Source organism: Lingula anatina, chromosome 7 (genome assembly GCF_051362555.1).
Source record: "Lingula anatina isolate TDL-2025a chromosome 7, LinAna3.0, whole genome shotgun sequence".
Classification (NCBI taxonomy): Eukaryota; Metazoa; Brachiopoda; class Lingulata; order Lingulida; family Lingulidae; genus Lingula; species Lingula anatina.
In genome coordinates, this window is record NC_141773.1 from 22,262,437 (window position 1) to 22,480,102 (window position 217,666).

At 38.1% G+C, this 217,666-nt stretch overlaps 6 protein-coding genes and 3 long non-coding RNA genes across 24 annotated transcripts; 5 read left to right on the top strand and 4 right to left on the bottom strand.

The window, feature by feature from the left end:
• The first annotated feature begins 1,964 nt into the window (after positions 1–1,964).
• LOC147760905 (uncharacterized) lies at positions 1,965–3,984 on the top strand. Its single transcript, XR_015335442.1, has 3 exons — positions 1,965–2,381; positions 3,268–3,382; positions 3,742–3,984. It is a non-coding gene; the product is annotated as an uncharacterized LOC147760905 (long non-coding RNA).
• Positions 3,985–6,746: 2,762 nt separating this feature from the next.
• Positions 6,747–34,862, top strand: LOC106156963 (growth hormone secretagogue receptor type 1-like). Of its 2 annotated transcripts, none has more exons than XM_087017451.1 (3): positions 6,747–7,140; positions 28,015–28,091; positions 32,232–34,862. In XM_087017451.1, the coding sequence occupies exon 3, from the start codon at positions 32,732–32,734 to the stop codon at positions 34,049–34,051; it is 1,320 nt and encodes a 439-aa protein (XP_086873577.1). In that variant the 5' UTR covers positions 6,747–7,140; positions 28,015–28,091; positions 32,232–32,731; the 3' UTR covers positions 34,052–34,862. The 2 variants fall into 2 exon arrangements, with proteins under 2 accessions (XP_086873577.1, XP_086873578.1); XM_087017452.1 differs by lacking the exon at positions 6,747–7,140 and adding an exon at positions 19,979–20,337.
• Positions 34,863–35,500: 638 nt separating this feature from the next.
• Positions 35,501–39,230, top strand: LOC106156579 (calmodulin, striated muscle). 4 transcript variants are annotated; one of them, XM_013531895.2, is made up of 7 exons: positions 35,501–35,602; positions 36,804–37,009; positions 37,269–37,375; positions 37,740–37,807; positions 38,194–38,332; positions 38,573–38,651; positions 38,923–39,230. In XM_013531895.2, exons 2-7 carry the CDS (start codon positions 36,830–36,832, stop codon positions 39,040–39,042), a joined length of 693 nt encoding a protein of 230 aa, XP_013387349.1. In that variant the 5' UTR covers positions 35,501–35,602; positions 36,804–36,829; the 3' UTR covers positions 39,043–39,230. The 4 variants fall into 4 exon arrangements, with proteins under 4 accessions (XP_013387349.1, XP_013387348.1, XP_013387347.1 ...); XM_013531894.2 differs by having other exon boundaries at positions 35,598–35,709; XM_013531893.3 differs by lacking the exon at positions 35,501–35,602 and adding an exon at positions 36,492–36,625.
• A 472-nt stretch (positions 39,231–39,702) lies between these two features.
• LOC147760906 (uncharacterized) lies at positions 39,703–42,019 on the bottom strand. The gene is made up of 2 exons (XR_015335443.1): positions 41,685–42,019; positions 39,703–40,828 (listed from the first exon to the last, which is right to left on the bottom strand). It is a non-coding gene; the product is annotated as an uncharacterized LOC147760906 (long non-coding RNA).
• Positions 42,020–48,338: 6,319 nt separating this feature from the next.
• On the top strand, positions 48,339–57,568 carry LOC106156574 (uncharacterized). 6 transcript variants are annotated; one of them, XR_015335522.1, is made up of 6 exons: positions 48,339–48,893; positions 49,854–49,981; positions 50,245–51,206; positions 52,625–53,657; positions 53,807–56,540; positions 56,816–57,568. It is a non-coding gene; the product is annotated as an uncharacterized LOC106156574 (long non-coding RNA). The 6 variants fall into 6 exon arrangements; XR_015335523.1 differs by lacking the exons at positions 53,807–56,540; positions 56,816–57,568 and having other exon boundaries at positions 48,350–48,893; positions 49,854–49,962; positions 52,625–53,768; XR_015335524.1 differs by lacking the exons at positions 53,807–56,540; positions 56,816–57,568 and having other exon boundaries at positions 48,351–48,893; positions 50,300–51,206; positions 52,625–53,768.
• Positions 57,569–64,114: 6,546 nt separating this feature from the next.
• Positions 64,115–117,535, bottom strand: LOC106156575 (uncharacterized). Of its 2 annotated transcripts, XM_087017061.1 has the most exons (66): positions 117,014–117,535; positions 110,346–110,441; positions 104,485–110,037; positions 104,013–104,141; positions 103,498–103,617; positions 102,916–103,029; positions 102,577–102,717; positions 100,654–100,796; positions 100,044–100,214; positions 99,552–99,722; positions 97,185–97,389; positions 96,451–96,704; positions 95,929–96,178; positions 95,303–95,554; positions 94,928–95,083; positions 94,417–94,617; positions 93,942–94,199; positions 93,469–93,685; positions 92,979–93,142; positions 92,543–92,710; positions 92,108–92,230; positions 91,411–91,536; positions 90,906–91,037; positions 90,564–90,689; positions 90,074–90,349; positions 89,558–89,745; positions 89,167–89,296; positions 88,031–88,939; positions 87,053–87,997; positions 86,661–86,819; positions 86,248–86,384; positions 85,488–85,811; positions 84,879–85,086; positions 84,292–84,501; positions 83,750–83,817; positions 83,230–83,449; positions 82,864–82,976; positions 79,614–79,734; positions 79,268–79,396; positions 78,851–79,048; positions 78,179–78,433; positions 77,530–77,749; positions 77,155–77,324; positions 76,809–76,967; positions 76,305–76,436; positions 75,955–76,077; positions 75,294–75,416; positions 74,583–74,708; positions 74,161–74,418; positions 73,702–73,821; positions 73,104–73,232; positions 72,808–72,942; positions 71,941–72,075; positions 71,308–71,691; positions 70,876–70,955; positions 70,570–70,628; positions 69,658–69,848; positions 69,002–69,142; positions 68,589–68,668; positions 68,230–68,288; positions 67,765–67,940; positions 67,437–67,521; positions 66,845–67,039; positions 66,373–66,587; positions 65,740–65,861; positions 64,115–65,389 (listed from the first exon to the last, which is right to left on the bottom strand). In XM_087017061.1, exons 2-66 carry the CDS (start codon positions 110,401–110,403, stop codon positions 65,354–65,356), a joined length of 17,475 nt encoding a protein of 5,824 aa, XP_086873187.1. In that variant the 5' UTR covers positions 110,404–110,441; positions 117,014–117,535; the 3' UTR covers positions 64,115–65,353. The 2 variants fall into 2 exon arrangements, with proteins under 2 accessions (XP_086873187.1, XP_086873186.1); XM_087017060.1 differs by having other exon boundaries at positions 87,053–88,939.
• A 4,862-nt stretch (positions 117,536–122,397) lies between these two features.
• Positions 122,398–129,255, bottom strand: LOC106156580 (uncharacterized). 2 transcript variants are annotated; one of them, XM_013531901.2, is made up of 7 exons: positions 128,439–129,255; positions 127,606–128,117; positions 126,991–127,296; positions 126,627–126,728; positions 126,130–126,299; positions 125,847–125,935; positions 122,398–123,835 (listed from the first exon to the last, which is right to left on the bottom strand). In XM_013531901.2, exons 2-7 carry the CDS (start codon positions 128,076–128,078, stop codon positions 122,786–122,788), a joined length of 2,190 nt encoding a protein of 729 aa, XP_013387355.2. In that variant the 5' UTR covers positions 128,079–128,117; positions 128,439–129,255; the 3' UTR covers positions 122,398–122,785. The 2 variants fall into 2 exon arrangements, with proteins under 2 accessions (XP_013387355.2, XP_013387353.2); XM_013531899.2 differs by having other exon boundaries at positions 125,847–125,938.
• A 1,188-nt stretch (positions 129,256–130,443) lies between these two features.
• On the top strand, positions 130,444–135,198 carry LOC106156581 (trypsin). Its single transcript, XM_013531902.2, has 6 exons — positions 130,444–130,680; positions 132,294–132,489; positions 132,783–133,090; positions 133,247–133,392; positions 133,929–134,091; positions 134,611–135,198. The coding sequence occupies exons 1-6, from the start codon at positions 130,605–130,607 to the stop codon at positions 134,622–134,624; spliced, it is 903 nt and encodes a 300-aa protein (XP_013387356.2). The 5' UTR covers positions 130,444–130,604; the 3' UTR covers positions 134,625–135,198.
• A 1,015-nt stretch (positions 135,199–136,213) lies between these two features.
• LOC106156573 (uncharacterized) lies at positions 136,214–216,636 on the bottom strand. 5 transcript variants are annotated; one of them, XM_087017674.1, is made up of 6 exons: positions 216,619–216,636; positions 186,669–186,715; positions 163,839–166,103; positions 139,791–139,900; positions 138,559–139,424; positions 136,214–138,157 (listed from the first exon to the last, which is right to left on the bottom strand). In XM_087017674.1, the coding sequence occupies exons 3-6, from the start codon at positions 165,648–165,650 to the stop codon at positions 137,916–137,918; spliced, it is 3,030 nt and encodes a 1,009-aa protein (XP_086873800.1). In that variant the 5' UTR covers positions 165,651–166,103; positions 186,669–186,715; positions 216,619–216,636; the 3' UTR covers positions 136,214–137,915. The 5 variants fall into 5 exon arrangements, with proteins under 5 accessions (XP_086873800.1, XP_086873797.1, XP_086873798.1 ...); XM_087017671.1 differs by lacking the exon at positions 216,619–216,636 and adding an exon at positions 208,533–208,752; XM_087017672.1 differs by lacking the exon at positions 216,619–216,636 and adding an exon at positions 199,420–199,875.
• Between the last annotated feature and the right edge of the window lie 1,030 nt (positions 216,637–217,666).

Sequence of the window (217,666 nt, forward strand, 5' to 3'; positions counted from 1 at the left end):
TCTTTGCAAGTACTGACATGGCAATGAATGAATAAAAAGATGAAATAGCATGTCAATAGAAAGATAGGTAGTGTAAATTCCAAGGTGTTAAATAATATGTTGAAGTATTGGAATTTATAAATTGTAATAAATATGTTTAAATTATGTGGCATTATGCTATTAGAAATTGGAAATGTTTACAAATTATTACGTCACTAGTGATTTTAAAAAGCTAAAAACGACGCATTAAAGAGTGAACCTGAGGGTGTTACGTATAGAAATTAGCATTTCTTTACATATTCATTTTCTATGAAGAATTATAGAGGGCTTATTTTGGGGGGGGGGGGGGGATTACATTGCTTTCAATACAATGATTTGGTCTCGTGCAAATTTGTATGTTTCAGTTGTTAATATATATATATATGTATTTGTTTTAGCAACTCCAACACCCAAGCCCTGAGAACTACAGGAAAGGACAAGTTTTGTATCAATGGGCTAGACCTGGAGTGTCTGGGCGGTTCAGGGGTAAAAGATCGGGGGGGGGGGGAATTCATGAGTGCATTTAATGCCCTTTGTGTGCGAATCCTCACGTTCTCCATGCAGTTACTGGAGGTCATTGCGAATTGCGTTAGATGTGATCACGGCGCATTTTGTTCAGGTTGAGAACAAGATTATAGTTGAAGCTTCTACGGCACGATAGTAATGGTCAGCTAGTAATCTTCGTAATGTGGGTTTGATATAGAAAGTGATCTTGGTAGTTCTTGTTATGGAATATCATAAACTAAATGATCGACATCAAACGCAACGTAGTCATAAATTCTCATCTTTCTCTCGCAATTCAGGACATACTGTATCATAAAATGATTGAGATTTTATCGCTGTGCGTTTTCTGTGCTCTTTTATCACCTTACCTGCATACATATGTAGCACTGTAAGTGTTGTGAAATGCAAGATACCTATCGCCCCCCTCCCCAATTTTTCCCTTAAACTCCCTTTCTTCCTAGGTCACGCCTTTGCCGGGGGCGCCATGCTTGCCCTGTGCCACGACTGCCGTGTGATGAGGACGGGGAGAGGCTGGATTTGTCTTCATGAAATAGACCTCAAAATGAGATTCACAAGATTCACGTTGAACCTAATACAGTGAGGCAGTGTTATTCGTATGTTTCATATATATTAAAATAAGACCCAGAAGACGTCCTAAATCAGCCCCTGATATTAATGTTAAATTGGCATTAAAGCGCTTTTATTTTGCCAAGACCTGTCATAAAAAAAGTTGTTTTTTTTTTTTTTTTTTGCTTCTCAATTTTTTTCTCTTTATTCTTCTTATTCCCCTTTGTCTATTTTCATATCTTATTTGTTGGACATCGAATCTTCTTTTCTTGTTATTTTCTTACATTCCTCCGCTCTCTCTCTCTGTCTCTCTTTTTTCCCAATCTAGCACTCTGATTGACATAAATAAGAGCAGACATGCATAAACGCTTCGTTTAAATATTTTATTATTTCATCTATAATTTATTCTGCATACAGAAAGATAGATAGATTGATACATGTACGGTACACCAGTTCCATTTCCCATATCGTCTTCTATTACAGTTTGATTTCATGTTAACTTGAATGTCACCTTTTTATTTACTTCATTTCTTGTATTTTATTTTATTTTTGACGGTCGATGATCTTGTTTTTCTATGAGGTATGTTTACAGTTGTTTTGTGCAGTCTCTAGTGTACCTGTAAAATATCAGTTTTAGTTTTAAAGTAAACACTCAAAATTCCTTATCTGCGCTCAGATTGTATCTTTTTATGGGTCCCTACCTGTATCTGTAGAAAGCTACCCATATCTTGTGTTGCAGTTATTAGACCGTTAAGGCAGAACAATCACAGGGCATTTTGGAAGTGGAAAAGTTGCATAATTCGGCGCCCCTATTTATTGTTACGCCTCTGCATGCTAGAATACTTTCCTTAGGTCCATATTGTCCTACAAGCTCTATCGTATACGTGTATACATACACAGTTACCAATAATATTTAGGCGTGTTCTGCACTATTTGCGGTACTTCTTTTGCGTGCTGCTCGACATTAAGGCCCTAGTCAGCCACAGGTACATGTAGGTTGTTGGTCCACAGTGAGGCGTCGTTCGGTGTCACCACACGTAGTGCATTTATATACATGTACTTTTAACGCTCTTATACAGGTATTGTTCTACTTAAATAGGGCAAAGGAGGATACGTCAACGTTTTTTTTCTCTTTTTGTCCTGTGAGTCAACGTAACCGGATTTTAATTCAGCAGGGATTTTCATAAAGTTACACCGGGATTGAAGGACTCTCACTGTTGTTTGTTGACGTCGTTCAGAAGTTTCAAGTACTGTATAATATGGCAGAAGCTGGAAAGATGGATATGGTTGAGGTAGGTGGGGAATATGGTTACACCGCATTGGCAGGCTAGGGTTACGAATTTTATTGTATATTAAAACTGAGGAAACTTAGCCATGGTGATATTTCTGACTGTGGGGCTACATTTCGAAATAAGAAAAACAAAACGAAATAAAGTCAGATTAAACATGTTACACTGTACAGCACGGATATTAAAAAGACAGAAAAGACCTTGACGATTCAAACCCAATAAGTTCAGTAAAATCGCAAATATTCCTCCAGTTCCAATGGAAACCTTTTAGGTATGCAGAACTAGAGTGACCTATACATGTATGTCGTTAAATCGTCAATGAAATTGGTGTTATCACGCAGCTGAAATTAAATTTACGTTATGTGTTCTGTTCAGCATATTTCAAGCTCGTCCCAGTTAAAGTCTGTTTCATTTCTGTTAAAACCAAGTAAAATGGATGTGACTTAATCATTTGTTAAGCTGGATGTAAAAAGTAATAGCGGCTAGAAGATGTGTGCCCGCTTATAATACCGATATGTACCTCTATGGGCGTAACCGTCTCATGGGTCAAATTAAAGGTGTAGCCCTACATATTAACAGGGGTATAATTAATACCAGAAATAAACAGTACATTTGCAAAAGGTGAGTATTTGCCCATCAAGAAGTTGGGGGTGGGGTGGGGAAGTATAGACAATTTAATACTTGTTTTTTTGGTCTCATGAAATATTCATACATTTAGTTATGCGTTCAAGGTGTGACGATGGTTTGGTTGACACGTTTGTGTTCATGAATATGTTTAACACGGTTATTCCGTTTCTATTCTAGATCATACTTTTAGCAATCAAATATTATGAAATGAATTTCTCTTTATATGTGTACAGAGCAAATCAACACTTGAACTATTTTCCAGAATGGCGGCGCTCCAGAAAAGCAACGCTTCCATCAAACCAAGCTCTTCACCATCATCGTTGGTCTGTGTGTGGGTGTCGTGGCCATTGTACTGATCGCGCTCTCACTGGTCGGAAGTAGGTGGAAGTGTGGAGGAGTCGACCACACTTTAGTTCTTTTTATTACTATTTAATTGTCTGCTTTAACTATCTCGATAGAAAATGTTTCTGAAATAATAATGCCCCAACTTTTTAATCTTTCTAAGCTTATGTTTTTATCACACCCGGCCATCATTTACACAGACACACGCACATGCACACACACACACACACACACACACACACACACACTGTTCGTGTGTATAGGGTTAAACTGAAAGTCTTTTTTCATTTATTTTATTTATTTATTATCATTTCTTCTTCTTCTTTTTCTTCTAATTATTATTATTATTGTTGTTGTTATTTGTAAAAATGCACCTTCACTCCCTCTATTTCAGTCCAGAGACTTGGCATGTTTGCTGACGAGCCGATAGCGTACATGGAGGCAAAGCGAGGCTTTTATAAAGTGGACACCAACTAGCCATAATACATGCATATAACAATGTAGACTTCTGTACTGTATTAGAACCCAGAGACTAAATGAGTAGAATGTGGATATTGGAACAAAGAGAAAGATCTAGAGAAGGATGTACGTGTACAATATTCAAGTTATGAGAGATCTATTGAGAACATTTACATTCCACGCAGTGGCCATAAGGTTTACTGCACGCAGTCATTAGTATATATAGCACGCCGATTATTTACAGTATGCACCGGAGAAAGAAAGATCCCAAAAACTCGCGGCACGGGGTGGAAAGGGGGGAAGTGGTTGTGTTGGGGTGGGGCTTATATCATTTTCACAGCGTTTAATTCGTCTTAAAGTTAATTAGCTGATGGGTTTGACTGGTGGGGGGGAGGGGGGGGGGGGGAGGGGAGTTGCTTCATTGGTTCATTCGTTGGTCAAAACCCGTTCCTATTGATGTATATTTTATTATGGGATGTCTTCTTTGTTTGGGGCCACGACCTTACCAAGCTGCAGTAGGGCAGTGGGTTGATGGGATCGTATTACATTAACGAGGGACAACAACCCTCTGTCATGGTCACAGAGAAGGGTTTTTTCTATTTATCATGTGCACACACACAAAAAATAAGAAGAAGAAACAGAAAAAAAAGCATCATTACCCGGCTAAGCTGTCCTCTGGTGAAGTGAACGGTACTAAGGCTTGTTTCAGTTGACATATGATGTGCTATGTCACTGTGGCAATAAACATATCTTCATCTATATATAAGTGGACATATCTATGTGGTATAACTGAGGACACCTTTTTACCTACTGTATAACGCATGGCTTTCAAGTTCAAAGGTCAGTCTATGGAACAGCGTGCTGTGTAAAATATTACATTAAATATATTCATGTTCTTGGATTTTATTAGCGTAACTTTTATATATAAAAATTGTTAATGTGATCCATTGTAAACAAACTTAAATATATTCATTCTTTGAATAATCGCAGATGGATATTTTTAATCGACAACTTACCTTTGGAGAGAACAAAACTTAGATTAACATATGCATACTGGTATATGAAATTTTCAAGAAACCATTCTGTTTACCTTCTCTCTGATTATTCTGTCATTAGGATGCATCCAAATTCTACAGAAAGCAAGGACAGCCATATAACAAATGAGAATTTGAGAGGCGTTATTGAGAAGATTTTTTCTACATATTCATCCTGAAAAAGAACAATATTTGCCTTATGAAGAGCTACATTAAATAAAAGTTCCATTATTATTTCGAAAACAAGCATCTCCGGATAGATTGCGATAGAGAAGATGCGCATTCGCCACATTTGGAACACCTCGGGCGAAGCACTAATAGTTCGCTTAACACCCGAGATTGATTTCGCTCTCTCTCTCTCTCTCTGGTTTCCTGTTCAATTGCCCTTCCTTCACATTAGCACCCAGAGAGATTTGTTGTTGATTTTTTTAAAGTTGTTATTTGATTTGCATTTGAATAGACACCGCTTTGTCTTTCAAATTTAATTTTAAACCTGTAGATTTTTTCTTTTTTTTTCAAATTATCAAATGAACCATTTGTCTTTTATTTAAGCCAACACGAGAAAAGAAAAAAATACTTGATCAGATTTTGATACAGAGTGGACATTTTCAACTGCACAGGCTTCGTTGGCTAATATATTATGGAATTTAGCAGAAACCGCCCCCGTTCTCTTTATACATGAATATACGGCATGAAAGGTGATATTTTCTGTCGATGGCTTTTATTCCCCAACCCCCGAACGCTTCCCTGCTTACAGACATATTTAATCTCAAGAGCAAAGTCAATGAAAGCGGAGTAAAACCACTACTTATCACGCGGCGTCATGGCTTCCACGGATATCCGTCCTCTTATCTCCCCCCTCCAGTCTGCTGACTACTACTACTGGTACATACATGTATTTATCCACTGAGTCTCACGGTGAATTATCTGACACACATTAACCTCGCTTTATATGTGTAGGGACACATTTAATTGATTTTATATTAAAGCAAAGTTAATTTAATTATGCATTATTTGGCTTATTTTATTTATTTTTTGTTATTTTGTATTTATATATTTCTTCCGAAATATGTTCACAAAAAGTCGTGCGGCTGTTCATTATTATTTTATTTATTTATTTATATTTTTTATTTAATTTTTTTTCATTGGGGAAGCATACAAGGCAATGGTTTGTAGCAAATGATATAGCTAGCACACTGTTTTGGGACTCAAGAGAGGTTACATACTGTGTTTTTTATCAGAAAAATATAAACATGCGTTTCATATCTGTTTGCTTTTAATTCAGATTTGTTGTGTTCGTGAGTCAGATGATATTTTATCCTCTCTGCACCATTCGTAACTTTTCACCCCTCACTTGTCATTGTAGGCCTACAAGTTAAAAGCGTGAAGCTTTTACCGTAATAAGACCAAAACGCTACACATTGAAGTGCAGATTCCTTTATCACGCTATTAAATACCCATGAGATTTCTCTGATTAATTGTTTACAAAAAAGTCGCTTTACAGTAAAACACAATCATTTAGCAAGTTCAAAATTATTCTGATGGAGTACACTTGCAACTTATGAAGGCCTTACGCTTTCCATATCTGGTAAAACCACCTGTGCTAGCCTATAAGGTGGCCTCGGAAGAATATATTTGTGTTAAAACAGTTCAGAATGCGCAATAATGGATTTACCAAATGACGGCCGAGAATCAAGAACGTTTAATCACAGAAAAAAATGTTTTCATTCTCCGCCTCTAGCTTCTCTCTTTCTTACAGGTACACAGGAATCCCTCCTCACTAACATTTCGTCTTTTACACTTGAAGAGCGTTGTTTTGTACAGTTTGTTCACGATCACTGGATATGGCAAGGTAAATAGATTACCATAAAAATGTTGGCGAAGGAAAGTGTTCTGAGTAGTAGTACGGCAGTGAAATTACGTGAACTAGCTTAATCTGGGGAAATTAAGCAACTGGCGTTTTTATTTCTATTTTATTGTACGTGTATAATAATCCTTATTGATTCACAGTTCGAATTTTCATCCCAAGGGCGATTGGCAGTTATTAAGGCTCACAGAAAAATCTGGAAGACGCTGCAGTACTAGAGCTAGTCTAAGCGTGTCTGCTGTAACTGTATCGGTATCAACAGTGTAGATTGGCGACGTAGATGTCACACTTGATCCAGCGCTGACATGGACTAACCTTTAGCAGGATAAGCTAGGATACACACAGTTCAGGTGACTGGAGTGTGTAGAGGCAGGGCCGTGTCCTTTGTGTTGTGTCTTGAGTACAGAGAGCAGTGGCACAGGATCATTGACAGGTGAGGTTCAACGGGTTGCACTGATAGACGTGTGTATGTGTGTGTGCTCTTGTGAACGCATTCTAACCGAGGACACACACCCGCCCGAAACCCACTAACCGAGGACACACCTCCAACCGAGGACGTCCTCGGTTGACATAAGCAGTGGAATGCATAAAGGGGCCCATTTCAAGTTAGGTGGTGAAATTTGACGCTATTCTGAGCCAGTCCTCGGTTATGCTGTATAGCACGGGCCAAATTCCCGCCACGAGTGTATCAGAAATACTGTCCAACTTTTTGTCTGAAATCGGGCTATACACACGCGTCCTCGGTTGTGCTGTAAAGGGCGGACCAAATTCCGCGTCCTCGGTTGTGCTGTAAAGGGCAGACTAAACTGAAACTAATGTTATATCTCAGATGTCTATATATTCAGTAAGTTCATATTTTTAAACTAAAGGTCTTTTTTATCAAATTAAGCTCTCCTAGGCCGTTACGTAACTACATAACTATCATCGCACTGTACATATTACGGCACGCTTCTTTATTAGTACAACTGACTTGGAGTGGTTTAAATAAAGAAGAACTGTCTGAATTTGTGGCTCACTCGGTAGATCTTAGGACCGACAATCTTTTGAGGGTGCAAGAATTACTCTGAAGTATCAAATAAACGTACCGGTACGTTAATTAATTTTCCAAATTTCTTCCCGCCGGTACGCTCCATTTTCACCCAGTACGCTTATTAATTTTTCAAAAATCTTCCACCCGGTATGTTTATTAAATACATATTGTACCGGTGGGAAATTACACAAGTACAAGTCACGCTTATTTTCTTAAATTGAAGTATAATGAGAAGAAAATTGAGATCTCAACTCATTACCGACTGTTCTACCAACAGCACTGGAAAGTAGGTCAAGCGGAAGTCGCTCTCTGAACACAACAGTACATGCGTCACCTGATTTCAGTTCCTATAAATAGACGTGCTTTCCCTTCAACAGTGACAACTACTCATGTACATCGATCGAATGATGCAATGTCGCAAGGTGATAGGATCATATTTATAGCTAAGGAGGTCATTTCAAGTGCAGCAAAGAAGTTGTGCCTGTTTTCAAACGTCAATTATTTCATGCCGATTTATGATTTAAACGATGTTAAATCACATTTCTATGTAAGATAAACCCTTAGGAGTTTACAGGTATGCAAAACGAACCTTATATCTGAGAATAAATTTACTATGAATAACGTCTCCGTATGGCTCTCGGAGGCGGCTTAGGTGCGACATATCTGGGTCTTCGGCCCCTGACGATTATGAAATTTAACTCATGGCAAATATATATATATATTTTTTTTTTAATAAATTAGATATCCCGTTTTTAAGATAAATTATAATACTGAGTGAATTTTACCTGGTGAATTTTTTTTTTTTTTACAATGATCAATAGCTAGCTTTTTTCTTTCTCTTCTTCTTCTTTACTTTTATTTATTTCATTTTTTTTTGGGGGGGGGGGGGGGAGTGGTGCAAAGGTTTTTTCCACCCAGTACTTTTATTCCATCCAGTACTTTTATTAAATTTCGAGATTTTTTACACCCAGTACTTTTATTCCATCAGTACTTTTATTAAATTTTGAGATTTTTTCCACCCAGTACTTTTATTCCATCAGTTCTTTTATTCGATACTTCAGAGTAAATGAAAAGGGTAAATGGATCGTCCGTAAACCCCCTTTACACTGGGGCGGCGTCCTTTGTGCGACCAAGAAACTGGCATCACTGTGGTCGTAGAAAGGAGGTACAAGCATTGCTTTGGTTGAAAAAAAATGAATATTTGGTGATTGGCCAGTTGTCAGAAAGTTAAGTATTATAATTTTGTACTCTCAAATGGATCCGTACTACAGGACGCAGAAAGGACGCCGTCCAGTGTAAAGGGCCCCTTAGCTAACTATGAATTAATCTACCCCTGACAGTTTGAAGAAGGCTATGACATTATGAAACATTTATTATTACATAATGGCTCTGCGAACTACAGTCACTTCTTTTCACCTGTAGATCTGACCTGTTTGTTATACACCTGGCTGCTAGAATAAATACTAAATCTAACAACTGAAGTGAAATTATATTTTGAATGGGCCCCTGTCGGTCCATGTCGCTAACACAGAGCACACATATTCATAAACACTGCATTTGCAAGAACCGCTTTGTGAAATGAAAAAAGAAAAAAAAAAGACGCCCCGACAATTACGCGTCCTGATATATAGGCCTACAGTTCGGATATGCACACGGCAAAAACGATTAAGGGACCGTTCCCAGATCCTATCGTACTAACTATGGATCGATCTCTCCCAGAAGGAATGCTATATAAATTGCAATCAACGTAATCAGTGTGATCTGGCCAATTTTACAAAGTTGCTGTTTTTCCCTTTTCTCAGCATAATATTATATGCGATGCAACATTTTAAAGAGAACCGATAGGTCTATTTTCATGAAACTCACAGAACTGATGAATATTAGTTAAACGCAGGTCAAGTTTGAAAATCTTCATAATGGGCTGCTTTTTTTTTCAGAAAATTTGCTGTTGTTTTTGCTTTTTTCAGCATACATGCAACACTGTAAACACAGTTCAAGGAGAAGCAATAGGTCTATTGTCATGAAACTCACAGAACTGATGATTATTAGTAAAAGGGTTGTCAAGATCAAAAATCGGCATATCCGGGCCATTTTTTGTCAAAAGTTATGCTGTTTTTTTCTGCCATTTTCAGCATATAAGTAACGCTGTAAGCACATTTCAGGGAGAACCGATAGGCCTGTTGTCATTAAACTCACAGGAGTGATCAATGTTACCAATATAGGCCTACAAATCAAGTTTGAAAATAGGATTGATTGGTTGAGTTTTGAGGGACTTCAGCTTTTATTTGTATATAAGTGGTTTTCCTCAGATTTGATTGTCAGGCATGTTGACAGTTTCGTTATTGAACTAACTAGATATGTAAATATGTTAGTGTTTGTCTGAAATTTTCTGCATCTTTACAACATTGCTAGTTGATTATATAAATATGACGGTAAACATGTTATCATGTACTGTGTAATACAGTGTCTCAAAATGGAGGAAATGGGGTGATTATTTTCAAAAGTTTTGCATTTTTTTCTCCTTTTTTCAGTGTACATGCAACACTGTAAACACACTTCAAGGAGAACCAATAGGCCTGTTTTCATGAAACTCACAGAACTGATGATTATAAGTAAAAGAATGGTCAAGATTGAAAATCAGCATGACCAGGCCCTTTTCTTTCAAATGTTATGCTGTTTTTTTTTTCAGCATATAAGTAACACTGTAAGTACATTTCAGGGAGAACCAATAAGCCTGTTTTCATGAAACTCACAGGAGTAATCAATGTTATCTATATACAAATCAAATTTAAAAATAAGATTGATTGGTTGAGTTTTGAGGGACTTCAGCTTTTATTTGTATATAAGTGGTTTTCCTCTGAGTTACAGTGTACATGCAACACTGTAAACACACTTCAAGGAGAACCAATAGGCCTGTTTTCATGAAACTCAGCATATAAGTAACACTGTAAACACATTTCAAGGAGAACCAATAGGCCTCTTTTCATAAAACTCACAGAACTGTTTTCATGAAACTCACAGAACTGATGATTATTAGGAAAAGAATGGTCAAGATTGAAAATCAGCAAGACCAGGCCCTTTTCTTTCAAATGTTATGCTGTTTTTTTTTTTTTTTTTTTTTTTTTTTTTCAGCATATATGTAACACTGTTAGCACATTTCAGGGAGAACCAATAACTTAAAGCCTGTTTTCATGAAACTCACAGAACTGATGATTATTAGTAAAAGCATATTAGTAACACTGTAAGCACATTTCAGGGAGAACCGATAGGCCTGTTGTCATTAAACTCACAAGAGTGATCAATGTTATCTATATACAAATCAAATTTAAAAATAAGATTGATTGGTTGAGTTTTGAGGGACTTCAGCTTTTATTTGTATATAAGTGGTTTTCCTCATATTTGATTGTCAGGCATGTAAACAGTCTCATTATTGAATTTACTAGATATGTAAAATGGGTTGTTTGACAATTTCTGCGTCTTAACAATATTGCTAGTTGATTATATAAAAATGGTGGTAAACCTGTTATCTTGTATTGTGTAAAAAAAGTGCCAAAATGGAAATGAACTCGTATCATTGTAGTTTGTCAGATTCAATCATTCACAATGTTTGGAATGGAGGAAATTGGACATTTAAACTTGTTATATTGATATTTTTGCCATCTCAACAATTTTCTTAGTTGATCATGTGAAATGGCAGTAAACTGTATTATTTTATGTAAAAAAAGTTAAAAATGGAAAGAAACCCATTTCAGTACAGTGCTCTCTTGTATACATTTAGCATTTTCAAAGTATGACTTTGGAGTTCCATGAACCTGAAAACCTTTGCTAGTCACATTTTCTGAATATTCATGATACTAATATTTTATTATAAAAAATTGATGATCATTATGCTGTTAAGCATTATATAATATTGCATCAAATTGGAAGAAAGCACAATTTTGGGTGCTGCTGGCATGATGTCCTCAATTGTAAAATTGTGTACTGTGCAAGTCTGTATCCAATGGACGACACTTTGTGTTATCAAAATATAAAATTCATGATAATAAAAGAGTGCTAAATAGAAAATAAGCATTATGAAAATAAAATGTTTGAAAACGAATTTCTTTGGTCTTTTATTTTATTTCATCAGTATCCTTTCTTTTCCTAAATTAATTGATGTTTTATCTCATAATCTTCAATTCTAAAAAAGTGGCAAAGCCCAGCATTAAATATTGTATAACTGTTCATTTAATCATCACCTCTGGTGTTATTTTGGAATTTACCTTAAATATGAAAGAATTTCATAAAAATGTGAATTGCTGCAAAGTAACGCTATATAAAATTTGCTTTGCATTAAAAGTACAATCATTATTACATGTAGATGCATGCATGTCCTCGGTTGTAATGTGTAGTGTCTGTCCGTGTGTGTGTCCGTGTGTGTCCTCGGTTAGAATGTAAAATTCTTGTCAGCAAAAAATTAGTTTTTATAAAAAATTAATTTATAACATTCATACTCGAATAGATTTTACCCTAAATTGAATGTTTTTATTTTGATTTAACCAAAGAATAAGATGTCCTCGGTTGTATGGTGTTGTGCTGATGTCCTCGGTTGGTACACATAGACAAGTATGTGTGTGTGCGTGTGCGTGTGCGTGTGCGTGAGATAGAGAGAGAATAAGAGGCAGAGAGAGAGAGAGCGTGTGTGTGTGTGTGTGTGTGTGTGTGTGAGAGAGAGAGAGAAAGAGAGAGAGGGAGCGTGTGTGTGTGTGTGTGTGTGTGTGTGAGAGAGAGAGAGAGAGAGAGAGAGGGAGCGTGAGTGTGTGTGTGTGTGTGTGTGTGTGTGTGTGTGAGAGAGAGAGAGAGAGAGAGAGAGGGAGCGTGTGTGTGTGTGTGTGTGTGTGTGAGTGTGTGTGTGTGTGTGAGAGAGAGAGAGAGAGAGAGAGAGGGAGCGTGTGTGTGTGTGTGTGTGTGTGTGTGTGTGTGTGTGTGTGAGAGAGAGAGAGATAGAGAGAGAGAGAGAAGTGAGAAGAGTATGCAGTGATGGATGCTGGGAAGCATACACATTAACGTCCTTTACCCAGTCATCTGTCTTTTCTCCCAATTTTCTGTATAGGTCTAATACAAGATAACCATGACCTCAACGTACTCTACCAGTACTCGTGTGAAATCCTACTAGATATAACAACAATATAAATTACGAAGTCCCCCCATCTACCTGTAATCCAGTTAAAAAACACTTATCCAGTTACCGAACAAGGTTTAATTGATTTTGTAAGTTACAGTAACAATTGCTAGTATTAATCACGAGGGAAAGGCAAGTTATGCGCGTCTCAACTGCATGTTACAGATGCGTGGGATGGCTACAGAAATGAGGTGCTGACTTAAAATATTGGGGTCACTGCCCTCGGCTCTGCCCAGCCATGTACATGTATGTCCATACGTCCAGAGAACAGATGCATGTGCTGTTTATGATGTACTTTGTATCAGCTAGATTACCTATTTTCACCTGAGTAATGAACGCTACTGATTAATGAATGCACCGGTCATATATTGCGCTGAGCTAGAGATTTTCTCCTATTCTTTATTTTTGTTACCTTAGATATTTATTGTATGTGTGCTCAGACTAGGTCAAACCGGGATTGTATATAAAGGTCCAACTGACTTTGTTGGAATAATTGGGAAACATGAAGGTGCATTTTGCTAGGTACTGCTGTACTCTACAGAATATATATGAGCTATCAACATGAGGTAGGCCTACATTTTTAAATTCTATAGTTGCGTTCTTTCACATCTAGACGGCTGACCTTGTTTGAACCGACGTCAGTTCAGGTTTATAACGGTGTGTGAATGTTCAATAACAGTCTCTTAAATTAAACCATAACTTCTGATCGAGAGCAAGGTTAACAGTGATCCCAGCCATTGTGATTGGGAGTAATTGTCGCAGTAAAGATAATGGTAATATTATAGGTAGGGCTATGCATTTGACGTCGTTTGGCATGCTTGACATATTTACATGAACTCACGTCTTGCTGAAATCCCGGACCTGACACGTGAGATATGTTTTCACCATTGTTTAAAAAAGAAAAGAAAAACGAAAAAACATGTTGTTTGACACATGGCAAGCAATAATGAAGCCTTGCCCGCGAGCGTTGATGTTTAAATAAATCCAAGTGTCCCGTGTCGCGAGACAGTATAGGTTGTTCTTCAAAATAAGGAAGTTGCACTCGACCAAGAGCGATGAATGGGCCATCATGTTCGTTATACTCTAATGCACGAAGAATCTAGGGATATCAGACTAATTTTTACATTCTCGTCAAGTAATAATATTTGCTCGATTTTGTAAGGCAGATTTAAAAACTACTAATACAAGCCGTGATAGTGAGCTACAATGTGATAAAATGGGACAAGCGATTATAACAGAGCGATCAAATTAAACGTGAGTGGATAATCTGCCTACTGCTAATCTATTTTATTACTTCCGAAAGAAATCATAATGAGTTAGTATTTGAAAGTTTTTTCGTGGAATAGTTTGCAAGTCTTTGTTTTATTTATTTATTTATTCATTTATTTATTTATTTATTTATTTATTTATTTATTTATTTATTTTGCTAGTTCAATTAGCTATTTTTTTTTCTGCATTAAGACTCAGTATACCATTCATTTAAAATATTAACTCGGGCACATACAGATTTCATCTTATTCTGCTATGCGCGCGCTGCAACGTATGCACATTCACTGCATGTTTCCCCAAACAAAAAAATCCAGGAATATAATTTCATTAAGCTTCACCCCTTCACAACCACAGGTTCGTGTACATGATCCAAAAGCATATCCATCTCTGCAAAGACTTTATAATACTAATAAGACTCGGCGGTGTACCGTAGAGTAATTGCGCTACAATCGGAACGCTGTACGAGTACATCAAATTGTCACGAAAACCAAGGCAAGTAATAGACTATAGCCAGTTATGAGTTTTTATTTTTTTTTATTTTTTTTTTTTTGGGGGGGGGTTATTTGTAATACATTGTGGCAGTAATATTGTACTTATTCATGTATTGCAAACAGAAGAGATTGACATCCTGATAGATATACCGAGGCAGATAGAACTCTGCAAACAGTCTCAGGGCTACAGCCGGAAAGATTTTCGCCGTCAGAAATCAATATCCGCCACTAGCGAGTAATGTTCCAAATCGCGTATTGAAGGTTATATTTTAGCTGGTTAATGCACAGACTTTGTAATTTATTCATGGACGTGTCTAATTTGATAAATCACCACTCAAATGTTACGTTGATTCCTTAAAAAGTCCCATTTCTCATTAAGATAAATGATAAGGTGTAGACAATACTTAAGCATCAAACAGTATTTTAAAATAAGCAGTATGTAAAATGGATAATCCTTTATTATATTTCGTTTGTCTCTGTTCAATTTGTCCGTTTTACACAGCCAACCAATGTCAGAATATTTACTGAAAATTGTAACGTGTGGTACATGAATAGGGATCGGGTATAAATCTATTTAAGAGGGAAAGAGAGAGACGTTGTTGTGTAGAAAACATTGCATGATTGTAATCAAACTAAACTATCTGCATGTCTAATAACTTTGTCTAATAGCTTTGGGATTTTTTTAATAGTCCTTAGAAGGAAATGATGATTAAGGCAAGCAGCATGACGTGTAAATATTAATTGTGCAGTTAAACTTATCGATTTTGTTATACTATTTATTTATTCATAGGGGGAAACAGGTCGTTTGCATTGGAAACTTTAATTATATGTCCACCATGTGTTGCTTACGCTTTGTGTTCATCCGCTATTTTCATTAGCATAAATGAGTAGGGGTCCTGCCAGTTCTGCCTTTATGCAAACATCTTCCACTTTTTTATTTCTAATAATTTATCAACCGTGAGATTTTCCAATATTATCCAGATGTTTTTCATACTGGCTAGTTTATCTAATGTGTGTTCCTGTTCACCTTGAGTTGTAGGACGTTTGTTGTGAGCCCTTTTTGTCCAGCATTTTAGTTTCCTCCAGTACTCGTGGTGATAGTACATGTATATTGCTCCTTCTGATAATTGATGCTCTACACATTATTTTTCTGCGTTGAAATACACACTGAATCATACCCACCATTAGGTAATGCATTTTTTATGAAAGCAGTGACACTAAAAATAATTACCCCTTCCTGTAAAACACAATCAGTAGCAATAGCAATGCTCTTATAACTATCCACACCCACTCCAGACACGAATTGTGATTCACAATAACCAGAAGGAAGCGTTTTATTCACAAAGTTGTCTCCAAACAACACGCAATGTTTCAGCGACACATGCTCACGAGTACGGTTGTATTTAGAATTCGGATCGCTGTGCGCGGCCTGTTGTTCCTGTAGATGTTTTAGAAAGGTTTCCATCGGTGTGGTTAACTGCTGTTTCTTATATTCTCAAAACAGCTGCCTGTGTTCGTGAATTTCTCTACAGCTGCACAAACATGGTCATCAGTTGAAGAAAATGCAGTTAACCGATATTTTCTACAGAGCAGAATAACATTCAGGTAAGACAGAAGCAATCATTTACAGTTCTTATAAGTTAGTCGCCGACACATTTTACAACCTGGTTTTTGTGATGTTTTTAGTAAGCATGTTTGGTTCAATGGCACGTTCGGTGCAGGCGTCAGAGACAAAAAAATAGTTTCATTTGAACCGGCTGACGGTTTGACGGCGTAGTAGAACATCAGGCGTACGTAACATCAAAAATGGCAACAATCAAAGCAAAAAAGGGCTATAGGTCAACCAAAGGGTTAATAATCAAGTAGCAGCACTCCATCCCGCGACAACGGTTCTTTTGAAGTTTTCCCACGGGCATTATCTGACGTCGATCAATTAACATTTAGTTCGTGTCTAGTTTCTATATTTTGCTTACTCCCAAAGCGATTAGGCTAGGTTTTGACGACTGAAAAGCTCGTGCATTATTTCTTGTTGAATTTTCTATCAAAACCACAACCAAAGGGGAACAGGACCCTCTCTTGGGGCGGGATGATGCAGTAAAATAACATTACTTAGGAACGAATGCCTTTGGCTTTCCCTCGGGTTTGAGACCAAGATTTACTGGAGGTGAGAAATAACTGTTAAACTCTAATGGAACTGCCTTGCAGAAAACGACGCAGTGCTCCCCTTATAGCACATTTACCAGCACTTATTTTAAATGAAGGCTCATTTGATAAATCTCTTCCATTGCCCTTTGCGTTATTTTTTGTTGAATGCTTCAGAGAATTCCGCTAAACCTTTTGCTTGGTTGCTTCAGTGGTCGTTGGCATACTCGCCATGGGATTAGAAGTTACAGCGTTAATTCAATTGGCTTGGCTTGTGTATACCCCATAAAGATTGCTTTTATTCTACAGAGGATTCCCGATGTGTAATCTATTATGAAAAGATAAGTGGTGGTGTAAATTGCTTGCGAATTATCGAGAGATGTACGTAATCAATATCGAAGAAAAGACGATCAATGTTATATCATGGAATCAGGTCCAGAAACCGGATGGGAAATGAGTTATTGCTTTTTGTAACTAAAATCACATTCTGTTGACTCTAAAATTAAATAAAGGAAAACAGCTGTTTAAAAGCAAATATTCAAAATAAAACTATTGACTTAAACTTAATAATATCGGTCACGTTAGAAATGCAGTGTCTTCGCAATATAATTTACAAAATAACTATTTAAAAAAAACTGCAGGGATTTAAAACGCCTACTTAAATTTTGTTTTAAATCCCAGGGGGCTTCCATATAATACTACGCTTTTATTACATACCCCTTAATCTTGAGAGTTGCATTAGTCACCGAAAAAAATCAAACCATCCACACAGGCCATGCTGGTAGAAGAAATGTGTGGAAATACGCAATCAGATGATTACAACCACGACTAATTGATTCCCGGGTCCCAGTAGACGCCATAAAAGTTCAATCAAAAGTCTATATGGGATGATATCATGGCGAATATGGCACTCATCGCGTTATTTACAGAGGCGTCCTGGTCCCCTCTCAGTCGGGTTGGCTGTAGACTGCCCGTGAATGATGTTATTATTGGTGTCCAGTGTGTGGGGTTACTGTATGGTAGGCAAAGACCATATGCCTCCGCTATACTCCTACTACTGTGTGAGATCACAATACTAAAACAAGTACAGATGGCAGTTATTCAAATACGCTGACCCATCGGAGAGTTAACTGCACTAAATCGTGTGGTAGTTGACCATGCAATCAGTGTTAACAAGATGGGTTCATTTTCAGTTCAATTGAACCCTTGATGGTCGATATTTGATAGTTATTTTTTTCCGAGATGAAATAACTTAATTGGAAATTACTTAACACACATCGGATGACTATGAATTAGCTGTAATTTTTGTTTCGCTATTAACCGCGTCCTTCTAGTTTTAATTTGAAGCAATTTGGGCGTTCAGTTTTATGATTTGAACTTTTGATGACCTCTGATTGTTAGACAATCAATATCGTCCCTTTTAACCATAAACGTAGAAATGGTGTAACGTTTATTAATTTCATTATTAAGTGCAATGAATTAGAAACTCTCATGTGTCAATATGCATATCGTTATGGGCGAAATAAAATTTATAAACGTTAAGAGCACATGTCACTTGGAATACCCTTAGCTAATAAAGTATTTAAATTGAAAGCATGTTTTACGCTAATTGTCCCGAGACTATTTGCTTTCCCTAGCCGACGATTGTTTATTATTCATTTCTGAACTGTACATACGGTAACACGTTTCTTAAACCAAATAAAGGTCCAAGGCGCGTTAACTTCAGATCTTATTTAAAGCGGGAATAAGCTAAATGACGTCGCTGGTCTACCTGATTGTTTTAAGTAAGGTGTCTTTATAAGATGTTAGTCTGCACACAACAATTTAAACATTTCGAACCTTTCCACATTATTATTTTAATTGTTGTCACATGCACCTGGTTATGAGCTTTAAACAGAGTCAATTATCCACTGCAAGCACTTAGACTGCATAGGCGCTTTAAATGCTATTAATTCAACATGTACATGTAAGTCACAGAGGAGTCTAATCCATCTCGGATCTCATTAGAGCCGTCCATCCTCTCATTAAGGCGACCGTTTAACCGATAATCGTTACATAGCTTTGACCCTCTAGGGAATTGCATTCTGATGACTTCTGATGGAAGCTGCCAGCCTACGTTGAAACGTTTGCGAATAAACGGTGTTGCTACTTTCCACGCTCGTTAACACAAACAAGTTGATAGACCGTTGGTCTTCCCCAATAAATTCGCACAATCAACACGGAGTTTGCAATATGTTCACGTCACTGTCCCATGGAGCCAAACCATCACAAAAACTTTTCATGAAATCTATTGGTATCCTATAGAACTTTATAGGAAACCTACAGGACTCCAGGGGACATCTACATGTATAAAAATATTACCAGACACACGCCCTATAGCATTCCTATCCAGGACATATGTCCTATACGACCATACAGGATTTGGGGCGATTTCCTGTAGGGAGTCCTTTAGTACCATAAGAGAAGTTTCCGTAAGGACAGTCGTATGCTGAGTGTGCGTACAAAAACAACTGTGTTGAAACACATTACATCTGCAGGTAATCTGGGAAGGGTGTGTTCCAGTTGCATACAATCGATAACAGACTGCTGCTGTTTCGTCATATTGGTCTTGAAAGGGATTTTTCAGGAATCATTAAAAAAAACTGAGGATACAGGAGCGCGTTACTATTGCACCTCAATACTGAGTGGAGCCGTCGTAGCAGACTTATTTGGTCCATGTTTTTTTTTTTTTTTTTTTTTTTGCTTATGTTATGTGAGGTATTTTGCACCAAATTTGCAATTGCTCAGAGTATTTCAACACAACGTGCATGCTTCTCATTTCGAGTGCACTTGTCCTTAAGCATTATAATTTTAGCCTATTACCGGATCAAATAACAATTTATGAAGAAGTAAGTCTATTAAAATAACTGACTTAATATGTTAACAAATTTAGCAAAATAGTTTTCATTTCTCAATAATTGCCTGCCCCCCCCCCCCCCCCCCAACAATCATATAATATACACACATACAACTCCCTTCTTCCAACGGCATCGTTTAACAGGTTCCAGTGCTATTAATTGCATAATTGATATACGATGTGCACCAGCATAGCGGTCCTGTCTGGTTTATCATAATTAATGCCATTAAAAACACAGCCTCCGGTGGGCCAGAGGTCACTCATTTGGCAAAGACTTAATTAACCATGGCTATGTGACCTTTAGTTTGTCACAGCTAATATCGCTATAACATAAGTGGGCCACTTGACTGCGTTAACTGCCGTGCCTGAATGAAGTGGGTAGATATATGCGTCAATTGATGAAATCGTTCCAGGCAGCAAGCAGTGTGTATATATGTGAGGCATGCTAGCAACAGCTCTGGTTTTATACTGGGGAACCAACGGCATTCAGTCAGTCTTTTCAGCATCTGGAATACATAATACATCTAACTAGTTTTTATAGACCGAATATTGATGATCATTAATGACAGCACACAATTAATGGGTCGTGGATTCTGTATCAAAATCACAAGGAAACACCAGAGGACATCTCCAGCTTGGAGGTAAAGTTTTCTGCTACTGTAGCATATAGAAACAGCGAAACGGTTCCCAGCAAGGGGACCAAATGTGTTTTTAAAAGGATTTAACATAAACTAGAACTCCCTGCGTCTAATGCTGAGAACAGTAACGTTTGGGCATTTTATATACATTGTGTAAGTTATTTTATATCTTGAAAGTAAATGCTTTGATTCTAAATTCTGCTTTTGATAAGTTTAGTTTGCTCCTAGGGTGGAACCGTCGTATATGTATCTGTATTTACATGATGGGAATGAAGAAATAATTACAATTGCACAAAATAGCAAATTAACGGCAGGGTGAAAAATTCGAGTAATTGAGTTAACTTTAAATAGATGACAATCTGATAAGCAGATGGTTGAGTGCGTAACGTTTTTGATGACTTTGGTCTTAATTGGTCAATATGTCGACAGAGACATGCATGTTTACATTTTAATGTCAGAGCTATCGTAGGTTAATTAAAACACGATGTCCAAGTGTCCAAGGGAGACGACAAATAGCAGGCGTATTCGCTGTACTAACTGATAAATGTTTAACTTTCCACACATGGAAAGAGTACGTATGTTATGCTATCCGTCATGCCGTAGCAGCAGTGTTTACGCGGTTTAGTCAGCTTTAAATTCAGCTAAGCTTTATAGTCAGCTAAGCCTTGTAGCTTTTGGTGTTTAGGGACAGAACAAGCGCTAATAATTGGAAACATTTGGCTACATGCACGCCTTGGTTGATTTTGAGCAGAATTTTGTTTGGTTCCAATTAAGATAATGCTTATTTTATTACTTATTCATTTTTTCATTTATTTCTATGCAGACGCCAACGATCTCAAGAAAATTATTTGTTATCATATCATCCATTAATTAAGCTTGTCCTTAGGCATGCTGCTGCTTAAAAACACCGTTACTTACGACACTAGAATGTAAAAGTTTCACAATACATGTTAGTAGAGATTAGACATCATTTACCATAATCCGATTTCGACATATTGGACTACATGTATAGGTAATAATATGATGATAGCGTGACGAATATAAACACGACGGTATATTATTCACATAATACACTAAAAGCCAGTAAATCAAACATTTACTGTACGAAATCGATTGAGCAAATTATAGAATGTCATACCCCAGTGCAAATGTTCTGTGTTATTTATACGTGTATGGTAGGTCCGTAATGCGTTTTCTCTGTATTCATGACACTCCCGATGTATTGCAGGTACGCGTTATATCGAGGTTGACCAGCTAATTAGGGTTTAAAAAAACATAATCAAAAACCTATTTCCTACCCAATGCAATATATCATAACAACTTTCTATCTGAACTGGAATCCGAGAGTGATTCAAAATTTTAGAAGTTGATCTTTTACAAATTCATTGCATTGAGTTCGCAACACTCTCTATCCTGTCAAGTGTTGTTTGATGTTTTAATTTCCCCATGAAAACCTGTGATGTTAATTTCCTAGGGCCCTGATTGCCGTGGCCAACGAAAACACTTAATTGGCGGAAATTATGTAAGTTAGCTATTCATTAAGTATTGATACTATAAAATGAATGATCGAAAGAAAAAACAAACCGACCAAATGTAATGAAATGTAATTTCTCGGTTAATATAGATACGTATTTTGATTAATATTGTAATAAAAAAGGTTAGTATTCTTACAATGCAATTTTTGATTTTGGTTTATTTATCGTCTGATATACAGTGTGATATACAGTGACATAAAACATGGAACGCCTTTTAACAGATTAAATAATGCTTTTAATTTTCTATTATGGAAAAAAGGGGTTAACTTGCCTTCGCACTATAGTTCTTTTTACCTTTACGATTCTAAAGTGCATTTCCACTTTAAATAAGGTTTAATTAAATTTAGAACTTTCAGAAAAGGTAGAAAGTAACCACATCTAGAAATAATTACAGTCACTAATGGGCCTGTCATTTTGAAGAGTAAGAGTGACAGAGCGGCGTTTTACATTGGTCGGTTTGAAAATTGCCAGGCAGTTCCAATTGCCCTTAATGCACCAAAGCATTATGGATAAAGCTATTTTCTCTGTCCTTCTGAAGTAAAGGCAATTTCCTCATTTGCACCTCGAGAGGTTATACAGGCCTTCCTCCCGAGGACATCTCATCAGTTTCTAATGATAAAGAATATGCTGTTGTTTCCCGCCACCAGTAACTTAATGTTTCCAGGCAAACAAAATATAATAACCATAATCATAGAACCATTACAAACATACCGCTGAAGATAATGTAGGTTTACCTTCTGAGAGTAATGAGGGCATACTGCAGATTTCTTAGTACTTCTAGGTACAATGGGGGTAAGGAAAGCAAGGGTGAATCATCGATATATTAGAGGTGTAGTATCTGAGGAAGGCCATTCAATAAATTCTGTACTTTTTGCATGTTGCCAAATTTGAGTCTTGCCTTGTCGACAACCGCTGCGTTGATTTCAGTATGGGATTTGCTACTCAAATCTGGTCTTAAATATCAGTTCTTTTTCTACATCGACAAAATATTGTCTTTTATGTCTAATAATACGCATGGCGCTCTCTACCCGGGAAATCTCTTTGGAACAGATGCATATCAGGCAAATGCAAACTCGGTAGCAATGAAGTAATTTGACATCAAAAACAATAAAACTGCCTAACACTGGAGTTAAAATCGATTCCGTCATCTAGATAGTGGTGTTTTGCAATCATAGGACCGCCCTTGCAAACACGGCGTCACATCGCGTTAGCTTAATTTTCCTCTGAATTTGAAACGGAGATTTATGGAAAGAGCTGACTCTCTAATTATTAAGAAAACACAGATCGCTAATATTTGATGTGTGGGCCAATATTATCCGTATGATAAATGTGAAGTAGTTGTGTGGGCTTTGAACAGAACGGAAAGAATATCGTTCAACGTCTCACGGAACTCGTGTAGCGAGAAGTTGAACATAACGCGGCCTGATGGAAAAGTCTAGTAGGAAGTAACACCTGTCTTGTAGCGCCTCCTTAGACAGCCAGGTGTCATGTACGCGATAGTCCTCTGTTAACTACAGGACTCGTCCCCCCCCCCTCTTTCATCTGTACAGCCACGCTCCGTCCCAGATTTCAACCTACTTGCGTCACGCTATCCCCAACCTGTATGTATCTAATGGTGGGCGTGGTCTCTGTAAGCTTTCAGTTTCTTTACATATCTTTGCATTTGGCAGCCACCATTTTATAATACGATTTCTGTATAAAGTACCCACTTCAATTCTCTTCATGCAGAACCACTTAATACCACGATGTTGTAGTAGTGCTGTTGAATATTTAAAGACACATAATAGGATAGCTGTGTAGGAGGGTACTTAGCGTTTCATTTACTCACTGGAGTAAGCAACATGGCTTCAGTGGTGTAAACATTCATCTCCACACCTCAACAAATCAGAACTGTATATTACACGGGGAACCCGCTTATCTCCATTTGAATGAGGCTTCCCCCTTACAGCAAACACTGAAAGTGATACAGGTCTCTGTACGTATACATCTCTGCTGGATACTTGGAAGTAATATTGATTTGGTTTTGCACATGTGTGCTTTGAAGTTAAATGACAAAGTATGATTGATAGATTATAATTACCTACATGTATATGGCAACTCTGGGCGTGAGGCCCATATCGGGTGGTTTGGGGTATTGTGGGTGGTGGCGACTGATTTATAAAAATGATGTTAAAATAAGAACGTTTCATATTCTTATTTTTAAACAAAACATCAATCTAGCATAATTCAAAGTGATTGATTGTTGTATTGACACACCTTTTTGCATCTGGTCATTATAAAAGCGCTGGTTCTATTTTCTTTAAAACACCCACGCGATGTACAATGTGATAGATAGGTAATCGAAGCCGGTGTGCCAGGGATGGTGGTCCGAGATCCAATGGAGCTAATTGTGTGATCAGCTTTTAATTTTGCAGTGTGTTTACAAGTGAAACTACGAAATGTCCCATTCCGTTGTAAAGAAACAGAGGTTCCACGTAACAAAAAAAACCGCCCTTCAATACCAATAGAATTGTATTGTTTAGCGTTAACATGACGTTAGCGGTCAGAATCTAAGAAGGGGATTTCCTGCACAAATCACTGGGAACTAGACCCTGTATCACGGGGGACTCTCTCGTACACGATATGCAGTGTGACAGGAATGGTAGTCCGCTAGGAACCGTAGTCCGTTCCCCATTACTGTGTACAGGGAAAATTTGTTCCACAACTGGCAATAATACTCCGACTAACCCTAACCTGTACCTATTATATGGGGGAATGGACTTCCATTCCTAGGATTACCATTCCTGTCAGGTGGCCATATTTTTTGAGATACACATCACATCGAAGTAACGCTCGAGTCAGAACTTTTCCTTGCTTTCGTTCTTTCTTTGGATGATTACTGATTTATGGAAATCGTTCGTCTGATGTCTTCTTTTTTATCTTAACGATTCAGGTGACTATTCTTGTATGTTTTGGACAGTCTATGTAGGCACTTCTAAGTTATTTATTAAAATATTAAGATATAAACTATTTAAAAATAATTTACTGCGTAAAGTATGGTTTAAAAAATCTTGTCCACAATTTTAAAATATTAAGTTGCCATCATTTAAGGGTTGGTTTTATCTGCTTACTGTTATGTCTCAATCATACATTTCTTATTTCAAATCGATTTTTCACCTCAAGCACAGGGAAAAAAGTTGCACGACACAATATCCACACGCAATGTGATTATGATGCTTTACATTTACATTGTAATTTGCCAAGTTTAGATCGTTTTCTTTTTCTCGATGGCATACGTAGACAATAGCGGTGAACATTGTGTGGGAACCCAGTGACTGATTCTCTTTTGTTGCTTGTCGTAACTTTATGAACCAGGGAACAAAACATCATCAAAATGAAGATATTGTTACAACCATTGGTTTTGTCAGCTTCAAGGTTTTCTTTTTTACGTTAACAATACATTTACATCCAAACAGTTAACATTAGTTCTTTGAAGCTTATAAACCGCAGCTAATATACCGCTCTTTATCGCAAGTTACAGGAAATAAGGCATTCAATTTGTAACCCCACTCTTCCTGTTAAGAACAATGTTTATTTATATGAAGAGGACTACATTACTTTCACATTGGTGATAATTTACATTCAATTGTCGGGTAAAGTCCCTGCATTAGAAATACTTGTCATGGGGGCTACGTTCTTTGTTTGGCTTGTGTTATACAAGCAACGCTGATAGTTTTGATTTGAAAACAAGAGAGTCCCATAGATTATTTGGGTGTTTTTTCCTGTGTGTCCCTTTATACGTTGCTATTGTCAGTTATGTATAAACAAGCTGTGCTCATATATCTTTCAAAAGTTTAAAGTCATGAATTTGCGTGTTAGAGAAGCAGAGCCGAGGTGACAAGGCAGTAATTTATCCGTTACATTAGTTGATTGGAAAACGACTTCAGAGATTACCTATAAGTTTTCTGTTGAAGTTGAAGTTGACAGGAGGGTCTGTGTCATGTGACAACCGCGGCGATATGTCCTTGTGGAATGTGGGCCAAGTAGAAAAACTTCCAACCACTGGTGCTGACTTGAATATATTGGTTGATATGCCTGGAAGAGGGTAAAGGCATTTTTCTGTTCCAGGAAACTGGCTGTCTTATAACTTTCATCTTATTTGGGCGTTTCTGGGGTTAGCCTTGGGTGAATTTGAGCATGTTGCTTTATTCCTTGAAATTAATAACATAAAGCACTTGTTCAAGGTGCGCTGCATGCCTTTGGGTAATTATTTAATGTTTCTAACCTTTATTCTGTTCACATCGTTCCTATATTTGCATTTTACATTTATCTGTTAAGGCTGATGTTGAATTTTTCAACACCCGTATTGAGAGAGATAATTGAAAATACTGATATTTACATCATGTCATGTTTTTATAAGGCAAGAATAGCACTGATGTATAAATGAAAGGTAATGTACATCAAGGTAGCATTTTCGGAGTGAAGGTAAGATGAGGAAAATACGTCAAATTTTATCTGGTTTTGCTAGCAATATATCAACTGTTTTTCTCAAAACATTGCCTCTGCTTTAAACTGTAGGGCGTTACGTAAATAAAAACATTTTCTTTAGCAATATATTATGCTGCCATGATTTTATTTCCAGCAGACCTCTTTTAACAATTGGAGAAATGTAATAACGTTCATCGTTGGTGGCTCGAGTCTGTTGGAAGTTTAGATCTGTAAATGCCTCAAACAGATACTCAGTCATTTTTTGTGATGTATGACACCAGTTTTGTAACAAAAAGGAATCCTTTACAGCCAGTGGTGCATTACTTTGATTCATCGTATCCTTTAAAGTGCACAACATCGGTTTAAATGGATTGCTTGACAGTTATCAAATTTCACCAGCTGCTAATCGTCAAAATGTATTATTCTGAGTAAGCCAGGACAACGGTGCGTACGCCATTTTAATGTGCTGAGCTACGATTGCATAAGCAAATATAAAGCCTCGTCAGTGTTTGATTGAGGAAGCGAAGCAGTGGTTTTAATGCATTTCTTCCATTTACCATCAGATCAAATATAATATGACGCATTTCAAAGCAAACGAGATTAATGTGAAACCCCTATGACGTGTTGAGCAAAAGTGTAAAAAGGCAAAAATAGTTAAATTTAATTTAAAGGAACATCCTCTCCTATTATATTAAATGTAAATATAATACAGCGTCTGCCACAGCATAATGTAATGAAATACCACAACACGTTACCTGAGAATTCAACCAGTCCCCCAATGTGAACATGAACTTTAACGGAGGTTTGAAACACTTTATTATTTCCCCAGCGTCGTCTTGTGTCCTGACATCACTCTCTCATGAGATGCCTCAGGAAATGCCGATACTCACACGATAATTTAAATGGGCATATACGCACATAATATCTATTCTCTTTTTACTCAAGTAGGTGTTCAAAATGATGGAAAAAACACGTTGTAGACTAGGTATCTTTTATTGACTGACGTCAGTCAAGACTGGTGTTGCATTGCGTGCAAAGAAACAAAGCGCAGGCATCGATACAAACACAGTGTATTCTGATTGATAGAAACAGCCTTAAGTTACTTGGATTTTCTAAATTCCGAGACGCCTCAGCGTTTTGGGGTCCTGTGAACTGTTCACTGCGATCGCGTTTCATTGTTGCATTATTGAGAGGCCAGCAATGTTCACTGTGTCGATATTAGATTTACGATGATTGAAAAATGCATTTGACAATCATCGATTTAAGGTAACTTCATTTAGGCCCCTGATCATCTTGTGAGCGGTGCCATAGATTTGCTTTGAAAATGAGACGTTTTATGAGAAACACTGAGTTATTGACGGACGACCAATATATCTGGTTTTGTCTCTTCTGTTTATATATATATATATATATATATATATATATATATATATATATATATATATATATATATATATATATATATATATAAAGGCCATACTGCCATCTATTTTACGTTTGTCTTTATTTAACTTTAAACTTGCTATCTAATTCCACGGCGTGAGGCGTCTTCTCTTGTGGTGTCGCTGTCTACTGTCGTTTCAACCATATATGGCACTGACACATGCTTCTGTCAAATACAAACCTGATTACGGGCCGGATGTATGCTGTATGTCATATTTTGTTTCTTTTATTCCAGACGTGGCCCTCGCCTTGGAAGGTTCCTGAGGCTGATATCTGAATAAAGTTTCTGACTGTTCAAAGAAGAAACTAACTGTGAGTAACATTCGTTATTTTCATTTTATTGCTTAAAATTGTCAGAATCAGTACATTCATGAGCCTGGTCATAAGATAGTTTAAGATATTTCAATAACTATTTTCAAATACCAAACCACGTAGGAATAAAATTTATCTGGCTAAAATTGACATTTATCTTCTCAATCCAATTTTCATAAAGGTCACGTATCTCCCTCCTGTTTTATCATTTGAAAACTAGTGTCTCTTGGTCCACACTCTTCCCAAGCACAGGAAGAGTAAAGACAGTTTCCTTTTTTTCATTTACGTTACTCTTACTTGACAATTTTTGGCGCTACATTTCTTTATTTCAATTTTACTGAATAAATACATTTATTTATATGTTATCTTTTATATTTTACGTTAATTAATGCGAGGAAAAAGTTCCATACCCTTTTGTGTGTATTCGCATGGATATTAATAATGACTTCCATGAAATCCCGTCACTTAACTGTCAATATCCTACAAAACATAACTCATAAATTAGAGCGCTATTAATCCAATTTGCAAACGGTGACTCAAATATCCGATTTTAATCGATGGTGATCACTCCAGCGTCACATGAGATCAGTTAATTAGGTACGTCAAACCCGCTGATGTTTTAATGGCTGTTCTATTCCTGGTAGTCACATCATTAAGCTCTAGGTATACATCTGCTGTTGTTTTTATGAACATTGGTTCACTTTGAAGTTTCCCAGTGAAGTAATGCTGATTGTAGGATTAAACATTTCTCAAGTACATTGAAAAATAACAGTCGACGCAAGCAAAAGAATAAATAAAAAGAATTAGTAGAAAAAGTGAAAATAACATTTGGTATAATATGCATTCCATAAAAGAATAAATAGAAACGATTAACAGAAATAGTGAAAATTACATTTGTATTTCATAAAGAGACTCATGGTAATTATTTTAAAGGAAACTTTTTACAACTTGGAGTATAAGAAAATGGTTACATTTAGTAAGGAAGCCCCATTTCATTTTGCAATAAAATTTATTTTATCATTAAGTTTTGCAAACTTAACGATCTTCTTATCTTCAGTGAACACCTTGATTAATGCTGCAATGTAAAAGGCAATGCGGGAAGCACAGTAAACCTTTAAAGCACTCCCCAAACTACCCCCCTACCAAAAGCGTGTCACCCCTATTGCAGTTTGTAAAACGATACGGAAAATTAGGTGACAAACCAGTTCTGCGGGCTGAAATTCTATCTCTTTCACCAAGGGACTGTATTTTTAAACTATAAGAGGTGTTGGAGCATTTCAATGGTTACGTTTGACAGGTTAACAAACTATTTGTTGCGTACCTCATTTAATGGTGATCGGTTGTCTAATCGTTACGTAAAAGTGCATTGAAAACTACGGGTACTCTTGTAGCACTGTACATAAATGTGGTAGGGGTGACACGTTCTGATAGGGGGTTAAGCTGCAATTATTATTATTATTTTCATTATTATTATTATTATTTTACAGTATGTTAACAGACGGGTCTGTCGAATGTTTCTGCGTATATGACATGCAGGACTTTCAGACGAACAAATACTATGACTCATGTCAATGTGTCTTGCATTGCTATTCATACACTCAGATTAATTTGGGAAAGGAGACGGAATGTGTCGAGACAGATGAAATCCTAGCAGACTAAAATCACGCACAAAGCCAGTTCGGATATCTATAGCTACAAACTCAGCTAACATTCACAACATCCGATGAATAATCCAACATGTATCTGTTCAAACCTCCCATTATTCCATTGGTGCTCTGAATAACGCTTGGCGTATTAAATTCAATTCCACAAAAATCAAAAATCAATATTACCAATATACTTTTGTTATGCGTCGTCACATATACTTAGGGTAGAGGGACCTGTTTAATGTAACAATTGCTACATAACATGCATATGTCTGTCATCCAATATGAATTATAAAGGTTTCCGTCTCAATAAAATACAATAACTGAAGCTTCTTTCAAGAGTCCTGGAAATCGTACGTTTTGTCAACACTATGTTTCAGCAAACATTATGGCGTTGCTTGAGTGTTGTGTTTGACAGAGCTCACGCTTTGAAAAAAAAACAATTTATCTGACTGGCGTGACTACTGTTTTGCAACAAGATAAAACGTGAAAAGCTGCATTTATTTGTTTTAAATGGACATAGCGTATGATTTTAAACACACGCTAAGTACGTATACCACTTCTTGCTAAATTTATCTTAGGACAGTCAATACTATACATTTATCATTTCTTTCAAGTTTGCCAGGATTGTTTGGAACAAATACGGATATCGATAAAAGATCGGATTGCTTATTAAGGATTCGAGCGCAAATTTCTAGGAAAAATAATGGGTATTTGGGTATTGCCTTTCCTCTAGTTTAAATTTGATGTGGATCTGAATCGCAGCAAATATGATGGTAAGCAAGACAACATAATGTGAAATCAAGGCATCTCACAGCTATTACATGGTCAATTTCATAAATGACGACCTGCAATTTCCGAAGGGAAGGGAAACAAGAATATCATCCGGTATACATCAATTTAGGCGATCTGATTGCTGCTTTGTGTTTTGATGTAATAACGTTTTTCATAATGAAGGTCGGTGGGGTGACCGTGCTGTTTCGTCGTATTGAAATATTGAGAGAGAGAGAGAGAGAGAGAGAGAGAGAGAGAGATTTCATAAAGATCTGCACTTGACATTAAAACAACACGAGGTTATTTTTCCCATTACGGCACGATAAATTACCTTTACTCAAGCAAATTCACGTTTAGACAATACCATAAATGTTTTCAATCAGAACAAAAACGTTAAGTGGTCCGTATGGAAAATAAATCACCAGAAACACTTTTTGGACCCACGAAAATGCACCACATGTTGAGAAGGTGGTCACTTGGTTTTCACTAACAGAGCAATTTATGTGGAGATATATATATATATATATATATATATATGCAGTGATGAAATAGCTACTCGGTATAAGTTAGGCTGTCCTAATATGTAAGCAAATGTGGTACAATTGAGTATTTAATTTGACTTTTATCATAATTTTTTTTCAGTTTCCTAAATCATGGTTTTTGATTCAATGTATTTTTTAGCTTTATTTGATAAAAAGGCAAAACGGAAATCAAAATGATATGACATGATATGATTTAATTTTTAAAATTTAAATTATTATACGATTTGGTTTACGTGTCAGCTGCGCTGAATAGTTTGTTTGTTTGTTTGTTTTATTTCATTTTTTTTTTTTTTTTGCGTCAAATGTGAGGTGTATCAAAATTAGAGAAAGAGAGAGAGAGAGGTATAAAGCGTAAAATATTACCATTTAGATATATCGTGACTTGTGTTGTGTTTTGAAAGTGCGTTCGTAATGTCCTCAACTGTTGAGAAAAGTATTTAATAGCGGCATTTAATTGACGATAAACATTTCCAATGGATCAAACGCGTGGAATCCTCTTACACAGCCTTCCTAATGATAACAAAGATTAACTCGGTAATAGTGGTGATTTTAGTCTCATGTTGCTAGCTGTCAATTCCTGGGAAAATTTTATTACTACGGCAAGTCATTATAATGCGTGATTAACAGTTTTATCTTTCTCTATTTTATCATTATTATTTTGAGCAGTTTTTGAGCATAATTTATGTGATTAACTTGGGCATTACATTTAGCGAAAGTTCCTCAAGTTCAAATGTTTGTGCCTCCAACTGGATGCCTCATTTCTTTCCTGAACAGTGTGTTTTCTCACCTTATTTATGACGTCCAAAAATGTAAACAAAAATCGCAGAGCTTGAAAAAGTTCAATATTATTAGAAAATGAAGGGAATGGGGTATTTACTGACCTTACATTTTCCTACTTCAAAATATCTTGTGGTTATTATAACTTTTTTTGAAAAATAAAGCATAAGAGGAACAGATTATAAAGTCCTACGCTCAAAACCTTTAACAGTAGTCGTTTCATTTAAGTTTCTTTACGTTTAACTGACGCTGCGTTTTGTGTAATCGAATGATCCATAATGTAGATGTAATTAATCAATAGAAAAGCTTTTGTGCACAAAGTTTATGTTACTTAAAGCATCATTAATATATTTACTGTTATGTATAATCATTCTGTTATGTATGATTCGTGTGTTTTGCAGATATATTGACTTGTGCTTCTTGTAAAGACGTCAGAACTGGACGGCTAAGTGGCTGATCAGGATTGCAGACTTCCTGGAGCATCACAATGAATAGAGTGGATGATGTACGTGACTACATGTGCTAATGATCAAGGGAGTTGTACCATTTGATAGACAATTATTGTGACCGCTGATGCCGCTATTAAAGCGACTGCTCGGAAGGAAACGGAGCATTCAGTCGTTTCAGCTCGTTGGCATTTTGGAAACGCCGCTCTTTTTTGCTTTGGTATCTATATTTACTCATTAACAAGACTGGTCGCAATTAAGTGACAATTTCACATAAGTCAGTCTAGCAGTTTGGACAGTTTTACTACGCTTTTCTTGTTTGTTTTGGAAGCACATATAACATTTTCATGTATTGGAGATAGCGCATCGAACCCTCTGGTAAAACAACATGTTGAACAACAATTGAAGAATTTTGAAACAAGAGTCACTTCTTTAAAAATGATATTGAAAGACTCATGGTCAGTCCGGGGTACATTGCGGGTTTGATAAGTTCTAAATATATCATAAACCTAGGAAAGAAAACAATGGCATTGGGCAGTTCAGAAAATGTCACATTTCTGAACGAAACAAGAGTATGGCTTGAGCCTGTCACAGAAAGCGTACTGATGTTAAGCGGACAAGAGGACAATTCATCTTATCACCGTAAAGAAGAATATATTGAGTATTTTGTGGGAAAAGCCATTTTTGAATTTGTTCCTCCATTCTTGCTCGTACTTGGGACATTGGGAAATATGTTGTGTTTTTGGGTCCTCAGGAGTCGATACATGAGAGGTATAACAGTGGCGTTCTTTCTGTCAGTATTGGCGTGGTCGGATACTGCAGTTTTATGGCTGGGACTCTCGCGACACATGGTCAGAACATACACCGGATATGACATCAGAATGGCGCATGCGTCCGTGTGCAAACTACAACGGTTTCTTCTCTACACAGCATTAGATTATTCCCCGTGGGTTCTAGTCGCCGTGACGATAGAACGTTTCATCTCAATTTGCTACCCGTACAAAGCGCACTCTCTGTGCTCAAAGAGGCGAGCGAAAATAGCAGTTGCAATCATTGCCGTGGCGGTGGTTTTGAAGAATGCCCACGTGTTTGGTACGGTGGATTTTGTAACTGAACCAGGGACAAACAAAACTGTGTGCGGGTATCCGTCTGGAGACATTAAATATTTCTGGACTCTGGTTTTGCCATGGGTCGTTTTGTGTATATACGCTATTGGACCATTCACGACCATGTTGGTATTAAACGGACTGCTGATATGCGAGCTTTGGAGATCAAAACGGTACCACCAGACCATGGCGCCGACTAAAAACAAAACCGACACCAGTCCGCAAGCGAAACACATTGACACGTCAGTCTCCATGACGATCATGCTTTTGGTTGTGACATTTATGTTCGTTCTTCTAGCCTCTCCCAGTTTCATTAACTTGATTATAGAGCCTTATTGGAAGCGCCCGGACGGTCACGAGAAAGCTGTACATTACCTTGTTCAGTCGTTGGTCCTGATGTTAACATACACCAATCATTCCATTAACTTCATATTGTATGCCCTAAGCGGCAAACGATTCCGCGTCGTTCTTCGGCGCATGCTCTGTGCGCAGTGGAAGTCACGTGACAAAGACTACAGGCTAACCAGGTGGGGTTCAGATGATGACATGTACCCCGTCAGCGATTATGCTGCCACCAAGATCAGCAATCTGAACCTAGCGCCTAGAATTAACAATGGAAACGGAGCGAAAACTATCAAGCCTAAACTTCCGGTTGCGAGCCATGTGTAAAACTTGGGAAAGGCATGACTGAATTGACTTCAGATTTAGTTTATGTTTACTGTTGATACACCATGCCGCACCACAATGGTTCTTAACGTAACACTCCGTGATTCAATGCTACACGTACACTTCTATGTCATATTGGGCGTATCCTGTTGATTAAACAGTATTAATTTTTGATTTAGTTCAGAATGAGCTTATTCCGGTTAATGGAAACTATTTTTGTTTCTAAAATGTATTATGTGATGTTAAAATAAGCTGAGCAATACCAGTGTGTCAGTTTAGTGCTGTCTTCAATACCGTTTTCCTTCACATGAATAAAACGACGTAAATATATTATTCTTGTAAAAGTCCCCTCCTTCAATATTTTAAAAAACGCAGATTGATTTGAGTGGGTGTCGAACTCAACATGCCTGTTTTGGGATTAAAATAAGGCAAATATTTGCTTTGTAGCTTAAACTGATAAAAAGACATTAAAAATTACGTTTGTCATTCCAGCATCAGTTATGGAATAACGGTTGATATTATTTGTTCATGACAAGTAAGGGAAGTTTCAATCTGATTTAGATAAAGTACGGTAAATGCGTCAAAGTATCTCAAATTTGTCATTCCGTTAGTTGAGAAGGAACGCAGTACCGACGGACGCAATCGCAATGATGTCTCCATCAAAAAGTCTTTTTACATCCTTGTTTGTCATAAAAATAGCTGAAAAGCTACTTTAAGTTGTCTTTCACGTCTTCCAATATAACTGTGCCGAGAGTGAGGCTCCGATTAGGCGTTTCTCTTACGTAATAAGCATCAAAAAATTCTGAATACCTTATTTCATGTTTTCTTATTTTCTAAAATAGGACACGAACACGAAAATTGTCAATTTTTTCTAATGGCGAAATCATAAGGTTTTAGTGGCCAAAAATTGAGATGTAAAAAGTAAGATTACCATGTTGATAAAATATTCGAGTTGGTCAATTACAAAAATTCAGGAGTATATGTGTATGATAATCCAATTAGAAAGTCACCGTCTTCAGTTATCATTTGGGTAGTAAGATGAAGAAGATAGCTATGACTTGCTGCGTCTTGTGTATAGTTGCACATTAAATGATCAAACATTCTTCTTTTTGTCGATTGAGGGATCGGGGATAAGTCGGTGGGGGGAGGGGGGCATGTTTCCAACCGCCTTAGGCCCACTTTTCCGTGCGGTATTGAAATAACAAGGGAATAAACGTACATTGACAGTACTTGTCTAATTTGAAACGTGGGTGCTGTTTATAACACTTTATGAACTTGGGGCGGGAGATTTATCTCCCTTCCTTTCCGAAACCCTGATTTCGACCCCGTCGGGGCAGCGTTCCAGTCCCATATCTAGAAATACTACTGCAGGATTGCTCATCATTGCTCGAATTTTCAGTTACCTTACGGTAAAATATATTACTCTGGGAATCAAAAACCAGGTGTTCCAAATGCTCGTCTCTTCTCTTACAAATTGCGGTTTTGTATCGTTTTTATATAGCCATTGGATGATAGAAGAAAGCCGGCTGGATAGCTTACTCAGTAATAGACCAGGTGAGCTAAGATACTTTAAGTGCCCTTTTTACTAGTTCATTGGTGTGCAACATGATGGCTGGATTGAGGTGACGGTTCTTATTCACGTAAGGAGGGGGGTTGCTCAGGTAAGCTTAAATACAGTACATCGACTGTACGCGTTGAAGTATAATATGCACTGCTTGACTGTCCTGGACTTAGACAAAAACGTAGAAACCCAGTGCAATGGACATCAGGAAGGTTTCCAGATATTTGAACAGTTGACGGTTATTCTTTAAAGAGTATTTGAAAGGACAATGGCATTCTTAACCCATACAAAAGTTGAAATCCCAAAATGACATTTTATCTTTTTCTTTTTGTGCTATAAGTTGAAGAAGGAGAGGTTCGTACTCAGTAGTCCCCTTGTTTCCCGCCTTATTAATGTATATGCACATAAATTCGACATGGTTGTGAGCAATTGTACATGTAACAGCCTGGAGTATGATGTTCTACCAACATATTGCATTGGATTGGGGCAAACATCAAAAATATTTTAGTGGTGGTGAGATAGATAGGGCCTACAGTTCCTTTCTTCAATTTAGAGTTCAATTGACCGATTATCAAAATGAATTGCTTTATTAAGCTGGCAGGGTGGGTAGTCATGCACGAGAGCTCGAGTCCCCTGTGGTACAGGGTCTGGGTCCCATTGCTTTGTACAGGTACGTCCCGTCCTAGATTTTGACCCACTAACGTCACGCCAACTCTAACCTGTATAGATCTAGTAAAGGGCGGACTCTCTTACACGGGCATGCCATCAGTTTCTTCATGCTGGTATAGGTACTGGTGTCTGATTTTCCAGGCTGATGTTAAGACTTTCGCGGTAGAGGGTATTTCCAGGTAAACAGAAATAGCTGATGACTTGGAATGTGTGTTCCTCCACACGTGCAGTTTCTGTCTATATTGCGTTATATGACTGAGTCACGCTGTTAGTAATTATGACTGATTCTGTACAAAGGTAGCTTTGTGAATCACTTGCAAAGATACATACCGGTAAGAAGGCTGCTCGTAAGTATTGAGCAGACAGACATATCTGTCTGCGTTTTGCAAAAAAAGAACGCAGGATTCACAATGTCTGTAGATTAGATGCTTAAATGTGACTTTTAAACTCTCAAGCTCTTAACCACGCAATTTGATAATGATATTAATGTAGGCTTAACGCATTTTATTTACAATTTCATTTCAGAATCGAAAGAGTCTTATATTTAAAAAATGGCTACCCAAGAATCGGACGCCCAGGAAATTCAACAGCGATTTACCTTTAAACAGCTGGCGAAATACAAGAGGATATTCAACATATTTGACATTAAGAAGGATGGTGTAGTTAGTGTGAAGGAAATGGCAGCAATGGCTAAAAAATTAGGTTACAATCTTGATAAAACTAAAATAGAGGTAGGCAAAGATGCATTACAGTAAACAAGCAAATGTAGAGCGATCTAAAATACTGTTATTAAAATACTGTTTTTATTATTCGAACAATCATACTGCCTTCTAATACATGCAGTTGTTGCTATCATTCATCAAGCTTTATTGAAGAAATACTAAATGTACGGAGAGAGAGAGAGAGAGAGAGAGAGAGAGAGAGAGAGAGGAGTAAACACCCATGATTAATATAAAAATATAAACTTAATATTTCTATTTCAAACTGTAGGCCATAGTAAACAAATTGGATCGAGAAAAGAAAGGCACTCTCAACTTCCTGGACTTTCTTTGTGCAATGCCTGGGAATGTCGATGAAATTCCCAGCGAGGAGCATAAGTAAGTTATACGATTATTTACGTTGTGCGTATTGAATTATTTTGTTTAGTGACAGGCACCAACAAACTGAAAAGGGCAACATAAAGGCTTAACATACGGGGGGATAGTAAATTCGCATTTGTGTAAATATATATTTTCTTTATCTACTGTGTATTTAATGATGAAACATCGCGCCTATTAATATTTCCTGTTTAATTTGTTTTTTTTTCCCAATTAATCGACATTGTGATGAATGCTTTTTCTTCATCTTAGTGGGAGTAAAATATGATATTACTTTGGGTTTTTGCTGATGTACATTATGTAATGCGAATACAAACTTTCTCATGTTTTGTTGATCTACAAGTTAAATTCCCTCGTTTTGTAGACGAGCTGCTCTCAGAATACACTTGAGAGAATTTGACAAAGATGGCACGGGCTTTATTGCTGAAGATGGTAAGAACCGCATGCAATTAGGTTAGCTGTTGTGATCCAAAATTAAAAAAAAGCAAAACAATCGTTTGCAAACCAACCGGCTTGTTAGTTATGTTAGTTTAAGCTGCTTTCTCGAGTTCCAAAGTATTTTATATCCGTTAGTGGCTTAGCCTACCTCGCTTTAACTCATAAATCTTAATATATTAGCCCAAACTTCAGTAAATTATAAGTACCTGGCTTTTTTTCATACCTATTATGCTGATGATAAGTGCAATAAAATGTATTCAGTAGACACACTTTTAGATAATAATCCTTCATATTATACATGGGTATAATTGTCATACTTATCATGTGGCTTTTCAAGGTTATTTCTTACTTTCTGCTCTTCTTGTCTTCTCATTTTCCAGAAGCGCGTGAGGTATTGGACAAAGAGCTAGCATTCCCAGCATACAAACTTGCCGCCTACATGAAGTTTTTCATAAAAAATAAGGACGGGAAGATCAACATCAATGAATTCTCAGAATTTTATCAACAAGTCGAAGAAAAGTAAGTTTGCAATTGCAAAAACTCTGTCTTTTATTTTTCTGTGGCTGACTGCACACACAACGTTTTTGTACAAGGGCAGTCTATTCTCTTTTTATATCTTTAATATTAACTTATCCTGTCCATTAAGATATATTACCTATTCATCAAGAAAATGAGGTCCAAAAGTTGCTTTCCGTTGATCTGTAGTCATAACAATGTTGAGACAATTCATGTTTCTATGTTATGTGTTTGTTTATTCAGAAAAGGCGAACTTGAGAGAATCTTCAAAGAGTTTGATACCAACGGTGATGGGTTCGTCGATATTCAAGAAGCTCAAGTGGTAAGCTTTCTATCTCTCTCTCTCTCTCTCTCTCTCTCTCACACACACACACACACACACACACACGGTACAAACGGATTGACAACCTTTTCCCCGGATAACAAAGCATAGCCAAAGCAAAACTTTATAATCATAATGACAACAATTTATGCGTTTTTCTTGTCAGAAAACTGTTCCAGCTGATGCATTTGGACATTTAACAATACTTGTGCATTTAACATAACTCATTTTTTTCAAAAGTAATTTTCTGACTGACTTTACATTCTTCCAGGCGATGAGGCCGTTTGATGTCCCGGATGAGGAGACGGAGAGGTTGGTGCTGGAGAGCGACAAAGATGGCGACCAGAAGCTCAACTGGACAGAGTTCGTGAACTTTTGGGGGACAGATTAATGAGGAATCTGATAATATTGTGGACTGAATCTTCAATTATATATCAGTGTTAGGATATATGGAAAGAAAAGAATCATTGTTATTTAATTTGTTTTTTAAGAAAAAAAGCCATGTTATAATTTCACTTTGTTGTTACTTAATTATCGAATAAAGAAACTTTTTAGATAGTAAAATATTTCGACACGGTCTTTGTGTATTCTGTTTTGAGTATTGAGGATTTATGGGAATCACCATTTTAAACTTTGGATTTTAACAAATTGAGTCTAATTACCAGAGAATAAATAAATGATGAACATATAAAAGCGCAAAGGCTTTTGGCTTACATACCTTCGCCATGGCCTATACTGCTTGACGAAGTCGCATGCAATTCGCGCAGTCGATCTATTTAGGTCGCAGTAGACTCAATTTGCCTATATTTTTCAAAAGTCACTTATTCAAAACAAGTTAAATTTTGTCTAAAACTGATGTTAGAACGCATCATTTGAGACAGCATACAACATAGAACATTATTGTTATTTTGAGTATTCTCTTTTACCTTATTATTATTCTTTTTTGATAATATTAACTGACAACAAGGAAATCATGAATGTGGCAGTGACAAAATACACGCATTCCTTTATACAATCAATTGCAATGCAAGTAAATAATAAACCTGAATAGTATGGATATCTGTTTATTGCGTATTTGAACAAAAATATCAATAGTTATCCAGAACAAATCATAATATACATCTTTTCCCATGTAATGGCTTAATATCCCTATGTAAATGGTTCTGACGGTACTTATCACCTATGACGAAAATGTTTTTAAAATAATATATACAGATAATGATCCACACAGGTTCGATCTCATCTACATTCCTATCAATATATAAATATTCCAAACTTTGCCTCATGCAGCAGAAGGAATGCTGGAAACCACCTTTTGAAGGTATACGCTCACCACAAGGAACCTGTTTCAAAATCTCACACCTTTTGCTAAATGTTTTGCCGTCCAGTTTACTACAGGAAACCGTGGAAAACCAAAAACGTGATAAACAGTATCCCTATCACAGTTAAGCCACCAAGGCAACCCAGAAGTTTGCAGCAGCAGTTACATGTTATTGGACATTTACATCTGGAACGGTTCTCGGATTCGAAATCACTGTCAGTGCTTATATAGGTCACCCCTGACACGGTACAAGAGTCTGGCCCTGTATCCACCGACGACTCCACCTCGTTGTTCGCCTCCTCTGGTTCCTTCCGGTTCGTTGACGGACTGTCGTTGGAGGAGACGGTGTTTTTTGGCGGAGCACCGGCGACAAACGTCTCTTCGTTTCGACGTTTCGGGACATGTTTTTGCCTCCAATCGTTTTTATGGGCGTTCTTCTTTTTCCCCTTGTCTCCTTTGTCTCGCTTTAATTTGCCTCTCGCGTCACCCCTCATTTGGACAAACACCTCCTTGACCAGGCAATGAGTTCAGTTTTTTATTGATAATTATTTTATTCCATATATATGTTGCAATTCCGAGTCCTAGGTCATTCGATATCCTGACTTTATCCGAACCCGTGGACATGACGAACAACAAACGCATTCCATATGCATTAATCGACGTTGTGAGATCAGAATGCTCCCCGAGTTACCTTGTATCATAACGGGCGTTCAGTCAGTGTAAGATGCCATCGTGCTAGGCGTTAACATCAAACTAGTATAAGAGATGTTATCCTTTAGACACAAACGCGTTTACTCTTGTCATCGAACCGACACAAGGAGCTAAATGTCATCTTCAAGGTTGTTCTCTTTGTGTTCTGAAAGAAAATATTGCATGTATCTACCTTATATACACCTTTCTTACTATGTAAATAAAAAATACCTAGTATATTTCTTGTTACCAATTTCTAGGGTGCGAGGCGGGTTTTCATGGATTTGGACTAAAGTAAACGCATCCATACATGCATTGTTTGATTGACATGTACGTATTTAGACCCTCGTCAAACATTAGGTATTCAGACCATGTGCACTAGTAAGTGCATAGGCAATGTATTTGGGCATATAAGCTAAATATACCTCATTATGCCATCTGCAAGCTAATTGTGTTAAGTATATGTATTTTCTGGTAATATAAAGCAACATACAAAGATTACAGTATCCCTCGACTACTTACACTTAGTCTACCACAGTAATGAGCGTTCCAGAAATGATTCAACCTTGAGAAATGGTACATATATGAACCACAATATAATCCCATCACTCACACCGCCAGAAACTACATGAACATGCCAGTCCGTGCACTTGCAATTAATTTATCTGCAAAAATACACGTATTGCTATTCATGTTACGTATAGATGTACGTTTCCGGTACTTTTTGTAATATATAACAAATAAAGCAATATAGCAAAAAGCATGCAAGCGATCACATGCACATTTCTGGTGTTACAATGTTTTTTTTCCAAAAGCGTTATGGTTTTTTAATAGCATTGAAGCTAAATGATGTATTAGTAAAACAGGATGTAAGAAAAGAGAAAGAGAGAGACAGAGAGAGAGAGAGGAAGAGAGAGAGAGGGAGAGAAAGAGGGAGAGAGATTTAACGTCAAAAATGACAGCTAATGCAACATTAATGGAAATTACAATGAACTCATTAATAACAAGAATACTTTACCTACCTACAATCGCCCGTATGTCCAACAGTTTGTTGTACTTGTTTATTTAATCAGGCTAATAGATAGAACGCAGCACCCATGTACCTATATCCCAGGAGCAAGTGGCAGTGAAACCACTTGGTAATTACCGCCCGCTGACCTTTGGCATATATAAATACACTGCTCCCAGTGGGTGTGTGTAAGAACACTTCAGAACCGTTGTCTTCCACTGCGGCTTTATGATAGATCACCTAACAGGTACCCGCTCCACACCGCCGCCCGCTGGTAAATAAATTGTTTGACCAATTTACTGAAAACACAGCCTGAGTGTAGTTTATTTAAAAGGCCAAAGGGTTGATGGTTTTTTACGATGTAAAGTAAACCGGTTTATATTTATTTTGATTGTGCTATACGAACTATGTATAGAGAATCTATAAAGTGTTTATTAGCAGGACGTATCTCTGTGTTATCCTCACCTTTCGGCCTGTAAAGTTGAACAGGAAATGTTAGGCATTTTTCCCACATACGTAACTTTATATATATGGATATTTCAACGCAAAGTTTTTTAGCAAGTTGTACTTGGATTTCGTTTTACGAGTCAATGATGCAGGCTACAAATTGTCATATGGTTTTATGCCTGAACAGGGTGAAACTAAAAATCATACTGCCAAATATTATAGAATGATATAACATTAATTTTTATTTTACGCGTTTACAGATACACGGTGTAAAAGGCACTGCGTTCGTTCATACCTCAGTGCTGCCCCCTATACTGCTGAACGCATCTGACACAATGTCCACGAATTCCAACTCATAACACCCAATATCAACCGGCGTTAAACCTATTTTCCATAAAGTGAGGTTATAACTTGGTTTTCTAGCATACAGAAGGGTAACTAGGGTGCGTTTGCGGTTATAAAGACTGATTGAGACAAAAACTAATTTTGTAAACCGTATAACTGATGAAAACGTTCACCATGTATATTAGAACTGTTTGAAAACTTAACACTCCAATGTGATCTGAAGGATATTTACCGTTATTCTTGACTCTTATGAGCCTTTCTTCATGATTCAAATTTTTTTCGACTAAGGTAGCACCACTGTAGTAGCTATGACATATTCATGGTAATAAATAGCATATTTTACTTTATTATTATACAAAAAATACTACCTTTATCTCCACTTTCGGCAATAATGTATAGGTTGCCAATCGATGTTCCGTAGGTACGCGTAACTTGGACTCCTATCTGAGAAGTTATGTTAATAAAGCCTGTTGCTGCATTATCGACGTGTTGCACTGTTGAACTGACATGTTTCATTTATCATTTTGTCTCTTTGAGGGCAGTAAATGCCACCCGCTTATCGGCAACATTACAATGTTTCTAGATATCCTCTTGTCTTTATTGGCATTTCTCCTTTACCGAGTTTCTTCGTTTTTTAAATACAATTTTGGCCTCCCTGAGATCTGACTCTACGTATCCATATACGCAATACTATCATTGTATTGCCATGTCTGAGTTTGGCTCTTGGTGCATTTGATCGCTGATGGAATCCTTTAATGGTGCTCCAACGTGGAATTTATTCAGGTGCCAAGTTCACGTTTTTTCGTACACACACATTAACACGAGCTACTGCTAGCAATATCCAGATAGGTATTTCGCACGTTCGGTTACATGTTCCACAGAGCTGTTTTTTTTTTTTTTTTAAGTATGATATACTGCGAACTACGTATAACCGCGCGATAAACTGTACGTTCAGTAGATATTCAACAATTTCATATTAATCATTTCTACAACCAACTATACATTGCATTCACTTTCATCTACGAGTAGACTGAATTAAATTCCACACAAGATTAACTTGGTATGCGTCACAAAATATCCCTCCAGTACAAAAACATCAGGAATAAAATCCCTACGACCGAAAGCCCTCCAATACAACCAAGTATTTTAAAACACGCGTTGCACGTCAACGGTGCTTTACATTTCTCCTGTCTTTGGTCGTCAGGGCTGTCTGAAGACGACGTGTCAGATAACCCCGATACTGTGCACGTGTCTGGCTCTAAATTGACTGACAGTTGTGACACGCTGCTTCCTTTGTCCTTTGACAGGGTGATTGTAGGTATATCTAACATGCTACGAGTGATAGATCCCCCACCGTTGAGAACTGACTTGGATCCCAGCATTGTGGGACTTTTCAGTGACTTAGTTAAAGATAGCGCACCAGGGACGTACAGACTTAGTGTGGACGCAGAGCGAAGGTGAAGTTTTTCCTCAAAGCGACGCCTCAGGATTTGACTCTGGACATGTTTCCAGTTGCCTTTTTCAGCAGCCCGTCTCTTTTCTCTCTCAATTCTCTCTAGTCTCTCCGTCTTTGTCCTATCCCGCCTCGTCCTTGGCTTGTCGTTATCCTTCATTTGGCTCTAATAAGCCATTGTATTTAATTTTAATTTTAACTTATGAAGTGAAATGAGTACTCCTATATATATGTAGGCTTTGTAGGTTTCCTTTGGTTGTCCTGTTGTAATCCTTCATTGGGCTGTAAGAAGTCTTTACGTCTGAACTGGAATGAAAGATCATGGAGTGAGAGAATACGTGTAACTACAAGGCGTGCAATGTACAGTCTTTTTAAAAACACTTTAATATGGGGCCATGCCATGATAGTAAATGTAATTTTCCTTGTGGAAAAACAACTTATTAAGTTTCGATGGTTTCCAAATGTGACCGATATCTTACAATAAAGTTATTATATGTAGCTACTCATATTCGTAGTTCATAAATGATGATACAAAATAAGTGACGTATAATGTATATGGGCATGCATATGCTTACGCGAAAAATGTATTCCCATCTATCTAAAATAAGTCAGTGTGTAAGGGTCTATTCCCACAACTTTAGATCGATCTATCACCGCGGGGAGTCTCACTAGATTACTGTCAGATAATCCCCCTTAAGTGTCCGTCCCCGCCTACTACAAGCTATAAGGGGTAATTAACTTTCGTGTCCGCCCGGCTGACAGCTATTTAGCGTGAACCCCCAGGGAGTTAGGTCGATCTAAAGTAGGTCGATCTAATCTATGGAAATGGGGTGTTAGACTGTCTGCTTTCATTTCTGTGCTCAATATTACATGACTGTGCATGTGTGTATCAAAGTAATGTATTGCAAAAAGAAAAAAGATAAACAGAAAGACACAATTATAATAAAAATAAACGCAATAAGGAGGTACAAAATACTAACAAAGACACAAATAAGACATATCTCACCACAGCACTGCAGGATGTCTTTCTTCCAACTCCAGCACCTAAATTACCAGCTTGAAAGAAAAAAATGCACGTTGTTAAGCGGCAAGTGTTAGTATGCTCACTTACTAATTGCAACCTTTTGACCGTCAGGGAGTATTCCTGGGAAACGGTTGCTCGTAAATTACGGGTAGCGTCAGGATCGGAAACATGTGTTCTCTTTCCGATCAAAGGAAACAAGGTGATTAATCTTCAATTTCCTAAGTGTCTGTTTGCTTAAGAAAAGATGACAGTTTCAGGGAGCGTGTCTCTGTTTTTTATTTATTTATTTTCAATATTCTCGGGTATTAAAAACGCATATATTCTCTCAAACTATCATAGCGTATTTACAATAAACAATCACACATTTCAATTAAAATGACAGTATTACAATCAGCGCAGGTCAGTGTGTGGCATAACGCACTTAATGTTACATAACACGTGTAAGAAACAAATACCTCTGTAAACGAAGATATTTTTCGTACTTTTCTTATTATTAACAGGCAGTATCCCGACTTTGCGGAATTTTTGCCGAAGCTCTCAAGTTTCAGTTCATTCTTCCTGTGAATTCAATCTAAAGTCTTTACTAACCGTCGGAATAGAATAGAATATATCATGTATGCAATGGAATTAATCTAGAAAACAAAATTATCGAATTGATAAAACATCAAAACGAGTCCACGATTAAAAACTCCAGGTGGTTTATAAAAGACAGCCAGGCTCTCTTAATATAAATAGTATAATGATTATATTAATGATTTAAATAAATATCTGAAATAACATGCTGAAACGTGTTTATATAGAAATAAGCTGTGTACTGGGATTCGCGGTACTTACTTTGAATAACTTGTGTTGCGTTTAGTGAGTGTGTTTTATCATGTGAGTGCGTGGACACGTGTGTTTTATCATGTGAGTGCGTGGACACGTGTGTGTTTTATCATGTGAGTGCGTGGACACGTGTGTGTTTTATCATGTGAGTGCGTGGACACGTGTGTGTTTTATCATGTGAGTGCGTGGACACGTGTGTGTTTCATACTTGTGTGTGTGCGTGTGTGTGAACGTTTGTATTTGCACATGTGCTTTGTGTTATTTTCCATAAGTGTTCATCAAAGCGGTACATCATTCTTCTTTAGATGCACTAAATATACTAACTGCACTGTTCCAGGTGCGTAACACTATCAACGTGAAAGTACTGTAGCAGTATATTGCTTGACACCTGTTACGCAGTGGATGTATTGTTCTATAATTGTACTAGGAGAGAGTATAGCTCGTATTTCTAGCGCAGCCTACCGTGAATGCTGTACATTCCTATTAATTGCTGAACAGCATAAGGCGGTTTTGTGCGGACATAGCAGCAAATTGAACTGCTGATTTTGGAACATGTAGGTCCAAGTTACTAAAAAAACGCCCATTTCTTTGCAAAGTATTGTATACAGCACTTTGGTCATGTATGGTTTGTGATTAACAGACTGGATAATAAGCAGTTTTCATTAATAGCGTCACCTTTTTATAAAAGAAACCAATACATACCCGTTTTTAGCAGCTACGGCGATATCAGCCATTTGATCGTCATCTGATAATTTTTCCTAAACTGATTCTCAAGAATGCTAATTGACAGGTCTTATCTCTTATGTGTACCATCCAATAGAACGGAATTAATTCACGGCTATTGCCCGGTTTCCAATGCGTTGTGTTTGCCACTTATGTATTTCTATATCTAGGACAAAATTCCCTACGCATAGAGTTTCACCACTATCTTTAAAAGAACCACTGCAGGCGAGCTGATGCTTTTTTTTTTTTTTTCTTTTTCTTTTTTTTTTTTTTTGTCTCGCGTGACGTCACTCACATTAGTTCCTATAGATAAGTGTGCATACTATCAATTCTCTGTTACAAAGGGTGTCAATCTTTGTTACATGTAGCCTGCAGTATATTTTATGTATATATTATACATAATACTTTGTCTCCTTAAACGTGGCAGGTACCATACAGAAATAAAATATTTGCATCGGATTTCATAAACGTTTATTTTCCCCAGCAGCCTCATTTCATGTTTGTACATAACGGCATTCGAGAATAATTACAGATAAAGCGCCACAAAACACGTCTTCACTCCATGGATGTACCTATCTAACGCAATGCAAGGTGTCACGAGAGTGTCTCACCTAACACATCGTTACCAAGCGAACGCCACTGTCCACACTAGTCAGGTAGTTTAGCATGTATTTTACCATTAATTTAAAAAAGATAACAGACGCTGTTTTACATGCTACCGTATCCGTTATAAAACGATTAAGGGTTCTCAAACACGCACATTAAGGTTCTTTCAGACATGAGATGTGTGTCGGGTAGCTCAGTAAGCAATAAAGGCACACCTGGGCACATATAGGTAACGTTTAAGACAAATTACTCCAAATCTCGTGGGTGTCATTTTTATTATAAGTAAGTGTGGGCATTTCAAACAATTTCAATGGTGTGATATTTTAGTATCACCTTTGTTTATTGAAAATAGCAAATAATGCATTAAAATCGCATATCACAATTAACCGTTGTCCATTTAAAAGTCTGACAAGAAAATGCAGGAAACTCGGCGAAAATTAGATTTTGATATGCGGTAGGTATCCATTCATCATCTAGTATGGTGTATTATTCATTTGATTTCCGGATTAATAAAGCTCAGATTGCTTAAAAATTACTCTGTAGGTAAAATACTAGTACCACTATTCGGACGCACATATCAGAGGTGGGTCGACGCTTTTCTGAATGCACGATCTATCTCTACGGGGGCCGTATTATTGAGTTAAGCACACCGTAGGCAGCTAATGCAATCCCTCCGCTCCCCCGCCTACCACCACCGAGTATGGTACACAGCTAACCTCGGTGATTCTTGGAGGACAGGGAGGTCACATATCCTGCCTACGGTGTACGTGCCTTCATCAGACCCGCCGTAGACCCGAGTCGTATAGAGATGAGTCGTCCTTACCATTATGTAAACACGGTTTCAGATGCACCGTGCTCATTTCATCTTGATTTCATTCACACGATAATCAATGTGCATATATTCGAATTTTATATTGCTTTTGTGTACTCAAAACATGTGTGACGTTTTGTAATTTATGTTTGACTCCAAGTGGCAGTGAGAGCGCTGTAGTCCCAGTAAACACAGAATAGCCTTTCTTTTTTTTTTTTTTTTTTTTTTTTTTTTTTGTAAAGTTATGATAGTGTCCTGTGTTTGCTGGTGTAAGACTGTTGGGTCGGGCCTATGTCAGGTTCATACTAAGTTGGAATCCATGAGCAGGTATTCTGCTACTTGGGTATACTGAGTACGTTCAGCTTTGCCGCCGCATCCTCTTTGTGTGTGTAAAGTAGCTACAACTGCCAAGAAAACATCTCATTTTTAAGCGGCTAACACAAATGATAATAGTGTTTGCCAATGTCTGTCCTTAAATATAACAGTTGACCAACTCAAACGCCCACTTCCGTAGTCTTCGGAGCTATGGTGTTCACGGAAACATCCGCAGTAAACTGGTGCCTAGCTGATAATGAACCAACCTTTGCCACAATATAAGCGCTGTGTAATATAGCTATAATTCATCAGTCATGGGCATGTTTATATAACAATGGTATGATATCATTAGGGGAACGGTGCCATGCAAAAAGTACACGTATATTATAGTTGCAGATATTGTGTTTCTTAGATCTCGAGTCAATATAGTATCGAAAGGTAAGGCATTGGTTCTTGTCCGTTACGTGATGTGAAATTTATCAGTATACCAATTTTCATTTTTAATGACAAAATTTCTCTTCTTGGTCGCAACAACATTGTGAATGTTGGATAAAGTAACGTGTGGGAATGTGACTTGACAACACTTAAAAGAATCGCTGACTATAGTTATCTTGCGTAGGATATTCCATATTGCCCGCTGGAGTCATTTGTCACAATTTTACATACATTCAAGGTGAGTGTTTTGCTGTTGAGAGATAAGAAAAGAGCACTTTGTACATAAAATGTTGCGTGGAAAATTAATGGAGTCTGTGGAAGCAATTCTGGTTGGATTTCTCATACTGGAAAGCAATGTGTTTAGCCTTGGAAAAAAGCATATCCGAACGCTCACTGAAACATTTGCTTCCAGTGCGTATTAAAAAGGCAATGTTACTATTGATGAACCTCACGCCATGTTCAATTTTACAGGGATGGTTTGATATGAACTGCCAGAGGCGAGAATTTAAACCCTGGCGCATTTTAGTCTATTTATATCAAAGGCAAAAAAAGGAAAGAGTAATAATTACATATAGCATTATTTGTAATACATCTGGTTGGTGTAATTTATTGTGTGAACACTTTAGGAGAAATATATAACAAGAAACATATATAATGTAATTGTCAAACTGTCTTCATATATCTGCAGAATTTATTCTAAAAAATATTCCCTGGTTCGGTGTTTAAGACCTCCTGTTAAATTAAAGAAATTGTGGAAATCATAAAAAATTGCAAATTAGATGCCAAGGATTGTATCCCATAGTCAGACACGTGTACACTCTTACAGAATAAGAAACTAAACAGATAGCAAGTAGGATCATCTTTGGCTGTTCTTTTGCCTCTTAAGTGGTTTTTTCTTTGATGGTATGCCTCCCACTTTAATTAAAACAAGTGCTGTCAATTAAACTCAAGAAGAGGAGATATTTCACGAGCCTTCCTCTTGACTCAAGCTTGAACAAAGTTCTTTTGATGTGAGATTTTGTGTACCGACAACAAACGGCAACTCGTGTTTTTTTTTACCCCTTTCTACTTCTCTTGATTCGTTTTGTCACTGCTATAGACTATTTAATTTATTTCGCTATTTATCTCATTTCATAATATTTCATACTTTCAGAATGAATATATGTATTTTAAAAATAAGTTACAAGTGTTATTGTAGATGACAAGGCTGTGTCCATTACTTGGGCAGGAACATTTGAATAACTAAAGGGACTGGATTACAGATCACCAAGCTCGTATTAGAAGATATGGCAGAAGTCTTTTTTCACGTGAGTGTAACCCAGATATGTAAGTAACTGTGTTCTGATAATCTCAATTTTGATTTATTTCATAACTGGAATAGAATTTGACATTCACTTTGCCAAATGGCAAACGCATTTGTGAAAAATAAGGTCACGCTTTTGTTGCTTAATGTAGAGATGCCTGGCTCCAATCCATGAAAGGTAATTAACGAAATGTCTCTTCCTCAGTCCCACTCACCGTTAAAAACGAATTAAAATATCACCGATGAATTTCTTCGTTTATTTTCATATCACTTGCCACGATCAAAGATCACTTAAGACCATCTGTGTAAACTGAACTGTGCCTGCGTATTGTTTATTAAAGAGACCCAGGTGGTCCATGGCATGGATGCTAAACGGTATGTCACGGACTGTGGAGAGGTGCTAGGTTTATCTCTAGGACGAACATCAGCGCCTGTTGGTAATGTGTTAACACTTCACCGTTTGAGTCTCGCGCATGGGTGAGCGTGATACGTCGAAATTCGAGAAACGCAAAGACACAGAGCCTACAAGTGGAGGGGAACGCTTGGTAGACGCTGGAAGAGCCTGTGCTGGATAATATTTTAGATATATGAAGACAGATTGATAGCACCCTGACTGAGATGGCTACTTTATTTACGTTTCGAGTTTTAAGAAGCCATTTTGTGAAGCCGTAGACGCGTGTTGCATTCCGTAAACGCCATCGCTTCACTGAAATCCCCGATTCGGACGCGCATCTGCCTCTTGTAATTTATTTGAGTGATAATGTTTTCGTAGACAAGAAAATCCTTCGAAATGTAAACTGTTGAGTCACTCCGTCCAGGTTTCTAGCCGTCAGCGCCTCTTGTAGCACACTCACACGACGCTGTGTCGAGCAATTTCCCTGCACGCCATATAGCCTCAACATATTGTTTCCTTTTATTCTGCATATTCAGAAAACGCCAACAGCCATCTGCTTGAAATCTCATTAGCCTCTCCGCCAGAACTGCAGTAAATATCAATAAACTTGCCATCCACCTGGGCATGTTCGGAGTGTGCATTACAGGAAATATCATAGTAAACCAACCCCTTGGGTCATTATTCATGGTATTTATTTGGCTAAGGAGTCCTACACCTGATTATTACTATGAAATACGAGGCTCGGCTTCGCTGGAATCTTGCAGTCGCAGCTGAGTGAAGGGCAAGAAAGTAGTAGATTATTGGGAGTTTCCGATTCACGCTGCTACTTGGAGTGACTTATTGCCGATTGAAAGGTTAGTAAAGTTTATTGGATTTCTCTCTCTTTCTCCATCTCTCTCTCTCTCGCTCTTTCTCTCTTCTTATGCCTCTTCCTCTTCCTTTTTTTTCTTTTTTGCTCTGCCTCTCTTTAATTCCTTATCTTTCTTTCTTATCTGGGTGGAGTTAATGACATAAAAAATGGAACCTTTGTCTACCATTGTATGCTCTTTGAAAGAATTCATATTTAATCAAATGGCTAAGAGCAGACTTTGTAATAACGTAAGGGGAGATATTATTTTTGAACTGCACTTAAAGCACGGCCGAATATTAGAAATCTGCAAACGCGAACAGATGCTCCAAACTTGTTTTAATAACGAAAGAAATGCATATGAACTCACAGCTGTTTTGCTGGTGCCCGAGTCCCGACCCAGCCAACGAAGCATATGTTGATTACCTAGATTTCCCCCTACTGCTCGGAAAAATTTGTTTTCTAGAAGTACAGGAATCTCACCTTGCACGAAACATCGGGCAATTACTAGGAATTATCGGGTTACTGCGGAAATTACAGTGTTAGCAGTCACAAGAAGTTAAATGCATATGCAAGATGCGGTGCATTATTTCATTTTATGGCATTAATTCACACAAAAGTGATTTCCCTCCAGCGGGGGCTTTTATTTTGCGTTCATTTGCGGTCTACTGTACTTATTCGGCTCTTCTCACTTAACTCAAATATTCATGTTTCCCTTTTCTCCATGCCAGTCTGCGAATATATGTTGTACTTAATTTTCCTTAACAAAAAAATGCAAAATGAAAACCCCACCTCATAACAAAAAGGGGGATTTATCATTCGAATGCCTGTTTTCAAAGACTAAAATAGTCATAAACGGTAATTTACAGTACAATTTTTTTTTTTTTTGGAAAATTGTTAACTCCGTGCTATAGCGCGGTTTTCAGGAAATTAAAAAGTAGATGAAAAAATCCCGCAGGCAATTCGGCTGATAAATATCTGTTTTAAAGTGTTTCAAGGCTAATTTCGGTTTTTGTTCTTCCTCTTTCTATGGTTATTTTGTTTGAAACACATACGCAATTGCAAATTAGACAATCCCTATCTCAAACTGTGGTTCAAATGTTTGAGGTCGGTTTTTAATGCATGGAAATTATTTGGTAAACGCATAATTTCATTCCAGTGAAGTAAACGTTTACTTTGCTGCAATACTTCTCTGTTTTGCTGCAAAAATATTATGAAGAATAGAATAAATGCGTGTATATTTTAAAATGTTTATGCATATTTTTTGAAGGACGGGTTTTATTTTAATCATTATTATGTATTATTATATATATATTCGTGTATTTTTGTTAACTTATTATCATCCTATTTTTGCATGAAATATGAAATCAAATTAACAATCACAGTGAATCGAAACTTAAAGCGGTTTGTGTATTTGGTTTTCAGTTGTTCCTGCTTACGGATTGATAGCTTAAGGATTCTTTCTCCATTCATCAGTTGTGTTGTTCGTATTCAGAGGCGGATATTGGGGTGCCAATGGGTCGCAGAGATGACGACGGTGGCGGGAGGCGAAGGTCAAGGTCGTCAGGAAGTAGGTCAGGTCGCGCAGGCCGAGACCAAAAATGTGCCAAACAAAAAGAGAAGCGTCACGCCAAGAAAGGCGAATGGCGACACGTGAAAAGCCAACACCTCAAACGACGCTTTGACATGCACGGTCACCACTCACACCATTCCCATAAATCCAGCAACACCGTCGGAGGACTTGTTAAATTGACTGCCCCCAATCCATCGATGTACACCCACCAAAACAGCACAATCTCCACGTCCAGCTCTGACATTGAGACTCAAGACACTCCCACGAGGCGAAAAACTCACCGTGGGATAAGTCACATTTCTGAGGTGTCCCTTATGTCGGACAGCTCTGAAAAACAAAACAAAAGTGGCCGTAAATGTTGCCGGATATCAGTGAATTGTATTTGTAAATTTCTGGGTGGTGTTGGCGCACTGGCCGTGGTTGGGGTACTTCTGCTGTTGTTTTTATTGTAGCGGCGCAAATTGACGGTGATATTCAATTAATTGTATGGATCTGATCTTAAAACTCGATTTTAAAAAATGAAAGGACAGAGAGGTTTACTCTACATTAACCACGCACACCGATACAAAATGCGACGGGATTATGCTGCATGTACGTGTACAGTAACGAAAATGTGAAAACAAAAAATGTAAACTTCATATTAGCGGATAGAGTGGATGGTGCTGTGTTCAATGAGGACCCTCTTGTGGAAAACAGGCATATTTGATATAAGAATGCAATTTGAAACAAAACAATAAACAAGATGGAATAGAAAAACACGGTTATCCATACATGTACCACCAGCAACATATACCTTTTTCATGGAGGTTTATATTAACTCCACATCTGCAAACATTTTTTCATTAACCCTTGGATTAGATTTGCGGTGAGGATATTGATGTCAACGTGAGTAATTTCCCTTAAAATGAGAGGAAAATAGGAATATAATTTTTTAGATAATGTAACCCAAGCCTAAAAAACCCAAAAAGTAAAAACAAATAAATAAATAGCTTTATTTTTGAGTAATGAACATTGCGTTTCTTTCCTCACTTCAGCCGGAGAGCTATCTCAATGTTGGTCGAGTGACCTTTGGATTTCACCGTTTGTTTATCCACGAGATCCCATTTGTTTTTCTATGTCATTGCCTTGATGGGCTTTGTCGGCACCAACGAGTGCACCATGTGGGGAAGGTATTTTGTGGCTGGAGGGGTTTACTCAGTCGGACGCATACACGCAATAAAAAGAGGAGATATGGGAACGCACTGCGTTGAAGTAGTCGACGTGGAGCGCGGTGCAAAGATGCCGGGTATTTGCTGTCCATTGGTTTTTGCCATAATAGGATGGACTGTGAATGTTAATTATCATTCAGGGTCGTTGATATTTTAATGAATAATATATGTTTTAGACGAGAATGTATTTGAATGGTTCAACTATCAATACCACTCTTTTGAAAACATCTCAGAATGTTTTTTTTATGCACAGACACAGATGTGTCTGTACATATAGCTGTCACCTGCGTCTGTCATCTGCATCTGTCATCGACGTCGTTGTCCCCGTCGTCGCCGTGCACTATTTGACCGTTTGTCTTGAAACTTACAGCACTGTTGAATATTCATAAAATACAGGTCAAATTCGAAAATCAGCTTGATCGGACCATTTTTCCTAAAGTTATGCGATTTTCTCATCTTTTCAAGCATATTTTATCCACGGTTATTATAAGAATAAATGAAAATTGTTTCATCTTTTGTCTTCAAATTTACAGAACTGATGAATATTCATAAAATGCAAGTTAAGTTCGAAAATCATCTTGACCATTTTTTTCTTTTTTAGCATATTCTATCCTTCGTAATAGAAATAACATAAAAACCGGGTGGAAAAACCTCTTGCAGGACTGACTAATAGTACTAATGTGCAGATCAAATTCGAAAATTATCTTGATCGGTTTTGTTTTGATGAAGTTATGCTTTTTTTCTTAAATGTTGTATGCAGTTGGTTCCTCCTGAGATTCAGTGCTTAGACACGTTATCAGTCTCATTATTGAACTTATTACACACCCAAGTGTTCTTTTGAAATTTTCTGCATCTTAACAATTTTGTTAGTTGATTATATGAAATTATGGTAAAACTATTATGGTGTATTGTGCAATAAAAAAGTCATAAATGGATATAAATTCATATCAGTGCATTTAGTCAGATTTAACCCTTCACTTTCTTCAGAATCTTAGAATGGAGCAAATTAGAAATTCAAAATCGTTCTATTGATATTTTTTGTTCTATTGATATTTTCATCTCAACATTTTTTTAGTTGATTAAATAAAAAGGATTGTTATTTATTTATTATTTTTTGTATTATGTAAAAAAGTGGACCTTTCCTATTATATGTCTGTATATTTGACAGCTTTGCTGCCTTTTTTTTTACTCTTTTAAAATACGTTAGGAGGTAGGGTGTACATTTCTAGAAAACAACTTTCTATTTATTTATTTATCATAAGCAACATAGTTTCAATACATGATCTGCCAACAAAAACATTAATTAAACCAAAAATGATATTGACATAGGGAATGTTGAACACACAACTCCTTTTTACTGATTACGTAATTTTATTAAAAGTATTTATGTTTTTAAGACGATTTTATTCTTTAATTTTGATCGCCTTTTTATTGCGTATATCAAGCAATTTTTTCCAAAGTAGCCTTTCCTTTCGTCAAGTTTTAGAGATACACTAAGAAACCACAGTCTTCAGGTGTTCATGACCACACTTTGAATGCTTTAATCATTAAAACATCTCATACGGACTGCTGATTTTTGTGAAAACAAACATCCGCCAGTATAAACAATCGCCCCATTTTACTCACATTTTAGATACGATTTAAACAATGTAAGAAGTCCGTTAATGTCGCACATGTTGGTTGGCTGGCTAAATATGTACATACGCAGTTGGTAACAATCCCTTGAAAATGTCAACGGCATTAAAGATAATTTATCCTGTTGAAAACTTTGTTGTTGCATGTTTGGTTCCTAGAAACGCAATTATGAATGAAGTGGGGGTTGCTATAGACCTTGTGATATTTCCTGTGGTTATTTTGTTTTGCCAATTTGCCATGATCTGCATAGTTGGGTCCTGGGATTAGAAATCTATTTTACGGACAGACGCCTTCGCTCATAGGTAGACTTCACAGTTTTTGACATAAAGTTGTGGCATTGGCATTAGAAAAACGATACTTAAGTCCTGGAAAAATAAAACCAATAACAGTGACTGTAAAAATAATGCTACATGTACATTCTCAACTTTGAAAACAATGTTACCCGAGCTCAGTACCAAAGCGCTTATTTACTTTTGCATTTATCTTTCATTATTACTATTAGTTTACAGCTAATGTCGGGAGAAATTGAATAGAATCAGTTTTAGTGAAAAAGCGTAAATCAAACACCAGGATTTTTTTCACAAACCACAATATACTGTACTCGTAACTTCACACATTGGCGCGGAGTATGGACTTCTGTCTTGTTAGAAAGTAATATACAAGGTTTAGTTCATTACACGTATAGTTCAACACGTTATGTTGGTGGTAGTTCGACTATTACATTGATATACGGCAATAGTTGAGTGTCAGAATAAATCCAATTTACTGTGTTTTACGTCCCAAAAACGGGGGTTTAAAATGAGAAATGCACAAAGATTTTCTACTTTTTGGTTGGAAGAGACGTGGAACAATGTTGTTTTATCTTTGACGTACAGCTAAATAATACCATAGACATTCAGCGGTAAAGTTGGAACGTTTGCATAAGGTAGGACTCTATTTTATAGTGTTTCCTTTTCTTCATTGTTGTGTTTTAGCATTAATGTTCAACGACTGCTCTCACGCCGGCGTTGCTTCTCTGCAAAACAGAATCCAGCTGAATAATGTACTCAGAACTTGGCTGTAGTAAATATATTTTGATTCTAGCCTTGTATATAAATTTTCTTGTCGGAATGCAAAATAATAAAACGCTGACATATACAAAAGTAAAATATTTGGTTGCACCCAAAGAAATAGCTTTTTATATTTCTATGGTTGCATCAGAATGGGCAGGGACGACGACAGACGCCATCGGCGACGCGGCGGCCAATGCGCTAGAAAACAAAAAGATGACGAAAAAAGAGCCGCTAAAAAGGGCCAATGGGGACGCGTCTCTAATCCTCATCTTAAGCGCAGATACGGCGACAGTCCCCACGATGGCTCAGCTGTGCTGATTGGTGGACTGCAAGGATCTCCATCGCGTGCCAAGACGAAAGCAACAGTGGCACCTGTGATTCCAAAGACTAAGTTTTCAAATGACGCAAATGTGTATGGTTCGTCTACAGTAAGAGTTGACAACGTACCGTCAACTGGGTCGTCAAGAAAATGTCAAAGAGGTGACACTCACGTCGATGAATTGATGTCGGACCTGCCATTATGGTTGGACGATGATAACCCAAATGTTTTCCAAACGAAGTGTAAAGTCAGATGGAACACAGTGTGTAAATGTTTAGGTGGCTTTGGGTCGTTCGCAGTCGTGGTGACTCTTCTTCTTATATTTTTACTTTAAAGATGCATACAAAGTCAATTTGTTGTCACAAAAACCAACCAAATGCCAGCATATAGTTTCAAGTAGTATAACTAAGAGAATTACCAAAAGGCATCGTTTAATTTTACCCGAAAATGATGTTTGAAGGGATTTTTCTGCTGGCATTCTAAGCTGTATGTCAATGGGGCAGGAAAGTAGGTCACGAAAGTAGGTTAAATTTACAACCAAAAATTTAAAGAAAGGAGCAGTCTAAAGGTCTTTTATGGCTGATCGAGTGTTCTAATCAGTTTATACTTGGCTTGTCAAATTTATTTGAGTCATATAAGAATCTAGTAGAAGTGGTTTACATGTTTTACTGGGAATCCACGCTCCACCGATGCTCGGTTCGTATGTACCTAAATATGCTGTGATTTTACTCGACATTTGATAATACGCCCAAATGCGTCCTCCTTAACCCGGTGAAAAGGGAGTATGACGGCGACTTTGATTAAGATTTAACCATTTGTGAAATGTTGCTACTTCTTCATTAGAACATTCTACAACATTGTTCGTCACAAGCTGAAAAGGCTTTTCTTCTTTTAACACATAACCCAAAAAATGGTATTACTAACACATGGTATTTTTCTTATAGTGAATAATGGTAAACATACATTATGAAAATACTCGACAATATTTTGTCAAAGAAACATAATGCGGTTGGTTTATATTGGAAAACTGTAGTGTACATTTCTGAGCGGGAAGTATACCTAACGATAAAGTTTATGTGAGGTGGCAGTGTTGCTGAAACATAATGAACACTATTTATACTTTTAATGGCAAGATTTATTTTTACCAGAACTTTCTCTATTTATCTGTTTATATTCTATGTATTCCACTTCATTTCATTTTATTCTATTTTATTTCATTTCATAATATTTCATTTATCGTTGTTTGGAACGGTTTCCTGGGAGCTTATATAAATGTCATCATTCTATACAGAACAAAAGACTCTGAAAGTACATGTATTTTTACTAAGTCATATTACTCCATAGTGCATGCGCGCGTGTGTGTTAGCATGTGCGCATTACGTGTATTCCGCTAATTGCGTTTCATAATTCACGTAACACCTTGCCGTTCCCCTAGGCACGAACACCTCCGCGCATTTTTGTGCCCTGATCAGTTAAATCAATGTGCAGCTATATCACAGGGAGAAAGTTAGGGGGAAATGAAAAACCATCCCTTATTGATCCTGCGTTCACACCGAGACGTCTGGCACTATCAACGGGACGCCCTTATAATTCGGTCGATTGCCGTTTTATCTATGGGATGAAATCAAGCCAGCATCAACCCCGACTGTAACAGCGTAGTTAGAATGGTTTTATCTCTGCAAGAGGCTTAATATGATTACAGCATATTACTATGAAGGAGAATAAATACAGATCGGTCGTACGATAGTTTCGAAAACATAGTAATGGAGATGGAGTACGCTCAGCTGTTACCAATATCAAGTGTCGACAAGGTGCCGAGCTCGATGCAACTCCCTATTCGTAATCTGCGTGTAGCAATACCCTGTTTCGATTTACCCTGTCAAATTGTGTAATGTACCGATCGTATTGAATTAGCGTGTTTAGTAGTACGTTGCTTTAACTTTGATTTCTTGCGATCGGTTCAGGCATTGCCCTTTTGAAATTGCCGTCGCCCCTATGTTTCAAGGCATTTCGAATTATCGCCGCATGTACATCCAAATTGCATTCCGTCTAATATGGTAAATGTTAAGGTTATGCCATTCACGTCTTACCTGGAAGATTTAGCTCAGATGACCTGATCGGCTGATGGTTCTGCGAACTTGAATGGCTGATGATATTTTTTCTCTTTTGAGAAAAAAATTCCAAATACTTTTCTTATATATTATGGGTTACTCTCTCTCTCTCTCTCTCTCTCTCTCTCTCTCTCTCTCTCTCTCTCTCCTAAATATACAAAACAGCCAATATTCTTTTTCAGTTTAATTTACGGTTTGGAAAAAGGCAAGCACAAATGCATACCCAAAAATGCAAAAAAAATGTAAATCCCCACTTTAACGACATGGCTTTAGTCGGACACATACTCAAATCCCCGAAAATGGCTGCTAATTAATCGTTCGTAAAAGACACGGTTTTGTTAAGATACATTACCCAAACGTAAATAGTGCTCAGTATTCAAAAACGGCATCGGTTAGTTAATCATCTTGCTTTCAGCTGTCTGAAACCCTTCCCCACCCTGTGTATCAGAGGAAACAAGAAACTTCTCACTCCTCCAATTTCGAGTGTCAATAAATGCTTGTTGATAGTAAAGATGCGAGTTTCCAATAATTCAGGGTGTATTCATCTGGCGATTTGGAGAAAAGAGTTCTGTTTAAAATCAAAGTGTTGCACCACTCTTATATCAAAGACGGCCACATGGGTATGGTTTCTGTATTTACAGGTGCGTTTCCACGTGTTATTATCTGAGATTAATCGATCGTAAATTCACGGCCTGAATGTTACATTTAGGTTATACTAGTACATGTATTATCTCAGAATAATTCAAACGTGTTAATGCTGCAATGCCAAAACTAAAAACGATACGAAAAATATTAGCAAAGAAATCAATGGATGGAGACATTAACCATTTTTGTGTAAAATCGGTGCAACTTCCGTACGCCCAATTTTCTTTACGCCATAAAGTAGCCATCTATAACTTTGATAACAATGTCCTCATTTTGCAAAGAAAAAAAAATGTACCTGCTCTTTCACATGATGCAGTCACATGTGTTTTTGATAAGAAATTAATGCAGACTCGGTTGAGAGAGTATCGATAGGGAACTGTACGAATGTAACGCCATTTGTGATTACTGTAATTATCTGACCGCTACGTGCACCATGTGGTTTTCAACGGTTCACTTTATAAGTCGTGAAAACAAGTCGAGGATTTATAAAAAAAATACTGCTGCACCTGCCCATACATCAGGAACGTAGGGATTCTGAGGTTAATAATAGATACGAAGTCGAAGGAAAATGTGCTGATTATAACAGAAAATTGAAAGATGTGATCTACCTGTAAGTACAGATGTTGAGTTGGAGAAAAAAGTAAGGGATATGCTAATGAAACCGCCTATCGAGTCGCCGGTCAAAACCTGAATTTGATACACTGCCTTTTCCATTGATTAGCGTGACTTTTAGACAACGAAACGGTCTTAATGGAAAATGGCGATTGCACACACACATTTATGTCATAAAAGCAAGCTTCTATAAAAAAGGTACAAATCCAGATTGGGCATTTTTCCACTGAAAGACGTGGGGATGATTATGATTTTGCAGACCAGCTTATTAACACGAAAGGAGATATAAATTCTATAACATAATATGACCGGCTGACAAACCCTACACTCCTGTAGAACAAATTACGAATATGTGTTCAACTTTGATATAATATGATACATATATGCACTGGTATTTCAGCATAGAAAAATTACTGTATTTACATATTAACCTGACCTCTACTATATGGCGCACTTAAAGTATTGGCAGTAAATTTTAGATCTTAAATAGGCACTATATTTCCTGAATTCGTAAAGGGACGGGGTAACTATGTTATTTTTGTTGAACTGCTAACCGGGCAAACCCGAGCTCGAGCTCAGTTATTGTGAAATATGCTTTATAAGAACATTCGTCTCAGTATTTCTGTAGATTATTTCTCCACCAACTCAATCAAAACAGATAACATCGTTTCCTCGGAATGTGCGTCTGGTCCGGCCATTGAACCTATTGCCACCGGGGCAGGTCTTCTTTGACCTTAGTACTTAGAAGTGTCGGAAGATTAGAAATTCCTGTCTATTCATCTTTTGAGGATATAAGTAAAGTGCTGAATGTTCATCAAGTACCACCGTGAAAGTTTGCTAGACATGTACCCCAGGAAGTTAATAAACAAATTTCACTTACTTGAAATGAATAAGTAAACAAAAATAAATAACAAGATGACTGACTAATAAATAAATAAATAAATCAGTACATAAAAAATAAATAAATTAAGGATAAAGGGATAATTGACTAATATACGGTGGGCATTTGATTAAAGCCATTCACTCTCATATCTTGATAGAATTAAAGCCTCAATCAGTGAACTTTGGCGTGAAATAGATGCAATGAATAAAAAAGCGTGGGCCAAGCACCTAACTGAGCTTCACCTTAAGAACACGTTAATTAACCTCCCGTTTGGAGTAAGCGTAAACAACAAATTTGTTTTTCCATTCAATTTTATGATCCTTGAAAAATATGGGCCATATTTGCAAAAAACGTTTGCACAAAATAATGCTGCATTTTAATTCAGAACTCCAAAATCCACAAAAAGGTTCATTGTCTGCATAAAATTTTAAGGTTTAATTTCGCTTTAGGAATTGTAAAAGTTGCTCTCTTGGAGGTAGTTAGCACTGGGGTGTATAGAATCGTATATCGTCTGCCATGTACACAGTGCAGTGTACTTCAAATATGGATGTTCTCACATAAACGTTAAAACCAGCTTAATGTTTCCAGGTAAAAACAAATGTCCACTCGGTGCTCGATCTTATCAGTGACGTTCTAGATGCCAAAGTGTATTCCCGGACTCGCAAACTTTAGGCCATGCCCCTTACCCCCGCCCTCGTGGAGGTAGCGTCGTTTGAAGTGTGGGTCGGGGTGTCGTCTGCCATGATGGTGCTTAGTGTTCCGAATGTGTTCCTCTTCGTATTCCTTCTTATGTCTCCATTCTTCGTCTCTGTGTCGCTTGCTCTCTATGTCGTCACCACCCATATCTTAAACAGAATTTCACGGCATCTGTGAGATTTTATTTTACAAGCTTGACGAACTGTTTTCTATCAAATTGTGAACACTTTATGCTCGAAAACAGTAAACACTTTACATTCTTCAAAACAGAAACGAATTGTTAAGGTAAGATAAATTCTAAATCCGTTTCAAGTTCCTACAGCGCAAAGTCATGGAAAACCTTTCAATAAATGTACATTATGCAAATATATGGATAAAAGTTAGTAAAGGAACGCAAATAAATGATTAAAAGCAGAAAATGGGTAAATAAAATAATAAACAAATACATGGACAAAAAATATATATTAACAAGAATAACAAATATTTAGGGTAAAAATTAAAAGGAGTAAAATATTATTGTTGTATTGAGTCTCCGTATTGGCATTATGCCCTCTATTCTGGCAAGCTTTGGAAACTTATGGCAGACAAACACAAAACAACCCATTGCATGCTTTGTCAGTTTTAATTGATTCGACCGAAGCCAAAACCACCTGTTTAAGAGATGTGATAAAAGATGCAAGATAACCCAGACCTGTGGCGAAATTTGACCATTTTAGTGACCTCATTACAGGATCGATAAAATGACCAAATTATTTAAAGATAAAATGTAGAAACCTGACACTTGTTGGTCAATAAACAATCCAAAATACACCAGAGTTTGCAGCAATACTATTCAAACAATATAAAATGTAAAATACCTCGCTATGACCTAAATGACCTATCACATATCTCACCTTCCGTCTCTTAAAACGCTTTCCTGAAATCCCGCTACACCCTCTGTCGTGTCGAAACACACGGGAAATCAGGAGAGAGCCACCAAGCCTGTTGTCATAGTGCGGGTCTCAAAGCACTGTGCAGAGAAGTGTAGCCCTCACGATTTCTTTTCTCTTTTTTCCACACCATCTGCTCAACAGAATACCTTTAGCATGATAAACGACATCTACAGTACTGTCAATAATTGCAGAATTCGTGAAATCGCGGTTTGATACAGTATGCTCCACATACATGATAGGCGCAGATTGCGTTGATACTTTTGATCAGCACTGTATCCTCCCATATGTTGCAGGGCAAGGCATTTTGTTGGAAACCTAGAGTGCAACATGTGTTAGGGTAATTGCGGAATAATTGATTCCAATTGCAATAATTTCACGAAGGCGATGTTTCAGTTACATGCAGTTATCTCCCCAGAACACTGCCATGGGATTCTTATACAGTATGAATTGTCATTAATCTGTATGTATGTGTTGAGGCGCAGGGCAGCTTTTCTAGAACAGGTATCAGTGCGTTAACTCCAAGCAATGCCTTTTGGTTCTATTTTACATAATTAATTTAATAATAAACCGGAATTTTATCTCCAAATAGAAGCTAAAGGGAAATAAGGAAATTGAACAGGTTCCGCCTTCTTACTAATCATTGCTCGATCTTTCCCCGCATTTGATTTTATTTTATTCAATTTGTCATAAAATAATTTATCTCTAATTGACTGCTCATTCACTTAGACCACCCTGTCACCCTGTGCATTTCAGTAGGAAGCATCGACATTAAGTCTTTAATCTGCGGGGTTTTATCTTTTTTTATGTCTGAATTGGGAAAGTTCAGTAGATTTGCAGGGATTGTAGACCTAAAATATGTCTTTGGGGTATTTTCAAACGAGGATAAGCAACCTTTCTAAAACGGTACTGGGTCATACCGACCTGATACCCGTCATAATGTATTAAAAGGTCGACGAGGGTATATAATCTTGGTGTTTAGAACACAAAATAGTCTGTCAGCGGAGATCCATAAGGGAGGGGCAGGCAAGGGGGGGATCTGACCAAAATAGCACACCAGAGGGGGTGATACGTTGTCATACCTGTCACAACCTCATTCCCTGTTGAAGTCTGACTGCAAGCAGGTGAAATATTGGATGGTAAGATCAGACAAATATAAGTAGCTATAGACAAAAGAATCCTCACAAGTCTATAACTGAGTGTGTTTTCGTAAAGGCAGACAAATAATTACGAAACAGTTAAAACGTACCGGTACAATTATAATCAAAATAATATTTTTTATTAATTATTTGAATAGATATTTAATAGTGAAATCTCAATCTCTTGTAATAAAACTGAACAAATGTCAATTAACAGCATTTCCTGAATAACTAAAATACTCATTATGTGAAAAGAATTAAATAACCAGGTGCTCTAATATAAAGTGTACATACAGTATACGCATCTATCTCATTTTAAAATATCAATTAAAGGTACATGTACATATAATAGAGTATAAAACAGTACCTAAAGACATATACCACCGGTTAGTAAAATCAGAATATTATTTTAAGTACATGAATACTATTTCATCAAAAGGTCGGCAGAGTCCAAAGATGACATGTATCTGAAAACCTCAAATAAGTACGTTTTGGTCCCTTGAGATTTTAGGCACGCTGTAGAGTTTTCCCGTACTCCTTTAGTTTTAAATTACCTAAAAGTAGATGTGTATTCCAAGAGTACGATCCTATTGACTAATCACCCTACAGTTTATCTCTGCTTATTTGTTTCGCCAGCTTGAAGTGCTTCCTTGTTAGAATCTTCACGATATTAGCTTGCAGGACTTCCTGGTACGAATCTTCAGGATGGTAAATAATAAACACCTATTTTCACATCAAGTCTGTTTGGAAGAAAGTAAACCTTCCATGGAACCTCTATGACTTCGAAAATAGGCGCATCCGTTTGTTATTTTATCAAATACGTGCAGGTAACGTGATGATTGTATATTGTAAAGTACATTAGCGCCTTGTAATGTTTGCCTTTTATACGCCATCTTCTTAGATAATACATTGATACAAATAGCGTAAATTGTTAAAGGCATCTAGGAATGTCTCTTTAACTAATTTGATTAATATATAACAAGTATAAAAGTTTTGGCATCACAGTTCTGATGAATCAGAACACAATGCACGGCGATTTGATTTATATATTGCTCAACGTATTCTGTTCTTTGTGAATACTTTAAAAAATTCCATCATATAAATACACTGGTACGTTCTTTAAAAATCACATATATCATAGAGCCCTCCCCTTAACTTTCGCAAAAGTATCGTCGGAATAAATGTGTTAGTTGTGCACGGAATACGATAAACAGTGTCTGTTAACATTACGTTAATCACAATATTGCATAACTATGTACATATAGTACATATAAATGGAAGCTGTATCAAAGTCCGTGTACATTGCACAATGATTGTGTTAATCACAGCAGCTAGGGTGGACGTGGCTGTGTTCACGTGTAGCTCTCAGGGTGGAGACGAAGTTGTAGCTAAAAGAAAATGAGATCCGCACTTAAGGCGCTGTAAAACTCAACGATTATGTGTAATGTACTGATGAACTAACTGGAACGGAGTGAGTGTTTCATTTTGCTTAATGCGCAACTGAACAAAATTTTAACATGCTTACAATTAATATCACTCGAGATCGGTCTTCTTTTTACTATATAGTTGATTGCTTTGCTGCATAATTTAATACATATTGCACATTTTTATCTATCTATCTATCTATCTGTTTAATTCATTTTCATTCTTAAACAATGCAATATTTGTTTGTTTGTTTTTTATTTGGGGGATGTGCTGTTAAATTTTCCGTAGGAAAATGGCAAAAAGGTAAGCTTACCTCTCTCCCCCTTTTATTTTCTGGTGCATTCCCGATCTTTGGTCTCTCTATTTTAAACTCCCGCTGCGGGTGGAGAGTCCCCGTGAGCAACGTGTCCCAGCCAAAAAGATCAGACTCTGACTCTGAATACGATAAAAACAATGGGTAATAATCGGAATACATTGATATTTAGGCATCACATCATCATCATCATCATCATCACCATAATAATAATAATAATAATAATAATAATAATAATACCCGTATAAAATGTTCAGTAGACTTTACATGGGTAAAATGAACAGAATTAGATGAATAAAGTCAATAAATAAATAGGTAGTTAATATATTGAGATATTAAATGTAAATAAACATATGGACAAAATACATGTATAATTTGACAACAATGTTTCCGATGCCTTCAACAAAATTATACAATTTTATATTAAATGTAACTTATCCAGCTGTCAAAAGCCATCTTGAATGTCACACGCCACTTAAAAGCAATAGAAACTACTATAATAACCGCACTTACTCAACATTTCTTTCACATATACCAGTATATATAAACATTAATGGACAGTATAACAGTATTCCTCATTCAGGATTCACGTGACACCCAAACCACGTGACATCTGACCCAGGTGACACCTACCGTCTTTTCCGACCCAGTGATCCCTGTTTTCGTAAGCAGGGAGGACCCCGAACCGATCCCTGTGGAGGTGATCGTCACTGGAGCCCGAGCTTGAGCCGCGGCTACTGCTGACGGTGGTGGTACTGTGCACTCCTCCTCTGCCCAAATAGCGCCAGTAAGGGGTGTACTTGGGGTGAAAGACGCCAGTGGCTGGACCATAGGAATCTGCTAAATACCTGCCGGGATTTACAAAAGACGCTGTAAGAACAGTGTTTTCCCCAAGACTAAGCAGTTTTTAAAATATTTAGATTAATTCAAAATGTAATTCAACATATGAAACGAAATTCAATGCACAGAAGGTGCGCACATTAAACTAACTACACTAATTGCATTACGGTTCTGTATCTTTCTCGATCATTTATTTGTCGCTGCTATTAATTTGCAAGCCGTGTTAATTGTGGCAAATATACAACATTTCGTGCCGACTTCTTACCTGCGGTACCTCTCCGAACGGTGCAGCCTCTTCTCTTTTGCCTTCCTTCTCTTAAAAATGATGACAGCGATGAGGATGCAAATGGCCACAATCAGCGCCACTCCGCCCACGGTGCTGGCTGCTACAATGGCGATCTCGTCCTGGGTCAGTCCCACCTTGGTCTCACAGAGGTCGCCACTGAATCCCGTCTCGCACCTAGAGACATTGAGATGTTATTTAAGTACAGTATATCGGATTATATAACTTGGGTGTAAGCATGTGTAAGCATCGGCGGTAATCAATTGCGATTTGTTTTTCGGACACCTACCAGCGCAGGGTATGGAGACATAGAATCATATAACACAAACGGGCAAAGAGGGAAATTGTCAAAAATGAGCAGTAACACTGAATTTTCTTCTAATTTTCAGTAACACTGAATTTTCTTACGTTTTTTATTTTTTATTTTTATTTATATATTTATTAATTATTATTTTCGTTATTATTATTATTACTATTATTTGAATTTTGGCACTTATTAAAGACGGTGGTATACTGTATTGAACTTCTGCAAAACTGAAACGAAATAAAAGGAAGAAACGAGAGTAAGACTTACTTGCAGTACCAGCGACCGCGAGTATCGTCCGGGTTACACTGGCCGTTGTTTTGACAGCCATATACTTCACAAGGTTTCAGGATTTCTGGAATGTTGAAGAAAATTTACTTTGACTGAACTTTGATTGTGATAACCGGCGTAACAATGCCAATTCGACTACATTGTAATTACCTTTTGTAGATTCGTAACACGTACATCCTCACGTTTTCTCATTGCAAGCCCCACATGTATGCATGTGCCGAACCTTAACATAATTTACATACTTTAACATAATTTGTGTATAATGCAACTTTAACATGGGCATGTTTAAGTCTCCAGTTTGGCTTACCGCCAGCAAATGTTGGTGTTCCGATAACTGAGAACTCGGTTTCTCCGGAAGAAAGGGTATAACTATCACTCTTCAGTTTTTGCAGAATATACTCTTGCACAATCCTTTTGTTTTCGTTGAGGTCTTGGCCAGTGGTGTTCACTTTAATCTGGTGTTCAACAAACAAGCTGCCATGGCTGAAATTGTGTTGTTTGATTTCACTTTTAAAATGAGCAGTACAAAATATCATAAATATAATACAGAGCTTCTATATGTGTGTGCCGCTGTGAGTCTACATGTACGTGTCGCGAAACGGCTTGGGAATAACATAGTAGTTTGCCACAAATATTATATACGTCACCGAGTTTACCGTTATATTTTCTCAAGATTAATTTTCAACATTATGGCAGCATGTCAAATCGCAGACAATAACGACAGGGAGTATACATGTATAGGTATCAATCAATAAAAATGTACGCCACTTACATTACGCTTGTTATATTCAGATCTATGAAACCAGCTAGGGAATTGTAAAATGCTTTTAACTGAAAAACAAATAAAAAAACGGACGTTAACACTGTGTTTTATGCACAGACCGGACCATATGTCTCGGTTATGAGTACTGAGCATATCCACATTTCCAATTCTTAAAAAATCAACACAAAAAGATGTCAAATAATTTAGAAATCTAGACACCAAAAAAGGTTTTAAAAATGCATGACTTTAGCCTCTAAAAGTAACTATGCAAAGCTGGAAATTATAAAGATATCTAAATATGAATTCTTCATCCATTACAATTAACTATGCTTTAATTATTTGGGTATGGAGAACAAATATTAGCTTACGGCGCTGTCCAGGATATTAAACTCTGCCGAAGAGCGACTCAAGTATTTTGATGGATCCTTAACGCTCAGTGTTATATTAACTGAAACAAAAGATCGAAAATATAATGTTAATGTCATATATCATTGTGAGCTGGTCTTATCTCCCTATAATCACACTGTTTCAACGAAAAAGGGAGGACTGGCTTGATTTTTAATCTATTTCTTTCTCAAGCACACATAACACACACACACACACACACACACACACACGCATATATACATATGCAAATGCACACACACATACACACACACACACACACACACACACACACACACTGTATATATACATATGCAAATGCACACACACACACACACACACACGAACGCACACACACACATGGCTAAAAACCAGAGGTGATATGCACCGTACATACCGGTATATTGCGTCTCTCTGTCACAGCTGGTGCCACTTCCGTAATAACCGGCTTTACACACGCACCGGAAACTTCTCACAATGTTGATGCATGTGGCATTCTCATGACAATTGCCATTATTCAATAAACACTCGTTTATATCTGGAAAATACAAATAATACAGTTGTTTATCTTAGATGTCTTACATGATAATCGTTTCATCAAGAGAAAAGACGTTTTCTCGCTTTTCGTTGAGAATCATGCCGTATACTCATAACAATAAGTACAACAAATACTGCCGCAAAACACCAAATGATAATTAGGGATATAAGTAAAACAATCCAGCTATGGAGTTACATCTAAACATGGCATTTGCACGTTTAAACAGCTAGCCTGACATCACGTCTCACCACACGCACGATGTCTTCTTAATTATATTGCAGGGACTAAGGCGGTGTTCGTCAGTTCACAGGATGATCTAACGCCACACGGGTGGCAAACGTACTTCAATTAACTTCCAAAAGTGCATTTGCTGTTATTCTAAATAACCGCCAAACCGACAGAGTGTGTGTGCATGTTTGTGCGCGTGTGTGTGGTTTGGTGCGTGCAAATCCAACATGTAACTCCTTCCATTGTAAACGCTTAAAGTTTAATATGTTATTTTAATATTAAAATACCTGTGACACCTCCAATCACCAGCGCAGGCGTGGTTAAGAGGGGGAACGGAGTTTTATTAAATGGGTCGAGTAACACGTTATTAATCTGCTGAACTTTCTCTAGGATGTACACAGAGATACTCCGAGCAGTCTCGCTCTCTGGGGCGTTAGTGTTCAGTTGGACGGTGAGATCAACCACCAAGCTGCCATTTCTAAAATGCAAGTAGATTTTGTCATTTTTTTGTATAATCATACCATCTGTTTGCTTCATACGTTTGGTCAAATGATGGGTAATCTCTCTCTCTCTCTCTCTCTCTCTCTCACACACACACATACACACACACACACAACCACACACACACACACACACACACAAGCACGCGCACACATATTTGTTACGCAATTCCATAATTACAAACAGATTATACAATGCATGCACGTTTTAAATGTAGTTTTAGAATAAAACTCATCACAGTGACATTTAATGGTGAGCAATCTGATATCCCAGTAAATGGTAGTAGTATGATAAGTGTGAGGATGCATGTAGGCCTATTACTAAGAGATTTGAATGGTTCTAATGTCATCGATGTAACGTGACAGAGTCCCCCATGACAGGAAGTCCGCTTCCCATTCATTTGCACAGAAAAGCCTCGCCCTTGATTTTGACACACTTAGGTCAGGCTAACCCTAACCATTATAACTATATTGTGGGCGGACTCTCTGTTACACGGACCCTCAGTTTGGTTACACCTGTAAATCTTGCTACATATGTATACGTGTACTTTTGGAAAAGTAGGAGAAGGGACAATACAATGTATCCCTCTATATTGTATGTATTGTATCAAGAGTTGCCACTAACATTATATATATATATATATATATATATATATATATATATATATATATATATATATATATATATATATGACTCACCTTATTCTAGTTATATCCAGTTGAACGAAGCCTGGGTAACCTGAGAAGAATTCCCTAAGCTGAAAAAGAAACAAAAAAAAAGGAAATTAAATTTTTCCAAAGCAAACGCAAGTGATTTTTATAATCAAAATAATTATTAAGAAACCATAACCCTACACTACAGAATAAACGTGAATGGTTTCAGATTAGGATATAACGTTGTTGTGAATCTTAAATAATGCAGAAACAACGTATTACACATAATGTAATATTAATTCAAGAAAAAAACAAAGGATGACAGCATCATTATTGAAGTGTTGTACTAACCGTTCGCAGTAATATAGGATAGTCATCTGCACCCGGTGCATAGCGGGATGGGTCATATGTATTCTTAAACTTCATTGTCACTGAAACAAAATGTTATTGGGTGCATAAGTTACCATGCACAAACCCAGCAAGCACAGAACGTTTTATAACGTTACCATAACGTGGCCATAAGGTTTTTGGTAAAATTAACGTTATGGTAACGTTATAATAACGACATATGTTTGCTGGGTAAGAGGCAAAACCGTCTGTCCACAATCACAACATTCTGATTATAAATATTTGTAAATATATTTTAAAGAAAGCTTAAACAAGAAAATACATTTAACTGTGATTTTCTAACTGTGCGAATCACGTACAATTATCCGCTTTCTCACACACGAATATACGGAGAGAGAGAGAGAGAGAGAGGAGGAGAGAGAGAGAGTGAGAGACCTTTGATATTTTGCAGCTGTTGACAGTTAATCCCATCTCCCACATAGCCGTCTTTGCAAGCACACGTGTAATTCCCTTCAGTGTTGGTACAATCGGCGTTAGAGCTGCAGTTGTTGATCGTCGTGCACTCATCAATGTCCGAGCACGTCTGACCGTTGCCAGAGAATCCAGGATCGCATTCGCACGTGTATGAACCAATGGTGTCCCTACACGTGGCGTTCGTGTGGCAAGGCGTCGTCGGCAAGGCGTGGCATTCGTCAACATTGGTACACGTTTGGCCATTACCGCTGTAGCCTTGTTTACATGCGCACGTGTAGGAACCAAATGTATTTGTGCACTGGGCGTTGGAGGCACAATTGTTGGTTGTGTCACATTCGTTTATATCTGCAACAGGTAATGTAACACTACATGTACATCAATACAGCGTCTATTGAATAGCAAAAGCTAAACATCTTTTTATTACTGTAACCTTAAAGGTTAAGACAGTTTTGAAATTGTTACTCTTCTCAAATACTGTTATTCATTTTCTCAGTCACCAGTGTATATCAATATAAATAAGAGTGTACATGCGCGCATACACATACTGCGGTGCAATTACATTTGAAAGGGAGGCGAAACACTGGCTATACTGACCGTTACAAGTTCTCTGGTCACTCTGTTCCAGCAAGAACCCGCTATTACAGCTGCACGTGTAGCTACCGTCGTTGTTGTCACATGTGCTGGTGTTACTGTTACAGGAATCGGTACCCTCTGTACATTCGTTGACATCTAGAATACAACATATGATGTTAATTTTTGGTAGATGTTATGTCAATATCGGTCATTGTCAAAATCGATGCTTGTGGGGGGTTGATTTTTTTACTACATGTAGTAACTTCATGCCTACCAGTATACTGCAGTAAGTGAATTATACTTCAAATAATAAATGATATGATCTACAACTGTATGGAACCAAGTTCAATTATTTCAGAGCAATGTTTTTCTCTAATCGTAGAAGTAAAAAATATACAGAGTTTGTAAACCATTGCTTTATTCACATAATAACTGTCCAGAAGATAACAGCTTTATCCTGTAAATAGGTTTACACATAGGGCAGCGTTTTTCAGCGTTGATGAAACCGGGCTCAGAGGTCCCCAAACGTACATGAATTTTTTTTCAGAGGCGGATTTAGAGGGGGTCGGGGGGGGGGGTCCTTACGCCCTTCGGTTTCTAAAAAATCACACTAATATTCCCATCTTGGAATTAGAATATTGACTAGCTGATTTGTAGTACTAAACCGTACCAAATGGTACCGTTCGGCCTCTCAAATCCCCCACGTTAAACATTATTATTCATAGACATATATCCCAATTCTAATGCTGAATACAACCAGGCACGACGCCTTCATCAGCCCACTCTAAAAACAACATTCTAGACCATTTTCCATAGGGTTTCACTGCTGGAAAGTGCAGCTCCTGTGAGTGACACAAAATATTAATATATGTCAAAAAATTCGCTCACCTATGCAGGTCTCATTGCCTTGCAGCTTGTAGCCACTGCGGCAGAAACACACGGGTGGACTCGCTGTAGCATTACACAAACTCTGGTTACAGTTCAGCCCGGCATCAATACAAACTTGGAGGGAAGCATTCGACACTGGAAATGTAGGATAGCAGAGGTGGTGAGAAATTGTGTGTGCTTGTTTCAAACAAAAGTGTTCATTAAATCTGAAGGTAAAGTAAAGTCTACAACAGTATATTTATATCAGAATTGTCAACAATTTTAATGGCCTTTTTAAGCGTCCTTTTCAAATTCACCTTTGTTACATGTGTATCCATTGAGAGCCAATTGATAATCCGAGTTGAAGCAAGAACATCTGAAGCTCCCCACAGTGTTGGAACATACGTGGTCACAGTTGTCCGTCTGCAGCGAACACTCGTCTACGTCTAGAAAATTAAATTAGAACAATTTCGTACTGTCGTTGATGTTATCAAATGTTGATAACAGTTTATCCTCTGTCATTTAGATCTTTAAAAAATGTGTCCACTGTCCCTGAGCCCATGTATAATACAAGAATATGCAAGTGACAAGGAATATGTACAATACACCAGTTTACTACTTGCTCTGAAACACGGTGATTAAAAAGATATAAAATTTCAGCAAAAGAAATGTAACCAATTAGATTTTTGCCGTCCATTCTTTCTATGTTCCGGAGGTAATTTTACGCACGCACATACACGCGTGCGTACAAAGACACAAACGGCGCCCACACAGATACAAGAGAACACAGTCCTCGTTGGGTCAATACGCCATATTATTATTGTAAGCATGTTTCAGCCGATGTGATCAAGTTCGAGGGGACGTGCTTTGTGTGTCTGCATGAGAGAGAGAGAGAGAGAGAGAGAGAGAACTTACCGGTACAATGTGTTGAGTTGGACAGAGTGTATCCGTCATTACAGCGGCAGGAAAAGCTGCCCAGGGTGTTAACACAGAGCTGCTCACAGTTGTCCGTGCCATCATTACACTCGTTGATATCTGCAATGTACAGAACACCATAGCCACCATATATTTAGTACTGGACGAAGTAATGAAACAACGATAAGGCCCGTAGCCAGGGGGGTGGGGAAAGTTCCGCTCTGGGCAAAATTGAACAAAGGTTGAAGGTTTGAAAGGTCCACTTAAAAAAAGGCCCATCCCTTTGAAAATACTGGATATGGGCCTGCTGATAAATCAGTAGATGCACCTCCTGTACTCTCTCTTGGCTTATTGTTGATTATAACTTTTAAATTATAAACTCCAAAGGGATAGCAATCCTCACCTCACTAAAAACAAAATAATGTTGGTTCTAAAGGTATTGTATATACGATCACTTACCAATGCACTGCTGGTTTGTATCCATGATATATCCAGGGAGACAGGAGCAGTCATATGACCCGACTGTGTTATTGCACCTCGAGTTACTACCGCATATCGTTGCATTCAGCGCGCACTCGTCGATGTCCGTATTGCAGCCAAGTCCTTCGTAACCGGGGACACAGTCGGTACAACCCACTACGCTGTCACAGCGCCGGGAACGGACGCCACAGTCGCAGAGGTTGGCGCAGTTCGGGCCCCAGTGGGTGCTGTCACACGCTGGAATATTTGATTACACACATTAATATTTATTTGATAGCAAAGGATAGAAATGATGAGCGAGATATCACATTAACCTTAAAATATATGACATATAAAATCAAATCGCCGGGGTCTTCATGTCCGGTTAAGATGTTCGCTTAAGATAATCTACACATATTCACCTCTGCACGTTCTCAAGTCAGAGGCAAGTGAAAACCCGACTGGGCATGCGCAGGAGTACCCTCCCTGAGTGTTCTGACACGTTGTGTTCGGATTACACTGGTTGTCAGTGATGCATTCGTCGATATCTGGATAAGAAAAAAAATCATAAAATGGATAATATCACAAGAGGATTGTTTGTCACAACACCAGGTTCTGGAAAAAACGTTACTGCTCAACTTCTACCAGTTTGATACTAAGCAATAGATTTAACGTAAAATGATTTTAGACAGTAATCACTTTTAATTACTAAATTTATCTGTGCAGTTTTGGACATTCCATAGAAATAAACATGATACGACTTTATCGTGAGAAAGCGACATCGTACTTTCTCCTCAAGTCAAACATTCATATATTTGATGTTGTTTTAGTATAATTTTTAAACATATCAATAAAATTAAAAGAAAATAAAACAGTGAAAGCCATTTATATTTAAGTCAATAGCTTCTTTGGATAATCTGTAAGTGAATAGAACGACCCAAGGGGTTCAACATCTAACTACACCTTTGTATGGATGATATAATCAAACGAATCCAATTCTATTAATAACAGTAACAAAAATTAACCGCGAGTAACATATACCCGAATGAATTAAGACCATATTCTTACACCCATGACATAGGTATATTTCTCTTGTTATTCGTCATAATACATGATAAGAGCTTAATAATTACCGTCACACGTGATGCCGTCATCCACCAGAGTGTAACCAGGGGGGCAGAAGCAAGCTGCGGCGCCATTGTTGTTGTAACAGGAGGCTGGAGACACACACGGGCTGCTGGCACACACCGCCGCATCTATTAATAAGAAAAACGTAGATATAAATTTTAACGAGATTTAGGATTTGCAGCTCGATGGAGTCATCATATTTAAAAAAATGAATGCTAACGATTGGCAGTTTTGAGAACAATGCATTGGACGTTCACCAAGCATTTGTGCTATAAAGTAAAACAATAAGAAAGGTTTAATCGTTGAGAGTTAAGTATAAACGCCCTTCAACCAAAGTCGAAAAATAAGCACAAGGCTGGACTTGACGCAAAAAAAGAATGACTTCATTATTTGCAGAATGTTGGTATGTACATCTCGGTTTGCTTTTCGGGAAACGTAATAAATATTTCGTTTTAAACAATTTGTGATACGCTTATCTTCCCATTAGTGTTTATATACCACAATGGCCTAAAACGATGTAAAACGTATGGTACGCTATGGTCGAGCATTTTACCTGCTCATTTGTCTGTCTACGTATCCTTTGTCTCGATCAATTAGACAATTCTTGTTAAATTCAGTAAAATGCATTGATCCACATTGGCTATACCTACAGTAATGTATACAAACCTGTCAATGTGCAAGATTTCCCATTTGCAGTATAGCCATTGCGACAAGAGCAAGAGAAGTTCCCAATGGTATTGGTACAGAGCTGCTCACAGCCATCTGTTCTAGCGGCACACTCGTCAAAATCTGAAAGACAAACACGGTGATGAGAACCCGAGGAATTATTTTTCGAGGTATAGCGTTATTCTGATACATATTCATTTTCCCTAAATATTCTGATACTTCTACCCACACAGATGCACACCCCACAAATACACATAACGCCATGACTTTAAGCTATGGTGTGTAATGTGAAACTCTGAAAATAAGGTATCAATACATTAAAACTAATCAGATAAAAAAAATGTCCCTACCGACACAGGTCCTTGGGTCTGTGTTTTTGTACCCAGTGTCACATTCACAAGTATACGAGCCTTCTGTGTTCACACATCTGGAGATGGACGCATTGCAGGCATTGTTGCTCTCATTCAGGCATTCGTCGATATCTACGATGAAATAATGTAGTGTTATCTTAGTGTTCTTTGGACGTTTAACGTACCAGTTCAAATACAGTTCTCCTAAAGGTATTGTATTGAAATAATATGGTCTTATAGGAGAAAAAAGTTTGTAGATGTAAATACTTTCATTAATGATAACCATAATGTTTGGTGTGTGTGTGTGTCTGTGTGCGTGTGCGTAAGTGCGTGCGTGTCCGCGTTTGCGTGCCACATAATCCAGATCTGGTATCCGGTCAATTGAAATCCATTCAGTGTGTAAGGTCCAGCATTGAGGAAACACATTAACATGTGCACATGCATGCAAGAACGAGTGTATGCACAAACGCAAACACTCGTATCTAGCTGACAACATGTGTGTACCTTTGCATTTCGCCCCCACAGTTTCATAGTTGGGTGGACACGTGCAATTGAAGCTTCTGTTCAGTGCCACTTCCTCCGCAGGTGCGAGGTCAGTACAGGTTGCTATGGCGGGACAAGGTTGCGCAGCACAGCCATCTACTTGTCGTTCACAGTCGTTTCCTGAAAACGAGACCACATTGGATTACGCATGCTTGTTTGATTTTCAAATATTACCACCACTACCAACCGTCTAGCCAAAGCCTCAATAGCACAGCTTCAAGAACAGAAACCTTGCAATTGAAACATAACACCATGGACAAAAAATGGTTATTTTTCCAATGACAATACACAGATGCATCAGTCTTACCTGTGTAGCCCGTGTCACATGAGCACTCCACCAGCCGAACACTGGAGTCGATGAGTTGACCTGGTCGCAGCTGGTCAAACAAACACGTGCCATTACCGCTGCAACCAGAACAGAGGTTAGCCGTCCACGTGACCGTGGTGGATCCTCCCCTTGTGTCTGTCAGGGTTACCCTGGTGACAGAAAAATACACATAGACGCACATCATGAGACATGTAGAACATTGTGTGGGAAAACCGGGAGCCTTCCTCATTCAGGAGTCCAAAATGACTTTACTTGTAAAAAATTAAAATCATTTCACAGTTTTTAGGAATGATTTGATGATAAAACTAAATCGCTCTACTTGTTTAAGAACGTTTGGCATTGTAAGTAACTAACCCGATTGATTGTGTTACGCTGACGCTCGCCAGATTGATACTAATTGTCACAGATTCACTGGATGCCGCAATTTTTACGCCAGTGATGTTATTAGCTATACTTGGCGTCACAGTGTCACCGCTATCAGGATCCGTGAAACTGACGGTGTAATTTCTCGCCTGGTTGAGTGTTAGCTGTAGAGGCGTCGACACATTAGACGTGAATCTCGGGCTCTGGTTTTCTGGAAACCGAAAAAAAAAACGATTACGGAGTCTGGGCGACCTGCATGACCAAATGATCAACATATCCTGGGTGGAATGGTAATGATCAGAGATAAACGAAAAGAGGTTTTTTTTTAATTTTCAATACACTTCCTGTCATCTGTGGAGTGCGTTGTATCGCTTACGGCAATTACGTGTCCAGAAGGCCCGGCATGTCCAATCACCCCTGCCATTTCTCTACACTTCATTTCTAACGGCATATGTGCCTCTGTTTTGTGAATATAGGCCCAATGAAGACTCATTTTATAATATAAACCTACATGCAAAAACTGGTAACAGCAAGTGATGGGTTTATGTTATTAAAATAATTGTCCAACATATCCAGAAACCAGAGGTGCCTATACCATTGGGAATACAATCAAAGGTAATTATAATACCAATGCACGCACCTGCTTCAGAACTACTTGACTCGCTCTCATTGTTGAACATCTTGGTGCCCTCGGCCAGCGCCTCGTCTCCCGTGACCACGAAGTCATATATGCACTGCTTATCACCGCCACATATACTAACTGCAGTGCGATACTTGTCAGGATATGTGCTGTTCAGATCTTCCGTGAATGTTGGCATGAACACAGTGTTTGTAAAGTTGGCTGTTGAATACCCGGACCCGTAGTAGAATATAGATTCCCCATCAGTGATTCGCCCTGTAAAATGACATGATAATAAGCTCCAGATATCAATGCAACTCAATGACTTGTTCTGCGTTCACCGAAATTGTCAATTTGCTATATGGTTAGAATTTGGGCTAATTTATTGTATAATTGTATAAAATGTCAATTTGCTATATGGTCAGAATATAGGCTTATTTATTGTATAATATTTATTCTGCTACAGCATATAGAAAAAAAAACGTGTTCCTTGTGAATATAAATATACACACTGTAGACTTACCATGTGGTATACAATAGATTCACCAATGATCCAGCCAAAATCATATGATGCTTTACGTAACTATGACTGTGTTTTTTATTTCCGTCTTGTTGACAAAAAAAATAAAGGTGTGTAAATTAAAACAAAAAGAAAAATACACAAACAAAATATTTAAAAGATAAAAAACTCACAAGATTCCCCAAAGCTGTAGAATATTTCTCTGTCGTTGGCATCGCTTGGGAGCACGGTACCATTTTCAAGCATGAGATCATTTGTACTATTTCCATCAAAGTTCCCCATTAGTCCACGGATCTGGTTCATGTTTTCTGGGGGGATCACCACGGCGAACAAGAGAAGCTCTCTTCCTTTAGTGACATTCAAGGTTACTCCTGAAGACAATCACACGCAAGATATGTTACTTTATGAATCAAGAAAAATCGCAATGGTAATCTAGGAGTGATATTTTATGACATATTTTGTACATTTTTGAGTAAGTCCGAGTGGTGATTTGTGAATTGAAGAATACCCTGACCTTAATAGATTTGAGTCTACTGAGCACTTGGAATTTAAGAGAGAGAGAGAGAGAGAGAGAGAGATGTTTTTCTTACCGGAACCAAACGTGGCAATCAGTGTTTTAGACGTATCGTTGTACTCCACTTCTAAGTTGGTATAGCTTGCGCTTCCTGACTGCAGCAGAACAGGCGAGATAAGGTCACTTCCAACATAGACTGCAATATCTATAAAATGTGATATAGAAAACGATTTACTAGAATACAAGAAAACCCCACATACACTTTACAATGCATACTATTACATTCCAAAGTCAACCAACTTTCTCTGACGCTGGAATCGTCTTTATTTCTTTACAAAGCATCTGAGCTAAGATGCTTATTCCTGCGAACAGATAATTTAAAATAGTCATTTTACTTATTTTATAGGCTTATCACATTTTACCTTGTTTGTCTTGTGTCAACTGTACATGTAAGCGGTCAGAAGTGTTGTCCTTGGCGGCAAAGGCACTGAACACAGTAGCATTACCTCCAGTGCCGTTCACCGAAATCGGTTCCAAACGGGTCTAAAATAAATAAAGATGGTGGTTTATGCTTATGACTGCCTAGTGTTTTTTTTTTTTTTTTTTTTTTTTTTGGGGGGGGGGTCTGTCCAAGTAAGATACGCCTAATTGAGTTGTGTTACTTTCAAAGCAATGTCGAAAAGTCAAGTACAAGAATCAATGTATATTTAACTAGAGGATCAGAGAGGCGATACCGCCTCCGAATATTGTACCACCAGCTGGAGCAAGCGCATTCGTATAGACCCCCACATACACAAAATAAGGGACACAGCCACCAGTTTTGTGCTTGACAAGCTGTAAAAATGCAATCAACAAGAATTTTTAAACTATTGCAAAAAATATATATGGTACAATCAAATTTAAGTTCTTCGTAAGGTAGGTCAAGGGTCAATTTCAAGGTCACAGTAAATTGCCAGTATATGACTTCCTATTCAAGTTCAAGAGTAACTATGGACCTATCTCTGTCAAGTTTGAAGTTAAAAGAGAAAGAAATTAGCAGAGTTCAGTTCATGATAAAAAGTAGGTCAAAGGTCAATTTCAAGGTCACATTTAGATTGCCAGTATATGACTTTCTATTCAAGTTCAATAGTAACTATAGACCTATCTCTGCCAGTTTTGGAGATAAAGGGGAAGCAAAATTTGCAAAGTTCAGTTTATGGTGAAAAGTAGGACAAAGGTCAATTTTAATGTCACATTTATAATGCCAGTATATGACTTCCTATTCAAGTTCAATAGTAACTATGGACCTATCTCTGCCAGTTTTGGAGATAAAAGGGAAGCAAAATTTGCAAAGTTCAGTTCATGGTGAAAAGTAGGTCAAAGGTCAATTTCAAGGTCACATTTAGATTGCCAGTATATGACTTCCTATTCAAGTTCAATAGTAACTATGGACCTATCTCTGCCAGTTTTGGAGATAAAAGGAAAGCAAAATTTGCAAAATTCAGTTCATGGTGTAAAGTAGGTCAAAGGTCAATTTTAAGGTCACATTTAGATTGCCAGTATATGACTTCCTATTCAAGTTCAATAGTAACTATGGACCTATCTCTGCCAATTTTGGAGTTAAAAGGGAAGCAAATTTTGCAAAGTTCAGTTTATGGTGAAAAGTAGGTCAAAGGTCAATTTCAAGGTCACATTTAGATTGCCAGTATATGACTTCCTATTCAAGTTCAATAGTAACTATGGACCTATCTCTGCCAGTTTTGGAGATAAAAGGGAAGCAAATTTTGCAAAGTTCAGTTTATGGTGAAAAGTAGGTCAAAGGTCAATTTCAAGGTCACATTTAGATTGCCAGTATATGACTTCCTATTCAAGTTCAATAGTAACTATGGACCTATCTCTGCCAGTTTTGGAGATAAAAGGGAAGAAAAATTTGCAAAGTTCAGTTCATGGTGAAAAGTAGGTCAAAGGTCACTTTCAAGGTCATAGGAAGATTGCCAGTATATGACTTCCTATTCAACTTCAATAGTAACTATGGACCTATCTCTGCCAGTTTTGGAGATAAAAGGGAAGCAAATTTTGCAAAGTTCAGTTTATGGTGAAAAGTAGGTCAAAGGTCAATTTTAAGGTCACATTTAGATTGCCAGTATATGACTTCCTATTCAAGTTCAATAGTAACTATGGACCTATCTCTGCCAGTTTTGGAGATAAAAGGGAAGAAAAATTTGCAAAGTTCAGTTCATGGTGAAAAGTAGGTCAAAGGTCACTTTCAAGGTCATAGGAAGATTGCCAGTATATGACTTCCTATTCAACTTCAATAGTAACTATGGACCTATCTCTGCCAGTTTTGGAGATATAAGGGACTAAATGTTATAATTTTGGAGTTACCATAATGTGCCTTAAATTTCGTACAGAAAAAATTAATTAAAATAAAGAAAATGTCATTTTGGTCAAAATTCTTGAAATAGGAGGTGCTCTGAAGTTTCAGAAGTTCAAATTTGATGAAATAATGTCATTTTTGAACACAAGTTGTCTGCTTTGCCAAGCCTTATGTTTTATTTTTCCAGAGTTCAAAATTTATTATCCATTACCGTACTGCACATTTTGCTTTTACCACTAATATGTACTTTTTGATACAGCGTAACTCGAAAACCGTATGGAATACAAAAAAACCGAGACCACCTTCAGTGTTGGGCTTTACATGCTCTACAAAATGCAAAAAAGAATGGGTCTCTAGCATTAACGGTTCCCGAATTAGAGACAGTTTTCAGTTTCGGTATCTTATGGCCGCTACTCCCGTGAAAATGCACCGATTGACCCCAAATTCATGGAGATGAAAGATGACCTGAAGGGTAACACTTTCCACTAATATTATTGGTTAAGTCTGTGTGGTGTCTGAAAAACAGGGCAAAAAATTTTTTTTTCGTAAAAAATTTCATTTTTTTGAAAATTTTGGCCCATTTGACCTTGAAGTAAAGGTCAAAGGTCAAATCCAAGGGTATATTTGAAATCTACACATATGACTTTTGGAAAGCTGTCTATAGAAATTTTTCCCATAACTCCTTCCGTAGGGTAGATAATTAGCATTTAATTTTGCCATTTTTAGACAAGGGTGCATTGCAATGAGTGCCACACCCAGACCCCAATACCGACAAAGCCCAAATTTTACGTGGAACGAGTTGAGATTATAGGTGACCTAAATCCATGAGATGGGTACGGGGGCCCTTACCGTCTAGGAGGAGAAGCGGTAACGGTAGCCGTCCGGCGGAGCCGGCGGAGCCAACGGAGCCGGCGGAGCCGGCGGAGCCGGCGGAACGATCCGGACGGGACCGAAACCATGTGTACCGCCAGCGCTAACGCTGGTGGTACAATTAATTTCAATCAGTGAAAACCTTCTTCAATTAGACGAAGATGAAACATATGATACACTAATCTCAACTGAAACTAGAGAATCACCCTTTTGAGAATAAGGACACCATATGCATGTACTCTATGTCCAATTTTTCGTATATGGATGCATCCCATTAAAACGAAGTTTAAGATAGTAAGTCCGAGTGGTGATTTGTGAATTGAAGAATACCCTGACCTTAATAGATGTGAGTCTACTGAGCACTTGGAATTTAAAAGAGAGAGAGAGAGAGAGTAAGTAAGTAAGTAAGCAAATGTATACAGCACAGTTTCTTTTATGATGCGTACCTGCATAATGAAAGCACCATTCTTGATGTCTACCAGCTTGTATTCTCCGTGACCATTGAACGTATATTTAAACCCATCCAATGTGGTAAAATGGGGGTCCCCGTTGAACCAAGCTAGAAAAAAATATATTGCAGTTGAAACTGTTTGAATGTCAAATACCATGATGTGTACAGGGTTTTAAAAAAAACCGTAATAAGACAACGAATCTTATTATTTGGACTGCGTATATCATCTTAACGAATACTATATCAAATATAAACTTATCTCTGCTTTTCTGTTTTTGAACAATTCAACAACTCCATTTCGAGTAATTGTATCTTAAATGTGGACTACTATTTTTAAAAAAATACATGAAAGGCCGCTCACCCCAAATCAATGGTCTGTATCCGAAGCAGGTGTCTATGGGGCGATGCCGGAAGTATGTTTGGCAGTTGTCAGAAAGCCCACAGCACTGCTGTTTTGGTACATACTCATTAGAGAGGTACCTGGACCGCGAGGAGCGCTCGTGATATAGTTGCAAGGACCCTGCTGTGACGGTATTATCAGCCGTGATCAGCGACCATGACCAGAGGTTATAACAACATTCCTGAATAAAGAACAACAACATTCCTTTCTAAAGTTATATATGCATATGGCTGTGGCCCTTAACGTATACGCCGTTGTCTAAGGTACAGACCAGCTTTATCCATTCTGCAGCATTTAAATCCTACAGAAAAAAATCATTTGAACTATTTAATAATACCTATACTCAAACCGTATCAAACATGTGTACATATTCGTAGTACATATACGTGCTGAATACATGGCCTAAGTTAAAAAAACAGCCATGACTAGCTCCAGTATGGTAAGTCTTATTACAGACATGATCAGAAGTGTTGTATCTCACCCGTCCTGCACGGTATCCATTGATCCGCGACGACCACCGGGTTACATAACACCACGTGTTCCTATAGGCTAAAATATAATATAAACAGTTTTACAGCAACGTGTCCGGATATGAAATTGTTCTTCCTATCTTCGGTCTTTTTTTTCACTGAGGTAAATTTAGACTTGCACAGTTTGTACCACTATTATAATAATGTTGCTCATTCTGATAAACTCAATCTGACGAATAGTTCGAACATCTCAGTTTATATATAGTAGCAGATGATGCATGGGCAATGGGTTAAACTTAAATAAATAAAGTCGCCGTTATAATCATTTTAAAATTATGGTGCCTATACTTGATATGCACTATCAAGACAGCTTAACAGATGAATAGAGATAGTCTGTAGCAGAGTTTGTTTTGATCCAACCGTAGCAAACAAGATATATTTTTTTTAAATCATGGTACAGATCACATCAAGACAGGCCACAACTATTACAGATCAACACCATGTTTTTAAACTGTGTTTGGTATAATTATACTCCATTTAAATAGGTACTTACCTGGATCCCTTCTCCAAGCAAACCGGAATCTGCGGTCAAACAACGCGCCAATCAAAGAACAGGGGCATGGTTGAACGTTGGCATTGATGAAGGATATTGTGCTCATTGGGATTTCCTGTTGACGGAGAGCCCATTCGTTACACTGACAGCCGTAATTCGGGAAGGACGCCGGTACCGAGTTCAGCTGGAACCACCATTCCCCTCTTACACCTGAAACAGACGCAAACGTTCAGCTGTTAAGGCTACATGTACATATATATACGACTGTACTTTGACAGCGACGGACATATGGAACCTAGCAAGTTGTTGCTACGATACGCTTTTGAAAGTTCAATAAAATATTACACAAAAACTAGTATGTCAAACTGGGGCACAAGAAGGCCCTATATGTAACCCGTAACTTTGCAATCATACACATGATCTAATACTCAAAGGAAACCTTGGAATTGTATGGAAACGTTGATGCTGTCTGACTTTGACAATACTATAATGGGTTTACACATACACTTTTGTTTTAACGACAAATGGACAGGAAGTGAGGAAGTGAATGTGTCCAATATCCTTTCAACCAATTTCCCACATCATACCTCTGTTTCCAACGACATTATCTACCGTTGCCATGGCGTCAGTTCCTGAGATATACGGCTCGTAGAAATAACTAGCACCGTCAGTGTAACCAAGTCTTGCCCGCGTATATTTGGACGTTGGGGTAATGTGTATTCCGCCGGTTTTATACGCGATATATGCATATGACTGGACACAGTCTGTGATCAGAACTGCTTGGAATGTCACGTTCTATAAATATGAGAAAATATAGACGGTGATTGGATTACGCTCAAAAAGCATTACATACGTGTTATTTCCAGTATTCACTGCAACAGAGAAGGAAGGAAGTATAACACCTTCCAAAATGTTTTCATATGCCATCATTTCAAAATTGAACAGTACTGCATGTTTCAAACTACCTTATCAGGATGCAATGGCAATTTTAGAGCAACTCTTTCAATTCCAAACTTAGGGATCAAATAATGTATATTATAATACATGTATTACTTTTTACATTTTCAAATTGTGTATTTTTACTTGTTAGATTTCAACAGCTTTTTTTCATGAACATAAGCCTATGGAAATTCAAAGCCTAGCCTTCCCTGAAAAAACGCCAACGTTTATCAAATGTCTCATTTAAATAAAATTACCTGGACACCAGCGTAACGACTGTTTGGTTGTGGCGGGCACTGGTCCCACGTGGCAACCAAAACCCACTTCGCTGTAAACGAGTCCGTGTTTGCGTAATTCCGGACGTCCAGTGTTGCCCGGTCTATGACGTACTTGGTGTTTACATTGGTGCTGTAATCCGCCCCATACTCGTATGTGTTGTAATAAACTACCGACGACCCACCTACAGGGTCAAGGTCAGCCCAATATGCAGCCACTAGTGGTTTAGTTTTGACCAGTGATAAGGCTGTTGGAGTAAAGGTGTTCTCCGCACTGTCAAAGGCAATGAGGCCGTTGGTACTGATCTGGAAGAAAAATGTAATAGTGTTAATTAGCTTGCCATGCCTCTCTGGATAAACCAAAACACTGACATACACCCGTGGCACGTACGGCCAGGCACTACGCATTGACGAGACTGTGAGAATACTGTGCACTTTAAAAATCAACAATATATACAGATGTGATCACAAATGTTATGTAAACGTAATGTATAAGGTCAAGTGAATGCGATGGTATCTTTCATTTATCCTAGAAATGGTTTGAAAGAGGTCAAAGAGAACGGTCGCAGACATATTCAGATAGGTTTCAGAGTGACCCGTTTGCCACAATTAAGGGCAACAGTAAAATCTTTTATCATATTTGAATTTATTTTATTCATTCAATATTTATTTTTATATTAAGTGTGTGTGTGTGTGTGTGTGTGTGTGTGTGTATATATATATATATATATATATAACTTACATATACGAATCTATAAGCTTTCCGTCCAATTGTGATACCATTAGGCACAGTTATACGGTTCGAAGACGCATCGTCACCACTGAGTGTTTGATCCCCTCTTGCGGTTCCGTAAAGGTACATTTGGGATGTGGTATCAACTATAATTTAAAGAATATAGACATTTTTGATAAAATTACCCTATAAGATAAAATTACCCTGTATGTTATAATATACAGGTAAGTGCAAACAATACCTACTGCAATATTAAGTATCCATTTCCTTTCATTCAAAACACACAAAGACATTTGTAAGCAAAGTGAATGTAAAATATACACCAGCCGACCAGATTTTATTCAAAAAAGGTAGAAACAAACTAAGAAATGGTCACTAAAATAATATATAAAATATATACATCAAAGAATGTATCCACTTACCCACGGTACAAGTGGCGCCAGTGAAGCCGTCCGGACACTGACAAGTGAAAATTGGCGGTGCTGAGGTACATGTTCCTCCATTACGGCAAGGCCCAGAGGCACAGACATCAACAGCTGTGGTAGTGGCCTCTGTGGTCGTGGTTGCCGCTGAAGATGTAGCTGCAGATACAAAAATTACTTGATCTATATAAACTGATACCGATATTGGTATGTCATGCCAAAAGAACCCATTAAACGGTCACACGGTTTTCATTATGGCATATTTCATTTTCATATTTGATTTTCATATTTCTAAAAATTTCTTCCATGTTTTGAATCTTAAAATTTAGATATTTTATGAAATACGCAAGAGTTTCTTTATTTTCGCACGATACTTTCATAAGCTGTTGTACCTTCAGTAGTTGTGGTACCTTCAGTGGTTGTGATATTTTCAACAGTTGTACCTTCAGCAGTTGTGGTGCCTTCCGAGGTTGTGGTACCTTCAACAGTAGTAGTACTTTCAGTGGCTGTGGTACCTTCAACAGTAGTAGTACTTTCAGTGGCTGTGGTACCTTCAACAGTAGTAGTACTTTCAGTGGCTGTGGTACCTTCAACAGTAGTAGTACTTTCAGTGGCTGTGGTACCTTCAGCAGTTGTGGTGCCCTCAGTGGTTGTGGTACCTTCAGTGGTTGTGATATTTTCAGCAGCTGTGGTACCTTCAGTGGTTGTGATATTTTCAACAGCTGTGGTACCTTCAGTGGTTATGAAATTTTCAGCAGCTGTGGTACCTTCAGTGGTTGTGATATTTTCAGCAGCAGTGATACCTTCAGTGGTTGTGATATTTTCAGCAGCTGTGGTACCTTCAGTGGTTGTGATATTTTCAACAGTTGTACCTTCAGCAGTTGTGGTGCCTTCCGAGGTTGTAGAACCTTCAACAGTAGTAGTACTTTCAGTGGCTGTGGTACCTTCAGCAGTTGTGGTGCCCTCAGTGGTTGTGGTACCTTCAGTGGTTGTGATATTTTCAGCAGCTGTGGTACCTTCAGTGGTCGTGATTTCAGCAGCTGTGGTACCTTCAGTGGTTGTGATATTTTCAGCAGCAGTGATACCTTCAGTGGTTGTGATATTTTCAGCAGGTGTGGTACCTTCAGTTGTTGTTATATTTTCAACAGCTGTGGTACCCTCAGTGGTTGTGATATTTTCAACAGCTGTGGTACCCTCAGTGGTTGTGATATTTTCAGCAGCTGTGGTACCTTCAGTGGTTGTGATATTTTCAGCAGCTGTGGTACCTTCAGTGGTCGTGATATTTTCAACAGCTGTGGTACCTTCAGTGGTTGTGATATTTTCAGCAGCTGTGGTACCTTCAGTGGTCGTGATTTCAGCAGCTGTGGTACCTTCAGTGGTTGTGATATTTTCAACAGCTGTGGTACCTTCAGTGGTTGTTATATTTTCAACAGCTGTGGTACCCTCAGTGGTTGTGATATTTTCAACAGCTGTGGTACCCTCAGTGGTTGTGATATTTTCAACAGCTGTGGTACCCTCAGTGGTTGTGATATTTTCAACAGCTGTGGTACCCTCAGTGGTTGTGATATTTTCAGCAGCTGTGGTACCTTCAGTGGTTGTTATATTTTCAACAGCTGTGGTACCTTCAGTGGTTGTGATATTTTCAACAGCTGTGGTACCCTCAGTGGTTGTGATATTTTCAGCAGCTGTGGTACCTTCAGTGGTTGTGATATTTTCAGCAGCTGTGGTACCTTCAGTGGTTGTTATATTTTCAACAGCTGTGATACCCTCAGTGGTTGTGATATTTTCAACAGCTGTGGTACCCTCAGTGGTTGTGATACTCTCAGTTGTCGTGATGGATTCCGTGGTATTTGATATTGTTACAAAGGTACACCGACGTCCATAGAATCCGTCTGGACACTCACATGCGTACGTGCCAGGGGTGTTTGTGCACGTGGCATTGTTGTTACATGGACTGCTTTCGCATTCGTCAATGTCATAACAAAAAGAGCCATTGCCAGAGAATCCGTTTTGACAGACACAGGTAAATCGGCCCGGGAAATTAGTGCACGTTGCGTTTTCGTGGCAGGTCCCTGCAATGTTGCATTCATCAACGTCTTGACATATTGAAGCGTTGTTGAAATACCCCTCTGCGCAGCCACATTCGTAACTACCTTGGGTATTGTTGCACGTCACGTCGTCCCCTTCCCCACAAATGGTGAAGTTGGCACACTCGTTGATGTCTGTGCAGAACAAGCCATCTCCACTGTAGCCGGGCAGACAGGTGCAGCTGTAGTTACCTGAAGAAAGGTTGGTGAAATACAACACTTCATGAATAGAAACAATGTTGGAATAATTAAGAGCTGGACTTCGTAATCAACACATACATTAACTCGTACCGATGGTTCACAAATGCAAACGTGTGTGTGTGTGTGTGTGTGTGTGTGTGTGTGAAGGGCAACACAGATTTATAAGGTTGGCTGAAACAATGGATCGACTGCGAGTAGATAGATAACATGTGATTTACCTGGTGCATCGTCACACCTGGCTAAAGCATGGCAATTATTTAGGTCGGCTGCAGCACATTCATCTATATCCTGGCAAACCCCGGATATTCTGTTGAAACCAGACAGACATGCACAGTAAAAGCTGCCCACCTGCAACACGAAACCAATTTTTCTGATTGCAAATGTAGCAACAAAATAATAACAACTAGTTCCTTGTCGTTAATATTTTATCTATTCATGAAACTTTTTTTGTATGACATACCATTGTAAATTCAAATCAATTTACATATAATTATGTTGAACGATGAACGGGGCCCAATACTATTATATTACGTTCGCTCGACACCCTTTCAATAAAGAAGGATACGGACAGCGGATGTAAAGAGAGCACTATTCAGTCGCGTGCCTCACCGTGTTCATGCATGCTTCTCCTGCCTGTCGACATACAGATCTAGTTACACATTCGTCTTCATCCTCACAGTATGTGCCGTTACCACCGTAACCGGTGTTGCAAGAACACCCGTAACTTCCTACGGTGTTATTACAGGCAGCGTTGGCATGGCAGGGGGGTTCATCAGAATCGTTACACTCATCAAAATCTGAAATGATGAACACACCGACTTGGTTCAATCTGTGACATAATGACTGCCACCTCCAAATATTGCAGCTGTAAAAACATATTTGTATCTCTTTAATATCCCTTTACGGCCATCAAACATGTATACCTGTTTTTTGCATTAATATAAGGGTCAATGTTTTTTTACAGAATAATAAATCTTAAGTAAATGTGTTCTCAATATAGATATGTAAATATAATCTAAATTATCTATTTTGTACCATATGTTTATAAACCAGTAACATTCACTGCATGGGATTTGTCCGGGTGTGAATATGAATTTTTATGAAAAAAACGTCTTTGTTTTTTACCGCCACAAATCCCTGGTGTGTCAGGATCATTGCCGGCCAGTTTGGCATAGCCAACGTTACAGAGACACGTGTAGCTGCCGTTGGTATTGGTACAATTGGCGCCACTCCCACAGTTGGCAGCACCAGTGGCACACTCGTCTATGTCCGTGTTACATTGATCTCCCTCCCAGCCATCTGTACAGTTGGTGCAGCCCAGTATATTGTCACACACGAGGGCGTGGGTACTACAGTCACATGTGAACGAGCACTTGTCACCGTATCTTCCTTCAGGACAGACTGCAAGAAGTGAATCGATTGTAAACGATGTCCAGGCACTGTTCACGAATGCAACTAAAACGTAGGACATTTGACTATGCCATATTCACTGATGCTTAATGAAACACGGATCACCGGGTTAACGACAAGCGCTGACCTCATTGTGTTCTCATATCTGCATACGTATAACATAATCACACTATGTTTATGAAATTATTATCTGTCTAGCGTTTACCTTCACATGTCCTCTTGTCAAACCCAACAGTGTATCCAATAGGACAGGAACACGTGTATGCTCCGTCTGTATTGTTGCACGTGTGACTACACTCATTGTCTAGACGGTTTCTACACTCATCAATATCTAATAACAAAGTGAAAAATTAAACAGTTGGATAAACTTACATTCCCCAACACAAGGTATTATTTCTTTGTATGTTTATGCATCAAAATAACATTTATACCGTTATACAGTACAAGTAAACTACATAGATTTTGTAACATGACACCATACACACTTTGGATATTACAGTGAAAAAACTGAATCAATAAAACTCCTTATAATATTATCAATATTTACCTTCGCAAGTGCTATTATCTAACGGGGACAGAGAGTAGCCCTGCGGGCAGGCACAACCAGGTTGTCCGCCACCAATGTCTCCTGAACATATCTGAGAGCAGTTTAAATTGTACCTTTCACAGGTATTGTTGGCTAAAATTTGAAATGTATTAAACGAGATGAACAAAAAAACAATTCCAGTTCTTTTAACGAGACGTGCATGGATCAACAAGTAACATATTTGACTGTAATGTCTGATATCTTTTCAGGAAATCTATCATGAATCCACTATGTTCAATGAGACTGCATAGTAACTTACCAAACTAAAGAAACCGTCAGCATTGCACATTGGACAATTTTATTTATCCTTCAAAACAACGCAAAGGAATTTATTATAGGTGACACTGTTGTTGTCTTGCTGGCAATATTCAGTTAGATTGCAATGTTTTTTTTTTCTAATTAGTTTTAATACCAACTTTAGTCTCCAATTTATATTGTGAAACTTACTCCAATGTTACAGACTTACCATCAAAGCACGTGACGTTGTCTGATCGCAGTTCGTACCCCTGAATACAGTCACATGTGTAGCTACCGTCTATATTCACACACACTTGTGAACAGTTATCAGACTGCAATGCGCACTCGTCTATATCTACAAATAATGAAAAGCCACAGGATTTTAATCGATCCGTGGGAAGGACCAACAATCTTATTCATAAAAAATAATAATAATAATAATAACAATGGTAATAATAATAATGAAAGGTCTTCAAATTCGCGCTCTGCGTACCAGTATGTTTCAGTGCTGGGTAGCATAATGAAACGTGTCATCTGAAGTTATGAGATTTTTGAGAAAATGAATAATATGGTTAAAATCAAAACTACTTTATTGCTGAAAGCTTATACAGGAACTGACTAAGCACATTATGATATTTGAATTAAAATCGTGATTAACACATTTACATCGTACAGTACTGCTCACGGTCTTGGGGTTTTGTTCTATTTTTTATATAAGAGAATAAATGGCGCCGTCGAAAAATATATGGAAAACAGCAAGGCAGCTGGTTTAACTAACACAGGCGTTCCATATATTAATCTAAGAAAAATATTTTGTTCAGACAGCAAATTTTTTAATCGACTAAAGTTCTGTTTTGAGTCATCCCCACTATCTCTGGCCTCTAATGGTCTATGTGCCAGTGCAATTTAACTCCAGAGGTACTCACCAGCACATGCAAATGTCCCATTCTTCGTATAACCCTCAATACATTCACAGGAGTACGTCGTTAGCTCATTTATACATGTCTGTTCACACTGATTTGTCGTGTTATTAGCACACTCGTCAATGTCTGAAATGCACATTATATTTTATGATATCATGAAATGAGTGTATGCTGTTTGTTCATTATAACATTTAGTGTTTGTTGACATTGGTTAATAAATATACAGGTATTCTGTACTATTTTGTACTATATAGTTTGTTGAATAAAGTAAGTTTGATTACATATTGACGAAATGCACAGCAGGTGTAATTATAAAGCCTTGTATACACGGGACTTGCACGGGACTGGTATGGTGAACGCATTAAGGCTCAACCTCATCAATGTCGGACTTTCAACAGAAACTCTCGCATCTTAATTCAATGAAATACATGTACTTACCCACACACTTGTTTTCCACGGTATCTAACTCGTATCCACTGGGACACTCTGTACAGTTGAAAGCAGCATAGCCCTCGGCCTCAAGGTCGGCACTGACATCAGAGCAGTTGGTGCCTTGGGGACAAGGAGTTTGGAGACATCCGTCCGTGTCGGTCTCACAGTTGTCACCTTGATAAAAAATGTAACTTTCAATGTATGCTAGTCATTCATGCATTGGTATAACATAGCTTATTTTAGGACTTCAGTTTGTGAGACACGATAGTATATGTTAACAAATGTATCTTTGTGATTGTGTCTCTGAGCTGAAACTGTATTCACAATAATATTTCCGTTAAAAACGTATATAGCAAACTATTTCAAATCATAGTAGTCTTATTAAGATCCTAATTCGTATCATATATGCAAATAAGTAAAGACACGTGTATGTAACACGTACCTGACCATCCGATAGAACAGTTGCAGGCCACTATTCGAAACTGGGATCCGTTTACCACAGTTCCTGTGTCAAACAGGCATTCCCCGTGACCTGAGCATCCGGTACAGTAACGGATTTCGAAGCTCAATTCACTAGCACCTCCACGTCCATCCTCTGCTGTAAAACTGAATAGGAACTTTTGATATTTAACAACAATGGCGTTATTATAATATTAAACCAAACAGACATATCTGTGTACATGTACTTGCATGATAAATGCCAACTACCTATCAATGTGAGATTTAAACACGATTGTTTACATAACATCAATTAAAAGTCTGTATAACTCCTACATTTTTATGCCTTGTGAGACACTAAATTATCGGGTGGTAAAAGCATTTCCTTCTGTTGCCAATTGGAAGATCATATCACTAAACGGTGTCATTTACAGTACATAACACGTAAAACTCATGGATCTTCTTTATGGATATCACATATTATTTAAACCTACCCTAAGGAGGCAATGTTCAGACTATCTGGGGGTATCCAGTAAACAATGTTTGTGTTGTTATCGAAGGAGGCCCCGGATGGAAGGTCGGTTGAAGATACCACTGACACAGTGTCGCCATCTGGATCCGTCGTGGAGAGGAACAGGGCAAATGGGTCGCCGGCCGTCACATTCAGAACAGTGGTAGTAGCATTGGCACTGAGCGAGGGTGCTTGATTTTCTGAAATTAAAAAAGATAAGAGTCGCCCTTATAAAGCAATCAACACTTTCATGTTCGTAGTTTTTCATAGTGACCTGGAGATCAGAAAAACAATTCCCTCATAGGCACACACAAAAAACTTAATCTTTGAGATAATAGATTATTAAAAAAGATAATTGAACAATCAATATGAGATGCTGTTAAACGTGAAGGAAATTTCACTTAAACTGACTTGTCATCAGACGCTGAGGTCATTGTAGTATAAATGCATACTCACGTTGTTCAGCTGATGCTGCGGTGTTACTTTCCTCAGCAGATCTTGTATCGGCCGCTAAGGCGTCATTCCGTGTTAAAACGTAATCATATACACATTCCTTGTTGTTGTTACATTTGACATTGTACACTTCTTCTCGCTCTGTGGCATTGTCCCAGGTTATGTCTTCGAAGAACAGAGGTTCGAAGTGATCATCCGTGTAGTTATCATTTGACAGCCCTGGCGCATAGTAGAAGATGGATTCATTCTGCATGATTTGCCCTGATATCAGAATAAAAAAGACAAAAAAAATAAACACGAGTCAGAAAGGTTGTAAATATCTAGAAACATGGCAGCTGCAGCCTGATATACTACAAATCAACGCATACAACAAATAACAAACGAAAAAGAGATTATGAACGCTGCTCACTCGTGCACATTCATTCATTCATTCATTCATTTTTTCTAACAGGGGGAAAGTCTATTGGGATATACTTACACAACTGCCCAAAATAGTAGAACACCGTCCTCTGAGTGCTATTCAGACTGAGTTGGGTACCGTTAGGAGTTGTCAAATCATCATTGACATCATTGTTATACACTCCCAAAAGTCCTCGAGTAAGATTCTCTGCCTCGCCTGGTGCTGAGACCACGAAATTCAACAAACCGCCGGTTCTTAACGATATATCCACTGTCCAGCCTGAAAACATATGCAGTGTATAACATATCATATGTCATCTCATTTTCTTTCCGTGCCTCTCCTCCGGCTCTCTATACGTAAGTTTTTTCGCATTTGTACCTCGCTGTCCCGAAAGACGCTTAACCAACATTATATCGCACGCACAATGTTTTAAAGGTTATATCTTTGGTTCCTATTAAAAAAAAAGGTTATCTATTTGTGTCGCCATCGTTTTTGTATATTTTCTAAACATTCGTATTGCTAGTGAACAAACTATCTAGAGCACATCAATATAATCAGGGTTCAGTTTTACTTTGCGCATTCTACGAACCTGACACAGGGAAAACACCTGTTACAGTGAGGGTCGTGGCGTTATATGATAACTCCATATTGGTGAGGTCGCCACCTTCCAGAGATCCCCCGCTGAGGAAAGAAGAGCCGTCCTCCCATTCTTGAGTTTGGTTCCTATATATCCACAACGCTAGTTCTGTAAAAATACATCAAACATTTATCAAACGGTGCTGCAGGATATGAAATGACATATGTATATATATTAACATCTTTGTGTGCTTCGGGGTCTTTAATATACCGCATATGTACATGTACGGCTGTCATTTAGTCTTTGGACGGAGATTCAATAATATTAAACGTGTTCAAAGCACCCGGTAGCTGGATAATTAAATCTAAAATAAACACCATCCTTGACCTGTGTTATTATTTTTAAGTTCCACATGTAAACCGTCCGAATCCCTTTCATCGCGTGCGGCAAAGGCAGAAAACACCGTCGCATTCACAGGGAGGCCATCTTTGTCAATTGCCCTCGCTGTGCGTCCTTGGAACAGGAAGTTGATAGTCTGGTTATTCTCCAAGTATTTCACCATCCAGTACTCGCCATGGCCATTGAAAGAGTAAGCATGCCCATCAATTGTGGAGAAATGCGGGTCTCCTGATGACCAGCCTGTGTGAAAAAAAAAATTAAGGTTGGCCTATTAGACGAGGCGGATAAATAAGTATATCAGACAAAAATAAAATAAAAATGAAAAGGGAAAGTAATCTGAGAAAAGGGTGGAATAGTGACCTACAGATGAGATGGTGAGTAGAGAAAAAAACTTAAGTATTTCACTGTCAGAAAGATATATATCTTTCTGCGTAACGTTTACAATGGTTCAAATTGATTGATTGCCATTTAACATCGTTGCATTGAGGAATATGGGAGATTATCATATTTAACGATATGTTAAAATCCTACTGATTGTAGCACGATGCAGAAAAGAAAGAACTTAAGATCATATCGTACAAAAACTTCAATTCGGATTGAAGATGAGTATTTACCCCACCAAGGTGGCCTGTAGCGGAAGCACGTATCCACTGGTCTGTAAAATTTATACAGGCCACACATAGTTTCATACTCATCCGATAGGTCGCAGCACCATCGCTTTGGCTTCGTGTCCCATTGATTCCTTGTTCTGCCACGATAAAAGAACGACCAGTACCTGTTTCGGTCCGAGTAGTACATAATCAACGTGTTGGCACGTGGACCTGTCGTGATGAGAGAACCCCAGGTGAAATCGTAGCAGCATTCCTGAAATTACAGAAAAGTTAAACTCAAAAACTTATTTTAATGAACACTGTAATAAAATCACATAACTTTTCACTTGCCAATATGTAATGGTGAGGTATGTTTTACATGGACATGCTCTGAAAACAGCTCATCTATTCTCATGAGAAAATGCGTTATCCTAATCCCCCATTTCATCTCAATTTTTTTGGCTGATGTTATCCAAGGGATTGGAATCCTGTAAAAATATCTTAGACAGGAATATGTGGATCGCTTTTTATTTTTCGTTGACTTACCCTTCCTGACCCGAAAAGCCAGCTCCCAGCTCTGGGGTAGGCACACCTAGAATTCCAGTTCACAAACCAGTTTCTGTCAATCCACGCCTGCCACAAACTACAGGGACAAGGACGCGCGAAGAAGTTCACCCACCATATATAAACCCACGAAAATGACCTCCGTTGTTCTGCTACCCACCGTAGACACTTGGCGTCGTAGTTGACCGTGTCGTCGTCCAGATTGTCCAGCCTGTATACCCAGCGCCCAACAATACCTTAGGTAAAAAAAAATGCGCATATTATTTTATGTCAAACTCTCTCACGCATTCACACCTGCAATCAATAATTCGTGCGCCATGAAAACTAAAATATAAAGTGCTTTGTCGTATGTCATGTTCTGATTTCTGTTTGAACGTGCGGTGTAATCTTTATTCAAGCCACCTTCGTGGTCCATTGTGGTATGTGAGATGATAAAACAAATCTGTACCAAAGACGACCCGAGTGATATGGTGTCATTTTTGTGCGAAGAATCCTACCTGGTGGAGAAATTTGTATTGTTAGTTTATATTTAGGAAAAAATATGTGCGTACATGTATATATTGCAGAAGAACAATCCTTTTTGTCACATGGTGATATCATAAAACATTAAGTTTTGTATATGTTTGAACACGGGGATGCACTCAAAAAAAAAGCAAATCCCTTTTTAATGTTAAACTTCAACCAAATCAATCTAAGAAGCCATTTCAATGCCTTACCAGTATTTCCTTTCTGTGTATTGAATCTCGAAGACAGTCTTCTTCCCGATGCCGAGTGTTGGAAAAAGTTTCCCCTCCAGCACCCAGCTCCAGTGGTATATCCTATGTAAGACCTGCGGGATACCCCCAGGTTAAAGTCACAGTAATTAACTATGCCAAAGGAACGCTGTCTGTCCGTTGCTAAGATCACCTGATAGCTGCTTCTCTGTTGAAAACACAAAATAATAATGGCACACATTTTATAAAGGCTCTTTACTTGTGATATTCAAAAATGTCATATTACATTATACTGATAAACACACCAAAGCAAACTACAAGGGTGTGACAAACATCGGTTTTAAATGTGTGTAACAATTTTATTCAAAATTTACAAAATGGCAGTTACTGTGTAACTGATTTCACCAAACGGTAAAATGAACAAATAATAACAATTCTGCTGTATTCTGTATTGATATCGTAATTAACAAATATGATAAAAATAAAGCAAGGAATTTCATCTTATGTGTCCGGCCATGAAATTTATACAGACTTGACATTTAATATGGAATATTTTTTTCCAAATCATTTTTCATCAGTTTTTTTTTCTATTTTTCTGACTGATAAATGAAAATAAGGATTAAAATCGTGTTATAATATCTTTTAATTATCTCTCTGATGTCATTGTGATATCAGTTCATTAATGGAATTCGCCAGAGAAGCAAACAAAAACACATTGCCTATTCTATGTCGTACGACAACCATTAAAAGAGATTTTTTGGACCTCCATATTTTTCAAATTATTGTCTGTAAAAGAGCCACACGCTCCACAAAGGACCCTCATGTTAGTCTCTAGTCACAGTAACGGTCGCTGTTACGCTTGACCTCTTCTGGCTGCTACCAGCGCTCTCAAGTGGCAAGGCATTCCTTGGGTTAGGTTTTTAAAGTTCAATCTGGAATAACATTCCAGGCATCGGTCAAAAACTGTCCAATTTGGTCCTGTTTTGTTATAGGACATGTAGGTCATTGATTCGGCGAGTAATGGTCTACCCACATATTGTCTATGTGGTTCAAATATGGCGATTTTGATGACCAAGGTAGCTGTTCGTTCCCTTGGTTCTGTACTTAATCTGCTATTAAAAGTGCTCTGTGTGAACTGTCAACCTCACCGTGCAACCTAAAATTGTTCCTAAGTTGCCCCCTATCAAATGATAACCAGATCGTTCCCAGATTATTTCTTTATTTCGCCTGGTTCAGGATTTTGTCGATGACTACCATTAGTGTTTTGGCACCAATGTGGTATCCACTCCAAATTCTGACGCTATTAATGACCTTAGTCACTTTATACGCGGCGCACGCTTCGTCGTTGGCCTCTTCTGGATGTCTGTAAACTCTGTTTTGGCTGTTGGGCGGTACAGGTGAAAACTGACCTCAATAAAGAAAGCCACGAGATTTCAGTGTTCAACCCAGAAACAGTCAAGGTCCCCAATTCGTTAGAGAAACATACAACGATGTTTAGCTATTGACAGTGGGTTCCTCGGAGGTCGTCTGGTATTCTAACCTGCTAAAACCAGTTTGTTGTTCGCTAAGGGCCTTGAAAAATGCATTTTGGTGACAATTTACCCCCAACATGATCGGACAGGGTAGTTTTTGTTTAGTTGCAACAGCATATCCCGAAAGACAGTGGGTCCTGTACCCTTGTGGTGAGATTTCAGTACATTGGGCGTGGCCTCTGTGTAGGTAGATCAGTCTTGGCATTACTCTATAAAACTGTGCGGACCGTTTCGTTTGGCGCAATTATCTGTCTGGCAGTGCATGTCTTTTTCGCGCCATTCTGCCACAGATTAACAAATTCGTAAAGCACTGCATAGCTCATTTTACACAATGCAAACCCGACTACTTGCATGCAAAATTTCAAATACTTCTATGCAGTCGTTGCAGACATATAGATACTTTTTTGACAGAACCATGTTTTGCCAAAACCAAGCTTTAACCAGCCCAAAGGAGCACTACCCAATTAAATCACTGCATATTACATAATGCAGCAGCTCAACAAACCTGATATTCAGTTAATTGGTAGCGACACACCTGACTTCACACTTTTTCATTCACATATCTTATATGAGATCGGTGTTTGTGAAAAAAAGAACGCATTTTCACCTAGGCATACCTTCGAAACTGAAATATTCCATATTAAATGTCAAGTCTGTAGGTTGGTTCTCCTAACAATATTTTTTCTATATAAAGGTGGTACAACTGCAAACCTAAGTATAGGCTATTTAAACAATCATAACCTCATCCTTTGATAAAGTTTTATTGTGAGAAATTGGCATGGTTTAGAAGAACCTATTACGTACATATATGGACATGGCACATTCCTCAAAGACCTACCTCATTACGATTGTACCAGTAGTAATACGGGCGTGTGTTGTTCCAGGTAATAGAAATAGCACAGTCTGTCGTAAAATCCGTTTTCAACCCTCCATATGTATTAATAAAATGATCGGCGAGAGCAATGGTATATCTCCCGGTGTCATCAAGATCTCCAGTCTTACAATATACCTACAAAAAAAAAATAAAATTGCGAAGAATTAAAAGTAGTGATATCATGATGTTTTACATTTGGTATTCATATGTATACATGATATAACAACAAACACACATTGGTTGCCATAAACACTGTAAAAGCCATTGTAAAAGTATACACACACAGACATATAAATGAATAAATGAATAAAAATGATTACATCATGTCCAAACAGTTCTGTTGTAGGAGCTGTAGTCCTGTGATTTAAGTCAAATAGTCTGGAAGGGCCATGTGATTCCTACTTAATACCACAACACTGGTTCGTAAATGTTAATGTACCACCCCTTAATAATTACCTTATACCATATCGCCGGTTTATTGGTGTAGTAATAGTCGGGGGACCAGTAGCCCCTAAGATCCTGATCGTACCACAACGGTGCCATGATTGGTACACGCACGGTACACAGTGGACGTGGTATGAACGAATTGTACGGATATCCGAAACTTATCAAGCCATTGGTACCAATCTGGAAAAAACATCAGAAAAAAATATAAATGCCGACTACATCCAAATAGTAATTTTGCTTTAAGTATTCTTAATATTTCAGTTTCGCTTCAATGTTAATAACTGAACTATGCTGCTGTTATATGCATATTTGCTCGTACATTTGTTTACTTAACTTTTTCTATTTATCGGTTTGTTTGATTTTTGCTCAATGAATGCATCTATTCATTCCCCTGTTTTTTCGTTCAATGAATGCATGTGCCTTATCATTTATTACTAATATATATCCAGTTTCGCTTTCTTCATTTTAATTAAAATGTCTGTTTTAATTTTTTTTTATTTTTGTTTATAACCAATTTTGAAAAAAAGAAGACTTAACTAAAAGATTATAATTATTCTTCAATAAACAAAATAAAAACATAAAAAAGCAGTGCAACAATATCAAAATAAAACATATTTACATATATATAATAATGCTTCCTGTTGAAGAATCGGAATGAACTGGATAATCTGATCAGCCTGGCTGCATCGTCCCTGTTGGTAAAGAGGCTTTGGTCTCTATCGCCACCAAAAGAACACATCTCTCCTGCTGGTGGCACTATCACTGTAATTTATGAAAAAGGCGATTATTCTCCTGACATGCACCCAGTTGCTCTTATTTGTATCGAGTGTAGTTATGCCCCACCTTAGATTTCAAATCCAGACCTCATGACGCCACGTTAATGTTCTATTTAAGACACTCATTGGTTATTTTCTATTGTGCTTGATAAAAAAAATGCTTATGGGTGATCGTATCTTTAAGTAGTTTTTGATAATTTATTCTTATTTTGTTTCACACATAATACGTTTGGTATGTTCATGTATGTATGTATGATTTCATTTGCATCCCTTAAATTACAAGATCCATATGGTTTTATTTATGTCATTGTCTTAATAGCTCTAGAAAAATCAACAGATATTTAATTACCACCTAAGATTTCTTCTGCTGACTGTGATTTCCCCGAAGAACTCTTATTGTCAGCGGACAAAATGTGGTCAGGTGAATCTCATTAATTTTTGTTTTCTATAGCTATCGACAATTATCACATTTTATTTGTTTACTGCATGGCCAGAAATGTGCAGCATTTACGCGATACGCGAGGGCGCAACAGTAGGGCTTCACGTGCCTCAACTAACCAATCACAGCACAAGAATGGCATCGCACACAGACTCTGTGATAAGTGCTCAGCCCATTGTCAAGTAGTGTTAGTTCATGGTAACAAGCGTCTGATATGTGCAGAGAAGTTTATTTTTATAATATATATTGTTCTTATTGTTACATTATTAAATCTAACTCTGTATCCAAGTAGTAACTATACTGTACCAAGTCAGGTACTGATGATGTACAGAGGACATATATTCCAGAATAAGCCATTACCACTGATTTATAACTTTCATTTTTGTTTAATATGTTATTCATGAAAGAGTTCATGAAAGATTATTTTAATTTGTAAAATCGTGATCTTATTCTTTTTTTATTCAAATAATTGAATACTGTGGGTAAAATTGGTCTTCCACTTCTTATTTGCATTTTTTCTTTACTACAAGATTATTTTGGAACAGTTGCAGCATTAAAAATATAAATAAATAGCAATCTGAAAGAAGAATTTTGCACAATTATTAAATGATTATATTAATTTTGGATTAAGAGATTAGTTAAATACTGAGTAGTGATATGGTCAGTCAATTTATGTAGAATCTGATAATATGATTGAAAATACTGATTGAATTCTTGGCCTTGCACTGGGCAGTTTTACATTTGTGCCAAGTGCTCTTTTTGGACTCCATTGTACAGTGGTAAAAAATCTTCAATTGCCATGAATTTTTTTAATCAGACTCTGTATGTTACTGCTATCAGCTGGTGCTATCGGCAACGAATTAATTTTCCTTTGTTTCTGAGTGAATCTACCGTCTAAAATCACTATAACTGAAAATATTTGCGTTTTGCTGAGGGTAGTCTAGGCAATATACGGCAAAATTCTTAGTACGTGTGTACAACAGAATTTTTTTAAAAACCCTAGCGATATTTGGTCAGGAGTTGCTTGAAGCATAGCACAGCGTTGCTGTCTATTGGCATCAGGCCGTTAGTTTGTCAATTCTCACGAATTACCCACGAATCGCGAACCCATTCATTTTCCTATGGCAATCTAGCAACTCATTAAAAATGCACGCATGCGCAGTGGGCTAGGCGTGACGTCATGCAGTGCATTACTGGGGATGGTAAGGAAAGGATGCAAACTGTGCAAATTCGGTCATTGTCCCACAGTCATTATATCTTGGCAGAGAAGAAAAAATATATCAGTTCAAAAAAAATCTACAGATGGCTGCACTTAATTGAGACTTACGTGTTTCACATGTGTTCCCCGTGAACCCCTCTGCACAGTTACATGTGTATGTCCCGATACCATTCTCACACGTGCCGTGTTCACTGCAGGGGTTGGAGGCACAGTTGTCAATCAACGTCTGGCACGTGGCACCTGTGTAGCCTTTTTTATACAAATGTTAAAACATATTATATTCCACACACGTATATGCATTAATAAGTCGAAATGGGCGTGAAATAATGTGCTCAATAATTTATATTCTGCCGAATACATTTAAAATTTATATATATATATATAAAATGAGAAAGGGAGCAACCAACCCAACACACATCCTCTCCAATCACCCTTCTAACTGCTTACCTGTGACGCACTGACAGGTGTAAGAGCCAATTCCGTCCACACAAGTGGCACCGTTCTCGCATTCGTGATCAAGACAATCGTCTATATTAGTTGTGCAATTATATCCCGTATAACCTGAAAGAAAATGTTTTTTAATGATGATAGCGATTAATCTTACAAATCCATTTTTAAATACCATGCTTTTTTTAACTTTAACATTATGCGCATTTGTTTAAATCAAATTCAGTCGGTTATATGTATTTACATACTTAAGTACATGTATGTTCAATCTCATCACTGATATCATACGTAGTTAGCTATTACAATGATGCAAATTGTGCTTTTAGAAAATGACTGGTTTCCCATAAACCTTTCATGCTAGCAACATCAATCTGATGAGGGGATTTTTGCTGAATTGCATTAAGTTTAAGCGGCTTAAATGCCTGGCACGCCCACTGAAGCTACTAGTGGGCAATTGACTTTTGTACACACTTAAACAGAAAGCAATTTAGCGAGAATCCCTTCGGATATGATCGATCTGCTACACGACAGGGTTATGGGAATGGTCCCCTAGACTGTACAGACATTTATGATGGTATTTACCGTTAAAACAGCTGCAAGTGTACGAATCCGTGGTTTGGCTACAGTATCCATGGGGTCTGCACGGGTCGCGTAAAGGTCCAGAACACCAAATGTTGACTTGACAGCTTCTTCCGGCCCATCCTGAAAATATTATACTCTCAGAATATGTCGCACAGTTCAAATATAAAAAAGATAACTACTTTTTTTGGCGAAAGGAGATTTGCAATAATATCATATCAATACGCGTTTCAACATCGTTGACAATTAAATTGAATGATTTTCGTAGAATATACAAATATACAGGTTCAAATACATGCTAAGATGTTTATATTACTTAATATTTAATGAATGCTGTTTGGACAACTAAGATAGCAACATAATACAGAAGAATGTGTACAATAACAGTATATATGCCCTTTTTTTTACTGAGCACTCCATTTTCTAAGATATTTATTAATTATGAGACCATAATGCAAAATACACCATAGTACCCAACCCATAACACGTACAGTAACATATTAACTACATGTACTTACCATTAAAACATTCGCAGCGCCAATTATTGACTAAATCTTTGCAGATTCCATTTGATGAACATCGTCCAATGTGTCCATCTGGTACCAGACAATCATCTGTGTTGGTTTCACATACTTGCCCGTGGAAGCCTATTGTATGAAGAGAATAGACAGTGATATGACTCAAATATAGCATTGTTACGAACAAAATAGAATATAATGATGGTGGGAGCATAATAAAAAAATACTTTTTTGCAACTAAAAGGTCAAGGCGTCTTACAAAACAAAAATTTTAATCAGGTAGGCTATCCGTATTTAACGTCTTTTATTTTGCAAGGGGGGGGTCAGCAAACAACAAGTATTGAGATAACTTTCTGTACAATTTTTTAAATATAATTTTCTTCTTTGCCAAACATGTATAAAACATATATATCTGGTAAATATAAACCCCTGCTATTAATATCTTAATGATAGATAGAAACAAAGTTGTTACCTGAAGGGCAGCGACAAATGAAGTCCTCGTTGTTATCATCACTAGAACAGGTTGCATTGTTTTGACAAGGACTAGATTCGCACGGGTCATAAGTGGTTGTAATAACTCCAATGGTTGTAATTCCCTCTGTTGATGTAATTTGTGCAGTGGTTGTAATAACTTCAGAGGTTGTGGTATCTGCAGTAGTTGTGAAGATTTCAGCGATTGTAACTCTCTCAGTGGTTGTGGTGCCTTCAGTGGATGTAATACCTTCAGTGGTGGTGATACCTTCAGTGGTTGTGGTGCCTTCAGTGGTTGTGGTGCCTTCAGTGGTGGTGATTCCTTCAGTGGTTGTGGTGCCTTCAGTGGTTGTGGTGCCTGCAGTGGTGGTGATACCTTCAGTGGTTGTGGTACCTTCAGTGGTTGTGGTGCCTTCAGTGGTTGTGATACCTCCAGTGGTTGTGATACCTTCAGTGGATGTAATATGTTCAGTGGTTGTGGTACCTTCAGTGGTTGTAATACCTTCAGTGGTTGTGGTACCTTCAGTGGTTGTGATACCTTCAGTGGATGTAATACGTTCAGTGGTTGTGGTACCTTCAGTGGTTGTGATACCTTCAGTGGATGTAATACGTTCAGTGGATGTAATGCCTTCAGTGGTTGTGGTGCCTTCAGTGGTTGTGACACGTTCAGTGGTTGTGATACCTTCAGTGGATGTAATACCTTCAGTGGTTGTGGTACCTTCAGTGGTTGTGGTGTCTTCAGTGGTTGTAATTCTCTCAGCGGTTGTGGTGCCTTCAGTGGTTGTGATTCCTCCAGTCGTTGTGATACCTTCAGTGGATGTAATACGTTCAGTGGTTGTGGTACCTTCAGTCGTTGTGATACCTTCAGTGGATGTAATGCCTTCAGCGGTTGTGGTGCCTTCAGTGGTTGTGATACTTCCAGTCGTTGTGATACCTTCAGTGGATGTAATGCCTTCAGTGGTTGTGGTACCTTCAGTGGTTGTGGTGCCTTCAGTGGTTGTGGTGCTTTCAGTGGTTATGATACCTTCAGTGGATGTAATACCTTCAGTGGTTGTGATACCTCCAGTGGTTGTGATACCTTCAGTGGATGTAATACGTTCTGTGGTTGTGGTGCCTTCAGTGGTTGTGGTACCTTCAGTGGTTGTGGTGCCTTCAGTGGTTGTGATACCTTCAGTGGATGTAATACGTTCAGTGGTTGTGGTACCTTCAGTGGTTGTGGTGCCTTCAGTGGTTGTGATACCTTCAGGGGTTGTGATACCTTCAGTAGTTGTGGTGCCTTCAGTGGTTGTGATGCCTTCAGTGGATGTAATGCTTTCAGTGGTTGTGGTGCCTTCAGTGGTTGTGGTGCCTTCAGTGGTTGTGATACCTTCAGTGGATGTAATACCTTCAGTGGTTGTGGTACCTTCAGTAGTTGTGGTGCCTTCAGTGGTTATGATACCTTCAGTGGTTGTGCTGCCTTCAGTGGTTGTAATTCTCTCAGCGGTTGTGATACCTTCAGTGCTTGTGGTGCCTTCAGTAGTTGAAGAGCCTTCTGTGGTTGGGATACCTTCAGTGCTTGTGGTGCCTTCAGTGCTTGTGGTACCTTCAGTGGTTGTTGTTCCTTCAGTGGTTGTGATACCTTCAGTGGTTGTGGTGCCTTCAGTGGTTGTGACACCTTCAGTGGTTGTGATACCTTCAGTAGTTGTGGTGCCTTCAGTGGTTGTGATGCCTTCAGTGGATGTAATGCTTTCAGTGGTTGTGGTACCTTCAGTGGTTGTGGTGCCTTCAGTGGTTGTGATACCTTCAGTGGATGTAATGCCTTCAGTGGTTGTGATACCTTCAGTGGTTGTGGTAACTTCAGTGGTTGTGGTGCCTTCAGTGGTTGTGACACCTTCAGTGGTTGTGATACCTTCAGTAGTTGTGGTGCCTTCAGTGGTTGTGATGCCTTCAGTGGATGTAATGCTTTCAGTGGTTGTGGTGCCTTCAGTGGTTGTGATACCTTCAGTGGTTGGGATACCTTCAGTGCTTGTGGTGCCTTCAGTGGTTGTGGTACCTTCAGTGGCTGTTGTTCCTTCAGTGGTTGTGATACCTTCAGTGGTTGTGGTGCCTTCTGTGGTTGGGATACCTTCAGTGCTTGTGGTGCCTTCAGTGGTTGTGGTTCCTTCAGTGGTTGTGATACCTTCAGTGGTTGTGGTGCCTTCTGTGGCTGTGATACCTTCAGTGCTTGTGGTGCCTTCAGTGGTTGTGGTGCCTTCTGTGGTTGGGATACCTTCAGTGGTTGTGGTGCCTTCAGTGGTTGTGGTACCTTCAGTGGTTGTTGTTCCTTCAGTGGTTGTGGTGTCTTCAGTGGCTGAGATGCTTTCAGTGGATGTGACTGTTGATAACATTGTTGTGAAAATCTCTGTATCAGAACCAATACTTGAAACACTATCAGTGGATGAGGGTGCAATTCCGTCACTAGTTGTGACATAGGTAGATAGCGTGCCATCACTGGAGGTAAAATCAGAAGTATATGTGTAATCAACGGTAAATGTGGAATCATCAGTAGATGTGGCATCCTCAGAGGATGTGGAATCATCAGTAGATTCATAATCATCAGTAGATTCATAATCATCAGTAGATTCATAATCATCAGTAGATTCGGAATCATCGTCAGAATCATCATCAGTAGATGTGGCATATTCAGAAGATGTGGTATCATCAGTAGATGTTGAATCATCAGTAAATGAGGAGTAATCAGTTGATGAGGCATCTTCAGTAAATGACGCATCTTCAGATGATGTGGAATCATCAGTAGACGTGGTACTTGGTGTTTCAGAGATCTCTGAAGATGTTAATTCCTCCTCAGAAGATATGAAATACTGAGATGAGGAAGCCACAATTGATGTGTAGTTTGTCAGTGTACCTTCAGTGGATGTGATGCTTAATGCAGATGAGGAATCGTCAGTAGATGTGGAATCGTCAGTATATGTGGCTTCTTCACTTGATGAGGCATCTTCAATAGAAGTGGAATCATCAGAAGGGGTGGAATCATCAGTAGATGTGGAATCGTCAGTATATGTGGCTTCTTCACTTGATAAGGCATCTTCAATAGAAGTGGAATCATCAGAAGGGGTGGAATCATCAGTAGATGTGGAATCATCAGTAGATGTGGAATCATCAGTAGATGTGGAATCATCAGTTGATGAGGCATCAAAGGTAGATGTGGAATCACCAGTAGATGTTGCTTCTTCACTTGATGAGGCATCTTCAATAGATGTGGTATCCTCAGTAGACGTGGTATCTCTTGTTTCAGAGATTTCTGACGATGTTAATTCCTCGTTAACTTCGGAAGTTTCAGAAGATATGAAATCTTGAGATGAGGAAGCTTCAACTGATGTGTAGTTTGTCATTGTATCTTCAGTGGATGTAATGCTTAATGTATATGAGGAATCTTCAGGAGATGTGGAATCGTCAGTAGATGTGGCTTCTTCACTTGATGAGGCATCTTCAATAGATGTGGAATCATCAGAAGGGGTGGAATCATCAGTAGATGTGGAAACATCAGTTGTTGAGGCAACAAAAGTAGATGTGGAATCACCAGTAGATGTGGCTTCTTCACTTGATGAGGCATCTTCAATAGATGTGGTATCATCAGTAGATGTTGTATCCTTAGTAGACGTGGTATCTCTTGTTTCAGAGATGTCTGAAGATGTTAATTCCTCTGTAACTTCGGAAGTTTCAGAAGATATGAAATACTGAGATGAGGAAGCTTCAACTGATGTGTAGTTTGTCATTGTATCTTCAGTGGATGTGATGCTCAATGTATATGAGGAATCTTCAGTAGATATGGATTCGTCAGTAGATGTGACTTCTTCACTTGATGAGGTAACTTCAATAGATGTGGAATCACCAGTAGATGTGGTATCGTCAGTAGATGTGACTTCTTCACTTGAGGAGGCATCTTCAATAGATGTGGAATCATCAGTAGATGTGGAATCACCAGTAGATGTGGCTTCTTCACTTGATGAGGCATCTTCAATAGATGTAGAATCACCAGTAGATGTGGAATCGTCAGTAGATGTGGAAACATCAGTTGATGAGGCATCAAAAGTAGATGTGGAATCACCAGTAGATGTGACTTCTTCACTTGAGGAGGCATCTTCAAAAGATGTAGAATCACCAGTAGATGTGGAATCGTCAGTAGATGTGACTTCTTCACTTGATGAGGCGTCTTCAATAGATGTGGAATCATAAGTAGATGTTGTATCCTCAGTAGACGTGGTATCTGTTGTTTCAGGGATTTCTGAAGATGCTAATTCTTCTGTTACTTCGGAAGTTTCAGAAGATGTGAACTCTTGAGATGAGGAAGCGTCAGTAGATGTGGAAACATCAGTTGATGAGGCATCAAAAGTAGATGTGGAATCATCAGTAGATGTGGAATCATCAGTTGTTGAGGCAACAAAAGTAGATGTGGAATCACCAGTAGATGTGGCTTCTTCACTTGATGAGGCATCTTCAATAGATGTGGAATCACCAGTAGATGTGGAATCGTCAGTAGATGTGGAATCATCAGTAGATGTGGAATCATCAGTAGATGTGGAAACATCAGTTGTTGAGGCAACAAAAGTAGATGTGGAATCATCAGTAGATGTGGAATCACCAGTAGATGTGGCTTCTTCACTTGATGAGGCATCTTCAATAGATGTGGTATCATCAGTAGATGTTGTATCCTCAGTAGACGTGGTATCTCTTGTTTCAGAGATGTCTGAAGATGTTAATTCCTCTGTAACTTCGGAAGTTTCAGAAGATATGAAATACTGAGATGAGGAAGCTTCAACTGATGTGTAGGTTGTCATTGTATCTTCAGTGGATGTGATGCTCAATGTATATGAGGAATCTTCAGTAGATATGGATTCGTCAGTAGATGTGACTTCTTCACTTGATGAGGTAACTTCAATAGATGTGGAATCACCAGTAGATGTGGTATCGTCAGTAGATGTGACTTCTTCACTTGAGGAGGCATCTTCAATAGATGTGGAATCATCAGTAGATGTGGAATCACCAGTAGATGTGGCTTCTTCACTTGATGAGGCATCTTCAAAAGATGTAGAATCACCAGTAGATGTGGAATCGTCAGTAGATGTGACTTCTTCACTTGATGAGGCGTCTTCAATAGATGTGGAATCATAAGTAGATGTTGTATCCTCAGTAGACGTGGTATCTGTTGTTTCAGGGATTTCTGAAGATGCTAATTCTTCTGTTACTTCGGAAGTTTCAGAAGATGTGAACTCTTGAGATGAGGAAGCGTCAACTGATGTGTAGTTTGTCATTGTATCTTCAGTGGATGTGATGCTTAATGTATATGAGGAATCTTCAGAAGATGTGGAATCGTCAGTAGATGTGGCATCTTCAGTAGATGTGGACACATCAGTTGATGTGTAATCATCAGTAGATGTATTTTCTTCAGAAGATTCTGAATCCCCTATATATGTTACAATCTCTGATGAAACAGATGGTTCACTTGATGTGGCGAAAGTCGTGGTAGAACTGTCTTCCAACGTGGAACTGTCTGATGAAACTGTCGACTGGCTAGCTATTTAAAAATGCATATACATATTAGCAGACTGTGGAAAGAACTTTAATTGTCAGAAACGCAACCTTTGTCAGTTTTACTGCTCCCGTGAGTTTGGAATCTGGGATTTAAAAGTTTAGTAGTACCATGTAACATTTAATTAAGGTTTGTGTACGATAACGCAGACGTCTTACCTAAAGATCATTGATTTATTCGCTTAAGCTCGATGTTTTTAAAAATGCAAGAAATGATTTGCTCCATGCGTGTTGTAAACTTATCTTGTATACTAACGACCATATGACAATACATATGGGAGTCATTGTAGTTACCTATAAGAGCAAGCGAGCCCAGGAACAGGATCAACATGGGCACTATCCTCCCAGACATTGGGCTTCAGTAAATGTACGCTTAACCCGAGAAAATACCTGAAGAAATAAGAATGAATATACTACCATTATTATTAGTAGTAGTAGTAGCAGTAGTAGTATTTATGGAATGTACATGTATATTATTTTACATTCTATATTTAAAAACATAAAGCAAAGATTGTAGTGAATATGAAATCTATAACAAAAAGATTGATACAAGGCACTTTAACTGGCTTAGTACAAAAATACACATCCAATGAGGCTTATGTGTTTATTAAATAGCTCAATTAAACATTCATATCATTTTCGGTTATACAGTGTTTTTCCCTAATTCCACGGTCTGAAGTAATAATGCTGTCCTCTTTTCAAGTCTAAACTTTGTTCCATGGAAATGATATTCAATTCATCCGAAAGTATAAATGGTAAAAGGGTTAAGGCAGATGTTTTCCACGGAGGTACAACCATCGTGCAATTTTTTATTAGTTCGCCGATCTCCACATACCTAGACTGCCTGGACTTCTGGTTACTTCATTTGAATCACAATACATTTTTGACTGCACCTCGATATAACCACGTTCTTGTATGTCACATACAGTGCATACATTACATGCATTTTTACTTTTCCTGAGGCCAATCAAGGAAGAAAATATTTCGCCTAACGAAACAAATAAATAAATAAATAAAGAACGGAAAAAGAACGGAAAAAAATTAAAAGGTATGGCGTGATGCTTCGTGGATCCCTCAACAAAAAGAGTTGTCATAAACCGGAATGTGTCAGCCATGCTTTTGAATATGATCAAAGGAGAAAATAAGAAAGAAGACAAAAGATGAATGTTGCATTCTCACATTGCATCGTTTTTCAGTACTCTACCTTTGTGCCTTGTATCCTCGTTTGTTGCAGATTTCGGGATAAAATTTTAGTAATGCATTTGGACCGCGTTGCTTATTGTTAGCAGTTATGAAATGCATTGATGATCCACGTCCCCTCTATTCGTGCATTCATTATCTTGTGGAATATCTTGGATTTACTAAGTGTGTGTGTGTGTGTGTGTGTGTGTGTGTTTTATTTTTTTTTTTTTTAATCTCATTTTGCATTCGCTTTATTTTTGAATGAATCCATCCACTGCTCTATCTCTTACACCAGCTAGGACCCACCAGAGAGTGCCAGCTCTCACTAAATTTTTATTTCTATAACAAGTCATTGTTTATTGTGTGGCTATATTAATATGCTAGGTTTTATCTATTCCCACTCTATTTACTAAAACATATGTACACTGTAAAAGGCATGTTTATATATTTTTCATTATTAATTGCAGTATAATACATGTGCTTGAATGCCGTAAGTAGCGGTACATATAAGTTTGCGGTTGTTATATTTCGTGATCATGTATTTATTTTTAAAACCAGTTGTGCTTCTTGCCTTCTTTTTTAATTAATAATACTAAATAATATCAAACATCATTAGTTAAGCTATAATCTGCCGTTTAGGACAAATTAAATTTTGTAAACAATTTGAATTATGTCATCTATAATTATAGAATGCAGTAAGGTAAATGTCATCTTATCATTCTATTCTTTTTTTTTTACTTTTATTCTCCTTTGACCTCCATGTAAACAGTATGAAAAGCGCACCACAATACCATTTATATGCTTTTAATGTGTAAAGGGTTTTCGTTTTACTGTAATGTATTGCGATGTAAATTTTGTAAGAGATCCTATTGCCTCAATCCCCACCTGTGATTCAGTGTTATTGAAGTAAAAAAAATGTTCTGTGCAGCTTGGCTTGAATACAGTGTTGATACTCAGCGTGACAGGATTTTAAACAAGTTAAGTTGTGTGCGGTAAAAATCCTGTCAACTCTTTCGTAATGCTTATGCAAGTACGCTATTGGTCGAGCTTGTGTATTAAGAGGATGTTGATTTAGATTATTAAAACTTCCCACTTGAAATAAAGCTGTATTTGACCTAAATTTATCAAGTTTATAATTTAAGCAGGGCGTTACCGTAGGACTCTCCATAGATTTTTTTTAATGACGTCACCGGTAGACTTGCAGTTTACCCACCCAGGTCAAATGGTCCCACGCCGCTTCAATTTCCATACAACGTTGTTTGTATCTTTGAAAGTCCCTCACTCAAATGCTAATCGAGGCTCAATATTCACACGATAGTAAGTTACGGTTATGTGAAACAGTGATAGAAGACAACAAGGAAGTCGTTATCTATGCTATTATTCATCACAATCAGAGCCCCAGCATTACGTGGTGCATCCACTGTGACGAATATAAAACCTGTAAAACGTCGTTTTAACCAATTTTCAAATTATCTTAACAAAAGCTTTAAATGAAGCGTCTTTAGGTTTCACCTTGGACTAGTGTTCGGGGAGTTATCAGTTCACTTATAAAGCAAGCACATGCCTTGTTACTTTGTGCATCACATAATCTAAAGGAAATGAGATAATTTACTTATCCGCTTGTCTTGTGTGAAAGAACAGCAGTTTTTGAATTATTACCGGGATATTACTTGCTGCTGTAATACGACAATAAATCATGGGAACTAAAGGGGAGGACCAATTGTTACGTACAATGCAAAACTGACAATTTTATTTATTTATTTATTTATTTATTTATTTATTTATTTATTTATACTGTAAAAACCTAGATGCACGCGCCACGTTACTCCCAATACAATGCTGACGTCCTCTGCAGATGCAATTTCGTTTAAGTTTTTTTACTCAAATGAGCCCATACTTTAACTTCATTCATTAATCCACTTGTTTTAACATGGAATTTTAAGATTTTTTTTTTTTTTTGGGGGGGGGAGGGGGTGTGTAATGATAGTTCAGTGGAGCAATGCCTTTTCTATATGATAGTTTAACATTAAAAGTACTATGACAAAAAAGCACATAATAAAATGTTGACGTTTTGTATCAGTCATATGTTTAAAATCTTTTGTTTATTGAATACTTTCTCTTTTATATGACGTCACTGAAAAAAACTTCAGAAAACATCTTTCCACATTCTCAAATATCACTTTTTAAGAGGCTGACTTTTGAGTTGGGTTATCCCGTAAACAGGTTTAAATAAACATGCTGTGCTCCCGGGGCAGAAAAAAATATCTGAAGACGTGGTAACACGATATTCCATCTCACAGGTTCGGTATTTCATAACTGCCTACAGAAAAAAGTGCGTGCATATTGGGTGTCAGTTAAAAAATGGCAAACTACTTATTTAATGGGAGCAGTACAAAACACTGTCCCTGGGTTGTATGGTGTTTTCGGTGGGGTGAAAAGCATTAGTATAAAATAAGAATGGCTATGGCAATCACCTTCCCGCATCATAAAGGGATTTTACATCGTCATTTCATATCAAAGCAACTGCAACATTAAAGCCCGTCTTGGTACGACATCTGGCGTCTAACCACCGATATAAACAACTGATAAAGGTGTTTTATGCATTATTTGTTCTACGATTAGGTAAATAAAATATAAAATTGACATTATCCTAGATTCATTAGAGTTGTCTATTTCTAATTATAAAGAGGGACAAAAATACATCAAATCAATGAAATCTTCAGGCCAGAAATAAATTGAAAAGAGCGCGACAAACCCTATTGATAAGGTGATCAGATTTTTTAAACATTTTTTTTTCAAATGATAGAATGCATTGGACACACTTTGATTGACACACGTACGCAAACACGCACAGACACAAAAAAAACAAGGTAAAAACGCACGACCCTAACATTTAGCAACCTTTCTTCTGTGTGTGTGTGTGTGTGTGTGTGTGTGTGTGTGTGTGTGTGTGTGTTCGGCCATTTCAATCTAAGCAGACAGCTTGATTGCCGTAGGAATTTTGTCCGCAAAAATGTGTTTACATAAGCCAAAGATTAAAATATTATTTAAAATATAAGATTGCACAGTACTGCATGCATATCCAAATTTTAATATACAAGCAAATGCTTTACTAAAAATGTCTGAGCCCCATAAAATGGCACTAGTACTGGGACAATATGGGGTGAAAAAGCGTCAACACGTGGCACTTTTCATAAAACGTTTTGTATTAGATAAAACATAGAGGGGGGTAATTTTATGAAAATCAAAGAAATATGTCATATATTTTATAATTATTTTACATATGTATATTACCTATACACTGATCCCTTCCATAGGGGCGATAAAAACATGCATGATATCAATCTAAAAGGATTTTAAGACTGATTTTTATTCATGGATAGCTATGATGTTAAGGGTTTATTTTGATTATTTTTTCCATGCCTTTTGTTAATAGGAGCAGTAGTTCGTGAGCACAGTTTTTAGTACTGTTGGTACAGTGATTGGTACTATTATAGCAGTATTTAATACTGTGTTACAGTGATGAGTACTGTTAGTGCACTGTTTAGTACTGTGCTACAGTATTTAGTACAGTTAGTTCAATTTTAGTACTGTTATACTGTGTTTAGTAATGTGGTACAGTGTTTAGTACTATGACTACAGTGTTAAGCACTGTTAGTACAGTGTTAAGTACTGTTAATACAATGTTTAGTACTGTAAGTACAATTTAAGTACTGTTATACAGTGTTTAGTAATGTGGTACAGTGTTTAGTACTATGAATACAGTGTCAAGTACTGTTAGTACAGTGTGTAGTACTGTTAATACAATGTTTAGTACTGTAAGTACAATTTTAGTACTGTCATACAGTGTTTAGTACTGTGGTACAGTGTTTAGTACTACCGGTATGACTACAGTGTTAAGTACTGTTAGTACAGTGTTAAGTACTGTTAATACAATGTTTAGTACTGTAAGTACAATTTTAGTACTGTCATACAGTGTTTAGTACTGTGGTACAGTATTTAGTACTACCGGTATGACTACAGTGTTAAGTACTGTTAGTACAGTGTTAAGTACTGTTAATACAATGTTTAGTACTGTAAGTACAATTTTAGTACTGTCATACAGTGTTTAGTACTGTGGTACAGTGTTTAGTACTGTGGTACAGTGTTTAGTACTACCGGTATGACTACAGTGTTAAGTACTATTAGTACAGTGTGTAGTACTGTTAATACAATGTTTAGTACTGTAAGTACAATGTTAGTACTGTCAGTATATTTTTAGTACTGTTATACATTGTTTAGTACTGTGGTACAGTGTTTGGTACTGTTAGAACAATAGTAGTACTGATAGTGCAGTTTTAGTCCTGGTATACAGTTTAAGTACTGTTAGTATAGTTTTAGTACCGTTAGGACTTTGGCAGAATGGTATTGTTTGTAGAATGTGTATGATGTACTAGTGTCGCTGTTTTCTTTTTTAATGTAATAAATCGTAATCAGATAGATATAAATAATCATGTAATTTAAATGCAGTTGTTGTTATTTCATTTACCTTTCTTGCTATTTCATATCACTTGTATTCAGTGGAAAAAGGCAATTTTAACATTGCCTTCATTTTTCTACTTTAAAAAATTAAAGAAATGTATCAAATTTAAGAGAGATTTCTGACATATCTGTATTCCTTGTTCGTTGGGAACAAAATTAAGTTTAAAAAATCATTTCTAATTAAAACCTAAACCGGAAAATCTTGCATTATACGGAAAAGGGCAATTTTAACCATTTCTTTATTTCTTATTCTTTCTTTTCTTTCTTTTTTTTTCTTTTTTTTAATAACATTTTAAGAGTCATTGGGAACAAAAAAAATTAAAAACATAAGACTTTGTTTTTATTTTAAATCTAAATTAAAAGTCTTGCTTTATACGTAAATTGTTCCTTTTTTACCTACAAGGTATATACATGTACTGTATACATGTGCCCGCCGTCTCATTTGTGGGAGGTTCATTGTTTACACAAAAAAACGTATAAAACACTATTTGTATCTAAAATAAAGTTTAGTTTACTTGTTTCCAGCCAAGATCCCACCCAACAATTGCAATAATAAGTAAGATGCTGTGATTAAATGGGGACTATCCACTGATTAATTACTTTTTCAGCCTAAATCTTATTTTAATCGATACAGGGTAAGAATGCCAATTTATTACGAGAGAATTAAAGAATTTGACAGAGAATGTAATTTACGTTCGTATCACTCGTAATCCGGGGTTCAAAATGAAGAAAGACATTTAGATTCAATATTGTCTCTAATCCCTATTTTAAAATGGAGATGAGATAGCATAATCAATAATTTATGAATAGTGCCTTGGGCCACGGAACAGTATCTAACATGTTTTGTTATTGTTAAGATAACATTGTATCTACGTTCAAATGTGTTTTGGTCCTCTGCCATTACATTGCATTGGTCTGCATGGGATTGTTTAGTGGTATATCCAATAAAGGGTGTTTAAAACATCTACAAGGTCATTTCTCTCTCTCTCTCTCTCTCTCTCTCTCTCTCTCGCTCTCTCTGTCTCTCATAATATCCTGGTAGACCAGTCCTCGACATGCCTAATTCCACTTAAGTTAACCATCCAACCTCTTCCACTATCCCAAATCCTCTTTTGTCCGATATATCTTACCTTCCTTACTTCCTTTTGAAACCACACCCTCTATTGCCTGCCGTCTTTTCAGCATGCTTTCATTTTGACGAAGATTAAAACAATTACAAGTAAACGTAGGGCATTCAGTGTCTTGATTTTTGCACTTACCTTTTTATTTCGTGTTGTTTCTAGTTCTTGTAATCCTCCTCATCGAATTTAATATTAGATCCAGTTTATAAGTTTATAAAAACTCCCTGTAACTATGTGCCCATTGCCGCCATATTGTGCCGCTCTCACTTGTTGTGGAGGTACGCCTTCACTTCTTTATACTACACCAAATAGGTCGTTTTTCTCGTGAAACCTTATTAAAACTTGGTGGTCATCAATGGTTTATTTTATATATGTATATGTTCCCCAGTCATTGAATGAAATTTTGTGGTACACGGATGTCTCCTTCTTCACTACTCGTCAGTTAAGTTTGCGCCAAAACACCAATTTCTCTCTTGTCATTCACTGTGGCTTGCAATAATTTTTAAACATATTCTTAATCACGCTATGGTACAACACGAAGCTAAATACAGCGTCCACGGTATCCTGCCTCGTGTTTTAGCGTCTACTTTTAACAAAATAGTCTGCTACCATGCGGTCGATCGCTGTCACCTGCCTAGAACTCTGATGATTGTGTACGGATCAATTGTTGTAAGCTGCTCAACCGAAAACCGTGTTGACCTCGTTTATCCGATAAGTAAGGTGTTTTTTTTTCTACCTGTATATTTGAATTGTACGGACTGGGAAGGAAGGATAGTAACCAAGGATATTTTATTTGGCTACCTCTGTAGGTCTCGACGACTTTTTATCTACATGTACATGTATATTGACATTTTTGGTTGTGAAAGAAACTGACGCCGTGTTATGTTATTTTGATTTAATTCAGACTGTAAAAAATTCACAAACTTATCCCCAGCTCGCTTGTATATGGGTAGTTTTTTTAGCATACTTAGATATACCTCTGTTTCCGTACACATTCGCAGGCAAACCTATTCTAATATGTATTGATACCTGGACCTTGGTCACTAATGCCCATGATAAAAATTCATGAAAATGCTGTTTCCTTCGCCTCCCCCCCAACACAGAGAGAGAGAGAGAGACTGTAATAGTCTAACTTTTTCTTTACTTGGCGTGTCTGGGCTCTGGGTTACAGTAGGTGAAACACTCTTTAAGGGGAACACAGCTGAGAGATTTTTTTCGCCTTTAGGCACCTAGACGCTCTCATATGGGGACATCTTTTTCAAAAAACTACAATGCTTTGTATGTGTATATGCACTTTGCGCCATTGACAGAATGCTGCTTGCATTATAGAGATGCCATTTCATTTCGGGACGGCTTATTATACTGGAAGGTCACAGGACAATCAGACTATGTTGTTTTCTTGGAAGAAGCGAAAGAATACCATGGCACTAGCGCCCTAACTCCTGTCTTTTATTTAGAAACGCAGACCTTTTCATCTGGCTCCTATTGATGAAAAAAGAGGAAATAAAAAGACAGAGCGATTATGATAGAGGATAGATACATTGTGCGTCTTTCATGCACGTTGATTCTTTCCTCAGGCTGATGATTAAGTCATGCAAGTGCATTAATTTTATAAGCGCGTAAAAAGAGCTAACAAAACACACTGCATTCCATACATTTGTTTGAAATTGTATGTAAAATATAAGAGTACCACACAGTTACGATGTACCCACATGTATTAACTTACGACAAACATTTCTTCAGAAAGAAATATGATATTATCCCATGAGAAGTATAAGCAAAATAGCAAAAAAAATTGTAACCAAATCCCCATCAAAGAAGAACGAGGAAACGCCCAGTAAGTAAAGGTGTACAATCTGTATAACAAACGGTCCTTTTACTTTCCTTTAGTGTTCTCAGACTATGGGTTTGGAAAGCTGAGATGCATGAATGACCAATGTAAATACTACAGGGGCGCGTTTAAGGTCAGGGCATGGGCAGGCAAAGTATTAATACTGCCAGCGCAGTTAAATGCGTGTAGGATACTAACCAACAAGGAAAAAACCCACAAGGGATTGAATATTAGGGTCATTTTATTATTTTCTAGTATTTGTCGAATTCTGGGGCGTCCGTTGAATGCAAATATACTTGGACATTCAAATTAATCATTTGATGAATAAAGATTATACAGTATATATAAACCATAATGAGAAAAATAAAAAAATAACAGTGACAATAATGATGATTTTGTTTCAATGCTAAAAATTGTATGGGTTCACACAGTAGGTTTAATAACTGCCAACCATAGCACCAATCACTGGAAAGAATTTTAAACCAAAAAAAAACATGAAAATAACGAATTGTTACATCATTGTCGTTTTCCTATTTTAGGTTACATTGTTGTGGGATCTAAAACCGCATATATATACCATAATTAAACACCCTAAGCTGAATAAAGAAAGACGAATGTAAATCAACAATGGGGAAAAGCGTCTATTTTTTATGAGAAATAAAAAGAGAAGAAAGACTGAATGAAACTATCACTGCAATCTATTGATTTTTGTTTCATTTTTCTCTCCCAGCAGATACCGCTTTATCACTCTCTATTCTGTGCTTTTTTATTTTTAGTTCATTTATTTATATATTTCTTCTGAAGGTCACGTTAAAATTTTAAGAGATTTTTGGCAAATAAGGGCATAACATCATATTGGAGTGATTCATGGTGTTGTTTGTCAACAAGACGGTGTTTAAAAAGTACCGCAAAGCTTCTGAAAAATCGTAGCAAAGATTTAAAGATCACATGTGTTCATCGCAGCCAAACTCCTGTTTACCTTTCTATGCCAAATTACACGGTGAAGGCACATTAAATCGTGCTAGTATTCATAATGCAATAAGATAAGAATTTTTGACAGACGCAGTATTCATAGCTACGTTGGTTACTTATGAAGCACAATTGGGTCATGACTCCATTCAGACGGAGGTTAAATAATGGTATGGGATTCCTTTATGATATGCCATGTAAGAAATGACTTTTGAATCCGATTCGGGACATGGAGCGTGTAACACTGCATAACACACTACAATGATCACTAGGGCCGATACACCGGTAGGCCTATAGATTTCTGGCCTCAGACTTTGTCGCCTATAACCTGCTTATTATATATTTTATTATCATTTTTAGAGGACAATATTCTCATCACTTTCCATTCAGAGCTCTTCGCTCCTACTTACTATGACGAATTATATCAGAGGAATGTTATTCTTTCAGTGGCATCAAAATGAGTAAATACTAATACAATGTTAAAATGGTATACATATATAATATATCAATACCCTTGGGCCCATATATCCCTGCAATTGAATGGGTAATTGGGAGGACCTGAAAAAATATCTGGTTTCCTTTGCTTTAAGCTGAGGTTGAATTTCTACAGCTGGGTCTGAGACTGAACCAAAGCAATGAACCGAACTAAGCACCGACTTCGGCCTCTGGCCCCTTTCACGTAGAGCGGTTCATTTTTTTGTGCCTCTCCAGTTTGAAAGATTGACAACTTAACTGTCTGGCTATTAACTAGTGTAACCAATATACTAGTAGTCACCTTACCGGAGCCTGCCCCCCCCCCCCCTTCCAAGCTCGACACGGCCAGTTAACCGGATGGAATTTAATTGGTACATTTGTAATTGTGAAAGGGAGTTAAACCCCCTTAACGAAATTACATGTTCCTGCTAAAGGGCAGTCAAACTACATGTAGTGTGGTTTAGAGCATTGCACCGCTCCTAGTGAAAATGGCCGTAATTTTTGGTAAGAATAACTAGGACCCCTTTTTTGTCTTTTCGGGTCACGATGCCACAGATAGATTTTTTAGACGAGCGCAAACACTGCCAGCTGTGAAAATGACCTTAATTTGGCTTATTTATCGGTGGAAATCATTTCTCATGTAGTGATCCCCTCCACCCCCCACCCCCCCCCACCCCCCAATAAACTTTTAAGACGACAAAATTTCCACGCTTTTCATTCAGAACTCTCCTCTCCTACTTTTCCTTTATAACTACAACAGAGGAATGTTCACCTTTCATTTGTCACAGAGTATGTCAACACGCGTACAATATGTAAATAGCAATACAATAGCCCTTCACCCGGACTCGCCGCCCGCCACTGAAAGGGTAGTTGGGAGGAGCTAAAAAATACCTGGCTGCCTTTGCTTGGAGCTTTGTGTTCGCCACAAAGGCCTGAAATCCTATAGCTGGGTGTAAACTGAATCAATGAACTAAGTCCTTAGGCGAACTGAAATGTATTTCTCTGTAAGAGTCATTACAGAGATACTTGATATATATATATATGCAACCCATTATTTTTTATCGTGATTCTTCTGGCGATGTGGCGAGACGGGGTGGGGGTAAGGTGGGGTTTTCTCGTTCCCTTTCTATTAAGTATGCGGCAGTTTCATAAATATTTGCAAAAATTAAACATACCAAATGAAAGATAAAAGTGTTTCATATGACTAGTTTACGTGTTATCATAAAAGTAGGGAAAGTTTCTATGGTGTTATATGAAGTGGTATAAGTCGCGAATGACTGTCTCTTTCCCCTCTTTTATTAATGAAAAAGGAGAAAAAGAGTGATAGAATAAGATGTTGACTTCGATCAAATGAGTCACAAAAACATTCATCTGCCTAGTGAACGGGGTTGTGATCAAGAAAAAAAGTGAACAAAAGTGGGACGAACAGTGACGTCAGAATCAGGGGGGATGTCAAACAATTCATGGCCTCGTCGTCCTGATACCGTCACCGCGTTTAGGTTTTACAAATGTACTTGACCTGAGCGGAACAGATAGAGCACCAGACCGTTAGACCAGTTACTCTCTCTCTCTCTCTCTCTCTCTATCTCTCTCTCTGCCTGCCAATGGTGCTAGCCTGCTTGCTGGATTTATGTGCATGTGTTCTATATGCAAAAAAAGGCCCCGTTTAAATTTCGGATAACAATTGACTGGCATTATAGGTACGTCTATAAAGCATGTTGATAATATTGACTCTAGGCATATTTATTTATATAGAAATACCGTGCCCCGTTCGAGTTAAGGAAAGGAGAAGGAAGGGTCAGAAATATCTGCAAGACTTCAAAAACGCATAGTGTTTTTATACTTGAATTATTGTTTAAGAAAAGTGAAGATAAACAAATTTAGGAAAGAAACAAAGTAAGAGCAGATTCCTATTGAGGCATAAGTATCAAATGTCACTTCTCTGTATGGAGAGGGTTACGGTCGGTAAGATTGCGTTTGGTGCGCCAAATATCAAATGCCACAATCTCGAGAATGCTAGCGGAGGGATAGAAAATTCATCCATTTTATCTATTTTTAACATTTATTTTAAATAATTTTAAGGTTATTAATGCTAGTTTTGTACCTATAGTTGATACGCATTATTTATGTGTTCTTTACGAACCCCCTCGTTGATAAATTCATAAGTGACAGACATCCTCCACACTCCTCGACTTTGAATTTTCCTGAACTTTTCTTTTTACTTTCATACGACACGGCTCAAGAAACGTTAAATTATTCCACTGCTTTTTTATTGGTTATCATTCTTCAGACACTTTCTTAAATACAGTAGTACACAGTGTCGATAAAAATTAGTGATACATGCTCCATATCAAATGTAGAATGTGAGGGACATATTTAACTAAAAGTCCACACTAAAGATCAGAGGTTACGAGGACAGATTTCCTTTTGTTTTTTAAGCGTTCAGCCTCTCTGAAATATGATTTTATAACACCTGATCTTTTCAACGGTTCAACAGCATTAAGTTTAACATTGTATGGAAGAAATTGGGTATAGAGTCACATTTGTTACGATTCATTAGAAACTGTCGCATTATATATCATTTTATCCGTGAGTGAAGAGTTCTTACTTGTTTAGATGTATCATGTGTGTGTCTTTTAAAGTGTATGTGTAATATGTAAGTGCTTCATAATATTGTTGTATAGCATCAATGCATCTTTGGGTTTTGTCTTCTTGCCGTGCTTCTTGTTATGATTCTTAGCTTCACTGTCAGTTCGGGAGGGCGTGGAACAGATGTTGACGAGGGAAGTGCTCGACGTTGTCAGTCCGCGGTTGATTGCTTGTTCGCATTTCTTCACCAGCCTGATATCCGAAAAGGCGGAGAACGGATCCACGCCTTCCTCCAGAGCGTACTGCACTTCGAGAAGGTCCACGAAGTTGCAGAACTTGGACTTGCTCAGCGCTGGTTGGCGTGGCTGTGGAGCAGCAAGCGGCCTCCCAGCGACCTCCTCATCACACCGATACCGAGCTGAGTAACCGTCCTCGTCCGACCAATCCGAGTCGTTATAGCTGTGGTCTGAGTAGTAGCTGGAACCCGAGCTTGACGCGACACGCCTTACGGGCGGCGGTTCGATAGTGTCCGTCTCGTCCCAAATGTCCGCCAGTTGACGCAAGGCCGCGTCACGAGCACGCTTGGCCCCGATCTGCCATTTCTTGGTGGCTGTCTTACCAACCAGCGTGCTCCCTTTCTCCCTTACCTTCTTCACTCTCATGTGAGCCAACTGACCGAGAGCGCTGAACTGTGTCATGGTCGTTTTGAATATGTTCAACAAAATATCTCGCTGGCGAGTTTTTTCTCTGTACTCCCAAAGTTGCTTCATGTACAAATCATCCGCCATTCCCTCCGATTCATAGATGGTGAAAAACCGGTCCCAGAAAGCGTCCAGGTATCTTTCCCTCTGTATAAGAGGGGTTTGGTAGCCGTGGCCTGGTGCCTGCGTCAGCCTGTGCCACACGTTCAGAACTTTGTTGTCGCAGTAAGTCTCCGAAAGGTCTGTTGGTTTTTCTGTCATGTCATAACCCCAATCCTGGATCAGTTCCTCAACACTGAGGTCGGGCGGCCCAGGATGACAGCGTATGAAGGCGTCCGGGAGATCGGCTCGTTTTTCAGATGGCATGCGACTCTGCGCATCCGTGGATTTCAAACGCTTTAACATAAAAAATAGACATTAAAAAATAGACATTGGAATATGGAACATCTTAATCAAACAGCATTCTTATTTCGACGATATTTTAACAAACCTGTGGCAATTTACATCAGAAACAAAGTATCTTTTACAGTGGCTTTTGAATACGTTACCACGGTTTTATTATTTAGATTTTAGTCATCAACATTGTCTTCTGAAAACTTATTGTAACATATATCACATTTACATTGCACACAGCTCTGACAGACATGTAAAGCACGATTTCTTTTAATAGCTTATTATTATTATTATTATTATTATTATTGAGATAATATGGCATAGGTATACATGTACATATATACAGACTTGACATTTAATATGGAATATTTTTTCTAAATCATTATTCATTAGTTTTTTTCCTATTTTGCAGACTGATAAATAAAAATAAGGATTAAAATCGTGTTTTAATAACTTTTGATAAAATGTTCTATGTCATTGCGACATCAGTTCTTTAATTGACTTCGCCAGTGAAGCAAACAAAAATGCATTGCCAATTTTAAGTCATGCGACAACCATTGAAAGCGATATTTTGGATCTCCATATCTTCCAAACTATCGTCTTTAAAAGAGTTCAACGACACACAAAGGACCCTCATGTCAGTGTCTAGTCACAGTAACAGTTGCTGCTATGCCTGACCTTATCTTCCTGCTACCAGAGCTTTCAAGAGGCAAGGCATTTCTTGCGATAGTTTTTTAGAATTTAATCTGGAATAAAATTCCAGTCAACGGTTAAAACTTGTCCAATTTGGTTCAGTTTTGTTGTAGGACATGCAGGCCGTTGATTCGGCGACTATTGACCGAACCACATATTGTCAAAGTGGTTCAAATATGGCGATTTTGATGACCAAGGTAGCTGCTTATTCATTTGGTTCTGTAAGTTATCTGCTATAAAAAGCTCTCTGTGTGAACCAGCAATCTGATCCTGCAACCTAAAACTGTTCCTAAGGTGCCCCCTATCAAATGATAGTCAAGTGGTTCCCAGATTATTCCTTTATTTGATCTGGTTCAGGTTTTCATCGATGACTTCCATTGGTGTTTTGGCACCAATGTGGTATCAACTTCAAATATTGACGCTGTCAATGGCCCTAGTCACTTCAGAAGCGGCACACACCTTGTCGTAGGCCTCTTCAGGATGTCTGTAAACTCTTTTTTGACCAATTTAGCGGTACAGGTGAAATCTGACCTCAATAAAGAAAACAACGCGATTTCAGTGTTCTACCCAGATACGGTCATGGTCCCCAATTCATTAGAGAAACAGACTACGCTGTTTTGCTGTTTACAGTGGCTTCCTCAGAGGTCGCCTAATATCCTAACCTGCTGAGACCATTTTGGTCTTCGCTTAGCGCCTTGAAAAACGCGGTTTGGTGACAATTTGCCCCTCATTTAAAACGGACTAGGTGGTTTTGGTTTAATTGTAGCAGCATTTCCTGAAGGACATTGAGTCCTGTATCCTGGTGGTAAGATATCGATACATTGGACGTGTTGTCTGTGTGGGTACATAACCCTGGGCATTACTCTATGAAACTGTGCGGACAGTTCCGTTTGGGGCAATAATCTGTCTGGCAATGTCTGTCTTTTTCGCGCCATTCTGGCACAGCTTAACGATTTTGATAAACAATGCTTAACTCATTTTACGCACTGCAAAACAGACCGCTTGCATGCAAAATTTTAAATTCTTCTATGCAATGGTTGCCGACATATGGATACATTTTTGACAGAACCATGCCTCGCCAAAGCCAAGCTTTGGCCAGCCCAAAGGAGCACTACCCAATTAAATCACTGCATATTACACAATGCAGCAATGCATCAGACTTGGTAATCAGTTAATTGGTAGAGACACACCTGTTTTCACACTTCTCCTGTCAGATATCTTAAATGAGATCTGAGTTTTTTCAATAAAGAACGCATTTTTACCTAGGTATACCTTTAAAACTGAAATATTCCATATTAAATGTCAAGTCTGTATATAGTACCTGTTTGTCTCTTGCGGTATCCTTGCGATCATGGCGGGGCAAAATTTCTGGAGTCTTCTCTGAACTAAGAAATTTCTCTGTCTTCTTCTCTGCTGAAATGTTATACATTTGCAAAGTTCGAAATTTCATAAAGAAGTTTCATAAAAATGGAGAGTAAAAAGAAACTACCAATGATTTGTATGTCGTATTTCTTTCGCCAATTGATTTGTTTCTTATCTAACACGAGCGTGTAAAGTTTATTTCAATAAAAAAAGAACAGTGATTGCATGCGACCAAACATCACCTTCAAATTCCTGTTTTCGTTTTATCTCTTCACGCTGACGCACGACAGGCGGCGCTGTTGGCTTTTCTCTTACCGTCGCGGGATGCGAATCTCTCTCGCCTGTTTTGTGATCAACTGACAACGGTAACGTTGGACGGCTGATGAAGTACTCTGACTCTTGCCCCGTAACGCTGGAAATTGTGAAAGAATTTTCCAAAACATTAGACAGTCATATTTATTTTCTTTTCATAGACGCATACGTACAGCTTTTAGCTGAAATAATTTTAACTATACTACATATACTATTGGTATGTGAGGTAGCAATATTAAAAATCAAACCAAAATAAATCAATTCTTCCCACCTCTTACTCACATAAAACAATCTCATGTTGTCAGCAACCTATGGTTAAAGAAGATGGAGAGATTATCCTGTGACGAGCTTCACCTACATTTGATTAAAATATCAGTTTTCATAGCTAAAAGTTTTTTTTTTTAATTGACACTTCTTTATGTCTTACTCAGTCTGATCCTTGCTCGATGATTTTCCTGGTACAAACGGAGACGGCAGGCGACTAGGGGCAACTTCATAGGCTTCCTCGTCGGTTGACGAGCCGTGGTCACTAAAATATAAAAAAAAGTTGGTATTTTACTCGGTGTACACGCAGGAGTCTAGTTCATTTTCAGTGCACAAGCAAAAAAAGTGAAGAGATATGAATTCAACAAGGTAAAATTATTATTATTATTGTTGTTATTGTTATTGTTGTTGTTGTTGTTGCTGCTGCTGCTGCTGCTGCTGCTCCTGCTGCTGCTGACGATGATGATGATGAAAAATCAACACAAAAAAAGGAGGAAACGGCAGACACTTGTTAGATCAAACCTTACATTATCTTCTGGTGCCGTCGCAATATGCGAGGTTTACGGCGTCTTCGCCTTGCCGCGCCATCTGTCTCTCCGGGCTTAACTTTCTTGGCGACCTCTGAAGTTCCCGTACCGCGTTCTACATCGGTCGTCACTTTGGTCACTTTCCCGCCGCCCAAGATAGTTTCTGGCTCGTGGGGTGTTTTCTTCACACCGTCTTGGGTCGACTCTTCACCAAAGGCAAGGCAGGGGGTGGCAGGTGGGCTGACGGGGGGTGGAGTCGCAGGCTGGGGCAGTTCTGGGGTGTCCTTTACTGCAGAACTGACTTCGCTGGAGTGAAATTGGTCATGACGGTTGTAGATAGAAATTACATACTGTCAGTGTACATGTATAGTACTAATAGTCAGCAATTTATTTTAGTTAAAACTAACCAGTGAAATCATTAATAAATTAATGTATATTTCTTAATGGATCCACAGTGTTTTTATTCCCTTACTGTATTATTATTATTATTATTATTATTATTATTATTATTATTATTATAACAAATTGAAATAAAATAAGCAAACGCTTCAGCATATCAATGTACAATCAAAACTATGTCTAAGCCTTAATCACCGTTCAAGTATAATTACTCACACGTTTTCCCTTTGCCTGAACTGTATATTCGGTTTCATCGTCGCCTCATAATCTTTGAGGGTATCGTCAGTTGTCTTTTTAACTGTTGGAGGGATTTCACCACTTTCTGCCTCGACCGCCGCAGTTGCCTCTGTCACATGTGGTGAATCCACAGCTTGACTTGGGTAGGGAGAACTCAAACCTTCCACTCTCTTTTCTAAGGACTCCAATTTGTGTTTCAAAGCCATCACTTCCTCAATTAATTTAGCTTGGTCTCTGAGCATATTTTCCACGTTTACTGTACATGTACAGGGATGTGTCGTGGCTGGCTGGGTTGACGGTTCGGTTTTCTTTGCTGATGTCTTCTCACTGAATTCTGCCAACCTTTGTTCATATCCACGACTCTGCACCGAGGGTTTAACCCGGCCACGAGGTGCTGAAGAGTCTGCTTTCGAGTCTGTCACGGGGCGAGATTTGTGCTCTTTAGTAGACATATTTTAGTTACTAGAATTTCTTCAAACCGTTTCTTTTTTCTGAAATTACATGTTTATGTATTTTATTTGTTAATCTATTTATTTGTATATTTGTTTTAAAAGTAAACCCTTCTCTCTCTCTCTCTCTCTCTCTCTCTCTCTCTCTCTCTCTCTCTCTCTCTCTCTCACACACACACACACACACACACACACACACACACACACCATTTCTAACTGATCTGCATCGAGGTTAAAACTAAATCTTAAAATAGCAAGACCCTTAGATCTAGATCTAGACTTGACTTGATACATGAGATGATCTTCCATAGTGCCTAACTTAGTTTTTTCTAAATAATGGTATGCAAAAAAATGTCCGCTTACCTGAGTTATTATTGAGCTTAATGGAAACAGCTCTAATCAACCATGTAACATACAAAAGCAGCAGAAAGAAGTCAAATGAGATCGCGTCAATGACGGCTTGAGGGAGCGGTTCAACAAAAGTGGATGCACTCATTCCAAGGCGCTGTTATCATGTATTGTACGTCCATCACCCATGTCTCACTTGTGTCTCACACGATTCTTCACTCTCAAATTTGTTTTTGTCGGTAGCGATTTCCATAACGACAGCGTCTGTGATATTGTGACGTCACAGTTGGTGGCACGCACACCTCGATGTAAGACAACAAGGTAACTTAAATTGTCAACTAGAAGCAACAATGAACCCGCTTATTGTTACTATATCCTGCGATAATGCAACGTCATTTTGTGATATCAATCAATGGAGAGAACAAGGATGTAGATCTATAGAAATGTTTCAGGTTACGTTTTAAAGCTTATTATGTGATTATTATGAGGCACTGTCAGGGGTTGGTTTGGGAATTTTTTATAATCTGTGTCATTACCCCGCCCTTACAATGGGCAACTTCAGGACTACTTATTATGGGCAAGAGACAACTGGTAAAAAATCGCCTAAATACTTTATTTTTCACAGAAGGACATATCTCAATCGCTTACTGATATCCGTAGACGAGTTAAGTCGCTGGTGATGCTATAGTTTCTAGAATATCCCGTCCTATAACGTCTTTTCGTAAACAGGTATGGACTTTATCATATACTGTTCATTAATAAAGAATTAAAGAAAGGAAATGAATAAAAAAGGATCATCGGAGAAAGAAAGAAAAACATGATGGATTAATTGGTTATACACGTACGAATAAAGAAGTACGAATAACCCCCCACCTCCACCACCCCCCCCCACCCCCAACCTTCTTATATTTAGCATTTTACATTGTGAAGTTTATCAGCTATTTACTCCCATTTGACGTGAAATTAAACATCTATTTCTATTAAATTACAACTTGAACATAAAATCCATGATTATCAAGGCCCACAGTGTTACCACCAAAAACAGGAGTTTCATATGTGTCTCAATATACCCACCAATTTCCAGAAAATTGCTCTACCGAGATTGACTTTGGCAATTTGGCGCTCAAAAAAAAAAGGTCAGTGTAACCCATGTCATGGTTAAATGAACACGCGGTTGTTCACGTATACATTTGTTTATTTGTTATGAATCCGAAATGTAATCAGGGGTTACATAACCTCGGCCAAAGGTCAACAAAAAACATTTCCTTCTTTTTATTTCATTCTATTTATTAATTGATTTTATAGATTAATTATTTTATTTGTACTTTATTTATTTCTTTGGGGACGTTTATTATTTTAAAAGGTCGGCAAAACACATTTTATCAACTTTCTCTTTTCACGTTTTTTCTTGTTGTAACTGCATTTTGATCAAAAGCTGTTATGTTTTCATATTATCCAGTCCATTTTACCCACCCCTCCCCCAAAAAAAAGAAAGAAAAGAAAAGAAAAGAAAAAACACCGCCTTAAAAAGCAACTAATAAGTATTTCAAATACGTTTACTGCATTTAATACTTTTTATGGAAACGCGCACGATAAACGAGCTCCCAGCTGAGAACAAACGACTTAACACGCGTTTTCTCCATTCTGGGATGGGAGGCCGACCGACTTCAACTGGGGAGAGGTAGGTTTACGTTTTTAGGTATCATTTAAATAACTATCGATTCCTTTGTTTTAATGCAATAGAGGAACGTTATTTTTATACCTCTAAAAATAGAAAAACAAACTTCTTTTATAGACCAAATGAAAATAGATAGTCCTCCCTTAGGCGCATCCTTTAGGTTGGGTGTTTTCTTTCACTATTTCTGTATTTTTAAATTATTTCTATTTCCGTGACTCGTGGTTTTACATGAGCAATTCTTTTTATTGTGGTATACAGTATTTGAGCTACCAGCCTTCCGTCTGATTTCCCTTTACTCTGTACTGACCTCACGATTTCGACACTCGTCAATGGACCTCTGCGTCAGCGGTTTGACAGTCTTGCGTCCGGTTTACGAAGAAAATTTTATTAAGACATATAAATGCGTGTCCGGGTTGTAAGGTCTCCATTTCTCATTTATACCACGCATTTTAGATCGAGGGAAGCCAGAACAAAACAGACACGGGACCACTCAACATTACACGATGAGGACGACGTCGGAGTTAAAATGTTTAGAAATAATACTCTTAGGGCTTTTATCTTTGACGGCGTTAGTAACAGGTAAGTGTGATTGCTCTCTTTTGTTTCTCATACAGCAGTATTCAAAGTAAATGGTTTTTGAAGTCATTACTTTCAGTTCTCATAGGCATGTCTCTTCTCTGATTTAACTAAAATTTCTTCAAGTTTCTCTGGCATATTCAAGTCGACAAATTATGCATAGAATTGTTAAAGAATTTAAGGCGAGAGGACATAATCTTTTTGTGCTTCATCTGTTTATGTCCTTCTATTCGAAACTCCTTCACTCAATGACTGAAGTGCCTCGTAATTTACGCGAATGTCATCACTTGTTTGAATATTTGTATTTTATTTGTTTAGGGCTCTAATGCCCTGTTTAGAAAAAGCTTTAACCTGGTTCCTTTCACTGATACTGGACAGCTTAAATTAGATCAAATTACCCTCATCCCCACCTCATCCTGCTCTCCTCACATGTGACCCAGTGTCCCCACCATTCCACCACCTCCGAGGGGGTAGGGTGCCGTTGTGTTAGTCAGATAAGTTGGAGTTCATTCAGAAATTTCACCGGCTGGTGGTGGGGGGGGGTGGGGGGGGGGAGAGTCGGCTGTCCTGCAGTCGTTTCCAAGCCAAACCCCGGGTTTAACAACGCTAAAGGTCACCAACTACAAAACCTACATGACTGGTGACAGGAATGTTTCCAATAGACTCTGAAACTCTACATGTCGGGATAGATTTAAAGTTATCTGTACATGTAGTTGGGTCGATTTTGAGGCATGCTTAACCTCTGCAGTTTCAGTTTTGGGGACACCACCCCCTTATAATACAATATTAAGTAATATTGTATATAGTACTATATAACGGCTGTGACGTCATCTTTTACCAGGAAGTGACTCTCTATCCCGGGAGTAGATAAAACATGCTTGACCTTACAGCCGACCTTAGCTTGAATGTGTGACTAGAACCCGGATGTACCGGGGTGCACTGACAACTATTTAATTCATTTATATTAGTAGGTACATGTTATACCCAAATGATATAAATCCTGCCATATAACACCTTGATTCACCGGTGACTCATCAGTTTATAGGTCTGTCATAAACAAGCTGAGGTTGTATTTAAATCAGTAAAAATGTATCGATGAATTGGAAAACCGTGGAAAGGAGATGTCCAACCATGAAACTTCAATTCTGTTTAAAATGTGCAGGAATGCATGGCGGTCTGTGTGACATGCCAGTCATTTAAAACCCATAATATAGTTATATAGAAACAGTACAAAGCATCGAATCCAATTGCAGAGATGAGTCGAGCAATGATTCGTGAGTAATGGAAGAAAAGTTCTGTTGGCAGGCAAAATTCCGGAGTTACCTCCTAAACGATACTTTCAAGTGGGATTGTGCTACCTATGACTTATCAGGCCCTACAGGCAAATATCACGATCCTCAAATTGCAACGCTCATATATATCAGAGGCTTAATTAAGTCAAATCATATTTTTTGCTCACAACTATTATATTCAAAAATTGCAACACGTTTCACAAGCTTGCTTTTTCTAACACGATTGTTGCTCCTACAGCAGAATCAAATCCCTTCCTTTAATTTTACGTACAAACATTGATGACATTATTCATACGCAATTAAGTTTCTTCCCTAATTCCCCAGCATGCGGCAGGTGTGGGGTAAGACCGAGCACGAGCAGATCCAAGATAATAGGCGGCTCAGCGGCCACGCCCAACTCCTGGCCATGGATGGCTTATTTAGAGCTCGGGGCGGCCCGGGACAGGTGTAAACCTTCATGTGGAGGGACCATCATTGCTAGACAGTGGATACTGACTGCAGCTCACTGCCTGTACTCTCCGTGAGTAGACGAGAATCTCGTTCATTTTAAACACGTGCCTTAATATATGTGCTAAGTGAGTCAAAATGTGATATGATTTACATTAAATATAATGAGATTGTCTTATTATTTGTTATTATTTGTTTGTTTGTTTGCAGACATGTTTTTTTTTTTTTCAGACATTTGTCTACTGTTTGTGTCATTTTCTCAGTCAACCTTTCAGCCATCTGTTTACAAAACGATCCTGTTTATGTGTTCTGTGCTCACAAATATGCTTTTTCCATCTGTCATTCTCTTATTTATTGTTTAAACAGCCAGCAGATAGGATGTGGCTCTTCTCGACAATACAAAGCTAACGAAATCAAGGTATACCTCGGGGTAGACAAACTATCAACCTTACGCAGTGATCCCGCCGTTCTAAAGATGACCGTGACCAAGGTCCACATCCACCCTGGTTACAACCGTGGCACACACGACAATGACATCGCTCTGCTGAAGCTTTCGTCCAAGGTGAATTACAACTCAAAGATCAGTCCTATTTGCCCAGTGGGACCGTCTCCCAGTGACGTCGTTCCCGAAGAGACCCCCTGCGCGGTGACGGGCTGGGGGAAAACAAATACAGGTGAGAGAACAGAACACTGTAACGCGTAAGAAAATCTGTCACTGTCACTCTCTCTCTCTCTCTCTCTCTCTCTCTCGCTGGTTATATGATATGTTTCTACAAACGTATTTACCTGTATGCTACGTAAAAGTACCAAGATGTTTAATTACTTTTCAGCGTCTAGGCTTCCCAGTGACGTACTGATGCAGGTCACAGTAAAATATATTACAGCTAAAACCTGTCGAAAAACCTCGCAATATCCCGCGGGGGAGATCACAGATAACATGGTGTGTGCGAAAGATACGGGTAAAGATTCCTGTCAGGTAAGGATACTACCGTAAAGCATTTAATTTTTTTTTTTTAAGAAAAAAATTAAAATTAAAACGGACACTCACACACAAGTGATGTGAACTCCGTTCTTTATCTTGTTTTAGTTATTTATCTTTATTTTATTTTACATATTCTATACAACTGTATTTCTACGTTTGTATTTCCCACTATTATCTAAATAAATCATAATGTATTCCCTGATATCGGAAATCTTCGTATTAATTTCTTGTTTTATATTGTTATCATTGTTATTACTATTTGCTTTTTAACTACACTGCAGAATTTACATAAGAAAAATGAACGTTGCCATCATTTGTTTAATATTTATGCCAAGGAAGCAATTAAGACTGCCCGTACAAATCGAACCTTATACTTTTTATGCGATTTCGTATTCCATTAGTTAAGTATACCAACACACAAAACATGAGCATTTATCAATCTGCGTTTTTATCACTAGCCATTCATAAATAATTTTACGCTTTGCTTTCTTTCTCATTTTTTATGTGATACTGATTCATCCATTTAATAGGGGGATTCTGGCGGTCCGCTAGCCTGCCCGTACACAGTGAACGGGAAAACGGTCTGGAAGCAGCTTGGCATCGTCAGCTTTGGGCGAGGGTGTGCGTTGCCACAGTATCCGGGGGTGTACACCGACGTCAATAAGCTATCCAGGTGGATTGCCAGGACCATCTGTAAGTGATATTATGACATAGTGAATACTGTTTGACGGAATAGAAGTAGGAAGATACGGTGAAAGTATATCAAACTGCTGTTCGGGGATGGGGGGTTGCAGCGGGCACGTGCACCAATCTTGGCTTCTTACCCCTCCCCCCTTCTCCTCTTCTCCCTCCCTATTTAACAGTATAATCATCATGCATTTCTGCTGTATATTAGATTACATGTAACATTGTTCCGTCTTTTTTAAATAAATACTTGGCCCGACCCCACATGGTTAGCAAAATCATGGAGTCATCTTACATGTACATTGAACTTCTTTTATATTAGAAGTGCCGTATACATATACACAGTGGTAACCTTTCTTCGACTCGCAATCGGCACCGGCGAAACTCAGAATCATACAAAAATACGTTTAGTTGATTGTCTTATTTATTTTTTATATTTTTATAAATTAATTTATTAATTTTTTTTTACTTTTTTAATTTCTTTGTATGGTGGTAAATTTGTCTGATAATGTGGGTCTTCTTTTTCAGTACTGGGGCAATGAAATCAACGGAGCCAAACGATTACCAACGGTATATTTTAGCATATAGACAAAAAATCTACACCAAGTACTGGAGATACAGAGAACTGGACAATGAAGCCAACGGATCACCAAAGACAGAGAGGACTGGACTCAATCCGATAAAGCCGACCATTTTCATGACTTCGCGAAAATATACTTGCTGTCTTCCCCCATCCTCTATCAGGGCTACCAATTGCTTTTTCACTAAATATCCAAAGGTATAATATACCTTGGCAAATTCATGACACAATTCTCTCGATCTGCTGTGAAAACAGCAGAAAATTGTGTCTTGAATTAGCCAGAGAAGCAACAGAAATTTCTGCCATGAATTAGACAGAGCCATATCTGTGAATATATATACCGGTAGTGAAAAAACAATCTGAGGTCTTGGCGGAGGGTAGACATGTTGTCTTCACCGGGGTATTCAACCCGCTGGGTATTAAATCATTCCTATAACGTTTATTAAACCAAGATTGCGGTTATCATGTTATTCATGATAAGTTTTTCCTCAAACTAGTATTAGTCATTTCCTATTGTAGGAATATTTAAATTTAAACCTCGAAATAAGAATATATATATATATATATATATATATATATATATATATATATATATATATATATATATATATATATATATCTTATTCCTACATGTGCATAAATATAGTATACCTGTCTGTTCAAAGCAGTTCGTTTTCAGTGTATATGAATTTAGTTTTTATGGTGGTAATATTATTAAAAATATTTAAAAATATTATAACATGTTTTATAATACATTATAATTTAAAATATTATAAAATTATTTATAAAACAAATCCAAAAATTAACGTTTCTGGGTCACGTTTATGGTTGGTGAGATAAAAGTGCACCGAATTTCAAATTTTAATTCCCTGCAGACGTTTTCGTTGCACACGTGTGCTGCGTCACATAAGTCACTACAGTACGTCGGCTCGGAAGTTTTCGTGCCCTTCCGTGTTCTTCCGTGTCCCCTTGGTCTTAAAATCAATGTTCAAAACACAGAGCCGGATCTCAGCGTCTCACTACCACCGGGATGTTGACCAATTTTATAAATTGACTGTATATACGCATGATGTGGCAAAAATACGTACAAACACTCGTGAGGACATAAGTTCTATTGTACATGTGGCACGTTTTGTTCCTGAATTTATAATTCCTGAATTACTATCTGTCTGAGTTTCGCCCTTATCGCTTATCGGCCAACAGTGTGTAAAACGTAAGACTCTCATGACGCATATTATCACACGTTTTAAAAGCATTCACTTTTTATCTATCTATTTATTTATTTATTTATTTATTTATTTATTTATTTCATAATTTTTATGTTATTTTCATAAAAATGGCAAACTTACTTTTTGATTCGCGCCCATTTTTCTCTCTGTGTAAGACTAATGATTTATTTCATGTGTGGGTTTTGTTTGCATGTGCATGCGTGCGTGTGCGTGTGTGCATGTGTGTGTATGGAGGGGGAGGGAGGAGGGGTCGTGCGATCCATAAAAAGTGAGATCCATCCGCATAAGACACTACAGACATAAAAAAACAATGAACATTAAAGCCCACAATATTTGCTTTTATTATAAATCATAATAATTATCACAATGCATGCAAATCCATACATGTATATAACTGCACTAAGTTGTCACTGCAGCCAGTGATAGAACAGCGTGGTATATATAGAACCACCAGAATACAAATAACAATCAGCATTTCTATATTTAGATTCGTCTCGTTTACGGATGCGGAATGACCTCAGTGCATATTAAACATACTCAAATTTAATACAGAAGTATTTCAGTTTTAGTTTCCTCTTTAATCATCTTTTATTATGTGTATCACTGCCAATATACTGGAGAGATAACATTTCTATACAACAGTCACAGGGGATCTATCGACACAATGTTGAACTGAATTGCGATAGTTGAGACCTCAAGGTACTCTATCATATATCTCAACTAACACAGCCTTTTTTTTTTTGCGTTACAGCCAACGGCATTACCACTAATGAACGGCCATAAGAAGTGCAGTTACTTAATTAATAACTTTCTTGCCTAGGAATTTATTGTTTTGAAAATTAAGCAATTAATAATTCAAATTCACCATCGTCGCAGTATTCAGATACAAGTATTTTCTAATAATTGTGCTGACTATTCAACTTCCTGTCACCCAAAAACCCCGTTACCTATAGAGATATTACTTTAACACACAAGATTAACTTTATTCATAAAGTGCCTCTTAGTAATTTAGTAGCTTAGTAACAACTAATTAATGATGACTAAAACTTTCTAGATAACGGAGGCGAGTGAATCTTAAATGGGGACATTCACTGTAACGATTTCACTCAAAATTTAATTTGAATTAAGAAACAACTGTGATATAAAATATTCAGAAGTTTGGTCTGGGGTTGTCCTATGGCGCAACCTCGCTGAATTATGCAATTTGCTTTGAACCTGTGTAGAATGTAAAAAACAGAAGTAAGTAATTGGTTGCCAATGCTGATGTCTACGAGTTAACAACATCGCAGAGAGAGAGAGAGATCAAAGTAAAAAAGAGCATTCGCAAGCGACTGATAAGATTCATAGCTGTTGACGTATGTGTTGAGACATTACTTTCATATGACGACTTTTTATCTGAAGTTCGAGTTTTAGTAAATAAAAAGCGTCTAAAATTCATGCAATCTCATTCTCAAAACTAGGCCAAAAATCCTATAGTACTCTTTGAAAATGTGTTATTGGTGATACTTTATGTTGATGCCATGTAGGTATAGTAATACTTAGCAAGAAGCAATCAGTCAGCTGGTATACCACACTGCTTTTCACAATCAGCCGGTGTAACGCGAGTCCCCCTTGATAGAGTCTGCTTCCCACTTATTTGTACAGGCCCTAAGCCTCGCGCTAGATTTTGACCCATTTAAGTCAGGCTAACCCTAACCATTTTATCTAAATGGAGGGCGGACTTTCTGTTACACGGGCCCTCAGTTTCGTTACACCGATTCTTGCTAATATCCGAACTTACAGTCGACTGAACTCCCTTTATACCTCGCAAATATTGAAGACTGTTAAAGATAAGCCACAGAACGTAACTGTTACAGTGAAGACATCGTCACACTTCTTTAAAAACTTTCAAGAAGGTCGAACATCGACAATCATTGGTGTCTTCTTAACGAGATTTGACGTGCAGTAGATTATTAGCACTATCTTTGACAGCTTAACGGGAATCCGCATTGAAAACGGTGTAGACTGCACTTTGTCAGTCACTTTCAATATTTTGCACACGGATTCGTTAAAAGTTTCTTAAAAGCTTTCCGGAATTCCATATTGAAGACGGTGTAGATGACGGGATTCATGAAGCTGTTGACGTAGCCAAGCCACGTGAAAAGGGAAAACAACAAGCCATCGATGCTGTTACATACTGAGGCATGCTCCTTCAACTCGTACCGGATACAAATGGCGTTGATAATATTGACGGTGAAGAAAGGCACCCAGCAAAATAAAAACACACCTGAAAAATTAAATAACAGGCATTTATTACAATTTTAATTAATCTGACGAGCATTTAGGTGGCGACAAAGCACACGCGAAATAAAGTGTCGGATTAAACTTCCCGTAAATGATGGTCAAGTCATCGATTAAAAGTTCTTGATACAGAGTATGATTTATGGTAAAGCGGATTGTTTGGGTTTAATCATTTATTAATCTAATTATTTATGGATGTGTCTTGGATGCTGATACTTTCTTATTGAGACTTGCCTCATACAGTAGGCCTACTGATCGTTGTATTATTACTTCGTATGTCCAACATTAGGTTAATTTCTTTCTCTAACAGGAAGGTTGATTTTACTTAGTAGGGCCTACCTGTAGTTTAATGAGCTATATTTAAATTCACGACAGCAATTTACCCACCTAACACAATAGCCAATGTCTTTGTTGCCTTCTTTTCTTTAGAGCCTTCCCGCTTCGTCTTACGCCTCGTAAGAGGGAAAGTCACTTTTATATGGGGTCGCAACCCTTGTTTTTTCCCATGGCCATTCCCTGGATGCGTATCGCCAATGACAGATCCGTTTCTACACAGTAACTTATTTTTAGCTGTTTGAAAGAATTTTAGCCGGTTTGTATCGGGTGAGTTGGGTATGGACTCACTGTCAGAAGCAGATATTTGTACCATGTTACTGTTTGTGGTTTTTCCGTTCTGATGCGGGTTTTTGTTGTTCGAGTCAATAAGAGCGGTTTCTGCGGTACTGTTCGCAATCACGTGACTTCCGTCGTTTGCTGCCATGGTCCTGTGAACGTCTTCCATGCGAACCCACACGTCTTCTTCGTCAGACGCAGGGGCAAGCATCGTGGTCACAGTACAAGAAGTCGTTTTCAAATTTTCCAGTTCCACCCGGGTGTCTAACTTCAGTTGATCTTGTTTTAAAGGCTTTTTCTCATCTGATGAGTCATCTTGTTGTGCGGGGTTCTCAATTACGTTAGCACGGGTCATCTTTTTGGCTTTTTTACCCCGCTGTCGAATGGCCCTGAATATTCTCCAGTACAAGAAAACCATGATAATACAAGGTATATAGAAAGACCCCATGGACGACCATATTAAGAAGTCGGAGTTGTAAAACCTGCATTCGTGTGGCCCGCGCTGAGGCGAATAGTTTTGACCCAATGCAATGGGCAACGCTATGGCCACCGATATTACCCAAACAAGAGCCAGCGTCACATAAACCCTCTTAGAATTTTTATGCTTGGCATATTTGATAGGCTGCGTCACAGCTATAAACCTGAAAATAAAATCAGGATTAATTCATATTTCTTATTTTAAATTAAACAAGAGATACTTTTTTAATATGCCACATTTGAAAAAAAACGAGGCTGCATTAAAAAACAGTTTAATGGCGTCATTTAAAATGGCCTCCATATCATATATATCATTAAAAAGAGATGTTTTTTCCCTAGCACAAACGTAACGTCACTTCTTATTTTCCATTTTTTACGTTTGCAGAATCAATAAAACGACATTCTTTTTTTTAAATTGAATTACAGTAGGCCTACTTAGTAAATGATTATCGCAAAACACAGGTGAATATGAACACTTAAGCAGCAATGCGACTGCTGAAGGATCTGTAAAATGACTCTGAAAGCCTCACCTGTCTACACTGATAGCCACAAGGTTCAAGATGGAAGCCGTAGAGAACATCACGTCAAACGACACCCAGGCGTCACAGAGAATATCGCTCAGCATCCACAGTCCCCGCACCTGGAGGTTAATTTTATGGGTTAGTGTTTTTTTTAGGAATCACATGTAATAATCCGAGATGAAATATTTGTGATATATAGCTATTATGTGCATGGTATTGCCCACTCCTTCATAAACATCATGATTCGGTGTTTGGAAGTGCGTACTAGTAAATGTATAGGTCCTACGTGAATTTTTTTTTTTATAAATATTTCAGTTTGTGGTGGTTATTTCCGTGAAATACAAGATTCCAACATTCTTCTCAAATAATGTGTTTGTGCCGTTGTTTAAAGATTTTTATCATTTGTTAGTGTTGTCATTTCAGGTAAATGTTTTTGTGACTCGATATAACCCTTCACAATCCTTTCTAAGCATATTGTAATCAAAAGGGGTGTAGCGACCCTCTGTGGTCTATCCATACATCATATCACATATGTAATGGCATTATTTTACAACACGCCCCCTATCAGTGCGATTTATGATGAATAACACGCCCCCTATCGGTTTGTGTTATGAGTCGCACATTGCAGACCGCACTTCTAGAAGTAAATCAAAACTGAATGCTGTAGTGTCATCAGCAAAATGAAAGCAGTAAGTTAATTTAGTGACTCGGTTACCCTGCCGGTTGACGTAAGAGTAACAAAACACAAGCGCCTTCTTATTTTTTAATAATGCGATGATCAATAGGGGTACGGAAATTGTGCAGATATATTGAAAAATGTACACTGTATATATAACATAGATACTGGTTTATGTCAATGTTAAAAAATCAAAGAAAATATGAGAAGAAACAACACAGTCGAGTGAGAAAAAAACAAATCACGACCAATTTGCAAAAAATTAAAATTTTGAGATGTTTCAAAAGTTAAACAGGAGAAGTGATAAAAGTATGCAGTATACAGCCGATGCAAAAATAAGGTCTAGCTGTTCACAAGAATATATACATGTGTAGAAAGATTTCAGACGAAATATTTCTCTTGAATCAAAGATGGACATTCCACGAAACGGTGCCAAAAGGGGCCATCACGACTACATGCAGATGCAAATGTGCCCTCAAAGACGAAACACGTCTTTCAGAAACGCAGCCATCATACATGTACATTACCACTTGCACCATATCATGTGAACATAACACCATGCCTTCATTAACTTCTGTTTAACGATTCCATCATGTGACTCCAAGTGTTATCGGCTCACGAAAAAGAGTGATACAAGTAATAGGTTTATGACATGATTAATGAGGCAAATGACTTCCTGTTCGTTAAAATGCAATTAAATACTTTTCACAGTAATTATCACGTTGAAATAATGGGCACGACTAATACATGGCCAACGGATATGGAACCACCACATCTAAATGACTAAATGCTATTTTGTTGTTTTATATTTCCAATGTCACAACTCGATGTTCATCAAAACATCAAGCAAAAAAATACAGTGATTCTTCAAGTTCATCAGACGTCACTCTAACTAAGCCTAAAGTCACTTTGACGCAGTGGCTTCAACATGCTGGAAAAATCAGGCGATTACTTCGCGTGCCATTAGGAGATCAAGCCATGGGCGGGAAGACTGATCGGTTACCGCAGCTTAATTAGGTCATTCATATCCTGCAGGTACCTTTTTCCGACATATCGGAGTATTATTAACAGCCTAAGCCGTGCACGGTTTTGTCGATACGATGAGTGACGTATACGTACTGTTAGAAAAAATGATCGGAGGGTAGTTATGTTTTAATGAGCCTTTTGCGTGACGCGATCTTCGTTAAAATGCAGCATTGGGATGTTCAGTTATATTTACCCCACTAACGCGTAAATACTTGATGTTGTGTAGCTGTATTGTGATGCCACGGAGCACGTGTATTCTTTGATTATAAAGTTTCAGCACAGAGAAATAATCGCATATCGTGTCTATCAGAAAGAAAGATTACGGGGGGTGGGGTGAAACATTTTCAAATCAGTTTTTTACTGCACAAAGGATCTTTTGGGTTTCATCTTTTTAAATATTTCCATTGTAAGCTGTGCCCCGGTAATTGCATAATTTGCCTATACGAATGTCACAAATGTTGTAGTTTTTGCAGTATTCAAAGGAATATGGCGCTTTATTTATTTAAAATGATTCAAGGCGTTTAATCAAAATCTGTGGAGTTTTACCAGAAAAATGCTGTATATCTACATATATAATCTTATTTGTGGGAAGGAGGTGGTCGCATGTTTTGCATTATTAAAAGCATTCATCACTCTAACCACGGTTTTTGTAACACCGTATCACACACATGTATACAAATACATTTTATACTTGGTTTCATTTGGACACATCTGTGGACAGGAATAACAACCTTGATAGTTCATTAATCCTGTATATATACTGTGGATAATGAATGATGATACTACCGTTATCTTTAGGCTTAGAAATTATCAGGTATAAGCCAGTTAATGCCCGTCATAAGTGATCCGTTAGAGCCATTAACTTTGTCACATTAAAGGTCATTCTACTTTTATCTATCCTGAGTTCTTTTGTACTTTCTTTGGTTCTCTATACGCACGCCCCCTGTCGTTAATTTTAATAAATAAAAAAAATTAAAATTATAGCGGCCCAAACAATGTACTTCAGTATTAAAAAGTTAGAAATGCTAGGATGTCATCTAGAACCCTCCATCAACCCTCCTTCTCTGTTCGTGCATTTCTCTCCTAAAGGTATGAATACGTACTTCTATTTATAAAACAACGTATTTAAGGGAGCATGCCACGTTTTAGGACAGAAGCACTTTGATAATATTCTCTGACATCACAAAGGGCATTTTCGAATCTAAAAATGTTTGAAGCAGATGAAACGTGGGTGATGAAGACATACCCATCAGAAGACAGTCCATAGGTCACAGGATAATTACTCTCTCATAATACATGTAAATGCTACCGGTAGATTAATGTACTGAAAATGTACAGTGGAATTTCTAACAAAAGATCCGTTCTTATTTGACGATATTCTGCACACTACTCCCACATTCTATAACCAGTTCTGAACTTCTAGCACATGCAGTTGTTGACTCAATATATCGACTAGCTTCCGTGCGGCATTCAATACTAAATGTCAGTCTTAACACACGATCAGGTGTTGGCCCTCTCTCTTCTTTATATCAACAGGGTGTATAAGGTCATAAACAAGAGAGCAGCATCTCCGGTAAGTACAATGAGTATGTTAGATAATGATGGTATCTTATTTGCGTTCTATTTTCGCGCGCACGCAAAACAGAGATATTGCTAAAAAGAAACCGATTTGGCAACACAAATTAACAGTGCAATACAATTTCAGACAAAATGACCACACACTTCGCTTTTGCTTATTAAAAGCACCACTGGTTCAAAAATGTTTCATCTATTGATCTTAATATCATTGGCTTAAGGCACTGTTCACTTCATCAATCCTTCACCTGACCAAAGACTGACCTTGCTGCTTTTAATTACGACAATCGCATCTTAATTAAATCCTAGACAAACAGCAGTTCTTGAAGTAATTGGTATCCAAGGCTGCAGCTTCTGTGTATTGAAAGGAGAGTCTCAAACGTCGCACATCTGATTGGTTTTAATTGCCATCTCTGCCAGGTGGGAAATAAAAGGCAGACAAACGAGCAGATTAAATCCATGCTCGCTTACCTTCCTTTTATTCGTGAACAAAATAAACCTCCTGTGTCATGTGATGCATTGATGATTGGTGTTTTATTGCATTGGGCTATTAATCTGTTTGTTTGTTTGTTTGTTTGTTTGTTTTCTTTCATTTGTTTTATCCAGATATCCCCAAAGTAACTGCAGCTATGTTAACATATCCGTTATCTGATTTGATCTGCAATCCATTGATCTTCTTTCTATATTGCCAACTATGAGCTACCTACCGCATAGAACAGCGCTGCCAGAACTACAGGTACAGGTACATGTATGTGTATTTTGTTTATACTGCAAGGCCCGTTCATTAACACATTTTACACGTGTGTGTGTGTATTCTAAATTATCACGCGTGGGTGTGCGACCACTGTCGAGACTGAAACAGTTGCTAAATCGACTCCTATTTGTTGCTACTATCTTTTACACAAAACATGTCATAATATAAACAATTCGCGTCAAAACAGGCATTAATAAACTGGTGCATACAGTCCACACCGACAGCTGTGCGTGGGTGAGTATTCAATTATCAAAACCAACAAGAAGGTTCATCAGGTAAACCCCTCCAGGTGTGCCGCGGTTATCATAACATTTGTACTACGTGGATGCCCGTAATGTTAGCGATTCCCGTAAGGGACTTGTTCGTTTTCCCAGAAAGTGGTAAACATTTATTTTTGGCCGAGGTGACCCAATGACCGCGAGTTAACCGTCCACAGGTCAGCTGTTCAAACTTTCTCCAACAGGATTCATGATTAGTGACTTTTTTTCTGAATGTTGCTTCGCATCTGTTATTTTAATATGGCTTGGTGATGGATGTATTTGCAAGGATTTCATGCATACTGGTATATCTTATAACAGGATGTTCATGACGAGAGCTGTGTGTGTGTGTGTGTGTGTGTGTGTGTGAGAGAGAGAGAGAGAGAGAGAGAGAGAAAGAGAGAGAGGGGTAATACTGACAGATAGAAAAATACAAGGCTGTATGACAATTCATTTCTAAAGCCCTAGGAGAAACCATATACATTCTATGTATACTTCCAATCAATTTACAGATAGCTGCCAGTGTCTCCGTCACCAGACTTTATCCCACTCCATCACAGAACTCATTTGCTGACTTCAGTCTCTGGCATGCAATTTTCAAATTAGAACATTAAAGAAACATTTGCCCGTTGATTGTTATTTTTATAAAGATCCAAACGCGCCTTTATCCACTCCATCAGGTAATCATCACACTGAATTCTGATGAACAGTTCTGTTTTATCTTAACAAATGCGTGACAAAAGATGGAAAAAATATTCATTTAATCTTCTTTTCCAAGATAATTGGAATCATGGGAAATTGCAATCAAACACTACACGAAAACAAACGGCCTGAACTTGCACAAACATTATCGCAGATACAGTATTATGCACTATAGATAATATCACAAAAAAATTAATTCACCAGGAATATTAACCGGTGTCTACAATCGATATTCTTCTCTTTGACACTTAAGAAATCTTTTAATTTTTGTAACCCGTCTGCTAGCTATTTCGAATAGGACCCAATTATCTTAGCCATTCTAAACCATGAAGAGAAAAATGAATGTTGGATGCGTCCGTCTACAAGTCAAACAATAGCGGCCAATTTGAATTACTAATTTCTGTATGTATATAACGATGACAGAAAGTAACGATAAATTAATAAAAGCCAAGGCTTTATCGTCTCAAAACAAAGAGGAGCAACGGAAACATTTTGATTCTCGTTACAGCTAATATTGTGCTATAACTTCTATCCTATGCGTCCACACGGGAAAAAAGACTTCAAATGAAATGCAATTCGACTGCACGGATTTAGATGGGCAGGGGGTTTAATTCCATATTAACCTTTTTTGCGATGGCAGAAAATAGTTACTTTTGGCAAAGACTGAACCATTAAGCGTAAAAGGCATCATTTAATAACACTGATTATGTAGACCTTTTGTACCCAAAAGACAAACGCAAATGGGCAGTTTTCGTTCTATCTTTTGTATCAGTGATCTCCCTGATGATATTGCAGTCGGCAATTCTTTGAAAACAATAAATGAAATGTGCCGCTCCTTGTGCGAACACCCAAAACTATTGCACTCGTGGTTACGTCTACAACAACATGTACGGGGTAAGGGGACCCGGTCAGGAATCCGGTGTTAATGCGTCAAGGACCACCTCATGGCAGTGGCGGTTTTAGGGGAGTCGGCTTCACATCTACGGATCGGCGGAGCCCCCGCCCCCCCCCCCCCCCCCCCTTAAATAATTCTGGATCCGCCCCTGCATGGTGTCCTTTAATATTTTTAATATTAAATTAAAAAGTTTCGTATTCCGTGCAAGCCCCAAGCGCCAAAACGCCGTCCTTGTGCGATTGTGCTGGAATGACATGGCGCTCGATTCTTACCGAATTAGTACATACATGTACACGCACATCAAATAGTAAAGGGATATAACCTGTGTAGAGTAAAGGAAAATTTAAACCGAATGCTACTGTCCAAAATGTGCAACTGTTTAATTTAGAGTGGAAATAAAAGTCCAGCAATTATTTACAGTGAACTTCAGAGAGAATGCATGTACAGCACATGGTACTGCAGAACAAACCTGGATGTGTTGGCAAGACAAAATATGTTCTTATTCTAAGTTCAAGTCCAATTCATCTCCATGTTAAACGCTTTTCTCGTGTAATTTATAATGATACTGATGATGTTCAAACCACCAAGGAGTGACGCATCAAACAAGAAAACCAATCAGCGTGACCCGACGGGCATTTCGCTTAAGAAAAAGAAATGTTTTCTCTTATTACTTCAATCGAAAGCGTCAGACTTCACATTATTTCACATCACTCCACATTACGGCACGCCAAGGGAATCGAAACGGCTTTCCAGAGGAAATGGACTAATGGCGCAGCCATCAAAAGGGCAATGAATAATAACCGATTTGACCTGGTCGTGGTCTGATCTGTCAAGAGAAGCGGAACCAAAAACGACATCATTTCCAATCGCTGGCTCATTTGGGATCTGCTTTATATTGGACATTTTTAATGATTTCCCAATGAACAATTGTGACAGAACAAAGATTAAGATCAAAATCAATCTGGTTCACCATGGTTAAAAATCAGACTAGAAACTTAGACATGCAGGAAGGGGGTGGGGGTGTCGGGGGATTCAAAGGGGCGCCCTTTTGGCTTGAAAAAGGTCCCAATTTGACCTACTGTATGCTCAATACCATAATGATGAAAATTGTTATGATTTTTTTCACAAAAAAAATATACAGGCATGACTAATACATGTGGGCAGGTTTCTCTCGAACGTCATTCCCAATCCTTCTGGATTTTCAAAAACATTAACAGTAAAAAAGGTGAATATCCTCACATGATCTTGTTAATTTGCGCGGAAAATAAACTAGACCCCGCTTTAAAGACCGAATTCAAGCAATGAGCTGCAACAAATTAAATACTCGGTGCCTGGTACAATACGGAAATGCAGGTTAACGCTGGACAAATATGTTTAGTGCTGAGACCCTACTCCGGGAATCAAGACGTTTGCTGAAATTTGTGGAAATGCCAGTCAAGTTTACTTTTCCAAAGGGCGTATTATTCCAAGGAAAAAAGCGTTATATGAGATCATTATTTCTTAATTATACAAAGTCGGGAGCCATACCTCTTAATATGACATTAAACTGGGTGCTACATAATTTAACAAGTTATTCATTTTATTATCGTTATTATTTTTTAATGTTTAGCATATGAAAAACATGCATTTTGAACAGCACCCCTAGGCGACTAAACGTGCATGTTAAACAGGGATGGTTTTTAACAGAGGCGTAACTGGGAACATGAAGGGAAGCCCCCACTTTGTCCTCTCGTATGAAAAATACTGATTTGGGGAGGTAACCAAGACTTTTAACTGATATCTAATGCACATATTCATCCAAATATATCTAAAGAAAATATTGACTATTTTCTCTGTCGCGATCTCGTAAATATGGGTTGTTGACATCAAATTTGCGCTATGCAAGGATAACTTATAAATAGTCCTTAGTATTTAGTTAATGAATAGAATCAATGGAAGCGTATTTTGCTTTCAGTGGGGCCTCTCTCTCTCTCTCTCTCTCTCTCTCTCTCTCTCTCTCTCACACACACACACACACACACACACACACACACACACACGTTTCTCCTACCTTTTTTCTCTTTGACGCTCATATGCCGATTTCCTACCGTAAAATTGACTCCGGCTTATTTTTTCAATTTCCAAAAATCGTGGCAGAGTGGTACCCTCTACCAAGGTGACAGATATTATAGGCTAATTTCCAAAAAGCAGAGAATCAAATGACTGTCTATTTATCTAAAAAAAGATTTGTGATTATCTGTAAAAATCAATCGGTCGCCCTGGTAGAGGGTAGCAAAGTGACACCCACTTCCCAAGGCGCCTGTGTCCCTGTGTGAGACTGTCCAAATAACTTCATTTAGAGCAGTAACTCATTTTCTTAACTTACTGATCCTGTTAACCCAAAACTGTACCAGTACAGCAATATATATTTTAAGTTGATGCTACGTGAGAGACACTTTGATCTTTTTAACGACCCACAGCTCTAATGAAATCCGATATCCAAGGAAAAAACGTCAAAAATGAATACAAGTCGATCAACTTCAAAATAACTTTTAATGAGGATGGATGATAGCAAGAGATTTTTAGAAAGGTACTTTGACATAAAGACGAGGGTTCGTCTGGAGCGTAGTTGACATAACAACACCAGAGAATGCGCGGTGACGCATATTAAGATGGGGCAGGGTTATGATGTCATTGATGGTGATAAAGAAAACAAGGGAGACGAGGCATATATATGACATTTCTTACAAATTGAAATCCGATGCCTGAAGAAAACCCAGAAAAGGGTTACAACCAATTAAGTTACAGATAATATTTTAAAAAAATGTAATTTAGAAATTTTATTTCAAAATGACAGACGGCGTTGTTCTATTGTTTGAATTGGTACCAAGTACAATAACCCGCACACAGTGGCATCTACTTCCAAGTGACACAGTGACATCTACTTCCACGTGACACAGTGGCATCTCGTTCCACGTGACACAGTGGCATCTCGTTCCACGTGACAGTGGCATCTTCCACGTGACACAGTGGCATCTTCTTCCACGTGACACAGTGGCATTTTCTTCCACGTGACACGTGGCACGTGACCATAAGTTATGGAAAAGGAGACAATATTCAGGGATCCTCCACAAGAAAGCAAGCTCAAACGATTTTGAAAAGGGTTTATTTCGTCCTTTTGTATCTATCTGACTTAATGTTATTGATAACACATGTATATATACTATAAAAAATTGATTGGTCTATAATCCCGGAATGTTTGAATCAGCGGGATAAAACCAATGCTACAGCCAATAATAGAGATTTTAATATGATTACAACAAAACGGCAGTGAATGAGGCGCTTTAACAGAAACTAACTAGCCTAGCATTTCCGCTGTTAAAATGAAACATTTTGATGCCGAATATGAAATGTGCATACATCCCATTTATGTAAAGTGTAAAATAAGTTAATGAACAAAAAGCGTTTAGTCCGACTAAGCATGTATGCAATTTGTGCTTTTGATAAACACCCTCATTAATTATTGCTAACATAATGTCTGATGGCATTTTATGGGAGGAATGCGTGTTTCAAACATGGTTTGCTTCAGATTTTATGCACGTTATTTCACGCTTCACCACCTAACATTTTATAGGAGGAAGTATTAGCGTTTTAACCCGACCTCTGACTTGAACCATTTCAATAAGATACCGTGGTGTCGAGGTCCGCATTAATGACCAAACTTGCAGATTCATACTTGCAAGCCGAGATTTACAAATTAATTCAAGGTATTGGGAAAATTCTGAGTTATTTTAATTCTTCCAGTGAATTCCTTCGTTGATAGTAGTTTGGCGTGCAATCTGATCACCGTTTGCTCGATCGGAAATTTCTTCGCCTTTTCAATGTTGTTTTAAAAGGTGAACGTTTTAGGTATCCCACACTAACCAGGCCATTCACATCTGACTCTGACAGCCTGACTTGCGCTCATTTTTATCTGACCGATTTCAAATGAATTCGCGCCGAAAGCTTCTGTGCTATTCTCGTCATTACTTAATTTTAACCCCCGTTTCGATCTTCACATAGCGCTTCGGGAGCATTTTATTCCAATACCCAATGGAGCTTCTCGCTGGTCCATTGGTAGAGCAAATGCATCCAGCTTGTGCGCACGTGCTCCTGTAAATATACCATTATTGCTAGGAACCCTGTCATATGGGACATGTTGAAGGTTGTTATATTGAGAAAATCAACACAAAATAACCATTTGACACGCATGTTTTCATGTTTGGCAATCGAACACCACTATTTATCTCGGCTTTTTTACTAGGACCTTCTAAAGGCGAAGAGGTAATCTGATTAACGTTGTTAAAGGTTTCGCATTCACCTGCCAAAGAGTGAAACGAATCCTATGCATCAGAATACTTGGAGTGTGGTAACCTTGTCCATCAATGGACTCCCAGTTGGCAGGAGACGTATATCTTCATCAAAGTGATATATGCCCAGGACATGATAAAGCCAACTTTGATAAAACTGAAAATTCGTATCATTAAAATAGTGCAACTCATTTTGACTAGATACAATCGCCAGAAAATCGCCAAGGGGCCAGGGTTTTATGCAAGCATGTTAAGATGGAACAGTAAAAACTGATAACTCCATGGTTAAGGTTATTGTTACCCTTTATTATCATCCAAATATTGAAAATGATTTTTCTGCATCTAAGTATTCAATAATGCATCTATATTTGTGCTGATTTAAAACAATGAAAAACCCTAAATAATAAAATATCGGCGTTTATATTTTTCCTTGCAATGTGTAAGTATAGGCAACTCAGAACATTAATCGTCAATCAAACACCTGTCTATTTTAAGGTGAGATAACAATCGGTAAGGAGCGTAACTTCATCCCTGAACAAGATTTTATCACGAACATTGGCAGGGTTGTCCACGAACGTGTGAGCTACAATCCCGTACCGTCGTTTTGTTTTAAATGTTTTTTCTATGGAGTCATGAGCCTTTAATTACAGATTTTCATTAAACAAAGTCATTGTTTTTCTTTATAAACGATAAAATCTGAACTACGTTGGCAGGGTTTTGGGGTTCTAAATGGTGTCATCAAATCAGCGTTTAAACGGTGATCGTGGGTGCTCAGTTAAAAGAGAAATTTGAGAAACCGATTTTTCAGTTTTTACCCCCAAAATCGCAATTATACCGTCACCAGTAAGATAGCACGTACTAAACACTGAAGATAAATATATTACCCAAAAGAATGCATGTAAGGCAGTAAATAAGGAGTTTTGGGTAAAGGGTGGCATTTAAGCCCATGAAATGTAAAACACTGCCAAAAAGTGACGCTCTGTCTTAACAGTGTTAACGTGGTTATATTCTCTCTTCAATTTCTCTAACCTTTTGCACATTCTAAGGTGTTAAACTTATACACCTTCTAAGGTATTCAACATTCCTGTATGGAAAAATAATAGTCAAGAATTCACACTCCTGGTGCATCTCAGATACGGTAATTGTGTAAGAGATTATCAAAACCCCAAATTTGATACAGCATCTTATTTTAATTAGATACAATCGCCAGAAAATAGCCAAAGTGCTATGGTTTCCTACCAATATGGTTAGGCAAATGAAAAAAATAAAAACTGATAAAACTATCGATCCGTTGTCCTGATCGGGGTTTTCGGCTCCATCATCGATAAGTTAACGTGTTTTCAGCAACATCAAAGGAACTGATGAGCATACCCGCAAAACAGTTTAAATGCAACGGCATTCTCGAGTCACTATCGGAAATACCTGCATTCAGCTAAAGCCAACGGCTAAACAACGAGGTCATGGATAAAGAATAAGTGGCTAGTGTATCGAACAACACAAAAACTTTGTGAATCATTCAGTTTAAACCTTGGTTGGATGTTAATTTATTATACATGTACCACTGTAATCTACCAACTACGTGCTTCATCGCCTTGACTCTAGCACTGACGGTACGGTTATGATGTACTCAACAGTGAGCGCAATACCGTGTTGCAGTCACAATGTTTACAAGAACCTTCAAGAGGTGATAACGGCACCTTTTCCTGACGACTGAGTGTAGCATCTATGGGTAGCCATTGTTTCTCCGTCACAGCTGTACGGACACACACGAAGTTTGCCGAAGTTTTGAACCGCACTGTCACACCGCGGAAGCACTGCAGCCGGTACTCCACCACTTGTTGCTCTTCACTGCAACATTTAGAAGCTGCTCGGACCGATCAATATTCCGCTACAAATCTCGTACAGTAATCCATTATGACAATATACTGATGTCCTTATTTTTAAACATAAGCACTGCATCTAAAATACGATTAATTGCATGTAAAGCAATTCTGATTACCTAATCCGAATGATAAGCTACAGGGTTTATGAATTTGAACAGAAAGAGTTGGACGTGGCATTTGTTTCAATTGACAAATATACCGAGAGAGACAAAGACAATTACTTGCAGTTCACGCGCTGTTAATAATCTCGAAATAATTATCGATATCTAAGAAACCACGCTGATCTCTACGAGTGTTTACAGGAAATTGGCTATTCGAACAGCTTCAAAAAGCGTGATTAAAACAACTGAAATCTTATCATTGCAAAATAAATCATTTAACTTTACGCAAGTAGCAACGGGGCACATATAGGCTATGATAAGATACATCATATTCTAATTATCTGGTTAAGAAGCAATGCCGTGGTAGTCATGGTGTTGAGACCCATGCCGCCAACAGTATGAAATAAGTTTTCTTGCTGTCATCGAGGGTGGTATATTTATTAACGTATATTGTATACCTAAATACCCAAAATGATTAAATGCAATTTTTTAAATTTAGAACAATAAATATCAATATATTGTTAATTTATCTTTGACAAATCTATCTATAACGCAAAAAAAACAGCCAAGAACACAGGGACGCAGTGATTAAATCGTCTGCAACGATGTAAAAACTCATTTCGCTTGCAATTCAAATATTGTCAGTTATTAATTCCATTTTATCCTGAAACATCACGTAATGTAAAACCATCAGGTTTAAAACCAGTTTTGACGACGCTCTTATTAAATATAAATGCATGTGGCGCCAAATTGACAATGAAACATAAAACGCTTATGTCACATGTGAGGGGGGAAATTCATGCATTGCACAATAAAAGCGTTTTGGTCGGAAGGTACCGCTCACCACAACCGGCATATAAATGGTTCTAGGTTTTATTTCAGGAAGCAATCGCTTTAGTTTAACCCACACTTTGATATTTTATAATCCCTGCTGTAAGAGGTACAACTAAAGAATAAGGACGTGGTGCGATATTAAAGAGGGGGCTACCCAAGCGGTAGTAATCTAGCAGTGATGTTCAATGAAACTCATTTTTGGTAAAACTGAATTGAACAAGACTGTTTTTTCCACAAAGTGGGGTTGACAGAAGCTTCAAAGTTATGAATTTATTTTGATCCTGACAGAGTATGAATATGAAGGCATCTGAGAATTTTAGTTCAAAGCATAGCAGGAAACAATTTACGGAAGAAAATTACTGAAAAAACTCACTTTACTTAACATTTATTATTAATAGAGCTGATATCTAATATGAAAGGGTTTATACTGATTACGTCGGAAAGTTAAGATAGATTTTTGAAATAGCACTTATGACAGGCTATTTACTTTTTGCTAAACTTCCCTATCCCATTATCAATCGATTGGCAGTTTTAGTTTTTTTTTACCCTACTGATAACAGGTGCAAGTGCAATCATTGTGCAAAATGAATATATTACTGGAGAAGTCGCTATGCTATACACGTGTGAGTCCCAGTGACGATCAAACAAATAAACTTCCTAATACAAATATCTTGAGGTTTCAGAGTAACCACAAGGAATTAGTAACACTTATTAAACTGTGTTTTAATGTGAATGTACTCTATTTCAATCAGACACCGTAATCAGAACGTAACAACATCACCCAATGGTCGATAATACCATTAAGTTAATTATCCAGGGAAAATGTCATGGCCGCTCCAAATAATATTTGTGTACTAATTGGAAACAGCAGGGATGCTCTATCTGAAACTGCGCGACGCGTGGATGTCGCATGTCCAAGTGCGGAACCAAAAGGGCACAGCGAAAGGACCGTATAGGAATAGGGGTCGGGTTAAGAACCCCGCCCCCTTTTGGTCGGTATTAAGATCTGCTCTGAATCTACATGAAATCTTTAGTGTTCTCAGTGTTCCGTTCTTAAGTTGGGTCTACTATGGGTCCAGACCAGGCTACTCTTTTAGAAAGGAAGGGGTCCTTTGAAAATGCTGGATACAGGTCTAATATAGTAGCTCAGATAAAGAAAATAAAAATGTGCATACATGTATAAATACATTTTTCTTCAAGTATCAGGCTTGTTAAAGGCATCGACGATCATGGTAGGCTGCCCTTTAAATTACTTGTATTTTCCATCACAGTGTATTCAAAGCAAACGATTGCTTAGTTTTCAAGCTATCTCGCTGTGCACAATGGCCTAGCTCAGTAATTCCTCTGGCCAGGTTTCGCTTTTCTGTTAGCCTACTGTTACACTCGTCTCCTTTTAATTTCCTCGCCTTTGTGTTAAAATGGCACTCAATTCTTTTTTTAAAGCATTCTTGCACATACAACATCTACCCCTAATTAAACCTCAGCTGAGCCGTATCAATTTCTCTGGACCTGAAATATATCTAATGAAGGGGTTTGCAGTGTAACTTATCAATCAAAAACACTGACGCTCTTGGTCTAGCAGACATGAGACATATCTATTAATATGGCAAAAATACCAATTGATTAAGGCGGTCAGTATTTGTCTGGCTTAGTGCTTAACGGTAGACTAAAAAAGTAAGGTCACCGTGACCTCATTTATTACATGCGCCATGGACAGGTATTACAGAAAGCCAACCTATGTACTGTAGCTAAAAACATTTTTATTATTTCTTAATATTAAAGGGAGGAATATCAGCTTTGGGATTTCTGGTGTTTTAAGGTATACCGGTATATTAAATCGTACTCAAGGGTATTTTACAAACAATGCCTTTTCGAGAGGGGGACTTCTGGGATAAAGATACAGCAGGGCCTTTTCTATAGGGACAACTCGAAAAAAGAGTACAACATATATTTGACAGGAATAAATGGTAGTGTTTTGAAACTAACTAAATGACCGAAGAGACATCGAAAAACTGCCATGCGACTTGGTTCAGGGAAATATAGCAGTGGCTGCTAGTAAAGCCATTAATTGCGCCGTAGGATACAATTAATTGGCACGCAACTTGTCGTCATTTCAACCTGTCATCAATTCACTGTGATTCCATCATAAACGATGGGAATCACGTTTATGTAATGACTATACAGTGCACTCCTATACATAAACCTAATACCGGTAATCTCAACTTGCTGATGATTGGCATTATAACCTAACATATGTGACCCTTATCCTATGATATATACCTCATTCAGAAAAGGGACTAACTTGCCATAGGGTCAAATATGGCCGACCCACTTGAATTCTTCCCCACGGGGAATCTATTCAGTGTCTATTAGTGGATTAGACGGCAGGTTTTGTAGTGCGTCGCCATATTTGACTCTCAGACTGGTTAGTCCCCAATTCTGAATGGGGCCATTCTGTACATCCTGGTGGCAGACAAAGTACTTGTTCAGGGTTGTCGTAACGCATGCCATGGGAGTCAAACTGCAGCCAATGCACCAATGCACCTCTCTCTCTCTCTCTCTCTCATTTTTTATTTTATTTTTTATTTTTTTTAACCTAACAATTTGTCAGCCGGATTCACGACTTAGGCAGACGACTTAATGCCTCACGCCTGTCAGGTGAAATTCTGCGTTAATCTACATTTTCAGGAAACACCTTGTGCCAGCAAATGTAAGCAATACTGATCATTTTACCTTGTCATATTTTCATTATGGCCTAGCTGGTTCACAATAAACGCCATGTTTCTTTTGGGCTTTGGTAATCGCCCATGCAGAAACGGTTATCTTGTTCATAGGAATTTCAATCCAATGGGAAATAAAATGGATTTGCTCTTAAATATGGGAAACATGCTTTTGAAATAAACGGACTCAAATTATCGGAAGAGCATGGCACATAATTTGTCATTCCCACTGTATTGCATTTAAAAGTTCAAGGAACGATTATTCAGTGCTTTATGAAGCCCCAGGCTGTGAATAGAAGGTTTTACATGGTACCGGGGTGTTTGTTTGCAACCTGCCGTTTGTATCAATTAAGAGTATCAATTAAGCATATTTGTTATGTGACATTTCTAGAAAAAAAACTTAAAATTTTTAAATATACAATTTTGTTACGTGCAAGGTACACTGTTTCACTGCCCTACCTCAGATAGAAAAATACATTATATACATGCATTCCTAGAGATGTTATGTGACCTTGGCAATATGCGCTTTGTTCGGCTTTAGGGGTGCTTGTAGCTGAAATGCGAGTATTTTCTCTCGGTATGTGTGTCTAACGCCTCAGGTGTTCTGGCATATATAATTCTGGTGACAGTGAATTTTCTCACCTACTAGGAGAGAGTATTCACAACACCCTTGATCCACGGACTAACTAGTCTGCGTATCAAATATGACGCCCACTTGACAATGGATTCCCACCTCCCAATTGTACCGTCCCAGCGGGGGCAAACCAATTACATCTCGGCGCGCTTTCAAGTGGGTGGCGCTATATTTGACCCGCGGATCTGCTAAACCGCAGATCAACTTGTTCTAAATGCGCCCCTGGACACATAGATCTAGGTGGCAAGATTCCAATGAACAAAACATACACACTGGTGTGAAATAATCCATATGTCACAAAGAACAAATGTAAACCGTCAACTGTGGCACAATTTTTAGGCCGACTAAAATGTAGTTTACATTTCTTTCATTTGTATATAATTTCATTTGCATATGGAATATTAAGATTGAGTATGGAATATTAAGATTGGGTTTCTGCTTCCTTATGATGGGTTTTACTTTGAGTAAATACCTTAGCTCTAAGACTTTAGTAAAAAGTCTACATCAGCCAGTGAGGCATTGCGTACCGTCTTCCTCCCTTTACGTCTAAAGCACCATTCTTTTTCACCCATACCCGCGTTCCACATTGGAGTTAGCCTATCAGTAATTTATCCCAGATACATGTATCCGTGATAATAACCACGCCATAACTTAACGTCGTTTCTTGTTCAATCACAGAGGACAGGTTTTTTGTATGTCTGGTGAGGTATTATTCGTATGATCACTGGAGCAAATCTTTGCATTCACAGGTCACCACAGGCAACGTATTTTTGTATCATCATTGCAACAGGAACCGTTCGATGACACGACTTTTGCCTCATGATCTCGAACGGAACTCTACTTTCAAACAAGAAACCCGGCTCATGTTTGGAAGGGATTCTAAATATATAGATAACCCCGTTTACACGTACATACGAGTTCACCTTTCAGTATAGATCCAGAATCGGTGCTTTTGGAGATGGAACAGTAAGGTCAGGGTGGCAATATTTCTCACTTTAGTAAGCTAAACCATAGCGACGGAAGCTGAATGTATGGTGCAAACCAAGAACGGCCCAGAGACGGACTAGATAATAGGTGTAAACACTATACTGATCAAAATCAGAAATGAATAATGCAACACCGAGAGCGTTCCATCAATACTGAGAATCGTGTGCTATCGATTGGAAGTTTTTTTGAATTAAAGTACAGAGCAAAGTTCTCTGTAATATTATGACAGTGCGCTGTACTATTTATGCAGACGCATTCCCGCTTTTGAAGAGGTATGACAATTGGAGGACATCAACAGTTCCAAGGGTTGAAGATCAATGCCAAATTACGTTTGCTTAAACCGAATTGCTTCATCTCTCTGCTTCATAAATCTATAATTATATTATTGTTTACGACGCGTAACTTTCTGGGCGCTGGATAACGAGTATAAAAGGAAAAAACTCTTTATCTTCATATAGGAAAAAAGTTGCCAGTTAGTAATTTTTGTAAAACATTTCTGTATCCTATTTTTTTTAAGATAAAAACCGTACTGATTTTGGTTGATCGCGTTTGTTCACTAAAGCATGTGTAAACTGCGCCCTAATGTCATGTTAACGGGGACTCTGAGCCAAGCCTAAGTGCAACACCATCATCACTTGAAATCAAAGAGGACGTTGCGTTATGAAGTATAACGCGCCATTTGTATAAAATCAGCAGGTGTTCATGGAGGTTAATCAAGCAGAAGGCCTCCGTTTTTCTTGCTTTTAGTGCGAGTTCAGTAAGCGTACTGCGCGTATCTGTCACTTTTTGCGACCTAACCAGGCGAATGCCTGGAAGCAGGCAACGCATTATCGTTTCCGCCATTCGCCGCAGCAAGCTGTGCAATTTTTTATATGTTTTTTTCTGTTCGTGCTGATTAATTATTTTATTTCATTTTCTTTTTTTTATTATTATTTTATTTTACCCATGAATTTTCCCCAAGACATGGTTCATATAAACATTTCCCCCCCCCTCCTCCGCCCCCCCCCCCCCCCTCCACTTTCATCTAAAATTACATACCAGCAATCATAAGATCCTGGCGGTCATCGTAAGCCAATGGAGCACACAAGTACATAGTGAGCTTCACTGGGCCTGGGCAATGAGCCGAAATTACTAAGGAAAAAAAACGAAAACGCACTCTTCACGTTTCACTAAACCGACAGCTAATCCAATGCTGTCTTCTGAAGCGCGAAGCCGCTGGCAGACGTATAGTAAACATGAGGCACCCAGAGTAGGGCTGAGGTTGAATGTAGGGGGTTGGATGGAATTACTTATAGTCATCAGAGAGAGAGAGAGAGAGAGAGAGAAAGAGAGAGAGAGAGGTGCCGATCTATGGCAGGATTAGCTAACAATCCAATCTCTTTAATACAAATGCTCCCAATACACGTAAGCGCACATCATGTGGCAATGTACCTTTGTAGCACTTTTTCATTCTGGTGACAATTATTAACTACTCACTATTCCTCTACGTCCACGTCTTCCATAATCATATATCATAATCACTCGATTTTCACTAAAACTCATCTGAAATCAGTTCAACATAGAGATCTCAACGGCCGGGTGATGAATCAAAATTCCAGTTAGGCAATTCTCAAAGTATCAGATATACGTAATATCAGGCATTAGCCGACAAACCGCGTTCAGTCGAACAGGCTTGGCTTTAACTGGCAATCGTACACCCATCGCTACAATGGACACTGGCATTTATTGTTACTCAGTCCAAATGGAGATAAACCAAAACCATGCATGCTCAATAATTATCTCAACGTGATTAAATAAAACATGCATAAAACAATGAAAAAACATGAGGAAAGTATCACCAGCGTGCAACTCATACTTTAGAAGTTAATGTAGCGAATGAGCTGTGGGAATAATAAAAGGCGGGGTGCACTTTGTGTTAAGGGACACAGTACACTGTGGAACAAACTGATTTCCACAATAATTAAGCCTACACAGCATCGGAAATATGAGCATCACTGGTACATAATATTACATAACAGAAAGTATATATCTATTGCTCGATTTGCAAAGTAATACAACGGCAATTTAAGTATTAATTTTTTTATAAACTACTGGATGAATCAAAGCATTCAGACTTGTTGTCATTTATTCTTGTCATTTATATAAAGCATAATCGAAATGGCAGTTAACTTGCATCCAAGATAATAGGATGACGGCACGTAATTTTTATAATCGTTGTCTGAATGTTGGATTCCGTAATGAAGCAATTTCAGTTTAAAACAAACGAAAGAAAACTGATCATGGTATTCGTACATGTAAGCTGTGAAATTAATATACAGTTACACGAGGGACTTGTTAAGCAGATAATGCATTGACTGTTTTATTTTTATACTTGGGGTCAGAAAACCTATGAAGTTCGTGGTTACGCTGCAATACGCTAAGGGCTTTATGCACTAAAAGAATCAATGATCTGGGCGTACTAACGGGTTGCTTTTCAACCTGTTTTAGAATTTCTAATATTTGGGGGACCTTGACTGCGGTCCCAACATGCCTTTTATGTGATCGTTAGCTTCGATTCGATTTTCCTGTTGTGAAAGATACAGGTTTAAATCAGGGTTATTTCGAAAAGCCCACCAATAATCTATTCTAACAATCCACAAAAGTTACATTTTTGATATAATCATTTCAAATAAGAAGAAAATAAAGGCGGGTAAATGAATAACATCGACACGCATTTGGTCTATGTAAATCCTAACATGACCAAGGTACAGTAATTTAGAAAGAACAGACCTGTCGCAATAATGGTGCCGTGACTAATCGATAGACAATTATTACATCAAAATCCTTTCATCTGCGTCGCCTGTTACGTTTTCATTTTCTGATACCATACTAATGTTTTTGGTAAAATTGGTGTCAGGCAAAATGAGTAATGAAAACTGTAAAAAAAAAAGAAGCTCCAAATGGCAGCGGCTTGCCGAAACATTTACTCAATGTTGAAGAAAATCTATTTGTCAACGGAAATACAGCAACAATGTCATCTCGTCGTGACATATGCTCATCCGCTGACAGGTTAAGATGTGACAGAGACATGCAGAAATAAGCCTTCTTTGTTGCTGAACAGAAGTTTTTCCCCCTTTTTTATCTACAAACATTATATTCCCGTTTTCAACGACCAGATATCAGTACCCATGTATGTGTTTTTACTACGGGTAAGAGTGCCGGACTGGACACTGATGCAGAAGCAAAATATCATTCGTTTTGGATACCGTGCCTCTACAGAGACATAGGGACTTAATTTTCTATTGGAACTGTCTTGGCAAAAACAATGCTAGATTGCAAACAAACGCACGCACGCACAAACACATGCACACACACACACACACACACGCTCCCATACACATAAATATATATCACTCAATGCGTTTGTATGTTCGTTTTCATAGTAAACTCGAAGCTGACATCAAATCATGTCGCTTTCATACCACCCTTAAACACCTACAGTGCCTTTAGCAATGGATTATCTCTGTTCTCCTGACCCGACATGCATTTCACAAGCGATTGATATGCGTCTACTAGTCTCACAGGGACATTCAACTACCTCTTATACACGATATGTGATTGTACTAAGATAAAATCCTTCACAGACATCAAGTAGTTAACCCAAACTCATGTGAGATTCTGCCCAATAAATAGACCGCTGTGCATTGTACGCATCTCTCACAACGCCGTGAGCTGGTCGAAGTTGGTTAGACTGTCTCCTAACACAGATATAATTAAGATATGGATCTTTTTAAACCCACATCTTTTCTATTAAAAATGTCACAACGCGATTTCCGTAAAAGGCAACACAATTAAGGCGTGGGTTTAATATCGAATGTAATAGTACAAGGTATGTTCTTTTTATTAATCCTCTTGTTTTATGGCACCATGATCCCAGTATATTTTCTCCACTACCCACGGACCATCTACCGCGGCTATGGTACCGTGATGTCCGTTATACACACATTATAGACGATTCGCCAAGGTCATCGGAAAGAAAACCCATACACAAGCACAGAAAACATGACTATTAACTGCATCGTGTGGGAGGTATTGTGGCTTTTAGGTATTGAGGGAAGGACAACGCCCGCGTGTTGTTCATTCTAAGGTCACAAAAATCATTTATCTATCCCCCATTGCCTTTCACCGGTACCTTCCAAAATATCACTTCTAATAACGTTTAACGTAGTGCCTTTTTGTGGAGAGGATCCGCAGAGGATCCGTAGGACCAAGCAAATAAATAAGGCCACTATCTAATATTCGCCTTGCCTGACCTAACACCATAATCTTGAAATGAAAAAAATAGCTATCAAACTCTACGTGAATTTCCAAAGTAATTCTATACTGCTGAGGTTTATGACCACACGTAAAGATGTTTCACCATTCACTAGTAGCGTGTATTAAGCGGTCGGGTATAAAACCCTGCCTCGCAGCACGACCCTGCCTTATTGAAAACCGAGGTAAATGAACCGATATTGAGTTCTTTTTTCCCTTTTACTTGCTCATACATGTTGATGTTAAACCACCGGGGAGGAAGGCGGAAGCGAACTGACAACACAGACTAGCATCTCTTGAAAGAGCTGATACAGAGATACATCTAAGATGACCGGGGCGAATTTTTCTCGATTGCGATATAATTGACCATCTGAATGACACGTATATTTATATAAAACCAATATCGGCAACGAGTCGGAATAATGACTTGAGAGTTTCTCAAAGAGCCGACACAATGGAATGCGTATATAATGTGGACAAAATGTAGAATGTCGAGGGTTAATCTTTAATTAGACAAAAATGTACAGTGTATTTACACGTATGTTTACATATCGCGCTTATATCGTTATAAGCAAGTTAACGAAATAATAAGGAACTAGGCAAAAAATCGGCATAACTCATGGTGTAGCCCTGCTTGTTTTCTTAAAGCTAACATGACATGATGAGCCGTTCATTAAACCCTGAGGATCGCATGCAAACTTCCAAGATTGTTCTATAAAATTGCATGTGGGATGAGGAGGCAAAATAGACATCCGTAGGTTGAGATTGTATGTAATATTCAGTTGGCACATGAGACAAGAGAAAATTGGTATTGAATGAAATCTAGCTATGTACAGAAAACGAATGTATGGACTGGTACTTGTTGTGTTATTATAAAAAAAAGGCGTAAAGTAATATAGAACGTATTCTTGCGTTGGCATAGAAATCAAGAATGGTATCAAATATATATACCTTTATAACAATATGGTGTTGGTGTAGAGGATAAATATCTGCCGTTATAGAAAATAAAAGCAAGCGTTTGTACATGTAGGGTGAGCGTTTTTTCTTCACCCGGTCATCAGCTGTAGCAGTAGTTCACTGTCTTAGATATCACGTGTCAGTGAAAATATTGCAGTTGTAATTTCAAATGGAATATTTTGTACCTTAACCTATGATGAGCATCAACAGTTTGCACGATGTCCCACTGATATCAATATACTGCAATGGGGTAGTCCAAATCACGCACAGTTGCACGTGCTTTTACACCAGGCTTTTTTACACATGAAAACATAATAACAACGAGAGGGTGACCGAAGAATTATGCCTTTTTTCAAGATCAAATCTCAGCGTTTCAGAGATTGAAACGCGGTGATCACAAATGTCACCTCGCAAATTTATGTAATTAGCGCCCGACACAACATTTCCGAAGAAGTCATAGTTACAGCAATAAGGTCAGTTAACGGATTGTGTGAATGTCAAAAGAAAGCTCCCGAGATTATTCAAAAACGAATAGAGTTTACACCAAAACCAGAACCTCGTTACTGTGCATCATTTATGAATCTGACACTATCTCTCTTTTGAACTTGTAATGTATAAGAGCTATCTCGATGGAATACCTCGCATGCGCTATACAAATATATGAATACATGGAATAAAGAGTCAGACAAATGTTATTATTCCTAACAGACAGATCTTGCCTGCCCGTGGCCAAGGCTGGTTACGTATAAACATATTTCCAGCGCACGTTGAAGTCTGCACAACACACTTGCTGTGGTTGTAGGAGCAAACAAACCCGCAAGGAAAAATAGATCTGATAACACACATGCAACTCAGCCGAATCTGGAAGTATATTTCGTGACCAAGATTTGCATTCGTTTGTCTCATCATTAATGTACACATGAACGTGCTATTAAACACTGGAGAAATCATAGTTATTTTGTAAAGCTAAACATCTGATTAAATCAAAAGTCACATAAATAAGTAATCTAAATAAAGCTTTGATATGCGTTGATATACATCTCTCACCAGAACTGGAGTAACCATATACTTAATGTCTCACCGCAAATACTCAGTGTGGCAAACAGAATGTTTAACTGATGGTATGCCAGACTTGGATTACTTTCCACGTACATCGATGTAATTGTAAACTGGACATCTCAATCCCTCACAGAATTTCTCAGCAGACCTCTGTCTTATTTTGATTAAATCTCTACATTTTTAAAATGTGGTGGTGGCTTTAAAGGGAATTGAATAAGAAGAAAGGGGGGTTTTAGGTGTATTATTTAATTTATTTTATCAATAACAATCGTGTGTATGCGTGCGTGTGTACACGTGCCCGCGTGTGTGTATGAAGGTAAGTTAACATTTAAGTATTTCACCCCACGACCCTAAATATGACAAGACGATAACTTACCTCATAATAAACGGCCGGGGGCATCACCAGGAAGGCCACCATGATGTCCGCCACGGCCAGGGAGACGATGAAATAATTGGTCACATGCTGCAAAGACTTCTCCTTAAAGACACTTAAACACACCAGGACGTTGCCGAAGATAGTCAACAGCGGGATGAAGAGGAGGAAGAGAAGCCAGTAGCGTATATCCGCGTCGCTCTCCTCTGTACCATTGGTCACGTTGGCGTACTCGGTGGTGACAGACACGCACCAAGTGGCGTTAGGGCACATGAGGTCTGCCAGGGTGGTATTCACTAGGAACGCGCTTTCTCCATGGGGACCAGCGCCGGCTGCAGCCGCGGCGTTCGTCGACCACGTGCTGTTAAAGCTCTCTTTCAGCCTCTCGGTAACAAGAGAGGATGTATTAGCGGTCAGCGCTTCGGTTAAACTTCCAGTGACATTGTGCACGACACTTATCGTCTCTCGAACAACACTCGAGGGTTTTGTCCAATCACTGCTGTTCGCAACAACACTCGGAAATGTGTTTGCGACGGTTTTTGCACTTTGGAGTTGATCATAAGCCGGATACTGCGCAAAGCTCGATATTGACTGCAGTTCCTCGTGCTGGAAGCTAGACTGTGTTAAGTTATCTACCAGCGTTTCCGATAGATCAGATAAAGTAGGTGGAGTAATGGAAGTTAAATTCAAATAGCCCGATGATGAGTTTACAGATGAACTACCGACAGGTGTGCTTGAATAATGTTTGTTTAGTTCACCTGCTTCAGAAGGTGATGAAGTAAAAAATGTTCCAGGGTCTTTAATAGATTCCGTGAAAGCCTGCGCGGCAGCTTTAGCACCATCGAACAATTCCGCGGTAATGTTTTGTCGGTCTGTAAAATGCGTTACTGATGCACTGTTATTAAAAGTCGGTGTTGAGTTATTAATAGAGGACACATTGAAGAAACCAGCGGCGCGTTCAGTGCCAGGTGACGACGTGGTGATAGCTGATTCAGTTCCGACGCCGATTCCATCGTCTATATCGGTTACATTATTGAAAGTATTTGTAAAGTTACCTCTGTAGTAGCTGCCTGATGTTTGATCCCCTACCGTGCCACGGAAATGGTCGGTAAAGGTCGTCTCAGTGAAACGTTTTTTCCAAAGCTGCAAGTGAGAAGGCCGTGACTCGCCGCTTAGTGTAATCTGGACAGAGTGGGGAGTCGTAGCACCATCAGTATCAGAGCCGCTGGTAAGTTCATCGGTCAAGTTTTTAAGACCTGACCGTATTATTGACTTAGCATCGGAAGGAACACTTGAAGTGGTGTTTTGAAAAACGGAAGAAGTGGAAGTATCACTGTTGTTGTTGAAGTCACCGTAACTTGGCCACCAGCTGCGGAGCGTCGTGGTAGCAGCGCCGTCAGATTCTGAAGCAGCTCCTGGAAACCCGGGCTCTTTATTGGCTTCTGTGTTTGCGTATCTAATCACGTCCCCGTCGGCGTTGCGCGTAGTATTTTCTAAGTTCGTTTGAAAACCTTTGATTAGAATCTGTTTGACGTTTTTAGCTATGTGATAATTTCTCGAATCATTGGCGGCAACTGTCTTGTCAAAATCACTGGAATTGTACCGAAAAAGCTCGGGGAAGATGTTTCCATTGACGCCTCCGGCAACAGAGGTGTTCCGTGCTTCCAATAGAGCCTCTGTAACATTAACTGCACGGTGTGCAGCGCTCTCTAGCTCCCTGCCGCCTGGTATTTCACCTTTGTTGGTGATAAGCCCTCCGGTAAACCCATCCACGTTTGTAATGTTGGGACGTGGCATGTGCGTTGAACTTGCCATGCTCGCGTTGTCTTTTCCAATGGTCTTTAACGAAAATAATTACTCCAGACCAGGAAACGCGCACAGGCTTGGGCGATTTCTTGTCATTTTGAAAACATTTTATTGGTTGATGTGCGTTCCTGGCTTCTTTCAACCCATCCAACGGCAATTAGCTGGTGTAGGAGGTCAGTTAGCGCTTAACAGCGGTTATTTTGATTACGACCCTCTTAACAGGGGGAAAACCCTTTGTATAGGTCACGTAGCTGTCAGGTGGTCAGTCTCTCCAAATCTAAAATGTTTCATGAAATCCGCACTTCAATTTCTATCTATAAGCGTGGATCTGTTTTTCACATTTTCCAGTGCTATCAAATAGTTATCACTAATTTGACATGGTTCCTGAAGCTTTCATCCTCAGTCAATACGTGCACTTTAACACCACATGGCTGCTGAAGGTACTCATTGTAAAAGGGAGACCTGCAAAAGAAGATGTGATGCATTATTAAATTATCCATTTTTAAATGTATAAATATTGTTAAAACAATACGATGTGTGTATTTACTCCTACTCTGTAAATTCAAACATGCTTATAATCTTGTACTTTAACAACCTTAAAGATACACAAGAAGCGAGAGTAAATGCCCTGATTGTAATGTATATGGATTATAAGGACGAGTTTCTTAAAAAACACAGATAAAATCTACAAACCAAAAAAGTCAACAAAACTTAATCTCTCAGAAAGTAAGCAGAAACTAAGCAAAAATATCAGTTTAAATATCAATTTTCGGAAAATGATGTGACAAAATTCTGTGTTACTATAACTTCTTTAAAGCATACTCTTTGAGACTACACGGTGGCATTTGGTCAGGTTTAGCGGCAATGACTAAAAATAAGTACTCTCTTAATATGCATCTTGAACATTGCCCTGTTCATGAAATTGTGTCATATTTCTATCTTTATTATATTTCTTTTTTATTTGCACATGTGATAGTCAATAAAACAAAAGGTGAGACCCTAATTTGCGGGTGTTCAAAACTGTAGCCGTGCGTCCAACCGACACTTATTCTAAATAACGCTCTCACCTTTCCATGCATTAAGTTATGGTACCCATTAATCGTGTATTAAAATGTTAAACGCTATAAAAGTACGCTGTATGCTGCCTTGGCTACATCCCAGTGAATAGCAGATTCAAATATCTAAGGTTAACGTCATTTGATTTCCAAACCGAAACCGTTTTACATGGACTGGAAAATTTCTAAATGTGACATCTGAAACAGACATCGATTGCGGCTTAAATTTCTCTTAAAATTAATGGACTGTAATGGCAAACTCATCCCTGCGAAACTACATGCAATACCGTGTCATAACCTTGTTACACTCCAAGCTTCCCTTGTGTGTATTCATGAAGTGCTACAGCTGCATCCAAACACTTCAAAACCCTAAGATTTCATTCATCTACTTCATTTTGTGATGAAAGATTCTTTTCATCATAACCGGATCGTCTCTATGTGTACCGAACCTCTTTTGTTGCATAGGCGAAATCGCGCTTACCTACCAAGTAGGAATGCCAATATGGTTACATTACTTTATTTAAAGGCTCGTACTTTGAAGTGACAATGCTTTGCCAAGAGACTTCGTCTGAAATGATATAACAATCAAACGAACATGTTGAATGAACCGGTATTAATTTGAATCATGCATTAATAAAATCCATCAAACTATTATTATTCACTTACAAGTTGTACTGATAAATAATGAATACTCAGCGTGATAATTCAAAAACTCCGGGACCAGCATTAAGGGTTTTCAAGTGTACAATATCATTTAAGGTATTCAGTAAGGATTTTGATTCCCCTCATGTCAAAACATTTTCAAAATACTTCTACCACGGTTTATACAGTGCGAGCTCATGCTATCTAAGACGAAAGTACAATAAATGAAAATTCGGTATTGTCCTTTTTTACAACCACTCCATAATGTATCAGCGATGACAAGTACTTTGACAGACATCAAATCAATTAAGTACCGACTTACTTTACTCATTTGATGTAATAGTCGCATATTATTCCCATTGAAGGGTCGATCTGTGAGGTACTGGATACAAAGAAGACAATTTGAAATGCCCAGTGCTTGCCAAAAATCGTCTTTAATATTTTAAACATAAAATAAGCAGCAAAAACGCACTGATGAAAAGATGAACGACACTGGATTGTTTATTATTAAAGTTTATCTTTCGCTGTATAATATGCTACGCCATTGCTGGTCAAACTGATTCTTACTAACCACAGGTATATTTTCTTTATAGAAGTGAAATGCAAATGCAACCTATATACGAGTAAATTTAAAGGTAGTTATAGAGTTGGTGAAATTGTAGCAAAGCGATGTCAACGCAATGCCTGTTTTCAAGTTTCTAACAACAAAACAGTGCAATGTAGTCTGACCGGACAACATATTTTTTTTAGATCTTCGGACCCAAAGTGGCTTAATGATTCTTCACGTGTAAAACCTAGAATGTCCATCACAAGTAGTGGAATTTATTGATTATGTTTTTATTCATATGTAAGGAAAGGCTAAAGCTTTATGAAGACATTTTGATAAAAACTCCCGAGGACAGCTGCTACTACAATATAAGACCCAGCTTTAATTACGGCTGTCCGGGAATCTCAATGTTTCAGGTAAACAGAAAGTTATTTGATAACTTTTTTTATGACAACTGACGACTAGCCTGCTGTCATGAGACGAAAGTATCAATCAAAACCTGTCGGATATTCTCTACTTAAAGCAATGTCATAAAAGATTGAAAGTGTGTAAGCACTTAAGGCATCATTGCCGACGCCTAGGTGGTTATGTTTTCATCAACGTGACTGTCTGAGTGTTTGTTTGTCGCCAGCCTAACTCAAAAAGTTATAAATGGATTTTGATGAAATTTTCAGAATAGGCCAGAAACTGGCTAACTTTAAAGTGATCAGATAATGGTAGTGATCCCTGATTCGGATCACTATCTGGATCCACGAGTTAAAAAGTTATTAACCATATAGGGCCAATGATCTTCACCCTTGTGCAGCAGATGTACTACAGTTTAGCGAGCAGGGTCCTTGGCGACTACCTGTACGTTCTCTGGGTGCTTTCCTAGTTAACATTATCGGAAGAGGTTTTATTTCGTGCTTTCAGCATGAAAACACTTTGTTGCTAAAAGCGAATTAGCACATAACAATAACACAGATTGTCATTTGATTAGCTTATATACTACATCCATAAACTATGGATATTTAAGTCGCTTCCATCTCATTCATTGCACACGCATTGAAAGGGAACGTCGGTAATATGAATGGAAAAATATAACTGGTTTAATAAAAGTACGTCTACATATAAAATAACCCATTTCCCAAGACGGCAATATGCAATGTTGGAAGCGTAGCTAGCTGCTTAAACGCGCTCTTTAATGTATTTACTTTCTTAGAAGGAATCAAGTGGTACAAGGGCGAAATAACGGTTTGTTCTGCGGTGGCTTTTTGCTGTAGCCTGGCTACTTAGGACATTTTACTCATTATTATTGACAATAAAGGAAATTAAATTTGTTTTAATTATGATCCAGAGACGAGGCGTATTTTTATGGAGTCTTACTCGGACGTTGTAGCTAAAAGCCAAACAAAGTGCTTATGGAAATATCTGTTTCTTAATTACGCCCACTCTTTACAGCAGGGAGGAAAAGCGTTCTCATTATTTGATTCCAATGACATGAATAATCTCCGTATGCAGGTCGTTATTTGCAGTTCGTATCAAGTTCTAATTGTTTCCTTACGTTAGAGCACTTTGTCAGTAATATAAGGTAATTACATTCATAATGACCAGTTCCTAAGCTAACGTCGATTGTTCTGTTTAAAATTAATCAGAATTCCAATGCAATTCCACACCGGACCATAGAAATCTATTTACCTTGGGAAAATACGGTGCATCAGGGATCCAAAATTATAACTGAAACAATCATTACCTTTTAATTTAAAGGGGGTTGTTATCTTTATACTTAACCACAAACCCTTTATAATAGCGTCTTTTAATCTCCATTGTTTATCAACAAAATGTCACTTGGCTACATCACTGAGATCGTTTCCGGGAAAATATGACAATTAAGCCGTCTTTAATGACTGTGAGTGAAGAAAGATTAAGCCTTGAGCTGAACTTTATTCGAAAGGGCAGATTAAAAACCCATTTTTCGTAAATGCAGCAGAAAATGGGGGCGATAAAACCAGGCAATTCGGTGTTAGTTGTTGTCAACCGTATTTGCGTAGCTAGATACGTGCTCGTATCATCCACCTTATCCTGGACGCCGTTAATCATGGTCGTTCTCTCACCAACCCTTTTCATTAGAAGGAAAGCGTCGAGGTCGCGCCTTTTATCTTTTTAATTAACCTGGGCACTCTGTCATCTCCGTGTGTTGGTGCAGGTTACGAAACTGAAGTCCAAATGAATCTCGACAAGTCCAATACTGTCGGCAACGTTTTTTCAGTTTAACAACTTGAAATTCATAGGAAAAGAGAAAACTGGGGAAAATGACAATAATTGTGCATTTTGAAGAAAATATATAATTTGGTTAATATGTGAACGACGGTTATACGCCAGTGTAATTACATGAAAACACTGACATCTTGGGGCATCTTTTTTTTTAAATCACATTAACACAATGTTTTGTTACGCAATAAATTCATTAATTTTTTCGCGTTAAACCAAAATATCAGAAAGTATTACTAGACAGCGGCTTCGGCGTTTTCTTGTACGACAATCAACAACCATGTGCGCATGTGCAATCAACGGACTTAATTTGCAATCACCAGAATACGTAGACATGCAAGAGCCTGTCGTTTGTTCTTTAGGGATCAAAAAATTGTCCACTTTTCTATGGTTTCCGTTTAATCAGACGGGAATACAGCTTTGTGTTGAATCGTCCTTGAAGCCTTAATACATATGCACTTTTTGCCACTGACCGCTTGGTGCAAGGCGGAAGGCAATTCTATACCGATACCTCCGCACGAAACTGACGATTCAATGAGCACGATTCCCAAGTATTAATGCCACTGTGAATTTGAAAGAGATAAGGGTCATTTCAGCTTTCTGCACCGGTAAATACCAGCGTCCTTGAAACACACAAACACGAAGATCAAGTTATTATTGGTCGTCAGAAGAACGTGGTCCTTTGCCGTTGGTTTTCGGCTCGGTGATCATTGCTCTAATTGCAGGGAAATCTGTAAAGTTCAGTTCCAATCAAGTCACGCCTTAGCAATCTTGATGGCCTGGTGGCTTCGTAAACCTGACTGTTCTCGCACCTTATGACCTGTAGGTACTTGACTCAGAGTGCCAAACAAAGACCGGGAGGTGGATTTTTTCAGGGTAAGACAGCCCTTCATAGGGGGATCCAGTTTTTTCCTAAATGGAATTTAAGACATAACAAAAGGCAGGGTCGATACATTCTCATACTGAATGGCATAGAACGCCGATGACCCAAGACTATGCTGACGAAGTAAGAAACGACCACAACCAGACCACACTGGGAGCATGCAGTGTTGGCAAAACGTAATATCTACTCCCATAGACAAGCCACAATGCATATTGACCTTTTTGGTCCTATTATATGGCAACAATTACAAGGAACCGATTTTATCTATTTTGACTACTAATTCACAAAGTGAAACTCTCCCCCATGACATTTTATCAAGCAACAGACGGAAGAGATCGACCAATACTATATTTACCCAGTCACAAACCATTACGTACGGGAGACCTCGAGTTCCATAAGCATATTACGTCGCTGAAAAAAAAGTGATCATATTGGATTTAAGGCGCCATGAGACAGCCCCGCAGGCGGAACTTTTTTGTATAACACTTCAAATAATCTGGAGCAACAAGAAACATAATGTCCCAAGAGTGCATGGAATGCCAAAGCGATCTTTTGCCGATGGAGATTCGTTTCGGACAATTATAAATATTCAAAGAGACTAACAGTTATGGGCACAGGGTTATGCCTGTTGAGGTGTGTCACACTCAGTTAAACACTGGTTATTGTTTCAGACAGAGATAGAGACAGCATTGACAATTTGCAGTTTAAAGGTGTCATATCCGGAATATTTTAAACAAATGGAGTTTTCCTAAAAAAAAAAGAAGCCTATTCCTAATACTAGAGGATTTTTGTTCGACTGGTAACTTAACATGTTTTATGACATTTCTAATTAAAGACATTTCTAATTAAATCACTTACTTCTAAACGACAGGCCAGTCACTAAGGCCGTCAACGATTTTTCCAGGCACATTTAAGAAGAATATTGGGTTCCTTTTATTTGAGGGGTACCATCGTTTTTTAGGTATAAAGTATAAAAATAGGTACCTTTGCAGCATATGTAGACACAATTACGCGGACAGTGTACTTTTAAGTAAAAGAACTGGCACAAGTGGTTTGAACACCTTCGTGGTTGTCTTGCGATAAACGTCGATGTGTGCAGACAACTTTTACAACAGCCTTCATGCTTATATACAGTCTGCATGTTTATATCACACTGAGCATCATGACGAAATTTATTTAAGCTGCAAATATTCTGCCGATCATGTGCAATGAAAGAACAGTAGCGCATTAAACTTTAAGATGATTTCTTGCTTTATTTAACTTAAATGGTGTATGGGCATTTCAGTCACCTGAGATCACGGCTTTTGCGTATGACTTTGACTATTTTAACACGTTGTCGGCTAGACGACAAAAAGTGATTAATAAATACACGATTGGCACTTGAACTACAAGTGTTAGCTCAATAGCTTAATTGCAATTGCATCATAGGGCTCGAAAACACAGCGCGTTTCCAGGATTATTTAAGAGTGGACAGGGTGCGGTCGTGTTTGCGCGCGAACGTTTGTGCGTGTAAGTGTGTGTGTGTGTGTGTGCGCGCGCGCGCGCGCGCGTGCGCGCGTCAGCCTAGCACATATCGAATTTAAGTGGCATTTCTTTGTATATTGATACAACAAATGATGATGAAAGAGAAATAGAATATCGATAACACTAAAATGTGCATCATATAGCTAACATTAGATTCCTTACTAAGAGAAGGTTATTAATTTAATACCCTTGGATAAAGAGATGATTTATTTTATGAACTCTTTCGCGGGCTAAACGGTTGCTCTACTTCAGTCACATTAAAATGAACAATGTATTACGCCACAATCGATCCGGTATGGTAAATTTGATAAGACATGCTCAGTGGGAAACAATTACTACTACGTCGGCAGAAGGTAGGGCCGAACTTTCGGGACATGAGCGACTTGCTTCTCGTTTAATTTTTCTTTCAGTATTCGTTCTGCATTGCCGCTTGTCAATATCATATTCTACCGACGATCCCTTTTAGCAACAGGATACATGGGATGTTTTAGGCTGATAAATAAAAACATCAATGAGGAAGCAAGGGTTATCGTGGAGACTTATTCGCACGCGGCACACTGTTTTAATTATAAATTTGGTTACGTTTTAGTATGGTGAGGCAGCGAATGGAAGAGACAGGTACTCTTTGATATTTACGTGAATAATTTCTAAACAAATCATGGGGTGAGTAAACTGCTGAGCAAAATAAAAGTGATGCTCTTGCAGTTATTTCAAACGCGTGGCATTCATATTTTGAAGTGTTTCTTTTTTATCAAAACGGGAATGAGTAGCCCAAAGCCTGCAAACGTACGTAAGCGCGTGGAAATAAAATAACGTTTGGAATTGACTTGACGCTAGTGTCAAAGTAATTACACTTGATATCACAAAACTGACTCGCGCATCTGTTTGTTAAGGCACCTAGGAAATTACCGACATCGGCGGTATTACACAAGCGGCTCGCGACATTTCGCGGTACACCGTAGGGTTCAAAAGTCGCCACTTCTTTCCACTGGAAGTTAAGAGCGTGGCGCCTCTACGTCTGCAGACAGAACTGCACGGTGATGCCATCTGTTTTTATATCGCCTTAGGAAAAGAGATCGCAATTTTGTTTTGTGTATTACAAAAAATATTGGAGTGAAAGATTGGGTGTTTAGGGTAGGGGTCAGATATGTATGTCTGAGTAAATCTACTGAGTGTATTTTTTTTTTCATTCCATGTGTAGGCAAAATCGTTTAAACTGTAGTCCAGAGTAGTGCAAAACAAGTGGAAAACTGATATGCTCAAAAGGCAATCATGTAACACTGAAATGGGAATAACAAGTAAAATTACTTCACGTTTTCCCATATTATTCCTTATAGATTAAGGCCATACCTAGATTCACTTAAGTCCTTTTGAGACATTTCAACACTAGGTATGAATACTATTATCAAAATATCGTCCTGGCCCTTATTGTGTACGAGATAATGTTAGAAAACACGCCCAGAAAATATATTTTTGATGATTCGCACAACTTTCAAAACGAGAGGATGCTTGTTCGTAAGTCGGCCGATATGAAATTCTCAATCAAAATGACAAATTCTGAGTCCCTTGAAAAATGTTTAGGGTGCTACGTGCTCTAATTTCACCTGTGAGTATTTATATTAATACTCCCAACTATGCTTCGCCTATAATTCACCAAAGAAATATGTACAAAATGTTAACACTTATGAACGATATCGAAAGGAAGGAATTTAAGTAAAGCATCTCGACATCAATGTCAGAAATGGAAAGCATCCAGTCAACGAATATAGAAAATCAATCGAGAAATACGTTATAAAGTCACGGTGAAATCACTTAAAGTGAACAGGAAAGTTAACAAAAGAAAAGGAGAAATGTGTTACAACTCCGTGCCTTAAGGGTGCTACCACGCCAAAAAAGTAAAGGAAAGAACCAAAAAGAGAAATGAAGCTGACATATTCAACGAATGTGCGCGAACATTGAAAAAAATGAAAGTGGCTGCGACAGGTGTCAAGTACGTTTTCCTGGTAATTTATCAAGGTAATCAAGTAATAAATGATTACTGAGCTATGGTTGTTGGGTTTCACTCAATCAAACGTCCAAGTAAATATCAGTTGGCTATGGCGGAGTCCTTCCAGTCATTCGTGTCAGTGTTGCCGCAAGCGGGGGGGGGGGGGGGGGGGGGGGGGGAGAGATTGGCGCTTCTTACAAAACAAAGTTGTCATCGTGTTTCAGTTGACATCAACTTTATGATTTTAGCAACGCAACATGTCCCATGACACTCCCTAGATTTTCTCTTGGAAATATGGTCCCAAGTGTCAGCTGTTATCTGTGAAATTTTACGTACATATGTATCTGTCCAGAAGGGTCCCAATTTAGTGTCCCTCATAAAATTTACAGAACCTTACGGGTTTGTGAACCTTATAATGACAACTAATTGTATTAACACTTGTAAAATAAGCCCTTTCGACTCCCTTAAAATCATGTTGTTTCTTCTCACTGTTTATTTTCGTAATTGCCAACCGGTGTGGTTTGTCTTTTACCTAGTTTGCTAAAAAAGAACAACACCAATAATGTATTTTCAATTAAATTTATAGAATATGACGTTGCTGCATTTCATTACTACGTAGATGCATTATATACAACACTTGCAGCCAAACTTAGCTTGTAATTCAACAAAAATATGCACAATTTGGAAGAGCAAATGGAAGATTCGCAGCAAGATAAAACCTTGTGAAGGGCTCTTAGTCACATTAGCGTGATTGCCTCATTTCTATGGGAATGTAAAACATATAAATCTAATTAGATATCAGAGAAAGCTTAACTCTATACACTTAAGATCAATGCCAACATATAAGATCGAATGACCAAAGATTAACCTGATTACCGCCCTGGGATCAATTGAAACCAAACACGGTATTAAACCACTGATGCCTGTAAGCCGGAATACATCTGAGCTGAGAATGTGTTCTTCAGTTCAACATTCTTCTATTTCTATTTCTCAGCTATTTTTGTATCTTTTTGGGGTTGTTTGTAGATGATCAAGTCAAGCCCCCAAAGTGAAGTTATGCAACCTGCACTGTGTTGGTGACGCCAATAGAATTCACACACAACAACCGAAGGCATGAACAAATATACCCATCGACCATGAGGGTATTTCTTTTCTTCTATTACATCGATCCAATCTTTTTATTATCCCCTTTCGACTAAACACGTAGTTTTTTGTGGACAGAATGAAACTGAAAAAAATCTTTGATCGGTGTTTGGATTATCAATGATAGCCATATCTAGATATTAGAGTCAAGTGCCCAATTACTTCATAAATTGCCCCATTACTTCAGTTTCCAATTATCCAAGAACGATTAATCTCCAATTTTAAGTGTCGAGTATTTTATAACAATTCATGACATATCTCAATATTGCGTGATAAAATTCAATTCAAAAGCAATTACAACTCTTTCGCTTTTAGGTACGTGTAAATAGAGCTTCATTTGTTGGACTGCGACTAACAATCACGCAAAAACCGCCAAACATGACAAAAAACTCTGCCTCGTTAAGTGACATTCTTAAATGTAATTCTAAGAGAGCTTTATAGACATTAACTCTATCGCCTTTATTATCCTATAATATTATGATTGATTGGCGTTCTATTTAAACTGTAAGTAATGCTTACAAATAACCGTCTTCTGAGATAAATATCTGACAAAATAAATGCTTTATCTATTAAGAAAATTCTGCTAATGAATATTGTGAAATGGAAAATATATGTTTGAAATAAAACTGTTGAATTGTGACTAATTGCACTGACTTAAAGAGAAGACACAGGATTCAATAATGTACGAAAATATGCAAAAAGAAAAGCCTTTCATGATTGTAAAATTAAATAAAAATGCTCGGCAGCAAATGGCGAACCGAAATATTATGGAGATGCACTGATTTGACCGATATTAACAATGGTATAGCATTGCTCAAACGTGCATATGAACTCCAATGTTAATCATGTTTGATAAAACTAACCAGACGGTTAAACCGACTTCCCTGTTCAAACATTTCATTAGTACCAATATCTCCCTTTGGTATTAGTTGCTGAATGGATTTGAATAATCCAGACCCATTTGGGACTCAACGGATACATCCCACCGAGACCAACCACAAATATTACACTAGCCTTTTAACACTAGGTGATGGAGTTACATGGAAAAAACCCGAGAAACCGATTCGTCCCATCCGTGCTGCTTCGAGAAAACTGGAATTACATTTGGTCTGTACCTGTACTTCAGACGATGTACGTGAAGATACCAGTAATTTCATTTGACCTGAACATGTGACTATACTGTTCATCTTATAAATGTTGGAAGATATATGTAGGCATCAATAAAGGGCGAAAATGTACATTTTAGGTGTGTGTGTGTGTGTGAGAGAGAGAGAGAGAGAGAGAGAGAGAGAAAGAGAGACAGAGAGAGAAAAATAACTAATTAGATGTCGTAATTATCAAAAGCAACGATTTTTTCGTCATTTTAGGAGTCATTGCTGGTTGATGTAATTTAATCTATTGAGTTTACCAAATAAACGGCGAGGAATCTCGTCATCTAGAATTCCCGACGATCGAAGGCAGTGCTGGAGATAAAAGTACATTACACAATGAAACTATAAGCATTAAAACATCAAAACCGAACCAAGATTGTATTGATATAGGCTACATGTGTAAACGCCACCGTCGGCAGTACTGAATGTTACATGTACGTATATTGGGCTAAATTAATCACGAATATTATAAAGTCCTGTTGTAAAGTTCTACTTTACATTTCCGAGCACATTGCAGTTTTTTTTTTAATTTCATTTATTTATCTTTTTATTATTATTATTATTTATTTATTTTTATTTTTATTTTTTTATTTTTTTGCGAAAGCATCGTTATTACAAATGCACACACCACTGTTGGTAACAACCAATGTCGGTTCCTGACATACCCATGTACATATAGATGCAATATCCACACCTTGAACCGAACATTCATTTGGGTCGATCTTAGGGTCTATGTCTCCAGTAGGTTTGAAATAAGCATCAGAATTACAGAGATCCATCAGGTGTACCAAGTAAAAACTGTAAACAGAATAGAGATCAACATATCTTAACATCGGAAAACAACAGCGCCGTTTCTAGCCCATTGGGTGTTTGTATTAAAAACGTCAGTGGGTCAACGCAGTGCATTGCAACAGAAAACTGATTTAAAACAAAGCTAGCCACTTGTGGAACAAACAACTACTGACCAACCAATTAGTTTCTTAAGACGCATGTTTGGTTTTAATCACGCCTCGCCTGCAAGGTTCTCTATATCTTTGCTCCAAATTTACAATTAAACATTTTCACCATTTTATTTTAATAAAATATTATAGAAATTGGCCCCTAGTCGCTTTAATTATGGAATAGCTTTAATGTTTGGACCCATAATGTAAAATGAGTAAAAACTTATTAATATAAAAAACATAGTGATTTTTGATGGATTCCACCTGTTCAAAGGCATTTTTGACCAAACATGGGTGTAATGTGGTATATGTACAGTAAACATACTTGCCACAAAGTCATAAGTATTCGATTTCCTTTAGTTACAACATTTCGTGACTTAAAGTGCCAAATATTGTTCTCAGTTGGAAATACATTAGTATTTAACAAGTTTAAATAAGAGATAAAAACCAGTACCTGCAATATGTATGTTAATCGCCTCTAAATTGGCGAGGGCCCTATGCACGCCAGATAACAATAATATAATCATGTGGTTACTGAAATTAAAATCCGAGTTAGACCACCTAAAACAATAGGCATCGATTCGGTTTACAATACAACACAACCCGCCATCGCTGAGAGCAAAGTTGCATTAAAAGTCCAGACACCAACTAGATATTTCGAGTCAGTGAACTACACTGTAAAAACAGTGCTTAGCATTTAAATATATACAACATACGTTAAGCACCTATACGCATTTAGAAATATGTGTAAAAGCTAAGCACGTATAGCTTTTCAAGCGTTTCACAGAAGAAAATGCTAGACACCTTGTCAGTGTTACACGTTTAGCTATGTGCTTAGCTTCACCGGTATATGGATCTATAATAAGTCTATCACAAGCTAAGCACATTGGCTAAGCACTTCCCCTGCTAAGCGCGTGAGGCTGCTAAACATATGGAGCTGCTAAAGGTGTGGAATTCCTAAACGCGTGGAGCTGCTGAACAATACCCTCTACCAAGGCCGCAGTTCTTGGGGACATTTTTTGCTGAGGCGACATCAGACCAAATTTACTATCTATTTATCTAGAGACATATCTGTGAATATCTGTGAAAAATCAATCTGTCGCCCTGGTAGAGGGTAGCTGAACAACAAGTTTGGCTTTTCAAGCTTCTTTCAGAAGAAATTTAAATGTTTAACATTCTTAGAAGTGTCGCACTTTTAGCTATGTGATTAGTTTCACCGGTCCCATAAGTTTATTACAAGGCTCAACAATTTGGCTTAACACTTCCCCTTGTAAACGTGTGGAGCTGTTGAAGGCGTGGAGCAGTCTGCTCGAACGCTTGGTGTCTTTCCTTGCAGTAACGCGTGCTTATTTAAAATAGGTCTATTAAAGATGCATACAAAGTCAATTTTTTGCTCAAAACCCAACCAAATAACAGTATATAGTTTCAAAAAGTATAATTAAGAAAATTGCCAGAAGGCATTGATTAATATTACCCGAAAAATGATATTTGAATGGATTTTTCTGTTAGCTTACTATCCTGTATATACATGGGGCAGAAAAGTAGGTCACATAAGTAGGTTAAATTTCTGACCAAAAATTTAAAGAGCCGTCTAAAGCTCTTTTATGACTGATCGAGTGATTTATTCAGTTTGTCCTTTGGCATGTCGACTTTATTTGAGGCGTATACGAATCTAGTAGAAGTGGTTTATATGTGTTACTGGCAACCCACGCTCCACCGATGCTCGGTTCACATGTACCTTTAAGTAATAATCCAAATAACAAATAAAGTTTTCACGACGTTATCAGATGGTTACATGCTGGTAATGGTATAGAAGAACATTATGGTAACGTTATGGGTGTTTTAGCTCCATGCAAAATGATGTACAGTAACGTTATAATTTGTAAAAAGATTCGAAGACCGTTTCTACAAAATTTTATGATACATGTAACGTCATTTTGTGGAGTTTTATCAGCGTGTTTATAACATTCTGGAAAGACATTATATAATGTTTTGAAAAAATTTTTTATATAAATAACCAAAACACGTCTTATGCTGTTTGAACTACAGTTAGCGGTCAATTCCAAAATGGGCTTGGGGTTAGTCGGCGACTAGAGCGGTGCGAGTTGTAGAATATTCGGACTATCGGTACCGAAATAACCAGCATGTGATGAAAGTTTAAATAAAGTATTATAATGAATACCCCACCATCATCCTGATGCCCTATTGTTCATTACTTCCGGAAAAAAAAATAGATATCAATACCGTAACGCATTTTATCAAAATATGGAGAAAGGTGTTTTAAAGTAAAAATGATAGTTGTTTCGTGACTTTAGTGAACTAGTGAATTTTCATAACCTGCTTTTCAGAAATACATTCCAATAAACTTCCTCGCAAGGTCAGCTAACACAAGGATAAATAAGTCCAGCTGTAAAGATGATAGTGGGAAGTCAACGATGTTGACAGTTCACGGTACCCTGTTATAGAAAGAGATAACTATAGCAGTTAAAGGTGACCGTGAGTTCGTCTGTGTGTGCGTGTGTGTGCGTGCGCGCGCGTGTGTGCGACTAAAACAGTTGAAACCCTTAGCACCTAAAAGTTAAACAGATACACCCTACATTTATAAGCCGTCAAACGCGTCATACTGCTAAACACAAGCGTGTAACATGTTAAGGAGCTAAGCATGTTAGGAGCTAAACGCGTCGAAAAAGTGAGACAAAACAGGCGCTTAGAAATGTGTTTAGGAGCTAAACACTGTTTTTACAGTGTACATTGATTATTGAAATGGTGTTGCCTAAAGTATACGTGCACGCACACACACACACACACACACACACACACACTTATCAAAACACATAATAACATGCCTTTTGCGGTTTCTATACCAAAAATGGACAGAACATGAATAATAACGATACCTGTTGACTTATACACGGAGACATCAGCCACATGGAGTTAATTTTCATAGAGCTGCTTGGGGAACATCAAAGCAGCCCCACGCATTTCCGTGGATTGTCTGATGCCTTAAGAATGTTTCTGTTGATGCAAATGTTATGAAATAACTTTTTTCAATCAATGCTCAAATTTATATGAAGAATACGCATCGTAATTCATCGAAATAAAAATACCTAGTTATAAAAGCTGGCTGTCGCACTTACATCGACAAATAATAATAATAGTAATGAATCAAGAAACAAGCCATTGTTTAGAGTCTTTATAACCAGATTCTTTCAGCGGTCCATAAAGGGTAAGTTACAATACGTGGTTCAGGCAACATACAGCAGGGTTACTATGTAGGCGAGTCAGAACACTTTGATATTTTCAATCGACGACGACAGGTGATCCAGGTGACACTGTTATGACATTGATATTATTTATTACCTTGACTTAATTGTCTTGTCGGAAGGTGAAAGAGATTATCACCGGATTTCTACCACCTGTTTGTCCGTTCAATTTCCCATGGGAACCAGGGATTTACCTCGCATGACGCGTAGTTCAGTGACTGGTGACGACTTTCTTTAAGGAGAGGGTCAAGGTTTGGCGTAATTGATTAAATAAATGGAGGCCGCCCTTGCCTAAACTCTGATAAGTCCATTGATGTATTGTCATCACTTTCATAAAGTGTTTCCTCCATTTTAATAATTCGATATGTTAGACCGACTATTGTGTGATGATTTTGTTGACATCTGATGTGTTGAGGTCCTGATGAAATGACTAATAATGGCGCCACACCTAAATTGTGTACGTCTTATTTAATACAGTTTTGTGTGTTATTATTATGAACTTAATATTCGTCGTTTGCATATGTCAAAAAGATAGACAAAGATTTGAGGATACATTAAAGGCATAATAACTCTTTGTATGAGACCTATATTTCACAATAAAAACCTTGTGAATAACTAATAGAAATATAATATATTCTGTTTTACCACAAAAACAGCAGTTATAGCTTTTATTCTGATATTTGAACTTGTCTTTAGACCACGCGACCTCCATTGATGTCTATACGTTGTTAAAATCTCTTAAGAGATTTTAACAAAAAACCAAACTTTTTAGAAAAAAACCAGGGACTTACTTTGAATGTAAAAATGGATTCATTAACCATTGGTAAGTATGGGAAAATTGTTGTTTACTCCAGGAAAATTCATTTTTTGGCCGAAACGAAGAGTTATTATTGCTTTAACTGGTTTTCTGTTCTCAAATAAATCTGCAATTTGTATCCACCCGGTCAAAAAAAATGGCCGATGTGCAAAGTATATCTTCACGTATACCCTCGACAAAAAGAAAAAAACAGCCCAAAAATAATGCAAAATTTAGAGAATGGTACTTAGAGTCCTAATTCCTAATAGACTCTGTCTGGCTATCACATTATAGTATCCACGTATTGCAATGCTGATACATTAACATTCCGCAAATGTCGCCATTAGACAAAACGGGATTTTTTTATTACATCAACCTCCACAACAAATGTTCAAGTGGAATCGCAATGTCTAAAAACAGGTCCATCGCTGTTTTGTGCACATTTGGTATTTCCACTGGAATCGATCATTTTCAGATTGCGACAAGTTGTATCACAGCCTCGTGCGAAATTCGCACCAATCGCACTCTACGTTTGTCGCTGTATCGTTTCTTTGCCACGTAGCTCCAGCTGTGTCCGCTAAAGGCGCAAACCATTAGGCTTCTTAACGAAAGATAACCGTAAATTGCATTTCTCTGTGTTACACAATCCGTTTTCTTAGAATTTCATGCTACATCTATGGTTATAAACTTAGACTTCATGTACATACATGTAGGTGACGTCATAGGTACCTACACCAAACGTAAACGCACGTTTATCACACTTGAACATTTTGTGATCTGCTATTGTAAAAAGGTTTACAGTCATTTTTACAGAAATGTTGATCAAAACAGCGGGGTTAATGTGCATTCCCAGAAAAGTCCGGAGGGGCATATTTAATCATTTTTATTGGTTCAAGAAACATATTTGATAATGGTTACATACACAGGTGGCAATTCGCTATTTTAGCACTATATGCTCACCTCGGGACGGACTAATTAAGTACGTACAGACGCCAGGAGACCGCTTGCATTGGCTTCTGTTCATTCACAGTGACACTGGAAACGTCTTTATTTAAGAACGACTCTATCATGGCCACAGTATCCAACTACAACGGGGTACCAAATCGACAAAGTGCCTTGCCTATAAAGGTCATAATGTATCAGAATTCAAGATTTATTCAAGATTTATACCATGTCTCATTCAACTGACAATACATAAGTTCAAAAAAATAACGTAAATTTTGAAAGACCTAATTACCGTTACGATACTCGAGCGATCTGAGTTTACTTCAAAGACCATACACTGAATCTCGAGAAGTAAGCCAACCACAGAAGTTATAATCCACCGTGCGTGTGTGGAGATCATTGAAACACTTGCTAGAACAAAATGAAAAAAGTGGATACCACGTGCACCGCATGATCTCAAATACCGAGCACGATTTTCTTTTTTCTCACTGGAATGGGTATGCTTCTTTATGAATCCAATCAAATAAAATTGATTGCTTGATAATTTTGTTAAAAGTCATTGACGCCGAAATGCGAGCTGCAAATCTATTCAAGTCCAATTATCAAAGAAATGGATACAATCTTTCATAAAAACCACGTCTAATCCAAGTGGAATAGGCATATAAACCGCAAGTGATGTCTTAAAAAAAAACATCGGAGCCGGTGGATGAAATTAAAGAAATTGGTCCGCAGGCAGGAAATACCGTGATTTGTGCTGGAAAGCTTTTTAATAGCATTATCACGAGGTTTATGTTCTAATAAGATGGGTTATGCCTCATCATACTTTAGATAATGCTTCAGTGAAAATGATTCATAGGGGCATAATCTGATTCAATCGATGATAAAGCGATATGATGTCCGTTAATCTGCGATGTCTGTGCTACGAATTGGTTATGTTCTTGCTGGTTTCTTTTACTCAATCTTGATAGGCTTTTGATTTGCGATGCACAACTGGTAAGTGGTAAGTGCTATTCAATAAAATCCTTGCATCTCTCTCTGGCGATCTTAACGATTATTCGTGTTCGTTTTGCTTGTTTGATTTTTAATTGCATCTTAGCGAAGTGCTTCTGTAGATCTGGAGGCTGATACGCGTCAAGCTCGAATTAACACACTTCTTTATGAGCCATTACCAATAGGCCCAAAGCAACGGTATCAACAGCCGAATTTCCAATAGCAAATGCCGTAATTAAAACCCGATATTACTTTGCAGCGAATAATCGTTGTCTTGAAAGTTCGCTTAAGAATATACACTGCCATATATTGTGCGATATTGGGTTTCCAACTTCTTGAATGCCTTCCCAAATTTGCAAGGAAAGTAATCGGGGAAAGAGGGTTCCATTGTTTGAAATTGTCTATTTTCTATGCTCATGGTGATCGCGTGATGATGGCGTATTTCACCTTGTTTTAAGAAAGAAATGTCGAGTATCACCGCATAAAAATGTAATTATTAAAGCGGTGAACTATCTTGCTAGTTTTGACAATGTTCCAGAATAAAACATGTCGAATATCACCAATTGTTAAAAGAAGAAGATACGTTCTTCTCGTGTGAGCATTTGCAGGTAACGTGAACATTGGCAGGTAGTAATCTGACAGCATAGATAGCGTTACAAGAGTTTAGAAAATGTTCCAGAAAAATTCGCTCAAAGTTTAACATGGCCATGACATTTGATGAAAATGACTGGCATATCGCGCCAAGACGTTCGTCCGCGTGTACCCAATAAACGTGCATGTGATGCATTACTTATGTAGCCTACCATATGGCACAGCAAAGGGGCATGGCGGTCGTAATATTTGTGTCCTACAGCTCGAAATGATGGTTGTTGATCTTATAAAACAACGCAATTCTGATTTGATATGTATCTAGATAAAACACCACCGTGTACCTGAAACGTGTGACTCAATAAAACACCAAAGCATAGCGTACCTGCGTGTACCTGAAACGTGTGACTCAATAAAACACCACAACATAGCGTACCTAAAATGTTTTTCTTCATACGACAAGAGGAAGTGGAAGCCAATGTCCAAACACAACACAGTGAAGTGAACGTGCGTTAACATCCCTTTACATAAAGCTACATGTACACGGAAGACTTGTGTGTCAAAAAGTCAGTGTCAGTGAATTAGAGTGAGTTATTGCTGCATCTCGAGTACTTAAAATGATGTATCAATTTCTTTTGCAAGTCTGTCGAATATCCATAATGTATTGTAATAAACTCTTATTTTCAATATAATGTTAGAACTGTATAATGTACTTGCAGCATTTCCCTTCTAAAGGCAAGCTCGTTTTAATCGGCTTAAACGAGGCACTTATCAGGTGAAGTAAAACAAGGTGTCTCACATATAAACCATAGACATATAACAACTTACTTCATGGTCTGGCACGGAAAAAGAAATTAAATGGAGAAGTTGATCAAATAGATATTATACTCACAAGATTGAGCAGACCTTCAGAGATGAACAAGCACCATGGCGCCAACGGTTGTACCGATACAATGAAAGCAAAGCATTGCCAAAGGCTTAGAGAACAAGCCACTCGGACCGCAAGTATACCAGAAAAAATTATCTTGATGTAACTACCACAGCAGGAGAGCTCTAGCGTCTGTCTGATGCGGGGCTGACTCTTACGTTTATATGTGGTGACGGTGCTTCAGCAGGCTGCGTCACTCATGTCATCTTCTGTCACGAAATCAACGGTCGATTAGACTTCGAAATCATGAGGATAAATTCAAACTTCGCCAACAATTGTATTAACTAATTAAGTCACGTTTTTTATTTCATTTCCACCTGCCCAGCCTCGTGGTTATATATATAGAACACGTGGACAATACCAACAGCCATAACATGAATGATTATAGGCAAGCTTTTTGAAGTGGCTTTAATCATCATTTTAATTTTAAAATCAAAATCCAATAAACACGACCCCAAACGCATACACATAGTACAGGTTTGAATTGATCCATTGAAGTATATGTTTTTGAACTCAGACTCTTACACTTATTAACTCTTTTAAGGCTCCGTGTCCGACTTTGATTTCGAAGCCAATTAGCTTTCAACAGGCTTGTTCCTTGCATGGCTGTTCCGTCTTCTAACGCATGTGTTTTAGCCTTTTATTTTCATTTATATGGCCTTTTTATCTTCAGTGACATCGATGTTATTGGTATTTATTCATCGTGTGAAAAAAAGTTGACTTAATAACGAGGATTTTTCTCTTTGAAAATGTCTCCACACATCCGTCGTCAGATCTCTCTTGTTAATGCTGTTCATTCCATGGCGGATATTGTCAAACGCGAACTGATTAAGATTTTATTGCAGGCTCCTTGGTCCGCTCTTTTTGTTGCATGAGGAGGCATCACCCTTGACGATCCTTGTAGAGAGTATGATCTCAATCTGACAGTCAACGCAAGGGGCACTTATAAGATTGGTTCGAAAGTTATAAAAACGTATACGTATTTTCTATTTTATTTTTCTAGTTTCTTTTTTAGTTTATTCAACAATATCCCGGTATTGAATGCAGTGATATAAGCAATATTAAACCATATTCACAGGTATTTATTTTTCAGCTTTAGAAATAAATGCTTTCGTTATTGCAATTTTGAAAGCCACAGTTGAAGAACACACGATGGGCTCAGGTTCAGAATCACCGACATACGTTTCGTGTAACAAGTATACTTTGTATGTATATGCTATTGAACTCAAATGGTATTTCCAAGCTTCTACGCCATTGTTGTTGCATTGTTGTAGGTCATTTAACCGCGTTTCATGTGGTTTACACAAACATTCTGTACAATATGTTAAGATAAAGGAAAAACTATGGTAAATATACATTTCGTGTTCAGTGCGTAATACGCAGTGTATACTTACCCGTATTTAGGCTTGGGTCCAGGAGTAATCGCACGTACCTTTTTTATCTGAAACCAAGAGAAGAATTGCATAATTAATGGCTCTTCGTTATTTCGTTTCTGTTTAGTACAACAATCACGGCGCAATAGTGGTAGATATTAAACAAGCAAATGCTCATTACGCTCTCTTTGTTATAGAGTCTACTTTTGATAAATGACCTCAAATTTGTCTTTCAAAACAAAGACCATAAAGCACACCTGTCGCTTCAACATCCTGTTCTGTTTATTTGAATATTCGTTATTGCATAAATCTTATATATCGATTCCTCCGTTTGTTTCGTTGTGGAGAGCTCGCCTACGTGTGGATCGTATCAGTGACGAATGCAGCGTTAACCTGGACAGAATACATTTACCATTTCTACGCGATTCTAATCAAACCCACAGGGCGGAACTGTTTCCTCTGCAAGGCTACTTTAACTTAATTAACTGTTGGAAAAGGCTGCCCGGCGAGGATGATCTTCCAGTACAAATACGAGATACTAATTACATTATCTACATTAATTGTCACCTCCCTGTCCCGTCCGAGAAAAGATATGTATCACAGCACCAATCATCTTCGAGAAACGCCTTATTGAATTTCAGAAATCGAATTTTGACTCTCATCCATTCTTAAGTTACTTAAGTGGCGATGGCGTCGATGACTTGTTCGATTGTTGTTTTGCAACAAAACCAAAGGCAATTTGCAACATTTCTACTAATATACAGATACAAGAGCAAAACAGAAACCATACAGCTTTTACTGTGGGTGGTTCCATACGTAATGGACTACTGTGTACACTCCATCCTAGTACACTTTCTGCCCAATCACGTACAAAAGCATGCTAAAACATGAAAACGTTTGTCCAACAAATATGAGTAGGTACCTTCTTTGAAGTCAATACACGATAACTGATAAGTGCCGAAAGAATATAACATTGAAAATCGAATGTCTCTACTAATGGCCATGTTTTCGTTTTCTTCGCACGGTATTGTATAGTATGGAAGGTTTTCATGGTGATATGTAAGGGCTGACAGTTTTTTAAAATGAGCTATGTGATTCCAACTTTTGTCAAAATATTGTACCATGAAGAGAGTAATTCAAAAGGAATTAAATACAATAAAAGTCAATAACTTGACATGAAATAACACCCTTGCTTGGACTGAATTGTGACATACATACACGGTGGACATCTACTGTGCACCACTACAAGTAGGAAAATAAGCCCCCTTTTCAATGCATATCTTTGTCTATTACAAAGCAGTCAGCCAAAGTTAAAAGCAGAATGTGATATAACCCAGGCCTGGACTCTATGAAATTAGATCCTAAATTGCTGTATAAACGTAATAATACAATCGGTCTGTAGAATCATCGACCGAGTCAGCATCACTGCCACTGTTTCACCAATTTAGCCTGTCATCTAACTGTCTTTGTAGTTTCCCGCACAGCCTATTACGTGGGTCAAATCAGCGATGGAAACGAACGATATGGATGCTTCCCTGGCACTGCCTTCTGCAACATAGAAGATAATCGTCGTTGGAGCCAACCTAATGTTTCTTTTGGCGACGAGTTTCTTCAGAGATCTGTTTTTTCAGTTAGTTAGTAATTTGCGTCTGCTATCTGCTGGTAGTTAATGTGTTACATGGATGTTATGCTCGCAACATACTTTGACATTTTTGTTTCATTACAATTTTGCATAAATTTCCAATTTGTCTAGATAACATTTACGGTAGGTAAATACAATATGCATCGAATCAGAAGAACATCACGTTTTGATATTTGCAATAGTCTAAACAATTAACATTTTGGCACCGGCTACCAAAATGCACAAAAGGAAAAGTCGACAATTGGGCATCATGATGTTTATTTGAAGTCCAAGGCACGTGCACATGACCCTTCCAATATTGTCCCAAGTTTGAAAAGATCTGGCAGCTTAGAGAGTGAGTGAAGAGTGAGGGCATGCTGAAAACTGAGCGTTGATCTCCTGACCAGAGTCTTTTAAATGTGGTATGACATGGAACAGGACCATCGGTTGTCCTTTGGGGCGACAAACCAATTAAGATATAAATCGAAACTACAGAAAATGATTTGCTTAAATGCGTCAGGCATTTCCTTCGCATCAGTCAAGCAGAGATAGTATCAGACCGTGTTCACGTCAATACAAAAAAGGCTGTTTTAAATATTCCTTGGAGTCAATTGTGCTGGAATACTATGAGGCTCCGTACAAACGGCTGCTCATTAATTTTGTAATTCATCATGAAAAAGGTGATAATTGTTCTGTGTCCTTTTACAGCAGGACTCTACTCAAACAGGCTTGTATCTGGTATGGCATACTTTTAAAAATGTTATTAAATAAGTTCGATGTAAGAATTATACCGGCTAACAAACCAGAATGAATGGCATACAGATACATTAGAATCTCTGTTCTAACTAATTATTACTGCCATCACAATTAAATCCCGCGATTAAAAGGCGGCATCACAGAGGAATTGACTCATAAAAAAATTGTCATCAGACACATAAAGTGGGATTAGATGCCCATGTTGAGGTGAATCCATCAACCAAACCAAAAAATGAAGAAGCGGTTACCTCAGGTGCATGTAAAGCGCACCTTTGCATACACTCCTAAGCACAACTTCAATGCCATCCTGTCGGCCAACATGCACCAACCTGTACCAACGTGTACTAACGTGTGTCAACATGTACCAACGTGAACCAACATGTACCAACGTGCACTAACGTGAACCAACATGTACCAACCTGTACTAACGTGTGTCAACATGTACCAACGCGAACCAACATCTACCAACGTGCACTAACGTGAACCAACATGTACCAACGTGCACTAATATGTGTCAACATGCACCAACGTGAACCAACATGTACCAACGTGCACTAATATGTGTCAACATGCACCAACGTGAACCAACATGTACCAACGTGCACTAATATGTGTCAACATGCACCAACGTGAACCAACATGTACCAACGTGCACTAATATGTGTCAACATGTACCAACGTGAACCAACATGTACCAACGTGCACTTATATGTGTCAACATGTACCAACGTGAACCAACATGTACCAACGTGTGTCAACATGTACCAACGTGCACTAACGTGTGTCAACATGTACCAACGTGCACTAACGTGTGTCAACTTGTGCCAACGTAAACCGACATGTACGAACATGCGCCAATATATACCGCCTGCTTGCTTCACGTAGAAGCATGGCGGCCTTACACTTAACCATTGTCATTTGGCACTACTTTTTAGAGGTACCCGTTTTTGCCTTAATTTATTTAATTCACAATATGAAAAATAAATACATGAACTTCATATATCATACTTTTTGTGAAATGCTTTTCTTTAACTACATAGCAAAATATAACAGGAAGAAAATTAGAGAGCATACTAGTTAGTTGATAGACACTATTTTTGTGATTACAGTTTACTTATTACAAATAAATTATTTTACATCATCTGAATGCTATTATGAGTAATAAGAATATGTTATAAATAGTTTAAATGTACAAGATGCACACTCAATATAAATATCTGATCAAAAACAGAAGACTTTTAACCTATTTCCTCCTTCGCCAAAGAAGTTACGCTTTTGGTTCTGTTACTTCGTTAGTAAGTTAGTTAGTTAGTTAGTTAGCTCGTTAGGAACTTTTCAGGTTAGACCAGAAATTCACAAAATAATATATGTTGGTGATGATCCACCAATTAATTAATGGTTTATAACAAGTTAATTATATGTCTTGGCCGAACTCTTCGCTGTCTGAATGCTTTTCTATTTGAACGTTTTTCGGGTGTGAACAAACTTTCTATTTGTAGCCCGAACAAGAAGGCATACTGTCGTTTATATTGAATTTGCACACAATTTTGTATATGTGCGCCATATCACTGAGCAGGGCAAGACTGCCTGCTGAAGACTAATAATTCCTTTCCCAGCAAACACATAACGTTTTTATAACCAAATAACGTTATGGTAACGTTATTAGAAAGTTCTGTGTTTGCTGAGTTTCTTGACGGAAATGAACAAAAATAGTCTACAGGCTAAGCTGTTTATTTGCGAGCTACGATACACATTCAAACCACCCAAAAAAAAGAAAGAAAGAATTTAAAAAGAAACACCAATACAGTCGAGTTCAGCTAAGGCTACAGATATACCTACCTCATCCTTCTGCAATGCTGGCAACTGTATAACTGACTAGCATACAAACGTTTTCACATATACCTTGTGATGCTATAGTCTTACGCTCCTCAGCGCAGCTTTGCCGATTAAATAAATACGCATAAAGGTCAAAAGATGTATGCTTTTTTTAATCCAACTGCGGGTAGCTACGTACTCCTACGACTGTTTAAACGAACGAATCTTAAAGACAAGCGATCATTTAAGGATAAATGAGAATTTAAAACCATATTCTTGACAGTTGAATGAGTTAAGTGGTTGAATTAATGCTACAGGACACTGGTATTTGGCACCTGCAAGCTCATATTAAAACGTCATACAAACTCATGTTCTACTGCGCATTTTAATTTGTAGAGCCCGTATTAATTAACGGTCAGCTCTGCATGTAATTTCTGCTGGGTTTTGTATTTTAATACGGACAATGACATATTTACAGACCTGAATATCTTATTCCAAAATTTGTCAGGCAAACGCAAAGTAAACAGATTAGGATTGTTAGATGATTTTCCCAGGTCTCCGTAAACTATTTATCGGAAAATATGTATGCGATGCGGGGTAAATATATAAACAGACCGCCATCACTGAAACCATTCGGCTCTTACTGCGACCGCATACCGTGCCCAATTATTCTACTGTCAACCTTACTTATGGTCAGTTTCCACAAAATAACTCCAGTCCGGTAGCTGGTCTTTAATTTAACCGGAACATATTGGTCTTCTTCACTTTACCATTTATCCGTATTATTTTGCTGAAGTGAAGCAGCCATCTATCTCTATCATTTCTCACTTGTGTAAAAAGCAAGCGCAAAATCTTATGACCATGAAGACTTATACTGACTGATTTTTGGTCAAAGAAGGATATTAGCTGACACTTTGATGTTAGGTTTTTAAAATTTGTTAAGCAGGTTCCTTTGTTGTCAGCTTTATAGGGAAGACACATGCTTTGAACGTTTATACGGAACGATGATTGCAAAACTAACAGAACCAATTAACAACTAACAGAGAGATAATCCCTTATCGTGGTTCACGTTTTTCTCTAGGTTAGAACTTCTCGCATAAATATTACCAAATAACTGTTGCATAATTCCGAACCACTGATATGTATTTTAATAGTCCCATGACATTAACAGTTCCGTTCGGAGCCAACCGCAGCATACTTAGACACAGAGTATACCGTTAAGTTGACAAGGCAGACGACAAGACCCCGTAGATTGATTAAATAAGACAGTAATTTGCGGCGATAACGTCCTCTTGCATTGATTACCGATCTGCGAGCAACAACCAATTGCCTTAATTAGTTTTGACACCCTTGCTGCGGATTGTGCTTTAATTACATCAATTAGCTACCACATATAGCGCCAAGCCTGCGGTGGGAACGTTTGTGAAGAGACAGTTAATGTGATTGTTGCGTTAAAGTGATATATGCCAATCCATTACGTGAACGCTGAACGGAAAGTTAACCGGTGGAGACTTCTGTTGAGGAGCGCTTGATGTTGTTTCATGAAACAGCAACGGTTTTTCATGCGTTTTGTTTCGTATCGTTCAGCGAGGAAGAATAACTGGAATGGCGTTATAAGTTAGCTATATTATCAATTAAGCTTTAAACTAGTAATAAAGAAGCCTATTTGCCCTGTCATCGCAAATAGTTAAGATGGGTCCAATACCACATATACACATTTGACAAAATTACTCAATTAATCACATAACGAGTGCTCTAATATATAGGTACATCAAATTCCCATTTAGGGACCCCACAAGAATAATGCAGAAGGGCTAACGAGTATGATAACTACATTGTAGTATGCTGGCTTCCCTGGGGACAACGGGTTTGATAAATTTGGAACAAACCAAAATGTACTTTGTAAAAGTCCTTCAGCGCGTGTCTGCCATTATTCATTTGGGCCTGGAATAGGCAGATAGAGGTCCACAGACCGAATACACCACGCGTGAATACACAACGTATGTTGGTTAAAAATGGAGAATTCTCATGGGTCCCCCAGTCATCTATCATACTACCACATCAGAGATGTCTACAACCCACCCGAGCCGACCACAATTTCCATCAATTTGATGTTGTATACAATGCAAATAGGCAATTTGCTTATTGTAAGTGCGGATTGGGGGGCGCAAGAGCTGCTAAAATAAATCAATCAAAACTATAAAGAAAACCATTCTGTTATTTACAATGCCGTGTCATAATCATATAAGCATATCGTGGAGCAGTCTGTGGCTATAAATGTTTATACCCGTTAGAAGGACCAAAAACAAACTGAACTACACTGAATAAGAAGAAGTTATATTTGACTATAAAATAAGTAAAAAGCAATCCCCACTTCATTTATATTGGATTTTGGTCCAAACAAATTGAATCATTGTTGTAGAAAGGCATTTCGATTAAAACAACTTTGATCTATGAGAAACAGCCAATTGGGTAACTTTTGCTAAAAAATTAAAGCCAAACTTGCTTGGCGCACAGGCAGTTTCGACTACATCATACGAACTTGTTCGCATCCCTAGATGGCACCACTGCACACCAAGCAAATTCTCATGGTTTATAATGGACCATAATTACATTACTTTAGTTTCAGTTAAAATCTATATTCAGCGTACCTTAACAACGGCTACTTAACAATACACACCGTAGCAAATTGGACTAGAATACAGTTAAACTTAAACTAATGGCAGGCAGACAGAGACGATGCTGATGAAAATGCGATTAGATTTGAACATCAAACACACAATCGATACGATTTTATGGAGCACCATATTATACGCGTTTTGCAAAATACTTACATCTATTGCCTATGTTTCCAGCGATATAATAATAATAACATGAATTTTTGAAAGTAAAATAATCATGTGACACCCTCTTTTTTAACTTCTTTCATATGCCACGAAACTTCACAAATTTTGAAAGTAGCGTCACCCAAAAAATAGGATGTGTTAGAGGTGACAGTGAAAAGAAAAACAAAAGAAAAACAATCTATGTCTATGTAAAACATTATGTAACACAAAGGGCAGGCAAGCGTATCTAGATGAGATGAAATCCTGCACTCAACTCTTCATAAACCGTCAGCCCTAATAAACATTTCTGTACTTTGCAAATTTGAGAATCGATGGGTAAGTGGACGAACGCTAATCCCTTCCTAACAACACCGTGCAAGACAATTGATTTTTCCCTTTCTTTACCAAAGACGATAATCTTTCTGAATCGCCAGTTGGTACTCTGTGACTTTGTGGCTGCTACCATCAAAGTAATGCTTGAAATTACCAAACACTTTACCTGTTCTATCAATATATGGACTAAATGATTTTTTTCTACAATATTGATCAGTCATATATGTCAAAAACATTTTATAAGACTAATGTCAACTGAAAACGTGAAAACGTTATTGTCTGAGATGAGTTGAAGGACTTAGAGCCCTAACCTTCGATTATGTATTGTAGTTTTGGAGTTTTGAGGAGTTTGTTGCAAGGAAGTTCGCTTCTTCATAGATGTGTCCTTTAGATTTCAAAAAGTGCCTCATCCAATATAGATAGATTGATTGAGTCACGTATATATATATATACCAGTGTACTAGTTGTAAACATTTACTTACATAAATATATGATTTGATCATCAATTTACGTGGAATTACATATAAGGCTAATGCCTAACTCTGAAATAAAAAGAATCCAGATATTTAGAAGCCTGGACTGAACAATCGCTTCATTGACAATACACATGCTGCAACCCTTCTTCATTGAGTATTAATGAATTCCTATAAAAAAGACACTGCGCTGAAAGAAGATTATGCTTAAGGACAGGTAGCTGCTGCTGCTGAAGCATTCATCCAGTCAACGTGTATTTGTAAACCAGCATTTATATCAACACTATATTACACACCTGTCGGCAACAAACAATGGCAAATGTACACAAGTGCTTTGTACACAGAAACTAATACAGAAGCCAATTAAGAAACACCACCCGCACGCCGTACACGTACACCTTCGGGCCATACTTAATTCACTGCCTTTCAGTTTTGTACTTATATAACGTTACGGAGCGTTATCGAGTGACTTGCATCTTCCACGTTTTCTTTACCAATGGTGAATAATTTATCGTGCATATCGTAACAGTCCGAAGGTAAGCAAGCAGGACATGTTTGCTTACCTGAATACGTGGACTGCAGCCAATATGCATGTCGCAAATATCGATACGGATTGTATGTTATTGTATTATTCACGAAACTGAGATTTCCTTCACTGGTGACAAACGGGTAGATTTGGTATTAGATACAGAAAAAAAACATAGCAGTCAGATATCTTGATATTGTTGCGGCCTAAATGAGTTTCTGGCATTATTGTACGTTTCTTGAAGTTAGTACTTTGACAACCTTTACGCGAACAACCCCGTTTAAGGCTGTCGTTTTTCAAAGAACGAAAGAACGTACGCCTACATCAACGTTGAGCCCATTTGCACACTCAACCACGCAAAATTAGAAGACATATTTACAACAATGATAACAGAAAGATACAAACCATGCACACTCCAAAATCTATTATCCAACAGCCAGGGGACAGAACCTTTGAGAAGCACTAAAGGATATACATTACAAAAGCTTCGCACTCTTGACTGCGTTTTGTAATTTTGCCTCAACCAAACTAGCGTTCTTTTTCCACCACATAATGGAATGACATTATACTTACAGGTCGTTAAGGCAGCCTGTGCAGGAAATTGGTGTTCTATACATTCTTCAGTAGCGTGTAAAACTGATCCTCGACATTTTCTTCAAGGATGTACGTGTAAATGTACACCCTGAATTGGTGACGTCAGTCTTGCCACTTGTGCATGAAGCACGGTTCAAGAAACTCGATTTGCAACACGCAAAGACCCAAGAAGGATGAGAGCATCGCCACTTTCACATGCATCTTGTTTCCAGATTCACATTATTTTCTTATATCATTCAGCGATCATTGACTTTTTCTGTAGAATCGCAGCGACGGGTTATCCAATTGACGTGTCTGAATACATACATGGATTGACATCTTCAAGGTATATCTATCTAACAACACTAATAACAAGCATGGGGTCCCTTACTGGAACACACATGCAACAACCTAAGACGTCTAGACGTCTAGCCACCTCGTACTGTTCGCGCACATACCCCGTGCGGTGCCAAAACGGTGGCCTGCCCCTATGAGCTTCATAACAATATATATATGCACCTACCTGTTAAATACTAGCAAAGCATTACTTCTATTTTCCATGTGCCTCTACTACAGCAGACCTCGGAAGTTTATCTGTGCGCCTAGCTATAACAGTCCCCAAGCTCCTATAGTGTGCCGCACTGGTTAGTCTCCCATTACTGCAGGAGATATGTAAGACTATCTCTTATTGGTTACATTTCCCCCCCCCCTCCCCCAACAAGAAATGCGAAACATGTTTTGTAATTTACACTTTATCCCAAACATGAGCTCTCTTATGAAATTATCTATCTATCTATCTATCTATCTATTCACGGGTATCTATCTATCTATGGATATCTTTCTATCTGTCTATCCATCAACCTGTCTTTCTGTCTGTCTGACTTTCACCTCTCTATCTCTGTGTTCGTAAGCTTCTTTCGATCTTTGAGTCCTCTCATTTTTCATTTACAATCTGAATGAATTAAAATATTCATCACACGTCTGTGTTAGTTGACATATATTTCATACCCGGCGACCTACCTAGCCATTCCAGTTTGTTATAACACACTGCAGGCTTGTACATCAGGTTTTGTGAGCCAGTGATGGTTGGGACCAACTAGATATAGGGCCTATATTATGTCACAATCTAAGTCATGTTCTGTATTTGACGTCCAGTGCTTGCTGCAATGTTTCCGCACACGTGGCAAAACGTGTGCATGCGTATCCGTAGGTTGACTTGACCTAACAGAGTCTCTTCAAAACTGACAACATTCCTTTCCTTTTTCTCCGCCTTATGAACGGAAGACGCACTGTTGATAGCAACGTGCACGTACCTTCAACAGTAACTCCTACCGCGTGCCTTAATTAACGGTTCTAAATCCGATGTGACTCTGCAGCAGTCTCAGTCGAAGTCACAGTATTTACAGTGAGGAGGAATCCATTACGTCATACCAAGCTTAATTGTCAGGTCGCTCTCCACGTAGTGCTATTGCCGACATCGCGGACACAGGCCACCGCATTACCGCAAAACAGCGAGGTTATACAGTTTCTATAGTTTATATCTGCTTATGCTGCTTGCATTTTTGAGCAACGGCAGGTCTGTCTATAATCAGTATATGTGAACAATGAATCTGTCTGCAAATGTAATGCTTTTCGTAATGACTTAGGGCTCATTTACAATGAAACTATGGTACTACGTAGTTCGATCCAAAGTTGGGGGACACTCACTGAAATCAGTATTACAAATTAACACGCCTTTTCTGGTTCCAATGTACTCGTATATTCACCAGCTTTTCTGTTTTCGTGTTAATCTGTTAAACTGATTGCATTCAGCGAGAGTCCCTGTGGAGTTGGATAGATGTACGTAGAACGATTATTTCGTTGGGAATGAGCCCTAAAATAGAAGTAAAGTGGGTGTTGCATAAATATGTGAGATGTGGAAAACCTTGTATACCAGTACTTGTTGCAATATTCAAGCTGCTGGCATTTTTAGCACAATGTGCATCACGTCTGGCAAACATGGCTTCCTTGCTCTTAACACATGCTTATACAGCATTCAGTGAAAGGCAATCGCATCTTTTTGCTGTCCAATAAAGCCGTTATTATCTCCATTATAAGTTATTGTATATTCATAATCATAATATTCATCTGCGTCAGTTTAAAATCTGGCACTTTTTATATCAACTCCTGCGTATTATTTAATCTGTTGAAGCAACAACGGAGCTTCTGTGAGAATTGGAACATTTGTGCCACATAAAAAAAGGAAATCTGGATGATTCCACCCTTCCACATCACCATACAGACACCACCGCCACCGTACAGAGAGAGACAGACAGAGTCCTAGAATAATTGGTATTTATGTAATATATTGTTTAATGTTGTGCGCACTACTTAATGCCGTAGCTCTGCAGATGGTGCCTCCGCCGGTTTTCTATTGCGCATGTTCGCGCAGTAATTGCTGCCAAGCTTGTATTTCAGAGCGGTTCAGTGTCGCGCAGCAAACATAAAAAAAAACACTGCCTGGTGATATGATAATGCATCAGGGTTATCGCTGAAAACACTGCCATGTTTTCAATGTTCATCTGAGATACACCTGAAGTGTATAAATCATCGTCGAGACTTAAGCTTATATGAAGCCGGTTTTTCTGAAGAATTTTCACGATAAAGCCGGCCCTAGGAGTGCCATTGCCAAAGGTCCTATGTCCTGCAGAGTCACTGTGGCTTTGCTCTCCGACCTGTGGCTAATATCCTACTGTCGGTTGACTTAGAGACCCCAATTCCTATAAACACAATCAGACAATGTAGATCGATCCAACGCTGCGGGGACTCTCGCTGAGTGCAATCCGCTTAACTGAATGACACGCTTCCTCTTGTGTTCTCGAATAATCACCAACTTTTCTGTTTATTACACAACGCCAGAAGATGGCGTGTCATTCAGTTGGATCGATCTACAAAGACCGATGGTGTCTATTGTAATGGTGCCTTATTTAATCTACAAGAAACTAAAAAGCTCTTTTTGAGCACAATACATGTTTGGCGTTAAATAATCTTAAACAGAGTGAATGGTTGAATACACACATACGAAGGGTTCCATCAGAGAGAGCAACACTCTGTCAACACATTTGTCGCAACTACTAGTAACTATCCGTTACAGATAACAAACTTATAAGCAGTTAAACACATTTGTTTTTAGTGAACATTCCAGACAGGCATTGGTGTCTTTTCAATTCCGAGCCACCCTTCACCGTCCGCAGAGATTCATCGATCCCATTTGATTAGTGCAGTTAACCACCATTAGATAATTGACCGCAGGCCTCCTTAATGAAACGACCGACATTATACCGCGGTTCGATAATCCCTATAAGTAGTTGGTAGTCAATCAGCGCTTGGCTTATCCAGTAAGAGTGATCGACCGAACACACGAACGATGCTCAAGAAACGTTTCTTTGAAAATAAGTTTGGTTCTCAATGCTTACGTACGAAACCGGGTTGTTTCGACCAAGTAAAGCAAACGGTTCATCAGATATAGCATCACGCTTACCACCACCTATGATCTATCATTTATATTAACCATAAGTTTATTAGTTACAGAGGGTTGATTTAGCATCTAACATGTGTGTATGTGGCAACTGTATAGGAACAAGCGCCTTGGCATTATAAATAAGAGTAAGGACTAAATACCATAGTCAAACCAAAGTTCCTAAATATTCAAGACTATCCATATGTGCATTAAGGGCCCATGGATTTATCATCACCGCGCCCTGCACCCGTCCTTTTCTGCCCCCCCCTTGAACGCCTAAAACCGATAATAGATTAATTCAAACGTGATATAAATTAATCGATTGTGAATTTTCAACTTACAATGACATACCTAGGTATCGCAAGGTTGTCGTCACTCCCTGCACACTCTTCAAGATGGAATAGGCCGAATGTAACATCAGATTGTAACATACATCAGCTAAATATCCTCGGGTTATTATTGATTATATAGCGATGTTGCATAACGCGTGGGTGTGCGGGGAACGTCCGTGTTTCAGACAGCTTGACCTCCAAATATCTTGACTGATGGTTAGAATCCGGGAAGTACGACTAGAGTTCTCAATGGTTTTCAGCTAGCGATAACTCACAAAACAGTCATTCTTTAACAAAAAGCTTCCAAGTCATGTAATACTACTTTGCCCGAAAAGACAAAGCGTATTCACATTTTATCTGTTAATAACGAATAGAGGGACCCTGTTAAAGCAGCCAAGTCCTCCCTGTAAGTCCAAACAAGATATGTTCTGCCTTCTACGTCTACACGAAGCCTGCCTGCTTATGTCGAAAAGTAAGAGCGGCGCAACGATGCATATGATTGTGGATCCATCAGAAATTCTGTTAATGGCTCCTTCAAATGAACACGCCGCCGCCCGAGAAGAAAGAAAACAACTTACGTAACCATCTGTCAAACTTCCCACTAATTTCGAGATCTCTGGACTACTCATTTGAGTTGAAGTTTACCAAGCATGACGTAGCAACAAGGCATACCAACACAGCAGTGGTAACACCCTGAATCAAAGCTAAACAATCACAAAAACTTTATTGCAGGCAATAACCCTGAGGGTCGGATTGGGTCGCCTCACTGGTTTTCGTTATCTCACCAGTCAATAAGAATACAACTGGGAAAATCGACTACATATTAACACTGAGATAGTTTTTAGATGAATTAACACAATGTAAAAGGTGTCATCTTTTAAATTGCTTTAACCGGCTAAAAGCATTTTCTTATGACAGGATGTTTCGTTGTGACCATGCCGAGTATATTTGTAGGACGCCTTTTACCATAATGTCTAGCCTATAAAATGATGCGACAAAATTGATAAACATTTACTTTGACACAAACTTATTTCAGTGGATATTGTTTGTGTCTGGGTGGGGGCTTTTTGTCTATCGTAAAGTAACATTTACAGATATTGGCGTGTCAAATTCAATTTGGATTTACATACCGTCGACCAAGAAAATATATTGATCTAATTTATGCTTCAAATGTTGTGGAATTAAAGAACGATATAATTGAAACAGACGGCATTTTCACTTATTTGAAAGTAACTTTAAAGTGTTGTATTCTTTTTTTTTTTTACATTCTTCAGCATTGGGAATAGTTGCATTGCAAGCGTGTGGTTTCAGCGTGTCTTAAAGTCAACGAGCAAATTCACCTCAAAAACCCCGCGTTACTGGGTTGCAAACATTTCGAACCCATTTGTCTTAAGGAGCATGGGTGTAGACAGTCTCTAACCTCACTATCACATTTCAGAAAACAGACCATTTTTATTATATCACATTATATGTACCACAAACCAGTTATACATTGGATTTTCACTACATTTCTAAGTTCTTATTAAACATAGCGAAAACATTCCGCCCTGACAAGGATTTATGATACAGTTAATTTCATAAAGTTGAACCAGGTAATAGAAAATAAAGAAATCGCCCTGCATGACTCGATTCGACAGCTAAGGAAAAACTAATTCTGGTCCGATTGACCTGGGACAAGATATAGTATTATCCTGCTAATAGTATAGTTACATTTCTTGGACCGTCAGATCATTTTAACGGCAAAGCATGGCTGCTATTTCATTAGGTACACCGCAATAAGGAACTTTCTAATTGAGCTTTCGACCAAGTTATTAATTAATTCATTGGACTGCCAGGACGATAAAATCCGTGATAATAAATGAGAGTTTAATATAGCATTGCCGCAATTCTTTTGACGTAAGTGTGAATTGGTATGCCCGACTCTTCCATTAACTATGTCAGGTAATAAAATGGCATTTAATCTGGAGACGCCAAGATTTATTACAGGTAGCAAAAGATAACGCATGCAAGGTTCTGGAAATTGAGGATATGTGAGGTCGTCAATCTGTAGAGAATATATGGCGGATTATTAGTTGATGTCGGACGTGCGGTAATATTGCCATGAAAAATGTAACGTGGGTTTTAAACCTTCCCATCTCTCTCCGGATAGGATTTTGAAATTTATGTCAATACGTGGCTAAATCTCTCAATTCCAGATGGAATGCACCAAAAGATAACCAAGCCTGACTTTCAAAGCCTCACCTAAGTCCTTGTCCCCAGATATTCTTGCAGAATCTCGGCGACAGATTTGTCGGCTTGCCACTCTCCCCTGGGACGACTAGGGCAGTGAATACGCTTTTAACAAAAAAGGCAACCTTGAAAAGATGGCTTTAGGTTAAACTCCTATTAATCAAAAAAATCTGGATTTCATAAGATAAAAGCGTTTTGTTCCTCTTCATTAATTTAACGTTCACTTCCGCACGCAAGGCGTTCAGGTTTATAAAATGAAAGGGCAATGTCGAAGAAAATAAGTCACAGAGATCTTCGCACCCTTCCCAGCAGTAAGCCGCTGTTGTGGGAATTTCCCCATTTGGAATTGTGGCCCAAAGAAAGGGAATTCAATAGTAATTATCCCAAAGTTGACTGGGTTATTTAGGAAGCCTTCATTAAGCAGCCAGCAGGTTCAACGGGTAAAATTAAACGTCGTTTGAGGGCATATGTAGCGCGCATGCATTTCTAAGGGTCGAACTGGGGTTCTATGTCATAATTCATAACTATACCCTGGCGTAGTTGGCGGGGATTATTCCGAAACGCAATGTAGGTAATTAAGGAACAACATTTTCCCATTTACCCCCATGCATTAACATCGTTTTGACAGTGTTGGGGTACGAATTGGAGAGGAACCATAGGAGCGCTTCTGCATCCAATCTTTCTTGCAATTCTGACTTATTTTTCATTTGGCTTGGCACATAAACCAGAGGTACAATATTAACTACCAGATTTGGTCTGAATTACTTTGAACCAATAATCAGGAAATTCTAGGAAAAAAACGTACACCAAAAATACAGCTGTGCATGTACCATGACGGAGATGTACGTCAGAGTTTCTGAATTGCACAAAGAAACAAACACTATTATATTCATACCAGACCTCGGAATTTTTGGTTGAAACAGATAACAACTTACCGCCCGACTATCACTCTTTCAATAATTTAGAAATTCGTTCATACAGTACAAACATGTTTGTCTAAAGAAAATCACAATCATAAGTTTTGGCCAGGTCAAATGCTTTATTCCCTTTCCAAACGCCGGATTACCAAAGATCTTTATGTCGATAGCTGATCTTGAATTTAAGACCAAATGTTTGAGTCCACTATATCGACGAGGGCACGTGCAAATGACACATAGAAAAGAAACGGCTAATGATGCAGGCCAAATGTTTTGGGTGGATTAATACTGTGTCATCCTTAAAAAACTAGACAAGACTGTTAGGTCTTGAAGATTGACTATTTTCTAGTGTTATCATAAGAAACGAGCAGCTATTTAGCATTTTGCCGAGAAGAACATCTGTTGCGCACTTCTGAGGTTTTCACAGGAAACAGAATCCCTTCATTTAGACCATGGGCCAGTTTTTTTTTAAGACGAAACACGACAGACAAAGTCAAAGAAAGGTCATTTTCATGCAAGGACGCAGCATGGGCTGAAAACACTATCTTATTTGCATAACCAGCAAACAGAATACGTATCATATAAAAATCGCTAACTTAATTCTGTGCTTACGTCACGGCGGTTGTAATATGAAGCATGTCTTCATCGAGTTATAAAGTGTGGAAAAGCTCCTGGACTAACCAAAACTACCCTCTCATATCTGGAGCTTCTCAAAAGTATGCGATACAATAATTTAGACTGCATTCCCAGAGCTTTTAGATCGATCTATCCCTGTGGGGAATCTCACTAGATTACTGTCAGCTTAGCCGGCTTAAATGTATGTCCCGCCTACTAAAAGCTGTAAGGGGGTAATTAACTACCGTGCGCGCTCGGCTGACAGCAATTTAGCGTGAACCTCCTGGGAGTTAGGTCGATCTAGATGGATCGATCTAAATCTATGGGAATGCAGTCTTAGTAATAGACTACTAGCGCACCCTGTGGTCAGAGAGTCACTAAAACATCGTCCGTATTTTTTGGCACCAGTCTAAGTTGACGTATAGTGAGTGAAGTGTAAATGTGCCCACGTGTACATAAGGTTTGGCACAACTATTGCCTCCTTATATATGTAATATGACAAATTATTTAGCCATTACTTACCCCGTTTTACAAATAATACGTGGGAATTAATGTAAATGTACCATTAAAGTGTTGTTCTAGATCCATTTGAGGGTTGTACATTGAGACAATGTTATTACCTTTAATTGGTAGCCCCGGGTTCATCTGAAGGTTATCTGGAAAAAACACTGGGGTATGTTGGGACAGTCACAAGTGTAGCCGAGTGATGTTATTAGCTGGTGGTGAGAAGTTAAATGGGTCGATATTCGAAGTTCGTGTCACTAATGTGGTTGTGTTAAGTCGAGGACTGATGGACAGATACAAGATCAATATCTATACCAGGAGCACGCATACACACAAACAGAGAGAGAGAGAGAGAGAGAGCAAACGGATGATCGAACCGCAATTATAGCATCACCTACAATTCAACTGTGAACATTATGTCATAATTTTTTTCATTAACACAGTTTAGAGTTAAGTGCCTTGGCAACATGGAGATAATTAATGTGCTGATGACTTAAAAGCTTGGGCTTCATCATTTTTTTCATCAAATTAAGTTCTCTCCTTCCACAAGTGTCGGTGAGAACATTATTAACAAGGAGCGGGCATCCTGTTTCCGGGTGATAATAATGACAGGATGATGATAAAATGATGAAATGATGTAATCTCCATGATGTGTTAATTGACAAAGGATGAAGTTGACTTGGAGGTGGGAAAACGGTGTTAATGAAAAGCAAATTACAAAACAAATGCAATAACGTGAATGACTTGCTCAATTAATAAATCTTAGAGAGAAGAATTGTCTATTCTAAAAATAGAGAGGAACCGTGCATTTAAGTGGAACCCATGTTTATCTCTCAATATTAACACCGTCTGTTTGGTCCTTTAAGAGAAATAAGAAAAGACAGGATATGGTGTGAAGCACCGGTGGGCTGAGTAAAGCATTGCAACTTGTGATCTCTTCACATGGTACTTAATTAAAGGGTAATGACAAACTGGCCCTTCACTGCGCTTGAGGAGCGTGCCTCTATTACGAAAGATCGCATATAATTGCCTAAGGGTAGGAACCAATATAACATAATCGGGGTATAGCCCGAAGCCAAACAGAAAAAGCCTGGCAGCAATTTAAGAAAAAAGTAATCTGACGTTGAGTTATGATCTATTTATAAAATACCTGCCCATCCAACAATCTATCCAACCGTCTGGTTAACCATTCATATTTTATCTATCTTTTTATCTTTTTGTCCACCTGTCTTAATGCCTGTCTACGTTCATCTAAAATTCTGTATTGCCCATACAGCGTTGAAGAAACCCAATATGTTTACTTCTGTTGACCCACAGTAGCGTCACAGGGCAAAGAGCTGTTTAATAATTTGAAACTTCCCCATGCAACTTTGCACAAATACACAAAATCATCCTAATCCACACGTATTAAATATTGACTTTGTTCTACAATTACTAGTAAGCACGCATCACCAATATCACGAACTTAGCAACTTGCAGCCTTTCGACCTCTGTCTATTTATTGCCGCAGAATAATTGTAAGAACACTAATAACGGTGGGAAATGTTTCCTTCAATCGCTAGTAAAACCATACTTTGTTATGTAAAATTGCTTCATATTGACTTAAACTGCTAGACTTAATACCAAAGTTAAGGATTAGATTTAATTTAATCATCATCTTCATATTGGAAGCACGAAAATCCATGAGATTATAATGCATAAGATGTTTTTAAACAATTATTTCGTAAGAAAGATGTAATGATTAATTAAGAGAATAGCTTAATTTTTAATATGCAGCAGTCAGTACGAGAGAGAAAGAACAAGCAATGTCGAAGGCACTCACACGTACAATGTAGGGGCTGAAGCAGGAGTAAAGTCCCCGGTCTGGTAGTGAAAGACACTGTTCGTGTGCTAGCGTTTGCTAGAGCTGAACTAACTTTTTTTTTGCATTTAAGGACAGCAAACATGTAGAGAAGTTGATTCAATGTCTGCCCTGAGATATTTCCAAAACCAATGAACAACCACGGGGGTAGATATCTACCATCTACCGTTTGTTTCCTCCACAAACTTTATCCAAAAGTATCGTAAGCTATATCTTTATATATGCCGTAATGTAGAACGAAGGGATTTAAACATCGGCGGAGGCTTAATTTTACAATAACTTAGTATTACATTATATTTGTGAATACCGCTTCAGTGTTTGGAATAAAATCGCCAACGATAAATCCAAATACCACAAAAAGATCACCAATTGAAAATTTGAGTTGCAACTCACGGAAGAGGTAATGAAAATCATTTACAACTGGGCGACGCGCAAAGAACCTTTATCTTTCATTACAATGTTTCAGTCTCTTCCAACTTTAAAAATTAAATTTAAATAGTTTTATTGTGTTTGCAAATCTTTTACAATTTGCTATAAAATGATGTGTAATATTTCCCATTAATTTTAAATTTCAAGAAATGTATTCACGCATTCATTGCAAAAATTTAACCGAGCGTAAAAAGTATATTATTATTATTATTATTATTATTATTATTATGTTCTTGTTGTTGTTGTTGTTGTTGTTGGTGATGATGATGTTGTTGTTGTTGTTGTTGTTGTAAGGCTGATGGTTAAGTAACTAAATTGTGATGTTATGAGTGTGACAATAAAAATAAAGTACGAGTAAATGGTAAGAAATACCGAGTTCTTGTAATAAGAAACCGTCAATTCAGTAGTCAGCATATGAATTGACGGTGAAATTTTCGTATCACTGGCAACAAACTATCAGTTCAGATATTTTACACCAGTATAAACTTGCTGTTGAAGACGGGTTTCACCTTCTTCCCAAAATGCCAGTTAAAACCTAAGTCGAGATGAATGTTCACTATGCCCGTGTAATCATTATAAAAAGGACAGGGGATTCTCTATATCCGGTATTGTGGACCTTTTCACAGCAAAATCTACGTGTGCTCGTAAAATATACATTAAATGTTGATTGAAAGCAGAAGTTTTCCCATTCGAAAAAGAGGGAAAACAGTGTTTCTTTAGACCCCCACCCCCCTCCTTCTTTTTATTAGACGCCTGATCGCTACGTATTACCACTGGTGTGCTTTTTTTCCCCATCAAATCACTCAGCGTTACAAATCAAGTTACCTCACAAGTATACTTTTATTAGGTAATATCAATGTAATCCATCAGACTGCACAAAATGATGTGGGATCAAGGATATCCCGCTTGTTATGTCATTAAGCTCATTGTTACACGTAATCTCGACCTCAGCGTCTGTCGCAAATCTGAATGATTCGATTAAAATGGCGTAAAGTGCGTTAATGGACCCCGATTTTATTAAATTTACTCCATCGTTACTCTGCTGCGCGTGTGTTGGAATCTGGTTAATTATATAAGCGGCCGCGTAGATCGGTATAGCGCTTAATTCAGTTCGTTCTGACGCCCCGCAGAGGCGCTCACTCTCGGGCAGTTATAAGCATTGGCAGTGTTCGCCTTGATGTTTTCTTTGTGTGAAAGGTTATGCTGGGCAGGTAACTCACATGTGACATGAATCAGACACTAATTTAATTACAAACGACGTGCGTTTGGCATGGTTAGAAGAGTTGATTCGTCTTTTTCCTGGTTCATTGTTTTGGAAGAGCGCCTCGTCATTACCAACACCACACTTGAAACCTTTCCCCATCCACTGGTATTTATAACATGCATTATTTTATGGACAAGTTTATATAATGAATACAATAATTTCAAATATATCATCTAATTACTATAGATTATTAAAAGGTACGTGGTATTTCCATTCCAAAGGGGCGTCGTGATACAGAAAGCACAAAAAAACGGATGAGGATCGCCATGCAGAGGCATTGTCATGTCTGAAAAAGATGAGTGTTGACAATTGATGCTGCACAGTTTTTAGCAACGACAAAATGAGTTGTTTTGAGAGTAACCGCGTGTCTTTCTACACAAAAGTAAAAAACAATCGAGCCGCTTTGCTGTTTCACATCCGCAGCGCCCCTAGCGGTGATTTCCACTCCAGTGACTCACTGACAGGTGTCGCTTCTGACAGGCAATCGTGTTCACAACCGGTGAAAGGGAAGCGTTGATCAGGCAAATTGCAATAAAAACATACATTTTTCCCGTTCAACTTTAAATACCTAGCGTGATGGCACACAATGCTCGTTAGACCTTTGTATTCCTGGACATAGTGATTTTTCTTTATCGCCAAGCCATGTTCTTTTCAAAACCGTTTAGAAAAATGTGATCTGTATAGCGATTTGGAGCTATAACCTTTATATCCCCTTCGTTTCTAGTAACATCCACAAGTCTCTATTTACAGCACGAATGTGGTTCAACAAGTAGAAACGTGAAAGTCGAAAACCATTATGTTTTCTTGGATGTATTTTTTATGTTTGGGTGTGAAAGCGTCTTTGGATATGATATATTTTGGCAATTAAAGTATATGCAGAAATTGACAGGGAAAATAATAACGAAATTAAGATTGTAAAGTCTATTGAAGAAGCTAATAAAGTTTCGAAATGGTAGCTTACTCAGAAATATCTGAGGCTGTTCTTTCAAAATGTTTGCATAAAGAAAAAGAAAAACCAGGAGTGGACCCATGCTTAATTTAATTTTGATGAAGAAATACCCTTTACCTTGGGCGGTGGGGTGCGGGGGGGGGGGTAATTTTGTTTCATGGATACACTCTTTTACAGTTCTTCTTGTACAGAATCAGCTTTGTCATTCCGTAACTACATGCCTCCACATCTTAACCAGAGAATACATAACATAGGGGAAACCAACATTATGGCTATAGATAGCACAACACACACATGTACAAACGTCAGTGTACCTTTACAAGTCAAATCAATGGTATAAACTACCACTTACGCAAAAACATACCCCATTGACTAATTGAATTCCAGATCCGGTCGTCCTCCGAGGATCGTTATGCAATGCTCAAATCGCTCAAGCTTCCTGATGGTACTATGACAGGTCAACAGCCGAAGCGTTCCTTCTTCCTTAAATCCCGTCACGAAAACATCGGTTTTAAAGCTTTCTTCGGTAACGATTCGAGACGTTGAATGTCACCGGATTTACATAGCGCACTGTCTAAATCGAGGATCTTAAGTAACAATGCCAATACTTCCTTATGACGGTGGAAATTGAATATTCATTGTAACATGTCCGATACCGTTTCCGTTCATCCGAGAGTTAGGTTAATTTTGATTAGGTCGCTTACGTCGTTAATTGATCCCTTGGGGTGGTATTTGTATGTACTAAACACGCGTACCAGTCTTATCATTGCGCACGAGGTAAATGATATCTGAAATCAACCTCAGTTCCAAAGGTTTTAATTTTCCTTTTATTTTAATTAGCGTATATTTTTGCTGTCCGCAGACTGATGAAATCTTATATTTTTCCGACAGAAGCCCCGTCTGTTCTCTCAAGAAAACCTACTTGTATCTCACAGTCATCCACAAATGAATATGAATTCGAAGTCCAAATTATTAAAATATCGAAGAATTCCATTCTCTAAAAAAAGTAGTTATCCTTCAATAAGAGCGACAGCGTCTTAGCCTTCTATTATGGGTAGTCTATACAGCCACTTCATAAACGCTTTTATTCTTTAAAGACAGACTTAAGAAGAGAAAGATGCATTGAGAAATGACCTGAAAGTGTCACACAAGCAACAAGGACAAGATGTTCGCTTGCTTTGTTCTCCCTTGGAAAGAAGAGGCAAATATCTAGAATGACTTAAACCTAATACTCTCGCCCAGTTAAACAAACTTCACTATGGCAACTGTCAGGTTTCGCATACAAAAACACGACAGTTTGGAATGAAAAAAAACGCGAGCTTAGCTCCAGTGGTGTCGAGAATTAATCTAATATCCGGAGAATGCGTTTAAATATAGAAAATACATGACGAATAAAGTATTTGAAACTTGAGTCCTTGTACTTGTAAATGTATGTGTATATGTATTCTTTCGGTGCTTGTGCATGTGCGTGGGTTTGCGTGTACATGTATGTTAATATATGTACTCGTGCGAATACGTGAGTGCGCCTAAAGGTGTACATTTGTGTCAGCACGTGTGTGTGTGTGTGTGTGTGTGTGAGAGAGAGAGAGAGAGAGAGAGAGAGAGATAGAGAGAGAGAGAGAGAAGTGAGAGAGAAAAAAGTGTGTGTGTGTGTGTGTGTGTGTTTGTGTGTGTGTGTGATTGAGAGAGAAGAGAAAGTGTGTGTGTGTGTGTGTGTGTGTGTGTGTGTGCAAGAGAGAGAGTGAGAAAAAAGTGTGACGCAGGGTTAATTATTTTCTTATCTAACAGTGTTGTCAATCAAAAAAGTGCACAACACCATTTTCGGGCATAGAAAGTCTCATATCAAAATGGCACTGGAAATATAAACAGTTCAAATGTTATGTTATCTTTATATTAATCAAACCAATATCACAATATAAACAGCACACAACTCACAGTGGCGAGGTGCAATGACAGGTCAACTATATTCAACGCAACAATCACAGACTTTTTTCTCTACAGGTAAACGCTCAATATTATAGCTATTATCATGCTATTGATCACTGACGTTATACAAACAAGGACAAATCGAGAAGTCCCCTGTACGTTACTGTGAACATTATCAATGTTACCTGCTGTTCGATTATGGAATGTTATAGCAATAAAGGAACCCTGAATGCGTGTACGCTCAGGCAATTTGTCGGTATAACTTCCGAGTAATATTGAGCGAAAAAACGACTTTGCAACGATATGATTCATTTGTGTGTAACTATTTGACTTGATATTCTCAAACGGTGAGATTGATATACGGCTTATATAACTGCAGTGCTTATTTCACATAGGTTGTAGATTATATCTTTATGTAGATCTGAGTAGATAACGACGCATTTAAATTTCTCTCTCTCTCTCTCTCTCTCTCTCTCTCTCTCTCTTAGAAAAAATAATTTTCGGGGAATCTTCAGTTTTCGTCATTTAGAACGTTTATGTTCTAAAAATTATTCAGACATGCCAATCCACAGTAAGTAATCAACTGAAACAACAGTATCTTCATTAACACAGAACACATGACCGCAATCGTTTGCCACCGGTCAAGGTTCACAGACGTTTAAATATATCCAAGATCAACAACATATGACATGATACATGTCGTGCAAAGTACAAGTTATAAACCTATTCTTGTCTGTGAGCAACATTCAATAAACTGATCGTGAGACTGGAGAGTATTAGATATTCGAATAGGCTCCATAAACCGCACCTCCAACAGCGCTCTTTCCGTAAATAAAAGTCTGTATCCAATTGTTTATCAATTCGCTGCACGAGATTGAATTTAAACGCCGAATGACTCGGTCTACTAAAGGTTATTACGTATATCAATAGAACTCTTTTGGGTTTTTCATTTGCTTTGAAACACGAGGTTTTTGTAAGCACATTCATAAACTGGGTATTCATTTTTATCGACATCTCTACCCCAAGGCATCCTTATCTTTGTATCTTTTTCTCCTTATCCTGATTGTAATCACCCATTGCTATCGTTCTGGTAATCGCCTTTCTATTCCCGTCTGGTATTTTCTTCTTTAGAGCCCTGACCTTCACGCTTTGACGGGCACGGAAATACCTCTTTTTGCCCACCCCTCCCCACTCTAACTCCACCCTAACCCCGCCCCCGTTATTCAGTCCACAATCAGTATCAACATTGCGGTTTTCTTCTCTCTCTCTCTTTCTCTTTCTCTCTCTCAAGCAATATCTAAAAATTACCTTGCTAAAATCCACATTTCTTGAAGCAACCGGAATGTCGGTCGCTAATGCCTCCGCCTTTCTACCTCGGAGACAACGCACAGACAGATAATGACCATGATGATGCCACCTGCTTTATCTGTGCAGGTGGATTAAAGCTTTGTGAACAGAGATACACGTCGATAATTGTTATAAACGGGTCCCTCTGTCCCGCGTTGATGGCTGCATATCGACCCGATAGGTGCGATTTACGTCTAATTCACTATGTGCGGGAGAAAGAAGCAAAAAAGCTAACTGATTCCAATTAAGGTTTCAGCGACATTAGAGGCTATCTACACACGTACGTGCTGCACTTCGCAAAGTCGAATTGAAAAAGCATCATTGATCAAAAAATTGTTTTTTATCTACGTGAGTTGCGACTCCAACGCCGCACAAAAAGCAGTGGTATTTACAGATACTTACAGTTGTCGTTTGTATCAAGCAAATTCTGAATGTAATTGCTTACATTTCTATCTACCTGCACTAGGTAGCACGTTACTTATTTCCTGATGGTGAGGTTAATTCAACAATTTGCCCGACCATGCGTTTATAGATTTTCGGTTATTTGAACATATTTGAAAGAAAACAGAAATGGTTTGTCGAGCTTGAAGTGCATTTCATAATAAAGGGTTGGAGACAACAGCCGAAGATCTTTAAAACGAAGATTTTGATCTTTCTTACGCATGAAATGTTTAAAGACCTTTTACCTTTTCATTTTCAGTCACGTTAGATAATAAACGACTTCCACCAAGCGTATGTCAAAGTCTTTGTGTTTTCCTACTAAAAATATATGATCAAAATGTGAAAATATTCGCAAAAAATACGTTTTCCAGGTCACTGCTAAGACATTTCAGACTTTCGCCATCAAAGATATGTGTTCGAGCAAGTTTTCTACACTTCGCAAACCGTGATATATTATTGTAGTCTAATTTGGACATTAAGTAACCAGCCAATCCTATAGGGGAAATTTACATAAATTCAAAGAAGATTTATTTTAGATAATGAAAAATACCATAAAATGAAAGGAAAAATAGCCGTATTTGACGACACATAACAGATAAATGGAATTGTTTTGTCCGTGGTCACAAAACAGAGCAAACTAATAAAAGAAATGAATGCTGCCGTAAGAAGTACAAGAGAAAGATTTCCAATTAATGATGAAATAAGAGCATTCCATTTTGCAGAGGCCCATGGGTGAACAATAGAATGACGTTCGAAGTCAGGCACGAAATGAAGCGACTGCTCACAAAAAAAGGAAACAAATAAAAAGAGGTTTGTTTTGATAATGTATTATCAAAGAGTGATGAATAAACCAGATGTGACCTTTGCCCTTTCCTAACCGTTCATTTCCTTCTTTGTCTGCGGATGATTTTAAACTTTCGTGACAGAGGTTTTCGCGGACAATGTCTTTTCACCGCGGCAATGCAAAAAGAAATTGTCATTTAGGCCAAACAGTCAATATACCTGTAGGACTGCTTTTACCAAAGTATTATGTGCCATAAAAAAACGATCACGCATCCATTTGGCACCGAGTACTAGTAAACAAGTCAAAACACTCCGCCGTTATCTGTTACCTTACACCAAAGCCAAGTTTAAATTGCTTCCGAAATCAAAACGCTCCCAAAATAACAAAACAAACAGCGATGTTCCCTTGGGGAATACCCATTTGGCAATCATACTCAGAGACAATTGAGTGGTTTTTCGATTGCCTTTTGGTTTCTAATACAATTACGCTTCAAGAGGTCATTGGAGTTGAATATCAACGGCTAAGTAGTCCACAAACAGAGACATTTGATTGCTTAAGTGTTGATCCCTTGCCATTTGAAGCTGTGCGTCGAGGACAGTGGAAAGCGGGTGCCAATCCGTTCATTACGATGAAAGGGCGTGGGCCATGACATTGTTTGCAAGTTAGTAATGTAGGCCTGCCATCTGACTTTGTACTCTGTAGACACCTTGAACAATAAGGCACGTAACGACACACACGCAAACGCGCGCGCGCGCAAAAATGCACGCACCTGATTTGACGTTAACATTAAAATCGATTCTTGCAACAAAAAAAAAACAGATCACAAAAAATCATCACCACACGCTTGACCCCAGCATAATTGTCACTACAAAGTGAACATTGAACCTGGGCAAGCCTAATAGACAAATAAATATATCGAACACCATAAACCGGATTACGCTACCATTAAACGTCGTCCAGTATTTATAAGGAAATTTGTCATTTTTTCACATTTTGGCTTTATCTTCAGCCGTTCATATCGATCGCATTTTACTGAAATGGTAATCACACGTAAATATCCCTATTTTGTCAGTTTACAAGACTTCAATACAGATCTAGGCCTGCAATTACTCACCTCGCTTCACAAACAACAGAGATTATTTCAGTCTCATGTTGAGATGCTCTCGAACGCAGAGGGATTCCTTCCAAAGAAGCACTTTCTACTAATGCACTTGTTATTTGCATGCTCAACGCGACAGCGAACCAGGGGGTTAATCTCCTTTTGTGAAGGACACCATGTTTTTATGACTAATTCCAAACGAATTTAGCTGCTTTTGAGACGGAATCCGATTCATAGGTACACAGCGCGTTTGAATTGTCATCGTTTTTGAAAACGCATTTACGTGCTTCTCAAACATAATCCAATTCTCCGAAAAAAGGGAAATATCGGATTGGCTGTAGACAACTACTCTGAACCGCTCGATAGACAAGAAAAGGCTATTCAGTGTGCTTTAAATTTCATTATAAAGTAGTCTTATTGGCTGTGAATGTGACAACTGTGTGTACACCTATCGTACACTTTACACGGGAAAAAATCAATCTCCTCTTTACTTTCTGCGTGCAAAGTAAATACGAATCACCTCTACCTAGGTTGTTGAATAAGAATAACGAACATGCAACTATTGTAATGTATAGAATGATGTTTTTTGTATATTTCATTGCTGTGGCTGAGCCGGCTGCAGTTCTTCCGCTGCAAGTGGATATATTGTCATATCAGTGGCAATACGAAAGATCAGGTGCGTTGCGGTCTGCAGCATCGACATAGTGTGTAGCACTTTTATAGAAGTATCAATACTGTAATCATATTTCTAGATACAAATCTACTTCTCGTAATAGATCGATGACAACAGTTTACCAGAATGTTCACTGACGCACATTACTGAGTCACTACGATGCTGGAATTCCCAGCATGGGTCCAGGGTTTGTCTTAATTACAATATTTTTGTAAAGAGTAGACCTAGAAGTTTAAAAATGTTGGTATCCCAACACCTGTACCTCAAGTTGGTAGCGTGTATAGTGTTTGAACAATACATAAAACCATGTGTGTCGATACCACGACCCGTTATAAGAGAAGCGCTTAAAACTTTAAATACCATAGAAGACGAGCGTGTTTCCAAGGCAAGTCAAACAAAAAGAACGGTACAGTTTACTATAAGGGCGTGGGAGACGGTACACGTGCGCTGGAGGCTCAAGTAACGGCGAGGTGACATTCGCATTGAGGCGGGAAAGTTCCATTTACAGATTATCCTTAAATTAATCTCTGTGATACTTTCCGACCCAGGGGTGTCTCTCAGGGATGATACGTCCTGACCCAGGGGTGTCATTCAGGCATGAGAGGGGTGCTTGTCACCTTTCGACTCTAGCTATGGACAATCTATGATAAAGGTAAATCACAATGCATTTATACGTTCTATCAAAGGGTGGTGGCGATTGGCTAACGAAGGCAAGAGAAACAATTATATGTACCCGTTTTCGAAAACAACGTCACCCCGTGTGTTAAGCAAAAGTGAAAAAGACATATTTTATCTTTAGTTCAATAAGTCCAACCACGGTTCAAAATATTCTCAAAAAATCTTTGCCAGTCTTCTATGTGTCAGCTATGGAATATTTTCAATATTTTCATTGCCTTGCATACAGTGTGTACGCCATCACTACCAATACCGACCTCAAGGCAGAAATTCCGACCCGCATGGCTTTGAGCCCCTAATTTGCTAATCAATAACTATAAAGATTATGGTGTTATTATCCTAACAGGTCGGCTTCGTAGCCTAATGAAAAACTCATAATTCAAAATGAATGACACATCAAAATAAAAGAGAAAAATTGGACACGGAACAAAAGAACGCATCCTCATCATCAATTTCTATATTTACATGTCTCTAAATGAAAACCATGCCCAGCTAAAAAATGAATGATTGGACGCGAAGTTAACCTCTATTCCCGACGCAGTGTCTCTTGGAAAACGGGAAAAAGCTATAAATCTTGGTGTTCTAAATTTCGTGGAAATATACATGTATTCCTTTTGCATATCCGTCATTCCAAAGCACCTGCTGCTTCGTTTACGTTATAACTTATATCCGAAAATAATGACCCATCATCTTCACTGACAACCATGACGAAACGTGTCTACAAGAAATAAACCTCCGTAAACCACCAAATCCAAACATTGCCCTCCTTTTGACCTTATATCGGGTTTATATCCATCCCTCGGGTAATGTTTAACGATCTCATGATATAAGCTAACATGTACAGTGTGAGCTATAACCGAAGTAAAGCAGCCTCGTGAAGGGGCAGCAAAAAAGGCGTTTCCTGGAGAGATTTAAAAATTGAAATATCGAAACAATCGAAAGCCCTATTGGCAATACGCAGCTATCAGATGCAAGTGCAAATAAACCTTAGAAGTCTTTCAACAAAAGCCTTTATATAATTATTAGCCCTTATTTGCCCTATTAATTTCAACTGTAACAGATATGTTAAGATTCAGTGAAATAGGGACTAGCGTAATTGTTTATTTGTCATAAAACATTTTCTCGTTGCATATTATTCCACTGTAAATTTAACTTATAAATCATGCCCTCTAGAACTAAGTTCGATGTGATTTTTTAAAATTTTAATGATGTTTGGCAATTTTGACATTATATTGTTGACAGCTTAATTTACTGATATGCTGCCAAGGTACATCATGCAAAACCAAAATGCTATAAAATGACATACACATATCCTGAAATACATGGACAAACAAAGTGCAAGATAGCATACACTTAACAGTACACATGACTACAAAAAACATATTGTCGAATATATATATATATATATATATATATATATATATATATATATATATGAATGCTTTGTCTCTAAGACAGGTAATCCCCCATGTAAATGAATATGTTAGAGAGAAAGACGCACTTACTTTATCACCGATGCCTCATCTAGGTGTCATAGGAAAAAATACTTGTCAAAATATCTTCTTATTCCTGACGACTTCCTTTGGCTACGAGGATTCAGTGTGATGTGAGCATTTGGCTCTTCTCAGGGGATATATACACATACACAGCGCTTCGCGGTAAAGATTCCGTATTCTTACAGGAATCCGGAGTCAATCAGTGAATTGTTTCTGATGCTTTCCATAAAATCTCTCCCTCGAGTCCAGGCGTCCGTGTCCCAGTGGCGTGCCGCTTCTGTTAAGATAGCAGCTTCCTGGAAGCATGCCTGTTTTTAGACTCGAGGGGGACGTTTATGATACCCGGAAAGGACCTCGAGCTTCTTGGAATATCTCAGATCATTAGCCGTTTAGTTGGATTCCAAAACTGAATGGGTTTCAATCACTGCGATCATCGAGCTTGCCCCCAACGACTTTTTATATATCTTTTGCCATACGCTTTGGTTGCCGTACTGTCGTGTGACATGCCATTGGATACATGCCCAGGTTGGTCTGCCTATGCAGGTGGACAGCGTTCAAAGAAGGCATCCGCGCTTGAAACCGGAACAATCAAACATCTGGATACGTCTCACGAGATGGTTTGAACGCCTCAACCCAGTGAGTATCTACAGAACCGTTACACCATCAGCAGGTGCTTCCAGACCTTAATTTGCCCCTCATACACTTTGTCCTTCAATGGCTTCGAAATGTTCGTCACCTGTTTCCAATGCCATTGGCCTACAATCTCCGTTTGGTCTCATTTGTCGGTCGAAATGGAAAAACGCCGTGCTGCAGTCGTGCTCAGCATGGCATAAAGCGCAGGAATCGCTCTCCTCAAAACCAGTTTACTTCCTCGTTAGTAAAAGCATGATGAGTTACTTTTCATTAACCTTTTCCTTGATGCTTGATTACTGCTCTTTGTTCTCAGCCATAAGTGTAGATCATTTACAGCGGGGTGATCCCCCTGGGTGAGCACGAGCTAATCACGGGGGCGAGGGGACGAGCGGGCGAAAGCACATCAATAACAGAAACCAATTAC

Coding starts and splice junctions, on each gene's coding strand:
- LOC106156581 (XM_013531902.2), top strand. CDS start 130,605: ATGAGGACGACGTCGGAGTTAAAATGTTTAGAAATAATACTCTTAGGG. Junction 132,490..132,782: donor GCTCACTGCCTGTACTCTCC/GTGAGTAGACGA, acceptor TTGTTTAAACAG/CCAGCAGATAGGATGTGGCT. Junction 133,393..133,928: donor CGGGTAAAGATTCCTGTCAG/GTAAGGATACTA, acceptor TCCATTTAATAG/GGGGATTCTGGCGGTCCGCT.
- LOC106156575 (XM_087017060.1), bottom strand. CDS start 110,403: ATGTCTGGGAGGATAGTGCCCATGTTGATCCTGTTCCTGGGCTCGCTT. Junction 82,977..83,229: donor ATACAGACCATTGATTTGGG/GTGAGCGGCCTT, acceptor ATTTTTTTCTAG/CTTGGTTCAACGGGGACCCC. Junction 74,709..75,293: donor TGACGGCATCACGTGTGACG/GTAATTATTAAG, acceptor TTTCTTATCCAG/ATATCGACGAATGCATCACT.
- LOC106156580 (XM_013531899.2), bottom strand. CDS start 128,078: ATGTCTACTAAAGAGCACAAATCTCGCCCCGTGACAGACTCGAAAGCA. Junction 127,297..127,605: donor TTCAGGCAAAGGGAAAACGT/GTGAGTAATTAT, acceptor ATTTCACTCCAG/CGAAGTCAGTTCTGCAGTAA. Junction 125,939..126,129: donor ACGAAAACAGGAATTTGAAG/GTGATGTTTGGT, acceptor ATAACATTTCAG/CAGAGAAGAAGACAGAGAAA.
- LOC106156573 (XM_087017674.1), bottom strand. CDS start 165,650: ATGGCAAGTTCAACGCACATGCCACGTCCCAACATTACAAACGTGGAT. Junction 139,901..163,838: donor CCCCGGCCGTTTATTATGAG/GTAAGTTATCGT, acceptor ATTAACCTCCAG/GTGCGGGGACTGTGGATGCT. Junction 139,425..139,790: donor GTGGCTATCAGTGTAGACAG/GTGAGGCTTTCA, acceptor TTTTATTTTCAG/GTTTATAGCTGTGACGCAGC.
- LOC106156963 (XM_087017451.1), top strand. CDS start 32,732: ATGGTCAGTCCGGGGTACATTGCGGGTTTGATAAGTTCTAAATATATC.
- LOC106156579 (XM_013531895.2), top strand. CDS start 36,830: ATGGCTACCCAAGAATCGGACGCCCAGGAAATTCAACAGCGATTTACC. Junction 37,010..37,268: donor TTGATAAAACTAAAATAGAG/GTAGGCAAAGAT, acceptor TTCAAACTGTAG/GCCATAGTAAACAAATTGGA. Junction 37,376..37,739: donor ATTCCCAGCGAGGAGCATAA/GTAAGTTATACG, acceptor CTCGTTTTGTAG/ACGAGCTGCTCTCAGAATAC.